This window comes from Candoia aspera, chromosome 10, assembly GCF_035149785.1.
Source record: "Candoia aspera isolate rCanAsp1 chromosome 10, rCanAsp1.hap2, whole genome shotgun sequence".
NCBI classification, from domain to species: Eukaryota; Metazoa; Chordata; class Lepidosauria; order Squamata; family Boidae; genus Candoia; species Candoia aspera.
In genome coordinates, this window is record NC_086162.1 from 15,916,855 (window position 1) to 16,160,647 (window position 243,793).

Genomic DNA, 243,793 nt, shown 5'->3' on the forward strand with positions numbered 1-243,793 from the left:
TCAAACTATCGAACAGTGGCACTCATTTCACATGCCAGTAAGGTAATGCTCAAGATCCTGCAAGGTAGACTTCAGCAATTCATGGAGCAAGAATTGCCAGATGTACAAGCTGGGTTTAGAAAAGGCAGAGGACCCAAATTGCCAATATCTGATGGATAATGGAAAAAGCCAGGAAGTTTCAGAAAAACATATTTCTGTTTTATCGACTATTCTAAAGCCTTTAACTGTGTGGACCATAACAAATTGTGGCAAGTTCTTAGTGGTATAGGGATACCAAGCCATCTTGTCTGCCTCCTGAAGAATCTGTATAACAACCAAGTAGCAACAGTAAGAACAGACCATGGAACAACGGACTGGTTTAAGATTGGGAAAGGAGTACGGCAGGGCTGTATACTCTCACCCTACCTATTCAACTTGTATGCAGAACGCATCATGCGACATGCTGGGCTTGAGGAATCCAAGGCTGGAGTTAAAATCGCTGGAAGAAACTTTAACAATCTCAGATATGCAGATGATACCACTTTGATGGCTGAAAGCGAAGAGGAACTGAGGAGCCTTATGATGAAGGTGAAAGAAGAAAGTGCAAAAGCTGGCTTGCAGCTAAACCTAAAAAAAAACCAAGATTATGGCAACCAGCTTGATTGATAACTGGCAAATAGAGGGAGAAAATGTAGAAGCAGTGAAAGACTTTGTATTTCTAGGTGCAAAGATTACTGCAGATGCTGACTGCAGTCAGGAAATCAGAAGACGCTTAATCCTTGGGAGAAGAGCAATGACCAATCTCGATAAAATAGTTAAGAGCAGAGACATCACACTGACAACAAAGGTCCGCGTAGTTAAAGCAATGGTGTTCCCCGTAGTAACATATGGCTGCGAGAGCTGGACCATAAGGAAGGCTGAGAGAAGGAAGATCGATGCTTTTGAACTGTGGTGTTGGAGGAAAATTCTGAGAGTGCCTTGGACTGCAAGAAGATCAAACCAGTCCATCCTCCAGGAAATAAAGCCAGACTGCTCACTTGAGGGAATGGTATTAAAGGCAAAAATGAAATACTTTGGCCACATAAGAAGAAGACAGGACACCCTGGAGAAGATGCTGATGGCAAAAGGAGAGTGGAAGGCAAAAGGAAGAGGGGCCGACCAAGGGCAAGGTGGATGGATGATATTCTAGAGGTGATGGACTCGTCCCTGGGGGAGCTGGGGGTGTTGACAACTGACAGGAAGCTCTGGCGTGGGCTGGTCCACGAAGTCACGAAGAGTCGGAAGCGACTAAACAAATAAACAACAACAAAAGATGAAAAGAACGCTAAGTTATCAGGCTAGGAAGGCCCTCTATGAAATGGAATGATCTTGGACACTTGCACCTCTGAGACTTTCTCAAGGTGTTATTGGACTTTTGAGGACAATAAAAAACAGGACAGCCTCACCCCCACCTCCAGTCTGGGACATGTGATTGAGATACATCATGCAACTCTACAATATTGTTGAACAAGTTGTAACATGTATAAAGCACTCTAACTTCTCTCAAAATGAAATGCAAAGCCTTGTTTAGCAACAGAAGCAAGGGCAGTCGCATGCCCATGGATCTGCTTATTACAAAGTGGATTCTCATGTAAAACACCTGCTCCAACCCTCTTCCCATAACCAGCTGAAAAAACAACCAGCTAATATAAGAGAATGACAACCATCCATCTTTGGACAACATGAAAGAGATTGAAGAATTCCTGGAGCTCTGGATTCAGTCATCAAAGCATATTGGGAAGGTTTTGCACCCCTTTGGAGGTGAATGTTGTCTAGCTGAAAGTGGTTTGCAGAACTTTAGTTTGATGTGCCAACAATGGAATTTCTTGGGGAAGACTTGTCTAGCCAGAGTTACACATGGCTTACTGTTTTCAAGCAAAGGATAGTCAAGAGGCAGGTTTTGCTCACAAGTGTAGAGTATTACAGTATGCAAATCGAAAAGGATTTCTTCACATTTCACCGTTCTCTAAATTTGGGGTACATATCTCAGCTCAAAAAAAGTATGCATGATATGTGCATTTAAGGATGATGCCTTTAGAATGGCATATTATACTTTCTGCAACACCATCCAGCTAAGCCATTGAAGAGATTGGAAATCCCTTTCTGCCTACATGTGGGTAGAGAAATTAGAGTATTCCACAGACTTTCTCCAGAAAGGAAAAAAAAAATCCAATAGCTTCTCAGTGGGATACATTCTATTTGGGATGGCGGTAATGTAGCATTTGGGGCAGTCTATGGCTTCAAAGGAGTCTTTCCATTCAACAAAGCTGCAATCAAAGGACCATTTTGAAGCAAAGTGTCAAATCAAAGTGTTCCCCTAGATCAAAGTAGCTGTGCCTCTTCAATTCGGACAATAATAAGGGCTTTTGTGTAGGCAGAGCAAAGCAGATGGCTAAATTGAATTGGCCTCAAACTGCAGTTAGAAGCATCAAACAAGAGTGACTTGTTTATCCAGAGCAAACCACCACATTGAATCACTTCAAGGATCCAATGCGAGACTTGAGCAGCCAGTCCACACACCCTAACAGCCTCTTTCTTTCCCCCTAAGATTATGTGCTGAAGGGCTCATGCATTACCCCAAGCCACAATTGCCTAATCATGATTTGTTGGACAATGAAAAATGGGATGACTTTGCCTAATGTGCTAAGCCAAGGCCCAACATTAAGGTTCAGAGTGATGTGTGATGAATTGGGCTTTTGTTTTGTATGTGAATATATTTGATAGGGAAAAGCTGTATATATACAGTGTGGGTATGTATAGTATTTATTTGAAAGGGAAATATATTTGAAAGGGAAAAACTGCAGCAGCAGTTCAAAATTCATTCTCATTTTGAGTTCTGCATCCCTGAGTCTAGAAGCCTTTTGGATATGTGGTGGCAAAATGTTGGCTGCCACCAAAAAATATTAAATTGGGCAGAAAAGTTGGTGAAATGGTGGAGAATGTTTAGAAAAATGGGTGAGACTGAGAAGAGTTGGGGGGGGATGGAAATCTGCCATGTGGCCTTCTTTTTCCAGAAGCGGGGGGGGGGGGAATAAAAGGGAGGAGGGAGGATGTAAAAAAATTCAAACAAACAAGAAAGGGTCTTGTTGGAAATGCCAACTTAGCTTTTGGATGTCTTCCTGTTTCCAGGTAGGGCATCGAGTGATGGTGTCTGCTTTTCATGGTGCACAAGGAGATTAAGCAAGCCAGAGACCTGTCCTACCCTTCACCTTGCCTATATAAACCATCTGTCTGTCTGTCTCGTGTTTTGCCATCTGTGCAGTTTGGATTTTCTCTCTTGCTCTCTTAATGGAGGAACAGGATGCATTGTATAGATCTATCTGTATGGGGCTCCCCTCCCATCCTCTGAATGTTCTGTGGGCTGTACTCTGTGGGCTTCATTAACATGCAAATTAGCACAAGCTGACTGGCTCGTTTAGCTGCAACTTCTTTCAGACAGTCATGCAACAATAGAAATGCTAATCGGGTTCTAGAAATGGATGGGGCTTCGAGATCTTTGAACAGAAGTGCAGACAAGGCAGGGTGTGGAGAGCTGAAAGCTCACATCAACCTTGGGGCTGACGTACAGTAAGGTCTTCTCCCTTGCTGGTGCCTGCTCCTGAATAAGGCTCCAGAGCAATGATTCTTAACCTTGGCAAGTTTAAGATGGGTAGACTTCAGCTCCCAGAATTCCCCAGCCAGCATGCTCCAGAGTGTGAAAAGTGGTGGTGATCTACGCAACAGTCAACCTTCCTAGGGTTGCATAAAAGATCTGGCAGATCATGATGCTAAGAGTTTCCAACTAGTATATCCCTAGTTCTCTGATTTTTCTACAGGTAGCCCTTGACTTACGATCATTCATTTAACAACTGTCGGGAGTTATGATGGCCTCGGAATGGGTGCTTTGTAGCCTGTAAAGCACCTCTGAGCATTGCAAAATGTTGGACCACCCCCCACGGTCACATTTTGGGCACTTGGCAACCAGCTCACATTTACGACCAGTTGCAGCATCCCGTGGCCATGTGATCACATTTTGCAACATCTTTTTCCAGCAAAAAATGCCCAGTGGGGGAGCTGGATTCACTTAACAACCCATGGTTCACTTAATGATTGCTGTAAAAATGGTAATAAAATCAGATCCAGTCACGTGGTGACTCAGCTTACAACCACAATGACTTATGATGGAAAATCTGGTCCCAGCTGCGGTCGTAAATCAAGGACCACCTGTATCTGTCTTCTATGATCCCTAAATAACATCCCAATGAGCTGCATGAATCCCTAAACACCCTTTATGGTTTTATTTAAAATTTTGCTTCACACACTTTTGGGGGGTGGGGTAGGCTCCCTTCTTTTTAAAATCACTCCAAATGGTCTAAATTGAATAAATTAAACTAAATTAAATTTCATGAGGTTGTCAAATCCCATGTGATCTTACATGAGATGTTGGCATTTTCACCCAAAAACTTGCAACGTCACCTGAAAGAGTGCTGAAATCTTACATACAGCAAGATCTTGCAAGATCTGGGCCATGTTAAAAAAAATGTAATATTAATACAAATAATAGCAGCAATAACACAATACTTTATTTCATTTTAAAGTTGGCATCCATGGGAGTGAGCATGTGGATCAGTGTAGGAGCAGGATATGCATCCCATTTATCTATCTCTCTCTCTACATTCTTCTGAAGAGTTGCTAGTGTTTCTCATTCTTTATACTATGCAGTTATTTTTCTGGCCCTTTCTCCCCGTTTTTTCAGCATCCATTGGTGCTTATGGAATTGAAATGCCTCTTCTGCCGCTTCCTCCTCTTCTTTCTCTCTCTTTCTTACCATCTACCCTGAATCTCTGAAACTAGCTGTTATTCTTGAATCCTACAGATTCAATCACCAGTCCAGTTAGCTTCTGTCTATGAAATGTAGAGAACTTATTTCAACTCCAAATTAATTCATTTTGAATACAGGACTAGGGCCAGGCCTGGTTGTATGGTGATCTCATGAAAGTTCTCTTCAGCTTGAGTTTGAAATTACTGTCTTTTAGAGGCAGTCACATCACAGACCACCCTTTTAACTTTGAGGTCGGATTGGAATTGCCATGGAAGAATTTGCACAATTTTCAACTCTTTCACCTCTTGTCACAATAATTCAAGCGCACACCTCCTTGAAAAACATCAAACACAATCAAAGACCACTCAGCTAGATGAAGGCAACTTGCCTCTCAAATATCCCTCCCTTATTCCTTTTCATCTAAAAGATTAAATATGGTACCATTTGGGGCATCAGCTGTTCCTGGGCTACCTTTTCTCTCTCTCCCCCTTGTTTTCATTTAGCATATATCTTGATGCTCATTGACAGGCATAAAACTCCATCATTCACTATTAGATTTTTCACAAGCAGTTTTTTCAGTATCTAAATCACACCCTTTCACCAAATAAAGGAAGAAGGAGCAATCACAAAACAATGACACCGTATTCTTGAAAGAAATCAAGTTCTTTTTTTTTTGCATCCTTCCTTCTGAAAAACTGCTTCCTCCTATTTTTCCCACACCCACCCTATGGGTGGGCCCAAAGCCACCCAGTGGGTTTTCATGGCTGAAGGTAATCTTGAACCTGCGTCTCCCAAATTCTAGTCCAACATCTTAATCTCTGCATCATCCAGGCATTCTATCATTCTCTCTTTTAACCCTACTTTTCCATCTCAAAAGAGGAGAAAGCCACATGGTTCCTCTTCAGCAATTGTGCCAGTTAAATTTGATGCTGTGGTGAGATAGTGAGATTGCACTTTGGATAGTACAAAAAGGGGACTTGGGGGCAGCATGCAGCTTTACAACTACATATCTGCTCTATAGACTTCTTTCTTCTTTCATTCATTTTTTTAAAACACAGGATTTTAGTAAAACATTTGAATATACCTGTAATCTTTACAGTATTAGGTTTTGTTTTGTTTTGTTTTTTGAGGTTGTAGAGATGAAGTAGGCTGGTTTAGAGCACTGTTTTATAGGGACTGTTATTTATTTATTTACTTGCTTACTTATTTTAATTTCTATAGCCGCCCATCTCAACCAAGTGACTCAGGATGGTGAGCCATCATAAAAACAATTAAAACAATTACAATGTTAATGTTGGTATTACTGGCATCATCCCATAAGAAGGCTGTTGCTCTACAAGGTGGTTTAAAAATTGTTCAGATTATAAATAGATAGATAAATAAACACACACACAATGGTGCTTTTCTTTCCTTTGAGGCAGGATGGCATTAAAAATCCAATTAATAACAAAACATGGTAATGGGCCTCATTATCCCAGACTTTGCTTTGATGGCTTTCAATGTTACATGAATTTTTGAAGAGGAGAAGTTATACATCAACAGTTCTTGCTTACTGGAGCTTAGTTGAACCTCCTTTTTACAAGCCAGTGTGGAAGGAGTCCCAGGAAAATAAACCCTGGGTCTATGCTTATTTATTTATTTATTTATTTATTTATTTCCCACCTTTATTATTTTTATATTCAAGGCAGCAAATATACCTAATGCTCCTTCCTCCTATTTTCCCCACAACCACCACCCTGTGAGGTGGGTTGGGCTGAGAGAGGGGGACTGGCCCAAGGTCACCCAGCCGGCTTTCAGGCCTAAGGCAGGACTAGAACTCTCATACCATGCCTGATTGGCTCTTGGGCTGAGAGAGAGTGACTGGCCCAAGGTCACCCAGCTGGCTTTCATGCCTAAGGCAGGACTAGAGCTCACAGTCTCCTGGTTTCTAGCCCATTGCCTTAACCACTAGACCAAACTGGCTTAGAACATATGTTCCTCCCAGCTGGTCCTGTCCTGTCCTGTCCTGTCCTGTCCTTCCTAATTCTATCCCTTCTCATTCATCCTCCCTTTCAAGGTGCACAAAGAGGTGGGGCTTTGATTGTAGATTGTCTTGATTTTACAACTCTACTCCCCCCCCTCCCCCAGTTATCATTTCAACATTCATTTCAGTTTGTCATTGGGTCTTGTGGGCACAACACAAGATGAACACATTCTTCAATGTTTCAGGGTGAAGGACCCACATTTGGCCTTTGAAGGGACTGTTGGGGACTTGATTGAAAAGGTAGAGGAGGCCAGAACAAAAATTGGATATAGTTGATTTTCATCACACAGAAATTCAATTGAATTAATCATATGAAGTATGATTACTCCCCATGAATTAATCTCCCTCATTGGTACTGAAAATTACAATGGTGAGTGTGTGAGTCTCACACATAGGGATTGTGTCCAATGGGAGCTGTGTCAGATTCTGGGTTCTATGTCCTCCCCTCCACTTTGCCACAAGATGGTTTCCTGGTTCCAGGCGCCCTACCATTGTACACTCTGGTTTATGTCTTAGTATGTTAAAGGTAAAGGTAAAGGTTTCCCTTGACGTAAAGTCCAGTCGTGTCCGACTCTAGGGGGCGGTGCTCATCTCCGTTTCAAAGCCTTGGAGCCGGCGTTGTCCATAGGACACTTCCGGGTCATGTGGCCAGCATGACTCATGGAATGCCGTTACCTTCCCGCCGAAGCGGTACCAATTAATCTACTCACATTTGCATGTTTTTTCGAACTGCTTGGTGTGCAGGAGCTGGGACGAGCAACGGGAGCTCACCCCGCCGCGCGGTTTCGAACCGCCGACCTTCCGATCGACAGCTCAGCGGTTTAACCCGCAGCGCCACCGCGTCCCTCCTTAGTATGTTACATGCACCCAATCTTTGTGGTTTATGGTTAAAGAAACTATGGCTTAGCATGATATGTAAATATAGTCACTTTCTGTCCTTCGAGGCTTACAGTTCTGGAGTTTTCCATTAAACTTAAGCTAGTTCCAGGTGTCTGTATCATCTGGCCCCCTTTTTCAGTTTTCATTAGTTAGTAAACATCTCTCTGGAGTCAATTCCTCCTAGTGCCTCCATGGATATAACCACATCGCTTTCTTGCTAACAATAGGGAAGCATTTTGCCCATATTTGCTAAGGGAATTATTGTTTTCTAACTCCCCAGTCTAGACCACAACCCTGGCATTTCCGTGGTGGTCTCCTAACCAAGGACTAACCAGGTCCAACAGATAAAGTTGGATAGGTGATGCCAGGTGTCCACCCATTATCTACCACAATCCTATGCTACTGGTTTTGCTGGAAGATGACATCCAAAACAACTGCCTAGGACCAGGTTGCCTTCTGGCAACAGGGGCATAAGTCAGACTGAGAACTACATATACTTAACGCTTTTGCCCATATTATTTGAAAGAACAAGATAGATACCAAATTACAGCTGGGGAGGTAGAACTGCAGTCATTCAGTGCTAACACATTTTGTTCTAAAATTGCAGCCTTCAATCTAAGTGGAAATTGGAGTCATTCTTTAGAAAATATCAATTCCTGCAAACAATTAGAGCTGAAAAATGTAGAGAATTGGGAAAGGGTATGTTTTGTTTTGTTTTGATTTTTTTTAAAGCAAACCTCCCTCCCAAAAAACCATACCAAAGATCTGATTTCTGGCTCCTGTGCTAGCAGGATATTCTATTTTTATTTTGGAATTTTATTGCATTGGCTTTCTTTACTGCCGGATACCTTCAGCAGCTTAGCAAAAGCAAGTACCTACTGGTGCACTACTGTAAATTTTTAAATAAATAAAATGTTTTTAAGAGATTCTTCTGGATGCCAGCACAGCATACTTTCCCCCTTCAAAGAACTAAATGTTCCTTAGCACATTTATATTCATTTGTTCTCTCCAAGAAACTCAGACTACCATCCATGGTTCTCTACTCTAATATAATTTTATAATTCTCAACAACTCTCTCATATGTGAACCAGATCGTTACAGCTTCTTCAACAAGCTATGGTTAAAGGCACGTATTAGCACAATTTGTGAAATTAGTTGGATTCACACATCATACTCAGCCAAAAAGTGGCTTACTTAGTTTTAACTTGAGTAAACCTTGTCACTTTAATTCAGAAGTTATGGCTTATGGCTTAGTACACTGCATAAACTCATCCAAATCTGGTTTGCTCAATAAACCATGGTTAAGTAAACCATAGCTGGCATATTTAACCCAGCCTAAATCATACTGGTCTATCTAGTTTTACTATGGTCTGCTAAGCCATGATGTTGTTTGTCCTAGTCTGCGGTGTGTATTCTACTATGACTCTTTCAGGCTTCCAACACAAATCTTTCCCATCTATGCCAGACAACCAACTCAGGATCTTTGGGTTGCAAAAGAAAAACTCTGTACCAGTGCCCATATCCGGGCATCGAACCAACCTACTATGGTTGCATTTGCAGAAGACACTTGACCAGGTCAGCTGAAGACTTAGTGACGACATGCACACATGCCAAACTTGCTTACTTTAAGCCTTAGTGGTGGTGGTGGTGGTGGTGAATGGTTTTCTGTTTTTGTTTTGTGACTTCCTATGTCAACCCAGCCGGCTTAGTTGATCTCTAATTCATTGTACTGTGTGAAGCCAAAAAATGTGTTAATCTAGTAACTAAGTAACCACCCAGAGTTGTTGTTGCATGGGATAGGCAGGGGAGAAATCTGATAGACAGACAGACAGACAGAGTTAAGCACCTCACACAAACCCAATCAGTGCCTTCCTTCCAGATTCTGCCACCAGGCTGGTCAAGTCCTCCTCCGCTCCATTCCTAGGCTTGCCATAACTATCATGTTCTCTCCTCTTTGGATTCCTGGAGCTCTGAGGCCCTGCCCTCCTCCAGGTTGTTTTTAGTTTCACCCCAAGCCATAATTATGTTCTCAGAGCACAGGACCAGTAAAACCAGAGTCCTGGAGTAGAATACTGTACTGGGGGCAAAATCTAGCCGAGATATCCCTGAAGTGAGGGAGAAGAGAACCCAGATGAGTGCTTTTAAAGCACTGTGCCACTTGTGAATGGCATTTCCTGTAACTCTACAGCCAGGTGAAGAGAAGCAGCCGCTTATGTCAGCCCAGCATCTCTCCCAGCAGAAGTTAATGGCTTCTCTGCTGTGAAGGTCACCTCATTAAGAGGAGCAAGATTTCAGTCACCCACTCCAGGGGTACAAGGTGGCACCCTCCCAGTGAAACCTGACCTTTTCAGCCTGCAAGCGAGATGGGCAGCAGCACGGGTAAACCTCACTGCCACCCAAACAGCACTTTGTTTCTTAGACACTTAACATCTCCTGAGTAGCAGTTTTGAACTTTTCATTCTTGCCACTTGTCAACTCCTGAAAGCTGGAAGGAGGAGGAAAATAGAGGGGGAAAAGCTGTCCTGGTTGGCCATTTATTGGTATTCAGTTTCTGAAGATTCTTCCCCCCCCCCCCCGAAGGAACTCAACTTCAGAGATGTTTTTCACTGATAATAAACAACATGGTCCAGACATGCTTCCAGTCACTGAGGAGCCAGGGACTGGAATCACATATTGAAAGCAAGCAACGATTTGTTTCTACCATGGTTTGTTGAGTGCCCTGGGTTGTGAATAAGTCACAATGGCTGAATTCACATGACATGGTAAATCAAAACTACATTATGACTTAGCAGCGGGCTGGGGCTGGTGCAGCTGGTGGGCACCTGCAGTTGAGCTAAATACTTGGTCTCTGCCTGAAAGGCACAAAGGAATGAGCAGAAGGCCTCCTACTTTGCCTTGAGTAACAGGGAGAGGCAAAATAGTAAGTAATTTGAAGGCAACATTGGCTACCCAGTTGCATCATGGGGTGGTGGGAAAAGCGACGCGTACATTTGTGGCCCTTTTCACAAGTTCGTATACCACCATCAGCTACAGCTTTCTGGGTGGTGGGGAGGGAATAGGAGGTTCCTGGTGACCCTGTTTCTTCTGCCAATCAACTACTCAATAGGGAGAAATCAGGAATTCCAGCTGCTAATGGATGTCACCGCATGTGGCCTGGGGAGTGGGGGTTTCCCTACCTATGTGCAGAGGGAGAATGAGCATCTTCTAGACTCCAGGACTCCCTTCTGAGGGTCCTTTTTCTTTAAGATTGGTATGGACCAGGCAGCCCTTCAAATAAAGCAGTGGTTCTCTAAGTGTGGTCTGGGGACTTCTGGGAGTCCCCAAGTCCCTTTCAGGGGGTCGGCAAAGTCAAATAAATAAAATTTCTTAGTTTTAATTTCTAGTACTATAAACATTGATAGACACAGCCCACATAAACTAACTCTCTTTGGGGTCCTCAATTGTTTTTAAGAATGCAAAGGCGTCCTGAGACCAACATGTTTGAGAACTGTTGAAGTAAAGAACGCCTTCCTATAGAGGAGGATTCTAGGCAGAATAAAAAACCCTACAATAATTATTGGATCCCAAGTGGGAAAATGAGATCCATGGGCAGGGCAGGGCCCACTCATTCTCTTTCTTCTTCTTCAGGGAAGGCAAGACCAAGTCTTGCACTGGCATTTATTGCGTGCTCCAGTCAACTGTGCTGATCTCCCCAAAGATTATGCTTGCAACAGGCTTCTGCTGCTGCTGTGCGGCTGGGTATTCTACAGCTGGAGAATTAATCCTTTGCGAGTGCAAGAAGTCTACCTAATTGCTCCCTTCCCGTGCTTAGCGTGTGATTTTAATGGCTGCTTGTGCACCGAGGGCAGTGGCAATTGGGCTGCTGAGCCCCTCGCGCTTGCCTTCCTTCTTGCAAATGAGAAAAAGCTCACTGTGAACACTATTACACCAGGGAAGGGATTTCGGCAGCAGCACCTGGTCTATAGGCTCATCCACCTGCAGAGATGAGCACAGCATCTATAGTCTTGGTTTCAGACAAAGTAGAAAAGGAGGCAGAAAGAGAGGAAAAGAGGAGCGGACAGAGCAAGAAAGAGCATCTATGGTAGAAGCCGGTGCACATGCCTTCTTAAGAGACAGAATGAGACAGCGTTGGCATTTGCTTCCAAGAAATGCCACCATATCTCCCGGGGGTTGATGGCTGCAGCTTCAGCTGCCCTCAGATCAAATTGTGAGTGCTCTCAGCTAGCACCAGGGCAAGAGTTCAGGCCTCTTCTGGCCTCCAAATTGTCAATCCCTCCAGCATTTTCTGGTCATTGCTGAATGGCATTTCCTGGCCTCCGGCTGTAATGTACTATACAGTTATTAAGCCTTCCACTGGTCTTGTTTCGTACTGCCCTGCATAAATGGGGCCTTCATATAGGAAAATGGCTCACTGTTTGGTTTATAAATGGAATAGAAGAAAGTTGACCCTTTCAGCCACAGCTTTCAGAAAACAGGTGCTTTGGCTGTGCGATGATCTGCTTTGCCATCTTTCAACCACCGTATGGTAGAAGGCAGGTTCTGCATGCAGGTCAATTCCTGGCATTTTGAAAGAGGAGATTAGTGGATTGTAGGAAAATCCTCTGCTGGAAACTCTATGAAATTGTGCCAGTCAGAGTCAACTAAGGTCATAATGTTGGGGTCCTCCTAATGTTGGAAACTTTTACTCTCACAACCCCTTACCAGTGGCCTTGCAGGTTGAAGCTATTAAGATTTAGTGTCCAAAACCTCTGGACATCACTGGGTTGTCTAGTCATGAATGGAGAAAGAAGTCAACCTAGTAAATAAGGCAGCTTCCTATCATCCCACACCCCTTCCCTTTTGTTTCAGCCAGTTTGCTGCATCATGTGCCTCACGGGCTATTAACTTAATGCTTCAGTGCTTTCATACCTTGGCCTTAACCCAACAAGCATCACACCATGGGTGAGTCTGCTGTGAAAGCAAAAAAGGGAGAAAAGTCCCCATACCCAGTAGAGAAACATATCCACCAACAGATTGAAAAATGAGACATATCTCTGTTCCTACACCAAGTATCACAATCAGGGATCTGCATGTTCCACATTGTTGTGCATCCTGAAGATACCTTACAGGATTCTGTGTGCATTCACTCTGACTGTTGTTCTCTAACTCCTGAATTATGTTTACTGTTCAGCTAACCCTACAGGGTTGGTCTTCCTTCTTTAAAAAGTATGTGAACCTTGTTGGATCAGACCAACAGCAATCGGGATCAGCATCTTCCTTCTCATAGTAGCTAACCAGATGCCTCCCATGGGACCCAAAAGATCCTGAAGACAATGGTCTTCTCTTGCTATTGTCCCCCAACCAATTAATATTTTGTTAGTAGTCTCCTGGCTCTGAACACAAAACTCCATAGATTTTACATGAACACACACACACACCACCCATCCGTACCAGATCAGCTACAGACGTAGCAGCTTTATTTATATATAAAAGGTAAGTTTAACCTTGGCTAAGCTTTCTGCACTTAGTTTACTGGGTAAATTTATGCTGTTAGTTTATAGTTCAGGGTATTATGCAAATCCAGAAAGCTGGTTAATTTAGTAATCTGTTGTATAAACATAGCCCCATCATCCTTAGATTTGGGTTCCCACACTGTGGTAAGCCATAATACTGTATGTATGATTTCTTGTCTGAGCTTTGATGCAGGAACTCGATGGCTTCAATCCAAACAAAGGGAAACACAACAGTTAGATTTCATGCAGCCCTATTTCTAGGACTCTGGTCCCATCTCCTGAACTTCTTTGCTCTGTCATCTTCCTTGGAGCTGACACAAATTTCATTCAATGCTGCCTTAGCAGGAAATGATTGCCTACACCCAGCTCTCATATTTAAAATGGAGTAATGAGTGATAATGGGTATATATTTGACTGCTACCTTGTCATGCATTTATTGATGCAAATAAATTCAGAATCATTAAATGCTTTACCCAGCTCAACAGTTCACAGTCTCTGTGGGAATCTCAGTTCCTGCCGCCATGGTGGCCATGGCAGCGAAACAGCAGTGTGGTTCCATTTTTGCTCTCTGAAGTTCCTGTTCTCCCAATACCATTTTTCTCCATGAGGAAAAAGTCCCCCCATGGTGTGCTCTGAAATACTTCCTGTAAATCCCAGGTTCTGTTTTTCTAAAATGCATGAACTTAGAACAACCTTCCCCCAACCTAGTGTTCTTCAGATATGCCTGATGGACCAAATTCTAGAACATTTAGCCAACCAGCTAAAAATTTATACAACCCTATATCTAGCAGGCTTTACGATTGATATCAAGCAAGAATATTGGCCTGCAGAATTTCTGTTTATTGACTTTACCAAGAATGCTCAATAATTACGGAGTACTGATGAAAAATGGAGACAGAGTGGATGGAGTGGAGTATTTTGGACAAAGGCACAGCTATTTGGCTAAACCCCTGAATTCAACACCATCCCCTTAATTGCAGCTGTTTAGCAATGTTCACTTCAAATTTATGCCAGATCTCTTTTACTTGACTTTACAAGCACTAAGGGGAAATGTAAAAATTAATGCTCAAATAATTATACACACTTATTTTTAGGTTTACATCTATGGCTAATGATTCATATGGAGTAAGAATAATTCTTAAGGAGTGAAGCTTGGATGAGATAAGAATAGCAGACTCTTCAATAGGACAACTTCCCTTTGCACTTGGAGCCACCTTAAGAAGATACATTATAAATGCTTTTGATTCTAGATCTCCAGCAACCAGGTCTCTTGGAGTGGAAATTCACCACAGTTAAAAGCAAAGTCTACGAAGGAAAGTATCCTCATTTTCTCAAGTTATCAATGAGATCTTCATCACTGTCAGTCAGTTGCAGATGATTATCCTTCTCCAAGGAGTTATTTCAAAATTTTCCTCCAACTGACCTGAATTCCAGAGAAGTCTCTACTTTTTTCTGACTTAGATGGGAGACAAGAAAACTCTGTTGATTTGATTCAGTGCCCATAACTCCAGTGACAGAAAAGAAAGTGTGCCACATCAACAGCAATTAATTGTGTTGTACGGACAGAATATATACAGTCTTCAGGAAGGACCACTTTCCTAATGGAAGCATTGTAAACTGCACTGTAAAAAAATTTACTATTACAACTAATCCACAGTACCCCCAGATCTAGCATAATGCAGCAAAGTGGGCCTCTTTCTTTTAGGGGAGGGGAGATGTGGAAAAGGACCACCTCAGAAGTCTTAAAAACAAAACCCACTGTGAAATTTTGCCTTGGTTTTATAGCGCAGACCCATTCTTCCATTAGTACTTCTGGCCCTTGATTGTCTGATTTGCAAAGCTCAGTTAGCATTCCTTGTCTCTGATGGTCTTCCATTTCCACATACCTCACCTTACAGTGAGTATCACAAGAAACTGGGGCTGGTAAAAATATACAATGTGACAATTGCCTCCATTGCTGAATGAGCCCAGGCAGTCCCATGCTGGGGTAGAATCATAGAAAGTGATGGATTTGCCTCCTTTACTTTTTCAGCAAGCTCTTGAATCCAGTAAGAGACACCCAGGCCTAAGACATCCCCAAATGTCCTTCACCATCATCCTCTTGGATTTCACTTTTAATACCATGAATCCCAAAGCAGTCAGAAAACAAAAACAAAATTCAGACCTTCTTAACGTATGTTGTGGGGAACAGGAATGTAGAACTCTTTCATTCTCTTTATTATGAAGCCCAAATCCTGCAACATTCAGCATGCAACATTTCTTGGGTAGCTAATGATATTTTTTTTAAATGCAAAGCACCAATTCATGAATTGCAAGCAGGAAAAAAAACAAAACAGGAGCAGTTAAAACACTGGGGCAAGGAGGACATAACAGTTGAAAAGCCTGGAAGAACAGAAGCATAATCTTGCATCAATTTACTTTAGAATAAGCTCTAGTGAATACACTAAGACTGAGAAGACATGCAAACAATTGCACAAGAAAAGGATATTTGCTTGATCCTGTGTTGTGTATAACCCAGGTGATACTCTGTGGCAAAGGGTACCAAAACTGGAAACTCTGAAGATTGCCTTATACACAATCAATTCACTGCTCCAACTCGTTGAAGAAATGTCTACATTAAGTGTTGACAAAGGGAAAATTGTGGGGTAGTAGACCAGGAGAGAGAATCTATACCAATGTTTCTCAACCTTGGGAACTCTAAGATGTGTGGACTTCAATTCCCAGAATTCTCCAGCCAGCCATGGCTGGCTGGGGAATTCTGGGAGTTGAAGTCTACACATCTTGAAGTTCTCAAGGATGAGAAACACTGATCCACACCATATCTCTGGACCCACCTCCCAAATAATTTTGTTATTAACATTTAAATATGGCCACGCTCTTGCAGGTTTGCCACATCTCCTGAAATTATGTCATCACCCTGGGCTTCTCATGCATTCTCAGCTGAAATCTTATGGGAATCTCATTGAGATGTTGACTTTTCATTGCCTAAAATATATTCCCTTCAGCAAAGGATTGTTACCTTATCGTGGTGCTGGAGCTTGAGCACCTCAATGATGCCATGAGCTAAACCGTGAAGGGCCACCCAAGACAGGAAGGTCATGACAGAGATGTCAGACTAAATGCGATCCCTGGGGAAAGTAATGGCAACCCACCCCAGTATTCTTGCCGTGAAAACTAAATGGATCAGTACAACCAGAGATATGTCGGTATACCATCGGAAGATGAGACCCCCAGGTCAGAAGATGGTCAAAATGCTACTGGGGAGGAACAGAGGATGAATTCAACTAGCCCCAGACGTGATGACGCAGCTAGCTCAAAGCCGAACGGATGGCTAGCAGCCGACGGTGCTGGTGGTGAACGGCAAATCCGATGTTCTAAGGATCAACACACCATTGGAACCTGGAATGTAAGATCTATGAGCCAGGGCAAATTGGATGTGGTTATTGGTGAGATGTCAAGGTTAAAGATAGACATTTTGGGCATCAGTGAACCGAAATGGACTGGAATGGGCCACTTCACATCAAATGACCACCAGATCTACTACTGTGGACAAGAGGACCACAGAAGAAATGGAGTAGCCTTCATAATTAATAGTAAAGTGGCTAAAGCAGTGCTTGGATACAATGCAAAAAACAACAGAATGATCTCAATTCGAATTCAGGGCAAGCCATCTAACATCACAGTGATCCAAATATACGCCCCAACCACAGATGCTGAAGAAGCTGAAGTAGAGCAGTTCTATGAGGATCTGCAGCACCTACTGGACAACACGCCTAAAAGAGATGTTATTTTCATCACGGGAGACTGGAATGCTAAGGTGGCCAGTCAAATGACACCTGGAATTACAGGTAAGCATGGCCTGGGAGAACAAAACGAAGCAGGACATAGGCTGATAGAATTTTGCCAAGACAACTCACTCTGCATAACAAACACTCTCTTCCAACAACCTAAGAGACGGCTTTATACATGGACTTCCCCAGATGGACAACACCGAAATCAGATTGACTACATCCTTTGCAGCCAAAGGTGGCGGACATCAGTACAGTCGGTAAAAACAAGGCCTGGAGCTGACTATAGTTCAGATCACGAACTTCTTCTTGCACAATTTAGGATCAGACTAAAGAGATTAGGGAAGATCCACAGATCAGCTAGATATGAGCTCACTAATATTCCTAAGGAAGATGCAGTGGAGGTGAAGAATAGATTTAAGGGACTGGACTTAGTAGATAGGGTCCCGGAAGAACTATGGACAGAAGTTGGCAGCATTGTTCAGGAGGCGGCAACAAAATACACCCCAAAGAAAGAGAAAACCAAGAAGGCAAAATGGCTGTCTGCTGAGACACTAGAAGTAGCCCAAGAAAGAAGGAAAGCAAAAGGCAACAGTGATAGGGGGAGATATGCCCAATTAAATGCAAAATTCCAGAGGTTAGCCAGAAGAGATAAGGAATTATTTTTAAACAAGCAATGCGTGGAAGTGGAAGAAGACAAGAGAACAGGAAGGACAAGAGACCTCTTCCAGAAAATCAGAAACATCAGAGGTAAATTCCAGGCAAAAATCGGTATGATCAAAAACAAAGATGGCAAGGACCTAACAGAAGAAGAAGAGATCAAGAAAAGGTGGCAAGAATATACGGAAGACCTGTATAGGAAGGATAACAATATCGGGGATAGCTTTGATGGTGTGGTCACTGAGCTAGAGCCAGACATCCTGAAGAGTGAGGTTGAATGGGCCTTAAGAAGCATTGCTAATAACAAGGCAGCAGGAGATGACGGCATCCCAGCTGAACTGTTCAAAATCTTGCAAGATGATGCTGTCAAGGTAATGCATGCTATATGCCAGCAAATTTGGAAAACACAAGAATGGCCATCAGATTGGAAAAAATCAACCTATATCCCCATACCAAAAAAGGGAAACACTAAAGAATGTTCAAACTATTGAACAGTGGCACTCATTTCACCTGCCAGTAAGGTAATGCTCAAGATCCTGCAAGGTAGACTTCAGCAATTCATGGAGCAAGAATTGCCAGATGTACAAGCTGGGTTTAGAAAAGGCAGAGGAACTCGGGACCAAATTGCCAATATCCACTGGATAATGGAAAAAGCCAGAGAGTTTCAGAAAAACATCTATTTCTGTTTTATTGACTATTCTAAAGCCTTTGACTGTGTGGACCATAACAAATTGTGGCAAGTTCTCAGCAGTATGGGGATACCAAGTCATCTTGTCTGCCTCCTGAAGAATCTGTATAACGACCAAGTAGCAACAGTAAGAACAGACCACGGAACAATGGACTGGTTTAAGATTGGGAAAGGAGTACGGCAGGGCTGTATACTCTCACCCTACCTATTCAACTTGTACACAGAACACATCATGCGACATGCTGGGCTTGAGGAATCCAAGGCTGGAGTTAAAATCGCTGGAAGAAACTTTAACAATCTCAGATATGCAGATGATACCACTTTGATGGCTGAAAGCGAAGAGGAACTGAGGAGCCTTATGATGAAGGTAAAAGAAGAAAGTGCAAAAGCTGGCTTGCAGCTAAACCTCAAAAAAACCAAGATTATGGCAACCAGCTTGATTGATAACTGGCAAACAGAGGGAGAAAATGTAGAAGCAGTGAAAGACTTTGTATTTCTAGGTGCAAAGATTACTGCAGATGCTGACTGCAGTCAGGAAATCAGAAGACGCTTAATCCTTGGGAGAAGAGCAATGACCAATCTCGATAAAATAGTTAAGAGCAGAGACATCACACTGACAACAAAGGTCCGCATAGTTAAAGCAATGGTGTTCCCCATAGTAACATATGGCTGCGAGAGCTGGACCATAAGGAAGGCTGAGCGAAGGAAGATCAATGCTTTTGAACTGTGGTGTTGGAGGAAAATTCTGAGAGTGCCTTGGACTGCAAGAAGATCAAACCAGTCCATACTCCAGGAAATAAAGCCAGACTGCTCACTTGAGGGAATGATATTAAAGGCAAAAATGAAATACTTTGGCCACACAATGAGAAGACAGGACACACTGGAGAAGATGCTGATGCTAGGGAGAGTGGAAGGCAAAAGGAAGAGGGGCCGACCAAGGGCAAGATGGATGGATGATATTCTAGAGGTGACGGACTCGACCTTGGGGGAGCTGGGGGTGGCGACGACTGACAGGAAGCTCTGGCGTGGGCTGGTCCATGAAGTCATGAAGAGTCGGAAGCGACTGAACAAATAAACAACAAAAAGTATTCCAGCCTATATTATACACTGCCTGAAAAGAGCTTTGGCCAAACAGATGTTTCCCCACTGCGCTGCAACCCTTCTCTCTTCCTGATCAATATTACTCATCTTACTTCAAAAAAGGGAGCCTCAGAAGATTATCTAAGACTAGTAGAAGAGATCCAGTGGCCTGTGGTGCCAGGTACCCGGTGTGCATCAAGGGCATTGAGATGCCACATTTCTTTGCCCATTGCAAAAATGCTAAGTATTGGCCAAATTTTTTTTAAAAAATAAAAATCCTGGCTGGTTTGTGTGACAATCATTACCCAGTGCCTCCAGGCATGAAATGCAATTAACATTCTCTGCACTAGAATAACCAATAGTGTTAACATCAGTCACCTCCTAACCACAGCTAGGCTCTTTCCAAATTTGAAAAGGAAGACAGAAAATGGGAAAACAGAAAAAGAACTTAAGAGCTAGCAGAAAAGTTCTAAATCCCCAAGTTCTGACAGCATCAAAGCTTCTTGCCCATTGCTAACAGGTAAGTGGTTATTTTTTGATCCTGAACCACATGAGAAATGGATGCTGTGGCATACCCACATTTTAAAATAGCAGGGAAGATCGGAATGCTTGGGCTAAACAAGGACCAACACTTTAAATCAGCTGATTTCTAAAGCTTTTGACAGGTTGTATGTTGAGCAAGACTTCCACATCATATTCATTTGACAATATATACAGTTGAAACTTCTATTAATTAAACAGTATGGCACAGATGCCTAGCAGCCTCCAAGTTTTAGGATTTTATGTGCAGTTTTAAGAGATGCAGCACTTGAATGCAAACCAACAATTCAATTTTATAAAGAATTTAAAAGTCAAATGAAAATTAGTTACCAATCTGAATTATGGTATGAAGAATTGGAATATCCCATTTCAGAGAATCAATGGATCCAGGTGTTAAGAAAAATGAACTATGCTAAGCATTTAAAAATGAAATTCATTTTTCAATATCATTTTGTGTTTATTGGACCCCTCAGAAATGTTTAAAAAGGGATGGTTAGTTTTTATGTATCTTAAGAACTTTGAAAGTTCTTTAACTCGTATGATTTGGCCTTATCCAGTTATAGGCTTGTTTTGGTTTCAGATCACTAAATGTGATCTGTTTTATTGGCTTAATTCTGGGAAGAAATATTATAGTTAAGGATATTGATGTGATGTTGAACTATATTTCCTAAAACATGAAATTTGTCATTTCATCAACATCTTTGGCTCTGTTAAGCCACAGCCTTGGCAAAGAGGATCCTTTTATATAATTAGAAATAAATTTACTCTTCTGATTTTAAGGAATGGAGCTGAGATGTGAGTTTGCTATCTATTTTTAAAATGTCGCTGTGTTCTAAAAATGAGATAATGATGCAGTATGTTGCTATATGGTCTAGATTTAGTAAGTCTTAAGGATTAACCTTATATTATCTATAGTTTTGATATGGATCTTTTTTGTGTTAATTTTTTTTTTCTTTTGCCACCTTCGTTTATTTTATCATGGAGAAAATCTATCTACTGTATGTGGTCACTAAGAGTCGACAACAACTTGATGGCATATAATCAATCAAAAGTTTATTTTAATCACTATAATATGTCTAGGTTTTCTTTTTTCACTGTATAATCTCTAGCTTTTCCCTTCTGCTGGTGTTGTCACTTGTCTTTTGTAGAACATTAAAAGCTAAGCTTCTTGCCCAACTTTGCAGTATGGCTCACACCCAGCTCTTTGTTTGGGGAGAAATAGCTCCTGAATCTTTTTCAGTTCCAATCTTGGCATTCAATAAATGTGCAGTGGAGCAATGGATGCTCATATCCTTTATCATGGAGAAATGTTGCATTCCCAAGCTTCCATGGCCTGTCCTAGCTATTGCTTTAAACAAAATTTCAGGCTGCAAGTTCATCCAAGTTCATTTGGCTTACAAGCTTTACCTTCTCAGTCACAAAACTGGCACCTCCTGCATAGCTTCTAAAGGGTCAGATCTTGCAACAGGATCTGGAATTAGGGCTAATGCAAAAAAGAAGGGGAATTTTTCATAAAAATTATCATATAACCTTTGGGTTTCAGGATTTGCTATGAGCAACACAAAACATTCACTCACTTAAAGTGAAGGTAATGCTGGCTGACAAAGCAGTGCCCTCACTCTGCATTAGCTCGATAGTGTTGGCTGTATACTGTCAAAACAAGAACCTGGTTTTTATATAATTCCTGACTGATTAGAATTGTTTCCAAGAGGAGCATTGTTTAGTGCAGTGTTTCTCAACCTTGGGAACTTTAAGATGTGTGGACTTCAGTTCCCAGGATTCCCCAGCCAGCATGACTGTCTGAGGAATTCTGGGAGTTGAAGTCCATACATCTTAAAGTTCCCAAGGTTGAGAAACACTAGATTATCACATGGGAAGGAGGGGACAGAATGATATGTGGATCAGTTGATAATGAGTAACCAGGGAGTAAAGTTAGAGATCTTCAGCAAAGGATCGTTACCTTGTCGTGGTGCTGGGGGTGTTGACGACCGACAGGAAGCTCTGGCATGGGCTGGTCCATGAAGTCACGAAGAGTCGGAAGCGACTGAACAAATAAACAACAACAACAAAGTTAGAGATAAGGGACACTTTATCTAATTAGAAGCATGCCTCTTCCCCGAATCAAAATTGGATAGACATTCTGCATAGCTTTCACTAGCTTTCATTCCTGGCTGAAAGCAAGTCTTTGCAAAGACATTCCCTCCAACATTTCATGCAAAGCCCTCTTTGTGGAGCATCACAGCATCTCTGCTTCTTCCCAGCAGAATGGCTGCATCCTTTCATTCAAGAAAGTGAGCTTTCTGAGGAAGTGTAGAAGGCCATTCTCAGCTAAGCGGAGCACCAGGTCTCATTACATGAAGCACCTCAACACAAAAAAGTTTCACATCAAGTTTCACAATACGTGACGCCTTTAAGTCACTGCCTGCATGCCGCAAGAAGACGACACAATCTTCATCACACACAACCCAAAGTGCTAAGTTTGGTTAGTACTGTGCTTGGTTCATTTGGGGTGGGGGCAGGGGTAAGGGTCTTTCTGCCTTCCAATATGCAGCCATCTCCCTTCCACAACCAAGCCTTTTGGCTGGGGTTAAAAATCACAGTGGGTCACTTTCTAATGCACAAACAACCTGGCTGTCCTCCCACAAAGCTGGCTGGGCCCAGCCAGGCTATAGTCAATGAACAGATTGCAGCTATTTCAAGGAACGATCTTTGGTGACCTGACCATCCTTTGCTTCGGTCCCAGCACGTCCGCTTTTCAAAAGCCTCCCAGGGGCCATGCCAGCCCTGGTGTAGCTGACAAGCATGTCAAAGTCACGTTTTCCATGCAAAAGGGTTAATTGCTCACATCACACTGCTTGGGCATTGCAGGTGGCTTTACACCGCTTGAAAGAGCTTGACCGTGTCTGTGGTTGCCAGGCCTGCCGAGACAACAATCAATCATAAATAGTTCAGGAAAGGAACTTGGCAGGACGGAAGCCAGGCAGGCCCAGCTGACCTCTCTCAGGTCACAATCTCACTGCTCCTGGTCAGAGATGGACAGGTGAGCTTTCATCCTGCTTGAGCCACTACAGGCGAGAGCACAGCCAGACGTGTCCCTTTATCCCACTCGCCACGGGAAATGTCCCATGGAAATAAGGTGGTTATTCTGCTTCGGTGGGCAAGGTTATAATCATGTCATCTGCCTACAATTAGCTGAGTTGGAGGCCCACAAATGACATTTCTCATTTTTCAGCCTTTGATATTTTTGTTCCATAGGAAGGTGAAAAGGGACATTCCTAAACACATGAATCTTCTTTGCCTAATGACTGCAGGATTCAGAGTTTCCTTGAAATATCCTTCCAAGGCTTAATTCAGGTGGGAAGTTTTATATGGCCCAGAAAGTAGGAGGCCAGTGCATGAAAGTTTAATCAAGAAGGAGGCTCTGAACATTGAGTGGTTGGGTTTACATAACACACTGAACCTCACTTTAGCTCAGCATCCTATGCAAAGCCAGGTCCTGTGGTTTGTTGTTGTTGTTTATTCGTTTAGTCGCTTCCGACTCTTCGTGACTTCATGGACCAGCCCACGCCAGAGCTTCCTGTCGGTCGTCAACACCCCCAGCTCCCTCAGGGACGAGTCCGTCACCTCTAGAATATCATCCATCCACCTTGCCCTTGGTCGGCCCCTCTTCCTTTTGCCCTCCACTCTCCCGAGCATCAGCATCTTCTCCAAGGTGTCCTGTCTTCTCATTATGTGGCCAAAGTATTTCAGTTTGGCCTTTAATATCATTCCCTCAAGTGAGCAGTCTGGCTTTATTTCCTGGAGGATGGACTGGTTTGATCTTCGTGCAGTCCAAGGAACTCTCAGAATTTTCCTCCAACACCACAGTTCAAAAGCATCGATCTTCCTTCGCTCAGCCTTTCTTATGGTCCAGCTCTCGCAGCCATATGTTACTACGGGGAACACCATTGCTTTAACTATGCGGGCCTTTGTTGTCAGTGTGATGTCTCTGCTCTTAACTATTTTATCGAGATTTGTCATTGCTCTTCTTCCAAGGATTAAGCGTCTTCTGATTTCCTGACTGCAGTCAGCATCTGCAGTAATCTTCGCACCTAGGAATACAAAGTCTTTCACTGCTTCTACATTTTCTCCCTCTATTTGCCAGTTATCAATCAAGCTGGTTGCCATAATCTTGGTTTTTTTGAGGTTTAGCTGCAAACCAGCTTTTGCACTTTCTTCTTTCACCTTCATCATAAGGCTCCTCAGTTCCTCTTCGCTTTCAGCCATCAAAGTGGTATCATCTGCATATCTGAGATTGTTAATGTTTCTTCCAGAGATTTTAACTCCAGCCTTGGATTCCTCAAGGCCAGCTTGTCGCATGATGTGTTCTGCATACAAGTTGAATAGGTAGGGTGAGAGGATACAGCCCTGCCGTACTCCTTTCCCAATCGTAAACCAGTCTGTTGTTCCGTGATCTGTTCTTACTGTTGCTACTTGGTCGTTATACAGATTCTTCAGGAGGCAGACAAGATGACTTGGTATCCCCATGCCACTAAGAACTTGCCACAATTTGTTATGGTCCACACAGTCAAAGGCTTTAGAATAGTCAATAAAACAGAAATAGATGTTTTTCTGAAACTCCCTGGCTTTTTCCATTATCCAGCGGATATTGGCAATTTGGTCTCTAGTTCCTCTGCCTTTTCTAAACCCAGCTTGTACATCTGGCAATTCTCGCTCCATGAACTGCTGAAGTCTACCTTGCAGGATCTTGAGCATTACCTTACTGGCATGTGAAATGAGTGCCACTGTTCGATAGTTTGAACATTCTTTAGTGTTTCCCTTTTTTGGTATGGGGATATAAGTTGATTTTTTCCAGTCTGATGGCCATTCTTGTGTTTTCCAAATTTGCTGGCATATAGCATGCATTACCTTGACAGCATCATCTTGCAAGATTTTGAACAGTTCAGCTGGGATGCCGTCGTCTCCTGCTGCCTTGTTATTAGCAATGCTTCTTAAGGCCCACTCAACCTCACTCTTCAGGATGTCTGGCTCTAGCTCACTGACCACACCGTCAAAGCTATCCCCGATATTGTTATCCTTCCTATACAGGTCTTCTGTATATTCTTGCCACCTTTTCTTGATCTCTTCTTCTTCTGTTAGGTCCTTGCCATCTTTGTTTTTGATCATACCCATTTTTGCTTGGAATTTACCTCCAATGTTTCTAATTTTCTGGAAGAGGTCTCTTGTCCTTCCTATTCTATTGTCTTCTTCCACTTCCGCGCATTGCTTGTTTAAAAATAATTCCTTATCTCTTCTGGCTAACCTCTGGAATTTTGCATTTAATTGGGCATATCTCCCCCTATCACTGTTGCCTTTTGCTTTCCTTCTTTCTTGGGCTACTTCTAGTGTCTCAGCAGACAGCCATTTTGCCTTCTTGGTTTTCTCTTTCTTTGGGATGTATTTTGTTGCTGCCTCCTGAACAATGCTGCCAACTTCTGTCCAGAGTTCTTCCGGGACCCTATCTACTAAGTCCAGTCCCTTAAATCTATTCTTCACCTCCACTGCATATTCCTTAGGAATATTAGTGAGCTCATATCTAGCTGATCTGTGGGTCTTCCCTAATCTCTTTAGTCTGATCCTAAATTGTGCAAGAAGAAGTTCGTGATCTGAACTACAGTCAGCTCCAGGCCTTGTTTTTACCGACTGTACAGATGTCCGCCACCTTTGGCTGCAAAGGATGTAATCAATCTGATTTCGGTGTTGTCCATCTGGTGAAGTCCATGTATAAAGCCGTCTCTTAGGTTGTTGGAAGAGAGTGTTTGTTATGCAGAGTGAATTGTCTTGGCAAAATTCTATCAGCCTATGTCCTGCTTCATTTTGTTCTCCCAGGCCATACTTACCTGTAATTCGAGGTGTCATTTGACTGCCCACCTTAGCATTCCAGTCTCCTGTGATGAAAATAACATCTCTTTTAGGCGTGTTGTCCAGTAGGTGCTGCAGATCCTCATAGAACTGCTCTACTTCAGCTTCTTCAGCATTTGTGGTTGGGGCGTATATTTGGATCACTGTGATGTTAGATGGCTTGCCCTGAATTCGAATTGAGATCATTCTGTCGTTTTTTGGGTTGTATCCAAGCACTGCTTTAGCCACTTTACTATTAATTATGAAGGCTACTCCATTTCTTCTGTGGTCCTCTTGTCCACAGTAGTAGATCTGGTGGTCATTTGATGTGAAGTGGCCCATTCCAGTCCATTTCAGTTCACTGACGCCCAGAATGTCTATCTTTAATCTTGACATCTCACCAATAACCACATCCAATTTGCCCTGGCTCATAGATCTTACATTCCAGGTTCCAATGGTGTGTTGATCCTTAGAACATCGGATTCGCCGTTCACCACCAGCACCGTCGGCCGCTAGCCGTCCTTTCGGCTTTGAGCTAGCTGCGTCATCACGTCTGGGGCTAGTTGAGCTCATCCTCTGTTCCTCCCCAGTAGCATTTTGACCATCTTCCGACCTGGGGGTCTCACCTTCCGATGGTATACCGACATATCTCTGGTTGTACTGATCCATTTAGTTTTCACGGCAAGAATACTGGGGTGGGTTGCCATTACCTTCCCCAGGGATCGCATTTAGTCTGACCTCTCTGTCATGACCTTCCCGTCTTGGGTGGCCCTTCACGGTTTAGCTCATGGCATCATTGAGGTGCTCAAGCTCCAGCACCACGACAAGGTAACGATCCTTTGCTGAAGGTTACATTTCAATTAATCCAGAAAACTGGCTTAACAGAGCAAACTCTGGTTCAGTTAACCATGGGTAAACATGTTGCACAGCAAAAGAATAATTGCTCCGATCAAAATCAGTACTCAGGCATTTTGCATTATGGAGCAGGTCTTTCTGGTTAAGGACTGTAGCTTCCTTGCTGATTTAGTTCATAGGTTTTATTTTGTCCAAGAGGTATAGATGGTGTACATAGCTCCCCCAATATTTTACAACTCTGTTCTAGTTGACTGGGGAATTTGCTGGGGAATTCTGGGAGTTGAAGTCCACCCATCTTAAAGTGGCCAAGGTTGAGAAACACTGCCTAAGCTATAATGTTGTTTATTAGTTTATGATCCCAGCCATAAAGTTTGTTAAATCATGGGTGGTGACTTAGCATGATGTGTGAACTATGGTACATGCAATAAACCTTGATTGTTACACACTGTGGCTTAGCACAAGATAGGAAACCAACTGTTTCCGAGCTGATTGGAGATCTGAAATTAGGACTCGCCACCCTCAGATGCCATAGCATATATTGCTACCTAAAATAGCTTTTAAAAATAATTATAGCTAATTATAGTAATAGAATATAGAATAACGACAGCTCATGTGCATGTTCCAGTTTCACCACACATGGTGAAGTCCTCCTCTTGTTTTCCAGGAGCCCAGTTTCAGCTACAAATGTTCATAGCTCAGCCCCCAAAGCTGCTGTTGGAGGGTGTAAAAAGGACTCCTGACAAACCATCAGTGACAGCAGTTCTCCAAGACCAGCTAGCTCCCTCTGTCCTGTCCCCTTCCTGAGCCCACGTTGCCTTTCCCAGCCCAGTTTCTCAAATGAGGAGGAGGAGGAGGAGGAGGGAAAGCGCTGTAGAATCTAGGATTTATCATGAGTCGTCCTGCTGACTCACGGCTGGTGGGTGTCGTGCAGCCCCACCGAGCTGCCTGATGTTGAGACGTGTCGTGAGCAAGCAGGAGAAACTCTTGTCAGCTGCTCACAGAATGATGCAAACTTCTCTGCTGGCATCCTTGGGCACTGTGCCAGGGAAATAAACAGGAACCATGCCATCGCAAGACAGCCAAACTACACTGGAGAGAACTTCAGAGGAGGGTAGCAGCTTTTAAGCACAAAGGTAATGCATTTTTAGACACTGTGATTTCTAAGAAAGGTCGCTTACAAAGGGGCAGCAAAAGTAGGGCATGAATCCCAATGTTGGGTCTGGGCCCAAGGGAGGTTTGCAGTTCCACGTCTTTTTCTCCACCCCACCTTGAGACCTTACACTAGACAAAAAGCAAACCACAGAAGTCTAGATCAGCCTTTCTCATCATGGAGATGGGCAGGTAGGTTGAGACCACAGCTCCAAAGTTCCCCATAAAGGTGCTTATGCTATCTTCTCAAAATCTTAAATGTGTCCATTGGCCTCCAAAGTTTGGGGGTCCCTGCACTGAACTGGGTTGAACACCTCATCAAGAGATTCTTTCATGATCCTTCAAGGATCATAAATCCTTCCAGGATTCTATGGAGATTTTAAGATGGTACCCAGCAACAGGGAATATTGCAATATACTGGGTAGTTTAAAAAAAAGTCCAGTGCTTTTGGATTGGATCAGGGTCCACCAAGGAGCTGGCCATGTTCCATTGAAAAGGCAATAGGAGAAAGCAATGTAAAAATAAATAGAACCCCGGTTGGGACAGGTGAACTTTGTGATAGCAAAGCAAGCATGATGGTAATGCCTCTAAAAAACCCAACAGAATGAAAGAGAATTATAAAACTGGCTTAACAAATGAGAAGTAGATGTTTTGGAGTAGTGCTGAGCAGAAAAATCCTTTTTGCACTCCCCTCCCCATCAATCCTCATTCAATTTGAATTTGCTTTAAGCATTCTTCCAAAGGAGAAAGGAGTTTGGTGTTCGTGCCATGTCTTTCACTGTACAATTATCCTTCTGGTGGTCCACAACCTTGCTGGCTTCCCCAGAGAAGATAAATCTCCATCTGAACTTGGTGAGAAGATTCGAGTTAGGAAAACTGATTTAACACTCTCTCTAAAAATACATCTCAGAAATTCATTTCAGCTGTATGATAATACTCCTAAAAAATCTATGACTTAGGTCATTGTGAAAGAATAACATTACACGAGAAAACTCATGAGAAAAAAAGATTTGTGAGAGAGGAACTTGAATTGCATGGCTAATAGGAAAGAGGTATCTTAAGGCAAGATATGCAACCTGGTGCCCTCCAGATGTTTGTCTATTTGGTCCCACTGATTAAGGCTGATTGAAGTGTAACCCAAACATCTGGAGGGTACCAACTAGTTTTTCCTCTCCAACACCATCTCTTGTCAGTGCTGAAACTCAACAAAGATGGCAAATCAGTCTATTTCCAGCTTAGACCACTTTGGCTTGCATTTATTCATAAATCTGTACCATCCTTTGTGCATATTAATTGCAGGTAATAAAAGCTGAATGGAAAATTGCCTTTAGATATGATTTTCAATATTTTTGAGCAGCACTCCTTTTTTAAAACGAGTATATTTTTAAATGCATTTGGATGCACAACTTGGAATTGGCCAAAACCTCCACCACCAGAATTTGGGGAAGAGTGACCTCCAGAACATTCATCCAGGTGGGACAAATTGCTTCATATTGAAAAGCATAATGATCACATTTCTCCAGGCATCCTGATGCCCAACCATGAAGGCTTCTGGATCCCAACTCAGCCATGCTGCATTCAGAGAGCGAAAGATTGCTTTAACCTCACTGTTTAACGCAGAGTTAAGTAACAGAAGAACTTCACTTAATAGTTGTTAACGGAAGAGATGCACAGTGACTTCCCAAGGCAGTCAAAATAATGGCTTCTGTTCCCCAAACTGGGTTAACTCTAATGCATTTTTAATAAAGCCAGGGAGGATATTTTGCACAGGCTCCATTTATGGTGTGGGGACCTGCTGGTGATGTGTTAATAGCTCCAGAGGAAGCGTAAAGGGATGGGGAAAAAGGACTTGACGGCTGTTGCAGAGGGATTGTGGAGCAAAGAAGAACGGAGTGTTGCCAAAGCAATGGCCCTTTCTTTGGAAAAAGCGGCACGGAGCTACTTGGATGAGAGAAAAAAGGAAGCAGAGCCAAGAAAATCCTGGGAAAAGAAAACAGGAGAGGAAAGGTAAAGGCAGACAGACTAGTGCAGGTGCCAGTAAAAGGGGGGACCCCACAGGCCCCAAGATGCCTCCAGACACTGCCGTTGATGCCTTCCCGCATTAAGGTTCTTTCAGTTAAAAAAAGGAAACAAACAGAAAGCCATCATCCTGCAAAGCAAAGCACCAGTATCTAACAAACTTCCCTGGGGTCATGCCTGATCTCTGTAGCCACCCAGAGACATCCATGGAGTTAATTTTCAGGGCAGCAATATGGCAGTCAGCAGTGTCAGCAGGCAGAGAGGTCAAAAAAGTCAAGATGGTAGCCACAGCCATGCCATTGAAGCCCTGATGTGTGTAAGGGGCAGGGCTTTAAGCCCATGGCTGTGGGTGCCATCTTGCCTTTTTTGACCCCCATCCTCCCTGCAGACATGCCTGACCAAAGTGGTTTGACCCTGTTTCCTTCATGTTTTTTTTTAATTCCCCAGTCTAGCCTACAGTTTTGGGGATCATTTTCCAATGGCTTCCCATCCAGGTCCCTCCAGATCTGGGCCTGCTTAGGTTTCTTGGCATCAACCAAAATGGGTTGCAGGCTGTCACTTAGCCCTGAATGTGTAAGGGACTGTGAGAACAACCTTGGGAGACAGGAGGAAGAGCTGCAGCCGGGGCAACAGTCTGATAAGAGAGATCTGAACCCAAAGGAGGGATTGGGGTGTAGAAAGCATCTCGGAAGGGACCCTCCTTCATTCTCTGGAAAGTAAAGGCAGGGGAAGAGGAAGTGCTTTGAGACTTGCAAGATTCTGTTACCAGAACCGTACAATAAAGGTAGTGTTAGTACTCATGGTTTTGGTTTCCTGGTCTGGACCACCTTGAAGGGTTGACAGTATGCTGCTGGATCAAGCAACATCCCCTTTTCTACAATAAATGCATGGGTTTGCAGATTGCTTTGAGGCCCTGCTGAAAGAGCAGAAAGCATCCTAGGGAACCAAAGGAACATATTGTGCCTAGCCAGGCTTAACCTGGCTCACGTTCTGGGAATAGGCAAGCCTCCCATGGTTGCCATTTTGTGAGGGTGCCCGTGACATCCTCTCAAAATTCTCAGACTGCCCTTGGTGAATGTAATGGTATGTGGGAATGACCTTGGGAGACAGAGGGGGAGTAAGTAAAGTACCATATTAATTATACAAAGTTAAAAAAAGCATGGAATTACAAAATATATAAAGTATCATTTGTTTACTAGCTTTATATCATGCCCCTACCTTGTGCAATTCGAAGAACCTCCTATTTTCCCTAGGACAACAACTTTGTGAGTTGGGATGGGTTGAGAGGGAGGGACTGGCCCAAAGTCACCCAGCCAGTTTCTGGGCCTAAGAGGGGACTAGAACTCACCGTCTCTTGGTCTCCAGTCCAGCACTTCCAGCAGGACACCAGGCTGGCAGTTCTCCAGCTGATCTGGATTTAGCCCTTATTTCAGCTCCCCAAGGAAGCCAGAGCCTGGAGCATCACATCCCTCTGCTTGTCACTTGGCTGGAATTCCACGAGAAGCTTTTGATATAGCTTGCAACACTGCAGTGTGCTATGTGGCTAGAATAGTTTCATACAACTCTTTTTCTCTCCAGCTAAATTATGCCCTTGTAAAAATAAAATGAAATGCGGGTTGGAAGCGGGGAGAGGATTGGGCTGCAGCTACAGCAACCAACCTCCAATGCTCCTCTGGGCCATGGGCGTTTGAACTCTCCCGTTGCAGGCCCTGAGCAGTGGTGGAGTGAGGCCAAGTGGGGATCAGAGGCGGTTGTTCTCTGCTGCTGGAGGAGCAATTCCAGCAAATCAAGCATCACTTTGGGGGAGGGGGGGAGCAGAGGAAAAAGCGCTCTTAGATGGGAGTTGAGCTGGCCTTAGAACTTGGTTTTTTGAGGCAGCTCTGCTCTTTTCCACATTTAAAAAAAAATTATGTCTCCTTCCATCAGTGATGCTCACGTTGAGCTAGCCAAATGAATGGTATCACCCAGAAGCATCATGGGACATTTCAATGGCAGATGGACTCTAATGCCCCAGCACTGCTTGTATCCCTGTTCAGGCAGAGGGCTGCTGCTAACTTTGCCCAAGTTCTTAGACCTTAAAACAGCCCTGTCCTTCCCCATCAAACCCTTCTTCAGGAAAACGTCCATAGCCTGTAGCATGCAGACTCCTATACAAAGGAAGAGTATATTTCTTCTTCTCTGAATTTCTCTCTAGATATCCCAACTCTCTAGATCAGTGTTTTCCAAACTTGGCAACTTTAAGATGTGTACACTTCAACTCCCAGAATTCCCCATCCAGCATGCATGCGTCTTTTCTCCCCTCCATCACTTTAAATGGCCAATGTGTACATGGCCATTGATCAAATGATTCTAGAAAAGCAACCATGTTTTCATTTTACATGGAGATGCATCAAGTTTCTTTGCATGCAGTGTTTCTCTGGAACATTCACACTCATCAGGCAAAGACCATACAAAACTGGATGTGGTGAAATCATACATACAGTTAAATTAGGATTGCCTTGTTATTTACAGAACTTATTATCACTCAGATTATATGCTGGTTTTATGGGAAGGGAGAAAAGAGGTAAATGGGCTATGATGGGAGCAAATCTCACCTCCACAATAATAGTTTTTTAAACTAAATTGATTAGACATGCCGGCATTTGGGCACAATCAACTCATGGAATAATCAAGACATTGGAAAGAAACCCAATCCTCCTATCCTTAACACAGAAATTGTCTATCATAGACAAGGAATAGTGTATTTTCGCATATCTCTAATTAGTTTTGGCTAGGAATCAACGTCTTCCCATGGGAAAGCCCTAGTTTTTTGGGGGTTGAATGGGAATGTGGGACACCAAGGAGGGTGCGCTCTACTTGCAAGGGGGTTGTATATTGAAAGACAGGATGGTCATACAAGCATATTCCCTTGGAAACAGAACTGAGGGCAAGAACATCATTCTCCACTCCTAAGCATTTCTTCAAAATTCTCCTCTCCTCTGCATTAAATTTCAGAAGCAAACGCTCTTTCATCCAAGTAAATAAAAATTGGTTGGGAAAAAAAAGCAGGGGCAGGGGGGCAGAATCAGCCGGATACTATATTAGCTAAATAGATGATTTCTAAGTACACAGAGGGCTCCAGCATCTGCCTGTCACTTGTAATCTTTTTACCCAACATGATTTATTTTATTTTTTTTAATTACATGCCCCCCATTCCCTTAACTGCTCTGGGCAGCTTTCAATATGATACACAATAATTGGGCACATTCAACTCTCACTGACTTTGCTCTTCAGAAGCCAAAATATCTCTGCATTTACTCCCACCATTGACTAAGCCCTTGTTTCCTTGCTGCTAAAAATCTGTGCCCAGCAACTGATCTGTACAATTAGAGAATGTCTAAGCAAACCACTCTAGGGGCGTTTGGAGCCAGCCACAAGAAATCACGTAACTGGACAGCCGTTCTCATTCATTATAGAAGAGCATTATTATTTGAATACAAAGATTCATTCTATACTTTGGGCTCAAACTCAGTAAAGGCCTGCCCTGCTGAAGCCGAGAGAAAGAAAATCCTGACAGAAGATTGACTGCTCTGTAGCATAAATTGCTCCAGGTAAATACTCAACTGCCACATGGCTTCCCTGCTACTGCGGTTATCGATCAGGGGCCAATAAGGAAATGGAATAGTAGCCATTTCCCTCTTTTGTTCATTTCCCAACTTTACAGGGAGAGGACTGCATCTCAGAAGATACCATGGGGTGGAAAGAGATCCTGAAAGAATGGAGGATCCCAGAACAGGAATTTAATGCTGTCTTAGGCCTGTCCATTCTGAAGGATGTTCTACTGAACTCAGTCCAGCCAGTACCAGTGTCTCTTCCCCACCATCCGTGGTCTGTTTTGTTCAACGGTTAAAGCATCTGAACACTTTCAATCAGGGTTATCTACAAATCTGTCAAACCACTATTATTACCAAGATACCATTTCGGTGTTCAGTTTATTAAAACAGCAGAAATAGTTGGCTCAGCTAACCATCATAGATGATGTCATATGATCACACAGGCTTAGAGTTGATCCAGGAGCATCTCAAATTCAAAGCGTAAGGCAGTTGCAGATTATGTATGAATCAGTGATGTGTAGAAGGCCATAAGGAGTCCCCAACAAACTAAAAAATATTAGAAAAAGGCCAGTTCCCTCCAAACCACCACTGCTTTTACTCCCCAAAGCAATGGTTGTCCTCACCACTGTCAACTTCAACATCTTGCTAGCACCCCTCTCATCTACGTCCTACTTCATGTTATGAACACTTGTCTGGTCACATTAAAACCAAACAACCTGAGTGGTTAAGCTGCGGAGCTGTCAGGTTACCATTCCCAATGGACCTGCTGGAGCAACCAAAACCCAGGAACTGGGAAGTGGGGTGAGGTCAGAGCTCTCTCCAGTAGTGTTACAGACATTAACCTCCCCCAAATCCAAAGGATTTACATCATTGCAAAAGAAGCTCCTGGCTTCACTGTGGGTTCAACTACATGGCAGCTGAGCTGGAGATCAATCAGTGCAACTAGCCAAGACGGTCATAGGATCAGAGAGACTTGGACCTGTTTTCAGACTGGCACCAAATTGTCATATGGGGTGGGTAACAGAGGCAGAGGCACATTGCCTCCAAAAGCCTGAGAACAAAGGCAGAGCATTCCCTAGGATGGTTTTAAAATTGTCGTGTCTTGCAAAGAGGGAGTTTGCCAGAAATGGACTGAGATAAGGAAATCATCTTCCGCCAAACTAGGCTCTTTCCCGGCTTTTCCAAACATTTAAAGAGAAGAGACATTCCATGCCTAGAGGGCAGTGAAGCAATTTTGATTTTAAAAAGAGAGAGAGGGAGAGAGATGACTCGGGAGAAGTGAGCTTTAACAACTCCTGATCCAGTCCCTGGGCATTCATTAATGTTTCATGGTGCTTTCAATTATTGCCTCCTCTGCCACTGCCGTCATCTGTCTCTTCAAATCGACAGTATAATAACCACTCAAGCGGAAATCCACTCTTCTGTCTGCCCGTCCCCTCCCCAGCCTATCACCACTCCTGCGTAGCCTGCGCAACTCCCTCTTCCTGAGATCCCTGCCAGGGACTCTCAGGGGCTCATCCACCACCCAACCCTGCCCTTACCTGGCCCAGGAGGAGGGGGAAGGAGAAAAGCTGGTGAGGTACCAGCTGTCTGCAGCAGGAGAAGAGGGAGATTTTACTCCTCCACCTTCCAGCTTTACTTCAACCCTCTTCCCTTCCATGCTTCAAAATCTGTACGTGCTGCTCACTTTGACAACTTACCGCCTAGAGGCATCAGAGGCTGGGATGAAATGGGATCCCCTCCCCAGCTCCTTTCTGAGCAGATACGCAGGCTACCAATTTATGTCCACAAAATACTATCCTGCCATGGAATCATAGCGAGGAGCAGGGTGACCTAGACCACCAAGCCCAGTCCTTTGCTCAGAGCAGGAATCCCCTGACAGATGAATCTCCAGTCTCTGCTTGAACACCTCCAGCAATGAAGAACTTACAACCTCTTCTGGTAATTAGTTTCGCTGTCACGCTGCTCTTCCATTGGAAGCCTTTCCTAACGTTCACACAAAATCTGCCTCAACTTCACTGTTTAATACCCCACACCTTGGATGATTCCGGAAAGCATTGGCTTTCTTTTTCTATGCCACGGATTCGTATATTTTAGACATGTTTATATCATTGTGAAATGGAGGGACCGTATTCGTACATGAAATATAGATGCAAGATCTGTTCCTAGACAATGTGATAGAACAACTCCTGTATTTCCAAAGCTTCTTCCTTTGACAACGGAGTTTGTGGGTGTGGAACCACGGACAACCTGCTTCATTCCAGAATGTACAGTACTTGGCGCACGTGCCCCACAACCTGCTTTTCACAACCACTCACCTGTTCCCAGACAGGAGCCAGTAGCATTCGGTGAAGCCAGAGAGAGAGACACACACACAATTATTTTCACATCTAAGCCCTCAACAGAAAGACTTCTCAGAAAAGTCAACATTTATCCCATCTCCAGCCCTACATATCAAGCTTTAGATAAAGCTAGGATAACTTCCTGGTAGCCAAGTTCTTCAGAAGACTGAGAACCATAAAATTGGTGAGAACATGTCATATTTGTGGGCAGAGTCAATTTGGGGCACAGTTTGAAAATTTCTTGATTAGCTTTTATATGATTTGGGGTCTAGATTTATAGTTTTCAACCCTTTCTTATCTCACAGTTGCAGAAAACGATCCCTTCAGTTATAATCATAATCAAGATTACCTTAGTGGGCTGTCAAAAGAAGCCTTGAGGATTACAGGTTTCCTACCTCCTGATCCCCCATACGCTAAAGAATGAAAATGGGAACATTAACCAGCAAAACAAGGGAACCAGACTTCCATCGATTTGGATAAGTTTCCAAAATCGCTATTGTTGTCCTTTGTTTTAATGTCCTTTAATTTTTTACACTGTAAAATGCATGTTTGAATCTGGAAAATCTGATTCAGATTTGTGAACCGGTTCAGATTTCCAGATCAATTAGAAAGATCAGTTCAGTTCAATTTGTACCTCTGAGCTGACTAGTCAGGTCAAGTCAATTTGACTCTGTCTTCTACATCATCTTTCTTTTCTTTTCTTTTTTTAAGTTTTCGTGCATGCACCAAAGTTGTCCAAATCGATTTGGAGGCCTCCAGTTCAAGTTAACAATCTGAATCAATTTTCCAGTTCAGTTCAGAAACCCGTTTAGTTCAGAGATTCAGCTGAATCACTTTCAGATCAAATCTTTGACTTGATTCATACACTCCTACTACAGAACTTTAGGCAATATTGTAGCAGCATGTTTGTTGAGTCCTCAGTTCCCCTCTCTGTTCAGAGTGGCAAAATCTGTTTGTTCATCACTACCCAGCCCTTTTGCTTTTTCCCCTTTCTAAATGTTCCATTTTTGATACATTCCAGCTGAGGACCTCTTTGAGAAAATGGGCCCACAGCAATCATGGTAGACAGCCATCTTTCAGAAAGAAAATAGAAAGAAGAAAGAGGCTAAGAAAATAATTCTCGATGTTTCAGTGAGAACAAGCATGTTGCTTTCAAAAAGGGGTTATATGTCTCATGGCACCATCTCAGATACTTATTTCCAGATGTATCTACTTAGTAAAGCCCTTCTGTGCATCTCTCTCTTTTTTCCAGTTGTGCATTCCAGCATGCCTGTGGAAACATTCCTTTCCTCTCTCCCCACCCCAGACTGGAATGGTGTGATTTAGGAAGACTTTGCTTGCATTCACACAATACACTCAACGCGCTGTGTGAATCAGCCAGTGTGGTCAATGCATGGTTGTGTACTCAGCCAAATAGGTTTATTCAGCAAACCCATTCAGTGTGCTTCTTTGAAGGCATCTGTGGAAACTCCTCCAGCTGTTGTGGAGTTAACCTATTAAGTTTCATTCCAATGGCTGGGGAGAATGTTTACAGAAGGTCAAAAATATTGAATAAATTATATAGTGTTAAAAATCTAATCCTCACTCAAACATACGTCTGTATTAAATTGGCCCCATATTTCAGGTGGGGAAACTGAGGCAAAGAAAGAAAAACATAGATTTTCTGGAAACTATCTAAGTGAGCTTATGGCCGAGGTAACTTTTGAATCCACCAATTTCCTAATCCAGAATTTAAGAGAGCATTCATTCTGGCTAGACTTCCCAAAAGCAGGCATCACCATGGAGTAAGGGATGTTAGGGGTAAGGTAGAAGCTAGGATGCTCATATTCACAATCTGCTCTACCTTAACATTGCTCTAATTTAAAACAGAAATATATCTCATTCTAGTGGAGAAAAATGTAACTAGATAATCAATATGCCTTCCAATAATTGATGGATAACTTCAGTTCTTTGTTCTCACTTCACCTGGTTTTTTTTCTCTGTGCAGGATTCAGATTAGACAGGCCTTCAAACAGGGACCTTCCTATATAAAGAAGACCCCATGGTCATCCTACTGAAAATCTGTCCCTCAGCTGAGGATCATAGAAAAGCCTAGCCACCTTAGTAAGCTAATGGTACTCATGCAAGGTAACAACATATAGGGGATGGAACTGTAGCTGTATTTATTGATCTGATGTGTAGTTTCGATGGTCATTTTGCCATAAACTCATTAAGCAGATTTTGGCCATCCTAGGTCTAGTAGGAAGAAATCAGTTAAGACTCTCAATGCAGTCTATCCATTCTTAAACCAGCTGCTAAGAGAAAGAGAAGGAAGGGGACATGGGGCTACAGTATCTGGTCTGCAATATTCCAGGCAGCCATTTGATGGCAGCAAAATACTCTCATTTGCATCTATTTGCTGCCATCTAGTGGTCATACATAATTTTACATCCAGACCTGGTAGCTCTACTGCAGGGTTTCTCAACCAGGGTTCTGTGGCACCCTAGGGTTCTGCTGCGAGAGGTCACTCGGGGTTCCCTGGGAGATCACAATTTATTTTAAAAATTATTTCAAATTTTGGCAACTTCACATTCAAGTGGTAAGTTTCATTCTTTATTTCCAATTTAAGAACACTGTTAATGCATATAGACAGGCCTACACATGAAACGAATATAACAATTTGGTAATTTCTGGCCTCTGTTTGAGCCTGAATGTGCAGGGGTTCCCCAAGGCCTGAAAAATATTTCAGGAGTTCCTCCAGGGTCAAAAGGTGGAGAAATGCTGCTCTAGTGAATCAGAGAGAGAGAGAGAAAGAAAAGGGGTTGTCCCAAAAGAGAAAAGGGATGCCAGAAACACAAAGACTGCCCCTCCCCTTTGAGTTCTGGCCCCACCCAGTGTTTGCTTTGGCCTGAAACCCTCTGCTTCAGCCCTTCATCTCTGCAACCCTACAGGGTTGTGGGGAATATTTCGAGACACGTTTTGAATACTCACAAATGCTTTATCTGTACACTAAGCCTTGAGCATGTGTCCAACTATGTTGCCGTTTCAGCATGTTTTGCCAAAAAAATAAAAGGGAGGGGGGAGTGAAGCTGAACCCTGCATATGGAGATGAATATATGAGATTGGCTCCCCACAAGCAGGGATCCAACATGGGCAGACTTTTCCGGCAGTTACCAGATGGTTGCATGAGTTGGCCCTCAGTCATCCATGGGTAGATTCCAGTTTTCCATTGGCACAGGCGGGCTTCGTTCCTCTGCTTCCCTCACCCCTCCACCAACAACATTTTCTTTTTCACAAATCCTCTGGGCTCATGACAGACAGCTGAAAGCCCTGCACAAGCTCTGCCCAGGAGCCACTAAGCCTAGAGTAGGCTTTCTTCAGGTTGATCTGGACAAGGGTGAAAACTAAGTCTCTGGGAGGGTGGAAACATAGAAGAGTTTCTAGATTGGCAGCAGCAGCCAAGCCCTTGCTTTGCAAGAAGAAAGTCACAGTTCAAACTCTGCAGGGTGTTTCCAGTTTAAAAGATCAGGGAGCTGTTCAGATCAAGGTTGAGCAGCCTAGAGGGTGTGTGCAGCCCTTCCCCTCCCTTCCCCCCAACCTCTTCCAGTGCAGAATTTGGAGGGTACGATAGAGCATTGGCAGCATGCTTCCCGCTCCTTTTCAGGCAGGAGACCCATGGAAACCCCTCTGGAAGTGAACAAACAGACTAAAAACAGAGGACCCCCTTCAAACAGAAAACCCCTTACCCAGGTGTGTGGTGCTGGGTTCCCCATTTTGCATTACGGACCTTGCCCCCTGCCCCCTCCACTATGGCTCTTGATTCTCTCCTCCATATGTAGAACGCAGCCTGTAGCCCAGCTAGTACTATATGAATCCCACAACATCAGCAGTAAATCTGTTGTGGGTAGATGGACAAATGTGAAAGCAAAAGGCAGCTGACCGCAGACGTGGCAAGAGAGTTTTCATGCATGACAATGGTTAAACACAAGGAACTCCCTATTCCTGTACAGAGATGGGTTTCATTGCTGCCTGATGGCTTGAATAGCATAGGAGGAGAATCAGCTTTGAGTGGTCTGCATAGGAATCAGGGGCTGAGATCGGGCCACACACTTCACCTGGCATGGTGACCTGGAACAAGCCATGATGATGTCACATGCATCATGACATCACCATATAGTTTATGTGAATTATGTAACTTGGGTCAGGGATGTCACCCAAATGACTCGCATTTCTTCATTTGTGTTATGTGATGTCATCACAATGCACATGATGTCACTTGTCTCCCTTGACAGTGCCTTAGATGGCCCTGTAGTCACTTAAAGACTTGCAGCTGCATTTATGCATCAAGCTAAGCTAGGTTAGCTTTAACAATAATTTGTCTCTCTGGGTCTTGACATATTGTGCAAACACAACCCTTCGGTTAGTTTGTGGCACAAGGCGTTGTGCAAATCTGTATGGTAGCCAAGTTAAGCAAGTGGTCCCAATCCAGCACCACCAAAAACCATCTAGCCATGTCTATGGTAGATGATCAGCGTAGCTGACTTCTTCAGACCAATCGTACTTATAATTGCATGCATCACCAGACTAGGACAGGGCAGTGCTGTTACACCAGCTGTCACTGGGAGATTAAGAGTTAAATAATTGAAAATGCATATGAATATATTAATTTGACTTTGCATTCCATCCGGTTCCCTATGTCACTTTTCTCCTGCCAAGATGACTTTGATTACACACTGCCAAATATTTTGTGTTGCACTTTGCCATTGTGTCGGTTTGACAGATAAATTCCTACATGTCAGCATTCCCAACTTGGTACATTCCATATGTGCTAGGACTGCAATTCTAAGAAGTCTCAGCCAGGTTCAACATGCCTAAACCATCTCTGGCCTGATTGCTATAAAAAAGAACTAGTCTGTAGACAGAGTAATAGGAGTGGCCGTCACTATCCACCCACCAGAATTCTACATCATGGCATGCTTAGATTGCCACGCAGTGTTGTTGTTGGGTTGGGTTTTTTTTTACAGAAATGCCTTTTCTTGCTGTTCCACACATCATTTTGTTTTGTTTTGTTTTACAGAAGAAAAAAGAATAACTATCAAGTCTTGGACAGCAGCTCAGAAGATTGTTTTACTCTTGTGGAAAGACGCTAGTGCGCCTGTTTTAACATCTTGGATGGAAGGCAGGTCTACACTAGCTACATATGAATTAGTCTTCTACCAACACTGGGAAATCTGATCGATACTATTCCATGTGGTCAAGGTTTAGTTTTTTGTTGAAGACTTGGGTACTCTCAGATTCTCGTATGTATCCGTCTATTGTTTCTACTTTATTTTTATTTCTTTACCTGTTTTATTTTCTGGTTTGCTTTCTTTATTGTTATTTATTATCGCACTTGGTGATGGTTTTCTCTTTATCTTACTATTGATTACAAATCCATAACAATAATTTTTAAAGGACTTGGCCATTTAGCATTAAGGTAAAGGGCATTCAATGAAAATATTTTAGGGTTAGAGTTCATTTCATCCCCCTCCCCTTGGAGACTAAATAAACTTTTCAGAGGTGGCTTTGCCCCATCACCATGAAATGTAAACATGAACAAAGTGGGTTATATAATTTTGCACAGAATTCATCTAGACACTTAGGAGAGCAAATTTTTTTCAGATTGCCATGTTACATCGTAATTAACATATATTTTTTAAAAAAAATTAAAATGAACTAGTGTGTTCTAAACTGGGTCAACTTTTTAGTGCAGTAATGGAAAATTTGAGCAACAGACCATCAACCTGTTAGCATGGACTTTTGGGATTTTCCCAGGTCATCCTGTCCTAGCACTGGCCATATTCCAAATTATTATTTTCTTCTAATTTGTTCTCAAAAAAAAAACACATTGATAGGAGGGATTTTTGTAAAACCTGCAATAGGAGAATGCTAGAAAGGAAACGCTTGTTCCTGCACATCAAACCAAAAGTCATTTCTTTATTCCTCCATTTTTAGTTTGGTTGCACCCACTGTTTCTTCCCTTAAAAAGAGCACCTATACATTATCAGGGTGACCAGGATTACTGTTAGAGACATAAACTGAGTATAAACTGAGAGCAAGGCCCGCTCCCTCTTTGCACTGAAGATGTTGCCTAGTCTGGCAATGAAACGTCCGCAAAAAAACCACCAGGCTCAGAGAGCACCAAGGACTCCACAGAGACATAAATACCTAAAATGGGTTTTCTTCACTTTTTGTCATTAAATTGTTCAAGAGTGCTGTTTTACACAGTAGTCAATAAGTGACAGTTGTCAAAGAAGCCTAAAATTCTTTGGTGCGCTATTTAAAAGATATCATGTCCCCCATAGATTTAAAGCTTTCATTAATATTATAAATAGCTGCAAAAACACTTACAGCAAACACTGGAAAACAGAAGAAGCACTTAAAGTGATGAATTGGTATAGAAAATTTTGGAAACAAACATTGCTTGTGAACTTTCTGTATGAGAGGGCAGTAGGACTCTGGTAAAGATTACACAAAAAGGATCACCAATTTTTAGAAGCGTAAATTTCAGGATAAGGTACAGACGAGGGTAATTCTTTCCCCTACATTATACTCCTGATAGTGTTTGCTGCAAAAATATCAAATACAGATCGAATTGTTAATGCATCGATTGCCCTTGGTGGGGGGCAAGAATCAGAAATTTATATCCGTGGAGAAACCTGGAGCAAAAGTGTATCAGAACCAACCCTAAATGGGCTTTCGGTCCAATTCAATTTCTTCCTCTGTAAAATGTATCCATTTCTTTGAGTCAGCACTAAATTGTCACAAACCATCATTGCATTCTATCTTCTTCCATAATCACCATATCAAGTCAATTACTGATTGCAGGTCCATCTATAATTATTGTGATGTCCCAACATATTTTCTGCTTCTCATTTTCCCAGGCAATTCTGTCAAGAAACTTGAAGGTCTTGCTTTCTTAGAAGTCACCCTAGATCTGTCTCTGGTGAGCACACTGATCTTTTCTCTCTTATTGGATAAAAGCATAAAAAATGAAAAATAAACCATGTTGCACCCAACAGAATCAGTATTCTGTTGCCACTGCTGCTCCTCTTAATAGGAAACAGATTCTTTGGTCCACAATTTTTATTTTCAATTCATCAGTATCATGCATGGAAATAATGTTGGGCTGAAACGTGCTTCTTTGATTACTATGCTCACATACCATCTTTGCATCAAAAGGCTCTAGTTGTCTTACAGTTCAAAACAGTAATAAGGATCTCAAGGGAATTGCACAAATAGAAGAGAGGAGCCGCTAGAAGAAGAAACTAAGCAATGACAGGGATCAAGACTTCCATGCCATTAAGTAGGGAAGCCATATGGACTGGTCACCACAGATGTCAGATCTCCTAAAGTAGAAGCTAAGTGCTAATAAGTCCCAGCAACACCAATCAAGTGTGCCTTCCTGTTACAACAGCCAAATGGTGCGGCTGCTGATAAAAGCAGTCCCAGCAGAAAAAGCAAGATTCAGATCTATAATTGCAAGGTGGAAAGTACAAATCTCTCATTGTCTCCTTTACAGACTGAGGAGTTAGGGAGGGTCCCTTCTGAGCCTCTTTCTCCCCCCATTATGCAGCTGCAGGCTACGCCCTCTCTTATCTGACTGTTCCCTAAGCAGCATCTCTTTATCCCATCTTTCAGGATCTTTCTCACATACCATTACTTCAGCCCCCATGTTCTCTGAAGCACCTTTCCCCTTCAAATCCAAACCATGGCACAACCTAGTTTACTACTTCTGGAATAAAGAAAGGCTTCTCTCTGGATGCAGCTTGATTCCCACTGTTTTCCTGGGTTGAAGTTCCTGTTCAATGCATATCTTAAAAGATGGGGGGAGACCATCCTCGTGATGCAAGACTGGGCACTTTTGTTCTCTACCGGCACATACCCAGGGACTGGAAAAGAAGTTTCCCTCCTCTGTCCCTCCCCCAGCCAGACTCTTTACATCCACTAATCCTTAGAAATGCTAAGATATTTAAATGTGGTATTTTCAAGTCTAATCAACGTAATAAAGCTGCTTGGCTGCCAGTCCAATTTCATTCGCTCCTTCTGCCGAATTGGTGGGGAGTGAATCGAAAGGGAGGGTGCAATTAAACTAATGTCAGGGGTCACTGGGAAGGCCAGCCCACCATTCAGTAGGACTCAGGCAGACTCCTCCAACAGCAAAGGTGGGGGTCCAGCTAACTCCAAGGAGAAAACCCTGCCAGTCCCACGTAGGACTGCTCGGTCCTCCTCCATAATGAAAAAGAACAAGCCTTCCAAAATCAAAACAGTGGAAAATCAAACACACTCCTATATGCTAGGGCACCACTTTTATCCTCCTTGATTGTAATGAACTGAAATGCGAAAACATTGGGTGTGTCTATGTGTGTGCAAATGAATAAATGGTAATTACATTGACCCATCCCACCCAGTCAGGCAGAGAAGGCATGATACAGACCCCATCCATGAGAGACTGTTGATTGGCGGGGCCCAGGAAGAGGGCCTTATCTGCTGTGGCCCCTGCCCTGAGGAATACTCTTCCCCCAGAGGTGAGGCAGGCCCCCACTTTCCCGGCCTTCCAGAAAGGGGTGAAGACCTGGCTCTGCCATCTCACGTGGGGTGAGAGGAGGGGTAACCAACTCTGGGGGTGGTTGGAACCCTGAAGATGCTCCCGTGAATTCAATTAAGAACTTTTTAGCATCTCTATCTTGGACTGTATATTTTTATTTAAGAATATTGTTTTTATTGTATTTTAATCTCTATTTATTCTAGTTTTATTGTAAACCACCCAGAGTCACTCTTTGAGTGAGATGGGCGGTGACTAAATTTGAAATATAAATAAATAAATAAATAAATACAAATCAATAATTATTCTCCTTGAGTTTCAATGGGAAACACGAGTTCAGAATTCCAGAAGATATAATTGAGGAGGGGGGCGTAGAGAAATGGCAATGGGGAGCTACCTGCTCTTGGTTCCCCACCTCTCTCTTGCACACCAATATGCTTCACTGGCAGTCTTCACACTGCCCAGTGAGCTTGGTTACCAAATTAATCCATTTTCTGCATTTATATTATCCATAGAGCCATCAGGTCAGCCTGTGGCTTGTACTCAATATATTGTGCCCATATCAAAATAAAATATTACAAACCCAGATGAAATAAACCAAGTGTTACAGAGTCTGTGAACGTAACCAGTAAGTGTGTTAAGCAACTAGAGCCATCCAGTGCTTTGCACTCTTGTCTCTCTGGGTTTGAGGTCCCCCTGAGTTCACACATCCATCACACGTACGGATACCGCTGATTTAATATACTTATTAGATGAGTTTGCTCCTGAGAAAGCTTTCAAGCATGTGCACCAGCCCCATTCCCCTTTTTCTGCCCCCCTAGAACTTTTCAACTTTGTACCAGTGAGTAATAGGGCAATTTTCCATATAAGTCGTCAAAATCAGCAGCAAAACTTGTATGCTAAACTTCCGATCGCTAATAGGACATCTATTTTTTTTTTAAGTCCAAGAAAATGGAGACAGATGGCTTGAGATTTCTGCCTCTACCTCCTCCTCTGAAATTCTCATTTCCCACATAAAGCCTTGCAACTTCTGACCACTTGGAAAAAAATAATTTTTAAAAAGAACAATATCCCACTGCAAAAAGGTTACCCATCCCTGATATGCAGGATGACGTACAGGCATACCTCGTTTTATTGCGCTTTGCTTTATTGCGCTTCACGGATATTGAATTTTTTTTTTACAAGACTCTCCACTGGCAAAAAGTTTAAGACTCGCTGAAGGCTCAAATGATGATTAGCATTTTTTAGCAATAAAGTATTTTTTCATTAAGGTACAGTATGTACATTGGGGTTTTTTAGGCATAATTCTATTGCAGTTAATTGACTACAGTATAGTGTAATCAACTTTTATATGCACTGAGAAACCAAAAAGTTTTGTGACTTGCTTTATTGCGATATTTGTTTTATTGCGGTGGTCTGGAATCAAACCCACAATATCTCTGGGGTATACCTATATTAATGCCATTGTCATGTTGATGGAGAAGTCCCTGATGGTTAGCATTTCAGCTTTCCTCTCTTGTCTGCCTCTTACTTCTGAAATGAATATTGAAAAACTTCACACCTGTTTTATGGAGGTCCTTTCTGAACTGCTCTCTGCCTCTCTGCCAAACATCTGGGCTAATATCCCAAGAGATTTGGAGAATTGTGTTAATAAGATTTCAGCTGGTCATGCCTGCATATTAATTAGTTTATTGTTAACTCGGAAAACTTCAGAAAGGAAATCAAGTTCACCCAGAGGACATCTTTCCTGACTATGAAAAGCAACATTATCCACAGTGGTTTGGCCAGTTCTTGGTTTGCCAAGTTGGGTTTCCATCGGTGCAATACCAAGTCCTATGCAAAGTATTTGGCTCCCAAACATGGATGAAGCCACCTATTCACCCCACCTTGCATTTCCAAGCATGTCAAACGACACCTCCAATTATTCTAGGCCATGCTGGCTGTGAACAGTGGGCTTTCTCTCAGATATTGGGAGGCACCAGATTGAAAAGCAAGGCAGTACAAGACTGTTGGCCACCCTCAAATCTTAAATGATGAATTAAAGTCCATAACAACTGAAAACTAAACCATTATGGTTAGGTTTAATTTCAGTGTAGAAATCTGTTGTCCAAACCTGAATTGTCATTTTTTGAAATTGTCATTTCAAACATTTTGCCCAACATCAAAGCTCAGATCAAGAAAGGGGAACAGAAAAGGATCTATTTGATGTCAGGGACAAGGCTTGGTGGAGAGGAAGTTCCATTTATATACTACTAAAACTCGTGTGTCTGTTTGTCCGTAACCTTTAACTGGTCAAAATGGTGTTCCATAGGCCAGCAATTTTTGAACCAAGGTACCTCAAATAGGCTAATTTACAGAATGCGTCCAAAATCCAGGACCCATGACTCCCGTGGAATTGAAATTTGGCAAATGTTATAAAACATTTTATGACGTAAAAATTATCATAAAACAATTTGTGACATAATACAAAATGTCGTAAAACAGTTCCTTCAGTCAACTCCTGGTGCTTGACTGGGCTGTACAGTTCAATATGAATGACATGGGCCATTTTCAAGGCAGATAATCTCTGAATAGCCCCCTGAATTTTTCAGAAGCTTTCCAGTGAGGCAGTACATTAGAAGCTCTGCCACTGTTGACGGCATAGAGGAATCTAGTGAGGAAATATCTCTGAAGCAATGACCCAGCGAGTCACGGGTGGTCTAGTTTCCTCTAAACCCAGCATTCTCAGACGTCCTCTAGTAATCTACCATGTGCCCAGGAGCATTCAGCTTCACTGAGATTTAATCCACCCACTTCATTCCTTAGGATGTGAGGAGCACACTCCCCCGCCTCAAGAAAAATCAGCAGCACTATCTGAAGGTGATCTGGGGGCTGCAAAAATGGGCATAGGGGTCTGCATACAGTCTGCCCACCCAAACCTTAAAGGGAGAACTCGACACCCCCAAAAAGATCTCCTGTCCAATTTGCAGCAGACCCAAAACAAACTTCACGTTGATTTACAACAGTGAGAGAGGAAGACAAAACCTTCATCCAGGCCCCGGGAGATGTCCTGGGAAGCAATCCAAGGATTCCAGCAGAAGTCTTTGACACTGTTGGCTACCAGATCTACTCCAGCCAAGGTTTATATTTTTAGAGCACGTTAGGAATATTTTAATAAAGTAACTGGAGATGCCAGAATTTGGACCCTGGGCTGGTGCGTGCTTTGTGTGCACTCAGCCGCAGAGCTCTGGGTTTCTTTTCCTGCCTTGATTCCCAGAGCCAAAAGAAACCATGAATAAAGAACCGAGCACCTCTCTGCGTGAGCTGCTCTTGGCAAGAATTGCTGCAGTTCTAGGCCCTCTGATCTAATGCTGATTATGCAAAACATCCCCCAGTTTCAAACTCTACACCTACTTTGCCGAACCCCTTCCACTCTGGGTCCGTAGGACGTGAGTTGGATCCGAGAGGCAATGCTGGTTATGAAAGCAATGAAAGGAAGCCAACCCATTTTGTGGCAGCCCTGGGCCAGCAGGAGAAACAGCTGCCGCACGTGGGAAGGGAAAGGAAGGAGGGGGTGGGTGGGAAAGGGAATAAACAATTTTTAATAGATCAAGGGGGAGGGGGGACCACAAGTCAGGCCGCTATATTAATTCAAAGAGACAGGAAGTATCTGTGTGGGTGACTTCCAAGCAGGAGCCAAAAGGAGAACAACAAATTGATCTGGTTTCCCAGGCTATGGTCCACGTTTGAGGTCCAGTAACATTGCCACGTGTAGCCACTGAAGGCTAAGCCCTGAAAGTTCAACTGTGAGAATGGCCTTCTTTCTTGTTCACGGTCTGTGTCCAAAAGGTCATCGAGACAAATATATAAATGCACATATCAATCTGTGCACTTCACTCTAAATATATTCCCACATGTATCCTTGATTGGCATGCATGCTTCAGCATGCTTTCTCTCCCTTTCTCCTTCTTCCTCTTTCAGCTAGCAAAAACAGGTGAGGTTTAAACCATTTGGCTTTCACTGAAAGCAGCATTGCCATCGGCAAATTATAGCAAAGGCAGAACAACCCACCACAAAGGAGTTTTCAACAGCCCAGACCGAACTTGAGGACGCAAAGCACTGTTTTCATTCCCCAATTGCCCCCAGAATGATGCAAGGTCAAAACAGGGAAAGTAGAAGATTAATACGGTGATGGCTCTTTCTCCATTATGCTGTTTTACTGCAGAAACTGTTTGGGGAGAAATATTCCCTCCACCACGTTGGCTGTTTAGTATTCTCCTAACTGTCTGGTATAGGAGTTGGAAGAGACAAGCTGGACAAATCTGGAGACTCGGCACTGCTTAAAGGAGAGATGTATGTAGCAGACAGTCTAATGCCCAGGGCTCCCTTAATCCTAATTTGACATATTAGCAAATCAAGAAACAGCACCAGCTGATGAGAGTCTTTATGCCTAATGTTTTTCTCCACCACCTTCTCCCCAAGTCTGGATAAATGTTGGTGTGCTTTCTTCCCCCACCTTTGCCACCACCAACTTTTCTTTGAGTATATCTGTGGGTACACTGCACCAAAGCAATGCTGAATTTGGGAGGGGGGGAAAGAAAATGTTCCGTGATCAACGCCCAATCTGATTCCACCTTGTCTTGGGGAGCCCCTTTTGAATGCATACTCCAGAGAATGGGGCAAAGAGCACAATGCTGGGAATTTATTCTGCACAAAGAATGCTGGAGTTATCAACGTATAGCAGCAGTAAATAAAGATGCAGCAGAGCCGTCTTTGCCTTTGATGTACAGATGATAGCTTTTTTTTGCCTGTGCATTTGAGTTCTTTTCCTCCACCTCCACGCACCTACATCTCCTTCTCCATTATTCTGCATTACTACAAAAATTGTTTGGGGAGCAATATCCCCTCCCTTTTGTTGGCTGTTTAGTATTCTCCTAACTGCCTCTTACAGGAGTTGGGAGAAACAATCGGGCCAGATTTGGAGACCCAGTGAAGATCCGATCACTAATGGGGACAATGTCTCCAAGCACCCCCCCCCAAGCCCACACCCAACCCCAATAAATAATCCCATTCATAGATTTAAAAAAGGACTGTAATTGTGACATTATTCTCATACTAAGGATCACTGAGCCTCAAGCCCCCACCCCGTTTCTCATTCCTGGAGTCTTCCCCCAGAATGCTGCATTTATTGACTGCACCAGCCCTGTCATTGCCAATTCATTTATTACACCTATATGATTTCCCAACAGCCAAATCCGAAAATGGTGCTGGTCCTTCATCCGTAACAGGGGAAAATAATAATTATCCAACAAAGTCTAAGCCACCTTCCCAGCTGTAGAATGCGAATGAGCAGGTTGTTCACTGCACAGGAGGCTGGCATCCCTGTATGGGCAAGGCAAGATGCAACTGCTCCCACCCTGATTAAGTCACACAGGTGCTACACCAAGCTGACTGGCCAAGCTTACAACTAAGACTATTTCAACAAAGCAGCCCTGCAAGGAGGGAAGGCCAGCCAAGCAAGGCCTGCAATAAAATACTCTAAGGGAGAGAAATCTCTTTCAGGATTCCAGCCAGCAATGCTTTGTTTGGACCACTGTACTTCCATTCCCTTCCAAATTATTATCTTTCCATCCTTACATACGTAACACTTTTTAGCAGAAGGGTACCATTCTATTGAACCAGGAGCAGGGGATGGATCCAGACTAAGTGAGTTGCCTTTAGATACCACAGGGGCCAAAGGGACCTCGTCTTTCTTGTTGATCTTGGCAGGAACAAGTCAGAGCTTATAATGTGGTCCCATGCATAGCTACTCTGAAGCACCATCCCAATGGAAGTACAACCCAGAAGATAAAGATCTGGAGAGCCCCAGGGGTTTTGGTGTTTTGGAGAGGATTAAGGGTGGGTGTAGGAGACCTGGGGGAGGCAGACTACTCCTATTTTCATCCTAAAACAAAAATAAATCATAAACTGCCCCAAATTGTAGTGCAGAAATTCACCAGCAAAATGGCTGAATTCCAGTGGTGCAATTTCAGGTAATTTGGGGAGATTAAGAATGAAAATCAAGTGAATTACTCCCTGTAATGGTATGTGGGAATGACCTTGGGAGACTGGGCGAAGTGGTGCTGCCTAGGGAGCAATCAGATAAGAGACAGCATAGCCCACAGCTGGATAGTGGGTGAGGCAAGAAGCTCAGGAAGGACCATCCCTAAGTTATCAGGCTATAAAGGAGACAGTGGGAGGTTTGTACTTTCAGACTTGCAAGATTCTGCTAATGTAGCCTTATAATAAAGTAGAATTAGCTCACCTGGTCGTGTTTCCCATCTGGCCTACCTGGGAAGGCTGGCACTCTCAAAGGACCAGGGGTGTCCACAAGGTATAGAAAAAAAAAAAGGTGGCAGCAACAACTGTTAGACTGAAGCTCTGCCTGGTTTTTTTGCTGATGTGCATTGCAAAAAAAGGGGGAGCTTCAATCACATCATGGCCACCACCTTGACTTTTTTGACCATCCCTCCAGACACCCCTGCTTCCATTTGTTTAAATGCACTATAGGAAATTGGAAGTACTGCCAGTGACTTTTGGTGCTAGGATGTCAAGATTCTATATGCAACCCACCCATGCATTAGGGGAAAAGATACATTAAAAATGTATCCTGCTAAACATAACAGAAGTGCATTGTTTTATAATAAAAAATGGCTTGGTGCAGGTTCCATCCATCCATACACTGGGGAAAGCACTGATGGAAATGCATATAGATTTTTTGGGTGCATTTTCTTTTTACTCACAGATTGAGGCAGACGCAGAGCACAACAAACTTCAGGTTGGGAACCAAGACTGAGCCAAACCAAAGGTGACATGTTCATCCATCCCGCCTCCGCAGCAGGAACAGAGGTGTTCCCCCTGCATGCAAAGATAGGAAGGCTCTCATTGGCTGTAACCTGTATTAACAGATGCCTCTAAGCAAGCGCATTCAGATTATTAAAAGAACACACACGATTCCTGCCAGCGTCCTGCCTACAGTAGCTAACTCAGTGTTTCTCGACCTTGGTGGCTTTAAGATGTGTAGACTTCAACTCCCAGAATTCCCCAGCTGGCTGGGGAATTCTGGGAGTTGAAGTCCACACATCTTAAAACCACCAAGGTCGAGAAACACTGATCTAACTGCTTTCCTGCCTACAGTATCTAACTGCTTGTGATTATTGCACTGGGATGTGGGGGGAAGCAGAGCTACAACTGAGTGAAAACACAGGAAAAACACTCTCAAAACCCAAGCTGTGGCTGGCAAGGCTTGGGGTCAAAGACTCACTCTCTCATAATGCTTGCAGGCTCATTAGCCCTCTGGCCAGCCTACCTACAGGGCTGTTCCACCTGTATCTGTAGGAAATTACCAAATCTGCATTAAATACTTTGGAAGAAAGTCAGGGTAAAAATGCAAGGGAGGGAACAAATAAAAGCTGATGTCTATTTTTCTTTTTCTTTTCCCCTTGGGCTTTGACCAAATGGCCAACCTGGTGATGGGGGGATCTTAAGGGAAGGAAAACAGGTTGGGGACTAAGGAAAGGACCTCCATAAATTCTTGTAAGTAAGATGGAGAATCTTCATGGCCACCACACTACAACTCCAAGTTGGAGGTTTTTTCCCCTCCTGAAGATGCAGGGATATTTTGCTTTATGAAAGAAGAGCTTCAATAACGACCACTGTCCCTCAGCATCTTGATGTCCAGGTTGCTTCTGCCTCATAGATTTGCTACTCTTCTAGCACAGAAGCACACTAACATACACTATTTAAAATAATTAACCCTTCAGATCAAGTGGGTATAGTCCCAAAGTATCCTCCCACCCACACACCCACCCAAACTGAGCTTGGAAAAAACATCAGAGGTGGGGAAGTCAAACCTTATGGGCAAAATACAGAGGGCAAGCTGGTCTCCTGATGACTGCATCTATGCAGTTTTCTTGGCTGCATTATTCCGGGGATTTATTTTTATTTTTTACTTCCCCATCTAGCCAACAGCTCTGGCATTTTCAGGTAGTCCCCATCCAAGGAGTAACTAGGACCAATCTTGCTTAATTTCCACGACCAGCAAAGGTTGGGCAAGTACAAGCATATACTGAACCTCACCTTTCATGTGGTCTGTGAGACATTACCAACCTAGGAATTCCATAAAGATTTTTTTTAATCACCTGAGCAGCACAACCCACTTTCTCCCAGTTCAAAAACTGAGGCAAAATTTCAGGTTGTGCACTGGAATTGCATCCAAAAAGTTGTGGGAAGGATCAAAACTCTGGAATAGAACCTTGTGGTGGATGCTATGCCTAAATCCCATTTTTAAATTATCCACAATTTTCCTTTCACCTCCAAAGGAGGCACCAGTTTGTAATTCTCATTTTTGATATGGGCAGCATTTGTCGAGCTATCTTTGTCGTTACATGTTTTACACAATCAATGTGGAAAGTTGCAAGAGTTCAGAAGAGATTACAGGACAATGAAAGACAGGAAACTTGTACACAGCCCTCAGCATGATGGAAAAAAAATACTTAAACTCTGCACCTCACCCATTATGGCAGGGTTTCTCAACCAGGGTTCTGCGGCACCCAAGGGTTCTACAAGAGATCACTAGGGGTTCCCTGGGAGATCACAATTTATTTTAAAAATTATTTCAAATTCGGGCAACCTCACATTAGAGAGGTAAGTTTCATTCTTTATTTGTAGTTTAGGAACACTGGTCATAAAGGCCTACACACGAAACAAATACAGTAATTTTGTAACTTCTGCCCTATATTTGAGCCTGAATGTGCAGGGTTTCCCCGAGACCTGAGAAATATTTCAAGGATTCCTCCAGGGTCAAAAAGTTGAGAAAGGCTGTATTAGGGTGTCATAGCCTTTCTTTTCCCTCCCTTAAAAAATGGAGAGCAGTATCTTTCTAATCAAGCTGAGAAAAGCTAGTACTAGTTAATACATTGGACTAGAACCACAGAAATTTCTGTTAACATCAACTTTTTGTTGGGAGGATAACATTTTAGGCTGGGCTAATATGTGTGTCACCTGAGCTCCTAAAGAGAAAACGAAGGAATGACAGTATTTTAAAAAAATCATTTTTCCCTTGGCACTAGCATGAACAAGCTTCATTAAAAAAGCATTGCACAATAAAATTATGCATGGAATCAAACAAATGGAGAGAGCTTGGGGTTATCTGATGAAATTGCTCGGCAGGAGTTCAGGGTGGACAAAGAAACAACTTCTATATAAAATGCTTAATTAAGTGATGGAATTGGCTGACAGAGATGAACTGATGGCTACCAGTTTAGAGGGTTTTAAAGTGGAGGGTTTACGGCAGCCGATGGAAAAGAGGTCTGCTGAAGACTATTAGACATGAAGGCAAAGTGGAAACACAGTGGGGGGGGGGCGAAATGGGAGATTTTATCTTGCTTTCTCAGAACCCTAGAATCTGCAGTCACCTAATGAAGGTGAATTTTTTTAAAAAAAATTCTTCATACAACGTATCAGATATAGAATTTGCTGCTCTGAGATGCCATAATGGCCACTAACTGGAATGGCTTGTACAGGGGGTTGATGAATTAATAGAGAATGCAACTTTTGGGGGCCACCAGTCATGACAGCAATGTATTACCTCCATTATGAGAGGCAGCATGCTTCCAAAGACCAAATGTTGAGGAGAATGTACAATCCGGGTTACTGCACCCATGTCTGTTTGTGGGTTTCACAGATGCATCTCCTTGGGTTGCTGTAGGCAGGGACAGCTCAAGAAAACAAAGCATTTGAGACAGGAAGAGGATTTGCCATTCCCAGAAAGAGCTCTCCCACAATACCTTCCCTAGTAGCGACACCATCATCACCCCTTACCCTCTCCAGCTGTCCTATCAACACTGTTCAGAGGGTGACTTCAGAAGGACACATGGGTACAACCTCTTCTGAATGTGTCATTTTAAGGACCCTTTCAGAACACAGCCTGATTGGCTGGTGGGACATCAAGATGCCACCGAGCTTAGATGCAATGAAGAAGTCAGCCTCAACAGATGAGGAGGACAATGAGTGGTGACTTTCCCCCAGTTTGTCTCCTGTTCTAGTCTACCAGCATTAGACTGCTTCCATCTGCCTAATGACAAGGTCACTCCTTATCTCCTCCTTTAATGGTAACTCACCAACTTGCTTAAATGCAGCACCATAGTCAAAAGGCCATGAGGGTTGGACTGAACAATTCTTACTGCATTGATAGAAAATGAGAAATCCTGCCTTATCTCCTGCATCTAGAACTCAAATCTCTTGCCCTCTTTCCATGCATCTTTGCAAGGAAGCCCGTCTGCCTCCCACATGCTCAGATGGATTACTTTGGCTCCCACCTGTTCTTCACACTGCTGATAATACTGATACACACACACACACATATTCATATTCATTCTGTACAAAATTTAAAATCTGCTTTCTTTCCCGAGTGTGTATGACAGAGAGAGAATAGGATGTACGAATGGCAGCAGTCTGCCTTGTTTAAATGCGCCACAGCAGTCCAATCTGAGGTGCTGCCTCAGTTCCAAAAATCCAGCCACTTTGCTACACACCTTGAAACAGTGTCCAAGAGGATTCGCTCTTTGAAAAGGACCTCTGCCTATGCCCCAAGGAGCCTTTTAGAGTTCAGGTCAAAATGGCCTGGTCCCTCACCTCGGCCTGAAGGCAAAAGCCTGTCTGCATCTCTAGTACCGCTCACCCTCCGTTGTAGGAAAGCCCCACTTGCATGCTCTGCGCTGCCTTAATCGACACCTGCTTTTCTTGCCGTGACTCCAGAAAGTCACACTCAAGAAGCAAGTCGTATTTTCAAAAAATTCCGAAGTTTGGGTTAAGCTTCTCCCCCCGCCCGCCGCCGCCCCCTTCCTGCCCTCCATTTGCTTGCAAGGAGTTAACGCTCTGATCTGTTGCGTGCTTTCTGATGAGCCGAGACTTGACACGCTGCGCCAGAATAATGAAATGCAATACACATTAATAGGACCTCCCACTGTTTGATCGCTTCTGCTCCACTAGCTCCATTGAAGATTTCACTTTTCTTTTAACAGTCACAATAACAGAATGTGACATTAAGCCTTTTACATGTGGCAATTTATTTTAAAATATTGGGGCGCTCAAAACAGGATCCAGAATGTTAAATAAGATATGCATGAGATGGAAATCAGAGCAATACGGCTTGGAGGAGACAGGCCTCAGACGGAGTGAAAGCAGCTACGCTTTTATTCTTAATTGCTGTTTAAGGCACAAAGACAAAGTGGAGCTGCAAGAGGGGAAAGGAAGAGGAGGAAAATATTCTCCAGTGCTGCTGGATGGGGAATTGCTGCGAGTTACCTAAGAGGGCAGAAAGCTCGTTCACGTCCAGAAGCTACAGGCACGTGAAGTTCCATTCTGTGCCGGGAGCTGACGGGGCTGAGCTTCACCAAGGCAAGTGTGTGACTCTGGGGCACCACATCGAATGCACGGGGGCAACCCGGAATACGTTGCAGAAGACAGACACGCAAGAACAAATTGCGTCACCCAAACCAAATGCCACCACGGCTGATGGAAGGGACTGTAAACTTGAAGGCTCAGCTCCAGCGCTTTCCCCACCCAAGACACGTGACTGGGTTGGATATGAATTGCACGCTGGCATTCGTTTCCCCCTGCAGCCTTTATTAGAGATGAGCTGTCAAACCCTAGGTGTAGGCAGATCTGAGAGATGTTTGAGTCAGAGGTCTGAACCTGTTTTACTAGACTGATGTCAGCCCTGCAACGTGCAACCTTTCGAGAATCCATTAGAACATCTGTATAGTAGCCATACCGGTCCAAGCTCTTAGATGTTCCTCTTCCTAGCGGATATGTTGCTGGTCTAGAAACCAGGAGATGGGGAGTTTCTGGCCTGTCTTAGGCAGGAAAGCCAGCTGGGGGACTTTGGGCCAGCCCCTCTCTCTTAGCCCAGCCTACCTCACAGGGTTGTTGTGGGAAAGTAGGAGAGAGAGAAAGAGAGATATAAAATAATAATAATAATAATAATAATAATAATAATAATAATAATAATAATAATAATAAAAAAAAAAATAGAAAGGCAGGTTTGGGGAGAAAGTATCCAGGGTCTCATCCAGCAGAAAGAAGAGGTGTTCTTGCCCCCATAATGCAGAAGGGTTGGTTTATCAAATCCTAACTAATGCAAATTACCATCTAAAGAGGAGAATCCACCAAAGAACTTTAAGTCCTGGATTGAGGACAATAAAGGTGGACAACCCTTTTATGCTCAGAAGATACACTAAAATACTTTTTTTTTTCAGCCCCAGCAGTCACAGGGGATGTGGCGGAGACATGGTAACACTGCCTAAGTGAACGATCTTGGCTCTCTTTTTTCATATTTAAGGTACAAAAATCGGCTGTTTTGCCACTGGATTTCATGAGTATGATCTGGAAATGATCCAAGGACAGAGAATTAGGGCTGGAAGAATTGCATGCAGCCAAAGGCCATCTTCTCCTGCTTTATAATTACCTAACTTCATCACTGGCTGCTATTACCTTGTATTTTCCATTGCAAAGGGAAAAGCAGCTCAAAATGGGGTTTCAAGCAGCTAGCAATAAGGCAAGTTAAATGGTTCCTCTTCCCTAACCCCCATCAACTCCCTCCACAGCCTGAAGTTCCCTGCTACAGGAAGAGCAACAGTAACAGAACTGCATGTCATGTGCAATACAGGTTGAACTTGACTCCTAATGACAACGTGGACCCATCTGGATTGTTTTCAGGGCAGCAAAGAATTCATTGCCTTCTTCCAGGATGTTTTCAGACACAGACACAGACACAGACACAAACACACACACACCCCAATTTACCTGACAGATCTACAGCTGTATGATTTTTGGGTGGCCAATCATCTATCCATCAAAGATCTATCAAGTCCAACCCAGCTTACTTTTTTAAGGTCGGCCAAGGTGGAGAAGGCAAATGGGGTTAGAAAACTTTTGCACGGGTTAGAAAATTGATCCAATCCAATTTTGACCTTTGAACCAATTTGAAAAATGGAACAATTTTTATTCAAATGTTTTTAATCGTGTGAAAAATTGTGTACGTATCAGTGTAAAAGCCGGTCAAATCTCTGAATAGAGTCCAAATCAATTCAGAGGCATCCAATTTGGCATGGCATACCGTTATGACAATTTGGTTCAGAAAGTCCAAGTGAATCAATCAACTCACCTTCAAACTGAATCTCTGAATCAAGTATCTTCACGCACCAGTATGTCATTTGGCCGTACATAACATGTCTTTGCAACCCAATCAGCCAATGCTTTCTCCCCAGTATGACTCAACGTGAGGAAAAAATGTGCAAAATTCCCACGCCTGCCCCCCCCCCCACGCCTCTACAAGCACATACAGATCATCCAAATGATTTATTGACTAAGATTTCTGTCACTGAGCAGCAGGTCTAATAATAAGATACCTAGAGGCAGATGGGTGCTCCTCTTCAGAAAGCTTAAGTTATGGAATGAGATGATCCAAGTTCACAATACTGCTTTGACATACTTGTTCCTCTGATTTACCTTCTGCCTTTCCACACAGAATATTTAAAGTGGCTAACAAAAAATGTAAATGCAACCCCATTTTTTAAAAAAAATCGTAATTTAAAAATGAATAGTAACATTAAATATTGTTTAAAAGGCAAAAAAATAGCTCTTGGCCTCCATTACACACCCATTTTATCCATCACGCACTGTGGCCTTGATCAAAAGCCACAAACTAGTAGTTTTTGACAAACTAGGAATGGGTTGGAAATTGTCCAAACTCACTGATAAAATCAGAACTGAGCCTGGTTTTGTGTAGCAAATAAATTAGCCAGGTGGAAAGCTGTAATGTTATGAGGGAAATACAAATACTACCATTTTCTCTCCATCCTTAATTGTTTATTGAATACACCCACCCACCATATACTACAGTCTATCTTAGTAGTCTTTTTTCTTAAATTAACTTTCCCCCACAGAAGTATGCCCAGGAGAAGGATTCCAACACCCATTGTCCAAAAATGGTCAGGGACTATAGTTTGACAACTCCAAAACTATGACTAGGAGACACTATCTACTTCTAATCTGTTCCCATTTTTCATATATCCCATCATAAACCCATGTGATCCCATCTCCTTGGATGTCTTTACTCTTTAATAAATGTACAAAAATGCCCTTTTTTGTATGCAAGCTGAGAAATGAAGTGCACTGGAAGATTTAGAGAAATGCCTAATCCAAAGGATCCGACCCATATGAATGCTTGTCCCACCACTCAGCTGGTGAACCACCAGTTCCTCCACCCTTGTTCCTGCCTCTAATATTGCCAAATGCCCCAGATTTTCAGTTACATTTTGGGAGAATTCTGCAGCAAAGGAGTAAGGGAGGAGCAGGGGATTCCTGTCAGATTCAAAGGAGTTGGGGTTGAAGATGCTGATGGCAAGAGTCATCCAAGTGTTGCATATGGATCAGAGCAGCCCTGGAAAAAACCATCACTTCCCATATGCTCTCTCTTGCTAATGATGGGCTGCCATACCTGTCTGGATCAGCAGAAGGAATTCTAGCTGTCAGAATATGATTCCCTCAATGAAAGTGGGTCAAGAGAATAACAGCATGGAGCATACAATGCCACTTTTGAATGTGCAGCGTTCACCTGGCAGTGAAATGCCTCAACCTGAGGGTCTAATGAGAGCTTTCTAGCAAAATACTATATAAGGGCTTATGGCTATCATTTACCCTATAGGTCAGTCCCTTGGGCAAATTTCTAATAAGGGTCTCTTTTTCCCATGGGAAATGCACTTATCCTCCCAATTAGCAGCCACGGGACTCACACAGTCCTCACTGTTTCACTTTCCCAAAGTGCAGAATATCCCACACTGAAATCCCCTGTGTGCATGCACTCTCTCTGCATGCTGGTTGTGGTTTTTGGACCATTTCCATATGCCTGAATGACTCTGGAAGTCCTGTCACTGCAGTTACGGTCTGTTGGTCAAATATCTAATTCAGGAAATGCATAATATCTACCTGTCATGCTGTAATGGCTCAGAAGAAAGAGTCAGGTTTGCAATATGAGCAGGATAAAAATCAAACACAGTGTTGGCCTGTGCCTTCCAGGACCATCAATGTCTCAGGAAACCAAACAAAGAATTCTTCAAAGATCCTGGTGCAAACCTGTCCAAAGGACCTGTAGAATCCTTCAAATCTCCAAAAGAAACCAGAAAAACCACAGTAATTGACAAATGGTATGTCCTACTTTATGTACAGCCATATATGATCTCAAGTTTGGGCTGCCTGAAGGAGCTTGCTAGGTGGGCCAAGGCTCAGGATCAAAGAAACCAAGTATTTGAGTGATGTGGCATACAAGTCAAGGCTCAGGAATCAGAGATACAAGCATAGGACAAAAGGAATCCCATAATGAGCAAGGAGAACAATGGAATAGATAGCTAGTTTCAGACACTGTCCCAACAACCAGCAAGTCTGACCTGAACAGGTTTACAGTCTGGAATTCAAAGTCTTACCTATGGCTCAGCTATATTAACACCAATTCCCAATCTGGGCAATCTCTAGATAAGATTTCAACCTCAGAATTCCCACAAAATCCCTTGCTGGTTGGAAAAATGTGAGCATTTTAGTCCCCGTATCTGGTGGATACCCTTGATGGTGAAAGCTGATCCACAGTATTTCTGAGTGCCTTACTCAGAAGACAACTCCTATTCTTGAATAACCCTTTCATTCCCAAAGGGATTTTAATTTCTTAGATGGGCATCATCACACATTTCCTAGGGCTGAGATGGGGCTTGGATCTTTCCTTGACCCCAGACAGAGGAACCTAGAAGACTTTTCCAGAGCACCTCCTGAAGATCAGTCTAGCAGAATCCCCTCTGGGAGTCTTATTGGTTAACCTAGAACCAGTTTTCAGGATCCCCTGGCTCAGACAGTTCCTACCCTTCTTCAGAAGAAAAATTACCCAGGGAGGTATATATAGAGAAAGTTCCAGAAGTGTCCCTTCAAATGACATCACTCCTCTGAGCTGTCCCCTTGAGATACACTCAGAGTGTGAGAGATTGTGCCAAGGGTGAGAAAGGAAGAGGAGTATCCAGACACAAAAAAATCAGCAGCAACTGACTTACCGAAGAAACTTACCAATGAAACCTGTCATGCAAATAGCCTGGGAAAAAGAAAACCCAACGCTTCAAAGAGTCCCCATTTTAATGAACTCACAAAGGAGGGCTGGAAGGTCCCTGTCTCAGTTCTCAAAATTCTGTACTCTAAATCCCAATTCTTGGTATCAAAATTCATTAAAGAAAACTTGTGTGAACCTTGCTTTCTGGACCATGCTCTGCAGTTAAGGCAAATCTTGAAGCAGATGTAGCAACAGAGTGCCCTCCTAGTGTTTTGGAGTTCAGTCTGGCAGCATGGGCAATGCAATGAAATCACAGCCAAACAAGGAAACGGTGCCCAGAGAGGCTTAAACAAAAGGATCCATTCCCTGAAATAAACATGGTGGCCAAACATGCCAGCATCCCCCTGGCTTAACCACGTGTGCTCTAACTGAATGGGCTGGACTGAGCACAAACAAGTGAAGACAGAGAAGTTAATAAGCATGGAGGGACAACTGTATCCAAGTAAAGCTGACAAAGGTAGGAAAAATGGCAAAGCATGATTCTAGGGATGTCAGCCTTCACAAGAAAAGGGTCAGCATGTGAGGTCACTTGACAGGGATGCAGATCTACTGGCTTTCAAAGACCATGCATCAACTATTCTGAGTGAGCTGTCCAGGAATGTGTGTCTCAAGCAGGCATTGGCTACTCAGCCTTCTAAAATGGCTTTGATATTCCCACTAAGTTGTATTGTCACTAATGTTCAACACCTTTTTAGGGTAATTCATGGCTCATTGTGCCCATGATAACCCTAATGCATATTGTAGCTTGCAAAGTGAGAAGGGGAGCCATTCCTTTGGGGCAGAACCACCAGATTTCCTAGCCTCACTATGTTGCTACCTCTGATCCAACTTTTGCCTTTAACCACAGAGCATGATTTGATAAGGAAAACAAGCATGTTAATTTATTTGAAACTAGCTGGATCCAGGTCATAGAAGTGAGCAATCAAATAACATTCCGCTTCATCAAGATGTACAGGCATAGTATGATGAAGGATGCATTTAAAACAGCCTTGATTTAATCTATACCAAACACTAATTAGAGAATTAGAGGTAGTAGATAAGATATGTAAATCATGGTTTATTTTGTACATGTTGAGCAAAGCCAGACCATTGAGGCTTATTCCATAAGCCATCACAAGCCATGGCTTAGCACAATGTATGCACCTGATTAAATGACCAACAGAGAAATTCTACTCACATCCATTTCAGCCCAACACATCTGGAGAACATCAGGCTGAAGAAGACTTAAGAAAGATATTCACTTGCCTCTCATGTATCGAATTATTTCTCCCCAATTAAAACCCTCCCTGCACCAATCTCCTAGGAAGGTTGCCTAAATTAGCGACATACAGACATACTGGTCAAACAAAATAAAGCAACTGCAACCACAAATCTTGAAGGCGTTAGGATCTCAAGGAGCAATTTCCAGACATACAACACAGCAGCTGTGCTGAAAGCTATGACAGTTGGGACTGGGTTCAAGCCTGCAAGAAATTGCATCCATATACTATGTACGTCTGGAGAAAAGATGGTTGTCAATGTAATAAACAATGTTTTCAAGCAGTTTTTTTTTAAAAAAAGGCTGGAAGACTCAAGCACTACGGAGTGACATCACTCCTTTATTATAGCTGCAAATTTACAAAAGCTTACTTGGGAATTAGCTCTATAGAATGTAATAAACTCAACGTACATAGGACTGGGCTGCTAAAAGAAACAGTTTAGAATTCAAAGCAGAATTCAGAATATTGGATGCCCAATGCCATCAAATCATCATATTCCTTTTCCTGTTCCTCTTCACCTGTAGGTAAATTTGGGGGGGGGGGTAGAGTTTTGTTTAAAAAAAAAAAGACTTAAAGGCCAAAAGAGCTCACGAGGCTGCCCTCATTGTGTGCACTGAAAGAATAGCTAATCTACTTGTGAAGCTTACATGTTTTGCAACCCTGGAATTCCCTCAGCAAGAAACCCACAAAAGTCTGCTCTGCGAAAGGTCAAGCTGAAGGCCAGATTTTCCAACCAACTAAACACCTAATGCTTCAAACTGTGTCATCTATGGGATGCTGCCTCCCCAATCCACCTGATTACTAATCTGGAGGAGAAAAAACAGGAGGCATTTTGGAAAACTGATCTTGCACATAATTCTGCCTTACGCTGATTCAGATTACTGATAAAATGAGCTCAATATTTTGTACACAGACTACAGAAACTCTCCGGATATTTAACTGGGTGAGTTCCCTAGCCCTGCCTGGAGTATGGATGGAGATAGATGTCAGTGTTGCTTCCCATCTCTGCAAATCCCTCAATATCCCTATGGAATAATCTTCCCCCAGAGGTGAGGCAAGCCCCTACTCTCCCGGCCTTCTAGAAAGGAGTGAAGACCTGGCTCCGCCATCTCACGTGGAACCTGAGGAGGGGTAACCAACCCTGGGGGTGGTTGGTGCCCTGAGGATGCTCCCTGGAAATTGAATTGAGAACTTTTTACCACCCACCTCTTGGAATATATTATTTATTAAGAGGCTTGTTTTTATTGTATTGTTTTACTGTTTAATTGTATTTTAACTAATATTTTATTCCTGTTTTTTGTAAACCACCCAGAGTCGCTCTCTGAATGAGATGGGTGGTGGCTAAATTTGACATATAAAAAATAAATAATCAGCTTCTCATTTTTGCATCTCTGTCCATTTCAGCTTCTCTCATTTCCACATTCGTTTGAGGATCTGTAAAAAGCTTCTTGTGGAACAGACTGCCACGTGAAATGGAGAGCTCTGCTTTGCTGGAGGTCCTCAACCAGATGGTCTCCTGTCAGAGATGCTATAATGACTCTTCTGTTGAGTGGGGAGTTGGTCCAGATGATTTCCAAACCTTTGACTCTCTTCCACCTTTGTTATTCTATTATCTTTGTGCACAACTCATGTTTGGTGCAATTTGGCTTACTGTACACCTTTTTATAGATGCTTTTCACTAATACATTGAAATACCCATTTTTCAGAATTTTGCAAAGGGTAACTATTTATATATTGATTTGAAAATGTAAAATGAGACAAGGTTGCAGGAAGATATAAACAAATGAATTTATCCCTCACATCCAACACGGAGATACTTGAGTTTAAACATTCATGCGAAGTATATATTCTATTGCTACTTTCTGAATGCTCCAATACACTCCAAAAATGGAACCGACTGGTTTAAAATACTTATTCTGAGTGAGAAAATATGTTTAGATCAGTGTTCATCAACCTTAGCGACTTTAAGATGTGTGGACTTCAACTCCCAGAATTACCCAGCAAGCAAGCTGGCTGGGGAATTCTGGGAGTTGAAATCCACACATCTTAAAGTTGCCAAGATTGAGAACCACTGGTTTAAAAATATGTTTTTGGAGAAAAATAAATTTATAATGCAAATATATCCATGTCTACCCATAGGTTTATCACCTTCCTGAAGTTCTCTTCCAGGTCAATGTGAGTTTACAGTTTTATGTGCAATTTTATACCCATTTATATGGGTGGAAGTTCCATAGGATGGGACCGCTTAGGAGGAGATATGGGTAACATTGCACTACTAGGAGCATATTTAAGTGGAAAGAAATCATTTACAGAAAAGGGAGATTGACTGGAGAGAGATTATTTGTTCCTCCTAATGATATATTGGGAAATGATTTTTTTCCCTCTCCTTCCCGACCTTGCACCTTTTCACATAAGCACTGCCAAACCAAGCGGCATTTGGGTTTCTTCATAAAAGTGCTGGAACCATTGCAACCAGCAGTATGCAGTAAAAACAGGGGGCTGGGGATGCGCAAAACTAGGAGGCAATTCTTCTCTTCTGAAAAACAGCTGATATATAGGCTGCGGCTCTGCGATTCTCCCCCAGTGCATCTGCAATTAAAGCGCGTGCTCCCCAGTGACTATTCTGCAGTGATGGGACACGAGTGTAGCCAGGTCAATAAATGGATGCTTCTTCCAACCACCTTTAGACTCCAATTGTAAGCAAGGAAGGAAATCCAGCTCTCTCATTGGGACTTTCACATCAACCTTGTTTTGGACCAGGCTGGAGGGTTTTCTGCTATAGACCATTGCCTTTCAATAGCCTAGGATATATGCCTTACTTTAGAGAGGCAGCCTTGCTGTGCAGGTGGGTAATCTTTAAACTAATGCTCACTTCCTGGTTATTTTATTTTATTCTTTCCACCAATCATTGTTAAAGTGCAAATAGCTCCATAAATTCAAATGGAGTCAATGGTTGCAAATAGGGCTAGTATATCAAGTGATTTGGGGTATGGGTTTTAGAAGAGACGTAGTTTCCTGCAAGGTGCTGAGCGGATGATCTGAAATCACAGTTGCTTTTTTGATTGAAACAAGCCTATGAGGTAGAGCAAAGTTAACCCTGGGGGAGTGACCAATTGCTCCCCTGAGTGCCTTTGCAGAAGATAAAATAATACTGAGCCAAGACCTTCCTTGTGGTTTCTGATAAGTTCTTTCCCTGGTGAAAGAAGCTTCTGTTTTTCTATCTTATTTTCTGGATAGATGAGAATTCCCTCTCAATTTCTCTTGGAGATGTTTCTGAGAGATTTTTCTTAGAGGTGATGCAGAGTCGTGTAACTGAAAATAACACCAGCAGCACATCTTTGTATCATTCAACTACTGCTTCGCATTTCTCAATCTGAAAAATGCACTTGAAATTCCTGCACAGCGTCTTGCCTAAGGATTTAACGCTATCCTGAGAGTCTGGGAGTCTACAGACCACTGGGGTTATCCTTCTCTTATGAAAATCACTTCTAAAGCAAATTCCCTTCATGAAATAGAAAATTAGTAGGAGAAAATACAGGACAAATATTCTATAGGTCACTAAAATTAATAATCCATTACTGGTTCAGTTCACAGAACACATTTTTAACCTGTTATGGAATTAACCTGTTTCCTGCAGTTCACATATTTTGTTCAACTGTAAACTAAGAAAGTGACCTGGGTTTACAGAACACACTCGGCACCCTCACCCAAAACACTTAAAACTAACTAAGCTTAATATCTTGGGAATGCAACAGCTAAGTTTGTAGCTGATGAAATGTATTGTTTCTGTTTTTTAGGGTGCCCCTGAGAAAGGAATATATTTCCAAAATAAGTTGGGCTTCAGTAAAATTGTTTTCAGAGCCACTTGGAATTTTCCCCTCCTCTTTTTTTCCCCTAGGTTGGTAAGTGACTTGGCTAAACACATTGTGAAGACAAAGCTATAAGGGAAAGAGTAGTAAGGGGTTTGCAGTACCAGACCAATCATATGGGTAGCACAGAGTGTCTTCAGGACTGGCATCAGAAGAGAGTACTTTCAGACCCACTGCCTACTTGGACCCCCCATATGATCTCTACCCCTGGACCTGGTGCTGTAAGTAGCACCATTTCAAGCGATCTGGCCATGGTTCTTGGTGGGATGGATCTCATGATTAGAATACAGACCCAGAAGGATATAATTTGTTCAAAACAGACCCAAAAAATGGGAAAGTGGAATCACATTCTGGGCAAGGAATGACCTGTATGGAATTCATGACAGCAAGGATGAAAACCCTGCTTAAAGTATTTGGGTGAATGTTAAGAGAAAAAGAAACAATGCATCAATACTTGGGAAAATCCTAGAAAAGGTAATCAAACAGTGGGTTTGCAAGCACTTAGAAACAAGCAGGGTAATTACCATGGATTTGTTAAAAACAGCTCATGCCAGACAAGTCTTGTTGCTTTGACAGTATGGCTAGATTTGTGGACCAAGAGAATATGGCAGACATAGTTTACTTAGACTTCAATAAGGCATTTGATAAAATAGATCATAGCCACCTTGTGGATAAACTGGAGCAATGTGGGGTGGAAGGTCCCACTATTAGATGGATTTACTGTTGGCTGAATAACGATAGTCTATGTGTGACCCTTCATGAGTCTATATCCACATGGAGGGAGGGTGGGTAGTGGTGCCCTTCAGGGCTCCATCCTGGCCTAGTACTCTCCAACAAAACAAAATGCTGCTCAGTGGCAAGAAATAGAAGGTTCTGCACTTGGGCAGGAAAAATCGGATGCATGGTTATAAACAAGATGGCACGTGGTTTAGCAGTAGTACTTGTGAGAAGGATGGGTGTCTTAGTAGACCACAGAGGAAGCATGAGCCAGCAATGCGCCACAGTTGCCCAAAGAGCCAATATATTTTGGGGCTGCATCAACAAAAGTATAGTTTCAAGATCACGGGAAGTGATAATACTACTTGGTATTGCACTGGTCAGACCACACTTGGAATCCTGTGTGCAGTTCTGGTCACCACAATGCAAGAAGGATGCTGAGGAATAGGGGCAGAAAAGAACAACAAAGATGATAAGAGGCTTGGAGCCTACAAAGAGCCATTGAAGGAACTTATTTATTTGATCTGATTTCTATAGCTACCCATCTCAACAAGTGACTCTGGGCAGCGTACAATCATAAACTTGCTATGTTTCACCTAAAGAGAAAGGTAAGGGGAGACATGATAGCAGTCTTCCAAAATGCAAAGGGGTTTGACAGTGTAGAGGGTGTGGATTTATTCTCCAGAGCACCTGAGGGTAAGACAAGAACCAATAGATGGAAGCTTTATAGAGATCCAAACTTGAAATAAGGAGGACTTTCCTGACTATGAGAGCTATTAAGCTAGGGTTTCTCAACCAGTGTTCTGTGGCACCCTAGGGTTCCATGAGAGGTCACTAGGGGTTTCCTGGGAGATCACAATGTATTTAAAAAATTATTTCAACTTCAGGCAACTTCACATTAAAGAGGTACATTTCATTCTTTATTTTCAGTTTAAGAACACTGTACATGCACATATACAGGCCCACCCATGAAACAAATATAATAATTTTGTAACTTGAAATTTGAGTCTGAATGTGCAGGGGTTCCCCGAGGCCTGAAAAATATGTCAAGGGTTTCCCCCAGGGTCAAAAGGTTGAGAAAGGCTGTATTAAGCAGTGGAACAACCTGCCTCCTGTAATTGTGTGTGCAAGTGCTCCATTGCTGGAGGACTTCAAGAAAAGAATGGACAGCTATTTATCCCAGATGACATGAGGATTTCTGCCCTGGGTAGGTGGGTTGGACTAGAAGATCTTCAAGGTCCCTCCCAACCCTATGATTCTAATCTCCACAGGGCTTCCACCTTCACCTTGCTGTAGTGCTGCACTCGAGGGAAACCCACAGGAGCCAATAAGAAAGGAGGTTCTCACCCATGGATGCATTCCCTGGACCCCAATATTCTGCCCTTAATACAGCCTTCAGACTGGGGGGGCCAGCACTCAGGTGGGAAGGAGGCTGGCAGGATATTCCTCCCCTCCCCCAGCTGCAGAAGGCCAGTAGGAACATTGCCACATTTCTGCTTCCTCGCCTTGGCGGCAAGCACAATCCACAATTTTTAATTTGCCAAGAAAGCCCTCTTTCCCCGTTTTACAGGGACAGAAGGGGGACTTTTATGTGCAATCTGTATAGCTCTCCAGAAAGCACTTACATTTATGATGTTCATGAAATTTATAGCCAGTTGGCAGCGTGACGCGCTTTCCGCTCCTCTCCTGCCACTGTCCCTGGCAATGTGGCAGGCTGGTAATAAGGAAGCCTCGCATTCAAGTGGCATAAAAGGCATTTTCGACAAGTTAGCCTCCTGCCCAATCTTATAAACTCTAACAAGTCTATAACAAGCAGGCAAGATCTCTTTATAGCCGGGGAAAGAGGGGAGGGAGGGAGGGAGGTGGGGGGAGGAAAGAGTGGGAGAAAGGAAAGAAAAGGGGGAAAAAATCCTTTTCAGAGATGGCTTTTGAACAAAGCCCACACCTTCCTTCTAATTAAGGTTAAATGGCTCCATGCTTTCTGGCCAATTTCATTCTTTCTCCTCTCATTCCCCTCTTAACAAGGCAGCCTTTAAAAAGGCATCGCTAATTGGTGTCTGGTTCACACGTAGGATGCATGCTTTGATAGTCAGTTAGCTTGTCTTCCCCCATCAATCAAACCTCCCCTGAAAAGCCAGTCTAATAGGCACCATGTGTCCTTTGGCAGGAGACGGGAAGTTCAGAGCACCCCCCAGCCCTTTCCAGCCCCACCTTGCTTCCCACATGTGCCTCCCAGCTGCAGATGGTCCTCCTCCCCCCCTCCCCAGGACCAGCCCAAGACCTTTGGGGAAGTGTTGATAAGGTTGTTTCACTTGTGACCTCACCCTGATATAAATGCACTCAGTGGGTGGCAGTTTAGCCAGGAATGGGAAGTCATTGTGAATGTTAGAGGCTCTTTGTTGTTGGGGTGGGGATAAACGGGGATTGAGGCAAACCAGAGTCCACCCATTATTGCGGAGGTGCAGACATAAAACAAAACATGCCGGAGGCTTGAAAATCTAGTGCCCAGATGCAGGCTGAACAGAAATTATAGAGATAAGGTTGAGCCCATGGTGGGCCTCCCCTTCTCTGCCTGATGGCTCTTTAATCCATGTCTGTTGAAATCAATGGGGATTGGCCAATAGGTTGGGCTGTTCCTGAAGGAGGTCACACATCTCCCTTGGCCAAGGCTTGCCGCACTGTAGTTTGCTGAACAAAACACAACTAGCTGGCTTCATGTTATATAAGACCCATTATGTATCACAATGACTGAGTAAACGTTGCCGGCTAAACCAAAATCAAAGAAAAACCATTTTTCCTGTAGCACAATGTATGACTTGAAGCTGAATTGAAAGAAAGGGTAAAGGGAGTATAGGAATCAACACTGAAATAAATATCATGGAGAAATACAGTTTATCCTTGCACATGCGGTAATCAACTTCCTGTTCATGGGACATCTAGTTGCCCCAGGGTGGAAAAGCAAAAACAAAAACAAAAAACCCACCATAAACGTCTTCCATCGGTTATGGAATTTAGAGTCATGGGGAGGAGACCGTCTAGTCCTCTTCATGGGCCAAGAAATAGTCATCTGCTAAGGTGGCATTGCTCTGGGGCAGTAGAAGGAAGGTGGGATAATCTGGTTCAGTTTGTCTTCCATTATAAGAATCATCTATGGTGGTTAAGCGCCAGCAAAGGAAGATCAGCCCAGCCTGAATTGTTGCCTACATATTAAATGACAACCAGCACTATATATAAACTGGCCCCTGGACCATGGGTGATATCTCAAAGCATTGGGACAACCCCTGAGCCCCTTCAAAAGATGCACTGAAATTAATTTTTAATGTGACAGAAAAAGGAAAATCATTGTATCAGTGATATTGGAGACATTTTAGTTATATTTATATTGCAGTTAAGTTAAACCAAATTTGGGCTCTTGCCTTCATCAATCTGAGACTGCTCACTTGTTTAGAAGATGATCCAAGGCCTCACTCCAGGGTCAGGCATAATCCTCAGCCCAAAAACCGCTCCCTCCCCCTAGACACAACCAAACTGGATTAATCAGTATTCTGAATTTCTATATTCCAATTTTTTTTTTCGTTCAGTCGTGCCTAATTCTCAGAGACTGCCTGGACAAGTCCCTGCAGTTTCCTTGGCAAGGTTTTTCAGAAGTGGTTTGCCATTGCCTCCTTCCTAGGGCTGAGAGAGAGTGACTGGCCCAAGGTCACCCAGCTGGCTTTGTGCCTAAGGTGGGACTAGAACTCAGTCTCCCAGTTTCTAGCCTCGTGCCTTAACCACTACACCAAACTGTGATATTACTTCTATGCAGATATCAGGTCAATGTTGCCATTTTTTGACATCGCACACAGAGAATACATTTTATAGAACTCACTGGGGTTGCATACAATTCACCTAAACCAATATTGTCTTTGAGTTTAATATTCATCTTACTATATATCTATTCCATTTTACTGTATATTATTTTACCTTCTCTTTTATTCTTTTACCCTATCTTACTATATTTTATCTATCTTATCTCATTCTAGCCTATTTTATCCCATTATATTGTATCTTACCTCATTTTGTCTTATTGTATTTTATTCCAGTTGATGTTTTGATATGGTCAAATAGACTAATCAATAAAGTATAATCAATCAATCACTACACCAAACTGGCTCTCATTCCAAAATATAATATGATGTAATATAATATATAGTCTTTTGGGAGACTACCTTCATCCTTCTATTGAAGCATTTTACTGAGGAGATTTCATTGCCTTGTTTATGATTTAATTGTTTTTTAAATGACAGTTTTACATAACTTGGTTTTTCATCTTTATTGGCAGACACCCGAAGCACCATTTTTTGCAGAAAGGTGAGGTATAAATCCAATCAATAAATAATACAGTTGTGTCGCCAACTTGCCTGCCTCATGCATCTCACCATCACTGCTTTTTGATTAGGGGGGAAATCCTGCTTTCTTCACTTCTGTGGCTGCTGAAACTTGACACAACTGCTTCCTTCAGAAGCTTGCTAAGTAGAGGTCCAAAGGCCACATTTTGGTGGCTCTAATCTGGTGTTTCTCAACCGTGGCAATTTTAAGATGTGTAGACTTCAACTCCCAGAATTCCCCGGCTTCCCACAATTCTGGGAGTTGAAGTCTACACATCTTAATGTTGCCAAGGTTGAGAAACACTGTTCTGAACCATGGATAAATGGCACACCTGCATGGGGGAAAGTTCCTTTAAATGACACACCTGGTGTGGGCACCCAGCAGTTAACAGGTGTGAATTGGTAGCTGCAAGCCTGCTTCTCACCCACCCCCGATGATACAGCCCTTTGTTTGGTTCCTGCTGCTTCCTCTGCTTGTTCCTGGCTGCTTGGCAAGTCAATCTTCCTTTTGCTGGAAAAAAGTAAAAACATCCTTGGAGTCTCCTGACTCCACTACAACATTGCCTGTTTTTAGCACAGGAGGAGGAGGGAGAAGGGGAATATTATCACTCCAAGAGCTACTCATGCATCTCCATTGATGCTTGCAATCATGGAACTTGTGCCATTTTTATTTCTTGATTTTAATTTCTATAGCTGCCCATCTCAACCAAGTGACTCGGGTGGCGAACAATTATAAAAACAATTAAAACAATACAACACAGTACAAAAATAAATATCTATGGCAGCTGAGAAAAATTGTCCCCATAGTTATCAGTATAGCCAAGAAACAGATTTATTGTCTGACCTATGACTAAAACAATGGAATGAATGATGGACATCGTTCATGGGCCATGAGAAGTCTGCCTCTCCCCCAGTTTCCCAGTCCATGTTGCTCCCTCTTACCCCATGTCTTTCTTCCCCACCAGCAGCAGTGTTGGCTATCCTCCTTTGACTTCCATTTGTCCGCCTACCCTATAGATACCACTCTTCAGGCCTCCTCCAGAGCAGCCAGCAGGACAGTGACCACTCTGGAGCTCCATATTCTTAGGTCCAATGAAACAGTTGCTCCAGGAAGCAGACCAGGAGGACCAAGGAGGAAAGCTCATTCATTCACCATGCTAATTCATTCATTCATTCATTCATTCATTCATTCAATCAATTCATTCATTCACCTTCCTTTCAAAAAGGTTGCAGACATGGGATTCAGGTGCCTTTCTCCAGGTTCAAGTCAACAGTCAGTATATGTGATTCAGAGCACATTCCTTGTGAGCACCTTTAAATACCTTTATCATTTCAAAGTTGATTTACAGAAGTTCTAGCCTGAAAAAATATATGTAGTTTGAGCATCGATAGTTTGATTTGCTTTTCCATATCTTTTCTCTCGTTTCCCCACACACTGGCCAACTTACTGAGATTTTGCAGTTGTTTAATAATCACTGTTAAATTCATTTATTTCACATCAAAAGGATTTAGATTACTAGAGGTTGGATCCCTCCCCCAACAAGCTTACAATTTAATATAATAACTGGGCCAGCCTTCTGGTGTTGAAAAAATGCATCCCCTTGGGATTCTAGACCACCTTTGTTTGCTGTGCCATAGAAATCCAGATATTTTTGTGCATGACATACTGTAGCTCATACAAATTCACTTCCAATTGTTTGTCACCATAGACACAAGAATAATGGGAGAAAATGTGTGCTTCAGTGTGGACAAGGATGAATTTGGACAATGTCAGACTACTTGGGTCTGACTCAAGAAACTAAATTTTCTCCTCCGTGCACCATCCAGTCCCCCAGGACCCCAGAAGAGCTAAAGGACCTGCCAGTTTTGCTTTTAGCACACACATTGTCCCTTCTACTAAATGCTGAGAGTTACTCCCTTGGTCAGGTATAGTGTGTTGCCTTTTCTCCCTTCCTCTCATTCTGATGAGCAGCTTTCTGAAATGTTACATGATTGACTGAGCAATGGAAAGATGCACAAAGAAGTCTGGATGCCAATTTTTGACAGGTTGCAAGCACCCCTCAGCACACATTAGCTCACCAAGATGCTCCCAATATGGCACATCTCCTCCTTCGTTAGCAAACATTGCTCCCTGTATCCCCCCATCTCCTGCTGTCTCATGATGGTAGACAGACTAGTGCTCCTGCTATACCGTGAAAAGCAAGAGGGCATGCATTATACCAGGCAGAAGTCTGAAGCACCAAATTGTAAGGAATAGCCTTTGAAGATAGAATTTACTATGCAAGTCTCTAAAGCTTTGTTCGGGGCTTTTATCTATCTCTACTCAATACAGAGAGGAGGCAGAGAGTCAAATGTCATCATTCACTCGTTCTGTGCCAGCAACAACCTTCCTCAGTCTCAAATATCTCCTTCCACCCCCAAGACATCTAAAGCTCTATCAACTTCCTTAAGTCTATAGTCAGCTTCTCTGGAGGAAGTGGAGCTGGCCAAGCTACAAATGGTGATATCTTGGTTGGCTTTAGATCAGCCCTCTTCAACCCTAGACAGAGGTCCTGAGTCACAGGCCACATTGACACAATACAGCTGATCCAGTTCGCTGCTCCCCCAGTCAGCACACTCTCCTCCATGTGCTGCTGGTGTATAAACTCTGGTGATCTAGCCAACTGGGGAGAGGCCATCTAAGTCCTCTCGTCTGCCACATCCCTATTCCCTAGAAGCCCTTAGACTTTTTGGTGCTAAAAGCAAGCTCTCTGGCTTGACTGAGACTCGGGTTGCCTGATGATGCCCCCTCCTCCATAACCCAGTCAGGTCATGTGACCAAAGCCTAAATCCTGCAGATTTTCCTTAGACAGGCTGGCTCAGAGATCTGTACTTTTAACACATCTGGAAGGAACCAGGTAAAAGAAGTTTGCTTCAAAGTACTGAGTCAATATCCTGCTATTGCTCTAATAAAGAAGAATTTCAGCCAGCAGGACTAACTTGGAGTGGGCCAAGGCTGCGCTTCCTACAATGATCTGTTTCACAAGAGAGCCTCTGCCTTGGCTCAGGTAACCACAATAAGGGACTAATCATCTCTGACTGAAAGTCACAGCACTGGAAGCTGTTGGAATTTCTAAGCCAAAACTTCCAGAGAAAGGCTGACAGTGGCAGGGACCCTGCTTTACACACAAATGACACCCTAGTGGCAACATCTGTTACCTCCAGTTCAAGAGTCTCTGTGCAGGTCACTGGCATGTTTTCCATAAGATCTGAAATCATAGGCAGGGGGAGCCAGCTTTTCAGCAGCTGGAGGGCAGGGGTAGGAAGAGAGATTTTTACCTTAAAAAAAGAAAAGCTTTGAGAGGGAAGGATCAATTTTATTAAGCCATTTTTTCTACCCAGCTTAATATTCTAGTTTCCTTGTTTCTGTTCGTATGGTCAAGCCCCATACAGCTGGGCAAGATCAAGGAAACAAACTACACAGATTTCAGCAAGGTACTTGTGGCTACCATCTTACATCTCTCGCATATTGTTAATTCAGATGGATTTAAGTCCCACAGCTTGGTTAGAGAAGAGATCAGGACAAATTGCTCGGGCCTCAGCCAGTGTCCCAAACCAGAGGAGACTTGATACAAACGTAGCTGAATACAGGTATGTGTCCACAAGGTCCCAGGTGCAACCTGTACCTCCACATTTTGCTGGAGCCAGATGGAGCACACAGCTCCCACATGTCCTAACGCATGCCTCAGGTTTGAAGGCAAGGTGGCCCCTGATCTTCTGGTGGATTCAGTATACTTACTCCCCTCACATTCTGTATGGCAATAGCCCCACCGGCAAAGGCCTTGAGCTCTGGGTCCTCACGCATAATTCCATCATTTCCCTATGTCCCAATTCCACCATTCTGAAATTGTCTCCACAGCCAGGGAGAAAACAAGCAGAAAGGAACAGAACAGCAGAGCTTTCTTCTGCCTCCGAGCAAGCCAGCTTTCAGGTTAGTTCCAGGACTCACTCACTCACTCACAGCCAGGCCACTTCTTGGCCATGTGCTGTCTCTAGGATGCCGTGCTGCTCATAAATAAATGGGGGGAGGCGGGGGAAGAGTTCTTAATCTTCATTCAAAAGCTCACGGTATCACAATGCTGCCTCACAAAAGCCATCTTATTAGCCCCAAGTGCAAAATGCTGCCTTTTCTTGCAGAAGCTCATTAATTGCAGGTCACCATTCAACAAGAAAGATGAGGCACTTGAGTTCTTCAGGCCCTCATTAGCCACAGAGCTGAACAGTATGTGTGAAATTAACAGTCACCTGAGTACCTCTATAATTTCATAATTATTAGGCCTAATGGGTTAGTCTCTGCCAAATAGCTTTAACTCCTGCTTGGCTGGTTTGGAAAGTTGTATTTGCTTATGAGGGGAGCCCGGTGGAACCGAGTTTTACTTCGTCTTGCTTTTTAAATTTAATTTTATTCATTTATTTTTGCTAGAAAACTCTATAATCATGCAAGCCTTCCATATACTGTTTGTAATTTTAACATATGTTGAGTTTTTAATTATTTATACCCCGAGTGCCAGAGAAAGAGATACCCTTCCATCCTGGGGAACGTGGGTGAAAGAGCTTTCTGCAAAGGGAATTTAATTGGCTTGAAAATGTGTTTGCACTCTGCATGTGTGCATACATTTATATTTGTGTGCATTTGGGCATGTGTGAGTGTGTGCACAAGTTGTACCGTTGATTTATCTAGGGGCTGATTACATTACATTATTCCGGATGCCCTAGTTTTTAGCTTGCCTTATCTAAAACTCAAGCACTAAATTAATCAGGATGGTTTTGACTTCCTGACAGCAATAGAATTTAAAACCGGCCTCAGTTTGGATTGTAGATGAAAATAGGTTTAAAACAAATTGCAGAGCAGGTTCCTCTCAATGAGAAGCCAGCTAGGATAGCTACTCCACAGATAAGATACAGGCAACTTAAGGCTTCAGGTAGCCCCAGACCTCTTTCCTGCAGCCATTAGAGCCCTATCTGATGACGATTGCTAGCTTCCCAACTTTTTGGGGTAGTGACATATCACATAACATCAACAGCTGCTTCATAACAAAAATATTTCTTCCAAACAAGATTCTCAGACTGCCTTCCTTAATAAGATTTATTGAGATGAAAGGGATAGGGTTACAAGAATCTCAGCAACTGAGCTATTTCCAATTTTCATCCAATTTACCCCTCCAAGATGGTCAGGTGGAGACTCCATTATCAGTGAAAAGGACTCTCTCCTTGCCAATTCAAAGGAAAGCCATTAGAAAGAAACCAAGAAGTCTGTGGGTCATTGGTTACAAAACCATCTCCTGAATCCTTGTCTGTGAACTGATCACTGCCTGTACAACCTGAAACTTACACCTTAAAATAAGCATAGTATAGTTTTAAAAGTGGAATAGCCTTGCACCATCCCCCACAATATACCCTCAGCCGTTTTGCATTATCACCCACCCACATGAGCCTTGCTATCCCCAAACATTATCTTTCTCCACTTTAGACTCCAGTTCTAAACTGGTAACAGTCTGCAGCCCCAGGAGTCTATTTAGCCCTCAATCTAATTTGACCTTGCCCTACAAAAGAGATCAATTTGGACCTCAGATAAAGCCTATCTATTCATCTAGGGAGCCTGCTGTTGTGGGGAAGAGAAAAGAAACATGATTTGATTGATGCATCAGAGCAAAATTGATATCCCCGCCCTTTTTTGTTGGTTTGTTCTGGCTCACCCCTCGCTTCATTCCCATGCCTGCTATGCTGTCCCCAAAATAATTATCCACCCAGGGAAGGCAGCCCTCTTTAAAAAAAAAAGGGGGGGGAATTGTCCAATCCTGCCTTAGACCATTTGCATACAATAAATGGCCATCACTCTTGTGATGCAGTGTAGCCATCGTAGACCAGCTTTAGTTACCAGACTGATACAGGTTCAAGAGACTGTTACATAAACAACCAGCTGCAGATTGCCCTGTTGTCAGTGAAGAGATCTGCCTCTTCACCGGTTCAGCAGAAGGCTGTGAAAAAGGGAATCAGAAAATCTCCACCATAATATACATGGGGATATCTTCATACTCATTTGGAAATAGTTCAGCTGCTGGAAGTCCTGTAACCCCACCCCTACCTCAATACATTTTAGTAACTCTGTGAGCATCATGCTCAGAAAGGAGTAACTTTCAGTTTAGGCAGTTAAGGCTGGCAAGACAGCAGCCATAACAATCCAGAGCCCTCCAGGTCTGTTAAACTCCAAGTCAGAAGTCCCATTGGCAGGCTAGCCAGGAATCTGAGAAATGGTGATCTCAATGTTCCAAGCGGTTTGATAGCTAAGCTCCAATCAACATATCTTTCAGGAGATAATATATGCAGCTCAGGGTTGAACTGTGGAGCCCTTGGTGCTCTCTGAGCTTGGTTGTGTGCTTTCAGATGTTTCATTACCTAACTAGGTAACATCATCAGTGCTAGTGAGTGTGGGGTTTGCTCCCTGTTTATATACAGTAGCTTGCCCTGCCAGGATTGGTGGGGGAGTGGTTTTCTCCTTCTCCTTTCACCCAAGGAGAAGAAAATAAAGCACCTTCCAGAGATTAAGGGCTGGTTTAGCTTGTGGCAGACATCCAAGAATAGTGGTCAACAAACCAGAATTCACAGCCATAATGTAAATGCACCCATTTAACCATGATATGAAACCATACATGAGATGGAGATTGGAGCAGGGGGAGAAGAGAGCGCATTCCAGGCTGATAAGCATTCCCACAATCTGCACTCCTTGGAGAGTGGGGAGGGGCTGAGGAAGCAAGTTAGCCTAGCCCCGCCCTAGATTTCCTAAGAAGATTTTTCCCTTTAGCTCAGTTAAGGAATCTTTAGTCTGGCAAGATTCTGTGTATGGTAGAGAATAATAAAGGAACTAGAGTCTGCATCTGATTCAGCGTGGTTCTCTTCGCCCATTACCCTGACAATACATGAACCCAGCCCAAACTGGAGCATCTCCTACCAACAGGGCATTGTTCAAAGAATACTGCAGGAAAAGTTCATAGGAGTGTCTTTTCTAAAAGAACAGGTTAAAGCAGAAATGAGGTCTTCTAAGAACCCCATTCAGATAGTTCACAGGAAGGAAGTTGGACAGCCCAAAGCATCAGGACTTGGCCCTCAAATTTATTTATTTTTTCTGACAACAGAGATAGAAGCCATTTTGACAAGGCTAATTAGAATGACAAGGAAAACATAGCCCCAAGCCCAATGATTAGGTTCAGACATATTAAACCCTAAGCCAGTTTAAGAAAAATGTTATATTGTCATTACGCACTATGCTTCAGAACCTAAATGACATGACTTAATGTGGTGCCCTAATTCAAGCAAGATTCCAGGAGAGTGGCTGGGTTTCCCCCCACAGCAAGCTGAGTCACAAACTGACCTTTGAGCCTTGTTTCACATGCCACAATTTCCTCCATCCATTTACCTGCTTCTAAAAAGGAGGAAGTAATCCAGAATCCTCAAGCCACATGCAGATTTCAGCCTAGTTCAAAAACCTCAGTAAGCCATCCACTCAAATCTTGGGAAGAGCTGCCCAGGCCTTCCCAACTGCCTGCTACGGAGAAACAGACAAAGAAAAGGAGTGGTCACAAGTGTGGTAACATGTGTGTGCATGTGAAAAAGATACCTGTACAAGGTAACTTCAGGTTGACTCAAGACAGCACTCAGTTCCACATTGAGGCAAGGAAGAGTGTGACTTCTATCACTGAAATTTTTCCCATAACTCTAACTGCCTCCAACACATTTAGTAGTTAACTATCCTAAATACTAGTGGGAGTGAAGCAGCAGGGATGCTCAAGATTTAGAAGAAGGGAGGGGCACCCTAAAAGCATCATTCATGGACAAGCACCTGCATGCTCACCCCTAAAGTATGAAAACAGTTAGTAAACATCTTAGCCAGTACATAAAGTAGTGCATGTATGCTTTCAATCATCAAATGCATTATATTAAAAAATAGAACAGAACATTGTGGCCGTTGTTGAGAGGGTTTCATTTTAAACACTTAAATATCCATCCTCATCATTCCAGACTGAGAGTGACTTAGCAAGACTCATTTTCAAGAGGGTCAAGATAGACTAAAGAAACTGTTTTCTCATCCAGGGCAGAGTTCATTTGTAGAACTAGAACCTGGCAAAAATAGCTTTAAAAGGACACGAGACAAATTTATAGCAGCTAGGTCTCAGCTGGCTACAACATGTGCAGACAACACATCACAGAATAATTACTTGAGGGTAACCACAGAAGAATCCAGTTTTCAGAAGGCTAATTCCTGAGAAAGTTTCTGCAATTTTTCTTTTTCTCACCCAGCTCCAAAAAGGAGATCACATTTGTTTTCCATTAGGATGAAGATATGACATACCTGATCAAGTAAAGCAAAATCCAAGGACGAGGCAGATAAGGCAACCCTTAGCAGTTAAGAGTGTAAAGCAGAAGTCCTTGAAGCCTACATTCTCGGGCCCCACCCAAGGCTCAGCTGCAACTCATGAAGCAGCTCATTAGAGTTCTTCTTTGTGAGCAGGTCTGTATTCAAGAATAGGCCTTTACTCAGAAGGAGCTCTTCTTCAGTTGGCCCTCCTTTACTTAACCCTTATCTGAACTCATCTACTCACAAGGACTATCTGGACAGCCAGTTTAGTAGATAACACAAGGTGTCCCTGCAAAAATGTGCTCTATCCACACAACCAGGCTCCCCTCTGAATGACATCATTGAGTGGCACAGGGGTCCTGTACAGAGCACTATGGTGCAAAAATAATGAAGCATGCTTCATAGCATCATGATACAAATCCAGCCTTTTGGATTTCCATTTCGTTGTCACACACAAGTAAGTTAGATACGTTTTATCATTTGCTCCCTGTCAAGCCTTGTGAGGCTGGCAAGCTTAGGAAACAAGGACACCTTGGATTTCTAGAAAGATCTTTATTGCTAGTAGAGTTGTGTAACAGAATCCTGAAAGCCTGTCAAAGTAATTCTCCTGCACAACTTATACCTAATATAATTAAGGCAGGGTTACTCTGAGTCTCTCTTTCACACTTTCCCCCTTCCTCCCCTGGACTCAAATTTCTCCTGTAATAGCCCTATTTCTGCCCTGAACTGTCCTGCTGCCCCTTCTGTGTTCCCCAGGTCTGTTAGACAGTCCATCACACTTCCCCGCTTTCACAAATGCCAACAGGGAGTAGTGTTATCAAGGTGCAACAATTGGTGGATTTCCTGTTGGTGGAGGAAAAATCCACCAATCACTCTCCCAGATGTGAAAGAAGGTGGAGCTAAAAGAAGTGAGTTTTAACAGATAGCTAGGTTTAGCATCGATCAGAATCTGATTTGTGTGATGGGTGGGAACTTCACAGTCCTGCTATACTACCCACTCCATGAATCACCTTCCTTTCCATAGGACAATTGGGAGACAGTTGGCTCAGACATTGCAGATGATCCACAGGGTGGGTAGAAGTTGACAGGCAGGTTGTTTGAAAGGACACTTTTGCTACAAGCAGCTTGCATGTCCCAAATGACAGGCAGGCCAGCTTGACTGACCCAAAGTGGACAATAGTGGGTAGATCTTAGCCCCTGCTACATCATCAATAGTGACTATTGAAGTGCCACACCTTGTATGTATAGCAAGGCTTGTGCCAACAAAAAGATGGGAAACACCAATTTTATTCTACAGCTCCAAAGTTAGGTGTCCTCATGCCTCATCTATGGGCTTGGATGAGAGACAGGCTGTGTCATGAGGTTGCAACCTTAAACAATAGGCAGTGAGGAATCCTCAAGGCAGGGAGAACTGTGCGTCTGCCCGAAGAAGGGGCTTGAAGGAGGGAAATCAAGAGAGCCAAAGTGTTCTCTCTTGATTCAGAAGTCATTTTCTGCTTTAATCTCTAGTCTCCCTCCAAAGGGAGGTCCTCCAGAGACTTGGTGGTATGTGGATGTGGATGAGAGATATTATAAGCACATTATAGAATGGTAATTATTATTGACCAAAGTAGGGGGCATCTGCCATTCTTTCCTCTTGAGCCAAGAGCCATACTTGATCTTGGGGTGGCAAGATGGGAATGATGGGCAAAACTAGAACAAAAACTTTGATTTAACTTTAAATTGAATTAGTGTTACATTCTCTGAATTAAATACACCCAGTGTGATTATTCCCTAGGTATTTAATAATTTTCCACTTCAGCTACCTTAAATTCTAATTTGGTGGCCAATGTTTTGCCACCTCCAACACTTTCAGGGCCCCTGGCAGTCCTGGAGCTTCAGCTAAATTCCCCTCCAGTAAACCAGGATTTGTAGTCCCTATAATTGGTCAAGCAAGCCATAGTGGCCTGGTTCACACATGGCAATAAATCATGTTGAACAAATGGTAATGTCTGGGTTCCTACACAATGTACTAAACCACTACAAATATTCCCTTTCCAGGTTTATTCCAATTGTGAACTCAAACCGTGTGAAATTCCACCGCACATTTGGATGAAGACATGTGTCAAAGGATGGTAATGCCTTTCTGCATATCTTTTTTTTTCTTTTCAGTTTGCTGCATGGAAGAGACCAAGATGAGCAAGAAGTATCCGCTCACCCCACTTAGGGGCCTGTGAAATTGCTCTGTGAATGATATTTCACCCTACCTCTCCTTGCCACATCTTTCAACTTCTGCTAATTAACTGAGCTTGCGATCACCTTCCATGCTGATATGAAGGAGAGCATAAAGCCCTCCCGATACAAAATAAAATCAGAAGCAGGACGGAGAGAGGGAAAAAAGGAGAGAGAAGGGATTCTACAATTATAAATGATGTCAGGCAGACTTCGGTACCCTATAATGCATTGTAAGCACTTAAAAAGCTAACCATTCTGTCTTCTTTCTTTCGCATAAATAATGGCCTTTTTATGAATAAATCATTCAGCAAGGTCTCTGAAAATAGGAACTTGAAGTATAATGTCTCCAACTGCTCTCTGTGTGTGTGTGTGTGTGTGTGTGTGTTTACTAGGACAGCAGAAAAGTCAAACCAACCACTTCATTGCATCTGATACACCTGTGTCACTTGAAACCACAAGTAGTCCACCGGGGAGGTGAAGTTGGGGAATGCAGGAGGGTGTGGACACCCAGCTGGCAAAGTTTTGATTGTGCCACAGTTCCAGATGAGGCATAATGCATTCTCAGGAATGGAAAAGGGTTGTTTGGGATTTTCCCATTTGCTTTGCAAATACAGCAAAGCTTCATAGATCAAGGTACAATTACCAACAAATGTAGAATGCTGTGGTTGCATTGATGGTATTCTACTTTTAGTGATGGTCCTTCAGGCTAATGGGTTTTTAAAGCTAATGGGCACAAGGGAATATGCCACAAGGACATTGCAAAGCAGCTGTGCCTTGGGGATGTGGCCAGGGATGAGATGAGTTGCATCAGTCCCCAAAGGCAACAGCATCAAAGGCTGCATGGCACATCCTAAGTGATGCTCATGGAGTCAAGGAAGAGGCATGCCTTGGGAGCAATGAACATATTGGTTTAACCTGCATGCTCAACCCCAGTGACTATTTTTCATGTTCAAATCATTCCTTCCTTCCAGGGTTACAGATATAGGTTAACCTTCAAAATCCCAGGTCTGAAATTTAGCAAAGGAGAAAACAAGTTGGGAAGAATGAGTCATGCACCCTCTCACACACAATAGTCAGTTCACAGAGCTTCTAAACAATAATGTAGTTTACCTGGTCTATTATACTGTGTGCACTGCAGTATTTAAATATGTAAACCAGTGTTTACAACTTAATATGTTGTGTGCACTCACGCAGTCATGGCTCATTCAATCCATCTTGATTAAACCAACCATGATGTAGCATAACTGCAGATCTAGACAGAGAGAAGACACAAGGGAGGTAAGCCAAAAAAGAACATGAAGGGAGGGAGAAAGTGATTTGGGGTCTGTCCTTAGTTTTCTAAAGAATGATTCAATGAAGCATTTCATTTGTTTCATCAGGTTTTGTGGCTCCTAAAGATGTGTTATTTTTATCACAGTTTGCCATCTGGAATTGGAATTCCAACTGCTGCAAAGAGGGAAAGACATAGAGCAGGAGATCACTGGCAAACTAACTCTAGGGAGAAATTGCTGTGGGGGGGAGGCGGGCTGTTGAATAATGGTTTTAAAAGATGATGGTTTGTGTAAGTGAGGATTGGAGAAACCTAACTCATTATCTACAGCAGGGTTTCTCAACCAGCGTTCTGTGGCACCCTAGGGTTCCACAAGAGGTCCCAAGGGGTTCCCTGGGAGATCACGATTTATTTAAAATTTTATTTCAAATTCAGGCAACTTCACATTAGAGAGGTAAGTTTCATTCCTTATTTTCAGTTTAAGAACACTGTTCATGCATATAGACAGGCCCACTGTTATGGAGATCACAGGAGAGGAAGGAGGGGACGCCTTCCAGGGGGAAAAAACGCACTCACAGTGTGGAAGACCTTGAGTGCCTGGCCAAGAAAGTCAGGCAGGACCTGCCTTAGAGTTTCTGGAGTTTTCCCCTTACAGCCTGCTAGTTTTGCTCAGCTTGGCAAGATTCTGTTTGTATGGTAGTAACAATAAAGGCTAGAGCATCATTCCTGGCTCAGCGTAGTTTCTTTGCCTTAACCCTGACACCCACCAATGAAACGAATATTATAATTTTGTACCTTCTGGCCCATATTTGAGCCTGAATGTGCAGGGGTTCCCCAAGGCCTGAAAAATATTCCAAGGGTTCCTCCAGGGTCAAAAGGTTGGGAAAGGCTGATCTACAGGCTGTGATTGCCCAGGTCAGGTTATGGATACATCCTCCCCGCTTTTCTAAAGTCCTGGGAGCCCTCAAGCAGAATTTTAAGACAACTGTTTTGGCTGCAGTTCATGGATTATCTTCAGTTTAGTATATTTTATCTGTTTATCTTTTAGGCTGTACCTTTTTTATATTTCCAAATGAAGGCAAATTTGTTATTTTAACATACGAGTTGGAGTCAGAATTGAACAGTGATGGGGAAAAGGCATATGAAAATGTCCAGCCCTTTTGGCTGAGGATTGCATGTCCTTCTTCCCAACCCAGTGTAGGTCCACACATTCCATGAAGCTGCATTTCGCTTAATCTGAGTAAGTTGCAATGGCTGGATTCAGATAACCTGTTCAGCAAAGCCAAAGGAGGCACCTCGCGCCTTGATGGGTTGGGTGGCCAACCCACAGCCCACGAGTGACTTATAGTTCTCCCCAGCTCCCCCAAGCGTTGCCAAAATTTGGCACCCAAATGCCTCAATTTCAGTGGTGCCATTTATGGATGTTTGGAAGGAAGTTGGGGAATGCTAAGTATGGGAATAATTATAGTTTACTTCTCACCTACCCTTCAACCAACCAACGAACAAGTGCAAAAGCAGGCTTTAAAAATGGCTAGCACTCTTTCTAGCATCATCACATCACCACATTTGGCTCCCAAATTTTATTTTATTTTATTGTCTGTCTCACAAACAACTCTGAGCAGTTTACAGTTAGGAACCAAAAAAAAATATTTAAAAATATATTTATAAAACTTATAAATTATATGATTCCCACCTTTCAGAAACTGCCCATCCCTGTTTAATAGGATGAATGGATCCTATCTTCTTGGAAGCCCTTGGTTGGAGAATCTTCTATTTATTTATTCATTCATTCATTCATTCATTTATTGTATTTACTTAATATCCCACATATCCCTGGGACAGGAGGACCAAGGACAGGGTTGTTCCTAAAAGAGGAGAAATCCCTCCTGGTTAAAGGAAGGTGTTGATGGCTGAAGCAATGGACTGATAGAAGTTGTGCTCTGCTTTTCCAAGAAAAAGGGGAGCATGTAGGACAATTTTTAAAAAAGATAAAATAGACAGATAACAAAACTAATTGAAAAACATAATCAGAAACTAGAGAAAATGTTCTTGAATGAAAGAACTTGTCTTCCCATTCAGAGGACAACCAATAAAAGTGTTGCTCAACCTTGGCAGCTTTAAGACATGTGGGCTTCAACTCCCAGAATTCCCCAGCCAGCATTCTGGCTGAGGAATTCTGGGAGTTGAAGTCCACACATTTTAAAGCTGCCAAGGTTGAGACACACTGACCTAAAATCACCAAGAGCAGGTAATTGATCCAACCTTTATTCCACAGCTATCTCTGGATATACAACTCATACAATGTGACAAATGGAGCTCTCTGGCATAAATTTCAGTGGGATTTTCCAGGCAAACTTTTGGGGGTTGATTTTCCTTGGAAGAAAAAGCAGTGGAGGGAGTGACGTTTTAATAGTCTTGTCCTTTACCAATGTATAAATGAAACAGGTTGCCTGGGGGAGAAAAGCACACACGTTCCCTGTCCCAGACCCTCAGAATTATTAGACCAGCCCACACCATCTGCCAACCGAGTAAATCCAATATCTGCTGCTATTGTTATTGTGCTAATTACAATGAGAAATCCTCTGAAATCAATGGCACTTACATCAGTCATGATTTCAGGTGGGCCCTGTGCTAAATATGACTAACGCTTTCACACATTGTGCTAAGCCCTTGTTTGGACAATTGTGATTTAGTGAATATGCCACCATTAGCTGGGTTCAAAACAGGCTATGCCAAAACAAAGCCACATTTTAGTGAGGCACCAAGCAAGCTCACTGCAGAGGTGAGACTCAAAGAACAGCTTCTTGATTCATAAGAGACTCATTTAAGTCCATCAGAAGAACCCTTGTGTGCGACTGGGCAAGATCAAGGAAGCAAGACCTATGGAGCTTTTCAGTAGAGGATGTTTTATGCTAGCTTAGAGGTAAATCCAGACTCTTGGAGGTTGTAAGAGGAATTTCCCAGCCTTATTTATAGTGAGTTAATTAAAGTGGAGTCTCTTTTAATGATTTGAAATGCTTCTTCCCAGTTTTTTTTTTCCCCATATGGGCTGAGCTGCCATTTATGAGATAAACTGCCTTGTAGAGGGAATCTGGAATGGCCTTGAAGGATAGAAGGAAGAGCCAAGGCAAGGCAAGGTGATGGTGAGACACGAGGGACTGGAGCCTGGGCCAAGAAACTAATTTGAGAAAACGCCTCAGACAAGGTCTTCCATACTTCACACAAAGATAAAGTGAGGGAGGGGGGAAGCACATTCAGACATGCAAGATTCTGTTACTATGGCTGTTACAATAAAAGTAGTCATTATCTATGCGGTGTTGGTTTCTTAGTCTAGTCTACCATGTTGGGCTGACAAGATTTCCCCTTCTTATCTCTTGAATATGCATGGCTCCTCTCCCTTCAATTTCTTTCCCAGCATTCCTCCGATCTCTCACACTTTGTTCGCTTTAACTGGACCCTTAAAAAAAAAGTAGTGCAGCCCTATGGGTCCAAATTTCAGGTACATAATGCACCACTGTATCCCTGTGCAAAACCTAGAGAGAAAATTTCCATCATTCAGAGAAAAAGGACAACTGCTGGGTGCTGAGCAGCTGTGCACCTCTATCTTTTTGCTTTCAATAAATATCTCAAAGTAAACTGCAGGTCCTGGAAGCCCCAGAAGAGGAGAAAATGTTCAATCCCATGCATTTCTTGACCAGGAGGGCAGCAGAGCTCTTCAGGTGTCTGATAAGAACAAAAGAGATCTGGATTCAAATGCTGAATAGGTTCCATGGGAATTTTCTGGGTGTCTGTTCCTCTCCAAAACAAGGAACAGCCACATTGCCAACATGTTCTTCACACAATCTTATGTACACACAATGCACTTCAATCAAGTTGGTTACAAAGCTAGCAGCTGCATTTGAACAACATGCTGGTTAGTTTTAACACTGGTTACAGTACTTTGATTTGTTAGTGGTGTGTAAATTTAGATTGTTTGTTTAGTTAACCATGAGCATGTTGTGTGAACCCACCTGGCTGATTAATGTATGGTTCAATGCACTGTGCAAAATCAGAAAATGAGTTAATTTCAGTGTTGCAGGAACTTAGTCAGAGAGACATTACTTTACATAATTTAGTGGGAGGTAGTGCCCATTTAGTCACCTAACCCACGGGGTGAGTTTTCAAATCAGTCACTATATCCTACCTCACTGGGTTGTTGCAAAAAGAAGATGGAAGAGAAATCATGCAAGAGAGTCAGCAATGCATGCTATTCTCAGCTCACTGGGGAAAAAAAATGCTATTCTCAGCTCACTGGAAAACAGTATAATTTGGGTCCCCTTACCTTTTTCTGGCTATGAGCCTAGCCAATTGCAAGAAGTGATGGACTCCAGTCAACTCTTTGAGTGTCAGGCAACTGCTTCCAGAAACATCAGTCATGGGGTGGAGAGATGGACCACAACATTTACAGCAGCCCTGGAAGTAAATGTGTTAAGAAACTCTTCGCCAAATTGCGGGTGGAGGAGGCTGGCTTTCAGGGCATGTTCCAAGTAACTCAGAGGACCTTAAGGGGGCATGTTTCTGTCATAAAATATTCCATTTGCAGGAATCTTGGATGCCTTTGAAAGAGTTTCTCCTCAATGTTATTAATTAAAGCAAAAAAATGCCCATATGGAAAGAGAAACAGTCAAGTTATATTTTTGCTAAATACGCAGCACCATATGGTAACATACAGAAAATTGGCCACATTGGCAGCTTTGGCTATATTGGACCATATGGTCCATTGTGCTTCATAATTCCTTTGTGTGTGTGTGTGTTTCTCCCAAAGAGGGTATTGTCTTATGGGGTTGAAAGTGAACAGCCAAGGCAACAAGGTCCACCCTGCTCTTTGAAACCAGGATGGGCATGTATCCATCACTGCATTTCCAAAGGATCCATGGCCCAGGATAGAAAGTGCCAAGCACATGGACAGTTTTCTTCAATACCATCAAAATGTGGGATGACCAGAAAGGGTGGGGCAAGTAGACTTTGTGCTCTGTTTCCATAACAGACATCAACTCTCGTGGGAAAGAGGATGAAAAGCAGATGCAAAGCATGATGTGTTGCATGCTTTGGAAATTCTGATACTTTACATTCAGAATGGAATGTGAGCCTCTTTCCCAACGGTCCATCAGCTGCTTCCAGAACTGCTTTCACTGGTCCATTAACTCACCCTTGTGAGAGTCTCCAGAACATTTATGCTGGTGGGCACATTGGGAATGGTGAGAGCATGTTACAGGCACTCTCATGAAACAGACCCCAAATACAGGTCCCATGAAATGTTTAACTCTGATACAAAAAGAAAGTGACGTGGACTTTTATCAGAGATGCAAACAATTAATCAGTTAACCCAAGATCAGAATGGTGGAAAACACCAGCAAGTTTACTTTGCTAGGGTAAAAAGACTTTGGCATGCTTTCCCTTATAGGCAGATATGCCAGGATGGTAAATGAATATATGCATTGTGATGCCTAGGGTCACCCCACACACAAACACACATATCTTTTTCATTAATAGTATGGAGGGGAAGGAGTGCCTAAGGCAATTGAGCTCCAGGCCATCCAGTTTTCTAAAATCAGGGCACGGCGTAAAAGTTTTGGTAGATGTGGAACTCTGAGCGTATCCCATCCCATTGGAAGAAGGAGAGCACACTTGCTGTATCCAAAGAACAGGACCAAGACACTGCAAAGGGTTCCGAGGTACATCTCACAACAGACCATTCATTTGCAGCGTCAGTGGCTATGGAAGAGCAGCAGCTCAGCTTAAGAAAAACAAGCATGTGAGACACCCCAGTCCTCCTCACACACTCACACACACACACAAGTTCACGGCTGCCATGTTGTTGATGGAAGTGTTGTAGATAGTTCTAGATCCAATTAGAGACCTAATTATATATAAATATTTGTAGGGCTATCTTTGTTACTTTTGCGACTATTTTTTGTTGTTACTCTTTAACGGTGAGTAGCTGAATGCGTATTGCATATGTACTTTTGCCTGTATTCTCTCTTGCCTTTTTTTTCCCCCCAGTCTGTAAACTGATCATTAGCTTTGGCTTTCCTGCATTCATTTGCCTATAAATAGAACTTTATTTGGTCTAGTTTCTGCTTCCCTCCTTTTCATTGCTATTCCTCTATGGAATTCTTCAGGTAGAGATACCCACATTCATGATCAGCCACTTGCCTGTGGTTCAGCCTCCCTTCCCCTTCCCCTTCTCTCTCCTACTGACATCTTTTAATTTGGGGGTGGGGGGAAAGGAAGAAGAAGCCAGGAGCCTTCTCCTGCCTTTTGATGATTTCCTATGTCAAGGCTCTTTGAGCTGTGCCCAGGTACTTAGCATGAAATGAGGTTTGCTTTACTCAGCTGATCAAACATTTGCAGGCTGAGCCTCACATATGCAAAGCTGAAAGGTCCTTGGTGGTCATCTTTCTCTAAGTCCCTTGGTGCAGAATGCTTTGGTGGAGCAGCCATGCTTGGCCCACCCTTCTTCTCTGGCCAAGGACTGTTTCAGTAATACAGCAGATGGCAGCACCCGAAAGCTGATCTTGAGAAGCTAAGCAGGGTCAGAAGTTCTTGGACAGGGGACCATCAGAAAACTCCAGGACTATAAGCTAGACTAGGAAATCAATTCTTAAAAATTCCTGCAAGAAGGCAAAGGCAAATAACATAACTTTGCCAGATGGATAGTCCATTTAGACAATAGGAGTTAAGTTCAACTCCAGGGAATCGCTGCTGCGCTGCTGCTGCTGCTGCTGCTGCTGCTGCTGATGATGATGATGATGATGATGATGATGATGAAGACTCTTCTTGGCAAGGGACAGCACTTTCTAAGTTGTGGCCCCATGTGCCAGGCTGAAATATTCCCCTTGTCCCAGGCATGCTTATGTTTAAGTTGAATTTTAAGTGCCTGCATTATCCTGGGGAGCATCTTCCAGTTTTTTTCATAGCATTTTCTGTGCTATTTATTAAGGTATTTTACTCTTTTTACTGCTTTAGCATTACTAACATTTTAAATCCTCTTGCCATCTGCCCAAGAACTCCATGTATTGGGCGAATTAAAATATACCAAATAAAACCAAAGGCTAAGGGTTTGTAAAAAGCATTACAAACTTCATTCAATTGTCCATTTGTTAAGATCATACTGATCTGGTTATTGGCCATATAACTGAAGAGGAGGAGGAGGAGGAGGAGGAGGAGGAGGAGTGGGGGGGCGAGATATCCAAATCTTTCCTCTTTCTTCATACATCATTCCCTTCCAAACATTTTGCCCCCCAGTCTTGACATAGTCTCTGCTCAGCCTGCATGCAGTGGCCTCCTGTTGCCTCAACAAAAAGCTCTGCCCTGTGGAGATAGTTATTCACCTTCCTGAGCACTGCAATAATGCAGTTTGCCTTTTTCAGACGCTTCATTTCACTTTGGGGACTTCCTCCGGCACTCCCAGGAACCAAAAGAGTCTTCCACACTAATGGAAGTGTGGGAAGAGGTGCCCAAAGTGATGCAAAGCTCTTCAGAAACCAGAGAAGGCACCCTGCTTTGCTGGCAGCTTCAGTGCTAGGAAAGCTTCAGGGCAAAGCAAAGCACCGCTGCTGAAGCTGTTGTATCATTCTCTGCCAGTTTTTGTGGCAGCACCCTCCTCTCCTCGCATGTGCCCCAAGCGACATTAGGACCGTTCAAACTACTGAGCTGGCCAGTTTTCCAGACTGACACAACACACTGCCAATCAAGTGGGCTGTGTCCCCATCTTATACTATGACTCTACACAAACACCTGAAGCCACTGCTTTTTTACCTAACCTGGTGAAGCATATTAATGAGAACTTGAATGGTGATGAAAGACTAGAGGTAACTTTGGGCCGGTCACACTCTGCCTCTGCCTAAAAGCCACCATGGTGCAGTAGTGAAGGTGCTGGATTAGGAATGGGGAGACCCACGTTCTAGGCCCCCTTCAGCCACAGAACACTCTGGGTAACTCTGGGCCAGTCCCTCCCTCTCAGCCAAGAGCCAGGGTGGGGTAATAGGAAAGGTGCTGGTCTCAGAGGCGGGAGAATCAGGTGCTGGTTCCCACTCAGCCATGGAAGCTCCTTGGATGACTTTGGGCCAGTCACTCATTCAGTCCAACCTACCCCACAGGGCTGTTACCATGCGGATAAAACGGGAAGAGGGAGCAAGTGTACACCACCTGAGTTCCTGTATAAAAGTCAGGATATAAAGCTAAATAAATACTGTGTGAAAATGGTCTAGATCTGGTAAGGCCAGATGGCTCCCATGCTACCAATGAAATTGGCACCGCCGCAGTGCTCAGCTGCAGAAAAGAGAGAAAATGGGAGGGCCGGAAGATGGTTAAATACACTGTATTGCTGGAGAAGAAGCCAATATGGCACCTCCCTACCAAATCCTACATATGGTCAAATGTAACTCCAATATTGGCAACAGCAGAACATTCACCAACATCCAATAGTTCATGGGCTTTGAGGCCCTGCATCCCACGTAAAATAACACGCTCCTTCTTGTCATATTTAAAACAAATTTTATTCATGAAAATATGCTGTACAATGCACTATACACAGTTCTTTACATTGCCACATACACAAAAACTAGAATAGCACAATCAAGAAGGTTACATTGCGTACGATATATGTGTGGTGAGATAACAGCCTGTTGAAAACCCCCTAAGCCCACCCCCGCCCCGGCATCTGTACAGTTATAAATATGAGGAGGAGAAAGACACACTTTTCTTTTAATTTTACTGGAAAAAAACTTGGTTTGGGCCAACCTGCTTTGCAAAACTTCTGGACATTGGGACGCCCCCTCCAATGTGGGTCTGCTCTTGTGAACTGGATTTCACAGATCCCAGAGCTTCATGTTCCCTGAAGCAGCCTCGCATTAGGTGCTTCAATTCCTCCCCTGCCCTACAGGGCTACAAAGCTGATGCAAGATAGAGGGCTAGGTTGAGATGGCCAGGCTGGTGTGCTATGGTTGCACTTGGTCCAGAGGTCTAACACGGGCAACCCATGAACCACATGCCTCATTTGTGCAATCCACGGAGTCTTGCAAAGTCACCAATGCCAAAATTTTGTGGCAAAATGATGGGTTTTGGAAGCCTCGGGTTTCTTTACAAATAGGCCATGTTCGCAGAATGCCTGTAACCTACAGATTGAATGAATCCATTTTCTGGTTTGTACAATACATTGAACCATAAACTAACCAAATGGCCTGGGACCACGCAACACACTAAGCCACAAAAATACTAACCAAGGTTAACACTAGTCAAGCTTAGCATGTTGTGCATTTGCAGCCACCGACTGCACTGATCTGGTGAAGCCTGTTGGGTGAACATAGCTATATCACCTCGAAATACGTGTGTTAGCCTTTGTAAGACTTAATGTACCTACTATATTTTGATTGAGTGGGGGACTTAGAACCTCCCAACTTTCCTAAAAAATAGACTAAATGTTTTGGCCCCAGTCTTTCTAGCAACATTACTGCCAGTCTCCTGTGACCTTGACACATGGCACCTACAGATCTTGATGTAATAAACTGAGGGCAACTTTGCCCAAGAAGAGTCAGCCACACAATCTAATCAGAAGTCACGTAGTGAACTATGGGATTCAGTGACTATGTTTGCACTTGGTTTGTTTAACTATGGTTTATTGAATAAACCACAGTGGGCTAGGTTTGCCCAATAAGCTAAGCCAAAACATCACCCGCTTTACAGCTTAGCACATTGTCTACAACCAACCTGAGCTGAAAAACACTAGGGTGGCTGCTCTTGACCTCTCAAAGGAGAGATTAAGGGGGTTTGATTTTCTCCAACATCTAGCTATTATTTGCCATGAAGCATATCTTTTGGTTTGGAGGATTTGCCCCTGTTTCATGCAATCTGTTATGCTGGCTTCTGTAAGAAAAAGAAATGAAGCACATGTTTTGGGCACCCTTTTCATTTCTTGTTATGTGAGTGCTGCCTTGGCTTTGTGTACAGGTTGAGTGGTTAAAGAACCTGTATTCACCAGGTAGGGGTGTCTGCAGGGTATGGCCAAAAAGCCAAGATGGCAGCTGTGATGATGCAATCAAAGCCCCACCCATTTTTGATGAGCAGCAGCAATGGTGCAATTGAAGCTCTGCCCACTTTACATGGGGCACACATACGAACATGGTGAGCTTCGTGGCTGCCATCTTGACTTTATTTTTATCATACCTTGCAGATGATCCTGGAAGAAGGGAACAACAGGCCTTGTGAATATCGGTACCAAGCCATTGCCTCCAGTTAAGATTACAGAGTCATTCCTTTAACAGTGGAAATACTGGCTTTTTTAGAGAAAATGTTTATCTATAAGCATCAGATTGCTGACATGAGTTTAAGCCTGTCTGGCGAGAAAAATAATAATTCTTCTACTTGAGAACAAATTTCCACTGTCCCTCCAAACACGTGAATTAAATTGGATCCTGGAAAAAAAAGTCAGAAAAGGAAACAGTCCTAAATACAGACATGACAAATGAATACGTTATTGAGGGGGAAACCATCCTAATTTTGCACTCAAAAAGCAACAACTCAGCTTAATTAGAAACAGAGACAATATTCCACTTCGTTAGCATGGCCACTGCCTTGCTGTTTCATGCCACACCAGCAAGGCACATCAGCAGGAGTGTCCACACGGTATGGTCCAAAACCCCAAGGAGGCAGCCATGGCAGTATGATCAAAGCTTTCACTTGCACATAAAAATCATGGCCACCATCTTGACTTTCTGGACCATGCCCTGTGGACACCCTGCACATCAGACACAGTGGCACCCCAATGCACCTCACTGCCATCACTAGAAGTTAATTTGCTCAACACTGTTTCAGTGAACCAGTCAAAAGCATCCAGGTGAGACTTAGTTAGAAATGTCTATGGCAGCCTTTCCTCACTTACTTTCTTCCCTGTGTGTTGGACGTCAAGCTTTATCATCCCTCACGGATATGCTGGCTGAGAGATTTTGGAGGCTATAAATCCAAACACATCTGGAAGGCATCAGGCTAGAAGAAGTGGTTTCAACTGGAGAGGTGGAAATCCAACACATCTGGAGGATACCGGCTTGGAGAAGACTAGGTCAAAGTCATTAGGTTAATGACTTTGGGAAAGGGGCGCCCCCCCACATCTTAGGCGATATGTAAAAACCAAGTAAAGTTAATAATAATCAACATGATCAAAGCTGCATCTGTTAGCCAGCTTGATTGTTGACATTCAATTTGGCCCTAGAGGATGATTGACCACAAAGGGATCCAGAAGAAAATTAATCATCACATCCATCTAAGGCAACAACTTATCCTCACCTCTCTGAAACAGTGCCAGGCAAAAATGATCTTTCATAAGTTTCCATCAAAGTTGTGGGCAGAGCAATTAGAAGGACCAGGGAAAGGAAAAATTTGTAATGACGGTACTACCGTAACTGAAAACACTTTACGGGAAGTGTTTCTACCGAATGTTTTCCCTTAAACTGAATGGAAATACAGGAAGCCAGAGGACTGTAGACAGCTAGAGAAAGGAATGGTCAACAAAATACATGTTCTTCACATACACACACTTCTTGGCCACCTTTTAACTAAGTAAGTGCAAGAATGCTACCTATGAGAATTGCACCTAAATTCTCCTTCTCCCCTGAATTGTTTTCTAAGATAAATTATCTTTTATTAAATTGAAGGAGACCTGGTAAGGAAAAAATTGCAACCTGCCCAGCCCTTTCTCAACATTCAAGACCCTCTCTTGCCACGGCATCCACAGGGGGTGTCAAAAAAAATCAAGATGGCAGCCACAACCACCACCGTGCCTTTTTTTAACACACACCCCTCCCCAAATTCCCCCACTCCCTCAGCACTGCATTGCACTTCCAGAAAAGACAGTAAATGTCACACCTGGCAAATATGATGCCATTGCACCCGAAGGACCCCCATTGACACGTCCCTTGGATGACTGAGCCAAGGGAGCACTTTCTGGCGGTGGGAAATCTGTGTGGATGGTACCCAAACAACCCAAATGAATGATGCTGTTTGCCTGTACAAAAGAGCTGAGGGAGGAAACATCAGGGGAATGGGAGGCCTCCTGACTCCTGTTCTTTTTCTTCCATCTGTGTTCACCTCACAGGACATTAGTGTGTCCTCCTGCAATAGTCTGCTTAGTACCAATTCTCACTGGATTTAATTCAAAAGTGGCTGCACGTTTTCTAGTATCGACGGTGATAGTTAGATTCTGCACTCTCTCTTCCTCCCCTCAGATTCAGAAAGTTCTAGAAATGGCCACTGAGTTTACAATTTCACATTTCATTACATACATTTGAGGAAAATGAGGCTGAGCGTATAAAATGAACTCATGAGCTGGACCAAACATTTGCAACCGTAGTAGTATTAGAATGCAGCAGTAGTATTGGTGGTAATCACAAAAACCGTTGAAAGCAAACAGAAAGAGGGGGAGCGAGCGAGCGAGAATCCCATGGAATCCAAATATAGTAAATTCAGTGTAATAATCTGTAAGAACCCATCTGAGGGGGGGAATTAAAGCCTGTCACTAACAGAGACCCAGAGCAAAGAGTAATATGGGCCATTCAGAGTCTTAGCCTGCTAATTTCCTGGGCAAAAGTGAGTTACCCAATATGTGAGTCACGATTTGCTTAATATGGTTTACTGAATAAACTACAATTGACCGACTTCATACAACACACTAAATCATAAACCCTGGTTTACAAATCACACTGGCTCAATTCATACAACACACTAAACCACAAGAAGTAAATCATATTCTGTCTTAGCGTGTTGTGTGAACTCTACCCATGACAAACTCAGCTGATTATGAGCAATCTATGCCTCCCTGCCGCAGATGGCCCTTGCACATCAGGTGAGAATCACAGTGTGCTGGTAGGAACACCGGAAACAGCAGTGCAAAAATGAAGGTGGGAAGTCAGGAGATGGTTCCACATTGTTTCCCTTCATTAAATGGTGACCATGCCTTGTACATAATGCCGGAACCTGGAGTCTCTCCAACCATTCCTTCTGTGCATTTATCTTACATCACTATCATCTTGATTTAGCACCGAATACCATTCTGTTCCACATTGAATGGGCACATAGGCTATCAATTCTCAGAATTCTAAGCAACAGCCACGCTGGCTGGGTAAATCTGGACCTTGGAGGCATCCAATGGGGAGAGGAAGGCTGACTGAGGATTAATTTGCCTCACTGAAATAAAACCGCAACAGTAGTAGCGGTAGAATGGTGGCAGCGATGGGAAAATGTGGAGAGTGGGAAGAGAGATCTCCCTCCCTTGAAGAACATGATGAGGCTCTTCCCCTCCTCAGTCAGGCTTCCAGTTGGTAGGAGTATAGTGTTCATTGAAAAAGAAAAAGATTTCTCATGGGTGCCTTTGAATCAGGATATAAAGAATTTGCCTTTTTTAAAAAAATCCATAAATATACTGCACCTTGCTATTTTATGCATCTACTGCTAGTTTGCACATAGCAGATATCAAGGCAGATCATTTGTTCCAATGGTGGAGTGGTCAGAACTTAAAAAGAACCCTGCTGGTTCCAAACAAAGGGCCACAGATTCCAAAGACCCATCTCAAGCAGGGTTGAATTGGATGCTTCCAAGAAGGCATCCATGAAAACATCCTTCCTTGTTCTTGGATCAGCTATTCAGAGGCACCATGTTTTGGAATAATTCCATTTAGCCACCAGAGACAGAATCCATAAAAAGACATCCCATTTTCCTTCACCATGCTAACCATCTTTTAAAGTCATCTCAGCCAGTGGCTATCACCATCTCTTGTGGCAACAGACTCGTCCTTAATTATCTGCCATGTGAACAAGTGCTTCCTTTGGTCTGCCCTAAAACCACAGTCAAATCAATTCCATCAACAAAAACCTGTTATTGATCCCACTCCTGAAACAAATGGAATCGTTCAAAGTGCATCCTTAATATTGTTCACATTACCCCAGACATTCTTGAAGTGGTTCTCAAAAAAGTTGAATAGATAAATATGAAGGATGGCATTATCCTGTTTTCAGTTCTGCTCTCCTATGATTTTAACAATGTTCTCTCCCCACTTTTTCACTGGGCTTCTGCCTGCAAAACTAGAGGTACATATAAGCCTGTTGGAAAAACAGGATTCCCAGGGTATCCCAGTTGTGGGGCCACCAAGTGAAAGTCAAGAGCTACAGAACCTGGGGAGGTCACTAAGTTCAGCACCAGACTATATTACACTTTTAATTCAGATAAAGTACCTGCCTCTTCTGTTACTACTATTGGCTGGCTCTCTGTCCTTCTGCTCCTCTCTGTCCTTGAACTTCCCCCAAGGAACTGTGAGGAGGGATAATTGAGGAAAGGGATATTATCATCCTACAGACTGAAAGGATTGGGAATTTAAAAAGCCCTGGAACCCAGCAGTACCCTCAGCGGGTCACAATTCTACTGAACCCTTTTCATCTGTGGACCGGCAAGCCAGAGACAAGAATCAGTCTCAGGTGGGCATGAGTTTTCCTTCATGAAAACAGGGGTGACTGGTCCTTCTGATTTAGAAGCATTGCCAGTGATCCTTTCGAATGCTTCCAGTGCTAAGTCTTTTAAATAAGCCTGTATATGGGGTTGTTTTGAAGACTTGCCTGGATCTGGGGTTTAAAATGGGTTAGGGAGCCTGCAGTTATGCTAATTCCAACCAACCTTGTTCTCATTTCAGAATCAGAGGTCTGGTATGTGTGCACTTGAGGGCATGTATGTACATGAGAAAGGGACACAATGGGTGTTCTGCTGAGAGACTCTGTGGAGCTTGCTACCTTTCCAGTAGAGACTTTACACTTCAAATTTAAAAAAAAAACTTTTCCTTATTATTGCAAGGTGAGCACTTCAAGAAACCAAATATCCATGTTTGGTCTCAGCGTAGCAAAGAACACTCATGAATGAGACAGACAGAAGCCGAGGGAAGGCTGACATGAATGAGACCTTAGACAGGTCCCGGATATTTAGCCTTTTCTTACATTGACCCGGACATCTATCCATCACCTGTCATTCCATGTCTGGGTAGAACTCTAGTTTTCTCTCATCACCTTGTGGTTCTCCTAAACTGGTGCTCTTGTTCTAATAAGGCCAATCCTTTCTTTTCAGTTTTTTTTTTTCCCTTTCAGCCCATTCAACTGCAGGCCTTCATACTTCTTTGCATGGAAAGAAGGAAGTTGCCCATTTCCTCCTTGTTCCAGATTGCCAGGAATAATCCATTTCTAGAACCAAAATTTGGGGTTCTTATATTGGCTACCTGTTATGTTCAGCCCTATGAATTTCATTTCTGGAGGTGCAAACTCTGAAAATAAGTTGCCACTAACCCTTCCCATTCCAGCTTCCTGTTTAACCTGCCCATCTTAATAGCAGTCATATCTACCATAATGCCGAATGCCATTTGTAAGTGCAAAATGCACATGATTATGTGCTGGAGCAGACAGCAACAGGGCACATTCCCCCACTTGTGGCCATGGGCATGCGCATTTCACACTGTGAACTATGTGTTGCTGTTGCAAACCCAGATGGCATGAAAATGCACATAAAAATGAGCAAAGCTGACTTTGATCAGATTGAGTTCAGTTCCTGTTACACCCCATGCCTACTGGGCAATGCAGAGTTCACAGAGTCAGTGGCTAGATTCATAGCAATCAAACACATATTTTTCTTTCTGCATCAGCCATGCCACAAATACCTTAGATCTATTTTTCCTACCTGCTGAGCAAATCCTCAGTGATTCAGCTAAAATGATGGAGATATAATGGAACTATCACATGAGAAACCTAGGTTTCACTTGGGAAGTTCTTCCCTGTTGCTCTTGGCGGCTGCATAAAATGGGGGCATAGATGGGCAAAGATTGGGTGAGAGGAAGAAATCAAATTAGAGTTTAGATCTGGGGAGAATAGTTAGGAGAGCAGCCAGTGAAAAACTTGTTCTACCTTTTCATGGGAGCCGTCTAGGTTAGTGTGGATGCTTGGCAATAGCATTAGACTGTTCTTCAGGTCACAGATCATCTGTTCCCTCTTTCTGTGCAATAGTGCAAATGCCCAGGGAGGGAGGGAGGATATGGGGGGGGGGCGACTTTGCAATGCCATGGCTAACTTGTGCCTATTGCACACATCAAAGACAGATCCGACTTACTGCACAATACACCTGGCACAAGGCGGGAAGCCGCCGGTACCTGTCAAAACATTTTACCCTACATTGTGTGTGTGTGTGTGTGTGTGTGTGCGTGTGTGTGTGTGTGTGTTTATGCATGTAGTGTTGTTGTCAAGTTTCAACTGATGGCTCTAGCCTGGCTGAAGAAATGAAGGCAAAGAAAAGAAGAAGAGCAGGGCTGAATGGTGGAGGAAAGAGTTCTGTTTCCCCAATACCCTTTTCACCCTACTGACTGCTGGGTTTAAGCAGCCTGAATGGGCCTCATCCAGGTACCCAGCTTTGATTGGTGGGCTGTGGGGCACTGGGCAAAGGGGCCACGTTGAGACCATTTTGTGGTGGAAGAGCCGAGTCAAAGTTGAAGTCCATCTCGTCACTGTCCATGAAGTCATTGAGGATGATGGACTCCACATCACATTCCAAGCTCCCATTGAACATGTCCAAGTCTAGATCTGCCGGGAATCTGTCCTGACTCAAAACAGGGGTATGCATGGCTTCTGGGTAAGGTCCCTGCAAGGAATCTAGCAAGCTCATGTGTGCCCCCTGGTTGTTGATGTAGGAATGGAGATGCCCGTGGTGGGGCATGTTCACCATGCTGCAAGCGTCACTGGGCAGACTCATAAGGCTGATCGGAGCGGGTAAGGCACTGTTGTTAAGAGGAGGGTGGTGGCCAGCTGGTGATGGGTGATACAACGTGTTGCTCTTCATGAGAGAGGACGAGTGGGGAGGGTAGGGGACCAAACCTATCTCTCCGCCTCCACCCCCACTGCTACACACCAGGGCGTTTTGTCTGTGGCTGCGGGGCAGGCCCATGCTGTTGGCCGGGGGCAGGTGCGGCTCGCCCTCCTTGTGCGCGTAGGAGATGGAGGAGAGCAGGTCCTGCAACGAGGCGTTGCGGTAGGAATTCATGGGAACGAAGGTGGCCTGCTTGTTCTCTTGGATCGTCTGCATGGGCAAACGGCGCATGATGCTCATGGCCGGCTGGCTGTAAATAGTCCCAGAGTAGGTATTGCCTCCCCCTCCCGCTCCCCCGCCTCCTGCCCCCACGGAGGAGCACTTGGAGCCAAAGCCAAAGCTGGAGGTCCGGGGCCGGAGTCCTCCCGCGGAAAGTGGCTGGGCAGGACTCATGCTGTAGCTGTCCTGCAGGTCATCCAGCAGGCTCTCTCCCAGGCTCTCGTTCAGGTTGATGGTGCCGGTGAGGTCTGTCAGCCTGGGCATCTCCACTGAACAGCGGGCATTCAGGGAGGGGGACAGGGTGCTGGAAGGGCTGGGGTACATTAGTGGGGAGGATGGGGTCCCATCATCCTCCTCCAGCTCATCTGGCTCATGGTTGGCCAGGATCGGGGAGAGGCGACCACTCAGGGTGCTGGCCGAGGAGTTGGCCCGTGTCCGGAAGTCAGCCCAAGCATCATATTCCTCGCTGGCGTGGGAAGTGGGGCTCTCTGACCATTTGGCCTGCTGGCTGGCTGGGCTTTCCTCCCCTCGTTCCTGGGCAGTCTGGATCTGCTTCTTCCGACTGGCTTTGCCCTTGATCCGCAGGAACTTGCTGTTGTTGTCCATGGAGACGGCTCGCCGGCGGGGTGTCTTCCCAGTTTTGCCACCTTCGGGGTTCAGCATCCACCAGGAGCTCTTGCCAGTGCCTTCATTTTGCACACGAATGAAGCGGGTATGCAAGGACAGGTTGTGCCGAATTGAATTCTACAGGCAAAACAAAACCAGAAGAGGAAAAATCGATCACTGCAGGCCAGGAGCAGTCCCCACATCTCCCATTTGGCACTCCTTTTGCTTTCTACTATCCTGCAAAGCCCCCCATCACCTGGCTTTACAGCCGACATTTATTTATTTATTTGTTTGTTTTTCAAATGTCTATCACCGCCCATCTCTCCTGAAAAGGGGACACTTTCCCTGAGCTTTTTCAGCTCTGCTTGGAGTTATCTTAAAGCAAGAGTGCCCCACTTTTCTCAGGTCAAGAGATGCCTCTGGGATTTAAACAGCACACTCCCCCAGATGGGGAGCACCAGGACAAAGACTGGGAAGGGCCAGGACAAGAAACTAAATCAGATATATCCTCAATTAGCACTTAATTAAATGAATTAAATATTCAGTTAACGTGATTATGGTAAAGTCTCCTTGAAGTCAGGCTCAACTCCTGGGGACTTCATAGAGATGTCCTTGTTGCATTCTTGGAAACAGCGTGAACGTGATTTGTCACGATCTTTTCCTGCAACATCATTATGCCATATGCAGGCAATGATTTTTCACTTCTGCTGCACTGAGGAGCAGAGTTAAGCAACAACTTAGAAGGTCTCCAAGGGTTGTGCCCAAGGTTCTTGGAAGGCACATGCAACCCTGGGCCTTAGATTTTTTGCAGCCCACTGAAAAAAAAAAAAAAAGATGCATCTCCATGTAGCAAGGAAGACAACCAGCAAGTGACCTGAAGCATTGGCTGCACCAGACATATACCAACTTCCTTTATTCAACTCTACTTGCTTGAAAAACATAGAAGACTTAGCTTCTTCCCTCTATTCTACATCTTCCCCATCCCTCAGGGAAATGGCTGACTTTTCGTTTCACCTCAAACATCATGTTCCAACACTCAGGCACCTTGGCACTCTGGGCAATTTCCAAGTGCCCCATTCAGTGGGTCAGTAATGGAGATGACTTATGGGGTCTCCCATTCATGTGTCAGGCACAGGGCCTTGCAGCTGTTCCTGTGGCTCCTGTGTTAGGGTTCTCTCCTGTTGTGCCTTTTCCCCACTACATCCTTCAAAAAAAGCCAATTTGGATACTGTGCCAATGGGGAACCAAGAGAAGCTTCAGGTATTTTCAGCCCCCAGCTTTGCTTTTAATTCTAATACATAGAAGGCAGAGAAAGAGGAGACATTATGGGAGCAGGGAATTTGATCCCTGATGGGTTCAGAATGCTGGAAGAATCTTGCCTGTGACCTGTGGATTATTTCTCCACTTCCCTCCAAAGGAATTTTCCCATGGAATCCTCGCCGTGGTTCTTCACAGCTGATTAGCTCAACAGACAATAGCAAGGGTCAAAGCAGCACTGCTGAGGACAGAGCCTGCAGATGATCAGCCAAAATGGGATGGGGATTTGGCTTAGCTCTGCTGCTGAGGATCCAACTACTTGCCAGAAAGGCAGGAACCAGTCCTAAAAGGCCAGGATGGCTGGGAAAGTGGGAACATGCCATCTAATGTGGTGGAGGAAAGCTACTGATGGTGTGGAGTGGAGAAAACTGGCTACGGTCACCGTCCTCCCACCCCCCCACCCCCCCGAACCATCACTAATAGCAACCTCAGTGTTGGGGGACTGGGCTACTGCTGGGATTAAAATCCCAAGGATGCTGCTAAAACCCCATTCAGATAGCGACAAACCCCCTCCTCCCCCCAACACCATTAGAAACTCTTTCTGACTCAAGGGTAGGATGCTTCAGTGTGACAGAACTGCTCTACAGATGGGGCAACATCAAGTGGCAGATTGTGCCACTTTAGACTGCAGGGGTCAGCTCCTAAGGTGATAAATGTTCCCCTGAGTAGTCAAGCAAAGTGTAAGTAAAATGCAGGGATCATCCATGGCAGGTCCATTCTAGAACATGATTCTGACACCAACTTCTCTAACGCCTGAAGTGGTTGGATCCATGACTACTTCAAAACTGGCCAAGTAATGACCATCTCATTCCAGTGTATGGCTGTGTTCTCACAATAACCAGCTTGTTACAATAACAACAACCAATAATCAGCTCAGGTACAAGCTACATTCATCCATCATACTAAGCTTCAGCTGATTTTGAGCATTTGGGAAGTTAATGAGCTGGCCATGGAGGCATGACCTTTTTCAGACCTGTCCCCAGGATCAAAAATATGGCAGGAGCCCAGCTCTGTTTTTCAACCTAAGCTGCCATGCCAGGCTGATCAGAAAATAAAATAAAATTGCAATCATTTGCCATGCTTTCTTTTAGAAAGGGTGGAATATAAATGTGAATGGAAATTTCTCAAGTGTCTTTATGATGAATCCCTTACTAGCTTCATACCACAGTTTCCTCCATCTTGTAATGGGAATATTTAGTGAGAAATAAATGGATCAGAAATTCCTCTACATATTTTGCATAAATATATGCATGTTCTCCAAAACTACAGCAGTCCTTGGGTGCTAAGATAACTGGAACTATCAAATCTGAGATCCAAAATCTTAAGATGACCACAGAGATCTATTTGCTGCCATCTAGCAGCAAACTTTTGCAGCCCAGATCCAGTAGCCTTAAACTGACATCCTGATTGGTCATATCCTGTCTTCTGAGATTAAAGCGAGTATCCCTCCTCTCTTTCCACTTTCATATCCTTAAGAATTATAATTTTTATTTATTAATTAATCAAATTTATATGGCTGCCCATCTCTCAAAAAGTGACTCTGGGCGGCGTACTACAACACTTTTAAAATATGAAAAGTTGGATTGTCTAGCATGATAAACTGAGCACATGCATATGCATCTATGGACTATACACAGAAGTCAAGGTTCTTGCAAATATTTTTCTATGCTGCTGCTGCTGCTGCCGCTTCTCTCTCTCTCTCTCTCTCTCTCTCTCCACTGAGCTTCACGCTTGAGGCAGAGTTTTGTGGAACTCCAAAGCTGACAAGTATCAGCTGTTCAACCTGTGCTGGTTCTGTGAAGAAAAAGAATCTGAGTGTTTCTTTTGTTGGGGTTGTTGTTTGGAACTGGGCGAAGCAGGCTGCCGGGTTGAAGGCTGAATGCACAGAGCGAGCCATTGCACCTACACGCAGGGGGGTGGGCTGGAAGGAGGCACGGGGGCCGAAAGTCACCCGGTGAGAGGCTGGCGAGGTGTCTGCCGTGCTGGATCCATGCCTTTGTCCAGAGGCATGCTAATGAGCAGGCAAGAAAGTTACAGAGCCCCATAGATCATATTATGGAATGGCTTACTTCTTCGCACTTCATTTATTTGGAGACTGCTTGCAGGCTGGCACTCTGCCAGCAGCCACCAAATCCAAGTCTACAGAAATCAATCTCTCGCTGACTGATTAAGCCGTGTTTAGAACTAATTGCTCCTTCGTGTGTGGGGAGAATAAATTATGGGCTTTCATCTCGGCATCTTTAAAATGCAATAGCAGGTAGGGCCTTGCTGTTAACTCTTTCCGTCCCAGAGCTCAGGAGAGGCGCCTTGCCAGCACAGAAACCCTTGGCAAAAAGAAGGGAGAGGACTCGGAAAGCCGGGGAGGGGCATCTAACAAGAGTGCCTTCCCCCTCCACCCCACCACCATCACCACCAGCAGCTGCAGGGGACAAGAGGTGCCTTTTGGGGCACCCAGAAAGCAAAGGCCTCTTATACAAACGCTAGTTTGCTTCACTGCTCTTCCCAGTGAGAGCAGTCCTTCTGGAGATCTAGAAAATGTATGGCACGTCGCAGCGAAGATTAATGAATCACTTCCCCCAATAATGTTCACTCTTACTGGAGGCAGGATTTCAGGGTTTTAGGCAGAGACCTTTTACATTCTTTTTTTCACAGAGATGCTGGGTCTGAACTCAGGCACTAAACTGGGATGCCTGCCTAATAAATTCACCACCCAGATGCATACTCTAAATCTTTCCATTTCAGACAGCAGCCCTGGCTAGCTTCTCTTTGGATTCTCTTCCTGGCTCCAGTTCCGTGGGTGCTTTGAAACTCTAGCTCAGATTAAGCTCTGCTTCCCCGAGGGCATCTGGGAATTCTGGTGAATTCTGCAGTCCCCACTCATCTGGAGGGCACCAGGTTGGAAAAGGCTGCTCCCCAACAGGACACAAAACAGCCAAGCCGTTTCAAATGCAACCAGAGAGCAGTGCAAGCAATTTGCAGATCAAGGTTGGCTGCCTATCTCCTTTTGCAGAGGACTGTCCTGTTTTGAACATGTCGCCTTTGAGAAGGACCAGAAGAGACATGGTTGAGGGAAGGAGAAGAATGGGAAGACAACAGGTAAGGTGGATAGGTTGGATCAAAGAAATTACAGGCTGTCCTTGGAAGAACAGTTAGGTATGATTAAAGACAGGCTCAGAGGGTCAGCATTCATTCATGCGAGAGCTGAGCCTGGCTCAGTCATCTTTCCCTTCCCACTGAGGTATACTGTATTTCTTATTCGATTTCAGTGGCAACAGTGGTGGCAAAGCTCTACCTGCACCTCTATATTTAAATTTATTTTGGCAGATTTTATGCAAACCCCTGTTCTAGCTTTTGGCCCTGCTCATAAGCAGCGGCCTTAAGCAAGACTGCAAAAATTGAAATGTCGCTGTGGAAATGTTAAGGGACACTTTCAGAGAGAAAACCCTGGAAACTTAACGATTGACTAATTAGAAGAGAAGAAAATGAAGCGTCAAGTTATGAGACGCTTAAGTGTGTGTGCTGTTGTTGTCCTTTTGCACATTCCACAATGGGTAACCATTGTAGGTTTATTCTGTTTTCTTAACAATGTTGTTAAGAAAAATGGGAATGTTGAAGTGGAGAACAAATGAACTGAGATTTATAACAGCCTTCTATTCCAGTATCAGCTTGGTCTTTCTAGGTCAGTGTTTTTCAATTTTGGCAACTTTAAGATGCGTGGACTTCAACTCCCAGAATTCCCCAGCCAGCATGCTGGCTGGGGAATTCTGGGAGTTGAAGTCCACGCATCTTAAAGTTGCCAAAATTGAAAAACACTGTTCTAGGTAAGCAGGGACTGCATGCGGTTGAGTAAGAAGATTGTCAGAGGAAGGACTGCACCAGAGAGATCTGCAGGGAAGTCAAGGGGAGCTAATGAGGAACATGGCACCACAACTTCAGCTTTTCCCGTTCTGGATATATGTCATGACATCACACACACAAAAGGGGCGGAGCTTGCATTGCGACAGTGCAATGCTTTTTTCGTCATTTGGACTAAAGCCTCTGACCGTGAGGTATCTCTCAACCATCCCAACCTTAAAACCAACTGGATGCCAGAAGAGAGAAGATCTTCCTCTTGCCTAGCAAAGAAGTGCAGCGATCTGTCCCTCATCTACAATCTAATAAAAAAAACCCACTTTTGACAATGCTAGCTTATTGGCAATCCAATTTACTCCTTCTGTCCACTACATTTTTCTAGGTGGTGCAAGCAAGAGAACGTACCCTGTTCCATATGCTTAACAAAGGGCTTATTAAAATGAAGCTTCAGAAAGTGTCCAAAGGATTAGGTTGAGCCAAATGGTAGAGGCCTGAGGGTAGCTGGCTATTTCCTATTTAGGAATGCCACAGCTCCATGGAACTGGCTCTGGTGACTTCCATGAAAAGTCCTCGATTTTGAAAATGGTTGGTTCAGCTCCCTTTTTTCCCTATGAAGAAGAGAAAGCAGCAGCAATACCTTCAACACACGCATTTTATGCATGAGGGGAACTGCCAGAGGCAGTTAGTTGCAAAGAGACATTCCCCCTCCCCACTGGCCCCCCATGGCCTCTTCAGAAAGAAATGCAGGACACCAAGAACTACACAAAAGCATGATGGAGGTGACAGTGCATCACAGGCAGTCGACAGAAGAGCTGTACGGGGACTCCACATTTCTGTCGAACCTGACAACACGCCAGCTGCTCTGGAGAGAGCCAAGGGAAGGGTTGGAAGAAGATGCAACATTACTTTCCAAGACTTGCTTGGTGAACTGGGCCATTCCGCTCAAGTTTAAGGCTGCATGGCTTGGTAGCCCTAGGCTTTGGCAACACAGCTCCTCCGAGTTGCATAATAAGAGTACTCAGGATGGAGCAACACCCAGGCTCTCTTGGCCTGGCTGTTAACGCAATCACCAGTTGCAGAGACGAGCAGCGAATACAGGCTGCAATTTTTTCCCCCTATAGGCTGTAACACCTCTGTGCAAAGTGAAGGTTCATCCAGCCCTTTGGACACATGCCTCAGTTTAGCTCCACTGTGCTCTTGCACGCTGGTCTGGAGGAAATGTTCAGACAAGGGGGAAGATATCCAGCCTTGAGCTTCATCGCAGTGGTCATCCTCCTACTTGTCCTGAATGTTCTTGGAAGTTTGTTCCAAAAAACCTAACAGATTTTATATCAATCTTGCAAGAGCTCACTGGTCACTATTTTGTTACTTGAAAGTCTTGGTGATAACTATGGGCCTGTGATAATTTAGGGATCACTGCATTGTATACCTGCTTGTCTACCCCTTAAGCTTTGATGGTGGAATTCCTTCCTTTATGTAACAAAGGAGTGATTGATGGGGGACAGAAGAAATGTCTTTCTCTGTGGGAATCCCTGCCTTGGAAGACCAGGTTGAAAATATCTCTGTTAGCTTTCACCAACCAATGGCGACCTTTCCGTTTGGGAAGTCATCTGCTTGAGATTTCTCTTCCAGTTTTGTTACCTACTATATCTGCCTGCTTTTACTATATAATCCTTCTTCTTTATAGTTTGCTCCTTTTTAAATGGTATCAGGATATATTGGTTGATTAGTTATATGCACTAGAAAGTCTGGGAAATACACACACACACACACTCCTTGAGATGGCAATGTATACTACTGTGCTTACTTCAAAATGAGGAATTCTGCATTTGTGGAATTTCTCCCCACCCTCACCTTGCCATGTTTGGAACACCTGCCCTAAAGCCCTGTCCCAAAATCAAAGCTTGGTAAATCCTCTGGGAGCTCATGCTGCCATGACGATCTACACTTCTCCCTCCTCCCCACCCCCTTTACTTTCCCTGTGGAAGAAGAGGAATACATCACTGAGACAAGCCGAAAAAAGAAGGGGAATACTATCAGGACTTCTCCCACTGGAGAAGTTTGACTGCAAATCCAGGAAGCCCTGGGGGGAAATTGCTCTGTGCATCCATTGTTTGCAACCAAGGAAGTGTCTTCACAGTAAGAATTGCTGTGTGGTGTATCTTTTCCTACAAGACTCCTAGGATCTATAGTCAAGTCCCAATTGCCAGCAGAAAAAATGTCCTTTGTGAATTGGAAACCATTCTGAGGACCAACGTGTCAATTGTTAAGATTCCAATGAAGCCCATCCTGGAATTCTCCCTCCCTGAAAAAGATGACCACAATGTTGGTGGCTTTTTCCCCTTATTTTGGGTTTCCATCCATTCTGCCCTGTATAGGAGTGGAATATGTTCTCCAAAGCAATTAATCCAACGCTGATTTGAATATCTTTTACAGGTCAAGTTAAAACATTTTTAATGCCACAGGCAATTTAAAATGTTCTATTTTAAAAACTGATTTGTTGAGATGTTTTTCCTACTTTGCTATTTGATTAGATTTGGACTTGCTATTAGTATTTAAACATTTTTTCTTCATATTGGCCAGGAATAAGTTGCTCTGACTTGAGGTATACAAATGCCTTTATTATATATATATATCTCCACTCAGCAGCTGTGCTCACATAACAAACTTAACTTGATTACTAAATTAACTATTCTGTACATTTATAGTACCTTAACATGTAAACTAAATAAACAGGGTGGTTATGCACAATAGTAAAGCAAACCAAATTTAAAAGTAATCAACATTAGCATTTTGTGTGAATGCAGTGGCTAGAGTTTTCACTGCCTTGGCTAAGCATGGTGTGAACACAACTTCCTATTTATGGGAAGCATTTCACCGCTCCCCTTTCTCACAAGGAAAGTTTTGATTTTTGACCAAAAAAAAGGGGGGGGTATGACTAGGGCTGGGTAGAAGTCCTTTCGCTGGCCACTTGTCATGAGTCATGATTGAACTGGAAAGCCTCTAGTTCACCAAACTTTTCCATTTAGGCAAAAGATGAAATCATGGCTGCCAGTTAATAGATGTCAAGCTCTTAAATCATGATTTGGAGTTAGTTTAACAGCCTTGCCTTGTTCCAAAATGTTGTTTCTTGGTTGAGAGAAAACTGAAAAGACAGTTAAATTTGTGACCTCTAGATTTAATCATAGTTCAATGAGGAAAGTAAAGGGCATGTGTGTGTACAGAAAAAGGCTTGTGCTTATCCTAGATTCTAGGCCTTCATGCAATCATCTGAATTAGCTCTGAATGTCACACAACTACCCTCCGCTTCGTAAAGTATGCATTTGTGGCGTTGCAAAATGTTTTCTCAAAACTGCATCAAAGGCATCCACAGCATCCTGTGGTGGTGTCAAAATGACACATGCATCATGACATCATTGTGCAAATGATGCATCTCTCTAATGCAAGTTCATATGCTATATCATTTGTTCATGATGTGTCATCATTTCCTCTCCCTGTTCCTACATCACCCCAGGATGCCCGTAACCTCCATCACACTTGGTTGGGTCTCTGTATTCTGACTATTCCATTTCTTTGCCTTCTACCTGCTTTTTCACCAACAGAATATTTAGTGATTGGAATACAGTTGTAGTGCCTGCCTTGGGCCTGTCTCAGAGGATGAGGCAGGAGGCCAGGACTGGCAGAGAAGGGCAAGCAAGGGCAGGAATGCAGGCAAAAAAGGTAACAGCGAGGTCCTTTCTTCTCCCAAAAGTTCTCTGTGTTGGAGGCAAGTGGAAATCACTGATCCACAGCTAAGGCGGAAGGTCCCAAGCCTACTTCAGCTTTTCAAAAATATTTCTTTTGAAAAAGAGACATTTCTCCCCTGACTTTGGGATTTTGCACCACTCGAAAAAACCTTGAGTCTCAGATTGAGTTTGGTGCCGAAAGGAATGGAGTAATCCCTACATACCCACCCACGCTTGACTCAGCCCTGCCTGTCCTCAATTCCATGGGCAAATTTCTATGGATGAAGGAAGATTTCTGCCCTGCATTCATCACACGTAAGAGAAGAAGACCTGTCGCTTCCTTCTGCAAAGGTGCATTACAACAGCACAGGAATGTCAATTAAGAGGAGCCAAAGTAGGCCACACGGCCTCCACAAAGAGCTGTGTAGGCACTGGTGGTTGAGCCAAAAGAATGAGAGCAGAAGTGGGAGTGATGAAGACAACGAGCTTAATTAATGGGATTGGAAGAAGCCAATTTGCACTTGGCATGGCATCTCCTGTACCAAGAGATCAGATACCCTGGCCCTTAGGGGTGGCGCTGGAGATGCTCTCACCCTGGGGAGCGCAGCAACTTAGCCTCCTCAATGCCACAGCACAATTATTTTTATTTGTGAATCTGGAGTCTTCCTCTGACTCAGAGAAAGCGAGAAAAAGAGAGGGGTGTTCTCCGCCTAAGCACACCCACGCAGCGTTCCCCTGGCTGAGCGTTTGCTGCCAGCTGAGCTACACAGAGAAACGTGGGAACAAACAGTCAGCCCCCTCCATCATGTTTGCTACAGCCATGTGGAGAAAACAAAAATCCTCTAAGATTTTAGATTTGGTGAGACAAGGGGATTTTTAATTCTCTGGAAACTGAGCCAACCTTTGGTCTGGACACAACATACTGGCACTGAAGAGCTTTTTCCCTTGATGGTGCTTAGCCCACGGAGGAAGGTTACTTCTGAGGATATATGTACCAAAGAAAAATGCAGCTGGAGGAACCCCATCAGGATACATATTCAATGGGCACCCTTGCAGGGCATGTACCAGATATCTGAGTTGAAATGACATAGAATATTCTTTATTTTAAAAATCAGCACAAGTTTTCATATTGGCCTTCTGAAAAATGACGCTGAAAGGATGCTTAATTTTTTAAAAATTAAATGCAAAGGATTATATTGGTTCCTTTTGAGGGAAGTGCATTATTAACGCAATAATAAATAAATGGTGGAATTCTTATTTCTAGACTTCCTCTTGTGGTTGCTGTTGCCATCTTTATTATTCACAATAAATGCTACATACACTGGAGACACAAGTATCATCTTTCAAAGCATGTCTCTGTAAGAGAGGTGGCCCTTCTTCTCCCCACCCCCTAATACTAAAACTGTAGAATTTGGTCACCAACAAAATGTGATACATCTGCACCGTTGCTGCACACAACTTTTGGATTGGAGGGATTGGAGGCTGGGGGTGATGGGAGCTGTAGTTAAAAATAAACAGAGGTTGGGGAAGGTTGAGCCTATAGTTTGAAGGATAATGTGAAGGTAATCATCAGCCTTTCGAGGTAGGCCAGATCAGGAAACTGACTCTACAGAAGACCAGAACTATTATTTACTGCGATAGGCTTAATAACAGAATATTGCAAGTCTGATTATGCCTCTCCTACCTTCACTTTTATCCCCCACTGAATCAAAGGGGAGCCAGCCTGAATCTCTTCTTAATACTACAGTATATCCCTTCCCAGGACTTCTTGGACATTTCTGTCCTATTTGATTACACAACAGTTTCTGAATATTTACTTCAAGGCCCTCTCCCTGGCTTTCTACAGCAGTGTTTCTCAACCTTGTCAACTTTAAGATGTGTGGACTTCAGCTCCCAGAACTCCCAGCAAGGCTGGCTGGGGAATTCGGGGCACTGAAGACCCACATCTTAAAGTTGACAAGGTTGAGAAACACTGCTCTACAGCAATGGGTGGCAGGCTGTCCTACAACTTAGCAGGGTGACAGTGTTGGTGGTGACTCCATTCCATCTCAGAATGACCATTTTTAAAAAAAAAAATGGAATTATTGTACTTGTTCATTTTTACTCTTTCCTTGCAACACTTTAAAAGTGAAATCCTCTTCCACGGGAACACTCAAATGTAACCATGCTCAACTAACCAATTAAAAGGACAACAGGAAACATGCGCTAGTCTCTCTTTGCAACCACACAGTCCTAACCAAAGGTTTATGGCTTTTGGTGCCCCCATTTTGGAAAAGAGAATATATTGCTACAAAAAGGGCCAGGCACCCTCCCTGTTTGATCCTAAAGCAGGCATTTCTAATCATTTAAGATTTATTATTTAGGTCCACTGGAAGGATTAAGGAAAAAAAAAACAGCTTTAGTACCTGATGGTAGTTTATCATGCTGTACTGGTATGCTGGGTTTTTTTTAACGCTATACTGAATTTTATTGATCTATTGTGTTTTTGTTGTACTATTATTGCCTTTAATTGAATTGTGCAACACCTAGAGAATTTATTTTATGAGGCATTTAATAAATGTAATAAACAAAGAAATACATAAATTTCATCACTTTTTTTTAAAGTGCTCCAATTTGGAGGAAACAGGGATTGTATTATCAGTGTAGATAGCAGGTGATGGAAGAGTTCAAGGGCTGAAGTCCTCTTAGTCTGTGCCAAGATCCAGATCAATATTGCATATCCCCATGGCTTTAATTTTTTTGTAAAGCCAGTTTATGAATGCTAACTGAATAGCTTGTCTTCAAGTTGGCTACTTCATCACCCACTGCATCAGGGTATGATGTTGCCTTAGTGAAGGGCTAGATGCAAATAAAACGCAACATGCAAATGAAATACAGAGAACACAAATAAAATACAGGGAGCAGGGTCTTCATGGTAGAGCTTTGAAGCAGATGCCCAGTAGAATGAGCAAAAGAGCCTCCAGACTTCAGGAAAACAAAGTGATACACTCTGCCACCTAAGTAGAGGGATCATATAAATCTAAATTCTAAAATTATATATGTACACCAACCACTGAATATAAATTCTGAGGGTCTGCAAAAGCTGGTTTAGCAACCAAGGAAATGACAGACACCAACCTGCTCTATACAGATTTTCAGAGTTCCTTTACTATTTAGCTCCATGACATCTGCCACGACAGGTCTCCAGAGATTCAGACAATTCAGGCTTTTCAGTTGAGATTATTTTAGGTGTTGATACTGGAAATGTTATATGTGCATGGCCAAGCTGTGATTTCCCCAGTTAACATGGTCAAATGAGTTGGAATGAGTCTTGGGGAGGGAAAGGGGAATTCAAGGAGAACAAGAAACATTGCTAGCTAATTTCAAACAGCAGAACTGGTAGTTTTGAATATCTGGATAGGTGAAGTAGACTTTGTTTAGCTATGACGTCTCTTTGGGAACATGGTGCCACTTAAAGGACTCTAGATAGTGATGCATTGCATTGATTTGGGCACAACTTGCCTTTTGAAATTCTCTGCTAAATTTGCTGGCAGGGAAAGTGGGCGAGCGGTTTGTCCCAGTTTCTCCAGAAGAGAAACTCTCTAACCATGTTTCAAGGGCAGGATTCCCCCTCTAGTGACAGCAGCACCAGTCCTAGAAAACCTCAAGGAAGGAGCCATTTCTGCGCACCCCACCCCTGCAATACCTTCCCTGGGGATTGAATGTGAACGGCAGTGCAGGAAGCTAGGGAGGCTGCAAACCAGTGGAGAGAGGTTTGTGTAATGAACATCACAGCATTTGTTCATATCCCTTGACCTAAGTGTAAGAAACTACACTCAGCTCATGAGAAATTTACTAGGATTCTTTTATCTGCTGAAAGATATTTGGAACAGAAATGTTCTGTCATCAATTGAATGAGAACCGTTATGGGGAAAATGTAGAACAATCCCTGCCCAGCAATAGCTACATCAGTGTTTCTCAACCTTGGCAACTTTAAGATGGGTGGACTTCAGCTCCCAGAATTCCCCAGCCAGCATGGCTATATAAAATACATAAACAGGTTCATCTTTAGTGTTATTTGGCTTTGTTCTTAGGCATAACTCAGAGTCCTACAGAGGAGAAGTTGGGAGCAGAGGTGGATGGAAACAGGCGTACAGGTGATGGGAGCACAGAAGAGGGAAGGCACAAGGGTGCCCTTGTAGGCAAACAAACCCTCTGCCAGGAAGGAAGGAGTCCACAGGGAGAGAGAGAGAGGACAGCTGCCACCAACATGGATCAGCCTCCAGAGAGCTGCTCTGCCAAGCCAGCATGCCCCATGTGTGAGAAGTAAGCTGAGAGCCAGCTGTTCTCAGGCCAGACTGGGTAGCTCTGTAAACACAGAGCCAGCCACCACTCAGCTTCAAAGCCACCACGCACCTTGCAAAGAGTTTGTTAATTCATGGGAAAGTCGGGAAGAAAAAGCGATGGGTTTGAACGCAGTGGATATCAGAAGCATCTGCACATTCACACTCGCCATGGCCAATGCGCTGCTTTCTTGCTTTCCTTTTAACTCAGCTGGGTCTGAGACGGCCGTCTGCTCTTAGCCTAGAAGCTGAGTTCAGCTGTGTAAAATGATTTGCTGCTGAGTCCTGGATGGGGAAGCCTGGTATCTGGAACAAGCTGCCCCCATGCTGCCAAGAGCGATGCACTGTTCTGTCAGATGTTGCGATCCTTTAATCCCAATGCAAAAGACACAGAGAGGCAGAGAGAGAGAGGGACTTGCACAAAGCCAAATGCTGAAAGAGGGTCTCAGCAGCAGAGGTGTGGAATTAGCCAGAGAGATCCTGGATCATGAACACATTCCAAAAGGGGTCCATCAGGCAGGCAAAGGCCTCTGACAGTACCCCCCGCCAAACTGCCGAAAGCCAAGGAAGACCATCTGTTTTCTGGGCTTGCAGCCATGAGAGTCCCCTTGCCAGCCGGGCAGGCACAGGCTGAAGGGAGTAATCACTCCAGACGTACAGGAGGCTGTTGTGAGGATGGGCGCCGGGGAGCTATGGGCCAGGGTGACTGCTGATGCCTCCCCCTCCCTCCCCCCTCCCTCCCCAAGAGCTTTCCTCCAAGGTGGCTGACTGTCAAGGGAAAACAGCCAGTGTGAAATCAGTCTGATTAGCAATTAGCCCCATTGTAAAAGGATTAAGGGGAGGACAGGCGAAGGCATTGTTCTGATGAGTGACTTGACTATCAATTTGCATCTGGAACAAGCTGCCCTTGATGCTAGTTCTCCTGGTGTCCTTTTTGGCCAAGTTGGTCAACAGTGGCAGGCACTGATGGGCAGTTGTCCCAACCGAATAGCAAGCGCTGCAGGCATGATAAGTGCAAGAAAGAAGTTGTCCAGAGAGCTGACCACACAAAGGCATTAGCACCTATCCGGCAGTGGCAAGTTGAGAACCTCAGAGAGAACCTTTCACTTGTTAAGACGTACCCCAGCTGTTCCCTTCTCCTCCTCCTTTCACCCGAGGAGAAAACCACACCCCACCAACACTGGCAGGGCAAGCTACAGTATATAAAAAGGGAGCAAACCCCACACGCATCAGCTCTGATGATGCTACCTAGTCGGGTAATGAAACGTCTGCAAGCAAACTACCAGGCTCAGAGAGCACCAACGACTCCACAGTTCAGCCCTGAGCTACGAATATTCTCTTCTATTCCAACCCTTTCTCTTTAAGGAAGGGCTTTTGCCACTGAAGACCAAAGATGAACGAATGGGCTTCTCTTTGTTCTCCCTCCCTAGTGGCATGATGAGACTTGTCAAACAAACACTACAGGTTTCTTTGTCTCTTACCACAACCTCTAACAGGCAAGTTGCTAGTCCTACCACAGTCGCCTTGCTCACAGGCTTCCACTCAAAACGGGAGCTTGGGTGGCGTCTCCACTTGTCTGTTTTCTCTTTTTTAAAAAAGGGATTAATAAATAAAATAAAGAAGACCTGAAAGACCAGGCTAGGGACAGACAGTCATGGAGAAAATCTATCTATGTGGTCACTAGGAATCAACTTGATGGCACATTATCAATCGAACATATAAAATAAAAATAAAAGCTATGGGTGGAGCAATAAACAGGGGAACAAAGTTACATGCATGTAAAAACAAATTCATATTAAAATTATTGATTGGGATGACATCTTGGAGTCCATGAACTTGGTGAATTCACCAAATTCATATATATTGTAACATCTCTAATAAATTTGTGAATTCAGTTAAGAAAGAGTTTTGATGGTGAATCAAGTTGCAACGTCTACTCTGCCTGGCATACTGGTTTAATTTGCATTCACACCTAGGCCAATTATAGCTTATATATATTTGTATAGTTAATACATAGGATGGTTCAGCTTACATGAATTTGAACTGAATCCCATTTAATTCTTTGTCAGCCTTGGTTCTATTTCCTTCCTTTCCCTCTACCATCCTCTCTGTTTTGAACTTTAAACTGTAATCTCCTTGGGGAAGGACCTTTCTCCTTTCTGTTACTCTGAAAAGTACCATGTAATCAGAGGCGCTCTATAAATGGCCGTACTGCCAGGAAATTGATTGTGCTCTCCCACAGATTATGTTTTTATGTTTTTAAACATTTGTATTGTTTTTAATTATTTTTGGTTTGTTGGTATTTTTTGTATTGGTTTTGTTTTTAACTTTGTAAGCCACCCAGAGTCACATATGTGAGATGAGTACCTTTATAAATTGACCAAAAATTAAATCAAATTAAATTAAAAAATCAAATCAAGTAATACAAATGCATTTCACCCCGTTCCCATGTGATTCAAAATACTACAACTGTGTCCAGCATATGACCTGGATGAGGCAGAGCTTTTGTGGCCAGAAGAAGGATGTTATTCCTGGACCACTTGCAGCCACGTACCACTTTCTTTACCACAAATGGCATGGGGCTTGAGAATGACCACCTGCCCAGCTTCACAGGGTCTTCTAGTGAAGGGGAAGAGGTCCTGCTGTTTCAGAGGTCATGTTTTTGCACTTTATTCCCAAAAGCCTGACTTAACATGCATAAACAGACACGCACCTTCCACATTTTAATGCACGGTTCCTCTGCCGGGGCCACTGAAGCACCCACAGTTCAGTGCAGCTTACTCGGAAATTGTCCCCTCCCAACTGGTCAGAGGTGGAAGGAAGTTTCAAGCAGGAAAAGGCAAGGGAAGAACTGGTTGGTCAAGGACTCTTGCTCAGCTTTGCATCTACCCTTTATGAGTACCACCCTTCAGGAAGCTTCACGATCGATCCTCATTGTATACATATGTAAATAAAACAAATAAAACAAATCCAAACCAACCTAAGCTGCCCTTTCTATAATCCAGCGACAATCTAGAGGATGGAGAAGGTCACCTACATAACCACAGAATCACCTACAGAATCACCTACTCAATCACTGAAAACATTTTTAAAAGGGACATTGCAATAAATAAGAGCAAAGATTGATTGACCATATGAAACCCTGGCTGTGTTCCCACAATGAGCTTAACCAACTTGGGTAAAAGCATAAGAAATGCATTCACAAACATTCAAAGCCCGGTTAATATTTTAATGGTTAGATTTTGATTTGTGCCTTAGTAGGTTTTATAAATCCAATCTGTTGTGATTTTTCTACCAGCCAGGTTAAGCATATTGTTCTAATGCAGTGCCAATGCCACCAGGGCTAATAGCCTATAGAAGTCCACAAGTAAGATCACCAACAAAATGCTGCCATGTGGAATACTTTCTGCTCCAGATTGCAGGTATTCTGTTCCTTTCTCCCCCCCCCCCCCGCCTCAAAAAAAGCGTTTCGTTTCTCCATGCCTGCACCTTCTAACATTTGATGGCCAATGAGCAGTCTCAGCTCTCATCTGGCAGCATGGTTTTCAGAATGATTTTTCCCTTACAGTTTTTCACGTAATGTTTACTGAAACTCAGGAAGAGTCCAGTAGCACCTTTTCAGGCGAACACATTTTATTAAAAGGCATAAGCTTTCATGAGCTCCATGTATGCAATGATGAGCTGTAGCTCACAAAACCTTATGCCTTTTAATAAAAGTTATTAGCCTGAAAAAATGCTACCAGACTCCTCCTGTTTTTCAGATGGAGGTATTTTTGCAAAACTCAGCAGTATTCTCCACCAATGCCTTTCTTTTATGTGGCTGTTGCCATTTTGCTATTAAAGCAATGGCCTTCTTGTCTGAATCCTGGAAATAAAGGGAATGAAGATATCTCCACTACGTATCCAGCTGAAAAATAATATAACTGTCAGGAAAATATAATGCCTTGCTATATAAATCTATAGCGCAGAACCATTTGGAACACTGTGAACAGTTCTATTAATTCCCTCCTCCAAACAAGATCGTGGCATTGGAAAAGGTACAGAAGAAGGACCTCTTAGACCAGTGTTTCTCAACTTTGGCGACTTCAAGATGTGTGGACTTCAACTTGCTGGCTGGGGAATTCTGGGAGTTGAAGTCCACACATCTTGAAGTCGCCAAGGTTGAGATACACTGTCCTAGACCATCAAGTTGCTTGGAGTGTCTCCCCCCCTATAAGAATAGGGAGTAAGACCAAAGCACTGGGGATTTTTCAAATCAAGGAGGAAGACAGCTAAATGGGAAGAGTGAAGACAAGAGCAGTTGTGTTGGAACTATATAGTCATATTGTTTAGGTTCACACAACCAACTAGACCAGCCTAAAATGAGTTTGTGGCTCAGCACACTGTGGGAACCTGGCTATAGGCTTAGCATCGTTATATCAATCCGATCATCACATTAACCTGCCATTCAGCTTGTTCAGCAGAGAATATTCTATGACAAAGTAACTGTGTTTTGTTAGTAGCGGTTCTCCTGAACCCACCATCCATCCACACTCAGCGAGGGGAAGCAGCCAGAGAGCCTCCAAAGGTAACTGCCAGATTCAGGTATGGTAGGAATGTAACACATTCAGTAATTTCACAAAAAATCAGAAGCTACAGCTTTATGCCTTTTAATAAAATGTGTAAGTCGGAAAAGGTGCCACCAAACTCCTTCTGACTTTTTGCCACCACGGACTAACATGGCTACTACCACAGTGTTACAGTGAATTACCAATGACCTCCTATACTGATTTTACATTTATATTAGACTGAATCAACATAGCTGCCGTTCTCTGCAGTCATTGGGTTGTTTCCTTGTCTTCCTTCCTTGTGTTAACATGTGTTTGGATATTATTATTATTATTATTATTATTAGTCACCCCAAGAGCTGCCATTGTACGGGCAAATGATACATTTTAGAAATAAATAAATAAAATTAATAGCATAAGTAAGGGAAAGAGCCGTATCTTTCCTGCTGGCAAATCACACGGTAAGCCTTGGGCTGGTGAGATGCTGCATCTTGCAACCGAGAGAGGCCCAGTGTTCAGATAATACCTCTGGAACACGTCCCTGAGGCCTTTTCTTATGGTGGAAACTGCTGTTCTGGTGAGGTGCAGCCTCCGAGTGAGGGAGAGAGTCAACAGCAGGAGGCCCCAAAATATCCATACCTAACTTGCCCCTAGGACTAGCTGGGTGCAGAAAATACTGATTATTACATGCACATATACCCACACAGCTGAAAAGGTAAAGAGTAAAAAAGTGAGGAAGATATGAGAAACAGAACCATCTCTACCCTTTTTGCTAAAGAGGCAGCCTCTGCCGATTTCCTGCCTCTTTCATGCAGAAGTCATGCTGACTAGACAGTTCTCCTATCCCAGCGTGTGTGTGCGCGCGCACACACACACACACACAGAGAGACTGCACGAGTCTGGCGGCTGCACACAGCCTGCTTGCCTCTCTCCAGCACACCACGTGCTTGTCCTGAAATGAACTAGTGAGAAGCAGCTGTTGGTCTAGACCAAGGGGCCTCCAGGCTCGAATTGCCCGCTTTGCTCCCTGCCAGCCAAGACAGGGCAAGTTAACTCTCAAGGATTTTCTGCTAGGAGGAAACAGGGAGCATGGGAAAGTGCTTGGGGCTGCAAAAATGGGCTTGACTAAGGGCCTGTAATGCCACAGCCCAAGGCTGGGCTACGTGATCTGACAAGGCTGCAGAACTGTGTGCTCTGCCCCACCTGGTTTTCTAAGAAGTCATGTCCCTTTCATGCATGCACGTGCGCACGCACACACACACGCACACACACTCACTCTTCAAGCTACAGGTAGTCCTCATTTAGCAACCACAATTTGGACTGGCAGCTTGGTGGTAAAGCGAAGCAGTTGCTAAGTGAAAGCGCAACTGTGCTTACGATCTTCCTTCAGCTTTCCTTTGCTTTTCAGACCTGCGAAGGCCATAAATGCAAGGACTGATCGCAAAGTTATTTTTTCATCACTGTCATTACTGCAAATGGTCACTAAAAGAGGCATTTGTTAAATGAGGACTGCCTGTATTTTTTGCACAAAGGAGAACAGCCTTCTCTTCCTGGTGATGGTTCTGCTGTCACTTCTCAGCATATAAATTTTTTTGCTGTTGTTCTATTATTTGGTTTTCTACAACATCCACTGTCACTTTGAAGGGTTATCAGCAGCAAAGCACTCTATGGTATTAAATGGAATAAATAAAACATTTGCCTGCTTGCCTTTTCCATGGTCTGTTGGAAGCATCAACTCAAACCATGACTGGGCACATTGTACACAAATCCTATGCTCCCATGTTCTCATCCCCCAGATTGATTTCCTCCTGATTTAGTGCCAATCCATCCAGAAGCAGCCACCATGACTGTCCAATGAAAGTTGTACCCCTTCTTACATGGGGTGAATGTAAAAGGGGGTGGGGCTTTGATCACACGATTGTGGCTCCAATCTTGATTTTTCTATCCCCCCACCGCAGTCCCTGCAGATCCTCCTGGATTCATCCCTTGACAGTAAACCATGGGGCAGTCTCCATGCTTTAACAATTCCTGAGCAAAACCATAATCTCCCTTTTCCCTCTTTCTGGGATATTCTGGGCAGGATGGCCACTTAAACATCACCATTGCACGCCTCATGTCCCTGTTCACATAATCTATTTGATCAGGCCAGATAAAGTCTTAGCAGCTGCTTTCACACAACCTACTGTACGAAGTTTGAGTACTTTCACTCTTAGGATTGGTTTGGTTTGTTGGATATTCAGCATGTTGCGCAGATCAAACCCGTTTGGTGAGTTTATGGTTCAGTGGATTGTGTCAACTCAGAACATAAGTCCATTCAGTTAAAGAGTTTCTGTGAAGGCCGTCTCCGACTGCTGCTGCATTTGGTACTTTGCATCACTGCCTATATTATAAGTGTGTGATTGATGAGATGGCTACTTATGCATCCCCATCACACACACACACATACACACACACAGACAAAAGGGGGTGCTTGCTTGTATACAATATGCAAATGTGAAAATAATTACTAAAAGTTATATAGAAAGACAACACACTGGGGACAAAACTGGGACCCAAGACCTGCCAGATCAATCTTGTTAGCTTGGCAGTAGTCGTCGGCAATTAACTCCCACATCCTTCCTGTCCTTTTCCATTCTTATGGCTCAATGTCCTTAAATCAGACCTGGACTGGCCAGTGTCTGGATGCTCTCTTGCAAAATAGGACACAAGATAGAACAGCAAGGTAGCAGGTATGGTGGAAAAGGTGTTGGACAAGGAGCAGAAGACTCAGAATTAAGGTCACCTCAGCCAAGAAGCTCCCTGGGGGACTTTGGGCCAAGCACTCTCTCTCCACCCAGCCAAACTCACAAGGGTAGTAGGTACATAAAATTAATGTAATACTAACTCTGTTTCCTGGGTAGAAAGAAGAGCACTTAAATCACAGTGGTTAAAGTGCTGGACTAACAACGGAGAGATGTCAGGCAACAGGACTTGGCCATGGGTGACTTTGGGTAGTCTCTCTCTTCTTCTCTCTCTCTCTCGCCCAATCCAGCCCACCTCACGGAATTGTTGCTGTGCAGAACAGTATGTAGGCCATCTTGAGCTCTCGAATGAAGTGGTATATTCAATAAATGAACAAAAAGACTAATTGGACCTTGAAAAGGTAGCTCATTAGGAATTCTCCAGGACAGGCACAAGGAGTGGATCTTGGCTGAGACATGGTGAGAATGTGCAGTGCTGAGGCCAGGACCCAGTGATCTGATTCACATTCTGCACTAAGCCATGGTTGAAGGTTTCTGCAACACACTAAGCCAGAAGCCATAAATCATGATTTATAAGCTACAATATCACATCTCTCATAAGGCCATAACCAAATAAACCATTATTAGGGCTTATTGCAATCTATGACCCCAGCCCAATTAACACCGAAATCCTTTAAAAATGCAATAGAAGTGAGTCTGAGTTGAAGAAAGCATAGATTGCAGACAGACTAGAATCCAAAGTTTGCAATGGGGAATAAGGTTAATCAATGTTTAAACACTTGTGCAATAACAAATTTGGAAGGACTTTCAACAGAGAACAACAATGAACTAAGATGGTGGCATGAACTGCAAGCTAACCAGCTGGAGGAAAACACACACGTTCATGCTTTTGTCATGCGAGGAAAATGGCACATGAACTTGCTCAGCTACCAAGTGAAAATAACCGCTGAGGTTTTGCACATTCTCTTGCCAGGCCAACTGCTATCTTTGTACGTAAACAAAGAAATTATTACAAAGACTCCCCACCCCCCAAGAAAGAGAGAAAGGAACAATTATAGAAACCTAAGGAGGGCCAACTGGATATTGCCAAGCCAATCACTCAACTCTCTGACGATATCAGCCAGTCTGTTGCTGCTCCCCAGACATAGTTGGACTCCCCATATAGAGATTTGTATTGGAGTTTCCTGCAAGAACACTAGGTCTCCTTCTCAGCAGGCAAGCTGATGTTCAGAATTCATGCACATCAATAGGCAACTTTGTAATGCCTCTGGGAGATACGTTTTGGACATATGAGCATGCTGGAAAAAGAGCCTTTTGCTTGCTAGAAAGGCATCAGTTGGAGCTCATTTTATCTATAATTCAGAAAACAACTGCAGAAGGCGAAGGTCACACAACTGACAGGAAGCACCATCTCTGCCAGCACCTGTCCTGATAGCAGGCCACTTGCTTAGAAGCCAGTTCACAGGAACAGTCTTAATGCAGGTGATGCTGGCTAACCAGAGCAAATGGTGACAGGCTGCTAATGAGATTTGAGGTCGCACAAGCCAGTGGAGCCTTCGATGGTGGGCTAATCATGGGTGTTGCTTCAAAGTTAATTGCCATTTGTTTATTTTGCACACACGCAGGCACAAACATACATGCCTGATGGAAAATACTGGAAATAAGAGCCAGGGACACACAAATCCAGACCGGCTTGGATGGGCATTCAGGATGAGGACACTTAAAAGTCCATTTACCACAAGAGAAGGTAAGAGCAGGCATAGATAAAGGGGGAGTCACCTCTACTTAGTGGGCTTAAATCTGGAGTAGCAGAGTAGATCTTCCCATATACAGCAAGTAACCATTGTGACTGTGTTCACATACAACTAAATCAGCCTTCCCTAATTCAGCACAACTCAATGGCCAGCTGTTAGACTGAGATTATGGGAACTGTCATCCAACTGAATGGAGGGCCCCTGGTTGGAGCCTGCTGTCTGCACGCTCTCTACATTTGATGTCATCACAATAGCAGAGCACAACTAAACTACCTAGAAGCAATTTTAAACCTGCCTTCCTCTTGGCCAGCAAGTCCATTTTCTCCCTTTAAATTCTGTACTTAAATTTACTGTGTAGCCTTTGGAATGCTTCCTGAGCTTGTATATAAGGGACTGTTGTCATTTGCAATTCATGACTCTGCAATTAGCATCTTGTGACTTGCCAATTTTGAAGTCAGGTGCAAACAGTTTGTTGCCTTGAATGCACCAATCAGTGGATTTTGAGCTCTGACAGTCTTAACTCAATGGGGCTAGGTATTGGGTAAGGTTGCATCTAGCAAAAATTAACATGATTTTTGCATCAATTCTGAGCACCACTTAGGATCTTAGCCACAAACTCACACAAGTCAAAAGCAACGTCACATCCTCATTCTCTTGCTTGACTCTTAGGCCAGCAATGTCTACAGTGTCAAATCGTTGTACACAGATATGCCAGGATGTTAGTTCAGTGCCAACTAATATCCATTCCATTGAACTAAAAGTATATAGCTGTATGGTATCAGGTATGAGAATCCAGTCAGCTGAATGAGAAGTATACAAACTCCACTCCATCTATCAACGAGAATCACTGAGCTGATTAAGAAATTATTGTTATTATTTTATTTTCTTTATTAAATTTACACACCACCCATCTCACTCTAAAAGTGACTCTGGCGGCTTACAAATAAAAAAGTCATTAAAAATCATTATAAAAATACAAGAAATTCAAAAGGTAGAAGAAGATAGAAGAAGAAAACTAAAAGGCGGGGAGAGCGTCTTCAAACCACCAACCACCCCCAGGGCTGCTGATCACTCTTGGATCCCCAAACTAGTTGGCACAGCCTGGTCTTAAGCTTTAGAAAATTCTGGGAGTTGGGAGTCCACACATCTTCAAGTTGCCAAGGTTGAGAAACACGGACCTAGGCCATTAAGTCATCAGGAGCTGCCGTTAGCCATGTTTGCTAGGGATTGCCACACTGGAGCTGACGTCCAGCTTGGCAAAGGCTGGGTTAGCTCAGGGCCTGCCTCCTTGTGCCATCCCACAGTTATCCCTCTCTGTGGCAGAGAGAGAGAGACACAGAGCAGAGTGGCAGCATTTAAGCTATTCAATCCTGAGCTGATAAATCTGTCCTTTCATCCTTAATTAATTCTCTAACTCCCCAGAAATGCTGCTCTTACTGTGATAATCTTTGCTCACAGCAGCACAGCCTGGGCCCAACGTGCCTGCGTAATCCATTACAGGAAAAGCTTGAGAGAAGAAGGGGCCAGGCCCAGGTGCCTCCTTGCTCCATAATCCTGGCACCACCCCTCCCCTTCCCCCTGGAGCTCCTCTGCCACCTCCATGGTGTCAGCTGCTCAGTAAGGCAGCAAGCAGGGAAGAGCAGTTTCTTCCGGACAAACATCTTCTGTGGAGGGGAGGTTTATTTCAGGGGACTCAAATGACTCCCTGGGAGATTTCCCCCACCCCCTCCCCAAATAACATGTATGTTCATCTTTCTTTTCCCCTTTTTATTTCTTGCATCGTTTCCCCTGGTTCCCTGCCTCTCTTGGCACCCAGCAGCCGCCCCTCCATATTTGTTAAGGCTCTTTGCAGCCAGCAGGCCCATGTCACAGTTCTGCAGCCAATCCGACCAGATTACACAATGACATCATCATGCCGAGTCAGAGCAAGATAAGCTTGCCTGCCCGCACTCCGGATGAGATAATAGGATCGCTTTATTTCACAGCCCTAGTCCAAATGATTATTGACAAGGCGTGCTGGGGCATATTCCGCAGGGAATCAATCTTTGCCCATCAGATACCTTCTACAGAGCTCAGCCTTAATCCACAGAAGGCTAAGAGTGGTCTTCCCTCGCTCTGAATACGATAAGATAGGCTTTCCAAATTCATGCTGATGGAGGGGTATGTTTCACACAGGGTGCGTTTTTTCATGTTATACACAGAGTCATACGCAGCCACCTTTCAGTTTGATCCCTAAGCAATAGAAAGAGGACAGGTACAGAAAGACTGAAGAAAGGGAGGGCCACTCATATATGGCTCCAGTCCTGCCCACTGCCAGTACATGTCCACCAAAAGGAATGAAGGAATGTGGCCCTCGAAAAGAGATTCCCCCCTGCCTAGTTTGGGCTTAGTGTGATGTGTGAACCTGTCAGCCTTCCCAGGTAGGCCAGACAGGAAACATGACTAGATAAGCTAATTCTACTTTATTGTAGGGCTGCATTAACAGAATCTTGCAAGTCTGAAAGTACAAATCTCCCACCACCTCCTTTACAGCCCAAGAAACTAGGGAGGGTCCCTTCTGAGCCTCTTTCTCCACCCACTATCAAGCTGTGGGCTATGCCCTCTCTTATCTGACTGTTCCCTAGGCAGCATCTCTTTGCCCCATGTCCCAAGGTCTTTCCCACATACCGTTACAGAACCTTGGCCCTGGGAAGGTCTTTTGTGGCTTAGCCTTGGGTGTGAGCTGGGCCACTATCACAAATGAGGCTTGTAACAAGCCAAGGCTTAGCGTGATGTTTGCAGCCAGAGAGCCAGGTAGTAACCAGCCATGCAATGGCCCTTCTTTCACCCATAGGCATCCGCACCTAAGCATGAAGATGCCAAGATGATGTAATGAGTGTCCTGACATCAAAATGCAAGCTCTGCCTTTTCCAGCTTACACCAGGACATTGCACTCAAGTATGCAAGGGGCAGAGTTTGCATCACAACACTATGATGTGTTTTGTCTGTTGTGCATTCACTCATCGCCTTCTGCAGATACCTATGTTTCCCTTTGCTGATGTACTTGCTGTTTGTAAAGGAATCCTACTAGCTATACAGGGGCTTTAAGCCTGCTTTCTCACAGTGTACCCCAAGACCTTGGAAGCATTTTCTCTGTAGTTGATCAGTGGAACCAAATGCAAATAGGTTCCCATTCTGCCTGATCCTAGAAGCAGCCCGACAGGCTTGATCATCAAACCAAACTTTCAAGGGCACAAGAGGGTGCTCATTCACTGCATTCTCCATGGCCCACAGTCTGGCATCTCCTTGCAAGAAAGCCAGTGTGGATTGGTGGGAGTTCATCTGGATTTCTTCCTCTGCTTGTCATGGACACTGGCCTGCTGTGTGCTCCCCCCCTCCCCTTTCCACAGCCCTGTCATTCGGGAACTTGGCTCACATCTCATTAGAGTGCTTAATGAGCAGGCGACTGCTAGTGCATGGCAGGCAACCTTTGCCAAGCAGAAGCTAAACCCATCTAGTGTGGATTAAAGGAAAAGAGAGCTGATCATCAATGCATTGCTCAGCTCCTTTCTATCCTGCCCAGGGGAGTGAGCCATTCAAGACAGATCACCTGTGTTATGTGAACCTATGAAACTGTTTTCCATCATGTCCAGGCTGTCTGTCTGTCTTGCACAGCAACGTCTGGCAGCTGCTTCCCACTGAGACTTAGTGCCACTGCCTGTGGGCTCCATGTGAATCAGAAAGAGGAAAGGGAGAAACAAAGAAATATGCTTGGTGCTTCTATGAAGAGAGTATGCAGGGTCATCTAGTTCAGTGCCTCTCAACCTTGGCAGCTTTAAGATGTGGGGACTTCAACTCCCAGCATTCTCCAGCCAGCAGTTGGGAGTTGAAATCCCCACAACTTAAAGCTGCCAATGTTCAAAGGCATTGATCTAGTTCAGCTCTTTGCTCAGTGCAAGATAGAATGCAACAGAGCATCCCAACCATTGGCCATCCAGCCTCTATTTAAATACATCCATGTAGCCCATTTTGGTACCTCCACTCAGCCACACTCTCTGATCGCCAGGGCCAACAGACCTTACTCCCTTAGTTTTGGGGCAAGTTGTGATCTCTAAGTGAAGATCACCCTCTTTTAATTTGTTATTTCTCAGACTCAGCATTGGGGCAGGCTGTTTCCCAATCAGTCCAACTTCCTCTCTGCTGACCACAAACCACAAAAGCTATTTTCAGACCGACAGGAGAAGCAACTGACGCAAAGTCAACCACATCAGCCGCCCACCCCTGCTCCACCCTTTCCCATTCTCTGGGCGACACTTGGAAGTCCAGTGTGCCACAAGGGAATAAAAAAGCAAAGTAACAACTGCAGGGTGTTGCATGATAAAAGTGCTTAAGTTTACGAAATCAGCTTTATGCTCTACTGAAATGTGGCATGTCATGAATATTTTGGAGCCACAGGAACCTTTGCTGGAAGATGGAGGGGTTATGTCAATGTTGCCACAAAACTTGCTTTCCTCTCCCATGATAGTAACTCTTGAGATGAACCAGAAAAAGTCACTGCAAAGTGATTCAGGCAGGCTCAGTGAAGCACCAGTTCAACCAAATTAACTTAGTTGGTGGGTTTGCATAATATTCTGAACTATACATTTATCCAATAGCCTGGGTTCACATGGCACACTACCAAGGTCAACGTAAACCAAGCTTAGCATATTGTGCAAATGCAGCATGAAGATTGGGAATTGACCTGGCTAAATTGGGAAGTGGCCTGGCAAAGGAGTGTTGTGTGAACAAAGCCACTGTGTATGGGACTCACTGATGTAGTGATTAATTGATCAGCTGTCATCAAGTCAGAGTTGACTCTTAGCAACCACAAAGCTGTGCCTGTTCCTGGAGTGGAAGGTGCTGCTCGTGGTCAAACTTGGTCATGTTCAGTTGGACTACTGCAGGGTAATCTACATGCGGCTGCCCTTGAAAAGCATTTGGAAACTGCAGCTGGCTCAGAATGTGACAAGTTGTGCAGTTTGGAGTGCAACACAGTAAACCCCCATAACATCACTGCTACATGAGCTGCACTAGCTTCCAGTAGATTTCTGGGTGCACTTCAAGGTGTTGTCACCTTTAAAACCCTACATGGCACAGGGGCAGGAGGTTACTTGTGGGACTCTGTTTGTCCCACCAAAGCCAGAAGCGTGGGCATGCTTTAGGCCCCTCTTAAATGCCATCCAGTGGGACACAAGAAGCATGCCTTCTCGATCATAGCACCTGCCCTATGGAACAGCCTCCCCACTGAGATTCGGCTGGCTTTCCAGAAGGCCATGTAGACCTGATGTTGGCAGAGCAATCCTTGTATGTACGTTTTCTTTTGTATTATCAAGTAATTGTGAGATGCCTCCATAATTTGGTGTTGTTTTATGGGATTTTTTTAATACTGTGTTTTTACCTGTTATTTTTGTTAGCCACCTCGGGTTAAATTTGCTAAATAAATAAATAAGGAGCAGTTATTAACTCTCCTACAGGAAAGATTCATGTTTCACACAAAGAAGCAGAAGAAGCTCTATTCCTGGTAACTACTCCCAAGAAAATGGAAAACAACGGTGTGAAAATAACTTCCGATATGAGGCAGCATGTGTTTTGATTACACCGCACCAACTACATGTGGGCCTAGATGACACCCTGCAAACAGTAATCTGGATCGTGTACTACACTAAGCCATGTTTTTTTTAACCGTTCTCTGTAAAAGACACCAAAATTGGCTACATGGCATATCATACCAAGCCACAGATAGTGGTTTACACCCTCAAGGATTGAGTTTGCATACTCCAACAGACTGCACTATGTCTTAAAGAGATGTGTAACCCAGCCAGTAAAAGGTGAGGCATCCACAGGATGATCGTTTTGACACACAGCACGGATGCAAGTAAGTTGCTGGGAGGACTTTGCACTGTGGAGATAGTGCACAACAACTGGGAAAGCATATACACATCTGGGTGAGAGAGAAAAAGAGAAGGGTCTACGGCAACCAAGACATGAAAGAGAGAAGGGGATTGCATCAAAGACATCCGTTGCCTTTGAACCAGCATTTAAGACCAGTGCCGTCCAGCTTGCCCAAGTCTCTGTGAGGAGGATCTGACATAGCTTAATCAGGCCAGCATGCTGCCTTGACACAGAAACCTCCAGCTATAATTTCAGGCTTGAGCTCATGTCTCTGCTCCGGCTCATCTCCCGCTCATCCTCCCTCCTCCAGGGCGAGGAAAAATTGGTGGAAACCACCAAAACATGAGGACAGCACCATCATGTCTGACCCTGCAAGCTGCCACCAGTATCCACCAGTGTGGGCTGCATGCGCTATCCATCCCAGGCACGTTACATCCTGGTCCTCCCAGTCAGAGGCACATCCAGCCTTCCAGGGCTGGGATCTTCTTGCAACCCCAGGTTAACTGTTGATTAGCAACTGCTGCCGCTGCCACCTCCACTGGCAATCCTGCCTCTGATGAGCTGCTCTTCAGACAGGCAGGCAATTGACTGGCGGCTGATTAGATGCTTGAGCACAGCCTCCTCGGAGCTATTTTTAACCATGCTGCCGGCAGGGCTCTCCCAGTCAGGATGCAGAATGCAGCTTGGAAAGCGGGGTCGGGGTGGTGGTGGTGGTGGAGGGGGGGTGTGGACCCAGGGAACAGTGGCTGAAAGCTCACTGGGAGACGGGGTGAACCCTGGGGGCAAGTTCTTTCCAGGTTACTGTTTCTTCCATTACTGGCTGGACCAAGCGAAGACAGCAAATTTCTGTATCAGCTGTGATGCGCTTCAAACTGGAGTTTAGTTAGGTGTTTTAGGAACATGGGAAGTCCTTATACCAAGAACATATCTATACAAAGGTATTATATCGCAGCACTGCGATAGCTGCCTCATTCCTGGAATATACTGTATGCCATGTGCTCCAACCTATTCTTCTGACTGCATTTCCTGCCTTCCTCCATGCTATTTTTTATGCTTATGTTAGGGTTCTTCTGAACAGCCATGGCTTCTATGGGCTACCCAGAACCAACAAGGGAGATTTCTATTGCCACTGTGAAAGTAACTAAAGGCTTATGATACTAGATTGGGATCCATGATCTGATCAAGTTATGAGAGTCATTAGAGAATGTCAAAGAGCCAAGGAGACAATGGAAGAAAGGGGGTATTCATAATTTCTGCTTCCCCCAAGGTTTGGTAAGTCAGCAAGAACTCGCTTGGCAAAAGAAAACAACAGCTCCTCCATGCTAAGCTGTCTGAGCCTGAAAGTTATTCTTTGAAAGCTATCAATGCTATTGTGACCTACGCATATTCATTGGGAAACCTCTCATCCTGCAAAGATGGGAATGATAATAACATTGGCCTACATTCTTAGACAACTGGTATCAAATTATGCTATCAAGATAAATATATATATATATTTGTGAAGTATTTGGCTTTTTTTCTTCAACTACTTAACTTCTAGCAGAGGGTACCTCTTGTTGAGTTGTCCCAAAGTTCTTTATTGCCCTGCGAGTGGAAGCCAATGACACGTAATTGAGGCCAGGGACATTGTGGGGCAGGGGTGTGGTGGTGGTGGAAATGGGGTATAAAAAATCAAGACGGTGGCTGCAACTGCACCATTAAAGCCCTGCCCATTTGTTATGTGTATCATGACACACATTAAAAAAGAGCAGAGCTTTGCAGTGCGTTTGTGAAGCAAGAAAGCACCGAAATCTGAAACATCGATCAATGTAGGTTCCAGTTTATTTTCTAGAGGGGAAAAGCTGGAAGCATGGTGGCATTTTTTATAACAGTTGCATGCTTATTACTGTAGTTGTTATCCCCTGGAGACAGGATAGGTGATGAATGTAAATAACATTCTATTTCTGACATTCCCACTGTGAGCTCTGTTGCTTGTTATGTAACCCAAATGGCACCACCCCCATGCAAGAGAGAAGTATCAGTAGGCACTGGGTGAACCCCAAGGTTTTAGAAAAGAAAAACCTATCCCTAGAAAGATGGGGAAATCCCACAAAACAGCCTAAAAGGGTCTGTGAAGGTTCAGTGGCTATGAAATGCGGATTGCCAGAGGGAAGAGGGGAATGCAATAGAATACCAACGAAGAGGGCATGGCTGGCCAGCTGCAACATCCAGTAGAAATATACTATATAGGTAATACATTACATGTAATATATTACTCCCTTGTGAAACAAGATTTTGATAGGAATGTCAGTCAGTAACAAGCTTGTCCAGATGGGCTCATAAAGGAAGAGAAGCAGTCCTTCAGATTTAAGACCTCTAAGACTTCATAGATTGACCTCAAGCCAATACGTTGTGCCCAAAAACAATCAGCCACCATTGCAGACCTTTTAAACAGGCATCGCAAAAATCCAAAATTAAGAACTTATTAACTGCAATTTGTATCAACTGGCGCTTCCAGAGACTTTTCAAGCATAGCCAAGTAAAACACTGCATTGATCAAGTTGCAATATAGATCCAAGACCCAGTGCTCCTTCAGCCACAAGTATATACCCGTTTTCCTTGCAGAGATGTAAACCAGGAAGGAAACCGCAGCACTGACACATCAGGCTGTCAGAAAGCTGCAGAATGCTTGGTGGGGGACACTGTAAAGATATGATGGGGGAAAGGGAAGAAGGAGTTAAGAAGATGGGGTGCTGAAAGTGAACCAGTTGTTGCCTAATTTCAATAACACCCCTGAACTTGTTCTCCTGATCCTCTGAACAGATGCTAATTCCTTTTCACCCCACCTTCTTCCATTGGAGCCAAGATGTTAATGGGCCTTGGGGACCTCGATTGTGGAGCCTGTATTATTTTAATTGGCACACATGCTCTGCTTGCCTCTGTCTTCTCCCTGGGCAGCCCAAGCAGAGGGAGTCACAAAAAATCCTGTTGACAGTCACCATGACAAGGACAAAGGTCTCCCAAAGCACTGTGGTGAAGGAGTTAACAGCAGCACCCATGCAGTGGGGAGGGAGAGGGGGAAGGCAGGCCAGGTGGTTCCCTGGGGACAAGGCATTAGCACCATGACAACAGACCTCAGCTCTCCAAGCCTCGCAGGTAGATGAGGGCTGGCAGGCTTGTAACCAGCAACAGAACTACAACTGTTAATAAGTTGTACAACTTACTGTAGATAAGTTGTCAAATGACTTGCCTGCTATTTCTTGATTGTTTATGTCTGCTGTTTCTAGTATTCCTTTCCCAGCTTCCCCACAATCCTTACACACAGTTGGCCTTTGGCCTTATTCACACAACACACATAACCAGGTTAATTAAAGACTAGGCACCTGCAGTTGCACATTCTAAGCCTGATAAGTATTTAACACTGGGCCGGCCTGCCTTCCTGCCTTTTCTTTCTTCTTGTGGCTAAACTTGATATTCAAGTGCAGCTCATTTGATGAGTTTATGCTTCAATACACTCTGCTGTACCTCTGAATTACTGAAAAAAATAACTTATTTAAGTGTAACCTAGTTACACTTAACTAACCCAGCTTGATTGATAACTGGCAAATAGAGGGAGAAAATGTAGAAGCAGTGAAAGACTTTGTATTCCTAGGTGCAAAGATTACTGCAGATGCTGACTGCAGTCAGGAAATCAGAAGACGCTTAATCCTTGGAAGAAGAGCAATGACCAATCTTGATAAAATAGTTAAGAGCAGAGACATCACACTGACAACAAAGGCCCGCATAGTTAAAGCAATGGTGTTCCCTGTAGTAACATATGGCTGTGAGAGCTGGACCATAAGGAAGGCTGAGCGAAGGAAGATCGATGCTTTTGAACTGTGGTGTTGGAGGAAAATTCTGAGAGTGCCTTGGACTGCAAGAAGATCCAACCAGTCCATCCTCCAGGAAATAAAGCCAGACTGCTCACTTGAGGGAATGATATTAAAGGCAAAACTGAAATACTTTGGCCACATAATGAGAAGACAGGACACCCTGGAGAAGATGCTGATGCTAGGGAGAGTGGAAGGCAAAAGGAAGAGGGGCCGACCAAGGGCAAGATGGATGGATGATATTCTAGAGGTGACGGACTCGTCCCTGGGGGAGCTGGGGGTGTTGACGACCGACAGGAAGCTCTGGCGTGGGCTGGTCCATGAAGTCACGAAGAGTCGGAAGCGACTAAACGAATAAACAACAACAACAACAACCTAGTTAAGTGAGTTGCATATATGTAGCCTTTGAGTTCCCTTTGAGGAGCAGAGGGAAGAAATATATTCTAACATATGGGTCAAAACAAAGTAGGTGGACTTTATAGAAATATGATTCCATAAAAATAATTAAAATTACTGCCTGGGCACCAAATAATTCCTCTCCTATCTAGTTAAAAATGTCACTACAGTAGAGTTTTCAGACAGGGCTCTAAGCTAACGTCAACAAAACTCCCCAGAAGGGAAGGCCAAACAATCTTTTTTTTAAAAAAAATCTTGGGGTCACAGCCAAAGTTTGGGAGGCCCATGTAGATGGGACATTCAGTTGTGCATTCCCAGAGGCAATCAAAAGTTACATAGAACAAGTTTCTGCTTTATTGCACAACTGTTTTCTGTATGTCAAAGGAAGACTTGTTTGTTTGACTTACACTTGCCAATCAAGAGAGAGACTCAGCAGTTTACATATATCCATGAAAATACAATAGAACATCCATGGTATAAAGATAAAAGTAGCAAGCAATAAAACAAACTCAATTGCACATCGATCAATCAATCGATCGATCAATCACCAATGGCGTCAATTCATACTTCCAAAGGCTCTCTGAAATCATTATGGTTTTCTTCCCCAATCCATGTTCTCCAGATATATCGGGACATGCAACTGGATTCAATAAAACTCAAGAGCAACAGGCTGGCAAAGTTTTCTGCTCCAGAGGCCCTCTGAAGAATTTGTACACTAAACACACAATTCATTCAAGTTTCCATCGGTTCCATATAGCTGCTAGTACAGTGAGAAGATTGGCTTCATTCTGGTTCCCTTTGTGTTTTCTTTTTTGGCTTTTTACAAAAAGATCTCTGCCTCCTGCTATAGGTACATGTTTTATTTATTTATTTAATTTACTGCCGAGTCCTTTAGCTATTGCAAAACATTTTACAACTCTCAACATCTTGGACACTGTCCCACCCTTCCTCCCCCACGTTTATCAGGACTTTTTTTTTAATCTTTTAAATCTGAGTTCTTTACGCCCACCTGCTCTCCAGCTTTCTTGACTTTGTTATCTTCTGTTCCACAAACACCCGCCTATTTTACCATCCCACAGAATTATCTTTTCAACAACCCTCCCCTCTTTTTTTTTTTTTTTAGTTTTAGTTTTAGTTTTGCAAACCCTAGCACAGTGAGTAGTGTCTGGGAAAGGCAGATGTCTAACTATGTGCAAATTTAGCACAGTTAAAAAAAGACCACAGCAAAAATGCTCAGAGGAGACCTATAAACAGGAGGACTACAGGAATTAAATGTGCACTGAACACAGGACACAAGTGAAGACTAGGAGCTTTAATTTAATAGCAAGTCTAATGCTTTACAAGAGGAGATTGCACATCCCATCCCTGGCAGTTAAGTTAAAAGTATCAGTTGGCAAACAGAGGGTTTCTCTTAGACCTCGGGTATTAGTCGTCCATCAGAACAGGCAATTTTGGGCTAGTCTGGATTCATACATTACAGTAAACTATGATGTGACTTCTTCAGGTTTAGGTTGATGTCATGGGTAAACCTAGCCACTGTAATTTATAAGCCATGAACCTAATCAGCTCAGTCTATTCTTGCTTATTCAATAAACCACAATACTACAAACTAGTCTGTGTTCACACATCATGGCAAGCCATACGTATGTTTTATTGGATTTTGGCATAGCATATTGTGAAAACCAATCCCTGTGGTTTGCAAGCTTTGCTATATGACTTCGCACAGTGTATAAATTCATTGAACAAGCCATAGTTAAAATCAACCATGGCTTAGCATAATGCAAGAACCCCATGGAATATGGATGACCTCTATGTTTTAACAATGTATTGTTAATAGACAACAACCTAAGTAGACGTGGAACTGGCTTTAACTATCAAGATCAGTTCTTTTGTTTACAGTTTATTGACTTTAAAACTGTATCCTAAACTTCCATCCAAAATAGGAGTTTCAGCCTATATCAATACATGGCCAAAAGGGACTTTTCCACCTCTGTCCCAAATGAAATGATAGCCTATCCAAGAACAGATACTATGATAACTTGCGTCAAAGCAAACACAATCCAGCATCCCCATATAGCATCCCCACACCACCACCACCCCTCCTGCAGTTCCAAGAGGGTAGCAGAAAGTATTCTGCAAGCCCTTTTTGTTGTGATGGTGGCTGCCCTTGAGTCCAATATGTTGCTAGAAGGGTGATCATTTTAACTTAAGAAAAAATACTAACCCTGGCTTGCCAATCTTTGAACAGGATTAAAACTACTTAGTGAAATTTTCTCACTTTACTATCACATCAAAAGTACAAGCCCTTTTAACACATCCAAATTACCTTCAGCATGTGAAAGGACAATGAAACGTCATGGCTTCATGTTTATGGTTATTTGCTGGCGCGTAGGCCCAGGGTGGCCTTGTGTCCCACTTTAAGGTGTACAGTCCTCCACTTGCCAGGCGGTCAGAAGACAGTCCTCTGTTTAATACACAGTGATTGTTTCCAAGAGTGGGTCTCTATATACCATAATAATAATAAAAAACCCTTCAGTGTAAGATGTTAGTATTAAGATGTTTGTATTAAGCTCACTGCAATTTCCATTTGCTTCAAAATGCCAGTAAATTGGAAATTAAGTGCTTAATAAGCATGCAACATAAGCTCTAAAGACTGCTGAGCTTCATGTCTATTACAGATTTAGAAGTGACACTCCCTCCAGCCACAGTTTGCATTGGTATTTCAGGTCAAGCTTGGGCTGGGTGGGATGTGTCCAGACAGAGTTTGAAGATTTACAGCTATCTCAATCACTTCATCAAGCCTGTTGAAATTATATCTGGTACACACAGGGGGAAAATAAGCCAGGCAGATCCTTTAAATGGGGATTGTAAAACCGTTGTGAAACTGACTACAGGGGTTAAGAACAGATTGGCTGATAAAGGCTGCCTGTGCCAAACAGGGAAAATCAAACTGGGCAGTTTTTAACAGGGTGTAACTGATCAGAAATTGATTACAATTGAGCTCAGGTTTGCTGATGAAGCCTGTGAAATTTCCTAGACAGCCCAGAGTTCAGGCAGAGGAAGGTGAGATGAAGCAGAAGTTCCCCACCAAGAGGAAGACAGACTTCCCCCAAGCTACTAAGAACTCCAGCCTGACAATTGCCAAAACTGAATTTTTGTAACTCATGGTCAGCAACAGCACAGTCCGCATCTCAGTGTTCTGTCTCAGTTGTGCAGGCATTAAGGATCAGATTTCTTCCAAAGTACTGCACTGAAAGCCACCTAATAAACTGCAAAAAACAACAACAAACGAACCAAGAGCCAAAATGGTCCAACCTCCCTTGAATGTTTACTGAGAGTATAAATGACTCAAAACATAAGCAAACAACGGTTGTTGCTTCCTAAATCAATTCCAATAAAAATTCCTGGCCTCTTAGTCCCAGGATGCATTTTTAAAATGCCATACTCTGGGAAAATGTTACACAATTTTCACTAGCTCAGGTCCATTTCTGGAGGAGAGCCAGGCACTGGCATCCATAGGGGAGGGGGGGTGCTATATACAGCCTAGCATCATCATATTCGTGATGTGACTTAGGTACTTCCATCAGACATCATGACTCACACATAACACTTCCATTTGTGTAATGACATGATGACGCTTGTGTTGTCAGTCTGACATCAGAGAGGTTTGTTATGGATGCCTGTGGACCCAGGGTTCCATGTAGATTAAGTGTCTTCTTTCTACAGCTTCAACAGTTTCTAAAGTTTATCTAACAGAAAGTTGAAGGAGCAAAAATGAATAGAACTGCACAGTTCATGTTCACACTGGATAACATCATTGCGTCTTGCTAATACAAATTAGCATCTCTAAAGTGAATACAAATGTCTGTCTTTCAGCTTTGTTTCTTGGACCCAGCTCTGTTCACAACTCATTTAATCCAATCGGTTAAAGAGCCAGCAGCTACATTTGCATGACGTGCTAAATTCAAGTCGTCTTACTGTTAGTTAGGACTTGGGTATTTTGTGTGTAGCATGTTGCACATTCCTAGCCCATTTTAGTTTATGGCTCAAAATATTGCGTGAACCCAGAAAAAGGGTTAACGCAGTAACTGTCAACCCTTTAAAGTAGGCCAGGTAAGGAAACAGACACCACAAGAAATAGTAGAACTCTACTTTATGAATAGAGGCTATAACAACAGAATCTTGAAAGTCTGACAGAGTTTCTTTTTCCCCTCCTCTGATACCAAAGAGAATCAAAGCAGGGCGATCTCGATTTTCTTTCTCACCCCCTCCTGTCTTCCCCAGGTAAGCTGATGTTTTTGTAACAGCTGCCACATACTTTATTCAAAGCTATCTCTGCACTCCTCTACAATAGCCAGGTTAGATGTGTGATGTTAACCCAGCGACTGTGTATCTGGTCACTTCACTGTCTGCTGTCCCTCTATCCAAAAATTTAATTTCTAACCTGGGGGATTGGATTAAGTTCTATGACACTCACATTAAATTTTGCTACTGTAAGCAAACGATATATAGATATTGAGACAAAATTGGAAGAATGGTTTGCCTGGGGTAGGCATCAGAAAATGAAGAATAAATGTAATTTTTTTAGAAAAACAACATCTGTGAGAGTAAAGCACCACCAAAACACTAAAAACAGCACCTAAAGAAGAAAAATAGCACTGCTCTTCACACTAGCTCTCAGGTTTCTCCAAATGGTCTTTAAATATCTTTAGCCACTTTCTGAAAGTCAAGCAGAAAACTTGGGTAAATATAGCTTCCAAGGTATAGAGGTGTAAGGGATGAGATGGGACCATGACTGAGAATGTCCAGGTTCTTGCTGCTTAAAACCACACCTCCAGAAAGGCCAGATACACAATAAACTCGGCCTGCTCTGGTAATATGGGTGCCCAGAGCAGGGTTTCTCAACCAGGGCTCCACGGCACCCTAGGGTTCCACGAGAGGTTACCAGGGGTTCCCTGGGAGATCATGATTTATTTAAAAAATTATTTCAAATTCAGGCAACTTCACATTAAAGAGGTATATTTCATTCTTTAGTTTAAGAACACTGTTAGTGCATATATACAGGCCTACCCATGAAACAAATATAATAGTTTTGTAACTTTTGAGCCTGAATTGTGCAGGGGTTCCCCGAGGCCTGAAAAATATTTCAAGGGCTCCTCCAGGGTCAAAAGGTTGAGAAAGGCTGGCCCAGAGGGTCCAACGAGTTTCATCAAACTTATTAAAGAAGCATCATGCTGTTGTGCAACAAACTCCAACCCTTTGGGATGTGTGTGCGACAAAAGGGGTAGAGTTTGCATCTCAATGACTGCTTTGGTCAGACTGACTTGCTTGATTCCCATCAGCAGACGATGTTGCCTGGCATTCTCATGGTATGCACGAGAAGCGTTCATGCACATACCATACCTCTTAGGCTCACACAAAGAGGAACAGAGGTGGTGAATCTGTGCTTCTGCAGGCATTGATGAACGACAAGTCCCAGGGTCCCTCACTGTTGACCATGCCAAGCACTTGCTGAAGATGATATTCAGCAAAATTGGGGGAGAAGGGGCACAATTTCTCCATTCTTAGTTCAGGACTTCAAAAATTAAAAACACTGTTTGAAGTGAACCCAGAGAAGAAAGGAAAGGAAATGAACAGTGACTTAGCTCCATGCAAGAGGTTTTTTATCAGTTCTGTCTTTTGGATTCTCCATGCCTGTAGGCATCTACAGTTGGACTGCTTGTTAAAGATAGAGCCATGTGGAGTGAATTACAGGAATCTTAAAAATGTATTGTATCATCAATCCTTTCTCCTAGGCCAGAGAACGCATGTGCAAAATTCTGCATCTCTTGGGAATGCATACCCTGTCTATTTTTTTTCTTATACTTACATTTGTGTGTGTGTGTGTGTGTGTATGCGTGTGTTTTGTGTGTACATTTCAGTTGTTGGATGATAGTGTTACCTGCTTTTGTAAGCCACTTGGATTCTCTCAGCTAACAAATAATAAATAGAAGAGGTACATTTTGAAGGCTTCTTTTTGGCAGGCGTTTGTCTCTACCTGTATGTTTTGAAGGCAACCTTGCTGGAACAAGTTTAAATCCAGGTGATGCCTTGATAACAGGACCACTTGGGAACCCCATTTATGCTGCCCAGCACTCAGTGCTCAGTGGATCAAAGTTAGGAATTAGAACAGCAGTGCAATTAAGTACTTACTGGTGAGCTCTGCACAGACCCGAAAACCAGGCGGCACCCTCATTCCAGGATAGCAATTACCACCGGTGCTAGATGATCACTCACAAGCTGATGCCGTGGGGCTGTATGTCCCCCAAAGGAGCCGACAAGCCATGGGCTTTCTAATAGGCAGAGTTCTAATTACCCCCCTGTGCTGGTCACCAGAAGCAGAGCAGAACATCTCGCTGAGCTAACCTGTAATTTTTGCATGAAATTACAGTATTCTTTCCCCTGGGTTCAATTGCCTCCACCAGGAGTTCTTACAGCATCCCCATCATTAAAGCACAACCAAGCTCACTTTTCTCACAAGGGAACCCAGGCACTCCTCCAGCACACGCCCTTTCCCAAACTGCTTGTGGGCCGTGGCAAGCCAGCACAGGTTCAAGACAGGAGGAAGAGTTACACTGCCTGGGTTGCAGAGGAAACTGGCAACGATCCTGCCCTCCACCCCCGATGCAAAACTCCTCCTTGGCATGAGAAGCAATTGTGACAAACGGGGGCATTAAGTCATGTCCCACGTAATGGAGGGCCTTTCATGGGAAGATACAGGAGATGCTAAACTGCTGCTTATTTAGCACAGGCAGCTCTTTTGATTCCTTTTTCTTTGTCTCTTTTTCCTGACATCTGTCACTAGAGAGGTCTGCCTGGCACCCATGCTATTATCTTAATGGCATCAAGCGGAAAACAAGAACACCGTCACCGTTCCACCATCACTGAATCTTCCAGCCTGCTAAGAACTTTTAGCTCTGATATTTACAGTATGACATTCAGTTTCAATTTGGGCCATGCTTTTCTCTTATATTATGTTCCTTCTGTCCAGGGGCTTTGTTATTATTATTGGTTAGCTTTATAACCTGACTTTTGTCCAGGAGCACGTGGGGAGGAAGTTTATATTATGCCAACAAAAACCCTGTGAGGTAGGCTGGGCCGAGTGAGAGTGACTGGCCCAAAGTCCCCCAGGGAGTTTCTGTGGCTCAACGGGGACTTGAACCTGGTTCTCTGCTTCTAATCCAACACCTTAACCACTACACCACAGTAGCTCATTGGATTTTAGACATTACCATGAATTACTCAGAGAACTCCATACTGTTACTGTAAAGAAATAAAAATCCCATGGGAAAACTACTGTCCATCTTCAATCCTGGTGTGGGGAAGATGAAGGTGAACTTTAGAAGTCTGGGGGCACAAAGATTCTTTGTTATGTCCTTTTACTCCAAGACTAAAAGTCGAGCTATCTAAATATACAGTACAGTTCCATTAAGCTGATCAGTTAAATACAACCGGATTAAATTTTCTAAGTTGTTTTTTTTTTTTAAAAACTGAAACTTTGGGGTGGGCTTCAAAGACAGGGCATAAATCTATTGCTAATAAAAGAAAAAAAGGAACATTGTTATGGTCAGTTTGCTAACATGCCTGATCCATAAATCAGTGCACAGCAGTCTGTCACAGAGTAGATTTAATGCAGTGTTCAACAAGCAGAGAAAAGAGCCTTGAGATGTGCATAATGGGAAGGGAGGAGGGAAAAGTGGTTCAAATTGGCCTGCAATCTTTAATCAATTAATTGGTTAGGACACGGTATGGCAACCTGATGGCTACTTCTGCCTCTCTCCCCACATGCACACTTCTTTTCTATGACTCCCAGAGCAACCTAAGTTTGCATCTTCAGAGTCTGACTTTCAGTCTTGCAAGATTCTGTTAATGTAACCGTACAATAAAGATTCCTGGGGATGGCTGGCCCCTTAGAACGCTCCCCTTGTATTTTCAATCTTTTATAGCCATCTGGATTTTTATTTTCTATTTTTTTTATTTATTTCTCAAAGTTATTACCGCCCATCTTCCCCACAAGGAGGGACTCTGGGCGGTTCACAATAAAAACATTCAACCACCATATAATACTATACCATAATATCAATAAGCAATACAATATAAATATATTAAAATGGAATAGAGTCCAGATGGCTAAAATTCTCTCTTTGTCTGTGAACAAAACAGGGCAATTCTAAGGAGCAAGCCATGCCCAAGAGGAACTATTCTCTGTCCCGCCACAGGCATGATGGCAAAGCCAGGTTTTTAATTTTTTGAGTCCGGGAGCAAGACGACCTGCCTCAACTCCGGGGGGAGAATGTTCCAGAGGGCAGGTGCAATAATACATAAAATATGATACAATACTTCTATTGTATTGTATCATATTTTATGTATTATTTATAATTACTGTTTTTTAATGTTTGATTAATCAACTTATTGTGAACCGCTCAGAGTCCCTCTTGGTGGGGAGATGGGCGGTAGCAAAAATTTGAGAAATAAATAAGTAAAATAAATAAATAGAGTTAGTACTCCTAGATGTGCTCCTTGTCTGTACTACCTCGAAGGGCAAACAACAGCACAGTTCTCCCCTTAAAAAAAAAAGAGTAAAGTGTGTGTTTGTCAATATGTCAACAGTTATTTTTGGTTTTAGAGACATTGAAAAAGGGGGGACTGAACAGTGCAGCAGGGCCCCCTTCAAGACATCCCCACCATGCACCTATGGCCTGGCTGAATCTAGATCTGTAGTAGCACCCAGCCTTAGAAAAGTTACCTGCACATTCAACTCAGTAAGCAACTAACAATGGATTTGTAAAATGCCTCCCCGATGAAACAAGGCAAAGAATTATTTTTGTACAAAGATTATAGGCATCCTTATCAGAAACAGAAAAAAAGTGAGCATGACCTTTAAAGACCATCACCCAATTTTTTTTTTTATTCCCACTTAGGAGTGAAAGTCTTTTTTTAATAATGCCTCCCATCATCCACAAGTCCAGCAAAGTGTATCTCTTATTTCAGGGATATTGTGTTAACCCATGTAAATGTATGCAAATTTAATCAAGAGATTAATCCAGCTTTCCCCAGCTGGCGACCTTCAGATGTGTTGTTAGAATTCCTAGCCAGCTGGGAGCTGACACCTGAAACTTCAGGACCATAAAGACAGGCCCAGCATTTGGAGGACCACAATCCCTGGCTAGGAGGGTCACCAATTGAGCAAAAGCCAAGTACAGAGCAAGAAAGAATAAAATAAAAGCTATGAGCCCAGACAGGTACACTTCTAGCAAAGCCTCTCCATGGTCACTCCCCCAATTTGCTACAGCGTTTGTGCATTAAATTGGGAGTAGAGGAAATAGAAAAGATGGATCCATTTCAAACATTTGTGTTTGGTCTATTGCCAAATCTAGTGACAGAAGAGTGTTCCGGCTAACCTACCTTATACTAATGGCCCAGCAAAACCAGAATATAGATTGCTTCATTTTCTCTTTGTTGGCTGAACCCAGCCTACATCTGCCTATCATTCCCCAGAAGTCAGAGTAGTTGGCAATTTGAGATTCCTGCATAGAGCAGTGGGGTAGAGTCAATCTTCTAAAAGACTCCTTCCAATTCTATCATTCTACAGATTGAAGCTGGGACCTTCCACATATCCTCAACCATTAAACTATACCTCTTCTCCCAAACAGCAGTCCTGTAATCTGCATCCTGTGGATACAGCCCCCAAATCCAAAATTTAGAATTGTTTTTTGTTTTGTTTTTTACCATGGCAAAAGGAGGAAATGATCATGTCCATGGAGACAATCATGGAAATCTAATTAATGCAGCGTAATCCTAATTTAAAACTTATATCAAATTTCATTGTTCTGGCTCTGCCAATTATTTGGCCCTGGGCTCATTCAAAGGACATATAGCCCTTGGCTGTAAAACTTACACATACATACAACTGAGGTGCAAAATAGAAGCTAGTGCATAATCCATGAAGGTGGTAAGAAATAGAAACCTGATCCCACAGCTTGCAGCAACGTTAGTGCCAAGTTTGTCCTGGACAGACTATTCTTTAAACCAGGGTTTCTCAGCCTGGGCCACTTTAGGATGTGTGGACTTAATTCCCAGGTGGCTGGGGAATTCTGGGAGTTGCAGTCCACACATCTTAAAGTGGTCCAGGTTGAGAAACCCTGCTCTAAACACTTACAATGGGGAATGCAAAACTTCCTAAAAACTATTTCCAATGCTTTTATGGCTACAGTCCATCGATGTGGCATGGTTATATTATAGAACAGCCTTTTTCAACCTTTTGACCCTGGAGAAACCCTTCAAATATTTTTTCAGGCCTTGGGGAACCCCTGCACATTCAGGCTCAGATATAGGCTGGAAATTACAAAATTATTATATTCAAACACCCTGTCTTTTCCTTCTGAATAGGACCAATCAATTCATTAACTTTAAGGGTTTTCAGCAATTCAAAGTGCAGTTTGGGGAAAATCATTGGTCTTCCATATTGAAGAACTGTTTTAAGTTTCTCTGGAACATTGAGAAATTAATATTTGAAGAAGTCAGGCAAGTTTACTGGTATAACCAACAATATCCCAAATTATAAAACCTCAAAACTGTAAGAAAAAAACACAGGGAAGAGGAAAAGGAGATAGTTTGCTTCACAGAATGAATATATGAACATGTATGTATGTGTGTATGTATGCATGTGTGTGTGTGTGTGTATATATATACATACACATACATACATACATACTGTATATATATATAAAATGTATAGATAGATATACTGTGTGTGTGTATATATACACACACACACACTCTGTGTGTTTGTGTTTGTGTGTAAATAAATAATGGGGATTTTTTTTTTTGGTTTGTAGCAACATCATTGCCAACTTCCAGTAAACAGTAGGAAAAACATTGTTTGGAAAGTCCCCGTTGGCTATTCCCTTTTGGAATTCAAACCATTTAGATGGGCAAAAGTGCTATCTTTAACAAGCTGAGAATCTGAAACATGTGCTATTGTTCAAAAGCTGAGAAATTTAAACATAAGGGTAGAATAAAAGACCAGGCTTCAGAAACTTGTTCCAAAAATTGCTGAAGAAACATCAACGCACAGGACAAATGCATGGCGGGAATCATCAGCTTGTACCACGAAGATGGATTTGATCTGGCTCAATAAATTTACCAATCTCATTTTAAGACATCTGTGGGCCTCAATAAATTTACCAATCTCATTTTAAGACATCTGTGGGCCTCAAAATTGTTTTAAGATTATTGCCAACTGGATCAGTGTAAGAAAGGAAGTACGGTGTAGCCTACTCTTAGTAATGCAATAATAGATATCTCATGACAAAATACCTTTATCTAAGAGCTTGTTTCTTCAATCCATAGCATGGAGCTCTTGAAAGTGTTCAGACTGACTCCACTGCCCGGTTTGTAAGAGACAACCTTTCCTTGGCCCCCCAAATGATAAACAGAGAACAAGGGTTGGGCTTCAGTCTTGCCCCGAAGAAATTTTCATCTCCACTCCTCCTTCCTCAGAGCACGTTGTAGGCAGAGACAGAAACGCCAGAGTCCCACAGAGAAAACGATTCATTCACAAAGAGAGATTCAGAGCCATTCCCTGTGGGAGCTACAGCAGAATTCCAGTCAAAAAGCACTTGGACAGGAACAGGGAGTGGCCGGCCACTGGACACCAGCATTAACCAAATCCCTTTGAGGAAGAGCCAGCTTTTTTATTTTCCCACCCCATGATCTATCGCACAGCTGGTCTTCTTCCAACCCTGCACAAAAAACCAGGCATTTGGCCATGCAGGAGGTCATGAACACCTCCTGAGGCCTTAGCAGATGCTCATCATGCATTCCCCCTCCCTCTCCCTTCGGTGCATGACGAGACCACAACGGCACGGATGCTGTGGTGTGCAGCGTAGTATATTAAGCCACGTGTTAAGGTGCTGGGCTAGGAGACCCAGGTTCAAAGCTACCTTCAGCCACAGAAGCTCACAGGGTGGCTTTAGGATCATTCACCTCTCTCAACCCAACCTGCCTCACAGGGGGAGTGCTGCAGAGAGGTTGTACTATGTATGTACGCTGAAAAGAGGGAAAGGATCCAAATCCCACAAACATATCATACAGCACACAAGCACACGCTTCAGGCACATCTCTCATACTTTCTGCATTCCTTCAGCTATGGCGAGAAGAAGAGGTTGGACAAGGCAAGCCTTTGTACAATCCAATCTCCCAATGTTTTAGAATGGAAAAGGAAGTTAGCCAAATTGCAACTCTTTCACCAAGATCTCAACTGTTAATGATTTCAACCCACAGATTTTAATTTTGGTTTTGACTTTTAATTTCCATCAATGTTATGTTGTATACTTTGTGTTTTTTAAAAAATGGTTGTAAATTTATTTTATTTATTTCTCAAATTTGTACTACCGCCCATCTCCCCCCAAAGAGGGACTCTGAGCGGTTTACAATAAATTAATCCATTAAACATTATAAACAGTAATCATAATAAGCTTAAAATACAATACAATATAAATTAAATAAAAATAAAAATCAACTCAAAATTAAGATATGAGTGACTTCATCAGCAACTTTAGAGTCCATTTGGAAAAGAATGGCAAAAACAAACAAAAAAAACCCTGTGCAGTCCATCCCTTATATCCTCAGACTACCAAAGGAAAAGACAGTTAACATCATCTCAACCTCCAGTTTGGACATTTGGACAATATAAGGTATCAAAATGTCACTTAAACACAGCTGTTGATATCTTTCAAAAATATTCTTTTTTATTTAGTTGCTAAGCCATTAGTCTTTAATCATGAAAGTTACTTTTCTTGGCCCATAATTCAGAAGAATCTGATAGCCTAATTTATTTTGATCAACTATCAATATCCAACTCTCAAAACAGGACAGAGGTTCCCTATATCACTATTAGCTGCATGTAAGTATATTTCCCATTGGCCATGCCTGAATGATCATCTTTAGTCTCCTTAAGCTGAGACATGGACTGGCATTTTACTCATACAAATTGCTTGGGGGAGGTCAGTATAAATCAGAAAGGTAAAGGTAAAGGTTTCCCTTGACATTAAGTCCAGTCGTGTCCGACTCTAGGGGGCGGTGCTCATCTCCGTTTCAAAGCTGAAGAGCCGGCGTTTGTCCGTAGACACTTCTGTGGTCATGTGGCCGGCATGACTGAACGGAACGCTGTTACCTGCCCGCCGAAGTGGTACCTATTAATCTACTCACATTTGCATGTTTTTGAACTGCTAGGTTGGCAGGAGCTGGGACTAGCAACGGGAGCTCACCCCGTCACACAGATTCAAACCGCCAACCTTCCGATCGGCAAGCTCAGCAGCTCAGCGGTTTAACCCACAGCGCCACCGCGTCCCCCTATAAATCAGAAAAGTAGGATATAAATTCAACAAATAAACAAAACAGGAATTTAGGGCTTCTTTTCCTAAAGAAGTGAGATTTGCAACAAAACATTGCAGTGAATATCTTCACCCACTTTCCAAAATATTCCTGCCCACACTTCCAGGAAGTCAGCCTGCCGTGACATTTTCCATAATATTATATACAGGAGCTATTGGATCTATCTTATGGGGCTACATGGTGCTTTGTCTGGAGGATATTTCATTTCCAGTCCTGTTTAAAGATTCAGAAAGTGTGACAGTAGCCAGGACTTGAAATTGCCTATGATCTGAGACAACAAACTGCACAGCCCAGTGTTTCTCAACCTTGGCAACGTTAAGATGTGTGGACTTCAACACATGGCTGGCTGGGGAATTTTGGAAGTTGAAGTCCACACGTCTTAAAGTTGCCAAGGTTGAGAAAAACTGGCATAGGCAGTTAAATAGGTCACTTGGTCACAGGTTTTTCACACCAAGTCAAGAAATTACAGTACTTATTTACACAATTAATTATTTCTCAACATGCATCTACCTGTATTTATATAAGTTAGCTTACATCATTATCCGCTTTGTCCTACTTTTCAGCCAGTGTCTACACTCTTTTAGGAAGGTGCATCACCTAAGGTCACAGGGTTGCATGAGCTCCCACAAGTTGTGAGCAACTCTTGAAAACCTCCAGAAGTCGTTACTAAATTGTAATTTTTAAGAAACAGAAAGGGAAACCAGTCAAATGCAGGAGAGGAGACTAATTCTATTAACCATATTTAGTTTTAATTAAATTAATTTATACTGGACATATTTAATTTTAATCAGATTAATTTACACTCGACTTATACTTAATTTTAATCACTTAATTTTAAATGAAATGAAATCAATTTTTGTTCTTGTCCCGCCCCCACCTGCTACTTTTTGGAATGCAGGCTTTGTGAGTGGCAGCATGGTCCTTGGCCTGGAAAAAATGTGCACCGCTTTTTATTATTTAAATTTGTAATAGCCCAACTCCAATGGACTGATTTTAAACCTCAAGATTCTCACACAGGTCATTCCTACTTGTCCCCACCCCCACCACTATCCCAGATGACACTCAACTGCAGACTATCAAAGATGTTAGTTCTTTGGGGGTTGATTTGGGGGGGAGGGAGGGAGGGGCTCATGTACAGATGCTATGGTACTTCCTTTCAGTGTCTGGAGAATTACCATCTTTGAAATCAAGTATGTTGATTTCCTAAAAGCGTTCCTTTAATAACCACTCTGAACAGGATTAAAATGGCGTCCCCAGATAGTTCATCTGTCGTCTTCTAAAGCTGACAGGATCACACAGATTATTCTGAAGGGGTGGAATCTCGGACAGTTGCAAATCAATCTCATGTGCACACCTTTAGGCACTGCAGTAAATTTTCCTATGTGGGAGGGAGAAGCAGCTAACAGTCATGGCTTTGTTCACACAACACATTGAACCAGGTCAAGCCTAGTGGATTCAACCAACATGCTAATATTGGTTAGTTTTATCTTGATTAGCGGTGTCCATATGTATTACTTGAGTTTATGGTTCAGAATATATTGCAAACTCAGAAAATGATTTAATTTAGTAATCATGTTAAATGTATTTTGTGAACAGGGAAGTTAATGCCATATGGGCCAGGCAGACCAACAAAGGCTAAAATCTACAAGGTAAGATGAATCATTCAAATGATTTCTTCCAGTTTTTTTACCAGGTAGTTAAAAGCAGATATAATTCCACATGACATGCATCTCACCCCTAGATGATTATCTGACTTTATTTCTCTACTTGCATGAATCTAAACTGGCAGACCCAGTGTCATTTACAAACTATAGAAACTGTCCTAACAGTCAGGAACCACGCTGAGACGAGGAATAGGTCTCTAGTGTTTTATTACTGCTACATTAGACAGAAAATCCTAACAAACTGAAGAAGCATGGGAAAACCCAGACAGATAAACCCCAAAAGTCAAGGCGGGTCTGTTCTGTGTCTCTTTGAATGGCTGCTCAACTCCTCACTACTACGCATGCGTTTTCCCCCTGGATAGGAGCCCCCTCCTGCTCACCATCAGTGCTCATGACAGAAACGGCACCAACAGATAATGCTTTTGGAGTTTGGAGGTATCAATTAAAAAAACTTTGTATGATATAAATGTAACTAACATGTGTTTATATATGTGATTTCACAGCATTTGTCCAGCTATTTAGTAGGATTTGGAGTTGACTTCTAAATTCAACATAGGGGACAGAGAAACCTGTTACACCTTGCTTCCATTTTATTTCCATGATTCTTTTAGTCAGCAACAGACTGGCTGGTGCTTCCTTGAAAACCATGACTGCCATCTTCTAGGCTGTTACAATCATACAATCACAGATTTGGCACTTTGTAGCTTCTTCTGCTTTTTTTCTGTTTGGTTCCCAGACTTCCACAGTGACCAAGTTCTCTTGACAACTATGCACTAGAGATACATGGCAGTGAAGAGAGAAGGTTGGGATTTCCATTTCTAAAAGCAAAAATGACAGTTGTAAAATTGTCCACTTAAAGCAGCCTTCTCCAACTTAGTGCCCTCCAGAGGTGATGCACTGCAATTCCTACAATCTCCAGTCAGCCTGTCCAGTATTCAGCAATAGAGCTAGCTAGACTAGCTTTTCCTGGCCTGGAATGTTTTGGATATATTAGGACTGTATTTCCCAGAATTCCTGGTCAGCATGGGTTAGGGTTAGGGTGTTTAGGGAATTCTGAGAGATGCTGAAAAACGATGCACTCAGATAAATGAAGCTATTTACATTGTTGTCATTGCCACCCAAAGAAATTGGCTTTGTCCAAAGAAGGCAAAAATAATGGCCAGGAGGAGACAAGAAACTACATTTTATGAGGTCAGACAGAGGACCTGGGTATCTTTAGCCAGAAGACTGAAGTAGATATGATAGCAGTTTTTAAATCCAGAAGGAGTCCCATAGAAGATCAAAATCTGTTCTCCATTTCCCCGGAATGCAGGACATGGATTAATGGCCTTACAGGAAAGCAGATTCCAGCTGAATATTAGCCAAAAAATTCCTATCCATAACAGCAATTTCACTCTAGAACCAGTTATCCAGGAAAATTGTGAGCTCCCTTTCACTGAATGTGCTCCAATGGACACTAGATAGCCATTGCTTTGAGAAGCTTCGACTTTGATTCCTGAACTGAGAAGGGGGTCAGATACAATGGCTAAAATGGCCCTTTCCAAACTTCTGTAACTGCCAGTATGACTTTCACCCATGATCTTTGTTGCAAGCCAAGTTACTTTTGTGGAGAGGGAAGATAATGATTGAGCTATGAACTGGAGGTGAGGCCAAGTCTCTCTGGAGGAATGGATGTGCCACACCTACCAAGATAAGATCTGATCTAAATTCCTCAATGCCCAATCTTCATTTAGCTTTATCTGCCAAAGCAGCAGGCCCTTTGAGGCCAGTGGGATACAAGAGGGAGAAAAAAGTTTATGCAGGCATGGATGCATCACAAAGGCTCAGAGCAATACTTCATTTGACACTGGCTTTTTGGATGTGTTTGTTGCAGCTGTAGCAAACTTAAAACAGGCAAGGAAAAAAGGAGAAAAAGCAGAAAATGTGCAGCCAACATTTCACCAAGTGTGGGAAGGGGGAAGAATGATACATCAGTTTTGGTACAGATGGGCAAGTCCATTTCCAACCACTCTCACCCTTCCCCAGTGGCTGGGTGTGCCTGGCTGGCACTACACGACACTGCTGCTGGCAAGGATGCTACTGCTGCCCTCACCATGTAGCTTCTGTGCCCAGATGCTCACACCACTCCCATCTCCTGTGCAAGGCCATGGCCAGACAAGTCCTGCTAAAGTGACCTGGGGCTGGATACTGAACAATCCAGAATCAAATAGATCATTGATCAGTATAACATTGTAATCAGCTGTTAGGAAGAAGACTCTCTGAATACTTTTTCCTTATAAATAAAATAATATAACCACAGACATATATTCCTATTGAGAATATAAGGGGGAGTTAGCATAACCCCACCAGTCGTAACCATCAGTATCTGTCCCTAGCAAGGAAGAAGTGTGTGGTATGGGTGTGTATGAGTGCGCACACACACACACAGACACACCAAGCAGTAAATGGCAGCTTGTCTCCTTTTCTAGGAGCCTGCAGTAGGTGGCAGCATCTAGATCACCTTGGCTGATCACAAAAAGCTAAGCAAGGCAGGAGGACACAGTCAGTATTTGATGGGGATTCACCGTGAAATCTCAGAGCTATAAGCCACAACTGGAAAGTTGATAAAACATCCTTGAAGGAAGCAATGGCAAACACCCAGATGTCTCCATGGAGTTACCAGGACCTGAGCAAAACTCAAGGGAGCCTTTACCGTTTACCTCCTTTTCTGCCCCATAAGCTGTTGTCCCTTTAAAGATACTTTGTGTCCCCAGCCTAGATTATTGGGGCAGATCCACCAACAAATGCTCAGAGCATAAAAGAGGCTGAGTTTTACATGCAAGCATGCTGAGTCATGACACGTGCCATCCCCTAGAGTCCACTATGTCCAAAATACAAAACCACAAAAAGTCATTGTTAAAACTTCTGACAGTAGTCATTCCTTCAAATTCTCTTTTTTCCTCCTCAGTTTTTTTCCAAATTGCTCTTCCTCTGGATAGCCCCATCGTGTTCAATATGCACACACGCACACACGCATATATTACATGTATACACTACTTTGCATATTTTGCACACACAAACATTTTTTGTGGAAGCTGCTTCTTTCCACTTTTTCTTATGTGTACCACCAAGCAAGTACACTCCAGAAAAACACAAGGGGCAGGTTTGTACAAGTCACTAAAGCTGTATTGTGGTTTGTTTAATTTTAGCATAGCATGTGTGAACCTTAACTGTGGCTTGCAACTACATTTTATGACCTCATAGTGAGTGAAGCCTGCTCCCCATGGTTTATTCAGTAAACCATGGTTAAACAAACATGGGTTAGGTTGGTGTGTGAACCAAGTTATAAATTTCTGGGAAATTTAAATGCTCACTTAAAGCCACAGTTTAAAGGGAGAGCCAGGCAGGCATCAGTGGAGTGGGGAGAGCATGAAATCAGGATCCGCAGAGAATCTTAATGGTGGCGCTAGGCTTGGACTATTTTGGCAGCTTCCTAAAGCCCAGCCTTGGCCCAAGCAGTGCATTCCTGGACACATGCAGTCGCAGGGGGCTTGGTCTGCCAGTTCTCAGCATACGAGCCAAGCCAGTGAGGTCTGCCGCTTCCTTGGCTGAGAGGGAATCTGGGAGATTTGCTCACACGCATCCCTCCCGGCTTTTCTTGGGAGACCAGGGCACAAACAAGTAGTCTAATGCACTGTGAGTCACAGGCACAGCCCACAGCCTGGCGAAAATCCTGGTACATTCCTCCAGAGAGAGGGAGGGAGGGAGAGAGGGAGGGAGGGGATTTTATTTCCTGCCACCCTGCAGACATCATCCAAGCTCACCCTAGTAAAGCTATCAAGAAAGGAAAGCCAAGTGGCCTGAGGATAAAAGGGAGGGACAGAAATTGAAGAAGTCTGGAAGACTAGCAAAAATAAGGGAGCCAAGTCACTCACTGATAAAAGGGAAAGCACAGAGACAGAAGAAGATTAGAATCATACACCATCACATAGGCATATTGGGTCTAAACTGAACCGGTTTTGCACACCCACACCCAGCACCAAGCGTCAAGGGTTTTTCACCTTGTTATGAAGATCAACACCTCAGCAGAAGAGCACACTTTCCATGCAAACAGTGCAAAGTATATCCCTAGCAATTCCAGATGGGGTTTGAAGAAACCCCGTGTGATATTCTGGACCTGAGTCCATCCAGATGTTTGGGCCTACAACTGCTAGCATCCCTGAATCCTGCACTGCCAGCTGGGGCTGACAGAATTCTATAGACGAAAAGATTTAGAGGGAACCATGTTGGAAATGTCCCAGACAAATAACACAAAGTTCAATGGACAGCATGTTGGCTTGCCAGGATTCAGAGTAGCTCAATGATGGGAGCAGTTTGGTGTAGTGGTTAAGGCACCAGGATAGAAACCAGGAGGCCGTGAGTCCTAGTCCCACTTTAGGCACAAAGCCAGCTGGGTGGCCTTGGGCCAGTCACACTCAGCCCTAGGAAGGAGGCAATGGCAAACCACTTCCAAAATCTTGCCAAGAAAACTGCAAGGACTAAGTCGCCAGGAGTCAACACTGACTTGAAGATACCAAAAAGTTGGGGGGGGAGAGCTTAATGATACAGCTTACCAGGGAAAATGCCCCAAATTCAATACTGCCTAAGAGCTGCTGACAATGCCTATAAAGAAGGTATGAGGCCCATAAGATGTTAGTGTTCTAGCAGCCATAGTCAGCACAACCAATGGTGAGGGTTGTTGGGAGTTGTAGTTCAATACCACTTTCTCACTCCTACTATACATGGTTCAGACCAAAAAAAAAAATTGGGGGGGGGGCAATTCAGTACATGGCAGATTTTTCTTCCTCCAATAAAGTCATATTTATCACACAATCATGGAGAGTCAGTCATTTGTGATCCAACCGAGTTGATGATAGGTGGGTGATATTTTGTTTGTATATTTCCCCAAACAGTTAATATTTCTGTATGTGGTTGCATATTTTATGATGTGTTTAACTTTGTATGCTGCCTTGAGTCTTTTGGATTTGCTCCTTTATAAATCTATCATCATCACCACCACCACCACCACCACCACCACCACGAGAGCTTTGGATTTCCCCCAAGTTTCATTCCGTCTGTCACTTTAGAATTGCTTTTCTACACAAGGACAGTGCAGGGGAAAGAAAGATGAACTGCAATCTAACAGCAAGTGTAACCATTTGCAAGACTACAACCCACACACATGCACACATGACAAAAAAATTGAATGCACCCTTTATTCCATTTCTCAATCTTTAAAAATCCTAGTACAACCCTGAAAATGGTGGGTAAGAGGTGGAAGAATCATGTTTGGGCTGAACTATTTCAGGCTGTGTGTGGAAAGGAAATCCCATTTTTAAAGTCCCCAGGTACACTAAAAAGGGTTGTGAAAAAACCCTATGGAACTAGACAACCAGCCTATAGGGAAGGTCATTTTATGATTTTAGTTGAGGCAGCATTCCCTGATACCATTATCCCCTTGTGATTTAGAGTTCTCCATTTCATCTGACTACCACAGGATTTTAGTGCCGGCTTTCCTGCATGTCTAGACGAGGCCTAAATCCACACCCAAATAATGTTTAAACATCTGATTACCATGCCCATCACTGCCACCCACATCCCCTTATATCCTCCACACCGTCCTGCATTCATTCCATGTAGCCCAAGGATGCATGGAAGGTTGGGATGGTCTAGACAGGCAGAAAGAAGTCAGGAGGCGCGTTGAGATTCAGGAAAGTCCCTCCATGCGGAGCAAAGAATGGATGAGCCATCAGACATTCCCCAAGGCTGCACTTTCAATCTAGTCTCTATCTCCAGCCAGGCAGCTGTGCAAGGCTAGAACAACTAACTACAGCTGTCCAAGCAATGAATTTTCCTGAGCTTGATCACAGGCTGGATTGCAGTCTTGACCTCATCGTTAAGTGACTTGCCTGCCTGATGGTAAGGAATGTTTCACACACACACACACACACACACCACTGGCTTCACTAAGGATTCTTCTGAGCTCTGGAAGGGAGGGGGAGCTGAATTAAGAAGTAAGGAAGAGTGATTCCAAGGAAGACACAGCTAAGCCCTTTGAAAAGACCTACAAATCTACTTATGCAACGGAGTAGGTATAAATGCAGCTTGGTCTGCAGGGTACTTCTCTTATGGCCTAGTGAAAATCCAAGCCAAAGGAGCGAGAAAAGGGGATTCTGCCAAGACTAACACTATTATATCTCCACCTCCTTCACTGAGGACAAGCAGCTCAATTATACACAACCAAGCCTCTCCAAGTGGTAAGTTTATAGCTAGGCACACACTGCAGGGCTTAATAGGGCTGAAAACCTAGGGCAAATTGATGCCGATATTACATCTATCAACATGACCACTGCCTCATTCCCAGAACACATGGTGGTAGTTCCACAGCATAGTTTCAAAGCTATTTGCCAAGTTATTCTTGTGTCTTCCTCAATGTCTTGTCATGTAAAAGGTCTTTTGGGGTCATTGTAGGTTCAGTGGATTGCTGGCTATGATGTATTTCAAAGCTGTGTTTTGTCAGTTTTTGTTGTGGAATATTAACAAGGGAAGGCACACTATAAAACTGATTACAAGATGATGACACTGAGTAGACTGGGTTCCCTGAAAAAACTGCATTGTGAAGGGTACTGGAGAACGAAGGAAGTGTCAAGAGGATCATGGGAAAGGGACATTTTCAGTCTCTCTTCCCCCAAAGAATTGCTGGACAGGAAGAATTTAATTAAAAGAAAAAGAACTATATTGAACATGGAAGAATGTAAAAAAAGAGTTCAACCTCTTCAGACAAAAAATTAGACTAAAAGCCACCAGAAACTGAGCCTATAATTGCAAGACTCTTTAATGCATTTTTTAAAAATGGGTTCAATTGTGTCCAATTCTCGAAGACTGCCTGGACAAGTCCTTGCAGTTTTCTTGGCAAGGCTTTTCAGAAGTGGTTTACCATTGTCTCCTTCCTAGGGCTGAGAGAAAATGACTGGCCCAAGGTCACCCAGCTGGCTTTGTGCCTAAGGCGGGACTAGAACTCACAATCTCCCAGTTTCTAGCCTGATGCCTTAACTACTACACCAAACTGGCTCTCATTTTAATGCATTACCTGGTCTTAAAAGGTGCTACCAGAATCTTTCTAATTTTTGGCTACCATAGATGAACACCGCTCCTCTTCTACTAGTCTGCCTTTAAATCCAACTTTCCATCTTAATCTGGTGGCCTTCACAACCTTTGGATCACCACTCCCATCAGCTACAAACATCTCAGGCTTGGACACAGTGGGCAAAGACAAAGAAGTTGTAATCCCACCATCTGGAGGACACTTCATAGGAGAAGGGTACTTTGACTACTCTGCGCCATACCTCTTCTCTCAATTAATTATTTCCAGTATCAGGAAGGAACCAAACAGGTGGGTCTCTCTTAAAGAAAGTAGAAGGGGTTAGCCTTGCCCAACCTGATATTTTCCAGATAGGTTGGGGCTGAAAGCACCAGAATTCTCTGCCAACATGGGTCTTCCAGCCTCAAGAAGGAAGAATCAACCTCTCAAAGGGTTACGGGATGCCTCCCTGTATTGCCAGGGGAGCCTGTTGCTAAGCCTTGGGGACACCCTGTTGCACTGTGGGTGGGAGAAAACACAGGTTGGGTCTTAAACAGGAGAACAGTAAATTCCATCTGTGCAAGTCAAGCAAAGCTTTGGATGAAGCAAAATCACGCATCTGACAGAAGGGGCTGCCAAACTCAGCATCTCCCCACCCCCCACCTGTCAGGATTTAGCTTCCGGATTCTGTGTTACCCAGGAAACGGCTGATGACATTGCAACCACCTTAGAGCCAAGCAGGGAAATTCTCTGCTTTAGGTGTTAGGGATGCCTTCTACTGTTGCCAGGGAAACGCAGAACCCTGAGATTGGGTCCTGGCAGGTTAGGGGAAGAGCTGATGTTCAAGGCAGCGCCTTTCTTTGCTTTTAACCTTGCGTGAGCCATGCTCTTCTGGGGGAAAAGAGGGCGGCAACTCTTCCTTGCACAGAAGTCCAGGCTGAGCTACTGTCATCCTTTTCCAGTGCTTTGTAACTGGCCCCTTCTTCATCACATGGATTACTTGTCCTTCACACAGGGGTACCTGGAAAATGCAGTAACTCCAAGTTTGAATCTCTTCACGTAAATAGGATGTACACATAATTGCACTGGAATCGAAGAGCAAAGGAAAGGAAAAGAGACACGTCTTTTTTTCCGCAGACCTTGACATCACACAACATTTCTGCCTGTCGAGAGTGGCTTGTCATTTTCCAATGCAAACTATTATTGACGGCCAATGTTCAGCCGCAAATGCAATGAAAAGAATCCAGTAATTGCTCAAGTGAATGTAAGACTGGCCTCTGGCTATGTGTGACTTTGCCATTCACATCTCTGGGGTGATCCTGCCAGTCTTTCCAGAATGCCTTACAGAATCAAAAGAAAATCCAGAACAAATCCTCCCCACCCCTATCCAGAATACAGTTTGAACTAGTATACAAAACTTTCTGTTAAAGTCAAACTGCAGTAGGGAAATCAGACTGGTGTTCAGAATAAGGGTTGAAGCAAACAAGTCTCTTCCAATCTGTGGCCTCCCCGGAATAAGCACAAAAAATATCTCAAAGGATTCCAGTCTCTTGTGCACAGTCCTCTTTGCAAGTTGGCCTTGGACACCTTAGGTTGGCTTGGGAGCCAGCTGATGCTTTAGGGCAGAGGCTGGGTGGACTATGGCATAGGGAAATCCATCACTTTAAAGCAGGCAATTGTCTGTTCCTCAGCTTGTATCAAATTGTCAGCAGGAAAATGTGTAATGTTTGCTAATCAAAATCCTCCTCCTGTGATTATTGACTAAATGGACCAAGTTGTATAGGGATTACAACTCCCAGAATTCCCACCCAGCATGACTAAAGGACATGTCACACCTACTTAGATATAAGATATAACAGGTTAGAGAAGGTTGGATTAAGCCATCTTTCTGATTTTGTTCTTTAAAACTTGATGGAGTTGTTTCTACATCTATTGCACATGACTCTCTACAATTACAAATAAGCTACATTTATGTAAAAAGCTTTTCTCAAGTCCCTAGGTATGTTACACTTCATAATATTAATAGCAGCCCCTTACCTACAACTGTTTTAGACCTATTAACTTCACTGCCGCAGCAGAAAGGATTATTGTGAATAATGTGCGTGGATGCTTATGCATGCCACAACTATTGCTGAACTTTAACTGACACACCTCAAAAATCAAACCGGGATATTCCCAGCAGAAAATGACTTTTCCAAGTCATTTTGAGGGATGAAAACCCTCAGCATACTAACTAAAGTTAGCTACACCCCAGTAAGGGACCACATTCTGGCAAGTCAGCATTGGCACCTTCTTTGATTTGCTTTAGAAGAGCAGTAAAAGCTTTTCTGATGAGCTATCCAACCAGTAATGGGTGGCTTCAGCATGTAGACATTGGAACTGGGTTGCTACCACATTGGACATTTCCATTCCTGGGTGCAATTGTAAAAAAAAAAAAGTTAATGTATGAGCAGGAGGATGGCAACCTGACAAATGGGCATTTCAAATGAAACCAGTGTGGGCAGTGGCAGGTCCAGTTGAGTAATGTCACAGAAACAAATCGTTGAGTAACAAGAACAATTTGGATTCACACACATGCAAGTGACATCAGGATAGCCTATGATATTCCAAGAATAATTGGCAGAATGTGTCATGGGACCAGATTCTGGTTGAAGCTGATGCTGCAACCATCATTACAGCTGTAATCCCATGGAGGAAAAATGTCAGACTGACATGAAACATGACCAACTCCCAGATGATCAGAGCCATGAGGGCTCAAAAACTTTACCTGCAATGGCAAAAATTACATCATCTGAAATCGTTTCTTAGTCACTGGCTGTCTGTGTAGCATTTAAAAAATTGGTTGCTATTTTTCTACTGTCCAAAGCATTTGCTCTGCTCATACATGCCCGTACTTAACACGCAGTTAGTTAACCATTCCCTATACTCCCAGCTCCAGAACTGAGGAGGTCCTGAGGAGGTACCTTCAGAGTGCATACCCATTCCAGATGGACAGAAAATACAAATGGAGAATCCACTTAAGCTTCATTTGATCTTGGTTAGACTGTACAAATAGAAAATGGTCATTCTCTGCCAAACCTGGGTTTCAAGAGAATGCCCGGGCCTTGCCATTCTTAGGAGCTGGCCTTAGCTTCATGCACTGAATGTTTCCCTCATAAAGATAGCAAATCACATAATATTACAGCTGAAGCTTCCTTGAAGAACATCTGGTTCAACCTCATCAGTGCAAGATCTCCCAGGAAGAATGCAACTAAAGGATCCATGATAACTCACAAAACATATTGGCTGTTCACAGAACAAGTTCAACTTGGTTATGGATCAAACTATTTTCAGAATGTAAATTATACACTGAATCATAAACCAAGCAAATAGCCTGGGTTCACATAACTTGCTAAGCCAGAAACAAATCAACCAGGACTAAAACCAACCAAGTTTAACATAGTGTGTGAATGCCATCACTAGATTTGTAACTGACAGACTAAGTATGGTATGCAAACAAAACCATATCCAGACCTTTGGGCTAACTATAAGGTACAAAGCAGTAGAAACTACATTCACACGAATTGGAAACTATGATTAGTTGATTAGTACCTTGATTAAGTTTTCTTTTGTTCTCTTCTTTTTTTTCCTCTTTTTTTCAGGCTTTAGCACTTTGGATAAACTTGGGCCATCTTATTTCAATATATTCTGCAAATCCAAGAAACAGCTTAATTCAGTTATCAGGTTAACTGTGTTTTGTGAACACAGCCTGAGAGTTACTATTTCCTACACTTACTATCACTTGAAAAAGAATGCATTATTATTGAATGGGGGAAAGGCTCAAACGTCAAGATTTTCATCTATTCATACCAGACAATGAGGCAGCTGAATGCTTTTGGTTAAACCAAAGGCAAGAACTGAAATTAAATTTAGCTTGTTTGATAAAATCTAAAATGTGCCTATTTCTTTAATGACATTTTGGCTGCAATCCTATGGAATGTGGAAGGGTGTTTCAGGGCCCAGAGGTTACTTAAACTGCCTCCTTCCCATCTGCAGAGAAAAACTAGGGCCTAAAATCATCCAATCTTAATAATAATGGAGCTTTTGGATTCCACATGATGTTCTTCTGAAGATAAGGGGAAGGTAGAGGCATTTGGGGTAGAGCTAACCCAGATTTGGGCTGCAAAAATTCAGACAACCACTAGATGGCTACAGAAAGTACTGCTTTACTGCCATTTAGCGCTTGACCAGATTTGTGCAGCTCAGCTCTGGCTGCCCTAATTTGGGGGATGGTGTCAGAAGTGAATTGCAGAATCCAGTAGTCCCACAATCCACTCATTATGAGACAAGGAGGAGACATTCCATAGTTGGTGTGAATTTTCTGCCACTAAGATAGCAACGCTGGGAGGGAGGGAGGGAGGGAGGGAGGGAGGATCAAGGTGGGGAATAAAAAGTTACAAGGAAGGAAGGATGGATCAAGGTGGGGAATAAAAAGTTACATCTTCCCTCCTTCTGCTTTGACCAATATAAACTCTCCCCTGCCCTAAAATGTTTCCTCTTAAAGAACTTAAAAAGCTTTAATCTGAATTCTTATGACAACATACCAAATTTGTGCATGCCATAAAGGTGAGGATTCTTTCTTTGTAGGATACATGTTCCGCAGCCAAGTGCCCCCCCAGAATAGAACAAACTTCAGAATTCTTGCTGGTGATAATAAAGCTAAAAAAACATCATTGCCCCCAAACAACTCGGAGGCGAAATTTCTTCAGGCCTGGGGCAGAGCACTGAAACCTCAAAGATTTCTAGCCTAATAACATGCATTGCAAAAGACAAAGGAACACTGATGTGTCAAGGAAAATAATTACCAGGCAAATAAGAAGTGCTAGCATAGAGGAAATCCTGTAATGTAGAAAGAGAGGATTTGTGGCCCTGCAGATACCGTTGGACTACAACTCTCATCAGTCCTGGCCACTATCCAGCTGGCTGGGGCTGCTAGGAATTGGAACCAACATATAGATGGCCACCCTTGTTGCACAGTATATCCAGCAGCATGTATAGGGGGTGGGGAAGTTGCTTCTACCCTTAGTTATTGGTAAACCTTTGCCTGGAGTGCATTCGGTCTTAACCACAGGAATCCTGGTGTGTTTGCTCCTTGGTTCCAAAACTCTCATAAAATCACAGTATTTTTGCTGAAGACCTAACAAAGATTTTTAAAAAGCCAACCTGTTGGAAAATGTCTCCTCCGGATGAAAAACTAGCACTGTGGAGAAAAAAGGCCTACAAGCAGCTGAATTACACAGTTGTGGTGGTGGTCCAGTTTTGCCTACTGCATTCCCATCAGCAGCAATTGCCCCAACAGTTCTCTGAGGTTTCCAGCAGAGAGTTTTTCCAAGACTGTGAATTTTTTTCCACTGGAGGTGCCAGATACTGAACCCAGAGGTGTTTGCTTAGCCATAGAGCAAAGATCCTTTTTCAGTCTGCTCATGCTCCTCCTTGTTTCAAATTCTGTTTGTGGATTTTACTTCTTGTGGTTTGGAGTTGTTTAATAGGGTTTTCTTCTCTTGAAATACTGCTTGCTGCCTGAGAAGCCATTGTCTGAGAGCTGGAACAGAGATATTTTAATAAAATACACAAATAAATTTGAAGAAGGGGGAAACTGTTGCAACTAGGAGAGAAGAGATAGTAAAGCAACCATGGTCTTCAGTTTCAAAGCTTTCAACAGGCTGATGAAAACTACTTGTTTTATTATGATTTTTTTTCAAAAAAATCATCCCACCTTTATTATTTTTATCAATAACCCAAGGCGGCGAACATGCCTAATACTCCTTCCTCCTCCTATTTTCCCCACAACAACAACCCTGTGAGGTGAGTTGGGCCGAGAGAGAGCAAATTTGGCCCACTATTCAAACCCCTAAAGGAGAGCTCATAACTTTCCACATGGGAAACAGGCTTTTCCTTTCACACAGGAAATGGGGTTCTCTTGTGTCATTCCAAAATTGTGATACCTACTTCTTTCCGAGATGAAACGGTCTCTGCAGTCTCTGCATTTTAAAAGTGATCAAAAATGCCTTTGAAACAACGCTGTTCTTGGCGACAATATGGAAGGAGTTTACCATTGTCTTCTTGCAGGACATTGTTGACTCCCTAGTCGAGTCCATAAGACTTAAATTTCCCGATTGCCTCTCATCCAATAATCGATCACGCCTGACTCAACTTATCTCTGTCAAAATCAATCCAAATGAGTTTGGTGTTGCTGCTTGTGATGACAAAACTCAGTTTGAACTCAATTGCTGGTGGCTTCTTGGACACATCCATGTATTTTCATGGTGACAAGACAGGGGGGGGGGGGTTTGCCATCGCCTTCTTCCAGCATGTCTTTTCTATAGGAGTGTGATTCCTGGTGGTCTCCCACTCAAGCACTAACCATGTTAGACTTTGCTTAGCTTCTGGAAATAAGCCAAGGTCAGCTGCATGCTGCCCCCTAGCTGGGGCTCAATATTTCACCAATTTGCTTTTAATGTGTTCTAGTGATTTATTTTAAACTGATGTTTCTGCCTTTGGTTCTGACATTTTTTTTAATTAGCCAATTGTCATTTAATTCTTCTCACTGCTGTGCGCTAACTTGGTACTTTCCAGAAAGTTTCCCACCACCCACTCACACAAAATACTCCACAAATAAATGAAGTCACTCCCCTTTCTTACTCTCTTTAATTAGCAAAAAATGGGGGGGGGGAGTTTGTCTGCCCCATCTCAAACACCTCCAAATAGAGGGAGGGGATGCCAGACTCATCAGATCGATCCAGCCAACATCTGCAAGTCACACTGGTTTGGGGTAACCCTGTTAGTGAAAGCCAATCCATCCCCAGTGATGAATTGTCCTTTTGTGCAAAATGCAACATGGTTCTGTCCCATCAGAGGGAGGGGGTACAGCTGCTTCCTGCATTTAGGAATACACCAGATCTAATCCAGCCATGCAGCTAAAAATCTGCTGTCAGTCTGAGCTTTAGTGACATCTGATTTTTCTTCTTCCTAAACACACACACACACACACACATATCAATGATAAGCCTGGAAGATAACACTTAGTCATGATCCATGTTCCAGATAAGCTATTCTTGCTCAGAAAGCGGCACACGCAGGCCAACAACGTCCCCAGATGACCAGGCAGGACATCAGGCATGCTGCTGGCCATCTGACCTAATGGGGCCACTGCTTCTCCAACAGTATTATACCGACTTAAACCCAAATGAAACCTTCCACCTCCTCCTGCCTCAGGGAGGCCTGGCTAGCTTGAATGATGCTCATTAGGCACACAATTAGGCATGGCGAAGGAGCACAGCCCCCTCCAAACACATGCAGGCGCATGCACGCACGCACACACACACCCCGGGGCTGAGAAGCCTCTCCTAGCCGGGGTCAGCGACGGTCTGCCAAGGAGACCGCTTCCTCCCAGCTCCGCTGTGGAATGTTCCAAACAGCAGCTCAGTCCAAGCCAGGACACCCTGTGCTCATTTCATCCAGCATGCTGCACCCGCCTGGCCTGGCCTGGCCTGGCCTGGCCTGGCCTCCTCCTCCTCCCCCCCCCCCGCCCCCTGCAGGGAGAGCCGCCAAAGCTGTCACTCTGAAGACAGGAAGCTGCATAAGCCCAGAACAGACAATCACCACTTTGAACTCCGGCTTGGTCTCAGGCAGAAAAAGCTTATCTTATCCTCAGCAACCCAGGAAGTGGTTGTAGACAGTCTGGGTTGACTTACCATACTATGCGATAGTTTGCTTAAGCATGGTTCATTGAATACACCACACACGGCTGGGTGCCATAGCATGTTAAGCCACAACCTATAGTTTAAGACAGTGTTTCTCAACCTTGGCAATTTTAAGAGCTGTGGACTTCAACTCCCAGAATTCCCCAGCCAACTTGCTGGCTGGGGAGTTCTGGGAGTTAAAGTCCACATCTCTAGTTGCTAAGGTTGAGAATCGTAGGTTTAAGAGGAATTGGCTGGTGCACCAAATACATTAAGCCAGAGATGGACTGCTTCCACTAACCCAGGCTGTATCACACTTTGCATGGCACGTCAAGGGCCATACTCCCAAAATGTATGGGCCAGAGCCTACTTAGAGAAGGGCTCACATCAGCAAAGTGATGGGTGTCTTAAAGCATCCACCAGATCTTACTGGGGGACACATCTAGGACCTCCCGAGAACAACCTAGAGGTTCTCCGAGTATCACTTTCCTCTAGTAGGACTGAAAGTCCACACAGTCTTAGTTCAGAGACTACACTAAGCTCTGGTTTGTTTTAACCAGAGTTTGCTAAACAACCTGTACTGACTGAATTCACACACAACCCCATCAGTTCCCTCCCATTTTCCCACATTTTTTCAAGATTCCCTTCACATGCCAAAGTTTGAATTTGACTAGGATTTGACTAGAGCCATTGCAATGAGATGGGTGACTTTATTTATTTATTTGTTTGTTTACTATTTTCTATCCCGCCTTTATTATTTTTATAAATAACTCAAGGCAGTAAACATACCAAATACTCCTCCCTCCTACTATATGAATTGTTTAAATAAATAAATATTTTCGTACCTGAGTTCCAAAGAGAAAAAAAAATGTTGTTGTGCACACACGGAGTGCATTTTCCTCAATGCTGCTTAACAAGCCATAGCCACAAAGGAAGACCTCAATCCAGACACTTATTTTTCAGAAATTACACTCAGTTCACTGAAGAACAATTGCCTTTAACCCTGAAGAACGAACAAGGGAAATGAAGATTCATGGTCATCGCTTGAGACTCAGACTCATTTCTAGGGCTCAAAGTGACCCAAATATGAAGTGAATCTGCAGCAAAATTCTTCACTCACTGCTCACCAGGTGAAGAAGGGTCATTGGACTGGGAACTAAGCCATCCTTTGGTTGAAAATTAGAAACCTAGATTCTAACCAAACTCATACCAAATGCTTACAGAAACAACTTAAAGCAGAGATACAGTGGCTGGGTTCTACAACATGGACAAACCAACCATGGCTGTAGTTCATACATCATACCATGCTCAAATAAGTAAGCCATGTGACGACTTAATGTGCGGGTCTGGTTCTCACAACATGTTGAATGACATACAAGGTACAGGTAAAGTCTCTCTCACTGTCTTCTCCTGAAGTTTTTTTTTTTTTGTCTTCAAAATTTTTTCAGCCTTGCCTACAATCCTGGGATTTCCTAGTGCAATGTTTCTTAAACTTTTTTCTCTCAAGACCCTTTCACACTTTTAAAAATTATGGAGGGCCCCAAAAGAGCTTTTGTTTATATGGGTTGTATTTATCAATATTTACTGTATTACAAATTAAAATTGATGCATTTTGCTGCCACTACCATTTCTGACAATTGCTTGATGGGATTTTAATATTGTATTATTTTTCAACATAAGCTGGCAAATCATTCTGATTTCGCAGACCTCTGAGAGGGCCTTGGGGGACCCCCAGGGGTCCTTGGACTGCACTTTGAGAAACACTGTCCTAGTGGTCTCCCCTCAGAATGCTAATCAGCTTCAACCCTGTTTACCATTTTCTCAAGATCAGTCATGGGCAGTTAGGTTAGGTTAGGTGTACCGACTCCAACCTCATTTCAGCCTGGCCCAAATGTCTTGTCTAGATGTATCCAGTGGCTGAGTCTATGCATCGCCTTTACATGAGCACAAACATTTGCTTGTTTGCAGATGTCCTTCCTGGTCCTGGTACCAAAAAGGAGCCCCAGGTGTTTGCTCATGAAAAAAAAAGAAAAAGGCTTCAAAATTACAGGATGGGAGGATGGAGAATGGTAGACACCCTTGCTTCCCTTGTTCCAGACCAGCCTTCTCTAATCCGATGTGTTTCAGATGTCCATGGACTCCAGCTGCTAGAATTCCTACGGGGTGAGGATTGTGACACACATGGGTGCAGCCAGGATATTCTAATTTTTCTTGCACTTGGGGTCGAGAGAAGAGTTTTAGGAAACGTTTTTCTTTTATTTTTTAATGATTTGAAGCCCAATTTGAGGCGTATGGCATGCCTGTTTTGTGTATTTCTCACTTCAAAACCGCAAAGAAGCACGCTGCCAATTTTCAGCATCCGTGGACAGAAGGGGCTCTAAGTTTTACACTGCAAGGTCTGCATGCCTCCCCCTTCGCACTATAATTCACGTGTACCAACATAATCCCCCCACACACATACACACTTCTGATAAAGTGAGCTGCAGCTCAGAAAGCTTGTGCCTTTTAATAAAATTTGTTCGTTGGAAAAGGTGCTACCAGACTCCTGATTTTTGACACACACACACACACACACGCACACTTAATTGTGATCTCAAGGACACCCTTCCCTTGACAATCCAGGCTGTTTCCATGCTGCAGCAACACAGCTCAGCAACCCAGAACTGGTAATTTATTTTTTATACAAAGAATGACACACACACCCCATTTTTTTCTGCTTGTTTGTTCTAATGGGCCTGGAAATAATGAATAGCTTTCATTTCGTTCCCAATCCAGCACTCCAGTGTGCATTCCAAGCCAAGCATTTGGGCACATCAAGAGTTAAGGCCCCAAGGCATCCATTCTTTGTCACAAAGCCCACTCCCCCCACTTCGCAGTGCTGCTTTCCAGCAGGGGAGGGAGAGGTCCTTGCCTCCACCGTCTAGCAGCTAAACCCCTGTCGCCATGGGGGCATTAGCACCATTACTGCAGTCTGCTCCCCAGAGGAGAGTGAGTGGATCAAAGGGTTTTAGCTGCAGACGGCTGCTAGACAGATCTGGAGTGTCTTCAAGGTAGTAGCCGCTTGAGGTTACAAATGTACTTTTGGCCTGCAGCTCTCTCAGATCAAAATTTTGCAGGGGCTTTATTCCTGTTAACCCCTCACAGGCAGCCCACAGAGGTCCTGGGCAAAAACAGGAAAGGAAGTGGAGCTGCTCCTACAGAATCAAGTGGCAGCCGTGCTCCACTCCTATCAAGTGTATATCATCATCATCATCCAACATGCTAGTATTCATGTAATTGTTATTAATATAACTAATGATAATAATACTAACATTTCATAGATTAAGGAAAACAGAAAAATCGAGCATTACCATTTCAGTGCCCATCAACATATACGCACCTTGGCACAGCTGAAGGCTTTCTCTATCTACTGTATGCTACATTTACTTATTCCTGAATTGGTTTTTCGAAGCAGGTGTGCAAGTCAATGCAATACAACACGTCAAGAAACACACTTGGCAGCTTTTCGTTTTAGGTAAGAAACCCACGTATTTAGGAAGCAGCTATATACCAAGTCAGACCATCTAATTCAGTATTACCTATGCTGGCTGCATTCACACAGCATTGTCCAAGTTCTTGCAACCCACCAGACCCAAAACTAGCCATGAATAAAGTGGCTTGCATACACACACACACACACACACACACACAAATCAAGGTTAATATTAACCAAGCTCTAGAATGCTGTGCCAGGTTTTTAACTGGCCTAACTCAACATGTTGTGGGAATACATCCACTGCCTTAAATACCTCTTCAGGATTTCAGCCATTTTTTTTTTCAGCCCCATCTGAAGATGCAAAGAATCAAACGTGGGAATCCCCACACTGGTAGGTCTCCTCTGTTTGGCTATAGGCAGTGTGGGACTTGGAAAGGTACTAAGAAAGCACCTTACACTAAGTTAGGCTTTTGGGCCATCTAAAGCAATGCCTGTGCAGGCTAGCAGCCGAGATGTTCTCCTCTTAGGGAGGATAACATCAGTGATTTAATTAGAAGACTAAAGCAGCAATCCTATGCAAACTTCACCAAGGAGTAAATCCTCTTGAACTCAGAGGGATTTGTTCCTCACTAAACAAGCTTAGCCTCATTCAGCAGGGGAATCATAAATGTCTTACTTGTAATTTCCCCCCCATTTTTCTGACTCAAATGCAATTGTGGAATTTAAACCTTGGCCACAGAGCGTGTGCAAAAGCCATTTTTCTGCAGGATGCAGAATTCATAAATTTATCTCAAAATGATGGCAATAAAGTGGACCGTCTATGGACTGGCCTAGGAACCAGAATGGGATCTGAAAAGCAACCACAAGGGTTAACAAGTGCTGCTCTCTATTAACCAGGCTGTATGATGCAAATAGATGTGTTCACAGAATCCTAATTTTCTGGGTGCAGAAACTGGGTTGCAGTGGCCCCAAAACCATCTTGCATAACTCTGGATAGACACAACATAGGAATCCCCCTGAGAAGCAGGCAGGAGGAGTCTTCACCACAACCTCTCTGAGTGGACAAATGCATCTTGGCCCACTGTTGAACCTCAATCACCCTCCTGTCTGGGAGCCCTGGGAGGCTCAGATGGTGCTTTTGCAGACAGAAGAACCAGCATGAAGAGAAGGACATCTGACGATCGTAATGGTGCCATCAATTATTCAGGCTGGCAGGCGCTGCCCTCCTCCTGCAAGCAGCATCTGAATCTCAGTCCTTTCACAAGTGCTTGGTTAGGGGCCATTAACTTACTCAGGAAGAAGCTCGCAGGGCATACAGAAGCGTTTTGGGCTGGCATCTTCTCCACTGCAGGACCAAACTCCAAAACAAGAGACCTCACTGTCAACAGGGATTGCAGGAGGGAGGATCAGAATGATGAGTTTGGGGGCAGCATACCTGCCATTGCCCTCTACCCCCTAACTGCATGTGCCCCAAATACAGGTAGTCCTCGTTTAGCAACTGCAATTGGGACCGGCAACTCGGTCATAAAACAAAGCGGTCACTAAGTGAAATCATGACTGTGCTTACAATCTTACTTCAGGTTTCTTTGCTTTCCAGATCTGTGAAGATCATAAATGTGGAGATTGGTCACAGTTACTTTTTCATCCCTGTCATAACTGCAAACGGTTGCTAAATGAGGCAATTGCTAAACAGGACAACCTGTTGAAGGGAACCTGCCTTTGGTAAACCACTGCCTTTAATAAATCTCTTCAGATGCCTTTTTTTTTAAAAAGGGCTCTTATATCTGAATATGTTACATTAGGCCATTTAGGGAATCTGGCTCCCTTCTGGGGATTTTTGGACCCTTAATCTCCCAAAAGGGGTGGAAGTGGGAGAAGGAATGTGTGTGGAAGATATTCATACAAGCATTCTGATACCGCACACAGACTGCCATTTCTCATGTTGGCAAGGCTTGTTTTGAACAGCTTGCCACCAATTGCTCGGCAATTGTGTTTCACTAACATGTCTGTGGGAAAACTTTTCTTCTTATTACTGAATGCCATATTTCCATAGCAGTACTATCAGAAGCCACAAAGGAGCAGTGACTGGGGCAGAATTCAAGGGTGGGTGGCCCCAAACCAAAAGCTTTTTGCTGCTTTATTTTCTCTCTTCCCACCCTCTTCCCGATGGCCTGATCGAAAAGTCAAAGGTCTCTTGAGGAGGACCAACTGTTAAAGGTCACAGGAAACTAAACTAAATGTAACTTTCAGGCCTTAGACTTTCAAGTTACCTACCTTTATTTTAACCTAAAATACAATTTCTTGGCTCTCAAAATATCCCAGGAAATTACACTGTACCCCAGGGTAGGTACTTAAAAATGTATCTTTGGAACTGCAGCAGGGGTGTTAAAAACATGGCCCTGTTTAAAACATGAAAGCTTACAGGGGATGTCACACAATCTATAAATGTGATAGGTTACAGGGGATGCTCTGGAAACAGTAGCACGCTAGCCCCAAATTCATCACCTCAAGCTATATCCAGCTTCAAGAAAATTCTTTTGGAGACTTCCTGTTGACCCCCTGCACCACCACTACCACCCCGCTTCCCTTTGGAAGATACAAAGGCCAAGAGCATTTTAAAGATTGCTGCCCACAGAGCAGAGGCTGCCTCATTCTTAAGCCTATGTGAATAGTATTCTTATTTTGCTCCTTCAGAGGAAGATGAAAGGGTTAGGAGCAGTATCTTCAGGGGAGTCAAGAAGGTTAATCTGCTCTCAATCATCAGAAGAGGAACAGGAGCTGCGAAGCTGTCTAGGAGGGACTTTGGAGCAGAAATCCAGCACCCCACTCTGTAGAATGAACAAGCAGGCTCTTAAACACCTATCTTACCACTTTATGCTCCCCATCTCACAAATTCGACTTTTTTCCATTTAGGAAATTGGATGACTATATGGCCAAAGCTGCATCCAAAGTCAGACGCTGTTCCACACTTTCCAGAACTTATAGCCTCATTTGTGTATCCTATTAAATTATTTAGATTACCCACTCAACTCCTTTTAGACCATGCAACAAAGTTTTTCACCGGGTCTCCTGTTTTGTTTTGTTTTGTTTTATTTTATTTATTTCCCAGAGAGGTTGAGCAACTGGATCAAATCCAGGGAAGTTCAGGTTCGAATCCTGTTTTGAAGATGGAGCCTGTCAAATTAGTCACTGTTTTCTGAATTACACCTAATGGATACTGAGTTTGTAATCTGAACGGTCTGATGCAGAATGCTTATTACACAACAGAGAGTGCGGGGTAGGTGTGGCTGCTGCGTAGATATCTAGAACTGGGCAATCTGGCTTGCCCAACCACCAGGGCCTCTGTTCTCTCCATGCCGCCTTTTCCAATCCAGAGAACTAGCAGGAGAAGGCACTGCAAACAGCTGCCAGAATTGTCTTACAAAAGCCAAAGGCTGCCCAAAGCCATGCAGGTGGGTGAGTGCCAAGTCTGCTACTAAATCAGGATAGCACTCTCCTGCTCACTGGTATTTCCCAGTCAGGAATCTGCACATGCAAGCACAAGAGACACCGCCGTCTCCGTCAGCCTCCAGCCTGACAGAATTCTGAAGCTCTAACAGCTGGTTTAAAGCTTGGCTTACAGCTTCCCCTGCAAACATTTGCTCTCTTGCTTCCTTTTTTAAGGGAAAAAGAGCAGGACAGCAGCTGAGCCAAGAATGATGTCGAGTAGTAAATCCTATTGCTCGGATTCCAGAGCTGCCTGGCTGGCTGTGAAGAGGGTGGTGGGAGAGGCAGCCACATGGCTGCTCCCTGCCTGCCAGAGGTGCTCTGAGGACAAGTGGTTGAGCGGAGAGGCCATCAAATGGAGCTTGCAAGCTTTTGTGCCTGACTTGCTCTCCCAGACAAGTGCGAGAGCTGCAAAACCAGTTGCTCCTCAGGAGGAGCTTTCAAGCAAAAGAGGTGTGTGGGAGAGGAGACAGGAGCTCTCCCCAGGGCTCAAGACTGCCCCCTCCTCCCCATTTTTATTTCTCACATCAGCTGAGTCAGGGGGGTAAGAGAATAAAGGGCCACAGAAGCCACTGGTGGGATCACGTAACACTGTTTTATCCCAAGTCACCCTACTATCTAGCTCAGCTTCCCACAACCTGGAGTTCTCTAGCAATGTTGGTTGCAAGTCCCATCTTCCCCAACTGCCCAGCCATTTGGGCATGCTGGCTGGGGATGGTGAAAACTGTAGTCCAACATGTTTGAAGAGGCCTGATTGGGGTAGGTGATATACCAAAAAAGCCCAATCAAAATTAGAAAGGAGAAATGTTAATGTCTCTTCCCTCACTAATATTATTACTTGCTATGCAAGTCTGCAGCCTTTCAGATGTTGGTGACCAACAACTCTCAGGATCTTTCACTACTGGCCACCCTGGTTGAGCTGCTGGGAATTGCGTTCCAGTCTCATCTTGAGGATTGCAGGTTAGCCACCCATTCTTCCCAGTAGGTGGGTGGTTGTGGGCAATTGCCCCACACATGAAAGAGGACCAGCCAAAATATGATTTGTACTTTGAAATAATCTAAAAAAGATCAATACTTTTGATTTTCGGCATTAAGACAAATCAGTTGAGGAATAATAGTGGACGTTATTTTGGGGTTTCTCCCAGTATGCTGATGACCTTCAATCAGAGAGGAGAAAGGAGAACAGATTACACTATTATGCTGAGAAGGTAGGAGCATGAAATGACCATTCTGCCCTGGACCTCTCACTGTCATTAAAGGACTTTCTCTCATGCATGGCTATTGGGTAACAACAACACTTCCTTCCAGGGTCAACTCACAACCTTCAGAGGAGGGGAAGACGAATCACTGGGACTGTGATATTGATGCACAGAAACATAGACCCACCCTGTCCTTATTCCCTCCCTCCTCTCCTTGGCTGTTATTTCAAAAGAAAAATACATTAAATCCAACCATGCGTGCCACAAGAGCACAGTTTGGCTCTCAGACATTGTGACATCTATGAGAGGGCTCTGACTCAAAAAGCCACTGCTTCTGTCGCACACCACGTCAGGCACTGCTACACTTGTGCCCAGATCAGTCCTTCACACAACTGCCAAGCCTCAATGAAAGCCTCCCCTTGACTTTCATGTTTGAAAGGCAACAGGATAAGCTTCCCTGAAATACTCCAGAACAGCCTTCACCAGAGGCTGCTCGTGATCTCCACCTTCTTCCAGTACACGGAGAAGGAAACATCCCCTGTTCCAGGACATCCCAACCTTATTATCTGCTGGCTGAAAGATAATGGAAGGCTTAGAGTGAAATGACAGTGTACTGTTATAGTTCCCTTCCCGTCTGCTGAGCTATCAAGGCCTACACTTTCTGCACAGCCCTGGCCTCAGGATCCTTCCCTTCCTGCAAAAGAAAAAGCCCATTTCCTTTTCCTCTTCTCAAGGCAATCCTTCTTAGATCTTGTCCTGAATCGGAGTTGGACTAAAGACCACCTCCAACCTCACACAACCCCCACCCTGATTGAACTCGCTGCCCCCGCACCCTTTTCTTGCCCGAGGTGCAATTTGCAATCGCACCCTCCTTTGTGCTGGGTGTCTGCAAGCTTGACAGCTGCCACCATATTGTATGTGCCATGGGTGCTGATTAATAATCAGAAGATGTGATGGTTAAACAACGAACTCAAGCCTTGCTAAAGAGAAGCAGTCGGTCTAATGCTGGCCCGCAGAAGGTGTCCCACGCTGCTAAACGAACGGCCACCCTGACCCCCACTTCAGGTTTCCCTGCTTGCTTTTGGCTTGTGCTGCCAGACAGGTTGGTGGGGGAGGGAGAAAGTAGAAGGAAAGGGAAATAATGTAATTTCTCAGTAGCCCACTAGGGAACTGGACTTTTTTCCTACAGTATCTAGCATTTCTCGCTATTACCAGTGCTACATCTTAGCTGACCAAAACTCCCAAATTCTAATTTATTAATAAATCACAGGTTATATGTACCTCGGCGGACAAGTACGGGTGAGGGGGACACATCTTAGATCCCTGGAGGATACCAAATTTGTTTTTAGAAGTTGAAGACGACGATCTATAAACAAGGAACAAAATGTGGGGAGATTATAAAGTGCCTTAAAAACATTAAAAACAGGGAAACAAGGAAAATTTCCACCACAAACCAGACACCACCCAAAATAGTGCAGAAAAAAAATACTGCATCCATAGAAGAGTCATCCTCCCAGTACAGTGCCAGCAGTGAAAATCAAAGAGACACACTGTGACTTGCATTAGACTTTTCTTCACACACGAGAGAGCTACACTGCTTTAAGATGGCATTTTTAAAAAGCTTTTGTGTAATAAATAGCGTGGCCACTTAATTGGGAACACCTTTACAAACAATTAATTAATCATGCTGGGGATTGAATCTGGCACATTCTCAGTGCAACACCAGGTGCCCCGCCATCGCAAGGCCTTACTGTCATCCGAAAAGTAGCTGGCTGGGAGAAGCAACAGGGCTTTTTCATTCGCAACACCAAGGCGGTGGAATTGTCTGCCAAGGAATAGCCCATTTCTGGGTTTTTTTTCCTTCCCTCCCCTAATGGTGTGTTCAAATATTGCTAGGTTTCTCTTGAGCATTTGATTTGTCTTAATTTCTCTCCTCCCCAGGTCTGTGATTTTATGATAGATTGGAGAGCCTTTTTTTTTTTTTTTTCAGAAAATCATTGAGTCTGATAGCACCTTTTCCTACTAACCAGTTTTATTAAAAGGCATAAGCTTTCATGAGCTGCAGCAATTCAAGAAAACGTATGCCTTTTAATAAAATTTGTTAGTCGGAAAAGGTGCTACCAGACTCCTGATTCTTGCCGCTGTAGATTAACATGGCTGTCCTTCTATAATGTCTTTTTGCAGCTTGCAGTTCTGTCCAAAGAATTTTTAATGAATCAATTTGCCTATTCTTAAACTGATGTCTGTTCAGTCAGTTCGTGACACAAAACTACTCATAATCTTCTGGTACCTGACCATGTTAAATTACTGCCTCTATTAACTGCTGTTTGTTTACTTTGGGAAATGCCAGGTTAGAACGTTGTTTTAACAAGCTGCCAGATGCACAGTTCCTCTGAATTTTGTCCCTCCCCAAGATCTCTAGAAACAAGATTTCAAAAGGGATTCCGAAGAGCTCCTGATGCACCCATCAGTGGATTGTATATGCAAGGACAGCAAGACGTCCTATTGTGCAGATTGCACACGTACTACCATTTTATACTCTGGTGAAGCTCAATTTGAGCTGCAGCAGCTCACCACCCTTCTTGGTATTAATATAAGGGCCAAGTTTATAACAGAAGACATAAATACAGTACAGCTCAGAGCAAATGGAGCAGAGCCTTCAGAAGCAGGTAGCTGTGGATGGTGACAACTATTCCTGATTGTTACAGCTTTACCTCTCCTAGCTTCTGTAACATATGCAAGTATCGTAACATGGAGGACTATTGGGGGTTCTAACCAGCTGCACATGCTGGAGAGACCACCTATGAATGGGGAGGGAGGGGAATTGGTGTCTCTCAGAGGCCCCTCCCTGAGGGAAGTCTTTTTTGTACTTCTGAAAGCTGTTGCATTTTTCTTTATCTCCCTGTATATGGGTGGCACAGTTTGGGGAACACACAGATCCACTGTCAGGGAGTGAATTTGCCGTTGGTATAGAATGAGGGGAGAAACTGACCAATGGCTGGGGGTCATGAGGAGCATTACTGAATGCAGTAGGTGGAGGTATTTTTGTTACATGGTGGGGGTATTTTTGGTTTTCTTCTTGGGCCTCCATGGAGTTTGGGAAGGGTCCTTTGCATTCTCTTTCAAACTATGTTCAGCTTGCTTTAGAGAATGCTCTGCAGCTTTCGTGTTGTCAGTTTTTAATTACTGCACTTGGAGGAGTTCAGTGGGCACAAGAAAGAGACTCAGGGCTCCTATGCAGTCCTGGGGTGGTAAGTTCCCCAAGCTTAGTATGCAATATTTGTGTGTGTGTGTGTACAAACACATGTGTTTGTGCACATGTGTGCAATTCCACTGAATTAGCACAGAAACATAGTGGTGGAAAAAAACAACCCTTAAACATAATTGGAATCAGGCACAAAAAGAGGAGCCCAGAACAGGATTACCCCTCAGGGGATATCCACCTCTTCTTCCCAGCAGCTCAGCTATATCAGGCTGCAGGTGGGGAGGGGGCTTCACTTCCAAAAACGTTGAGCTGGGCCTGAATTATAAGAGATGGGCAGAAAAGCTTCAACAAGCATCCAAGATGGTTTTAATGGATCTCCAGGCAAGTCACAACCACCAAATGTAGCTTTTGTGCTCTCAGACTCAACAGGAGAAGAGGACATTGCAAGATCAAGAGGACATGATGGCACCCATCTGGACAGAGGTTTATCTCTTTCTCATCATTCACACACTCCATCTTTTTCTGTTTTGGGATACATGTCCTAAGAAAATAACAACCCTGGATTTTAAAATGATACCTTCAGAGACATTTTACATGGGAGCTACCACTGCCAAGCACTAAAGCCCGCACTCTACAGACTCAGCCTCAAGTTCAGTCTCAAGGAACAGCAGATAATTTGAAAGGGTTGTATTGATGATGCTGGAAATATACCCAGAATTCATAGCCACTCTGGCAATAAAGTTCCAACACACCCAAAGAATCTGTGTTAACTTGTGGGCACTTCAAGATAGCCTGGGGAGAAGTTACCAACAGAAATAAGAAGATTAGAAGGGACTTTATGGAGCTTCTCATGGTTGTATTTGGAATCTTTACTCCGGCTATAAACAGGGTTTCCCATCATCTAAGGACCTCCAGTGTTCAAACGGCACAATTAGAACAAGTACAGGTTAGTCTGAGGCTGTGGTTAAGGCCACCTTTGGCACGACTTTTGGAAGCTAGCCCAGCGCAACTGCCCCCTGTCCCCCATAGTAGAGTCCTCTAGTCAGGCCTAACACCTGAATACAGCCTCATTGTTTTCTGGAAGGTTAAGCTCCCATCTGTGTTTTCCACCTCCTGTGTCTCTTCAAGATATGTAAACCAGACCAGTCCTATCCTGTAACAGCATAAAAAATATTTCAGGGGGCATCATGAGAGGAAGAGGGCAAGAAATGAAGACAGGATGCTAAAGAACTTCTTAACATTCTAACCTTGGTGAGGAAGAAGGTGTTCCCTGGTCCCCGTGTGAGTCCATAAGTACTACGTGTGGGTTGATCCTGGAAAGGCTGAAAAGAATAGTGAATTCATGCCTCTCTCATGGAGGTGTCTTGTCCAATTGAAAGAGTGATGCCTTCCTCTAGAACAGGAGATAGGGAATGGCTTTCCAAATGTGGCTGAATTACAGTTCCACAAAGCTCCAGCCAACATGGCCAACGGTGAAGAGGGGAATATAGTGGGAGAACAATAGCTTCTCCAGTCATGTCTGATCGACCCAACTGGTATAGAACTCTAAACCAAACCATCTAACGGGGACCCTACAAATCATACACACTCCCTCCCCCCACCCTCACACACACACACACACACACACACAGACTCAAGGAACTCCCGGTGCAATGTGCCTGTTTCACACCAGCTCTACAACCTTCCTTGCATGTGCCTTCTAGTACGTGTGTTCCCAAGCCTCTGGGTGCATTTCTTTCTTTCCTTTAACAAAACAAAACAAGCCCTGAGAGCACATAAGCCTCATTTCCGTCTTGGCAGGAGCCGGACTCAGAGAGTCCTCCATGCACCGGGGGCAGGCCGTGCAGGCAGAGAGGCTGCCAAAGAGCAACCCGGCAGCATGCCTGTAACAGCACGCAGACCGCCAGCCCTCGCTAAACTATCTGGGGCACTGTGGCGTGCAAGAGGATGCTAGTTGCTGGCAGCACAGGAACGAGGTCGTGGGAAGGCCAGCGGACTGGAGGAATCCAGATAGAGGGGAGAGGAAGATGGATCACAAATGTCCCCTGGAAAATCCCTCCCTCCCTCCCTCTCTAACACAGAGTCCTTCATCCAAGACTCTCCACAACCTGGTTCTGTTTCCTTGCTGCACTGGAAAGCTCAGGGTCTCAGCTCCGCTCAAACTGGGCAGATTAGGAGGAAAAAAATGTCCCAAGACACCACAGAACTGTACTCAGGTCAGACGGTTGCCACGGCTTCTTAAGGGGACTGAGCAGAAGCTGGGAACAACGGCAGCCAGGCTCTGCCCCTTGGAGACCTGCAGCAGGTGCCAGCTTTGTCCCACTCCCCACCTTCCTCAGCGGAGGAGGCAGATGTTGCTCTGAAGGAGGGAGGCAGGTGCAGAAAGCTCCCCTAGCTCCCCAGCCAGCCAGAGCTGTTGCTCACAAACATGGGGCTTCAAAGAGGATTGCAAGGGTTATGTCTTTGTTTTGTTTTTTTTCCTTAACTTGCCCTACCAAAATGTAATTTTTTAAAAAAATAGCATAATATTATCAACCTGACCAAAATGTAAGAGACAGGGGAGCTAATTCTTGGCTAGTTCCAATGCCATTAGCACAGATTTCTCCAGCCTGTATGCCTCCGCCTGTACAAAAGTCTACTCCCAGAACGCTGAGCGCTGGACAGGTTGATAAGATAGTTCTGGGAACTGAAATCCAAACATTTGGATTGTACCCAGATTTGGGAAAGCTGCATTAAGCTAATCTTGACCTGCAGAACACACCAGGCCAAGGAGCAGGACTGGCCAATTAAGGACTGGCCAATTTGCTACTAAAAGCCAAAAGCAGGACCACCTCTCTCCTTCAGTATAAGCCGTGTCCACAAGTCATGCTTACCCTTTAGCAGCTGACTCCTGGATCCACAGAACAGACTGAGCCATGATCTAACCGCAAAGGAGGGCACAGCACTCTAGCCCAAACAGGACTGGCTAGTTCACTGCTCTGTGTGCTGTGCAAGCACAACCTTATAGGAGTCAACTGGAGTGGCCAATGAGTCTGGTTCTGATGCTGGAATGGCACAGTATCTCCTAAATTCAACAGAAGAAAAGATGCTAATTTAGAGAGACACAAGACAGGTGCCATGGCATGCAAAGCTCAGTCAGCTTCTCTACTCCCAGGCATCTGTCATCTGAGGCCTTTGCCTCTTTCTGCCTGGGCAAACATTATTATATGCTAACATCTGCCCCCTGAGTTGTCATCAGAAGGTGAGACACTGGTCACCTCAGGCTGGCAGATTGTCCTAGCTTGATGGATAAAGTAACATGGTTAGCAGGAGGGATACCTACATTTTGGGAGTCAGACTTGTTGTCAAGGCACGAGAGCAGAACTAATGAAAAAGTTGCTAACTATAAAGGAAGTGCCTGTTCAAGGGGTCATTTCTTTAGCCCAAATCAGTTCACAGTGTGCCTATTGGCCAAGCTGGCACATATCCATTGCTTTGCTGTAAGGCTTCAGTGTCTCACCGGCACTCAGAAACGATAGTCAAAAGAGGTATTGTGTTCTAAGCAGAATAACTCTCTCCTTTAGCTCTTTTTGCTACTATCAAGAAATATTACCTAACGCTCTGTTCAAGGTAGAAGCGAGGAGGAAGTGGAATAGATCAGATTCAAACTAGACAGGATAGTTTTACAAGAAACTGGATGCTTCTAGGCCCACCTGAAAAAGGTGAATAGTACAGCACTCCACCTGAGTGTTGTCTCTTACACAAAGGTGCAGGGTTTAAAGTCAGAGTTTTTGAATCATGTGATTTTAAATTCAAATTCTTAAAAAAAAAAAACAGAATTCCAAGAATAGAAGAGCAGAAGAAAGGCATGGAATGACCACTCAACCTGCAGGTTTATTGTCTATCTTCCTCTAATAAGGAGACAAAACAGTTTCAAATCTTAAGTCTTGAGGTACTTCCAAACAAACATCTTCTGGCACTGTATAAACTCCTCAGGTTTGCTCCGGATCAAAAGTTACTATATTTCTCCTGACCGTTCCTCTTCCTTGTGACTCAACCACCATGCTCACCTAGGATGAATTCCACAGTCTTGTAGCGTATCCACCAGCTGCAATTGTCCCAAGACAGATGGGCTCCTGAAGGCTAGTTCTTTTCCACAACTTTCCTGGCAGATATGCTAAACAGCTTGTAACTGAGCAAGAAGTTTGCTCTTAAAAATCTCTCTTTCCTGTGCTTCACCTGTATATTTGAAAATAAACAAAAGCACTTTAGAACATTAATAGCCCTTCAGTAATCTCCTTCCAAAATGAAACAAAACTGATGTAGCATCTGTGGAACTTCTTGATACAAGGAAGGGAGGGAGGGAGGGAAGGAGAATATTTGCACATGCTCTGTCATGCCCTCGCACTACACACACACACACAGAGAGAGAGAGAGAGTCTGTGTGTGTGTGTGTGTGTGTGTTCATATTCCTGTCTTTGGCTCTGAAAAGGGATTAAATTTGGTAAACAAATCAAGAAACAGTGTAATACAGAAAAAGCAAGATCAACACGATGTCAACAATAAAAAACACATTATTAAGCCAGGCATCATACAATTAGAATGCTTTGTTATACAAAATCATTCTTCCTTGCTACTTGAAAGCATTACAGAATTAGCTTTTGGGCAGATATCCCTGGCAAGGATCTATTATAGCCTTGACCAAAAACACTCCATGTATACAGTATATCTCTGTTTAGGTTTTCTAATCTTATGTAGAGAAATTAATAGACCTAAGAAAATACTCTGGCTTGTGTTCATAGCCATCCCAGCAATAAAGGCAGAAATCCTGCTTGACTCAGATAGAGACTGACTGAGCTTCTGGGCTACGGACTCAACGCTGGCAGAATCACAGCAAGGACCAATCCAGTCATTCCTCTCGACAGACAGAGCACATGCAGTACAGAACCACTAATCAACACAATCTCCTCTAACAGAAATTTAGAGCACTGTTTTCTCCCCAGTCTTCCTGCCACAGTGGCAGGCTTGCTCTACAGCAGGGCCTGGAAATCTGCATCCGTAGAATCACACGCAGCCCTCTGCCTAATTCCACAGAAGTAATTAATTCAGATCTTGGGGGAAAGCTATCTATCCTTTCCCTGGAGAAGAGAGAAGAGGGGAGGGGAGGGGAGAAGCTCAGAAAGGGAATGAAAGTGAGGGAGGAGGTGGAGAAACAGAGGGAAAAAGAGGGCATGGGAAAATGGACTAGAGGGTGACCTCACCCACTGTTGGGATGTGCCTCCCACCAAATTATCCTTAAGGCTGCCTACCCCAGTAGATCCAGAATTCTCCGCCCCAAATGGCTATTGCCAAGAATTCTGGGAATTGTTATCTGGAGAGCACCAAGATTAGGAAAGGTTGCCCTAAGAAATGTGAGCCTCCGTTGATTAAAGGTTGTTCATCCCATCCTAATAAAGAGTATTCTCTGAGATCCAGTGGCTAGACAGGGTAGCTCCATTCCCTACAAAGGTGTAGTAGTTGTGGTAATTCGGTTTATGATTTCTACACGCAGCCATAGGGAGAGGGCTCTGTAAAGCAGCCTTCCCTCAACCTCATGTCCTCCACATGCCTTGGACTGCAATTCTTAGAACTCCCAGCCAGCATGATCAGTAGTGATTAGTGTAGTGGAAGTTAGTAGGAGTAGTACATTTATTCACAACTATAGGTTTTAGCAAAATTCATATAAAATTACAAATAGTCCTTGTTTAGCCCCCACAACTGGGACTGGCAATTTGGTCATTAAACAAAGTGGTAACTAAGTTAAACCGCGACTGTGCTTATGATCTGACTTCAGCTCTCCTTTGCTTTACAGACCTGCAAAGGTCATAAATGCAAGGATTGGTCATAAAGTTACTTTTTCATCACTGTTATAACTGCAAATGGTCGCTAAACAAGGCAGTTGCTAAACGAGTGCTGCCTGTACAACAATCCAGATCAATTCAATTCAATCCCCCTAAAATTAACAGAATGATCTGTCAGCATCTGCATTCTTAGTGAAAGTTGAAGTCCAACACATTTAGAGAAAGCTATGTTGCAGAAGGCTGCAATTCATGTGGCAATAAACAGTCAAAGCCTACCAGCTAGCATTCTGCAAAGGAATCAGCTATCAGATATATGCAAAAAGGGAACAGTGTTTTAACAAGATCTGGATATTGACCCCCAACGTATCAGAAAGAGCTGCACAGATACCTAATACAAAGGTTAAAACAAAGGAATTATGCATCCCAGTGATCTTACGTTCATTACTAGCTTGATGTCCCACAAGAAATTTAACCAATGGGACCTGTAATATAATAGACCTGATTATAATAACTGGGATAATTACGTTACAGCCAAGGAGGATGTGGAAAGAGGGCCTTGCAACACAAGTCCTTTGTCTTTGCTTTTTCATTCTGTCTCTGCCTTGCAGGTAATCACGAGCAACACCAGGCAAACCCTCTTTTAATGGACTCTTAATAATGCTGTAATTTCCTTTTGCAGTGAAAGTTTTCCAAACAGTCAAAGAATCAAAACAAAGCAATGATTGCTTCTATTAGCATTAAATTCCACTTTGAGAGTGAGAATAAATCAAACAGGAGATTCAATTCAGGGCAGAACTATAAAAAAACCAATAATGATTTTTTAATATTAATAAGAAAAATATATTATTATGCACTCTTAAGCATTTAAACTTCTAATCCAATCAGTACAAAGTGCAGAGATAAATCAAAGGAGCAGAACAGAGAGTTGCTTCCAGGACAGAAGAAATAAAACAGCAACCAACATCTCTGGGACTCAAGCAGGTCTGACAGTTTCAAAGGGAGGCGTGTGGGTGGGAAGAGGGGAGAAAGAAAGAATTTATGAGGCTGTCATTTTCCTAACAAGCTTGTTAATCCTTTGTCTCTCTGTCCAAGGAAAAGAGAATAGGGCAGCAGCCCAAAGAAATCTTGAACTAACCATAGGCATGATGTTTCTGGCTCACTTGCACCCTTTTTTTAAAAAGTGATTTGGGGTAGACAACCTGTTCCTTGCATCATTTAGCAGGTGAAGTTTGCCACTACTGTTTGATAGACAATGGTCTAGACCCAATTTCACAGTTCGAAAAGCTGATTACGTATGCAGTACATAAACAAGTTGGCACATCGAGGAGTTTTTACAATGTTCCGCAACCTGGTGTCTTCCAACTGTGTTAGACCACAACCCCCCTACTCCCTGATTGTTGACCGCTCTGGCTAAGAACTTGGGGAACTGCAGTCTCAGTGACCCTGAAGGGCATCAGGTTGGAAAATGTTCTGTTAAATCTGAACAAAAATGCAGTGGATTCTGGATGGAAAGCCTCACTTAAGGCTATTTCTCCGACACTTACTTGTAGCGTCTTTTAGCATCATCCATCATTGTACCAACGTAACAATAATGAGGACGGCTGTTACGTCATCTCAATGATAGCAGGTGACATCAGAAGATGCTATAAAATGAGTAGTAGTTTGAAAACATGCAAATGTGAGTAGATCAATAGGTACCGCTTCAGCGGGAAGGTAACGGCGTTCCGTGTCGTCATGCCGGCCACATGACCCGGAAAATGTCTACGGACAACGCCGGCTCTAAGGCTTAGAAACGGAAATGAGCACCGCCCCCTAGAGTCGGACACGACTGGACTTTACGTCAAGGGAAACCTTTACCTTTACCTTAGGGAAATGACCTAAATAATGAAGCTTGTTGGATTACCATGGTTAGCCCCTGGACCCTGTGAGCTTGAAGGAAACCAGATACACGTACTGCATGCAGAAAATACTCCACTCCCTGGAAGCTCCAATGAAAAGGATCAGATAGCAAATAACATCATATGCAATAAAATATTTACTGTAAATTATTCTTCTAGGGCAACTTGGAAGCCTCCCAATACACACATCTAAACAATAAACTACTTATAAACTCTAAACTCAAGATCTCTGGTGGGGGGAGATGGGTGACAAATCTGATAGATAGATAGATAGATAGATAGATAGATAGATAGATAGATAGATAGATAGATAGATAGATAGATAGATAAATCTCTGCCCAAGACCCTGGCTAATCAAAGCACAGTACAGGAATAAATGGAAAAACGGTTTGATCTGCTAAAAGGCCACTTCCAACAGTAGGCATTTAACTTAACCCAACTTGCAGAATTGTTGTGAGGATAAAATGGGGGGAATTGGATTGCTCTGAGTGCTAGCAAGAAGGGGAAATAAAAATGAAGTCATAAATACAAACTTTTAAAGCAACTGCACATTAGAAGAGTGATAGGTGACCCTTATAATGAAGAACGTATTTTCTTTGTTATGAATTAATCTGCCCTACACTGAACCCATTAAAGCTATAAGGCTACAAGAGTGCATGTTTCCTCACGGTGCAATTCTGGTGTGTTGGATTACAGTTCCAAAAATTCTTAGCCAATCAGAAGCTATGTGGAATAAAACTTCTGAAAGCTGTAGTCCTCTAATGGTATGTGGGAATGACCTTGGGAGACAGGGCAACGAGACGCAACCAAGGGAACAGTCAGATAAAAGGCAGCATAGCCCACAGCAGGAATGTGGGTGGGGCAAGAGGCTCAGAAGAGACCCTCCCTAGTTTGGGGGCTGTAAAGGGACAGGGGGAGAGAAATACTTTCAGACTTGCAAGATACTGTTAATGTAACCTTCCAATAAAGTAGAATTAGCTCATCTGGTCATGTTTCCTGTCTGGTCTACCTCGTAAGGCTAACATCAGTCTTGCAATTCTGAAAGTACTTTTCTCCCTCCATCCCCTTTACAGCCCAAAAACTAGGGAGGGTCTCTTCTGAGCCTCTTGCCCCGCCCACATTCCTGCTGTGGGCTATGCTGCCTTTTATCTGACTGTTCCCTTGGTTGCATCTCGTTGCCCTGTCTCCCAAGGTCATTCCCACATACTATTACATGCCCTAACCTATCTGCCCATCACCAGGCTTTGAAAATAAATCTGTTCTAACTGAAGTAGTATTATGTTTGACATCTTTTCCAGCCGTAGCTTCCAGGAATCTTTAAGTGCCAAAGACTGGATCTGGAAGCCACCATCTAGGTCTCATTATTGGGCTATGCCTCTGGCACAGGACTAGAATTTGACCTTTATGAAGTATCTACTGATGACAATGGCCACTGATATCAATTTGTCTATGATTGAGACTAAGTACACCATGCTACCAAGAGAAAACAAGAATTAGAAACATGCTGAATGCCGATAACCAAAGCAGATCATCTTCTGTATGGATTCCATATTACACCACTAAAATAGAATGTGCATATACAGTAGGTCACATATTATTAAATAGTTATGCATTTGTTAAATTATTCTTGTTGTTGTTTGTCAAGTTATTTTGATAGAAAAAATATCACTTTAACAGATGGGACACCCTAACAAAAACTAATTCTTTTAATATTTCCATGGTGGAGGTGGTGGTGGTGGTTTACTGTATAAAAAATACTAAAAACCTGAGGCATTTAAATAGTTAAAAAGTAGAACCATCATAATTATTGGATTGCCTGGATGTATGCTGTAAAATGGTTAAAAAGAATTTTCCCAGCTGTCCCATAAATTCCACACTACCTCTACAACTGTTACAATAACTTGTTACAAAATTGAAGCCAACTGCAGCTTCCATGACATGGTTTTCAGTGCACACAGATGGAAAAACATGTATTTTCTTCCCATTCTAGTATAAGCCCATACCAGGCCTTCTTGCATCATATTACACAGTAGGGTTGTGCAATGCTTCAAATTCAGTTTGGAAAAGGTACTTTGTAGGGCTGCGCAGCACTTTAAAAATAATTAAGAAAAGTCACCTTGAATGCACATTTGCATGCAACTCTTTAAAGCAGCAGTGTCTTCCCTTGGGACCTTATTGCTCATCTCTGCAGCTGCTATATTACCCCAGGAAAAGATTTGGCTCCTTTGAAGAGTTGCAGACAGGCACTATGTTTCCACCTCTCCTTTCTAAAATATTGTTCTGGATTCCTTGTCAAAGTATTACACAGCCCTAGTCCTTTGGAACATGCAGAATACAAGTGCACCACCTGTTTGTGACTCATAAAAGTAACTGCATCTTTATCCAGCATTATGCAGCAGCTATGGAAAGCTATGTAAGTCTAGAAACAGACATAGCTATTTAATGAGTTACATTCAGATATCATGCTGGCACTCCTGCACATTCTGAAGCATTTCTTCCAAACTAAATCATAAGCATTGCAAAGAAATCAACACATATCCAAATTATATGATTTTTAAAAATTCCAAATTCCTTGATTAAAAAAAAAACTAAAGAAGATGCATAAGCATAATCAGTTCAGAGCATCACAAGGCTACTTAAAATTTGCAGGAATAACTCAGCAAACTACTCTTTCTCCAAACTACCTGTTTATATTGATCCTTCCCTTATTACGCTGTCACGCTGGGCAAGAGCTACGAGAAGAAGGCCTGTGACAATACGATCACTGACTGATAGAGTAAACTGTTGTATGGAATTATCAGGAGGTAGGATAGGATTAACCTCTGCACTAAATGTATTACAGATTAATACCAAAGCAACTGAATCTTGTGGCACCACATTTCAGCAAAAGCCAACATTTTCGCAAACTAGTGTCCTCCAGTTGCTTTGGAATGCTTCCAATTTCATGAAATTAAGCAAAAATTTATCTGAAACTGACATGAAAGTGTAACATAATTAAGAAATAATGCTCTAGTATAGGACAAAGGATGATATGCAATCACTGCAATTTAACACAATCTATAATCCAGAAACAGTCTTTTCAAGCTACTAATTACTACAAACTATTGGTCCAAAACTTACGCATGCACGATTCTCTCTCCTCAAAAAATCAGAGTAATAATGGGCAGTAATTTTCATTGCTGAAATGCTCGTTTTTGATTCATGGATTTGAAATGCCTTACTCATTTCATCCCATTATGCTCTGTTGCCAGACTTGCCAAGTAACTAGTAGATTACTGAGCCATTCTTTGGAGGCAGGGACCAAAAGCTTCCTGTCAAGCTGTAATGTACCAAATGCTTTCTGGGTGCTACCACACTAATAATCATCTTCATAGTATCTCCCTCTAGCTTGTTTCCTACTGGATTCCAAATACATTTCCAACAGATAATGGACCACAATTCACCAATGACTCATTTTTGTCAATCTGACAGATTGACAAATTAATTGATCCCCTGAGCCAAGCCCATGATCATCAAGGCCACATAGGTAGCAAAGAATCCTACTAGAGAACCAGGACGACTCACCGTGGTATTAAGGGGCTTTATTTATTTCAAAATCATGAAGCATGATTTCATCAACAGGAGCCAATGTAAAATGATGGTTTCAAAAGAATATGAACTGGGCTTTCAAATTTCACATGAATGGTGCTTTTTAAAAGAAAAAAACAAAACTTTTCACTTAATTCTTTCTCTCTATGGCCAAGTCTATGGGAAGCACACAAAGAAAACATGAGGGCAATAGCATTTTCCAACTCAAATTCCCAGCAATTGGTATTTAGAGGCATATATTATCTCTGATTTAGAAGATTTACATAGCCATTATGACTTGTAGCCACAGATAACCCAATTCTCCATTAATCTGTCCTCCAAACTGATGGCCATCACCACACCTTCTGACAGCAAATTCCATAATTTAGTTACAATGGGAAAAAACGTAAGTTTTTATTGTCCAGGGCACGTTACTCTTAGGATAATATATCAAGGACTGCATGCCAATTTTTGTGCTAGAATAAAGCCTGTAACAGGTAGGCAGGGTAACCTTATTTTCTTTCTCTTCTCTTTTTCTCCCACTCATTTTTTCTCCCTGTTCCATTCCACCTTCTCTTTCTGTCCTCCTTCCTTTCCTACCTCTGGTAAACTGAGGGGCATGCAAAATTGGCCCCACCAGCAGTCTAATCACTTCTGGAAGAGATTAACATTACTACATATCAATAATTTCATGAAATTAGGTTACAGATCAGACATTGCCTATTCTTCAGTGCCACACAAACACCTACCCTGCAGAACAATAACTCCTGATGTCTGGATGGCCCCAACCTGTTGGACTTTTGTAAGGCATTAAAGACCTGGTTGTTCCCCAAGGCTTTGTGGCTGGGAGGTTAAGAGAGCCCTCTTGGCTGATTTGTTTGGTTCCAGTTCTTAGACTAGAAATGGAATGTTTTTAGACCTCACTCATATGTTTCTCTTGTTGGTTCCTGTGGCTATTTATACTGTGTTTCTGTTTTGCTTTTAATCCTTTCGTTCATTGCCTAGACTAGAGTCATTGTATTGTGGGATGGGCAGCCATATAAATAAATAAAAAGTCATTGAACCAATAACCAACCAAAATGCCTGGGCTTACACATCAGGCTAAACCACCAAAAAAGGGAGAAACCAAAGCAAATCAAACCAAGTTCTGATTGTCTGAATCTACTTAATCATCTCTCCCCTTCCTAAATTAAATTAAGAAAAAAAATCAATTTCTAACTTCACCTAATACCCAAAAAGCATGAGAGAATGTTACCCAACATTCAACATACTTATTTTTGTAACAGCCAGCTAGGAGTTAAGCAATACATCCAATCATGGTCAAACAATTACAAGATCCTTTGCAAGTTGATGCATTCTATTACACATTCTTAAGATTTTTTTTTAAAACAGGAAACAGTTATAGTCAGGTTACGAACATACTTAATTCAGAAGGTGCCATGAAATAACTAGCAGCCTATAATAATGTGGGGAAGTGGGACTGATCAAATAACCCTCTATCCCCAAAATAGAGGAGGGTTATACTTGCAAAAACAAAAACAGAACCTCCCTAATTTTGTCTGAGAAATGTTGATCTCAGTCTTGCTGTGACATCATAACACACCCATTCTTCTGGCATGTGTCCCTCAAACTGGCAAATTCTGGAGATGCATGGGATCAGCGCCCTGCTAATTATAAATCATCATTAAAAAATGCAAATTTGGAGGCCAGAAGAGGCCTTAATCTTAACTCATCACTGTCAGCCACTAACAAGATTCTCAAATGAAAGGCATTTTAAATAAATATGAGGTGCAGCAGAGGGGAAAAAATTATCGGAGAAGATGAGCAACCGATACTGCTACTGGAGTATATGGAAGGCATCACTGTAGGATCCCATTATTGGCCAAGACGATAAATTAGAAATGGGGAACAATATAAAACAGCAATATCCTAGGAAAGTGCCTTTTGCGAAATCAGACTGTTGCTCCATCTAGCCTAGTACTGTCTTCATGGATTGGAAGGAGGATTCTAGAACCATCTTCCCTAGCCTGATGTGTTTTCTATTCCCCAATGATTCTGGCTTTTGGCAAGGGATTATGGGAGTTGACATCCAGCATATCTAGAAGGCAGCAACTTAGGAAATACTGTTGTAAAGCTTCAAACTGGTATCTTTCCCCAGCCCTACCCAGAGATGTCTGGAACCTATCTTTAGATCTTTGGCATGCAAAGAATGTGCTGTGCTACCATGTCATTTCTCAGTTCTGTGGCCAGAACACACACAGAAACGTCTTCCTCCATTTCTTCTCTTGGAATCACTGAGTACAAATGGGCTTACACCCACATACATGTCGACATTTGCTTTCTAACCAAAAGACAGGAGTTCCCAGCAGCAGGCCCTTCACCTTCCAACTCTGCTCCCCAATCAGAGATAGAACTAGCGTGCAAGGAGGTTTGTGCACAATGATACCTAGCAATGCCATAGTTACATTAAGATTCTGATCATTATAAATCATCTTAAGTACAGCTGTACATATTCAGCTTACTCGAAGGTAAAAATGGATTATAGTTGCAAGTGTGTGCAGGCTCCTTTCCACGCATATGTACAGGGTGATGTATACACAGGGTGCCAACCTGAAGACAAGGGCTGCACACAGTTCCAAAAAGCTTTCGGTATGGCCCCTGCAACTATGATGGAAGAAGTAATCATATTAAAGCCATATAAGTAATTAAATCCAGGTAAGTTTAGTTCAGTCAAATTTAGTTTACAGTCCTGGCCCCACAGTTTTGTCCAGACATTATCTACCTTTTAAGTATGCAAGTATGTCCTCAGACACTCAGAATTTGTGCAACCCAGGTACAGAGACTCAGGGCTTGAAGGCCCTGCATTTGGCAGCTGCTCAAGGGTATTCACACTGATTCTTATTTTATGGCTGAGTTCACACAACCCACTATCCCTTCAATCTGAGCTAACAAGCCCAATTACTATATTGATATAAAATGACACCTGTGATGGCCAGATTCACACAACATTTTAAAACAATGTTTGGGATTCCCCAACCAAATGCTACCAAACGCCCAATCCCATTTTAGCCTAGCCTAGCCTATTGTGCAAACTTAATCCCCATATTACTGGGTGGAAACTTGGCATCGAGTGCTGAGGTGTACAATAGTAAGGTTGGACGCTTGGTTCTAAACATCTGAATACTCTGAATGGATACTCCCTATGTCTTTCTTTGTTAAAATTAATAGAAATGCAGAAACGTAGCTTGACGAAATTAAATGTGCCTTGGCCACATCCAAGCTTGCTCCCGGCCTGGAGAATTACACACAAACAAGACATGGGTGTCCACAGAAGGATCAAAAGCAGTAAGATGGCAGGCACTATGTCGCAATCTAAGCCCCTCCCCTTTTGTACATGCTTGTAACATCAGCACACATACAAAAGCATGGGGCTTCAATCACAATGTGGCACCCACCATCTTGTAGACTTTGAACATGCAGCCACCACTGAATAAGGACTAAAGCAGGCATCCTTTCTAAACTCTACCTGAAAAATCTAGCATTCTTCTCCCCAGCTACCACAGAGCTGGCAGTTATTCAAGAGGGTCCCCTTTGCAGGGAGATTAGCTACTCTGGTCTCTTCCTAAACAATCTAGCCAGCAATCTTCCATGATGCTATACCTGGTTTTCACACCAGCTGGTGCCCAAATTTGCTTTTACTTCTTCTTACCTTTTTCCCTTGCATTTCATGCCAGAAGTCTTAGGACAATGACTACTTGGGTTCAAACATCATAAGGTAAAGGTAAAGGTTTCCCTCGACGTAAAGTCCAGTCGTGTCCGACTCTAGGGGGCGGTGCTCATCTCCGTTTCTAAGCCTTGGAGCCGGCGTTGTCATAGACACTTCCGGGTCATGTGGCCAGCATGACGACACGGAACGCCGTTACCTTCCCGCCGAAGCGGTACCTATTGATCTACTCACATTGGCATGTTTTCGAACTGCTAGGTGAGCAGGAGCTGGGACGAGCAACGGGAGCTCACCCCGCCGCGCGGTTTCGAACTGCCGACCTTCCGATCGGCAGCTCAGCGGTTTAACCCGCAGCGCCACCATGCTAAGCCATAATATAGTATGTTTGGGTTTGTCTTAGCACAAGGTGTGGACCAGCCACAATAATTATACTACAGTTAATAGCTTAAAATTCTGTATACTCTCAGCTACCATGGCTTTTCAACAAGCCTTTGTTAAAACATGCTGACTTAGTATCATGTGTGAACCCACCCTATTTATCTATCTAGCCAAACTATCTACCCTGGGAAAAGTTCTCTAATATCTCAGTAGGTCTTCTTTGTCATTTACAAGTAACTTCTCCATTAAACTATGGAAGCTGACCCTTAAACCTTCTTACTTAAGTCCCTGCCTTAAACTCCTTAGTGCTTCCAGCAGATCTTTCATCATGAGTTATTCCACATCTGCTTTTAACCCCATTTACCTTAATCCAAATAATCTCATTTGACTCACTATAATTGACTTGAAGTGCAGCTAATTAAGAGGTGAAGAAGAACTAAGGTGAGCTGGTCAATCCTGGGATGTTCACTCTTAACAGCCTGGCCTTTTTTCCCCTGTATACATTCTGAATGATCTGGGATCAGGGAAAGGCACTGCTACAGTTTCTCTAGGTGAAAAGTCTACACTGGTAAGCCCTGGCTTCTCTCACAGAACTGTTGAAATCACAATCTTATTAGGAAGAAGTGGAGTATCAATGAATATTTATTTATGCTAATAACAGTAAGCAGAAGCAGGAGAAAAATTTAGAGAAGTGATAGGCAACTTGGTGCTTTCCAAATATTTTGGTCCACAGCCACCAATAGCTCTGAACTTTGGTACTGTTGCTTGAGCTTCCAGTTATTTAGTTCCTACCAGCTTTGATTATATCCATGCTAGTTGTGATTTACAGCTCCTATCAGTTCCGGCCATCAGGCATGCTAGCTCGGGCTAATGCAAGTGTTAGGGCAAAACAGCTGGCAGGAACCAGGATGCCTATTGATGTGGACAAGAAGAGAAAGGCAGCATGGACAGAAGCCAATAACCCCGGTATTTCTACTTTTAAAACCCATCTAGATCACTTCATGCTCAACTATGCATGAAGTGATCTCCTTTAGTATATAGAATTCTGATACTTGACCACATCTACAAAAACTTTGTCTCCTAATTCATAGTATGCTGATGTTAGACCCCTTGTCTCCCTCACTGACACTTGCATACCGATGTGTTCATACCACCCACCCCTACTGCCATAACTAGATTCTCCTTATACAGAATGTTAAAATAATCAAGCATGGAAGGACCTCAATAGATGGAGGACCTCAAGAATCTCCTTCCAGTCCCTGAATGCCAAGATGGACCTCTCAGGTTCTTTTCCAATTCTCCACCCACTTGTGGAGTGGATCTACGGTTGTTTTGAAAAATGGAGCTTTCCTTATTGAGGTGCTCACAATTGAAGACACTACAGGTAGTCCTCATTTAGAGACCACAATTAGGACTGGCAGCTCAGTTGTTAAGTGAAGTGGTCGCTAAGTGAAACTGTGACTGTGCTTATGATCTTACTTCAGCTTTCCCTTGCTTTACAGACCTGCAAAAGTTGTAAATGTGAGGATTGGTCATAAAGTTACTCTTTCATCACCGTCATAACTGCAAACAGTTGCTAAATGAGGCAGTCAGTAAACAAGGACTACCTGTATTGCTACTCACATTAAACTAGATGGTAAGGTTATAATCTTTCCCTATACCTACCCATCCTTAGCTAGGGCTACTGCTCTCCTAGTGCTTATAAACCACTCAGAAAAGCTGCCAACAATGAAACAGTCACAAAATCAACCATAATTTACAAGGGCCATATAATAAAAGGAAATCAGGTGCAGCAGATAAAAACAGAGGTATGGATTGGGCTCACATATTGCCCAAGCCTTAATTTCCTTAACCATGGTTATTAAATAAATATCCACAATAGTTGGATTCATACAAAGCATTGAGTTGTAAACCATGGCTTATACTGTAAATCACAGTGGTTAGGCTAAGCCAAAACATGCCCCATTATGGCTTCAGCATAATGTTTTAAAGAGATCATAGAAGACAAAATAATTGAAGTGCTCAGACTAAAACCTATATAAACAGAAAAGTCCTTGCCAACCACCACTATTCAAGCAGCAGAGACCCAAGGATTTCACATTTTAGGTTAGGAGAGGGGCAATCTTTCGGGGGTCAAGGACCATGCTTATCATTTTTATGGAAGTTCAGAATGGTCAGATGAATGAGGTTACATCACACATGTGGGCAGAACTTTTTTTGGGGGGGGTGAGGGAGGTTTCCTTTGCTTTTTAATTGTGATTTATGTATTTCAGGGTTTACACCACAATATTCATCTACTTCCCACCTCAGAGTGGTGGAAACGGCCACCAGTTTTCAACACCTGAGTCAGGGAGGGCTCTAAGGTCCACATAGGCTGCCCTTGCCTTAAGTGCTGCCCTTTATCTTGCCCCAGTGAGCTGAACTTCTACCCCAATATTCAGGAGAGAGAGAAGGACCTTTCTCATAAATCTCACAGTATAGGCACACTGTGGTTGAGAAGGTATCCTGAATTTATATCATCTTTGGTTTTGAAGGTCATCACCAACATTTTGAATTGGGCCCCAAAACAAACCGATGACCAGCATAATTTGTGCAGGCCAGGTGCTGCGTGATCCCTCAACTAAGCACCATCAGTATACTTACTGCTGCATGCTAAACCAGTGTAGCTCTTCAAAGATAATCCAGGCATACCACATTACAATAAGCCAGCCTAGATATAATTTAGCACACTAACCTAAGCCATGATATCTTAAACTGCAACAGCCTCTTCAAGTCCAAAGGTGAGTCACAAACATTCCAAGCTGTAAATACAGTTTCTCAAGTGGGTATCAATCCTATTGAAAACCAGCTGAATTCCTGTCACCTTTTCCCCTTTCCGGTCTAGGATCACAACTGTTTTGTCTGGATGAACACTCTGTCCCTTAGCCCTCATCCATCCTCTTACCCCAAAGAAACCCATTCAGAACATGCACACCTCATCAGTTCTCTCCTCGTCCATGTACATGACCAGATGCCCGCAGCTGGTAGTCACCAGAGGATATCAAACTTTCTCTCCCCTCAAAAAATCTTGGCACAGGACCCATTCACAAGTAAATCCCAGGCGTAAGCACTATGTGCCTACTTGATGTCATCATTTAATGCTGTGACCTTATCATGGAGTGGACCTACTGTAAACTGCCACTTTTTCCTACAAGGCAGAATGTCTAATAAGCTTTAAAAAGATGGCTGCCTCTGCCTTTCCACCTCTCTTTTTTTCCCCTTGGAAGAAAGCAGTAACCCGAGCCACTCCGGGGGTCTAAGGAGCGAAGAAGGAATATTTTGTCGAGCAGTGGGTAGCAGAAAGGCTGGAGGAAACTCAGGGCAGCTTTTGAAGAACTCTGGCGTCTCAGGGAGCGTCCAGAGCAGGAGGAGATGGAGACAGAGAAGCTGAGCAGACACCTTTGATTTGTTACAAAAAGCAAAAGAGAGCGAGGGCGCGCTAGAGAAGGTTCTTAGAAGCTGCTTGCCACCTGGATGGATGCCAGGGCTCCAAAGCAGACATGCCAAGAGCTGTAATTGCAGACAGACAGCTTTAGAAAGATGAGGCTTTTTTTTTTTTTACTTGTTTTAAGGTAATGAACTGATCTCCAGGCTTCAGGTTCAGAAGTTCACTGCCCCACCCCCGCCCCCATCTCTTGTTGCCCACCATCTCTCAAGGCGGCATCTTTCCCACCAGCTTCTCCTCCCTGAATTCAGTCAAATTAGCAGAAAGCAGAGAAGATGTGTCCTTTCTTGCTCTGCTTAGGCTGGATGGAGATGAAGAAAGACTCCAGGGTCCAATTGCCCATTCATTCCCCCTGCTTGCTGGGTGGGGCAGTGATAGGCCCTACTTTACAAATAGTCTTCATTTCAAGGGCTATTAGAGGGCCTGCAAGTATATTTATTACTGAATTTACCTCTTGCCTTTCTGTGTAATCCAACACTCAAGGCAACGACAGTTTAAAAAAAAAACCAGAAAAGGCATAATTAAAATCAACATTAGAAGCAGTCTTTAAAATAATTAACAACTAAAAGCTTAGGAGTGTCCTCACCATAATCCTAAACACTGGGACAGTGGGAACCTCATGCACCTCCGTACAAGAGAAGGTCCTTTCCTGCGACAGACAAGCTTTTAGCAGGGGAGGCATTTTCAGAAGGGCCTCTGCTGATCCAAGCAGCTGACCATGTTCGTGGTAGAAAAGGCAAATTCACAGATAGTCAAGTCATAAACCATTTAGGATTTTAAAGGTCAAACACGAATACCTGAGATTTTGCCTGGTAGGCAGTTGGGAGCCAGGGCTAACCTTCCATAGATGTGTCATATGATCCCTATACTTTGCACCAGTCAGCAGCCAGAAGAGTCTATAATGCCCATTTCCCTCCATTAGTCACTTCTGGGTTCCTTTACTCGGGGATCACATTAATCCAAAGAGCTCATCAAACAGCAGTACTGTTTGGTTGCGTATATCCAAGAATGTTCAGGTTAAGTAAAAGTAGGCACTGTAGTGCCTGTAGGCACCAATGTATACTAGGATGTCTCCCTTGCAGTGCAAGAACCTCCCTCCTTTTTTCAATTCTTTTTTTTTTAATTAAATGGAAAGCGGGCATGCCTCCAAGCATAATAATAAATACGTGGTAGATAGCTGCAACCTAGTGTTTTGTGTAGAAGGTACATACCTGTCCGGAAAAAAAAAGGAAAGGTTAGTCTGTGGTCATAAAGAGTACCCTGACAGCTAGAGGCAACAATAGAGAGTAAGTAGGTTGCCTTTGAGTAAAGGTGTGCTTTTTGACTGGCTGTACCCATGTCATCACTTTGTCATCTGAAAAGGCTCATCACCCACAGCAGAGATTTTGTGCGGACACCACAACAGGTTCTGAAAATTCCATCCATAACCCTTTGGTCCAGAGCATTCCTATCCCTGAGATAACTCCACCACCAAAACAAATTATCTATCAAGAAGAACAATAGATATGTATATGCCTTCAGGTTATTCAAATGGCAGTTAGTTCATCCATGCTTTAATAACTTGATTTTAAGAAATTATTACTACAAACATCTTTCCAGGTTCTTTTTTTTTCACCAGTCCCTCAAGTACCAAATTTAAATGCTGGATATCTAAAATAAGTCTGTGTCTCAAAACCCCTGTGGGTCTGGGTGTAATTTCTGGTCTCTGCAGATGAATCCTTTGATTTGCTCTGCTGGTATGTGAGTGTAAGTCAAGGTCTTGCTTGAGTTGTGAAAGTAGCATCTTGTGCATTATGCAAGGTGTGAAGAGAAAGTCAGACAAAACCTCCCCTTCAAAAAAACGCAGAGGGTTCAGAGTATTTTCACATTTTAGTTAAACCCGCCCCACCCCAAAGAAAGCAAAATCATGTCTCCACTCTGCTTTATCACTGTGCTTATGTGCATCTTGGAAAAGCACCTTCCACTCTGCTTCTATGCAAGGAGGCCTCAGTGGTTTTGTTATACGCAGCAGATAATGAAATTTGAAATTAACGTCCCAAGAAATTTCCTCACTGCTACCTCCTATTTTAATCCCCAACCTGCCAGTGTCCTATGGGTACATCCAGAAGCTCGTTAGCCACCCCAGAGATTCCTCCAGACTTTTTTCCCCATTGTATAATAGAGGGTTTTGAACAGCAGCCAGCCTGTCTCCAGCAAGTCCCTTTACCCACTTCCTCAACCCACCTCTGCTGTTTTCCCCCCTTCATCACAAAGGCAGCTAGGTAAACAGATTGAAGCCTTCATGCCCTTGGGCATCAACTAACAGCTCTCCAGGCAGAGTTCAGCTGGTCTCTCTCTTCCAAGCAGTCTTCAATTCCTTCCAAGTAGACAACTAATGTGGCTCAGTCAGAATTTCTTGAATAGCGAGACATATATATTCCTATGCTGAGTTTGCTCCACAAAATGCTATAGAATCAGGCATGCAGAACTGAGACCATTAGGGTCTACAGCATGTCATTTTCTGGATTACAGGATATAAACTTTAAAATAAAGTGTGCTCCTTCCAGATTGCACAGTCCCTTCCAGTCACTGATTCTCAACGAAGGTAGATATATGACTGAGCCGTTTTGGTACAATGATAACAGCTTTAAATTCCATCAGCGAACTCATCTTTGTAATTCCTTTTAAAACCTGAGCTTCTTGTGATCTTGGCTACAGCCAGCCTTGCATATAACATTAAGTCGTGTTTTATATTACCCATGGTTTGATCCATTTTCCATGACATGTCTTGCATATGATGAGCAAACCATGGGAATTTCCCATTTTCATAGTCTGTGTCACCTCCTCCTCAGCCCCACTTAGACTTGATACCCTAATTATCATTGCAGAACATTGTATTATGGTGGCATCACCATTTCTGAACTGCTGGGGCCAAAAGCTCATCAATGTCAAATCAGAAGTTGGTCAACATTGCTTCTGCGTTCATTTTATTTGTTTACTTTTCTTTTACATTCTTACTTGTTATTCTGAATGTCCATAATCAAATCATAAACTTGCATTCCTGAACCCACGTATTACAGGATAAGCTCCACTGGTCATATAGATTGTTCATAATCTAACCCAATGTTTCTCAACCATGGCAACTTTAAGATGTGCGGACTTCAACTCCCAGAAGTCCCTAGACAGCAAGCTGGCTGGGGACTTCTGGGAGTTGAAGTCCGCACATCTTAAAGTTGCCAAGGTTGAGAAACACTGATTTAACCCTTTCAAATGTATGACATGTTCATGTTGTTTACCGGATTTGCCATCTTGTTATTGTTATATGCTGTTTTAGATTGTACATTGCATTTCTTTGTTGTTTTTATACTATGAGCCACCCAGAGTCAACTGGAGTTGGGCAACAGCAGTCGAATATAATTAATTAATTAATTCATAATAAATATAACCATAATACACAAGCTGGTCATTAAAACAACCCATTTTCTGGGTTCACACAATACAATGAACAATCAATTAACCAGACAGCCTGGATTCAAATAATCGACTAAGTCACAAAAACCCTAACCAAGGTTAAAACTAAGTTTAGCATATTTTATGAACACAAATGCTAATTTTGAAACTGACTAGCGAAGTGTGTTGTGTGGGCACAGCGCCAGGGCTTTGCTGTGGAGTTTTTTTGTTTTGTTTTGTTTTGTTTTTGTTTTAAAAGCTTGGGACTGCCAATTCAAAACTAAATCAGAATTACCAGCTGAAGAAGAAAGGTAAGAAAAGGAGACATGTGGGGAAAAAAGTATAAAAGATTAGAAGTGAGAACTGAAAAAGTCCTATACCTTATGCCATGTGCCAAAGATCACACCCTTCTGCTTCAATATAATTAGCCCAGATTGCTCCATAAGCATTATTATCTGCTTCTTTCATAAGCATTCACGTGCTAATGATATGCAAATCTTTGGGGAAGCTGTGCTCCTTGCATTATAGTAAACGTTCACCAGATATAGGCGTTGCCAGTGCTGTACTTCTCCTTCCCATGGAGTTGGCTACCACTCCTCCCAAATGGCCCATAGGAAAGCTTCAAAAACAGCCAGCCAGCATTCTACCCAGCACTCATTCTCCTTCCACTAAATGGAATGGCGACAAGAAGCCATAGCATCTTAGCTAACGAAGGAAGATATGGCAGACTTACCACCAACAGGAAACTATCAGCCTGCAGCTCCAGAGGAAATCCTGCAACCTTATCTCTGCATTTCCTCTGGAGCATCACTGGAGGCAAGGTTCTAGCCCACCCACTTCCCTTGCAAGATTAGTTGCTGTGGCACCACTCACAGATGTGGAAGGGACCAGAGGTCATCTTGAGACAGTCATGAGATATGCAAATACAGAAACATGGATGAACTGTTTCTTCCTCTATTCAGAGTTTCTCATTAACAACTAAAGCTGATTTCAATAATGCAACCTGATGTATCTGGAGGAACACCAGGATGGTGAAGAGTGAACTATTCTGCATTTTCTATGTTATGTACATAATGTTCTACTTACTGGTGGTAATATGATTCAGTCAATCTCAAGGTACTCCTACTGATTTATTTATTCTTTAAAACGATCTCCAGGTCATCCCCATTAGTACAACAGGCAAGGCATACATTCAAGCAATTAGTAATAAATAAATAGGATTGACCTACAGAGCCAGGGTTTCTAAGGTTTATTTCTACCAACAGCTTGGCCCACAGCCATTTCTTGTTCCCTTTTTCTTAGTGCCCTGCAAGGCATCCACAGATCTCCAACAATATAAATCAGAGATGCACAAGCCTGAGGCCCTGGGATGCCCAAGTGGTCAACAAAAATGGCTTTCTTTTATTTCCTCCATATGATAAATTTTAATGGGACAGAAAAGGAAAAAGATAAACGAGAATGAAATAAAATTGAATGTCATTTTTTTCTTGCCCATCCATTGTTTTCTGGAGGGGAGGCCCCAATACACCAATCAAAACCCAAAAATGGCCATTTCCACACAAAAAACATTGCACACTTGATTATAGTATTCACTCTAGGCTCTAGGGACTCAAACTTAGCAGAACTGACCTTTTAACTGGCAGAGCTGAGAATTGAACTTGGAACTCAGCAGGAACTCTAAGACTGAGCTACAGTGTGCTGCTGCTGAAATAGCAAATGAACAAGGATGGAGCAAAACCCGATTCTGAAGCTGCTTCTCTGATCCAACAAACTTTATAGGCCTAAAAAGCCAAGTTAGGATATATGGAAAAAAATAATTTCAGCTTTCTTAGTTATACAGGGTATGGCGTGTCTTCCTGTCCCATCAGGGGTGTGTGAACACAAGGAACAAAGTGGAAAGCAAAACAACCCGTCATTGGGACAGAGAGATGCATTGCCTCCCTCACTTGGAAGAGCCCTGCAGCCCTTCCATTAGTGGAGAGGAGGCCATTGACAGTCACGAGAGGCTGATCTGATAGAGACTTTTTCCTGATGCACTGATTTAAGAAACAGTTGCCTTGCAAAGGAGGAAGCTTACAAGTCCCATTCTTCTGTATCAGAAATTTGCACAAGTTGCAGCCGTTGTGGGGTAGGTCATGGTACGGAGGTTGTGGAACAGATGATCAACTAGGGTAGAAGACTTATACAGGACAGCATGATGCAATGGGCAGGTGTGGAAGGCAGCTGCCACAGCCATCTAGAAAATATCACGTGTCATAGAATGGGACACAAGTGGTGAAAGAGAATCAGGCAGGAGCTAGTGAGTGGCGCACATAGGAAACAAAGAACAGTTGGGGATTCGGGGTGAGGGAGAGCAGAACACACTGCTGGGTGCCTTGCCTTCCTCCTTCCATGCTCTCAGAAACATACAGAGTTCTAGGAAGCTGGGTTTGCCACCGCCCAGAGGATCTGAGATAGTTCTCTGTGGCCTGAGGAGCACTTAGCAAACAAACCCTTCAAGCCTTGGCAGGGGAGGTGCCCAAACCCAGCTGAGCTCTAATCCCTGAATGCTGGCCTTTCCCATTCATCCCCCACCCTTGGCCTTCCTTTCCAACCAGCATGGCCCCCTCCTGGCCATGCCTCAGCTGTTTTTCTCCTCCAGCGGGTGAAAGCAATCTTTGTACCTCTCTCTCGGTTTCCTTTGCTGCCAAGGCAGCCCATAATAACCAACAGATTGCTGTCCAAAACGAGCTTGAGCAGGACGCAGGCGAAGCTGCTCTGAGGGGTCCTTCCATAACCTCAGCCACCTTTCACCTCCAACCAGTTTGCTGACACCTTCTCCAGGAGAAAGGCGCAGAGACAAAGCACCTGGTTAGCAAAAAGGGATGGGAAGCTGGGAGGAAGCTGGGAACACACAGGCAGCTACAGATCAAAGGGGAGATTGTGCTGGGCTAAAAAGCCCAGACAGTGAGTGCTCTGGGGGGCGGGGCAGGGGAATTGCAATCTGATTTGAGGATCGTAGCTATAAACAAGAGATGCAAAGAAACATCAAGCCTGGGAAAGAGACCAAGGAATCTCTCCAGTGTCCTTTCTGCAGAGTGGGTGAGGCAAACATCTTCAGGCCCATTCCTTTTACCCATTTTTGGTACAGGGGGAGAGTTAAGGGCAAAGTGGGTGCTTTAAGTCTTTTGGGGGCTAAAGGCACTTTTGTCTTCCCTTAAAACCCCCAGTTCCTCAAGGAAGTCTGGTCCCATGTTGCCAACTTGATGCCAAGTTCTACCCCTGATACAAGTTCCCAGTCTTGCATCACTGGATGTGCCCCTACACACCTCCTCTGCTGCCCTACAAATTCCATACCCTACCCCATGTTATTTTATAGATTACATAATTAAAATAATCAGGGAAACTAGCATGGTGCAAAGCAAAGCATCAGCCTCAGGCATAATCTTTATTTCCAGAAATACTTTGAAGTCTTGTATATACCCTGGAGGCATCCTTAGAAAATAAAAATGATAGGGAGCTGCAGTCCAATTTCTGGGGAGAAGCACATCTACCCTCCCAGAAAAAAAGAAGAAGGAAGTACGCTGAGGTGAAAAAGAGCATCCCTGAAAAGATGGGGGAGAGCAGCCTTGCCCAATTCACCTCCTGTTGTAAAGGGATGCCTAGCAATTGGCCATACCCACTGCGGCAGCCATTTTGTGAAGGGGCCCATAACACATTCTCCAAATGGTTGTGGCTCCATGCTGTAAGGTACACAACCTGTTTGGGGTCAGCAGTCACACTAGAAATGTAGGTGGAACCAAGACAGAGAAATGGGCAAGACTAAATTTAATTCGATCTAAAATTGATTTCATGTATGGCTATATGATTAGTCTCCATGTATTTAATAATTTTCTCCACTGTAAAAACTGTAGTTTGGTGGCAACCTTGGGAAGAGTCTACAAGGCAGTGTCAGCCCATCAAGGTAAGCCAGGCCAGAAACAAACTTCACAAAAACAACTGGAACTCCACTTTATTGTTGCAGTGTATAGTAACAGAGTCTTAAAAGCCTGACAGTTTCTCTCCCCCTATCCCACCCTTATATCAAAGAGAATAAAGACGGGACAATCTTGAGTTTCTTTCTCACCTTCTTCTCTCTCTTAGAGTTGACCTGATGTTTATATACCCACTCTTGCATTCCTACTTCAAGGTTATCTCCTCTACAGCCACACTCAAAGCTTTGAAGGGCCACCCTCAGCTATAGGACAGCAGCAGATGGTGCAGACTATAGGAAATGCTGCATACAAATGTGACAAGCTAACAAATCAATAAACATTCCTGGAACGCTCTATTCTTCTTCCAGAACGAGCGAGATCAGTCTTCCAGGTATGGCTTACCTCTTTCCAAAAGTCCACCTTTGAAACAGGAAAGAGTTCATGCAGCCTTACCTAATCAAAATGGTGCCATGGACAGACAAGAGGGCAGCATGAGCAAGACTGGGAGAATACCAAGATTTGCAGAAGTACAGATTTTTAAGAAAGTAATACCAAATATGCATGAGAGAACAGCTGGAGGATGATGAAAGGAAAAAAAAGGGAATGAAATAGTAGCTAGAAACCTAAACAGGCGCATCCCCCACTACGAAAGGCACACAAGGTACAGGCAAATGAAAGGAAGCTACAGGGAAGGTGGTCAAGAACCATTTTTCTTGGACCCAGAAACTAGAATCAGAAACAACAGGTATAACTTATAGCTGCCTAGATTTTGTTTAAATATAAGAACAACCTCCTGATATTAAGCACTGAACAATGGTAGAACAGACTACCCATGGGGGTTGTGGGGCCTCCATCTCAGGAAGTTTTGAAGAAGGGGCTGGACAGCTACCCCTCCTGGGTGATTCATTTGATTTTCCTGTCCCCTGCATAGGGTTGGACTAGATAACCCTTGTGATCCCTTCCAGCGGTACAAGCCTATGATTTAATTCACATTTTGTTTTAGATCCCACTCATTCTCTTTATTGCCGATGCACAAGCTGTGAGTGCTTTTACTGTACAAGGGCTTTTCAGAAGTGGATCTATGGAAGCTTGCCAGGAATACTGAAAGTACTGAAAGTTGATGATCCTCAGTAAGGGATGCTGTAGTTGCACCCTCCACGGCTGATTCTGTACTGAGAAAGGCGCTGGGAAGGATGAGCTTTCAGGTTTAGAAGATACGGCTGGGCTCACCCAACACATTTAGCTGGGCTAAAATGGAATTGGGGAGACGGTAATTCACCAAGGTGTAGGACCCTGGCCATCGCCTTTAGAACACTGTGCAAACAGCCATCCCATCAAACATAGCCAGTTTGTGTATCTGGAACGAGCTTGTTAGGTGGGCAAAGCATTAGGGTTTTATTATGTTTTGTGAACCTCATCTATGATTCCATGCTGTTTCAACTTTGTAATCCCACTTTTCTGCTAACAATATTAGAGGCTGGGGAAACAGCCTGTCAGTCAAGCAAAAAAAAAAATTAGTTGCACTAGGTCGGGGTGGGGGGATCTCTCCACTTTCATCTGTTCTCATTTCTCACTGGACCCCGTCTGAGCAATCAGCACAGGACAAACACCAGGAAATCATGATTCCATCAGAACTCCCACTAAATGGAAGCAACCAGATTTTGGGAGGATGGGTTGTAATGGCGGGATCAGAGTTGGCATGACATTTCAAAGTGCTTCTAGCCCACACCATCTTAACTGTAGTTTATATTTGAGTTATTTTTTTATATAGGAAAAAAAAAGAACTAAGAGCAGAGCAAGCTGTTCATTTGCAGCCTGTCCCTGGGGTTTAATAAAGCTCTACTCACTGCTGTAGTATCATTTTTATGCTATCATAAAGCTCATCCATTTAGCAGGTTTGTGTTACTTCAGCAGTCAGCACTGCATGAAAAGTAATTCTGGAAAGGTGAAAAAGGAAGGAAGGAAGGAAGGAAGGAAGGAAGGAAGGAAGGAAGGAAGGAAGGAAGGAAGGAAGGAAGGAAGGAAGGAAGGAAGGAAGGAAGGAAGGAAGGATAGACAGAAGGACAGACAGAAGGACAGACAGAAGGAAGGAAGGACGGAAGGAAGGACGGAAGGAAGGACGGAAGGAAGGAGTTGAGGATGCTTAAAGCATATAGCAGAGGTACAGGAGCAGCATGAAGCATGCTTTGATCAAACCTCCTTTCTAAAACCTCTTTCAGAGAAGTGCCTTCAGAATAGGATGGGTCACTTCAGTTACGACACATTGGAAATGTTCACACACACACTGAATCAGGTCAGGTAAAGATGCATTGGCATAGCAAGATAAGCTAGGCTAGGGTTAAGCTTAGTTTTTTGTGGCTTGTGTCAACCTAGCCCACTCTCATGTTACCCTTGCTCCTTGTTATGGTTTTGGTGCGAACCCAGAAATCAGTTTAGTTCATAAACCAGGTTAAGTTTGTTCTATGAATGTAGCCAATAAAAGAAGAAAAGGAACGGATGTACTGAGAGATCCTCCTTATTCAGTAGTCTAAATTTTAAGGCCACATTTGCCCAGCATGGCCAGTTCATAACCTGGTTTATGAATTAACCCATTTCTTAGATCTGTACAATACACTGAATCATATATTGGCCAAACAGGCAGGCAGAGATAGGCAATCTGGTGTCCTCTGTTGCTATTTTTAATTACAAATCTCACAGACACTTGAAATTCACCATGATGGTTGGGGTGATGGGAGCTGTGGTTCAAAGTATCAGGAGAACACCAGGCTGCCTATCACTGAGAGCCAAATTTGCACACAACATGCTAAACCAGAAGGGGGAAAAAACCTTAAGGGTTAAAACTTAACCAAATTTAATCTGTTACCAGTAGGTCTTTAACTGATTTGTTTAAGCAGTTTTGCAAATGAATCTAATATAAGGCGACTTCCTGGGACAGAGCTCAGAAAGCCCTGCTCAGTCATGTGACAGCCTGCCAATTTCCTCCAAGCCACTGTGTCCTAGCCATCACGCTAATCGGCACACATTTCCTCCCCCTTCCCATGCAGAATAATTGAAGAATAACCACAGTGGGTGTAAAATGGCCAAGCTGCAACACCGGACCGGTAGCTAACAAATGGACTTCTCCTTCTCCTAACACTGCATATTAGAGCCTGAAATTGCGTAATCCTGGCCATAACCCTCTCCATGGGCTTGCTCAGGAGCAAGAGAACCGATGGGAGGAGGGACTGAGGAAGCTATGGTTTACTTGCAAGCTTCCACTGCGGGCAAGCCCTGCCCGATCAGCTGGGTACTCCTCCGCTTCAAGCCCTGATGCCACTTTGCTAGTTCCAAGACGTGCCGCAAAAGGGCAGCCTCACAATGCAGGAGAAAAAAAGGGAGGGAAGGTTTGGCAATTAAGGTTTTGGCACTGTCAGACCTGCCTCCAGCAGGCTTCCACTAGCTGATAGCTTTATTGTTATATTTTGGATGTCAAAGTGGCACAAACAGTGCTTTAAAATGCATCCGAGCCGCTGCTTCTTTGACAGAGGGTGTTGGTTTTCCCATTAACAAGCAGAATGCAGGAGCTGGAGCAGAAAACTCCAAGCGCTTTGGAATTGATAAAATAACAACTCCCTAATTAAACAGAACTGTCAGTCAAGAGGCCTTCCACGCAGCATCTGACAATGGGAAATATCCCCCTTGCCCCCCACCCCTACCCCCGCAAGTGTGCAGCCTCGCAGCTCCAAAACTCAAATGGAGGGGGAGCCCCTGCACCAACTCTGAGACTGAGTCCTTAACTACAGGACAAGCATCCCACGTCCAAAGTCAGACTGACCAAAGCTGCTGCAATCTGCATTTCAGCAGGATTGGGAAGATACCAAGAAGCCCCGTTCCAGGTTACAAGCTATGGTATAGGTTACAAGGCCCACTACTTTTAGGACCATCTCCAGCAATATCAGGAAGATTATACCGGAGAAAAAGAACTGCAGGACACAACTTCCTTCAAACTGTCCAGGTCTTTGTTTTCTGTACATTAAAAATAAATTAGCCTGTCTCTTGGGGTCTGAATTCGTCCTGGTTTTATTTTAGCCCCATTGTTCTTCAGAGGTGATATTAGGGTTCAGCAGGACCTAACAGGCCCTTTAGTTCAGAAGGTTTTACAACTAAATACCACTCCATTAAAACAAACAAAATTAGTAGATGTCCAGTCTTGACCCAACCTGCTGTCCTCTTTTCCCTAGAAACCTTTTACTTTAGGGAACTGAAGTTGATGGTGCTTGCTCTGCAGAGCACCCGTATTCTTTTAAAAATTAAAGAGTGAAAACATACGTGTAGGTTCTACTATCTGTTAAAGGCCAGGAGGCAAGGGGAGAGACTGGCTATGCCCACACAACATGCTTAACCGGCAGTTACAAACCTAATGGCTGTTTCTACATAACACACTAAGCCGGGTTAAGTTTCAAACTCAGTAACTTTTGCCTCGCTCTGTCTAAACACCCCCTCCCCATCCCACTTAAATAATTCCGTTCAAAAGCAGAAGCCTGTTCCCTGAGGAATAATAGATCTACGTTAACAGCACAAGGTGGGAGGGAGGGATGCGATGATGCAAGTTAAATGGTGCACAGGAGCTGAAGTTCTCAATTGGCTTTAGGGAAGAGGATTGAGGGGACAACTGGGAGCTTTAAATCTTACCTTGTAATCCCACCTTTCAAAACAGCGGCTGGTAAGATGGGGGAAGCTGTTTCCATCACACAGGAAAACGCTTTGGAATTCTCAGTGAATCAGGAAGAGGGTTTGATGGCCGACAATTCATTAGGGACCAGAGAAGATTAATTATGTAAGGTAACTACAAAAAAGTCCCCATTTATCAAGAATGCTCTCTCCTTATACACGCACAAAGGAAACTTTAAAACTGTGATGCTTCTGAACCTCAGACATACAGCCTGGGTTTGCACAATTTGTTAGGCTAGGCTAAAGTAGGACTCATTAGTTGATGGTTAGTATGTTATGGGAACCCAGCCATTGGCTTAGCATATTATATAACCAAAGCCATCATGGTGAACTATAATATGGTTTATTTCCTTGGGTGTAGCATATAATGTGAATGCATCAGTTTTGTTTGGTTTTGACCTGGTTTAGGATTGAACATATTGTGCAAGACTCTTGCATAAAAAGTCCTGGAATTCAGAGTTATGAATAGGGAGGGGAGGATTTAATTGGAGAAAGTAGTTCTGAGCAGCAAAGGAAGAAGGAGGAGGAGCAAGAATGTAAAATTACAGACCGGGCAATACAGCAGAGGGTCTGGATCACAGGCATGAGAAAATATTTGGGGCCTTTATGTTAAAATGTAATCCAGACAAGTGACATTCTTCTAAAGCTGCAAAATTACAAAGAAGAACTCAGACTAGGGCTGATCACCGATAAGGAAAATTCAGCAGCTGTGCTTCATTGCCGGAGACTGACCCAGACTAAATAGGCCTAACATTAAACTCTGGAAAGAGATTGCAAGCCTGGACAAGGAGTACCGAAAGTACTAAATCACAGATTCGCAGTGCAGTAATTAACAGTGCAGCTTCTCCCACTTTTAGTACCAGAACTAGTTAACTTGCAAAGTCCGAAGGACAGCACCCTTCCGCTGCTCCCAAAAAGATCATTTCTCTTTCTTGGCAGCAGTTTAGAACACAGTGACAACCAAGTGCTACTTGTTGCCAAAAACAAAGCCATCTGAAACTCTTCAGATAATTTGGTGATAAGATCCACCTCCTCACGATGTTTGGGGTTGTAAGGGAATTTTCTTCTTCATCACGTCTAAAGCCAACTCTTAACTTTCACAGAGCCAAAAGAGAAAGCTGCTGAGTCCCGTTACCCCTGCCATGGGGCACTCAATCAGCCTACAACCTTCCTTCTCACTTCCCAGCACAAGCAAGTGCAAGGCTTGTGAGACACCACCATGCACTATCAAGGCATATCCGCCCCTTCCAACTAGGAGTTATCAGGACAGGTGGAAGAAGGGTGCCGTAAGATGGCCAGTGGCAATTTGCACACACCCTGGCACCTTTTTTGGGTTTGTTTTTTTTCTCAACAGCGCTTTCTTCTAGCCCTACCTGGACATGCTATAGATTTACCCTGTGACTCTTAGCATGGAAAGAGCAAACCCTATGACAATACAAGCTGCTATGAAACAGCCCCTCACCAATCATTCACTATTCCAGCTGAGGCATTTCAAAAGCCTTTATCTAAAATGCCTTTGGTGAAACAAAGCTACTTTTTAATGTGCCGATGTACCTCTCTTTCTCTCTTTTTTTAAAAAGGCATGAAATGGAACTAGAAAAAGTAGTATTCGTTAGAATATATTTTAGAATTTTCTTCAGATGAGTGCTTCCCTCTATTTTATTTATTTGATCATTTTAATGGCCATCCATTCACACTAGTGACTCTGGAAAGTTAACACAGGATTTTAAAAAAACCAACAAAAAAACCCCCCAGTAAACAGCAAATGAACAGCAAAAAAAACCCCAATGTAAATATAAATCATGCTCAAGGCCCATAACCTAGCTCCAACAAACACAAAAGTCATATAAAACTGGCTCACCTGACATTCTGACCCCATGCCAGAGTTTCTTTGGCTGGAACCTAGACACCTCTATTACACCACATTGTCTTTTTATATAGGGAATATACTGTATCATAGATAGACAAACCTCCATCCAGCTCAGAACCCAGAGTTCAAAGGTTTTCCAATATTTTTCACCTGCAATCTCAGTTCTTCGTGAGACCTGATTCTTATGCACCATAGAGTTGCCAGTGTTGCAATACTCTCAAGAAAGGGGGTCAGGGGAGAGAAAAAAGCAGCTGCTTAACTTCTGAATTTCTTAAGAGCACCAGTGCCAAATCTCACAAGAACATGTACAGGCAGGTCCAGATTGGAAGGATGAAATACATTCTGGCAGAACCCCTTTGATTTACCCCGTGCAGATGAGCAAAAGACTTCAGCTTGGACTAGCACATACACAGGCAAAAGGTTTAATGTCCACAGTTTCCTTGTCAGAATCCCAGGAAGAATGATAGATGGTCACCCTTCTGCAGGAAGATTTCCTCACTCTACGAAGCGCATTAGAGCTTTTCTAAAACAAAAGCATGGAAACTGGACAACTTGCAGACCTCCACGGTAAGAGCTCTGAAACTGAAAGTTACCTTGAAGCTCTTCCACTTCCTGCACTCCCCCCTGGCAGAGTACCGCAGATTAAAAATGCTACCATCCCTGCTAATTTCTACTGACATGTTACACTGATACACTGCTGAACTATTTTTATTATTTTTATGCTTTGAATGAAAAGAAAGTTTCGGCTTCATCAAGAAAGAGATGGTCCTGATTTGTTTCATATGGGTCCTCTCAAAGTTTCTTGGGGGTGGGAAGAAATTGTGGCTATTAATTGCCAAGGAACTCAGAACCAGCCATGGCAAAGGTCCATGCTTTGCCATGGATTCCCAGAACAATAAATATATATTGTACTGTATATCTAAAGTTTCATTGGTCAACTTTATACTGTATTGTATATCCAAGGCAAGACTGTTGCAGATTTTAACTGGGCAAGCTTCTGTACCCAAGGGTGCCACAATTATAATCCATACAACCTGCTGATACAGAATAACCAGTGAAGGCACATGTCTAAACAAAACCCACTGAAATGAAAGGAATCTGCCTATTAGCCACACTTGGTCAGAGTCAGCATATGATAGGAAGCCCAGAGTGGAAAAAGCACCTTGGTTTGTGCTCTAGTTTTAGGGTTTGCAGAGATAGATAGATAGATAGATAGATAGATAGATAGATAGATAGATAGATAGATAGATAGATAGATAGATAGATATAAAAATAAAAAACTGGGCAATGGGAAGCAGGATTCTGGACTAGCAGATGGTTGAGTAAGACTGATCCTAGTCTATCTCAATGGCATTCTCCAAGCATGCTGGGAAAACAATTCCCAGGATTCCCAGGTAGTTCAGTAATGCTGGTTGGGAATTCTGGGAGTCCCAGTCCCAACAAATCTGGTGGGCACCAGACCGGAAAAAACTGGGCTGGATGGAAAAAAATAATCTTCCAAGTATAAAGTGCACATTCCTGTAACTAGCTCAACCTTGGTCTAACTGAGTGTTTCTCAACCTCAGCAACTTTAAGATGTGTGGACTTCAACTCCCAGAATGCTGGCTGGGGAATTCTGGGAGTTGAAGTCCACACATCTTAAAGTTGCTGAGGTTGAGAAACACTGGTCTAACCTTTTGATTCACTGCTTCTAGAATATTTCTGCAGCCAAAGATACAAATAAAAAACTGTTCCTTCTGCAATTCCCATGAACTGTGGCCCAGCACAGAATAGTGTGGGTAATGCCAGAGCAGACACTTCCTGAAGGAACAGTTGTTACTGAGTAGCTGAAGAGTAAAAAGAAGTTAAAGAAAATGGAAACCCTCTGTTGCCAACACTGTTCATCTTTTGCTCCCCTTCCAGAATCGATCACCAATGTGGTGAGGTGTGAATGTGGAAGGGCAGCCTCATTTCATAAATACCTTTTCCTGCACAAGTCAAGGTTGGAGTTAGTTGTCTTGGCTGAAACAGTAGACACTTCCCACCCAAACACACATACACATTTTTCTTGTAAGCTGACGGAATGCAACACAGCTATACACTAAATCACAATAAGAGAGGAATCGATTACTACTGACAGAAATATTTAACAAACCAAAGGCAATAGCCTGGAGTTCAGCCAGCAGAGCTAAACTGAGAGGGGTGTGTATCTTAACTCTGTATGGGTAAGGCCAACAGATAAGAAAGAGATAAAGAAAATACAAGTCACTCTCTTGTCTTCTCTCCCCCTGTCATTTATTTCCAAATTTATACAGGTTATCCATGGCCAACACACACGTGGGGGAGAACCTCTTTCAAGCCCTCCATCAAGGGTGAATCACAGCAACAACTTTTCAAATAATCCCATTTCTATCCACGGCCTGACCTTAGAAAGAAACTGAAGCAAAAAAGAAAGCATACCAAATCCCATTTTGATTCGGGAAAGAGATGTTGTCCACAGACAAAGTTTGCCATGAGCACCTGGGGGCTCTTTCATTAAATTTCCAGTTTTTGACCTGATGGAATCCATCTCTCAAATGGGATTAGTAACATTTGTCCCACTGGCTCAACTTTGGGGAAAGAGGGAGACAAAGTAACTGGAAGAGGGCATCACGTTTCATGTTTTCCTTGGGGTAATGATAGAGGCTCCAGCAATCCAGGCTGCATTCCAGAAGGAAAAAAATTTCCCCATATGATCCCCACTCCCCACCCTACCCACTGCCCAAATTGGAAAGCAAAAAGCTGGAAAGCAACTCCCCTGCCATGTCCTTTCTCCCAGTGGCATTTAAATCGAGCAGAGCAGAAGAAAGCTTCAAAAAATACTTCTGGCTCCCTCAGCCTACCAGACAGACAAGTGCCACTTAACTGCAACATGAGAGGGGGGGGGAATCATTTTTCCCCCTACCTCCTGGCTGCCAGGCACTAAAGAAGCAGAAGGAAATATGGGAGGTTGGCCAAGCAGCTGAATAAGTGCCCAGGCTACTGATAAATGACCTCTCTCTTCCACAATGCAAAAAAAAAAGATTTTAAATATACATACATACATACATACATTTAAAAGCAGTCACTCACACCCTCTTCAACACTGCCAACAATACTTTCTTCTCCTCAGGCATAAGTGGGGAGAAAAAGTGCTCTCCATCGTGGCTATAATAAGGCTACAAGAGTAACTTGCCTTCCAGGTCAAAGACAGGACAAAAATGTCTCATCAATCAGTTTTGGACCCAAACAGACCTTGGGAGGGGGGGGGGGACTCTTGCCCCTTTCATGCAACAAAGCCAAAGGCCCAGCCCTGTTATGACCAGATAACACACGCCTTCAAAAATCTCTCAGGGTTCTACAGAATCTCTCAGGAGGATTCAGGGTTGGTCATCCCTACTATTACCCCTAATACTCCAGACACTAACTCCCGTTGAAAACCTCTTCTTTCAAGTAAGGATGGAATAAGGGAGGGGGGGCTCTATTTTAACAGCCTTTAATTCACCTCTCCTTGCAGCCCCAGGGAGGCTAAAACCAGTGGTCAGCCGCTTTTCCTGGGCATCTCAATCAAAGAAGATACGCTGGAGACCCCCTCTACCCACGGAGGATGAGAGTACTGTAGTAAAACTTCCCCGGCGTCTCTTGGAAACTAGGTATCTGTTCGGCGGGAGTAGGAAGCGGGAGGGGAGGGCGCAGGGCGGGGAGGACGCCCAGGTACCTTCCAGCCAGCCGAGCTGTTGCTGTCGCCTTTATCCTTAAAATAGGGCACGTATCTGACCATCCAGTCGTAGATCTGGGAGAGGGTGAGCCGTTTCTCCGGGGAACTCTCGATCGCCTTGGTGATGAGATCCGCGTAAGACAGGTTGCCCCAGGCGTTCCGCCGCGAAGTCTTCGCTTTGCGGAGCTGTCCAACGTCCGCACTCAGGGAAGGCAGCGCAGGGGTCGCTTTGCCACGCTCCGTCGCCACGCCGGCGTTCTCGGCGCCTTCGGTGCCGCCGGCCAAGGGTTGCTTAGAGGAGCCGCCGCCGCCGCCGCCGCCGCCGCCGCCTCCCCCACCGCCGGTTCCATCGTCTTCTTCTCCCGGGAAGTCGGGGTGAGGCAGCGGCCAGGTGCAAGAGCGAGGCCGACTCTGAGGTTCAAAATCCGGGTCGATGTCAACCTGATGCGCCTGCAGCTTCTCATCCATGTTCCTCCCCCTCCCCCCCCCGCAGCCACCTTTCCCCCCCCCGCCCCTTCCTCTCTTTTTTTCTGCTTTATATCCCGGAGAAGGGAAGAGACGGTCTCCTTTGTAAATTTCCAGCCGAAGGTTTCCACCTCCCCGCCCAACGCGCAGACTGGCAGCTCCGGAGCAGACGGCGCGTTAGGAAGCGACGCTCCGCAGCAGCAGCATCGCACCGAAGTGGGTCGGGGAGGAAGAGGGAGAGAAAGAGAGCGAGGGAGGCGGGATTGGAGACGCTGCCTCGCCGGGTTTGGGGAGGAAGGTGCGTTGGGGGAGCGGTGGGAAGGGAGGAGGGAAGCGAGAGCGGCAGGGAGCCCGGAGCCCACCGCGCAACCCGGCCGGTTCCAAGAGGCTCCACTAGAAGGGCAAAGGACGGCCAAAGGCGGCGGCGGCGGCTTTCTCCACGGAGCCGGGCGAGAGCGAGAGGAGGGGAACGCCCGTTCGAGCAACAGATGAACAGCTGGAGCGCGCTGGGCGCAGGAGAAGCGGCGTGCTTTCGAGGGAGAGGGCTGTCTTCAGCTTTCCGGGGCGACCCCAGGCTCGAGGCCAAGGCAGTTCGCCGGCTTCAAAGAGGTAATGTTTCCAAGCGGAGGGGGGAAAAAACAGAATAATAATTTTAAAATATGGAAAAAAAATTCAGAAGACGGTTCGGGCGGAGCGGAAGAATCCGGCGCTAGGGGGTCCGGAGACGGGGATGGAGGTGCGGGGTGAGCGCCACCATGATCGCCCCGTCCTTTCCTCGACGACGGAGGAGACTCGCACCGGGAGAAGGCAGGCAGGGCTGGACTGGGCAGCCTGTCGGCCGGGCAGACAGAGCGCGCTCTGACGATTAGCACCTGCTGCTGCTAGCAGGCTCGGGGCGGCAGCCTGCCCTGGTCGCCGTCGCTGTCATCTTCCTGGCCAACCCGTCGTCTTCCTCCTCCTCCTTCTTCTCCTCCCGCTGCTGCTGTGCTCGTGCCGCCCCGAGCGGGCGCCGCCTCTCTCTGGGGACCCGACGGGATGGCAACATGCTGAGGAGGAGGTGGCGGCGGCAGCAGAGGAGGAGAAAGCGGCGGAAACGGCGGCGGGAGCGACCGCCACTCTCCCTTCCCTGCTTCGATGCCCTCTCGTCACCCAGCCCGGAGAGCGGACGGTGCCTGCGACTGACACCAGCGCGCGCGGGAAGGGCAGCCAACGAGACCGCCAGGCGAGCCGGCTGCACTTCGGCGAGGGGAGGGGAGGGGAGGGGAGGGCCGGCCCGGCTGGCTGGCTGGCTAGGGGGGGAAAGGCGGGGCCTCGCCCAGCACCTTACAAGAGGGCGAGAAGCAGGAGGAGCCGCGCTCCCGCCCGCGCTTCCCCGGCTGCTGGCCGGCCGTGCGAAACTCGCACGGGCTCCCCGCCCGCCCGGCCGCGCCGCCCCTGACCCTGGAGCCCGCCAAGGCACGTGATCACAACACGCCGGGCAGTATTCCCCAGTCGAGTTCTCCGGGAGCCGAGGGGGAAATGGGGCGCAAGCAGCGGCCGTCTCCGGACCGCGCTCGGGCCAAGGCGGCTTGGCCTCGCCCAGGCACCCTGCCTCGACGTCCCACCCGTCAGGCTGCAGTCACCAAGCGGGCGCCGCTCCTGCCGGGCCGGACGATGCGCTTTGCTCTTGCCCCAGGCTTGGGGGGGCGCATGGGAGGTGTAGTCCCATGTGCCTACACGGCATCATCCATGGTGGGAAAGGGGGTCTCTTCTCCCACTCAGGCGCCACCCTGGAAATACGACCGGCCGTTTAGCCCCTTCCTTGCACAGTCTCCAGTGCGCATTAACCCCTCGGGGGATTCTCTGGGACACGCTTCTCCAAACATGCCGGGCAGAAGGACCGCGCGAGAAGCCGGCTCCCTCCGCGCCTTGCAAGGCGGCCCGGCTGCTCTCTCGACCCCGCCCGCGCACCGGACTCTCCCCCTCCGCCCCCCCCGCTTCCCGGGTTTCTCCCTCGCTTGCTCCAAATCGTTACACTGACCTGACCCTGTGCCGCCTCCTGATTGGAAGGAGCGCGGCACATGACCCAGACCTCCGCGCTCTCCCATTGGCTCGATCCCAGCCGGCATTCTGAAAGGAAAAAAGAAAAGAAAGGAGGCAGGGCAGCGTAGACGCGCTTGGCGGACGAAGGGAACCTCCCCTCTGTGAGGTCTGCGCTTCTTGAGTTACCCGCGGGTAACCCAGGGCAACGGATCTCACCAGCCGGACCGCCGTGAGCTAAGCCACGCCCACAGCTTCAACCATTCACGCTAAGGCAACCAGCGCCCCGCCCCCTCCGCGGCCTCGCTCTCTTGCAAGCTAAAAGGCGGCGGGGCGTTGGCCACGCCCATTCCTCCCAGCTGCTCCGGCTGAGTGTTTCCCCACCGACTCTCGCTTTGACCCAGATTGGGGATCCCTCCGTACGCGGTTTGCATTTGTTGAGAATTAAGTCCTGCGGATTTCGGCGGGACTTTCAAGTCATCGCGCTCCAGAAGCTGGCGTATCCGGACGATTCCGGGCCGCAGCTTTCTCCATTAACATTCACGGGGGCAGTTCCATCCAATATTAGAGAAAAGCATTATTTTCTCGGAAACTCTTACTCCTGTCTCGCCTTCAGACGTTGCAGTCGACATCTGAAAAACATAGTTGCATGAATAAGGTCATTTCTCCAGGGGGTGGAAATGCTTGCACCAGCGCCGATCCTGCCCGTTTGCAGCAGGCACTTGGCTCAAGCAGCGGATATTCACCCGATGTCCTGGGATGACCTAACATGGCGAGCTATACGCGAACTGCAAGGGCTGGGTTGGCGCCTCGGTCGCACCAGTCTAAAGCTTGGCATCAGCTTCCTCCTTAATGTGCTTAGCTTCTTCTGCTCTAATGACTAACTTCACACTATGGCAAAACGACAAATAGATTATTATCTCAACCAAAGCGCCTCTGGGTTTTAGCCAGCGGATGTTCGTTTTGATTCACCTTTTCGTTGCTATTACAATGTTCAGATTTGGCCATTGTTTCCACCTGTAACATAACTGTTCTCCCATATTCTTTCTCTGTTAAAGCATTTCTCAAATAAATACAGCAAGAGTTAATATATTGTGTCTCTTTGATGTTTACCTTGTCTTAATCATTTTTGCCAAGGTTCCCCAAAGGCTCATATACATGTCTTAAATTACAAAAGAGAACACTTAAAGCAGTAATCTAATAAATATATCACAAAAATCCATAAACCACATACACACACACAATTAGAATTTTTCAGTGTAGTAAAAATATACAGAAAAAACAAAGAAATAGAGGAAAAAAAACCACACAATTATGCCTTCTGCCATTCTTTGTATCAAGCAATTTCCATCTTAAGCTTTTCCCCAACCTCTTTATCCTTTTTAATCCCAAGTCCGAAAATCATCACTCTGAATTTTTTCTTCTTTCAACACAAAGTTCGTATAAGGTTTCCAGTCTTTCAAAAGAGTCTTTTATCTTTTTTTCTCTGGCCAAAATGGTCACCACAATCACACATCTGAAAACAAGGTGGGATGCCTATTGCAAAATCCAACTATATATGCCACAAAGGGAAAATGAAGTTTGTACCTGACAATCACATTCCAGTACACTTGAGCTAGAGGGCAACAATCACTCAGGAAACATTTCGTTACCCCGAAGCAAAGAGTGACCCAAAGGGATCACTCAGTTTACTGTCATCCCTTCAGTATTGCCCTACTGCTAGTGGCAAACCCAGTAAAAAATAACATTTGTTAGCAGTCAAGAGATTAGCATCAGAAATCTTGCTGCCTTTTGAACAGTAAAATCCTGTATTAGCAGCAGGGCCGCAACTAGAGGGGGGCAAGCGGGGCATGTGCCCCAGCACCACACTGGGGGTGCCAAAATGGGCGCAGAATCCATGTTTGCCCCGGGTGACACAGATGACACAGACCCTAGTTGTGGGCCTGATTAGCAGATCCTGAAAGAAGACATTGCAAAATAGTCATGTGTGTGTGTGTGTGTGTGTGTTTTATAAGTAAGAGATCCAAAGTTTAGTTCTTGGCACCTCCAGTTCAAAGGATGAGATTGAAAGTAACACCAAAGACCTCAATTTGAGGAACCTGGGAAGGTGCACCCCAGTAAGAAAAGACAGTACTGCGATTGGTGGGTCAATGATTCAACCTCTTAAAAGGCAGCTGCTTACATTTTTCTCCCTCACATGCAAAAAGATGTCAAAAGTTTAAAAAGGTTATAAACTGGAGGTTATAATCAAGTTGTGCCAGCTATGCCCATTCCTGGATCAACGGGTCCTTCTCACAGTCAGCCACCCCCTAGTCACCTCCCATTTGGACTATTTAATGAGCTCTACACGGGGCTGCCCTTGAAGAGTATTCAGAAGCTCCAGTTGGTACAAAATGCAACGGCCCATGTAGTTTTGCTCAAGCCTAGATTTGCGCATGTGCCACCTCTCTTGCAGGAGCTGCACTGGTTGCAGATTTGCTTCCAGGTCCAGTTCAAGGTGCTGGGTATCACCTTTAAAGCCCTACATGGCTTGGGGCCAGGTTATTTGCAGGACCGCCTTTCCCCAGTCACATCCACCAGGCCCACCAGAGCAGGGAGGCAGGCTATGTTGCAGGTCCCTTCAGTTAGGGAAGTACATGTAGTGGGGCCAAGAAAAAGGGCCTTCTCTGTGGTGGCTCCCTCCCTTTGGAACATCATTCCCCCAGAGATAAGATTGGCCCCCTCCTTGCTCCTTTTCCGGAAGGCCCTGAGGACGTGGTTTGGTCAGCGGGCCTGGGGGGCCCAGGTCGCTTCGGAGCCAATCAAGTGGCTGATATGAATGTGTTTGCTGCCCCCGTGGGGTGTGTGTTGTGCTTTTATGGTTTTTAATTCTGTGAGCCGCCTGGAGTCACCGTATGAGAGTTGGGCAGCCTTATAAATTTGTTTAATAAGTAAGTAAGTAAGTAAGAAAGTAAGAAAGATGCAGCAGCATTGCATCAGGGATGTTGGCTCCCAGTTCACTTCAGAGTGCGGGTGCTAATCTAGAAAGCTCTTCACAGCTTGGGGATCACAGTATCTAAAGGAATGTTCCTTACTGGATATATTTGTCTGAGCCCAGAGGAAATGATGGGAGGAACTGCTCCTGAGATGCAGCTAGCAGCTACTGGGAGTCAGCATTTCAACTACTTAGTAGTAGTCACCCCTCCCTTCAGTCTCTGGAATGCATTCCCCAAAGAGGCATGCCTGGAGCCTCCTTTGTCATCTTTTTGGCACCAGGCAAAGACCGTTGAGTTCTCCCAGGCTTCTTAATTTTATCGTAATTGTAGTTTTCTGCACTTCTGCTGCAATGTGGTATTCTAAACTAATCAACTTTAATCTCTGTCACTTTAATCTCCCCTGCTTTTAGCAACTATTCTGTTTGCTTTGTTATTTTTCATTTTATTGTATCCTAGGAATAAGGGGATGGATGGTTAAATAAGTAAGATGTTGTCAACCCAGCACTCATGCCAGCTCATCTACCTTGGCTTTGCAGCTGATATACTTTTGTGGAGAGCAGTAAGATCTGTAAAGTAAGAAAACATGGAAGCCAGTTGCTAACTGCCTTCTTTGCATCCCCGGGGCTACTGTTATGTTCCAGTGCTGACACAGTAATAGTCTGGGCCAAGAATCTCAACGGCAAGCGTGCACGTGGGCAGCTTTCCCTGCCCAGGTACCTCCACCTCTGATTTTCCTATAGTTGGACATAGCTCCTGTGGGAGTCAAGGCTGTCTTTGCATGGAGACTTGCAGCAGCCTCTGTCTCCCCGAGGAATTGGCTGGGTGTTGAGCTTTCAATTATATTTGGCTGCCAAAGAGCTGGTCTTTCCTCGGCACAGCGAACAGGACAAGTGTTGTCAGGTGCGAAAGGTACATTATTTGTGTATGTCATCCCAGCTGTTCACAGCAATCTAACCCCAGCTCCTTTGTGCAGTGATGAGCAGGTTGGGCTGAGGACACAGAGGGCGTGCCAACTCTTTTGAATACAGAGCACCTGGGCTGGAAGCTAGCCAAGTTGCCTTGTGAGCTGAACCCTTCTTCAGCCCAGAAGGAGCCATACTACCACCAGACTGAATACAGCAAGTATTCAAGGGAAAGTTCAAACTGTATCCAACTGATACCATTTCCAGCAGCCTTGATTTTGAGCGGTAGCTGGGTTGCGATGTGGAATGAAAAGAACTGAGCAGATTTAGATAACCAAGCCCAGCTGGAGAGTTGCAAGATCTTCTAGAAAGTTCCTAAATTCAGAGGTCAAGAGTCTTAATGCGGGAACTCTGGAGACACGAGTTCTCCAATGAACTTTCACACCAGTTCTCATGCATGCTCACTGGGACAGGAATGAATATACCAATGGGGCCCCTGACAAAACAGGTTTCTCCTATGTTGGATGGCCTGTAACAGTATTCAACAAAATACTGTATAATGCCCGTGTGGTCCTCAGCATCAAAGGCACAAAGTCTGTGGTGCTTGCATGAATGGGGGTGGGGGTAAAGCTTCATACACTCATCGCCTCCCTTCCTTATAACTCTTACACATAAATGCCTGCATAGTATTGTTTTGATTCAGATCTTTTAAGAAGTCTCTAGCTGGCTTCCAGCTGTTTCTTTTTAGTTCTCATTTCTAAGCAGCTGAAATTCAGTTAAGGTTAGCAGCAGAGTAGAAGAAATGTTGCTTAGAGATGTAAAAAAGAGATCCTACTGGAACAGGTGAAAATGTTCTTGTAGGATCTCTTTTTAAATTTTTATAGAGATATTAATGCTCTTGCTGCCCCCACTAACCATTCTGCTCTACTCCATCGTGGAAAAAAAAGAGGTGAAGACATTTTGCTGGAATTTCTGAGAAGATGCCCGAAAACAGCTTTTTTTTTCCAGTAAACCTTGAGGCCTACAGCTTTGAACTCCTGCAGAAGTACATCTGAAAATTATTTTAGTTACTAGCAAGAGATAGTGGCCACTAGAAAAAGAGAAAATCTATCAATCCAAAAAAGAGGACCCAAATAGTAAAGCATCCAGATATGCTAATGTTTATATAGTTGTATGCAAATTTGGATGTAATTGTAACAACTATTAACTTTCATCTAATTAATAACCTCAACTAGCAAGGTAAACAATTCCCATGTAACAGTTCTCTGTCTAGATCAATATGTTATGTCTGTCATCAAAATGTACCTCCTGGGTGACTTCTAAGCCCTGACTTGATGGTTCTGTCTTTAATCTAGATTTGGATGGACAGCCTTGGCAATAGGTGGTGTCTTCAACAGACTGTTGGGTCCTACAGGAAGAGAAGGAGTACAGAATCCTCCCACTCATGTTGCCAGGAGCTGCATTCCTTTCTAGAATACTCCAAATTATCATTCCACCCCACCCTTTCCACTTAGGCCCTTTAGAGCCAACTGTCATGGATTTTTACTGGTATTTGCCAACATTTGTTATCAGTCCCCAAAAGTTTTCTTCTCCTGTTGAAGAGGCTTCTATTTGTTTACTTCATTCTCCAGAGACCTGAAGACTCCTTTTGGTAGTAGAAGATACTGGAGTACTGGCAGTATTAAGTTTGTTTTGCTTGCTCATTTGTCCACTATGCCATAGATACATTGGCTGTTCCCAGTTCCTACTATGATCCTCCCCCCAAGAAATAGTTCCTTGTTGTTATCTTCCTTTGGGGGGCTATTTGAAGGGTGGGAGGCAGCCAGGGAGGCCAGAAGCCATTATATACTGAAAGGAATTCTCAGCCATCTTGTTTAGGAAGGTGTTGTTGTTGTTGTTGTTAGTTGCCGTCGAGTCGTTTACAACTCATGGCGACCCCATGTATAACAGAACAAAATGCTGTTCGGTGCTGCGCCATATGCCTGACTGTTCCAATGTTTGCATCCATCATTGCGGTAACTGTATCAATCCATCACACTGAAGGTCTTCCTCTTTTCTGCTGGCCCTCAACTTTACCAAACACGATGTCCTTTTCAAGCAATCGGTCTTTCCTGACGATGTTCCCAAAGTATGAGAGTCTAAGCCTAGTTATCTTCGCCTCTAAGGAACATTCTGGTTGTATTTCTTCTAAAACTGATTTGTTTGTTCTTCTGGCAGTCTGTGGTATTTTCAATAATCTTCGCCAACACCACAATTCGAATGCATCAATTCTTCGATCTTCCTTTTTTAATGTCCAACTTTCACAGGCGTATATGGCAATTGAGAAGGCCATGGCATGAATCAGATGCACCTTTGTTTTTAAACTGACCTCTTTACTTCTGAAAACTTTAGATAGGTCTTTGATGGCAGATCTTCCCAGTGCGATACATCATTTGATTTCTTGATTACTACTTCCCTTGGCATTGATTGTCGATCTGAGTAGACAGAAGTTGTTGATGACTTCAATTTCTTCTCCATTTATTGTGACATTGTTTATTGGTCCATTTGTGAGTATCTTCATCTTCTTCACATTCAGATGTAGTCCATATCGCTGACTACAATCTTTGATTTTCATCAGCAAGTACTTCAAGTCTTCTTCACTTCCAGCAAGCAAAGTTGTATCATCTGCATATTGCATGTTGTTAATGAGTCTTCCACCCATTCTGATACCCCATTCTTCTTCGTACATTTCTGCTTCTCGAATTATTTGTTCAGCGTACACATTGAATAAGTAGAGTGAAAGTATACAACCTTGCCGCACACCTTTTCCAATTTTGAACCACTCGGTATCACTGTTTTCTGTTCTAACGACTGCCTCTTGATCCATGTACAGGTTCCGCGTGAGTACAATTAAGTGCTCTGGAATTCCCATTCTTCATAATATTAACCATAACTTGTTATAGTCCGCACAGTCAAACACCTTTGTGTAATCAATGAAACAGAGGTAAACATCTTTCTGGTATTCTTTACATTCAGCCAAGATCCATCTGACATCACCAATGGTATCTCTCATACTGCGTCCTCTTCTAAATCCATCTTGGACTTCTCTGAGTTTTCTGTTGATGTAAGGCTGCAAACATTGTTGAATTATTTTCAGCAACATTTTGCTAGCATGTGAAATTAATGAAATTCAATAAGTTCCACATTCTGTTTGATCTCCTTTCTTTGGAATGGGTATGAATACGGATCTCTTCCAGTCAGTTGGCCAGGTTGTTGTCTTCCAAATGTCTTGACATAGTAATGGCACAAAATTCACACACTACATGCATGACAATTTCACTACAATTTTCTTTTTTGAGGAAAAAAACTGCCATCAAATTAAAAGATAATGATTGAAAAGGAAGTAGACATTTCCTGCAAAACACTATTTTTTACACAACCCTTCTCCCAACTGGGAGCCTCTAAATGTGTGAGCTTCATGTCTCAGAATTTCCCAGCCAGTACAGCTAATGCTGAGATTTCTGGAAGTTGAAGTCCATACATCTCAAGGGGAATCAAGTTAGAAAAGGCATCTTATATCTGGTAGCAAGGATTCTTGTTGAATGCTGCCTCTTCATTCTCTGGCCACATTTTCCAGCATTTTCCCTCTGTGCTCCAGGCCCACACTTTCCCTGTATTTGGCTGGATGGCCCAGCACACTCTCCCCTATAATTGAGCTGGTCACTCCCCAATGATCTCACCACAAGGCTATGCAACTGGAATTAAGTCAGACACCTGCCATCCAAGCCAAGGGTATAATTAGTAATCTTCCTCTGAAAGCTTGGGAGAGGAGATGGCACCCAGTGTAGTAGGAGGAGCTGGCGTATGAACAGTAAGCATGTCAGCATCTGTTCTCTTCATTAAAATTGCAGGTCCTCAAATGTCTGGTTAGGGGGTAAGAATGGAGTAGATGAATGTTTCCCTTAATATAAATATTATGCCAAAGGCAATCCCGTTTCCTAATAATGGTCCAGGTTTTGGAAGAGGCCATGCCCAGTTGGAAGGCAGCATCTTGCTGACCTTGACCAATTCCCAAAAGGTAAGCAGAATCAGATATGATTAGCACTTAGATGAGGGATCATAAGAAATCCCACTGCTCTGTTCTAGACTGGAAATTTGGAAGAAAAAATCCCAGAAGGCAATGACGAAGCTCTTTTGTACTGTTGTCAAAGTCCGTTACATGAACACATACAGCAGACAACACAACTTGTCTCTGTTGTCTTTCCTTTTAGGAAGACTATCTTCTTAAAAGGAAAGAGGTTCCAATCATTTGCTGACATATTCCCCTGAACATGCTCTCTCTGGCCTCACTTTTGACTTATTAGAGCAGGCTTCCCCAACCTGGTACTCTAATCCATAATTCTCAAAAATCCCTATCAATATTCAGTCCTAAAACATCTGTAGGGCAGCAGGTTGGGGTCAACTGAGGTAGCCCATCTCAAGAACAATGGACCAATGGTCTGACTTCATTTTAAATGACTTCCTGTATTCAAAGTCTAGTTTTAAGTATTTTCATAGAATTAGCCTCAGAAGGGATTTTGGATGTCTTCTAGTCCAACCGTCTGTCCTGAGCAGGAATCCTCAGAGAGTTGTCTGTCCAACCTTTGTTTGAAAACCTGTAGTGATGGAGCCCCCAAGATTCTAAGAGGCGGGCTGTTCTACTGCTTTAGCTCTCACAATCAAGGAATTCCTCATTTCGAGTTGGGATCACTTTCTGGAAAGCTTCCACTCATTGGTTCTTGTCTATACCCTCTTCCCTGTTACAGCCTTAGCCTTCTCTTCTTTAAGCTAAACGTACACAGTTCTTCTTACTATTCTTCATAGAATTTAGCCTCCAAACCTCTCCGCATTTTTGTCGCTCTTTTTTGCACTCTTTCTAGCTCCTCAGCAACCTTCTTGTGTTATGGTTACCAAAACTGGATACAGTAGTCCATAGGCAGTCTAACTGGAGCAGCACGAAGTGAAACTCTAATTTCCTGTGCTCTTGACATCATACTTTCCATTGATGAAGCTCATGACTGAAACCTATTTCAAGGGTTCCGCCGGGGTCAAAAGGTTGAGAAAGGCTGGTGTAGAGTATAGTCCAGGAATCCAAAGTTTTCTCATTGACACTATCCCTCGAGCCAAGGGTTCAGCTCCAGAATCTTTTGTTCCTTCTTTTGGCCATGAGTTTCAGTTTGAAGTATGTACGAAAACAGCACCTGTACTCCAGACACTTTTGCCTTCCTGCTTGCTCCTTATAGTTGCCCAATGAGGCTCTTTTTTGGCAGTGTCTTTCGTTCCAACATGAAACAAAAGAATGGGATAATGGTCAGTGAGTTTGATTAATCAGGTTAGCCTCTCCATTACATTCCATATCTTCCAAACCTTGGAGACAATACATTTCCACTGATGACCATGTCTGGTCTGCAGATTGCTGATTCCATTTGTCACAGCAGTGACGTACCTTCTTCTCTTTAGAACGGCCATTAGATTCCTCACCTGCATGGAAGCCCAAGCTTCTTCGTTTGCTGTTCCTGGAATGCTGAACAAAAGCCCTTCTCTGGAAGTCTGTGAGTCAACCTCCAGCAGGATGACATGAAATTGATTGCACAGTTCCAGCAATAAGGACTACCTCCTGGTCCTGTGAGTTACACATGCTGCCAGCCCTCCTTCATTCTTTGTACTTCTGTTGCAGACAACTGTCTTGTCCAAATACTCCAACTGGTACAGCAACATAACTTGTAGATCACCATGGCAGTATATAACATTCCCTTTCCCAGACTGTATTGGAAAAAAAATAAAAAGTAATACCCAATACTCTGAAAAAAATAAGGCAATTTATTTTCCTATTATCTTGAGCTCATGAGATGAAATCCAACTCATGGTGATCTTCTGTGCACTTCCCAGAATACTCTGGGAGTATGCAAATTATTCCATTGCCTGTTGAAGATATTTGTCCATACAAATTGGCTGAGCAAAGCAAAATACGAAATGGTGGTGTGTCCCATTTAAGCAACAGAGAGATTGATACGCCTGGTTGGCAGGCAAAACCACTTTCTTGGGAGGAACCCCATTAAAGTAATCATCTTTATTGAGAGGATCGTATTAAGTGGATGCTGTAGGCTGTATAATGGTTTTACACAGGCGGCAATGTCAGGCATTGGCAAGAGAGTCTGTATGCCTGGAAGAAGCAGAGAAAGAGACCTGAACGTTTGTCAGGATTTGGCATCAGGATTCGGCAGTTCTTGCACCCGGGTTCCTGGAAAGGGCCACTGAAACCCCAAAATGCTGCAATTCTCTCATAGCTGGAATGGATAGCTACTTGCCTGATCTCTCCCCTTGAATCTCAGGACAAGGAAGTTTATGGTGGCAGGCAAACCATGTTTCAGTGAACTAAGGGGATCTTCCTTTCTTTAGCTGTCATTGTATATTATTTCACCTAGACTTTTAGAAAGCCAGCCTGTTGCATTAACCACCCAGAGTCCCTCTTTTGAGGGAGATGGACAGTGACAAAATTTGAAATATATATATATATAAATTGGGGAGGTCCTCTTGTTCATTCTGCCAGGGGGGGCCAGGGGTATCTGCCCTAAAGATGCCATTGCTAAACCAGGAAGACCAAAAAGGGAGTAGGGATAGGCAATATTCAATAATCAGATCCTTTGAACTGATTTCTAGTTCTGCATGCGTACATAATTTGTTCTATTTTCCAAACCAAATGATCTGATTTGACACCCATCGAATCGAATTGAATTATCCATTCAGTCATATCCGACCCTTGGCGATTCCATAAGCCAGCTCTCTCCATGATTTCCGATCTTGTACAGCTTCTTCAGTTGCTTTATATTTTGGCCTGTGTCTGCTCTGATTACATCCAACCAGCGCATTCTTTGGCGTCCTCGTCTGTTCCGAGCATAACGTCTTTCTCCAACGATGTTGATCTGTTGACGTGACCAAAGTAACTTAAGTCTAAGTTTTGTTATTTTTCCTTCTAGTGGCATGTCTGGTTTAATGCGCTTCAACACTTCTTTATTCGTTATCTTGACACCCATAGCCAATTGGATTGCATTGAATTATGGGTCTAACTGTATTTTTCTTATTTTCATTCCCTTAAAGAAAAACAGCAAAGCAGCAGAAATCAAAAAGTCTTGGCCACAGCAATACTCAATGTAGGGTCAGAGAAATTGTAGTAACCCATAAAAGTTATATCCAAGGCATACAGTAACTGAATGTTTGTGGATGTAATGGTATGTGGGAATGAACTTGGGAGACAGGGGAAGAGATGCAGCCTAGGGAATGATCAGATAAGGGTGGGAAGAGGGGTAGTCTGCAGCTGTATAACAGGCAGAAAGAGACTCAGAAAGGATCCTCCAGGATGTATCAGGCTGTAAAAAGAGACAGTGGGAGATTGTACTTTCAGACTTGCAAAATTCTGTTAATGTAGCCTTACAATAAAGTAGAATTAGCTCATCTGGTTGTATTTCCTGTCTGGTCTACCTGGGAAGGCTGATAGTGGGACATTTTTCACGGACAATTATCATGACACCATAATATGTCTGTTATTGAAACTGGACCGAATATACCTGCAAATTTCTTATCTAAAAGGCTGCATCTGCTTGAATTGAGAGAAACTGATCTGTGTGTCTATAGGAAAAATTTATAGCCTAGCTAAGCACAACTGGGCATAAAACCTAGTGTAGTGTTAGAGGGAAAACACAGAAAGATTCCGATCTTTTAACACAGAAAGAATGTGCACCACTTCCTCTAAGTTAGCCAAACAGCAGGAACACTCAGAGAAAGAATCAGAAACGTTTCTGTCCGGAGACAGATTTTGTCACTGCCTCAGATCCTGGGAAATTGCATTCTGCTAAAGCCTGGCACACACCCTTTCTCCCCAGGATTCCACTCTGAGTGGGTGTTGAAGTCAGAAACCTCATTTTCTTTCCCACACAAACCATCAAACCAGTGATGCTAATCGTCTCTTTGTTATATCATGTCAGAGCATATACTTTGGGGAGGCTTGCACTTTTGAAACATGCAACTTAAAAAAACTGGTCACCACTTCTCAGTAGAAAAATGGTGGAAATAAAGTGCAAAAAAAAAAAAGAACCTCATAGTAATGTCAGCCTTCCTAGTCCAGCTGGCAGTTCTAGTATAGTTACAGGATCAACACATTTGAAAGGTCCTAGGTTGGAGGAACCTAGTAATTTATTATTATTCAAATTTAATTACCACCCATCTCCCCCAAAAGAGGGACTCTGGGCGGTAAGCTACTATAGTGGTTTATTTAAAATTAGATGGCTTACTACAACTGAATTTTATCTCCTTTGAGATGGAAAATAGACTGAGTAATTGTACTGAGGTAATGTTTGCAGCAGTTCAATAGCATATAGATCACATTTTATAATAAAAAAATGCAGCAGAGATTCCAGCTGGCACTGTAGGAAGCAGATTTCCCCAAACTGATGTCTTGCAGAGATCATAGAAACAGAATTGGGAGAAGCATCAGAAGTCATCTAGTCCATCCCTCTGCCCATCCTGAACTTCACAGTGATCCTGGTTGAGGATAATGGGAATTGTGGTTGATTACACGTGGAGACCAGCAAATAGAAGAAGAATGAGAGCAGGATAGCAAAGATTTCCATATTTTTGGCAGAAAAATATTGTCCACAGCTGGGGGGTGCTGAGAACTTACTGGCTTTATTTATATTTTATTGGTATTTACTCTAGTGTCCTTTTGTGAGTTCTTGAAATGATGGAACAAATAAAATACAAATTTTAAAAAAAAATAGTTGTGGACTTCTGGGGAAGGTAATGGCAAGCTGAAGACAGATCCACGAAAGCGGAGCCAACTACTGTGGCAAAGACCAAGGAACCGGTGAGTAGACTGGTTCCTTGGAACCTCTCTGGATAAGGAGAGGATGAGAGATCACCCACACGTGCTTCGGACAGCTGCTCCTCATGAGGAGACCTCACGATAGCGGTTTTCCCTGGGTTTGAGCACCAGGCGACAACGGGATTAGCCACCTTGCTTGCAACCAAGGCAGAGACTTTTAAAGGACACTAAGTTTGCAAACCTCACTTTCTAATCACTTTTGGAAATTGCTCATTAATGGCTTCTAAGCTATTAGAGACCTTTGGAATGGCAAGTTTGAAAACACTGGGTGAATGTGCCTCAATCCTGAATGAAAGAAAATTTAAATCATAAGTTTAAGAATTTAAAGAATCTGAAATAAACAGCAAAAAGCTAAATAAGATTTTGATCTTATAAAGTTATGAATGGAGTAAGGGTCCACATAAAATTGGAATATTAAAACTTTTACAATAAGATTTTGAGGAATTAATTATAGAGAACAAACAGCTTCTTGTGGGAAATAGATTCTGTTTTAGTTTTTACAAGACACAACAAAGATAAGCAATTTCATGATTTCAAAACCTGGACACTAGAGGGGACTAAGGTTTTTAGGTAAAGGAAAGATTTACAAGCCTGTAAAATGTTGCAAAACATTATAACAATGAAAATATTGGAGATTTTTGAAGTATGGAATCAGAAAATAGTAGCCATAATATCAACAATGTCAGTAATGATGTCTGCTTCTATGGATAGACTATGCCCAAAATACGTTATGGAAGAACTGACAGATGAAGAACAAATTTTATCTGACAAGATAGAGATGGTATTGAAATTGGATTTACAACTAACAGGCCAAGAGAATGACTTAGAAAAGGATGTTTCACTGGATCTACAGAAGAAACTGGCTGAGGTTTTAAAATGTAAAAGCAAAACACAAATGACAAACAAGAGAGTGACCTGGATAATTTTTCTAGTAGATTTACAAAAGAGGCTTGTTAAAGCCTTGAAGAACTCTGTGTGATGGGGCAAATAAGAAATGAAGAGAAATCAAATCCCACAGCAATATTTGAATGAGCTAAAGATTAAGACTGTTAGAAGTAAAAGGAAGGAATATAAAGTTGGTTTATTTGATCAAGGTTAAAACAAGATATGTTGTTACTTTTGGTAACCCTTTATGGACTTTCTGCTGACACCAGGACTGAAAAGATTATGTTTTAAGGATTTGTTTATAGGTAAGATATGGGATATGGGATGCAGAGATAAATGTTTGTAACCTTAGAGGTGATGAAGAGTCACTAAATTAGTTTACACTTGTGATGAAGGTTGGAAGTTACTTCTTTATATATTTCTTTTTCTTTATTATATTCTTATTTCTCTTTCTTCTCTCTTTGTTTGCTTTTTCTTTCACTTTTTACTTCTTTTTCATGTTTTTTTAAGTTAAGTTTGTATTAGATTTTACTAGTATAATCAAAAAATTCTTAATAAAAATTATATATAAAAATAGTTGTTTATAAGTTTACAGGATAGGCCAATAGTGATTCTCTTATCACAGAAACAGAAAAATCACTGAAATCAGGGATGAATCTTAATTTCCACTTTATATATATATGTAGACTTTTAATCATGAACTACCCTGAACCATGCCAGTCATTGTCAGTCTGCTAGATTTATAAGATCCCACCTCAAATTTACAGCTACAGATAAACTGTAGATCCTATTTTCTCAGGCAGAGCATCCTAAGAAGCTTACCTGATACCTCAGATGGGCATTTTATGCATCTAAAAACCACCTTTTTCCTCCCTGCCACTGTCATTTTCTTCCCTCAAGTTTCTATCACCATGGTAAACTTTCATCACTGAAAATGAATTAGCCACAGAAGCACATTCAGATAACAGCACAATCTCCTTTGATCAAATCACGGAAATGGGAAGTAAGGCCAGCATCAAAGACAGAAGGAAATGTATCCATTTTTGCTGCGTGATATATTTTGATAATCAAGAAGGCACACTCTCAGTCTCTCCTCACTTAATAGCCAACCTCTCTGGATAATATATTTAGAATGAGACAGGGAGTTGAAACACAACCCTCACTTTGCACACAGCTCTTCTAAGAAGAGGCTTCCAGGCATGCCCTTCACTTATATGGCAGTGTTGGCCAGGGAGGATGGGATTTACCATCCTGGCTTAGAGTTGAGAGAAGAAGGAAGAGCAAAAAGGAAGAAACCAGAAGGAGCATACCAGGGAGAAGCTGGCTTTGTTTGTCATTGGGAAGCACATATGTAACTCCCCCTCCCCCAAAATATGACCATTTCCCCACTTATTGACTTAAGGCATTGTCTAAGTCAGTGTTTCTCAACCTCAGCAACTTTAAGATGTGTGGAGTTCAACTCCCAGAATTCATCCTGGCAGGGGGAATTCTGGGAGTTGAAGTCCACACATCTTATAGTTGCCAAGTTTGAGAAACACTGGTCTAAGTTTTCCCAGCCTTCACTGAGATATCAGGTCTCCTTATTAGTGTTATATTGGCACAACCATGGTTGGATGACTGTGGAAGATATTGTGGCCATTCCCCACTTAATGACTTATAGCATCTTCATAGCATCACCCAGCCATTGTTAAAATGATAAGATCCCCGTCTTATTACTGTTACTTTGGCCATATGAGAAATTTTTTTTATTTATTTTATTAAAAATTCACACCACCCATTTCCCAGTGATATCCTAGTTGGATGACACTAGAAGACATTTTAAGTCACTAAGGTGAGACAATGGCCCAAGTCAATAGTGGGGATACTACTTAAGGTGATATACAGAGTTATGTATAGTTCTCCTCATTGCAAGAAATTCTCTGAAAGCAGCATTAAACCTGTAATGCTCTAGATCAGTGTTTCTCAACCTTAGGAATGCTGGGAGTTGAAGTCCACACATCTTAGAGTTGTCAGGATTGAGGAACACTGTTCTAGACATTGCTTAAGCTACAATGTAAAGCATTCCTCCCTATCACCCTTTGAGATAAACCCTGTGTCCTAACAGTCAGAAATCACGCTGAGACAAGGAGCAGGTCTCTAGTGTTTATTACTGCTACATTAAACAGAATCCTAACAAACTGAAGAAGCGTGGGAAAAACCCAGACAGACAAACCCCAAAAGTCAAGGCGGGTCTGATCTGTGTCTCTTTGAATGGCTGCTTAATTCCTCAGTACTACGCATGCGTTTTCCCCCCCTGGATAGGGGCCCCCTCCTGCTCGCCATCAGTACTCATGACACAATGTCTTCTCTAGAATAATGCATAAATAGTATTCTCCACCACCTGCAATAGTTGTGAGCAAATGAAGGCGGGGGGAAGCATATCACTTAATTTTTCCAGAAAAAGATATTCTCCAGCTATTTCTCAGCCAGGACATGGGGAGATTCACTAGTCATGATGGTGATGTTGAACGTAGGGTAAAAAGCAAAAGCACAAACTGTGCTGTTTTTGCTCAAAACACCACCCAGTCTGAGTTGGCTAGCTGAAGAATTCTGCTAGTTGGGTAAAATATCACAATCAAAAGGCAGTTACCTGAGTGAAGTCAGCCACCCAGCAAGATGCACATTAAGGAAAGCCAACAGATCATAACTCATCAGTTACACCACAAACCATCCAGAAGACTTTTTTTTTTTTAAGTACCCTATCCTCAAACTTTTTTCCAGCAAGCATAAACTGAAAGGTTTTATAGACTAAATGCTCAGAGCGACATCCAGCCTCAGCTGCAGCTGATGTACACTAGGGGTTCCCAAACTAAGGGGTGGAGGAATGAAAAAATTCCAAGCGGGGGGGGGGGGAAGAATAAGACATTTTTAGAAAAATTATCTACGTAAAAAAAGTACAGCAATTTTCACATTAAGATCTAACTGATTGGGAAGACCAATAACATGGGGTAAGACTGATGGAAAGGAGGAAGGGAAGGCAGTACAAAGATCCTTAGGTATATGGTAGGAAGATTGGCATATGTGAAGTGGAAGTTTCAGCTGGATGGGGAGATTGGCAGCAGATGGAAGCCCAATGAGTACTTTTATGCATGTGCAAAATGGTAGAATGTTGCAATGGACATTTAGGTAGGATTTTAGGTAGGGAAGCCTGATTCTTTTTTTTTATTATTTTAAATACTTTATTAGAAAGCAAAATAACTTAAACAACATAATACGTACAAATACATATAACAAGGAACAAAGAGAAAAGAAGAAAAAGGACAAAAAGAAAAGAAAACAAAGCTTATTAAAAAGTGGTTTCTGACTATCTAAACTGTGATTTTGGATCTATAGGTGTGTTCTCTTAACTTCTTCTCTATTTTCAATCTATGTCACCCCTATTTCTATTTGATTGTTTAGTTGCTAAATCCTATATACATATTGTTATTTTTTGCATTGTCCTTATATAATCGAGAAAAGGTCGCCATTCATTCTTAAAATCATCCATATTTTTATCATTTAACAAGTCCGTTAGTTTTGCCATCTGGGCCATGTCCATTATCTTAATTATCCATTCTTCAGAAGCCTGATTCTAAAAATCTGAAAGGAGGCATGATATTAAACAGATCTTCACTCCTTTTGAATAATCTACTCATAAACAGAGCTTTACTCTCAAATACTTCTTTCAGTTCTAAGACAACCTCTGCTTTTAAGTTTGGGCTCCTGGGTTAAGCAGCTGCCTAAGCTTGTAACAGTAATGGCATGTTTCAAGGTCTGAAATGTAATCCAGTTCTTTTTTTCTGCACTAGACAAAAGACCTTCATTTTCCAAAATTCTCCCACAGCATCTTCAGGAAACTATTCAGTAATGCTTCTTTTGGAAAAACAGAATTTTCCTTGGTTAGTTTTAAAACACCTGTAAGCATATGGATTCGCACAATGGGCTAGACAAGGCTAAAGTGCAGTTGGGCTGTTTATGACTCAACGTGATGTATGAGAATGTACCTGCTGTCTTAGCATGTTGTATAAACCAGGCCATCTCACCAAGCTATCAGTTGGTTTGTTTGTTTAGGCACTGCATGCTATGTGAATGCAACAACTGTGTTTATGAAAACAGTTTTAGGCTTTAGCATGGTATACGGAACCAGACAGGAAAAGGATTTCTACTCTACCTCAGAATAGTATCAGTAAGGAAAGAGGATCACAACTGCCAAAATAGTCACTTTTCACACTGTCACAATGCAGGTCATGGTGTGTGCATGGAAAGGAATGGTAAAGGACAACCAAGAGCAATGATAGCTGGCTTGCAAAACTCCAGTTTACCACTAGATGGTAGCAAAGTTAGAGTTCCCTGTATCACTTTGCTGCGATTTAGTGGTAGTCTGGTTCAGCTCATATATGGTAGCCCTAAATGACAGCTATCTTTAAACAATTGGCAGGCAGCTCATGAAAGCACCCTCCTTTTTCTACAGAGATGATGGGAGAGAGAGAAGTCTCAGGAGAAGAATAGTTTGTCTGAAATTTGGCCTATCTCCTCACCCTTAATTGTCATGAGGAGCTCTCTAACCATTAAGATACATGCCTTTTCCAATTTTACTTCAACATGCTGAAGATTAAACTCGGGCCTTTCTTAGCCAACCCTCATTATGCTTCCCCACTGAGATACATTTGCTGCCTCAAGTTATTACTGGCAACTTCAGTAGTGAAATCCAGGCCAGGCATCCAAGCCATTTTGGCTAGAGGTTGTACATAACCCATCTCACAAAAAGCAGGGAATTGCCACCAAAGGATTGCAAGGCATTTGGTGCACAGCTACTGCTTTCTCCATAAGAGGGTGCACAGACAGCTCCATGTTTTGAAATGGCACAAGTAGTGCATATAATCAACATGCAGCAGAACCTTCCTCAACCTGCTCTCTTCCAAATTTGTGGGGATTCTGACTCCCAGAATGAGAGTTGTACTTGCAGCGCATCTGGAGGGGTCCATGTTGGGGAATACTGTTCTACTACGTGTGTCTGATCCCTGAGAAATTAGGATCTGATTAGCATGTGAGTGTGTAAATGGATAGTACCATTTCAGGGGCATAAATATTCTCCTGCCACCCACTGCCTCTCAGAGTCATAGAGACAATGAGAAGGATACAAAACTGAAGCCAGTACAATTGTTGCTGACTTGCTAGCAAATTGCAGGTGGGAGGAAGGAGGGGAATTTATTTGCAAGAAATAAAAAAGGCAATGAAAATACTTTTTTCCTTGGGAAAAAGAAATAACTCCATGAATCCTGTCCTTGAAAAACTCTGGGGGAATTTTTCCACCATGCACGTGAACACACACACAGAGTTTCTCTGCCCACGTATATAACAGAGAATTCCAAGAGGTCGTTTGCTCACAGCTGTCTTTTAGATTCATGGCATTACTTGTCTAAAGTTGCTGTATAATGCATCCTTTGCAAAAAGGTTGGACGCTGATAAGCTTGTCTTCTGTGCAGGAGAACCGGTTCTGTTCTGCCTCCACCCTCTTATTCCTATTTTCCAAACATTTCCAAATCTTTTTTTGTACTTCACATTTAAGTTGGAAGGGGGAAGGAAGGAAGGAAGGAAGGAAGGAAGGAAGGAAGGAAGGAAGGAAGGAAGGAAGGGAAGGAGGGAGGGAGGGAGGGAGGAAGGGAGGAAGGGAGGAAGGAAGGGAGGAAGGGAGGAAGGAATCAATCAATCAATCCTGGGATGTGTTGTAATGTTCTGTTCTATCCCACTCCAATCCATTCTTATAGTTGGATCCTGCCCAGCACTTCTCAGCAAGCTGGGGTGCATGGCTGGATTCCCAGTAGCACACACTGGATACGTTGTTTCGCTAGGGCCTTCCTTGGAGCAGACTCAGGAATCAGTTTTAAAAAAAATGCTCTGGACAGGCCATCTGTTTGAGCTCAGAGTCCAAGCTGAAATTTGCTGGATGGCTTTGAAGGTCAATGAGCACAGAGAATCACACAGCTCACATATTTTTGCACTAGATGAGAAGAGAGAAGAGGAAGAGGAGGAGGAAGCTGGCAGTACATACAACTCCCATATGGCTATTTAGCATGCACATTATATACATTATGAATACATATATACCTACGCATATAGTACATGACCTCTTCTGGGGGAGGTACTATGCATATTGTACATGACCTCTTCTCGAGGTTCATCCAAGATATATATAACACACTCCACAAGAAACAGCATAGTGGGAACACTCTTCATTTTATACATATAAGCAAAATCTGGCAGGCAAAGCCTTCCATGTGGGGTAAATATGCCAGCATCTGAGCTTGATGGCCTCATTCCAAAGATAGTCACAAAAACTAACAGGGCTGTGTGCATTTTTCCTTCGAAAAAGGAAGCAGTGAAGTGAGGGGATATAGATTATAGGCAAAATACACTTTACCCATTCAAAATAATAGAAGTGATGCTTGGAAATTTTGAATGTTAGGAAAAACTTTCTAACAGTAAGAACATGTTGACAGTGGAACCAATGATTGAGGGAGGTGATGGGCTCCCATTCGCTGGATGTGTTCAAGAAGAGGATAGGGATCTATTACATATGTTTTATTTCAGATTTCTGCACTGAACAGGGAATTGGACTCTGAGGCCTAATTCATCCCTTCCCGGCTATGTTTCTCAGTGCATTGCTGCTTTTGAGATTCACCCAGGACAACATAACTCTCTGCCACGGACACACAAGGTGATTATTATCATTATCAAAATGTGAATGCTATCAAAGGGAAAATAAATTAAAAAATTATTCCACAACGTTCATAATACCAGAGCGCAAAATTATTCAGAAAATCAAAGCCAGTAGTAACAGTAACAAAATATAAAAAACATAAAGAAGAACAAATGATGACAGTGAAGGATCACATCCCAAATTCCCTACAGAAGAGTTCAGCCTTCCCTGCCTTCCATAGATCATATCCTACCCACATTTGGAACTGGGTTTGGCTGGCATGAAGGAGAAGGCTTGCATCCCAGCTAATCTAAAGTTGAGATCTCTCATTTCTGGGCTGGGTCATTTTATAGGATAATTTTGTAGGCTTTAGTTTAAGCCAGTTTGATTACATATGCTTATAACCATTAAAACATTGGTTGATGGTCTACATTCATCTCAAGCCTAACATCCTTATGGATGCAGCCGCTGTGCATAAGGTCCCCAGGTGATCTTCCATGCAGGCATGGAGCCCAATCAAATTTGCTTAGGTTGAACAAGGTTGACCTTTCATGGGCTTTTTTCAGACCATGCCATGTTTGTGTTTTCTCTCTGTGAAAGAGTTTTAAATAGAAATGTTGAGAGGCTCAAAAGAATTTAAACACAATCTATAGTAGTATAAAAGAAGCAGATTCTGCTTTACCTAGTGAGCCTCTGGATCCATGCTGTGATTGTGGGATGGGGTCTGAAAGGTTGCTATTACCAAGTAGAATTTAACTGAAAAGGAATAGGGATTTTGGGACACAAGAAAAGGTGAGCCTACTTCAGGGAATTGCACCATTACACCCACAAGGGAAAGGGCAATTACTCACAGCAATGGCTTTTGGTTACAATGACTTATTTCCAGCTTCTCAGCATGACCCAGTCATCAGATTTGGTCAAAACATTTGTGGCAGTGCTCATGTAGACAGTAATTTGGACCCTTGCCCAGAATAGGGATGGAAGAGAAATTTAGTTAGTGCAAATTTTTCTACCATCACATCCATTCAATCTTCCAAACATACATTTGCCACACATTTTCAAAACTGTGTGATGCAATTCAGCATAGATTGTGGACAAGTATACACAAAAACATGTCTTTTAGGGGAAAGTGTGCACAGAAAATCTGAAATTCAAAGACATGACTAAGGAAATGCATAATATGATGTTGGGGTGTTTCTTCACTTTTTGTCCAGTCCCTAAATGGACATGGAAATAGGCAAAACAAATTTATCCACAAGAAAATGAAAAATGCAGAGTAACTGAAATTGATAGATTTGCCCATCTCTTTCTAGAATGACATCCCTTATCCTTCTGAGACTGTATCCAATAAATATTGTGGCTTATGCTTCCCCCAAATCATGCACCTGCCATTTTTTCTTCTTTTGCAGCTACTTCTGACTGTGGGAACAATGAAAAACTGTCATTTTATGTGCAGGGAAGAGCATGTTGTTCCCTTTCTGCTTGGTAGAAAGATTTTTCCTGGCCAGAAAATTTGCTAGTATATGCATGTGTGCATACTAATTGAGAAGAGAGGTAGGAATTATATTGTTTAACAGCTGTATTGTTTCCTTAAACCTGTCCCTCCATTTTTCTTTTTAAAGATGTTTTTCATTTTATCCTTTTTCAGAAGAAGGAAAAGTTCTCTAAGTTTCAGGGGGGAGTTCACTATTTTCAGTAGCAGTAGTACATCTTGTCTCTTTCCTAAAATGTGTGTGCTAGTATACACAATAGCAGCAGCATTGCATGGGCAATCTAACCACTCTTTCTCAAGGCCCAAGGCCCAGCACCTTATGGAGAATATTTGGGGAAAACAATACCACAAGCTGGCTGTTTGGGCGGGCAGGTAGGGGGGATGAGGAAAAGAAAGATCTCAAAACATCTCAAAAACATACTATTTCAAATATTGCAATACAGGTCTAACTCCACAAGTCTGAAAATTAAACCTGTGCCCCAAATATTCATGAAAGAAAATTAAAGATTTTAAATTCAGGAAGCAGTCAGTACGACCCACCTCTCTCGTGTCTAATGCTACATTCACACAACACATTTTACCCAATTATTGAATTAGACTCTTGAACTATAAACTACTTAGAGTGGCTTTGTACAACATGGTAGTCACACACAAATTATGAGAGCCTCTTTTACATGCTTTCTACTCTCTCTGCCTAAGCAACCATTTCCCCTCTCCCCTTTTGCTCAAGGAAAGAGCTAAACTCCTCTGCATCCTGCTTGTGGATGATCTATGGAGAGACTAGGATCAGAGGAATGCAACCCTCCTGGCTGTTTTTCATCTCAGTGGCTTTTAATGCCATTGACCATGGTACCCTTTTGGATTGCCCCCACAGGACTGGAGTCGGGGGAGGGCATTATTTTGCAAAGATTCATCTTCTTCCTAAGGGGACAATTCAAGTTGGGAGTTAGGAGTGTTGGGTGTCAGGAGAAGAGCAATCTTCATGGAGACCTCTATTTTGTGGAGTCCCTTAGGACTTTTCACTCTATCCACTCCTTTTTAACATCTACATGAAACCTCTGGGGGAGGTCGTTCATCAGCACAGGGCCCAATATCATCAATATGCTGATGATAGCCAGTTACGCTTCTTGGTCCCAGGCCAAACAGGCAATGTGGCAGAAGTGCTGACTCAGTGCCCGGTGGAGGCTGTCAAGGTCTGGATAGGGACGAACAGGCTCAGTCTAAATCCCTCCAAGACAGAGTGGCTTTGGGTGAGCCAGGCAATTCTAGAGAAATACCATTTTTGATGCTGAACAAAATTATTTTATTTTTTATTTTCTATCCCACCCTTATTATTTCTATAAATAACTCAAGGTGGCAGACATACCTAATACTCCTTCCTCCTCCTATTTTCCCCACAACAGCAACCCTGTGAGGTGGGCTGGGCTGAGAGAGAGTGACTGGCCCAGGGTCACCCAGCCAGCTTTCATGCCTCAGGCAGGACTAGAACTCACAGTCTCCTGGTTTCCAGCCTGGTGCCTTAACCACTAGACCAAACTGGCCCCTGTTGTAGAGAGTAATGGGCTGACACCTATTCAGAGTTGGTTCACAATGTGGTAGTCCTTCTAGACCCACAATCTTATTCAATTAGCACATGAAAACTGTGGCAAGAACAGCTTTTGTAGTTACATCTGGTACACCAAGTGCAGCCATTTATTTATTTATTTATTCAATTTCTATAGCCGCCCATCTCAGCAAGTGACTCTGGGCGGCTGGATTCCTGGATCAGGAGGCCCTGCCCAGTCACTCATGCCTTAGTCACTTCCCGCTTGGATTACTGTAATGCACTCTGAAAAGAAATCCCCTTGGAAAGCATTCAGTAGCTACAAAATGTGGTAGCCCAAGCAGTGATGGGTATGTGCTGATGTACTCTGGTGATCCCACTGCTTCAGAAACAGCATTGATTGCTCGGTTGGCTTCCAGGTGTGATTTAAGGTGTTGCATTTTACTTTTAAGTGCCAAAGGGGTTATCTGAAGAACAACCTTCTGTCATATTCATCTCCCCATCCAACCAGATCATCTAGGGTCAACTACGTCCAGGTTGCACCTATACAAGATTATCATCTGATAGGACCTCAGAAGTGGGCATTTTCAATTACCACCGTCATACTATAGAGTTTTTCCCCATGATGGTCTGGTCTGCTTCTTTCCTTCTGGGTTTCAGGAGAGTAGCTAAGAACTGATTCCATCTAGTGTAGGAGAAGGGTATGTTGTGAGTGAAGGTTGGAATCTGGCAGGCACATAACTTCAACAACTTCAAAATAATAAATGGAAAATGTATAATTTTGTTTATAATATGAGTGAGTGTATGTTTTTATTTTAAGCTGGTTTTGATTGTTAGCTGTCCAGAGCCCTCAGGAACAGGCAACATATGAAGTAAATAAATAAACAAGGACTTGAAGAAGAATGGTATTTCAGAGGGCAAGAGCAGCTGTGTTGTACAGTACATCCAGAGTCTTTCTTTTTAACACTGTACGCATCCTACCAATCTGATAGTCCCACTGATAGTCAAAACTTCACATTAAATGAAATGTAGGGCTAGATTTCTTTCCCTCATAACAGCAGGCAACAAAAGAATGGAAAAGTACAACTCTGTGCCCTGTGAGAAAAAGATCGTGTGAATCCACTCTATCCACTTGATTGGGACCAGGTCCATCTAACTCCCATCCTGCCAGAAAAAGAAAAAAGAATCTGTGCTATACTTGCAGAACCACCCAGCTTCACTTCTCAGCCTCCCCAGGTTCTTGCCTGAAAGTCTGAAGCATTACCCTCAAATGCTTAATGTAATGGATCAATCATCTCCTGTGGCATCCAGTGGTAAGACGGATGCATCTTCCGGTGGCTAACCTTGAAGGAACTAACTGCAAGTGTTTGTTTATTTCAGATAAATTCTATACCACCAGTATAAAATGATTAAGGAGTACACAATAAACCAGTAGTGTACAATCTGAATGATCAGAGCCCTGAGTACCTTGCACGAGTTTGTATGTGGCCCCTGAGACCCCCCAAAGTTATTATTCAGTTAAACTGTTTCATCTGAGAGAGGAGATTATCAGATATGTGACAGGAGAGTAAACCTATTCACTGGATTTAATTTTAATGACATTCACATGTAAATGAAATGAAATCACACTTTGTTTTTCCCTTCACACACTCAATACTTTTTTGCGTGTGGCCTCCGGTACACAACACGAAGGCCAAGAAAAGCCCTCAGCCTGGAAAAAAGTTGTCCATGAGATAATTAAAACCAGGGAACATCATCTCAAATAAAGATAAAATGCACAAATAAAGGTGACTTCCTTTTGTTATGCTTAAAATCAGGTCATATTCAAATACCCTTGCTAATCTGCATATTTCACACTAATATCAGTGGCAGTAGGACAGATTAAAATGAAGGATTGTAAAGAAACTTTTTACAAATATTCTGTTTGTGGGTTCTGTGAGAGAAGCTTTTTAAAAAATGGAAGGGGGATGTTTTGTGAGAGTTAATATGACAAGTATACGCTGACATGAGTGAATTAATTACCTCCAGAGGAGCAGGAGGGAGAAAGGGAAACGGCTGTTTGTAGCATCTGAATCAAAAATGAGTGCAAGCAGATAAAGGGAGAAGGGGAAAAAGTGCTTAGCATTATGGAAAATTACAGCTGCTCCTCTGGAACGATCAGGGCATCGCTGTGTGTTCTTTTTGGCTCCTGGATCTGGGCTCACAAGGAAGGCTTGAATTTGTCCAAGGATATTTTTAAAATATAGTCCTTGCCTCTGGAACGAAGCTAACAACCGAACGATCTTGTAACCCAACATTCCTGAGGTTTGAGCCAAAGGACCTGCTGACCTCAGAGAAGAGGTCAGCTCATAAAGTACATCCAGTCCCTGGAAAAAAAATGTCCAAGGAGAAGGGGAAGGGAAAAAATGAAACAAGCCCAAAGCTTTCCAAAGGCCCCAAAGGAATGCAAAACTTGCCATTCCGGAAGCTTGTATCACTTCAAAGGCTTATTAATTTGCAAAAGTGTCATTCGTCAGCAAGCAAGATACCTGATTATATCCAAGTGAAAGCCTGTTTCTTTCAACCCAGTTGACTTAATGATCTGAAAGCCAAGGTTGTAAATAATAAGCAAGCTTGCAGGCAGGCAGGCAGGAAGGAGGAAAGGAAGGCAAGCGGACTGGACATGGAGAGAAAACCAGCTATATTTTTTTTCTCTCTTTTCTAATCCAAAGTGCCTGAGATTCAGACTTCAACTGAAATTAGACAGCTGGATTCCAGTGCTTTTTGGCCCTGACTCTTGCTGAACTACTTGATAGACTACCCTTGCAAGCTAGATTTCTTTTTTTAAGAGAGATACTTTTGGCACTTTGCAACTCAGCCATTTCTACCTCTTTGGGCAGTTTATCACCTTGGCTTCATTCACCATTTATGGTCTGTGCTGCAGTTGATAACCACTGCATCAATCCCAAGAACAGGAGGGAATGGGTAATAGGAGTGGCAGTTTCCTTCATCTCCTCCCCATATCAACCACTTGAAACAGAGAGGGTACAAAAGAGATCAATGGCAAGCTGGCCTGGATCTGACCTTAAATGCCCCTTGGCATCCAACTTGCAGTTTATTTTAATACAGATTTGCATCAGAGAGAGGGGAATGTTAAATAGAAGCTATTTCCTTTGCTCAGTAAAAATTCAAATAATTTATTTATATATTAATTTATTTATATTTCAAATTTCTGTCACTGCCCATTTCCCCAAAGGGGGACTCTTTATTTAGCCAGGATCTTGAACTGAACTAAACAAGTTGGTAGAAAGTTGTAGCACATTTGGGGGTTTTGCAGAATTCTTTATCAAGCAAGATGAAGACTTCCGTATCATTCAGGAGCCACTGTCTTCTCCTGGCAACCCTTTTTTTTTCCAGCCCAAAGCGTTACAAGAATGGATCATAGCAGAGCTTTTTATTTTTTTAAACGGCAAAGCAGCAAGGACTGTGCAAGCCCTGACACACTGGCCTAGTTTATAACCCCCGCAGCTGAATGATATAACAGAACCTTTAGGAGGAGGAAGAATATTTTGCAAACAAATAATGATGGAATTCAGAAGTTGCCCTCTAACCAGATCAACTGGGAATTGAATTAGAAACCATCTTCAGCAAGGTTAGAGAGAGTGATGAGAAGCAACCTTACCGTTAGACCTTACGTTGTTTAGCTATTTTGTCACTGATCATGTCTCCTATGATAGCCATTTTGCAGATGGGTAAGTTCCCTCCTTTGGCAGCTATTTTATTAAGCAAGCTTCAAGTTACTCTCCAAATTCAGAGGGTGCCGCCCGGCCCCCAAAAATTACCCAATAAAGGTATTGTCCTAATAAGGTCCCTTTTACAGTCAGCAAGCAACAGCCATTCAAATACACCAAAGGTGGTAACTGTTAATCAAGGAAGAGGAAGTAGCTAAATGTGAACCAGGAAAATGAAAAATCAGCAAAGATCCCAAGAGTAAGTCATGCTTGTAAAGATTTAAATGGATCTGGAGTGGATCTAATTGGGATGCATATTTCTGGAAGTGCTGGATAGCAAAAAAGGAAATCCAAATAAACCCTGGGAAATAAGAACCAGGAGGAGACATCAAGAAGAAACCATTCCAGAATTCAACAGCTTTCAAATACACCAAAAGAAGAAACTACAGTATCCTATAAACTTCTGCTGTTAGATCTCACAAAGAAGTCAGCAGCCAAAAGAAGGATAAGAGATAATGGAGAGTTTTAGGTAGGACTGGCAATTCTTCAAGACAGCTAATTGCTCAGGGCTTTGAGGAGTGGATCTCTTCCTGTGGAAAAATCATAACAGATGTCTCCAACATTCTCCTAGCCAAAAGAAAACAAATATACGTACAGTAGTATTACCCATAGTACTTTTTGACACACAGGAGAAGAGCTCCTAGAGAGACACTGGGAATTAAATCTCAGAAACCAACATATTACCTAGCTGATGAGCAGTATCAATGGCACATTGGTTTTCATCTTCTTCAGTGTGACGCCCAGTCAGATACTTCAAAGGTTCTGTCCTATTCCCACTTAGTGTTCTCAAAGCTGATCTTACCCAGTTTCCTCAGTTTCTCTTCATAAGGCTTAGTTGCCAGTCCCCTGATCATCTTCGTTTGCATTCTTCTCTGAAACATTCAGAGAAAACTTATTAAAATGTGCCTAGAACTGATTCCTCAAGGTGGATTATTACTTCCATAAATTTGCCTTCTTAGCAGCCATGTTAGATCACAAAATGACTTTTAGTTTGTGATCAACTACAATTCTAAGAGCCAAGTTAGGACTTCTCAGTCTAGTCCCATGCCTTTAATCTGCAACTGTCTCTATTAAATTTCATTCTGTTATTCTCAGTCCATCTCTCTAACCTATCAGTATACTTTTGATTCCGTTTCTGTCTTTTAGAGTTGTCACTATTCTATTCAATTTTGTATCATCTGCAACCTGATAAGCATTCCCTATTCCTTATACTTCTTCATCCAGATCATAACTAAAAATATTGAAGAGTACAAAGCTAAGCACCAAAGCTAGATGAAGAGCCCCTGGTGAGCACTCTTTGAGTATGGCTTTTATGCCAGCAGTGATTCCATCTAACAGACATGCCACTGGACCATTCTTGACTAGCCCACAGATCAGAATCTCGTGGAGTATTTTGGCAATTTCCTGATGTCAGGATGTATTATGTCCATAACAGGTCCCCCATTTAGTAAAGAAGTCACCTGGAAAAAAAAGTGAAATGAGATTAATAAGTCTTGCTCTTAATCAATCCATGATGGCTTCTAATAACTGTCGCATTGTAGAGCTGTGCAAAACTTCAAAGAGCTGCTATGCTTTGACAATACTTCAAACAAAGCATCCTTTTGAAATTGCACCCCCCCCCCAATACCCTAGTTCTAACAGGAAAGCAGCTCTGTTTCTATACATGGCCCTACTTCTGAGGGTTCTTTCAGCAGCTGCAATAGGTAGAAGTTAAGGCTTCAAGATAACACAAAGAATCTCATCAAGACAAATCAGGTCTCCTCTTCACCTTGGCAAACAGAATTGTGTCATCTCCATAGTGCCAAGCATCTCACTAAGATGAGTCTAAGATGGCTTACATAGAGCTACTACAGTTTTCAAGATGCTGAAGACTGATCACTTGTCTTCCCAGTTATCAGTAGAAGTACTAACTGGTCTGTAGTTCCTAGGATCTTTCTTTTACCCTTTTTCAAAGATAAGGATGTTTACCTTCCCCTAATTATCTAGGAGTTCACCCATTATCCAGGATTTCTCAATGGAGAGATTTGACCACATCAAAGTATGCAGCCACAGTGAGCTTGAATGCTATGTCCACTGGCTCAGTTGTATCTAAGCATATAGTCCTATCCTTCAATTCTGCACCACACTACTTAGAATTCTAGGAGTTGCAACCCCAACCTAGAGGGCACCAGATTGCAGAATGCAGGCATAGGGACCCACAGATAGTGGATGCAGCTTCTTTCATCCAGGGATGAGATATCCAGTCAGCCTATCAACTAACACAGGGGCAGCCAGTAGCCCTTATCACTGTATTTCATCACCCTCTTAATTTCACTTGGTTTTATCTTAAGAAAATCTCCACCCAGTCATTTGCATTAAAAGTGAACATTCCAAAGAAGCAATTTCATTTGTCAGTCTGCACCAGATTTGCGCAAGCCTTCACGCGTGCAGATTTTGCAAGTGACTTCTCACTCCTCACAGTTGTGTGTTACTTAGCAACCTAAACAGCAAATGGTTTTTTGTGTTTTGTTGAAGCTGGAATTTAAGAATAGTTGGGTTCACTTTTAATGCAATTGCCTTCAAGATATTCCAGGCCACATCAGGGAAGTCTGAAAAACAGTGTGACTTCCAGAAGTTCACTGAAAAAGAAACATTAAACAAAGCTCTTATTTCATGGTGAAGCTGTGACCAGCTCCCCTCTCCCCTCCCCCATAAAAAACCCCAAGCCAGCTTTCTTGATTTAGAATGTGCAAGTTGGACCTGCAATAAAATACTGCAGCATGGAATGAGACTGTTAAGCCATGCCATTTCTTCAATTACTCTAGCCTATTCCCCCTGTCTCCCAGCTATCAATTGGATCCCATGGCTGGTACCATCAAGGAGACCTCTAATATGCATGAACCTGTTGTATAGTCTAATATTTCAGCTCTGCAGCTACTAAAATATATTTGGACTGATAAGAATCAGATGATTTTGCTGCTGTTCTACAACAGTCCTTTCCATTCTGTTCCTTTCCATAAAGTTAACTAAACTAGCCAGCACTCTTTTTGCTCTGAGATAAGCCCAGATCGGACTGTTGCAGAACAAGCGGGGCAGGGGAGGGGGATGAAATTTTCAACACTGTGGCTGAGTGTGAACAGTTGAGAGAGAGAGAATGGTTTCAGACATTCCTCCTGAGCATGTCAACCTGAGCATTATTAACTGGTCCCCATTATTAATCTTCCAAGCAGACATTGATGGGGAGGTTGGAGCCAGCCAGTTGAGACAAGCAAAAGAGATTTACCTACGCAGCCATTTGTTTTTGTGGGTGGATGGGCAGCACCAGTCAGAACAGTTCTGAAAGATTGCCTTGTCCTGGTCATTCCCAACCCTTGCTTGAGCAGAAGAGATAGCAGAGGTAATCACAGCAAAACTTGCTCTGCCTCTTCTTGCAAGCCAGACAGACCTACTATACCTCTATAATGGCAATATGCTCTACGTGGGACTGCCCTTGAAAACAACTCATCAGTTACAACTGGTCCAGAACACAGTGGTCC

General features: G+C 43.4%; 1 protein-coding gene and 1 long non-coding RNA gene across 2 annotated transcripts; one reads left to right on the top strand and one right to left on the bottom strand.

Annotated features, from left to right (window-relative positions):
* Positions 1–97,134: 97,134 nt before the first annotated feature.
* Positions 97,135–211,081, bottom strand: FOXO6 (forkhead box O6). Its single transcript, XM_063311637.1, has 2 exons — positions 210,614–211,081; positions 97,135–100,506 (listed from the first exon to the last, which is right to left on the bottom strand). Exons 1-2 carry the CDS (start codon positions 211,079–211,081, stop codon positions 99,073–99,075), a joined length of 1,902 nt encoding a protein of 633 aa, XP_063167707.1. The 3' UTR covers positions 97,135–99,072.
* Positions 211,082–211,169: 88 nt separating this feature from the next.
* Positions 211,170–227,148, top strand: LOC134503470 (uncharacterized). The gene is made up of 3 exons (XR_010068548.1): positions 211,170–211,687; positions 222,453–222,617; positions 226,806–227,148. It is a non-coding gene; the product is annotated as an uncharacterized LOC134503470 (long non-coding RNA).
* The last annotated feature ends 16,645 nt before the right edge of the window (positions 227,149–243,793 follow it).

Excerpts from the sequence above, each read along its gene's own strand:
- FOXO6 (XM_063311637.1), bottom strand. The coding sequence starts at position 211,081 with ATGGATGAGAAGCTGCAGGCGCATCAGGTTGACATCGACCCGGATTTT. Across the intron at positions 100,507-210,613 it reads ACAGCTCGGCTGGCTGGAAG|AATTCAATTCGGCACAACCT; the intron begins GTACCTGGGCGT and ends TTTTGCCTGTAG.